The sequence below is a fragment of the Triturus cristatus genome, chromosome 3_2 (genome assembly GCF_964204655.1).
Source record: "Triturus cristatus chromosome 3_2, aTriCri1.1, whole genome shotgun sequence".
Taxonomy (NCBI): Eukaryota; Metazoa; Chordata; class Amphibia; order Caudata; family Salamandridae; genus Triturus; species Triturus cristatus.
Window position 1 is genome coordinate 1,213,682,394 of NC_140584.1, and position 288,358 is coordinate 1,213,970,751.

Genomic DNA, 288,358 nt, shown 5'->3' on the forward strand with positions numbered 1-288,358 from the left:
CGGTAGGCCCGGTGTCGGACAGGGGGACTGTCCCCGGTGTCCACGTCGTGCAAACACCAAGGGGTGACCCCGGGGGTGAGGGAGAACAGGGTAGCGAACTGCAGCAGGAGGTTCCGGCAGCCCTGGCGTTGCTCCGAAGTGAGGGCGTCAGAGAGCCGGACCCCGTCCATGGAGCCGTCATTCTCCTGAGTCTTCAGAAGATCCGGGAGGGGTTCGGAGTCTTCCTCTGCCCCACTGTCCGTAGCCATCAGGAGGCTGAGTTCTGAGCGCACAAAGTGTGGTTTGAGTCGGTTGGTGTGGAGGACCCGAAGGGGGTTCCGGGAGGTCCCCAGGTCGATGAGGTAAGTGACGGGGCTTTTGCGCTCGACCACTTTGAAGGGCCCCGTCCACTTATCTTGCAAGGCACATGGTTCGGTGGGGGACATCACCCATACTTGTTGTCCAGGCTCGAACTCAACGGAGGAGGCATTGTGATCATACCACTTCTTCATGTCCTCCTGGCTGGCCTCGAGGTTCGCCTTGGCCATCTCTCTGAAGCGCCGGGTCTGATTGCGTAGGGCCAGGAGGTATTTGAAGACGTCTGGAGGGGTCTTTAGGGGGGCCATCTCCCAACCTTCTTTTACTAGGCTGAGGGGCCCTCGCACAGGGTGCCCGTACAGGAGTTCGAAAGGGCTAAAACCGAGAGACTTCTGGGGAACTTCGCGGTAGGCGAAGAGGAGGCACGGGAGTAGTACATCCCACTGGCGACGGAGGGGCTCTTCCAATCCCCCAATCATCCCCTTGAGGGTACGGTTAAAACGCTCTACTAGTCCGTTCCCTTGGGGGTGATAGGGGGTCGTGAATCTGTAGGTGACCCCGCATTGTTGCCAGAGGGACTTCATGTATTTGGATATAAAGTTCGTGCCTCGGTCGCTGACGACTTCTCGGGGGAAGCCTACCCGGGAGAAGATCCCCATTAGGGCCCGGCCAACCACCGGAGCTGTCACGGTCCGTAGGGGCACCGCCTCGGGGTAGCGGGTGGCATGGTCCACCAGTACTAAGATGAACCTGTGTCCTTGTGCCGTGCGGGGGTCCAGAGGCCCCACGATGTCTATCCCCACCCTCTCGAACGGGGTGGTGACCACAGGGAAGGGTTGCAGAGGGGCTTTCAGCTTCCGACCACTCTTCCCGCTGGCTTGGCATGTGGGGCAAGATCGGCAGTGGTTCAGGACGTCGTTCCTCATCTTCGGCCAGAAAAAGTGGGTCACTAGGCGGCTGTACGTTTTATCTTGGCCCAGGTGTCCAGCCAGGGGGACATCGTGGGCCAGGTTGAGCAGAAAGTCTCTGAAGCGGAGAGGTACCACCAGTACTCGACCGGCCCCCAGCTCGGCAATTCTTTGCTCGCTGTATAGCAGGTCGTTATCCCAGTAGACCCAGTGAGTTCCGGTGGAGTCCCCTGCGTTCTGGGCGCTGGCTTGTTGGCGGAGTCCCTCGAGGGAGGGACAGGTCTTTTGTTCCTGGCGGAACTGTGCTTGGGTGGGCCCCCCCTCTTGACGCCACTGAGCCAGGTCAGGAAGGTCCTGGGGTTGCGCGTCCCCTTCGGCCGTCGGGTCTGGGAGGCTGGCCTCGTCGTTGTCTTCTACTGGGGCGACTGGGGGCGGAGGTGCTGGCCATTCTGGTTCTTCTGCTCGAGGGACGGCACGGGCGGCCATGGACCGGGTGGTTACGCAGGCCCAGTCCGGGAGGCCCAGCATCCCCAGGTGCTCTCTTCTCTCAACGGTGGCCCACGGGGAACTCTCGAGGTCATTCCCCAGGAGGCAGTCCACGGGGGCATCGTCCCGGACCGTCACCTTCAACAGGCCGGAGACCCCTCCCCATTCGAATGGAACGCAGGCCATTTGACACATACTTTCAGAGTTGTCTGCCGAGCGTGTGGAAATTTAGCGTGCAAACTGAACATTATCTGCGCCATCTTGCCTCTCCCCAGCGCCACGCACAGCGAATGCACGGCCGCCATTTTAGGCACCCCACTCTCTCCCCGCTCACTCTCGACCGCCAGCGCTTTCCCCTGGCGCTGCAAGCATCCCCCGCGCGCTGGCCACCCCCGCTCTCTCATACAGGCCATAAACCCTCTCCTTCTGCGCGACCCTGCTACGGAACCACTTCCGACCGACAACCCATACATGGTCATGCCTCTCCTTTGATAACCCCCTTCCTCTGCGCCCCATTGTCTGAACTAGTCCCAGGCCATCACCTAGCCCTGCGGATGCAGTTTATTGCCCCTACTGTAAGGGAAACACCCCACATCAAAGGGATTACAGTAGATCAAAGCCCCTACCCCCTGAGACCCGGCCGGTTGCACACACCCCCGGGAATTAGCGGAATTCCCTGCTGCGCGATAGCCATCTCCCACTGCGGGTAGGGTGGGAACTTCTACTGTATCTATGTGTGGGATCGGATCTGAGCCGGGGCTTCAGGGGATGTTCTTTCAGGCATCAAGGGAATCTCAAGAATATACTATGTGTAATAAAGCAATAAACCAGTGTATAAGAGACCAGGTCTCAGAGATGCAGTTAGAGCACCTCGTGACGATACCTTGCTGTCTGATCTGATGTGTTCTGCTCCGACGGAATAAAACCTTGTTTCCTGCCTTCCAGTCTCCGGCGCCTGCCTCTTTTATTGGTAAATTATCGAGTGGTATGAGAGGCGATTACCGCCGGGCAAATACTTGAAAGGTTATCGACTGAAACTGCCGCTACCATTTAACAAGCGGACGGGGCAGAGAATGTTCGGCAGGATCTGCTCGGGCTTCACCAGGTGACAGCGGACGGCCGTCACACTGGCGCCTGTGTCACGCAAGGCCTCGGCTCGCTGTCCATTAATGGTCACCCACTGACCGTATTTCCTGGTGTTAGCGGGTAGGGGAGCCCGCGGGACCATGTCTCTTCCCCCTAAGCACGCCAGGACCATGGCGGCCGGTTCCCACTCTTTCTGGGCCGGCTCATACTCCTCTGGTTCCTCCAATGATCGCTCTTCCCCCAGGGCGGCGGCAGCTACCTGGCGGGGCTTGGGTGTTTGGTTCTGCGGGCAGCTCGGGTCATTGGCGTAGTGGCCGACTCGCTGGCATCGGTGGCACGTGACGTTGGCTCGGACCCCAGGACGCCACGGGGGGTTGCCCCGACCGGCCGGAGCCGGGGTGCTGGCCACGGGTGTTGCGGGCAAGGCGTCTCTCCCTCGCCCCTGGCCCCCTCCTCCTCCCCGAGGACGGTGCTGGCCTTGGTTGTTTCTGTTCTGTTCGTGTGGCCCCCTCCGGCCCACTCGGGTGCTTTCCCATCGGTCAGCTTCGGCGGCGAGCTGCCGGGGGTCAGTCAGCTTACTGTCGAGGAGGTGCTGCCTGAGCTCGACGAAGCAGTTGTTCGACAGGTGCTCCCATACCATCAGGTTAAAGAGTTGTTCGTAGGTGGTGACCTGGCTCCCCTTTATCCAACCCTCGAAGGCACGGCTGAAATAGTTCACGTATTCTACCCAAGTTGTACCTGGGATCCGGGTGCAATCTCTGAACCTCTGGCGGTACATCTCGGGTGTGAGGCCGTAGCGGGTGAGGAGGGCAGCCTTCATGTGGTCGTAGGACGACATTTGGTGATCTGGGAGCTGCAGTAGGGCATCGCGCCCCTCGTTGATAAACCTCCCCCAGAGTCCGGCTCCCCAATCACTCCGGTCGATCCGGTGGGAGGTCATGGCGATCTCGTAGGCTTTAAACCACTGTTGTATGTCGTCTTCTCGGACATACTCGCGGACAATATCCTTGGGGATGTGGACTTTTTTCTCGATTGGCCCCGGGGTGTGTGGTCGCTCAGGCACCCCCAGTTCTTTATTCTGTTTCCGAAGTTCTATTTCGGCCAGTTTGCACTCGTGCTCGAGCGTTATTTTTTTCTCCTCCAGCTCTCTCTGTCTCTGCTTCTCTTCTCGTTCATCTCGGAGCCGCATGTGCTCGAGGTTGAGTTTCTGTTCAGCTAACTTGAGTTCCCCATCCATCTTGAGTCGTGCCATTTCCAACTCGTGCAATCTGGTTCTTTCTCTTTCTCGGATCTCCTCCTGCGAGAGGCCCGTTCCCCGCTCCTCGGGAGCCGTGGCGTTCCCCTCTGGTGTGATGCTGCTTTGGTCGGAGGGTCCGGCGACCCCAGTTTCTGTCCACGACTCTAGGGCGTGCTTTAGATCATCTTTGGTACTCAGGCCGGTGGTAGCAATGCCAAGTTCTATGCAGAATTGTCTCAGTTCGCGGTGGTTGTATTCTTCTAATTTATCCATTTGGAATTTCTCGGTGGAGTTGCTATCTTTGGCTGACATCGTGTTGTTGTCGTGGGGTGAGCTACTCTCTGTACGATTACGCGTTGATTCGGATCGCGCCGCTGGCCACCAATGTTAGAAAGGATAGACGGACCGGGAGGGTCGGCCGGGGTCAGGAGGAGAGGTCTCCGGGGAGAGCCGTCTCCAGCGATCATACAGACAAGTAACTTCCCCCCCCACAGACAGATACCACACACGGATAAGGTTCAGTGTTCTTTATAAGCACTTCTAAAGGTACGGTTGAATGGTACAAGGAGGTCTGGACTCAGGGGTCCCCTCGATTCAAGTCTCTCAAAGTAGGGTAAGGGGTAGCGGGACAGTCTGTCTACCAGTCAGGTAGTTTGGATGAGATGATGATTAGCTCACAATCCTCGAGCTTAGTTGGTGCGGGCCGCGGCAGCGCCAGCAGGTCCCGGAAAGATGGTCGATGGACGGTCCGTGGCAGCGCCAGCAGGTCCCGGTGAGGATGGTCGTTACAACGGGCCGCGGCAGCGCCAGCAGGTCCCGGAAAGATGGTCGATGTACGGTCCGCGGCAGCGCCAGCAGGTCCCGGTGAGGATGGTCGTTACAACGGGCCGCGGCAGCGCCAGCAGGTCCCGACGAGGATGGATGTTGTAGAAGGCCGCGGCAGCGCCAGCAGGCAGGACGATGGTTCACAAGAGCGGGCTACGGCAGCGCCAGTAGTCCGTCAAGGCTGAGTTCTCTCGGTGTCTCTCGACTCCAGGATACAACTGCCTTCCTGCTCCGGAGTTGCCCCAGTTATAGGGCAGGCGCTCTTTGATGTCCGGACCCTCGCACTTGGAGGTCGGAGGGCCCGGGATGAAGGTGTCCAGACACCCAGCAGGGGGTGGAGCCAGCGCCTGGGGGAGTTGGAGGCGATCGGCACCTGGCGGGGGAAGAGCTCTTGACACTTCGTCCTCCCATTGACCTGCCAAGTGGTCCGCTCACCTCCCGGGTGGATGGTGGTGCCGGGATGTCGGGACCGGTCAGGCCCGGGGTTAGGGTCGGGGCGAGGCCACGCGGCCTCGTGGTGCAGGGCCCAAGATGGCGGCTTGAACCGGCCGGGGGAGCCGGTGGGGCTGGGCCCCGTGATGAGTAGAGGTCCGAGGGCAGAAGATCCGTCGGGAGACGGGGTACGGGTGCTTTTCGTGGGTTACGCCTGGTGGGCCGGAGCTCGGGCCCTGTCGTGCGGGGAGGGAGCAAGCCCTTCGTGTGGCCTGTCCAACAGGCAGGGTTTGTGGTGCAATGAAAGACTGGTGGGGTCAGGGTCTGTTATGCACTGAGGGCTGTGATAGGGAGGGTCTGTGTTGCGCTTTGTGTCTGTGGTGGGGCAGGGCTTATGGTGGGTGCACTGAGTGCCTGTGGTGGGGCAGGGTCTGTAGTGTGCTGAGGGTCTGTGGTGGGGGAGGGTCTAAGGTGGGGAGAGAGTCTGTGGTGCAGTGAGGGTCTGTGGTGGGGAGGGTCTGTGGTGTACTGAGGGTCTATGGTGCAGTGAGGTTCTGTGGTGCAGTGAGGGTCTGTGGAGGGGCATGATCTGTGGTGCACTGAGGGTCTGTAGAGGGGGAGGGTCTTTGGTGCACTGAGGGTCTGTGGTGGGGGAGGGTCTGTGGTGCACTGAGGGTCTGTGGTGGGGAGGGTCTGTGGTGCACTGAGGGTCTGCGGTGTGGAGGATCTGTGGTGCACTGAGGGTCTGTGATGCAGTGAGGGTCTGTGGTGGGTGCAGGATCTGTGGTGCACTGAGAGTCAGGGGAGGGTCTGTGAAGGGGGAGAGTCTGTGGTGCACTGAGGGTCTGTGGTGCACTGATGGCCTGTGGTGGGGTGAGGGTCTGTAGTGCACTGAGGGTCTGTGGTGGAGAAGGGTCTGTGTGGCACTGACAGTCTGTGCTGCAGCGAGGTCTGTGGTGTGGGGAGGGTCTGTGGTGGGGAAGGGTCTGTGGTGCAGTGAGGGTCTGTGGTGCAGTGAGAGTCTGTGGTGCAGTGAGGGTCTGTGGTGCACCGAGGGTCTGTGGTGGGGGAAGGTGTGTGGTGCACTGAGGGTCTGTAGTGGGGGAGGGCCTGTGGTGCACCGAGGGTCTGTAGTGTGGGGAGGGTCTATGGTGCAGTGAGGGTCTGTGGTGGGGAAGGGTCTGTGGTGCACCGAGGGTCTGTGGTGGGGGAGGGTCTGTGGTGCACTGAGGGTCTGTGGTGGGGGAGGGTCTGTGGTGCACCGAGGGTCTGTGGTGGGGAGGATCTGTGGTGCACTGAGGGTCTGTAGAGGGGGAGGGTCATTGGTACACTGAGGGTCTGTGGTGGGGAGGGTCTGTGGTGCACTGAGGGTCTGTGGTGGTGGAGGGTCTGTGGTGGGGGAGGGTCTGTAGTGCACTGAGGGTCTGTGGTGGGGAAGGGTCTGTGGTGCACTGAGGGTCTGTGCTGCAGCGAGGTCTGTGGTGTGGGGAGGGTCTGTGGTGGGGAAGGGTCTGTGGTGCAGGGAGGGTCTGTGGTGCAGGGAGGGTCTGTGGTGCAGGGAGGGTCTGTGGTGCAGGGAGGGTCTTTGGTGCTCCGATGGTCTGTGGTGGGGGAGGGTGTGTGGTGCACTGAGGGTCAGTAGTGGGGGAGGGCCTGTGGTGCACTGAGGGTCTGTGGTGCAGGGAGGGTCTATGGTGCAGTGAGGGTATGTGGTGGGGAAGGGTCTGTGGTGGGGAGGGTCTGTGGTGCACTGAGAGTCTGTGGTGGGGGAGGGTCTGTGGTGGGGGAGGGTCTGTGGTGCACCGAGGGTCTGTGGTGGGGAGGATCTGTGGTGCACTGAGGGTCTGTAGAGGGGGAGGGTCTTTGTTGCACTGAGGGTCTGTGGTGGGGGAGGGTCTGTGGTGCACTGAGGGTCTGTGGTGGGGGAGGGTCTCTGGTGGGAGAGGGTCTGTGGTGCACTGAGGGTCTGTGGTGTGGAGGATCTGTGGTGCACTGAGGGTCTGTGGTGGGTGCAGGATCTGTGGTGCACTGAGAGTCTGTGGATGGGGAGGGTCTGTGGTGCACTGAGGGTCTGTGGTTGGGTAGGGTTTGTGGTGCACCGGGGGTCTGTGGTGGGGGAGGGTCTGTAGTGCACTGAGGGTCTGTGGTGGGGAAGGGTCTGTGGTGCACTGAGGCTCTGTGCTGCAGCAAGGTCTGTGGTGCAGGGAGGGTCTGTGGTGCAGGGAAGGTCTGTGGTGCAGGGAGGGTCTGTGGTGGGGAGAGAGTATGTGCTGCACTGAGGGCCTGTGCTGCACTGAGGGTCTGTGGTGTGGGGAGGGTCTGTGGTGGGGAAGGGTCTGTGGTGCAGGGAGGGTCTGTGGTGCAGGGAGGGTCTTTGGTGCTCCAAGGGTCTGTGGTGGGGGAGGGTGTGTGGTGCACTGAGGGTCAGTAGTGGGGGAGGGCCTGTGGTGCACTGAGGGTCTGTGGTGCAAGGAGGGTCTATGGTGCAGTGAGGGTCTGTGGTGGGGAAGGGTCTGTGGTGGGGGAGGGTCTGTGGTGCACCGAGGGTCTGTGGTGCACTGAGGGTCTGTAGAGGGGGAGGATCTTTGGTGCACTGAGGGTCTGTGGTGGGGGAGGGTCTGTGGTGGGGGAGGGTCTGTGGTGCACCGAGGGTCTGTGGTGGGGAGGATATGTGGTGCACTGAGGGTCTGTAGAGGGGGAGGGTCTTTGTTGCACTGAGGGTCTGTGGTGGGGGAGGGTCTGTGGTGCACTGAGGGTCTGTGGTGTGGAGGATCTGTGGTGCACTGAGGGTCTGTGGTGTGGAGGATCTGTGGTGCACTGAGGGTCTGTGGTGGGTGCAGGATCTGTGGTGCACTGAGAGTCTGTGGAGGGGGAGGGTCTGTGGTGCACTGAGGGTCTATGGTTGGGTAGGGTTTGTGGTGCACCAGGGGTCTGTGGTGGGGGAGGGTCTGTAGTGCACTGAGGATCTGTGGTGGGGAAGGGTCTGTGGTGCACTGAGGGTCTGTGCTGCAGCAAGGTCTGTGGTGCAGGGAGGGTCTGTGGTGGGGAAGGGTCTGTGATGCAGTGAGGGTCTGTGGTGCACCGAGGGTCTGTGGTGGGGGAGGGTCTGTGGTGGGGGAGGGTCTGTGGTGCACTGAGGGTCTGTAGTGGGGGAGGGCCTGTGGTGCACTGAGGGTCTGTGGTGGAGAGAGGGTCTGTGCTGCACTGAGGGTCTGTGGTGCAGGGAGGGTCTTTGGTGCTCTGAGGGTCTGTGGTGGGGAGGGTCTGTGGTGGGGGAGGGTCTGTGGTGCACTGAGGGTCTGTAGAACCTGCATGTGCGACATAGCGTAGCCGACACAGAGGGTGCACGAGACTAAGATGCCACACCTGCTCTTACAGAGATCCAGACCCGACGCTGAAACATTAGAATCATTGCCCGGATGTCCTGGACTCAGTGGGCGGAGCGAAGGCCTTGACCTGCGCTGCCTTCGGGTTGGTTCTCATGAATCGGCATTTCTGGGTAGGAGTCAGGTGCGACTTTGGCTCGTTGATAGTGAAACTGAATCTTCCAGCAGGTTTGTCATTGTTTAGAGGGGGTCCACGGCTGACAGGGGGTCAGCCCGTCTTCAGTCGTCACTGGTATCCCTGACCTCCAAAGGCGGGCAACTACAGACTCCAAAGGTGGGCAACCACTACAGTCCTTCCGCTGAACACCGAGGGGCGCTGGTGAGGACCACAACAGACTGACAATGCGCCTGGCCTGCCTTGGCATGGGACATGTATGGGATGGGTATGCGTCCCGCAGGTCTAAGGACACCATCCAGTTACTCCGGTCCGGGGCAAGAAGTATCTGGACCAGCAAGAATATTTGAAATTCAGAAGCCAAAGGTCCAAAACAGGCCAGAAATCCCGTCCTTCTGGACAAAGAAATAGCAATAGTAACAAATATTTCCAAATCTGGTCCTCTCTAGATAACACCCGTAGACAGAATTGCTCACACACGTTGCAGTACAATGGTCAGGTGCTAGTCTGGAATTCACTCTGATGAGGGGGGAATATTTGTCAGAAAAACAAAAAGGCACGGCATAACAGTGTTAAACATTTTGTAAGATGCATCTGTTAGACGTGAGAGATCGACATCCTAGGAGGACATAATGGATTCTGCCCTCCATGGATGGGAATGCGCCCCCAAGCGCAAACTAAAGCGGTTTGGTGGCTGTCGCAGCAGGGGGAGAGGAATGGGAGGTCTAACGCCCCGGCTAGCCCACGTCGTCTGCCAGACCCCCGTCCACAACCCAGAAGGGACTAGGGTGACTGCAGTCCCATTGGGGAGATTATCTCTGCCTATAACCAAGTCCTCTGGAATAGCAGCTGAACATTTTGAATTGGCGTGGAAACTGATTGGCAGGGAAAACTTTAGTTTTGTCACAAACAATTGCTCTAGACACTGTATGGTGTTCGGGATAGACACCACATACATAAATGTAAGCTAGAGGAGATTGCTGAACTCAAACAGATCCTTGGTGACCAAGGTTTTACAAATGCTAGAGAACCTTTACTTAAGTTGGAAAAATCAGAACAAGATTTTAAAACATATACACTACAAAAGAAGCTCAACAAACTGGTAGAAGATTTTAAGAACTAGGATAAAAGATAACAGACCCCTACCTATCACCAGGGCGACAGGGCTGTTATAACAATGTATACCATTTGGGGTTAGCATTGCAAGTGTGTTGAATCCCTAGTCATCATCACATCATTATTTTCTATGCACAAGAATTATTCAGTTTTTTCAAATCAACATGTTTAAAAAAATAATAATAATGTTAGATTTAGCAGTGATGACTTCATAACAGGTATTTTTCCCGGGTGGTGTTCTAATAATTTCTATTTAAAAGTTTGTGGCGCTGGCACAAGCGTGGACACTCCAGCACCTTGTTCATAATAAGATGTACCGTTTGCGGGCGCCTGGTGCAGCTCGATTCAGACCCTTCCAGACAGGATGTTATTCCCTCATCCGCTGTATTTTAGATCATCTATTCATCCTACCTATCCTGGTTATTCCCTTCTATGGGCGATTACAAGTTCAGGTGTTATTTATCGCCAGGGAACAAGTCCGAAAAAAAGAAGTGGGGGGGACTAACCAAGTTAATCATAGCACGTGACATCACGGCGCGTGACATCACGGCGCGTGACATCACGGCGCGTTTCATCAGAACGTAAGCCCTCATATATATGTTTAACGTGTCTATTGTAGCGTCGCGCTCTAGTCTTCACGGTGTTGCATGATGACGTAGAGCGCGGCGCAATTTTGGAAACAGGAATATAGCGCGGAGCCGGCGACCAGATCGGACGTCTCCCGGCGCTCTCTTGAATGAATACAAATTACAAATACAAGTTATACTTACCTGCATCACAAAGTGTGAAGTGTCCTTCCTCCCTGGGGACCCAGGAACATTACAACTGGCGACGAGGACGGGATAATAGTAAACATAACCAGGAGCAACACGGAAGCCACGTGGAACAAGGGGCATCACACCAGCAACCCAAGGGTGCAGCAGCCGACCACACACACACAGGTACAGAACAAAAAGGAGAGCGTGCAAGAGGGGACGCGTGAAGCCACAGCAGCCAAACAAGCGCAGGAACAGTCTTGAGCACAGCAGCTGCAACCAAGCTTACTGTAGCCAGCGTGATCAGCCAGGAGGCAAGGAAGGGAAGGAAATAATCACCACACGCCACCCCAAGGCGCATGCGAGGATGCGGAAGGGGGCGAACGCAACAGGATAGACACTGCCACAGGGGAGAAGAGCAGTGGGCCAAGACAACGACTGTGGAAGCGCAGAGTCAAAGGTTCCTCGTTCGTAGAAAATAGAAGGAACGCCTGAGGCCCTGGCGGAGCAAGCAGAACATAGCACAGGGGGTGGATCTGCGTCGCAACAGAGCCCCCCACGCCTGCTCAGAAAAAGCGCGCCAGGAAGTCCGAGGGGAGAAGAAGAGTCACCTGGAAGAAGAGCGGAAATGTGTGCTCAAACGTCCTCGCTCACAACACCCATTCCCTTCTTACCCAAACCAGGGGATCCATCGATGAAGTGGGAAGACTGGAGAGAATACTTTATGAACTATCTGGAGGCCCTGGAGGACGAGAATGGAGATGTATTTCCCAGCAAGAGAAGGAAGAGGATATTACTTCACAACCTAGGCCCAGAAGGCATCAGAGTGTTCCAGAATATAGTCCCGACTCCACGACAAGCGGCAGATGATGACGTGTTCCAGCATGCAATTGATGACCTGAATAAACATTATAGGCCAGCGGTATGCACGTCCATAGACAGATACAACTTCCAACAAAGGAAACAAGCAGTGGGGGAGTCCATAGATGAATATGTAGCAGCGTTGAGGAAATTGGCGGTCACGTGTAAATTTGGCACATTACATGATGAATTCATTAAAGATCAAATCGTCATGCACACCACAAACTCGACGATCCAGGACAAGCTGTGGGTAAATGGAGACGCGACCCTGAAGGAAGTCATAGCCATGGTGAAGAAGGCGGAGCTGTCAAAAAGATGTGTGGAGGCGGCAAAGAAAGAGACAGCCGCTAGTCCCATGGTGAACAAAGTCACAGAGGTAGAACCACCGGAAAGAGGCAAGGGAGCTACGGGGGACACGAGGGCACAAGCCAAACGGACGCCCAGGTCAGCACCGGCGAAGAAACCGGGCAATGAAAGCAAGAACACGTGTTACAGGTGCGGAAGTCTGTCACATCCAGCCTACGACAAGCGGTGTCCAGCGTTTCGTGCCAAATGTATGTTTCTTGGATCGTAGGTGTGAGAAGTTGGCCTGATGTATGATGTCACTAGTTCTAGTGTACACCTTATATCAGTCCAAATACCCTTATGGTGATTGGTTGTAAAGTCAACCTTATAGACCAGCTATCCTAGTGGTAGCATGGACAAGAGCAGTCTTAGGCTAAACACTGAATGGCATGTGAAGCCAGCTGTGATACCATATATAATCCCTTGAATACCAAATGAAAGGACACCACAACAGATATATATATAAAATAAAGTGTATTTATTCTAGTCAAACCCTCAGCACTCTTTATGAGATTCGAGGTAAGTACAACACAGTCTTATTTAAGCATACATTAAGTCACACAGGTAAGTAATACAGTTAGGCCCTAGGGGCCACGCAAACCATATACTAAGTAAGTGGTATAAGGACCACTGTCACGGAAATAGAATAGGCCTAGGCCTAGGGAATCGCTGGGGCTACACTACACTAGCGTTAGTTAGGAAGTGGGAGGCCCACGGGATTCGTGTGCAGAGTGGAAACACTCACGCGTAATGCGTAAAAGTCACTAGCAATAGTACAGTTTAGAAAACGATAGATTTAGGACACTTCCGGAGTAGCTAGGAAGTCAAGACTGGAAAACTAGACACTAGGATAGTCACTATCCTGATGAGCACCGGAGTACCCAAGTTACCTAGCCCACAGGCTGCGGGTGCATAGGGGTGAAGATGCGTCGGTTCTCGTCGTCGACTCCTATGGATGCATGAAGAAAGATGCTGACAGGCAGTCAGTGAAGAGTGTCCGGTGGATCCCAAGGCTGGGATCAAGAAGAGAGGAGACCTGCAAGCAGAAGGGACAGAGTCAAGGTCACTAGCCAGTGACCACGTGGAACCAGGAAGGAACCAGGCGATGTCGTGAAGATTGCAGGTGAAGGTGAAGCTTGTCGCTGCAGCCAGGAGGACCAGGAAGCGTCGAGGACGACCAGGACCAGGAGGCGAGCTGTCCCACGAAGGCTCTTGCTGTCGGCGGCATCGAAGTTGGACTAGGACTCACCAAGCCTTGGCAAGCGGAACCCACGAAGAACGGAGGACTTGCTTCTGGTGCAGACCAGGAAGGTCTGGGGTGCTTCTTCTTTGCAGAGAAGCGGGAGCCAGTCTGGAGGAGCCAAACCAGCGCAGAAGATTTCAGGGTGCGTCGTCACAAAGGCCACTAGCCAGCGGGCAAGCAACCGGACAGACGCGGCAAGCAGGAAAATGCAGAAGGGCCCCACGCAGGACTCGTGGAGTGTGGGGGGCTGATCTTCGGTGCAGATGGTGCTTGGGGTTGGGGCTTCTCAATCCCCGGTGCACAACTTCGAGGGTGCCTCAGAAGCTGCGCTTGAAGTTACTAGCCACTTTTCCCAGGTAGCCGGTCCCACGTCGCTCGTCGCCTCCACGGATCTCAGCTTTGCTGTGGATGTGGCTCAGGGTCGGAGAAGTCTGGAAGTCAAGGCTCTGATCGGGCTCTGCAGTCGGTTCCTCGTAGAACGTGGACAAAGCAAAGGGTAGTCTCTTGATGGTGCCTGTTTGCACAGGGTAGCCACTCCTTGGCCACAAGGGAGATTCTTCAGTCTTCTTCTTTCGTCGAATATCGAAGGTCCAGAGTTTCTGTTCAAGTTTGCAGGTTCAGGATAATCTAAAGTCTTGAGGCCCAACTCCCACTCTTATACTAATCTGGGGGGCTGGGATACCTGCTAGGTCACGCCTTATGGGTGGGACCTGGGAGGGGGCGGTTACACCCACTTCCCTTTGTCCAGTTTCGCGCCAGAGCTGGGGCTGGAGTGCCCCAGCGCCGGTTTGAACTGGACTATGCAAGGAACACCTTGTGTGCCCCAGGCATGTCTCATTCCTTTCAGCCCACCCTGCCCCAATACACTAAAGGCTGTCTGGGGAGGTGCTAGCACCCCCCCAAGCAGGAAACCTATTGTCCAGGCCTCCCTGGCTGGGATCACTCCCAGCTGCAGGAGGTCAGACTTGTGTCGTGGCAGCAGCATCCATTTTGTGATGCTGAGGCTTTGGTCAGAGGCTAACAGTGAAGTATGATTTTAACATGTCTTTCCCTCTAGAAGGGGGGGAATAATATCCTCATGTCCAGAAATGGCATGGGGGTATTATTCCACAGTGTTAGACACCTTACACGACATGTTTCGATAAAGCCAAACCATAGTTACCATAACCGTCTAAGATTATAAGGCACTTTAACAGTATATGGTAGGCTATATCATAGAACAGCTATAAGGACTTGGTTCCGAAAGCTGCAGACAGGCTCAGCTCATGCTAGAGCATCATCTCACATGTTACCAAGCACTCTGCCTCCAGGATTGTTAAGGCCTGCCATAGGAGTGTCTGATAGGTACACATGTGTCTATATGTAAGTTAGGTATAGGAATACTACACCTAAGCAAGGGGTGATTACACGACCTTGCCCCAGCTGAGTGATCAGCCAGTTGTGTCAAAATGGAAGGCCAGGCCAGGGGTGGCATAATACATGCTGCAGCCCCTGGTAGGCCTAGGGTACACCTATGCCCTGGGTACCTAGGGTACACTGTACAGGGGCCAATAAGGTGATCCTATCCAAATGGGTTATGCACCTAAAGCACATAGTATTAATTTAGAGAGAGAACAGCAGGGCTTTGGGTCTGATTAGCAGGCCCACAGCCACATCTAAGTCGAAAACCAGTAAAGCAAAAGCAAAAAGTGGGGGTGAACATAGAAAGCAGACCCTACTCTCCTACACAACCCCCCCCCCAAACTTAGGGACATTAAACTAACCTTGACCAGTTGAGTCTTCATGTTCTAAGTGGAAATATCTGGAGAGTCCATCTGCATTGGCATGGTCAGTCCCAGGTCTATGTTCCACTGTGAAGTCCATCCCCTGTAGGGAAATGGACCACCTAAGAAGTTTGGGATTTTCACCCTTCATCTGATTTAGCCACAAGAGGGGCTTATGGTCTGTCTGAATCTTGAAGTGAGTGCCAAACAAGTATGGCCTCAGCTTCTTCAGGGCCCAAACCACAGCAAAGGCCTCCCTCTCAATAGCTGACCAACGTTTCTCTCTAGGGGTCAGCCTTCTACTTATAAAAGCAATGGGCTGGTCTTGACCATCTACATTCAGTTGTGAAAGAACAGCTCCCACACCTAACTCAGAAGCATCTGTCTGGACAATGAACTCTTTGGAGTAGTCTGGACTTTTCAGAATAGGTGCACTGCACATGGCCTGCTTCAGGTCATCAAATGCTTTTTGACAGCTTACTGTCCACTGAACTTTCTTTGGCATCTTCTTGGAGGTCAAGTCATTAAGTGGTGTCACTATGGACCCATAGTTCTTAACAAACTTTCTGTAGTACCCAGTCAGGCCCAAGAAAGCTCTGACCTGAGTCTGGGTAGTTGGAGGAGCCCAGTCCTTTATGGTCTGGGTCTTGCTCTCCAGTGGTTGAACCTGACCCCCACCAACTAGGTGGCCCAGGTATACAACCTTGCTCTGCCCTATCTGGCACTTAGTGGCCTTGATAGTGAGGCCTGCTTTTTGCAGGGCCTCTAAAACATTCCTCAGGTGGACCAGGTGATCCTCCCAGGTGGAGCTAAAGACAGCAATATCATCAAGATAAGCTGCACAATAATCATCCAACCCAGTAAGGACTTGATCCACCAACCTTTGGAAAGTGGCAGGTGCATTCTTCAAACCAAAGGGCATTACCACAAATTGATAATATCCTCCTGGGGTCGAGAAGGCAGTTTTGGCCTTTGCACTCTCAGCTAGTCTGATTTGCCAGTAGCCTGCTGTCAGGTCAAATGTGCTCAAAAACTTAGCAGCTGCCAGTCTGTCAATGAGCTCATCTGCCCTAGGTATTGGGTGGGCATCTGTCCTAGTGACAGCATTGAGACCTCTGTAATCCACGCAAAACCTCATCTCTCTCTTACGATCTTGGGTGTGAGGTTTTGGCACAAGAACTACAGGACTAGCCCAAGGGCTCTCTGAAGGTTCAATGACTCCCAGCTCCAACATCTTTTGTACCTCAACTTTTATGCAGTCCCTGACATGGTCAGGTTGCCTGTAGATTTTACTCTTCACAGGCAGACTGTCACCAGTGTCCACCTCATGGGTGCACCAGTTTGTCTGACTTGGGGTCAGAGAGAACATATGTCTGTAGGATTGCAGAACTTGTCTGCAGTCCTGTTGCTGATGGACAGTGAGGCTGTCAGAAAAGACCACACCATCAACTGAGCCATCATCAGGGTTCTGAGTCAACAGGTCTGGGAGAGGGTCACTCTCTTCCTCCTGCCCCTCATCTGTAGCCATGAGTAGCCCCATGTCTGCCCTGTCAACATATACCTTCAATCTGTTGACATGAAGCACCATGTGGGGGCTTCTGGGAGTCCCAAGGTCCACCAAGTAGGTGACTTCTCCCTTTTTCTCAACAATAGTGTGGGGTCCAGACCATTTGTCTTGGAGTGCTGCTGGGGCCACTGGCTCCAACACCCACACCTTCTGTCCTGGCTGGTAAACAGTCAGTACAGCCTTTTGGTCATGCCAAGCTTTTTGGAGTTCTTGGCTTGCCTCAAGGTTTTTAGAAGCCTTCTTCATATACTCTGCCATCCTGGAGCGGAGACCAAGTACATAATCCACTATGTCTAGTTTGGGTTGTCTGAGAGGTCTCTCCCATCCTTCCTTCACCAAACACAGGGGTCCTCTTACAGGATGCCCAAACAAAAGCTCAAAAGGGCTGTAGCCAACCCCCTTTTGTGGGACCTCTCTGTAAGCAAACAGAAGGCAGGGTAAAAGGATGTCCCATCTTCGCCTAAGCTTGTCTGGTAATCCTTTTATCATTCCCTTTAGGGTCTTGTTGAATCTCTCAACAAGCCCATTGCATTGTGGGTGATAGGGTGTGGTGAACTTGTAGTTAACACCACACTCCTTCCACATTGCAGTCAAGTATCCTGACATGAAGTTGGCACCTCTGTCAGAAATGACCTCCTTTGGAAAGCCCACTCTGGAGAATACTCCAAGCAGGGCCCTTGCCACAACAGGAGCTGTTGTGGTCCGCAGGGGAATTGCTTCTGGGTACCTGGTGGCATGGTCCACTATCACCAGTATGAATCTGTGCCCAGATGCTGTTTGTGGGTCCATTGGTCCTACAATATCTATGCCCACTCTTTCAAAGGGGACCCCCACCACAGGTAGTGTTATGAGGGGGGCCTTTGTGGTGCCACCTGATTTGCCACTGGCTTGGCAGGTGACACAGGAGCGACAAAACTCCTTAGTATCTTCTGACATATGGGGCCAGTGAAAGTGAGGGACAAGCCTGTCCCAAGTCTTGTTCTGGCCTAGATGTCCTGCAAGGGGAATGTCATGGGCCAAGGTAAGAAGGAAGCCTCTGAACTTCAGTGGTATGACCAACCTCCTGGATGCACCAGGCTTGGGGTCTCTAGCCTCTGAATACAGTAGCCCTTCATCCCAATACACTCTATGGGTACCTTGAGCATTCCCTGCAGCCTCAGCAGCAGCCAGCTGTCTGAGGGGTTCAAGAGAGGGGCAGTCTAATTGAGCCTGCCTCAGATCTGCCCTTGAAGGTCCCCCTGTCCCAAGAAACTCAACCTGATCAGGTTCAAGTTCTTCTAGGACAGTTCCTTCAGGGCTCTCAGAATCATCCTCCTGGGAGGGCTGATCCACCACCTGAGGCAGGGGGGAAGGCACAGCCTTAACCCTACTGCTCTTTCTCTTGGGTTGTGACTGGTCCATAGTTTCAGGATCCAGCACTTGTTCAGTGGTGCACTTTTTGGCCTGTGACCTGGTCACAGCAAGGACATGTGCATCTATCCCCAGCATTTCTGCATGGGTCCTATACTCCACTTCAGACCAAACTGAAGTTTCAAGATCATTGCCCAGTAAACACTCTACAGGAAGGTCTGAACTAACAACAACTTTCTTGAGGCCAGTTACCCCTCCCCAGGAGAAGTTAACAATAGCCACACTATGGGAGGTAGTGGCATTGCTAGCGTTGGTCACTAGGTAATTCTCACCTAGTATGATCTGTCCAGGGTCCACAAAAGCAGGTGTCACCATTGTGACACTAGCCCCAGTGTCCCTGTAGGCCTGAGCCATTCTTTGGTTGATAAAAGGAGTCTGTCTGTACTTGCCCAGGTTACTGGGGCCTACAGTAGAGGACAAAGCTAAGTCCCCATCACAGATCAGAACAGCCTGAGTAGGTACTCTGACTAGGCCAGAATCCTCCTCAGTTCCCAGGGTTAACCCTACTACACCCTTTTGCTGGGAACCACCACTTACAGCTGAACTAGGGGGTACAGTTGCCTTAGGGGCAATGGTGGCTGGGGGCTTATCCTTTTTGGTGCACTCACTAAACCAATGTGAGTTGGACTTACAATAGTTGCACCATGGTTTCTTTTGGCCATCTTTCTTTTTATCCTTTTTGGGACCACCCTCCCCCTGAGCCTTTTGGGGGCCTGGTGAAGACTTCTGGTCTTTTTGTTTCTGATCATTACCCTTCTGGTCTGCCTTTTTCTGATCACCGCCCTGGTTCTGGTTTTTCTGCTTAACTCTAGTCCTGACCCATCTATCTGCCTTCTTTCCCAATTCTTGGGGAGAAGTCAGATCAGAATCAATCAGGTAGTGATGCAATAGCTGGTTTTGACAGTTGTTAAGTATTTGTTCTCTCATGATCAAATTATACAATCCTGTATAGTCCTTAACCTTACTTCCCATTAGCCAGCCTTCCAGAGCCTTAGTGGCACAATCTACAAAGTCAGTCCAGTCCTGAGTCTGTGTCTTCTGGGTATCCCTGAACAACAACCTGTATTGTTCAGTGGTTAGGCCAAACCCATCAATCAGAGCACTCTTCAGGACAGTGTAATTATCTGCATCCTCATCACTAACTGTGAGGAGCTTGTCTCTACCTTTCTCAGAGAAGGAGAGCCACAAGATAGCTGCCCACTGACTTTGGGGTACCTGCTGTACTTTGCAAGCTCTCTCCAAAGCAGTTATCCATTTGTGGATGTCATCCCCACACTTGTAGGGAGGGACAATCTTGCTCAGGTTTCTATTATCATAGTGCCTGTCTCTATCCTTAGGGATATTGCTGCCACCAGTGGGTTCTGACCCACTTAACTTTTGCTCTCCAGCCAGAGCAAGCTTCTCCTTGGCAAGGGCAAGTTCTTCCCTCTGAATCCTCAGATTAGCTTCCCTCATTCTGGCTTCATGTTCCTTTCTCTCAGGGGAAGTCATTTCCCTGTGAGAGGAAACACTAGAGATGCTAGAGACATGGGAGTGGATGGATTCCCTTGAAGGGGATCTGTCCCTCCTGTTTCTCTGGTTAAGCCCACTTGGGGGTCTGTATGGGGGGACCCCATGCAAACTCCCATGTAAATTTCGGTTAGCCTGGCTAAGTCTTCCTACTTGGCCCTGGCTGTCTACCTCTCCATCTGAAGCCCCATCTGACTCCTCTGTGGTGGGTAGACCCTCCTCTGTACCTAGGGTACCTGCCTGAGAGGCCCTAAGAGCATCATACTCCTCTAGGAGTTGTCTTAACTGAAGGAGGGTAGGGTTTGCACCCTGTTGTATTCCTCTGGAGGTACACAATTGTCTCATCTCCTGGAATGTCAAGGTATCATATCTAGAGGGGGTCTTCTGCAGACCTAACCCTCCTGAGAGAGCATCTACTTGATCTCCTCTCAGAGACATGATCTAGTGAGGGTGTGGTGTATGCACCTACCTACACTAGTTGTTTCTACTAAACCTCTCTAGTAGTTGTAGTCAGGGTGTGTTACTCCCTTCAACCTACAACTACTAAGTCCAGTAGGACTTAAGTATTATAATCTATGTTATATGTACCTAGACAATATCTGTGTGATCTTTCAATTTAGTATCTCAAGATTACAATGGTATTACAACAGCAAGCTCAGATCCCAACCGCTGCTCACCAATGTGAGAAGTTGGCCTGATGTATGATGTCACTAGTTCTAGTGTACACCTTATATCAGTCCAAATACCCTTATGGTGATTGGTTGTAGAGTCAACCTTATAGACCAGCTATCCTAGTGGTAGCATGGACAAGAGCAGTCTTAGGCTAAACTCTGAATGGCATGTGAAGCCAGCTGTGATACCATATATAATCCCTTGAATACCAAATGAAAGGACACCACAACAGATATATATATAAAATAAAGTGTATTTATTCTAGTCAAACCCTCAGCACTCTTTATGAGATTCGAGGTAAGTACAACACAGTCTTATTTAAGCATACATTAAGTCACACAGGTAAGTAATACAGTTAGGCCCTAGGGGCCACGCAAACCATATACTAAGTAAGTGGTATAAGGACCACTGTCACGGAAATAGAATAGGCCTAGGCCTAGGGAATCGCTGGGGCTACACTACACTAGCGTTAGTTAGGAAGTGAGAGGCCCATGGGATTCGTGTGCAGAGTGGAAACACTCACGCGTAATGCGTAAAAGTCACTAGCAATAGTACAGTTTAGAAAACGATAGATTTAGGACACTTCCGGAGTAGCTAGGAAGTCGAGACTGGAAAACTAGACACTAGGATAGTCACTATCCTGATGAGCACCGGAGTACCCAAGTTACCTAGCCCACAGGCTGCGGGTGCATAGGGGTGAAGATGCGTCGGTTCTCGTCGTCGACTCCTATGGATGCCTGAAGAAAGATGCTGACAGGCAGTCAGTGAAGAGTGTCCGGTGGATCCCAAGGCTGGGATCAAGAAGAGAGGAGACCTGCAAGCAGAAGGGACAGAGTTAAGGTCACTAGCCAGTGACCACGTGGAACCAGGAAGGAACCAGGCGATGTCGTGAAGATTGCAGGTGAAGGTGAAGCTTTTTGCTGCAGCCAGGAGGACCAGGAAGCGTCGAGGATGACCAGGACCAGGAGGCGAGCTGTCCCACGAAGGCTCTTGCTGTCGGCGGCGTCGAAGTTGGACTAGGACTCACCAAGCCTTGGCAAGCGGAACCCACGAAGAACGGAGGACTTGCTTCTGGTGCAGACCAGGAAGGTCTGGGGTGCTTCTTCTTTGCAGAGAAGCGGGAGCCAGTCTGGAGGAGCCAAACCAGCGCAGAAGATTTCAGGGTGCGTTGTCAGAAAGGCCACTAGCCAGCGGGCAAGCAACCGGACAGACGCGGCAAGCAGGAAAATGCAGAAGGGCCCCACGCAGGACTCGTGGAGTGTGGGGGGCTGATCTTCGGTGCAGATGGTGCTTGGGGTTGGGGCTTCTCAATCCCCGGTGCACAACTTCAAGGGTGCCTCAGAAGCTGCGCTTGAAGTTACTAGCCACTTTTCCCAGGTAGCCGGTCCCACGTCGCTCGTCGCCTCCACGGATCTCAGCTTTGCTGTGGATGTGGATCAGGGTTGGAGAAGTCTGGAAGTCAAGGCTCTGATCGGGCTCTGCAGTCGGTTCCTCGTAGAACGTGGGCAAAGCAAAGGGTAGTCTCTTGATGGTGCCTGTTTGCACAGGGTAGCCACTCCTTGGCCACAAGGGAGATTCTTCAGTCTTCTTCTTTCGTCGAATGTCGAAGGTCCAGAGTTTCTGTTCAAGTTTGCAGGTTCAGGATAATCTAAAGTCTTGAGGCCCAACTCCCACTCTTATACTAATCTGGGGGGCTGGGATACCTGCTAGGTCACGCCTTATGGGTGGGACCTGGGAGGGGGCGGTTACACCCACTTCCCTTTGTCCAGTTTCACGCCAGAGCTGGGGCTGGAGTGCCCCAGCGCCGGTTTGAACTGGACTATGCAAGGAACACCTTGTGTGCCCCAGGCATGTCTCATTCCTTTCAGCCCACCCCGCCCCAATACACTAAAGGCTGTCTGGGGAGGTGCTAGCACCTCCCCAAGCAGGAAACCTATTGTCCAGGCCTCCCTGGCTGGGATCACTCCCAGCTGCAGGAGGTCAGACTTGTGTCGCGGCAGCAGCATCCATTTTGTGATGCTGAGGCTTTGGTCAGAGGCTAACAGTGAAGTATGATTTTAACATGTCTTTCCCTCTAGAAGGGGGGAATAATATCCTCATGTCCAGAAATGGCATGGGGGTATTATTCCACAGTGTTAGACACCTTACACGACATGTTTCGATAAAGCCAAACCATAGTTACCATAACCGTTTAAGATTATAAGGCACTTTAAGAGTATATGGTAGGCTATATCATAGAACAGCTATAAGGACTTGGTTCCGAAAGCTGCAGACAGGCTCAGCTCATGCTAGAGCACCATCTCACATGTTACCAAGCACTCTGCCTCCAGGATTGTTAAGGCCTGCCATAGGAGTGTCTGATAGGTACACATGTGTCTATATGTAAGTTAGGTATAGGAATACTACACCTAAGCAAGGGGTGATTACACGACCTTGCCCCAGCTGAGTGATCAGCCAGTTGTGTCAAAATGGAAGGCCAGGCCAGGGGTGGCATAATACATGCTGCAGCCCCTGGTAGGCCTAGGGTACACCTATGCCCTGGGTACCTAGGGTACACTGTACAGGGGCCAATAAGGTGATCCTATCCAAATGGGTTATGCACCTAAAGTACATAGTATTAATTTAGAGAGAGAACAGCAGGGCTGTGGGTCTGATTAGCAGGCCCACAGCCACATCTAAGTCGAAAACCAGTAAAGCAAAAGCAAAAAGTGGGGGTGAACATAGAAAGCAGACCCTACTCTCCTACAGTAGGGCACTACGAGAAAGTATGTCGCTGTAAGCAAAAGAGAGCGGCAGTCAAATACGTCGCACAAGAGACAGAGGTGGAAAGTGAAGGCAAAGAAGAAGAAGACAGCGTGTTGTGTATAGAAGAACACGTACTAGGGATCAACTCAAACCGCTCCAAGAAACCCAAATGCGACCTGGTAATAGGAGGTATACCTATAAAGATGGTAGCAGATTCAGGATCCCCGTACACCATAATACAGCGAACGGTGTGGGATGAACACTTCAAAGATCACCTGGGGGATCACATGGAACCCCCAGATATTCGTCCAGTCATCTTCACAGGAGACCCCATTTCCATGGTAGGATACCGAAGCCTGAAATTTGAATTCAAGGAACAAAGCGCAAGATGCAAACTATACGTGGCGGAGAAAGGCCCTTCAGTTCTGGGGTGGATCGACCAAGAAGATTTGGGAAAACAATTGAATCCCAGAAGCACCACACAAGTCCTGATGACCAGCGACGAACAGCACCCGGACGTAGGAAAACTGAAGGAAGAATTTCCCACAGTGTTCGGAGACAAGGTTGGCAAATGGACTAAATTCACGCACAAGATCGATCTCAAGGCAGATGTGAAATCGGTGTGCCACAAAGTGAGAAATATCCCACTAGCAATTAGAGAGAAAGTACAACAGGAATTACGCAGGCTAGAAGACAACGGCATCATAGAACCGATAACCAGCGCGGAGTGGTTGGCACCCTTAGTGGTAGCAATGAAGCCAAATGGCAAGGTGCGTCTGTGTGTAGATCTGAGGGAATTGAACAAAACCATAATAGTAGAAAAATTCCCACTACCAAGGATAGACGAGATGCTAGCGAAAACCAAGGGGGTGAAATGGTTCTCTACCATCGACCTCACATGAGCCTACCATCAAATAGCCCTACACCACACATGCCGGAAATTGATGTTGTTCATTACCCCATTCGGGAGCTACCAGTTTCGCAGGATGCTATTTGGACTGGCCTCGGCAGCAGCCGTATTTCAGAAACTCATGCACAAGCTGTTCAAGGAAGTAGAAGGAGTTCAGTACTTCCAAGATGACATCTTGGTGATGGGCAGGAACAAAGCAGACCATGACGCTAAGTTGTCCAAAGTCCTACATGTCTTAGAACGCAATGGACTCACGGCAGAGTGGGACAAATGCCGGTTCAGAATGACATCGGTCACATACTTAGGGCATGAGATCAGCGACCAAGGCATCACACCTAAACAATCCAATGTCAAAGCAATATGTGATGCGCCATCCCCGGGAACCAAGGAAGAAGTCAGGTCATTTCTAGGTATGGCTGAATTTTACAGCAAATTTGTACCGCATTTCGCCACCAAGACACACCACTTGTGCCAACTGCTCCGGGATAAGACAACCTTCGAGTGGACGGAGGAGACACAAGAAGAATTTCAGAAGATCAAAGCAGACATCAGCACAGCAGTTCCTTTGAGCGGATATGATCAGCAAGCTAGATTAGTATTAACGACAGATGCGAGTGAAAGGGGCCTAGGAGCGGTCCTAATGCGAGAGACAAAAGATGGGGAACTGGCCACCCTCAGCTTTGCATCCAGATCTTTATCGCCTACGGAGCAGAAGTACAGTGTAATAGAAAAGGAGATGTTGGCGGCAGTCTGGGCCATGGAAAAGATCCGCCAATTCTTATTGGGTACAAGATTCAGGATAAGAACAGACCATAAGCCTCTGGTCAAAGTCCTCACATCATCGGGACATGCTAGTGCGACCCCGCGCATCACGAAGATGACTTTGAAATTATTGGATTACAGGTATGATGTTAAACACATCCCAGGAACCAGAAATAAAGTAGCAGACTATCTCAGTCGTGCCGCAGCCATGGAGGAAGCTCAGAGTGGCTCCGAGGATGAAGACACCAGAGTGGCGTTCACGGAAGATCACGAGCGAGTGATAAGCGAACAGGAGTGGAAGGAAGCATACGATACTGACTCAGACATCGGGCGGTCAAGCAGTTCATACTTAGGGTGTGGCCAGAGAAGAGACACGTGGAGGCAGCGCTCAGGAAATTCTTTGAAGTAAGAGAGGAGTTATCGGTTTGTGACCAAGGGATCTTCCTGCGGAGAGGACAAAAGGTAGTTCCTCCCAACACGCTGGTACCACGCTTACTGGCCCTCATACATGAAGGACACCTGGGCATTGTGAAAACGAAGCTCAGGGCGAAACAGATGTACTGGTGGCCGGCTATGGATAACCAGGTAGAAAGGCACGTGTGGGAGTGCGAACAATGCCAAAGAGCAGACAAGTCCCAAAGCCTGATGCGCCCACCCTTAGGGAAAATCGACAACCCCGACAACCCGTGGGAGGATCTGTCGATAGACATCTTGGGTTCAATATTGGATACTCAGGGAGTCCAGAAATACGTGGCGGTACTTGTGGACTGGTACTCCAAGTGGCCAGAAGTGGACATACAGGAAGACATGGACACTGACAAAATATTAAAGTTTCTTACAAACATTTTTCTGAGAGAAGGTATTCCACGCTCTCTCCTAAGTGACAATGGGCCTCAGTTCACGTCGGAAAAATGGAATGCGTACATGGGAAGGAATGGTATAAAGGTCAAATATACTTCCATATATCATCCAGCGGGAAACGGACTAGCCGAGAGGTTCAATAGAGTCATCATGGGCTCGATACAGCCAGTGATAGGAGCTGGGAAAAACTGGGAAAAAGAATTAAAGTGCATGTTGTGGGCATACAGGATTACCCCGACCAGCACAGGATACAGCCCCTTCCAGATCCTCAGAGGTCGAGACCCATTCACGAAGGACAATGTTGCCTGGAAGGAGCGCACTATTACGAGCAAGTGGTCTCCAGCAGCAGTGCAACATAATCTGGAAAAGGCACAGAGAATATATACTGAACACTTCAATAGAAGAAGAAATGTCAAGGAGTTAGAGAGAGGAGAGTGGTTTGTGTCAAACTAGCCCAGTTAAGAAGGAAAGGCGACAGCAAGTTCAGTGCACCCATGCAAGTGGAGGAGGTCTACAACCAAGCAGCCTTGCTGAGCGACGGGAAAGTTTGGTCTCAGGACAGGATGTCCAAATGTAACAAGATATTGAGATGGAATGAAAGAGAAAGTGGACAGACAGTAACTCCCCGAATTCAAGATACTGAGGTCAATACGGTGGGAGCAGGAACGGGAATGACCAGAGAGAGAGAGGAGGAAGTAGAGAAGAGGAGTGAACCAGGAGCCGAGGAACTTTCGGGAAGCACCAGTGGATCTCCTTGCTGGGGAGTTCCCTGGAGTATTGGAAGAAGTGGAACGAGAAATCCCCCAGAAGTCGCCGAGTACACTTCCAGTACTCCGGTGAGGCGTACCCGCACCGGCAGAGCTGTGGTAAGACCATTGAAGTACAGAGACTTTAAGATGGGAGACGGGAACGAGTCCACCAGCAGGTAGACTGAGAGACATTATCTTATGTGTTAAATGTATATCTGTAAAGGGGGGAGATATGTAGTCTAGTCTTCACGGTGTTGCGTGATGACGTAGAGCGCGGCGGCCATTTTGGAAACGGGAATATAGTGCGGAGCCGGCGACCAGATCGGACGTCTCTCGGCACTCTCCTGAATGAATACAAATTACAAATAAAAGTTATACTTACCTGCATCACAAAGTGTGAAGTGTCCTTCCTCCCTGGGGACCCAGGAACATTACATCTATCATGAGTACATTGGAGCGCATTTCGAGTATACAGGGAAACCCTCATGATTTAGGCAGAAGATTCACACTTTTGTGAAAATAGTGGGTGGACGACGTCCACCCGCGTGTACCCCCGACTTGTCGCCTGTTTATCGCCCCTGATAAAAGAACGATACCACGGAGTACGCTATTTCTATGGTGCGATAAAAAAACCCTATTACAAGTTTATGGGGAATAGCATACAGATTTTGATGTTATAACACACCAAAATCCACATGCTACGGTAAATACAGTATTTTTTTCCCCCTGTTACATTTGGCAGGTTTAACCTGCCAAAATTTAACGAAGGTTGGGTTTTTTAACACATCCAATAACTATTGAATGTTTTAAATAAAATCAAACTCATAATTCTGTCCCATGCATAAACAGGGAGTTACACACGGGACAGAATTAACCACCCAACTTGTAATCATGCCCTATTTGTCTAATTATCATGGGGATTGTTGGCCCGATGCACACCTTGTGCTGGTGAGTACATGGGCACATTATGTGCCGCTCATGTGGATTTACTACGAAGAACAGCCCTTTAACTCACTCTGGGCCTCCTGTTTTTAAATCTATGTTTTAGAATCAGCAATACTACACTGCTCGCAAGCCATCGGGTAAGTTCATTCAAGACACTATAGTTGTCTTTTCAGTTACTTCAAATGGCATGCCATTTTAAATTGTACTCTCAAATATATTTTTCTCTCGTTATAGATATTTGGGGGATGCTGTAGGAAAGCGCCCCTTTTTGAAATGGTTTCCCACACTTTTTGCCTGGAAATTGATGCAATTTTGACCCAAAGTGCGCTGGACCCTGCTATCCAGGCCCCTCGTGCCAGATCTCTTTCCCTAAAACTTTACAATTGCTCCCCCAATTGGCAATACGTTTAGCAACCCTGGAGGACCCTAGTAAATGGTACCCCGGGTACCGAGGGCCTGGGTACTAAAAAGGGTCCCTAAGGGCTGCAGCATGTACTGTGCCACTCATACTACCTGCCATCGTAGGCGGCATGTCTTGGTGCAGAGAAAAGTGAAGATATGACATGGTGCGCCACGTGTGTGCCATTCTAGCAAACACTGCATGCAACATAGGTAAGTCACCGCTACAGCAGGCCTTACAGCCCTAAGGCAGGGCGCACTATGCTACATGAGTGGACATAGCTGCATGAGCAGATATGCCCCTGTGATGTCTAAGTCGATTCTTAGATATTATAGGTGAACAGGGAAGTCATTTTAGGGACATGTGCTGGACACTGGTAATGACAAGTTCCCCAGCTACATGAGGGATTCAGTGACAACCAAGATGTTTGGTATCAAACATCTCATACCAGTACCCATACCACAGATATCAGTGATGTGTTTATTAATACATGCACCCAGAGAGCACCTTAGAGGTACCCCCTGAACATCAATCGAGTATTAATGTACTGGCTAACTGGTGTAGACCATCCTGCCACCACAGACAGGTTTCTGACCCTTTGCAGGTGAGAGCCCGGGCTCTCTGCGGGCAGAAACAATGCCTGCTCTGCACAGAGGTGTTGTCACCTCCTCCAAGCAGGATGGCTAAGTAATAAGCATATCAAGGCAGGAGGCATCAAAGCTTCGACTATCTTTTTTTTATTTTTTAGATTTATATAGCGTGGCTTATCAACCGTGAGGGTATCCAGGCACTGTCCATTGGCACGGAGAGATTAAGTGATTTGCCCAGAATGATAGGATGTTGTGCCGACGCCGAGATTCGATCCCGGATCCTCAGCTCCTAAGTCAGCAGCTCCTGCCACTATGCCACATCCACTCCCCTGTGACTCAAGGTTTCCACAGACAGGGGAAAAGCCACCCCCTGTCCCAGGCCAATTTGACACCAGGACAGGTTGGAAAATTAGCTAGTCAGGAGGCATGTTCCCCATCCCGCAAGTTCCACCCCTAATGTGAACACAAAACTTTGAATTCCACCATCTTGGTTTTGGTGGGATTAGGTTTACTGGGTCAGGGTTATGCCCACTTTCCACAGGAAGTGATCATATAGTGGGTGTAAACACCCTAAAGTTAAGTACCCCATTGGTTACTACCGGTTACTCTCCTCAATGCCCCAAACTTGATTATTTAGGTGGCACCCCTGATTCCAGGAACTTAGATTCTACGGATCCAAAAGAAGAGAACAAAGAAGAGCTGCAAGAAAAGTGAGAAGTAAAGACTGCTGTGAACTTTTGGTGCCAAACCCTGCCTGCATGCACCAAGTCCCGACAATCATGACCCAGCGCCTCGTCCTGTGGCTGAGCCTCTACCAAGAGCCCCAGTAGACTGCCAGCCCTTCACAAATTGCCAGCAATCTTCCTTGGAGTAGAGGAGCTACCCCCCTGCAGTCTACAGGCACCAAAAAGCAGAGTCTAGTTTACTGTGTTGCCGCTCCCTGGCCAGCCTGACGCAGCAGCTTCCCAGGAAGAGGTATCTGTGCTCCTGAAGGTCAGATCTGTCGTCCCACCGGGTGAGAGAGCACCAGGAAGGACCGGAGACCACACAGCACCAATACCTAGGGTACCAGACCCCTTACAGCAAACAAAGTCCATAAGAGTCTAATCTGGACTCCAACGACCCTCAGACCGTGCAGCCAGGGCAGAGACCCACTGCCAGAGCTGCACTTTCAACTAGAAAAACCGAGAACCGTGAGGACCTTAGACGCACAGAGCCCAGCCAACCTTTCCACTCTGCATGTGAGAGTCCCAGCATGGGTACCGACGAATTGGCTGTGCCCCCTTGTTCCCAGGACCCTTGTGATCCGAGCCCCCCATTGGGAGCATCCTGGACTTGTCCCCAAGTCTCCCTCTCAGCCAGTTCCCAAGTGGCCCCCCTTCTTTCCATAGGCATAGCGTGGAAAGCTACCAACCCAAACAGCACCTCTGCAACCAGACGCCGCAAGGCAGGTAACGAGTAACTGCTGGTGGTACTTTGGACCTTGGTCCCCTACAATCCTAAGTCCCGAAGGAGACCCCCAAAAACCGACTGTAAATAAGTGTATGCAACATATGCCTTTTTCCTATAGAAAAGCATTGCTGCGTAAAGACGCATTCAAGTGAACATTTTACGTACCTGGAAAAATCGATTTTTAAAAAAGTACTTACTTGATAATACAATTCTTGGTATCAAAATTCATATAAAAATACGACTTAGGGGCATATTATCAAGGGCAGGCGATCACATTATCGCCGCTTTAGCGTCCGTTTTCGGGTGAAAAGCGGCGATAATGTCATCGTTTTATTAACAAGCACACGCTAGCACGTCTTTTCTTGCCTTAGCGCCCGGTTTCCTATCGCCTCGCCTCGCTAATGAGATGCAAGGTAGGCGTGCCCCTTACAACTACATTATAAAATATCGCTAATGGTGCTTCGCTGTATTTACAACGAAGACCCGTCCGGTTTAGCGCTGATCTTTTTCGCGCTAACTATGCCTTAACGCTGGAATTTAACATCTGTTAAATTCCAGACTAAGGCATACCTAACAAGGGAGGTGGATTGTGTGGCTAAGACCACAGGCCCTATCATCTAGGATATCGCTGTTTTCCATGGAACATCACTGGAAAACCAGCGTTGTTCCATGGAAAACGGCAATATCCCCGCTATCACTGGAATATTTATCGCCATGGTGCTGAGCGTTGTTAATACAGCGCCAACATGGCGATAAGTTCCAGTGATAGCCGGCGATAGGAAAATGCGCACTAAGAGCGGCCAGTGATAATGATCGCTGCCGCTTGATAATATGCCCCTTATTTTTCTAAATTGGCCTTGGATTTATTCACAAGTGTGTGTCTCATTTAGTGCCTCTGGGAGCAAAACAAATGCTTAGCACTACCCTCTGATACTACCACAAAAGAGAGCATTTAGGGATATCAGTTTTGTCTCTGGAAAACAATAAGGGTTGCCTGGACATTTTACACAGTGTAACTCGTTTTAGTCCACTATATAAAGAGCCAGCGTCCTACATATTAGATACGCCACTTTACAATTTAATCATTGTGAGTTGAATTTCTTTGATCTCATCTTCTGTCTGGCAAGCCCATTGGTCAGATTTTTTAAATCAACTTTAGACATGTCTTATACCCTTTCCTACTTTAGAATTCATTTTCCACCTGTTTTTGAGACTCCGTGCCAACATATTCCACGTATCAGAAGGTGCATTCTTTGTCTTTAGTCCTGATGAAGACCCAGTCACCAAACCATCTTAATTAGTTTATTGGGTCGAAACGTCAACAATATATTTGTGCTGTACATATATGATTTGTGAACTCCAGATAAATGTGTCTTCATGAAACTTACCATACAGACTGTGTTTTCCATTTTTTTTTGTGGTTTGTTCTATATAGTGCGAACTAGACCCGAAGCACTTTACATGGGCACCCATTACGTTACAGATGGACACATTCATTTTTTTTTTGTTTAGGCACGGGTAGATTGCCCAGAATCACAGAATGTTGAGCATCCCTGCCGAGACTCAAACATGATTCCCCAGCTCCGAGGTCAACCGCCCTAGCCATTAAGCAACATTCTATCCCCCAGTTGAGCAGACAATTCGGAATATCATGTTTGTCCCTTCTCACATGCACTGTGCCTTTTAACAAAAAACAAATTAATTGGCACTTAAGATTACAGTCTGACAGATATTGATACATGATGATACATCGATTAGGCACAGAACGATTAAATACATTTACATGCTCCACTCCGCAATTCCCCCTCATAGTCAATTCTTCGCGTTTATGTAGTTGTTGAGAGCGTCGCATTTCCCCAATCCGCACAGTTAGTCACTGACATCTATTCCTCTTAAGGCGGACTGCAAATGTTCCCCCTAAAAGCATTCCATTTTCCCAACACCCTTGTCCACTTCTTAGGGCATCCCCTATGTACATATACCGCTTTCTCCGCAATCATTGCGCCGGCCATGTCCCAGCACCACTGACGGTGGGAGGGAATCAGTCTTGCCCCCCAGTATTGAGCTATGTTCCACTTTGCTATCGTCATACCTAACGTCGCCCAGCATGGGCTATTTGGGTAAGGTCTGTCGGCTCCCAGATATTTAAAAGACATCTCTATGGTTCTGGTTCAATGGTAGCTCCGACCACCTGTGAGATGGTACCCATGATAGCCTCCCAGTAAAGTTTGATCTCTGGGCAGTCCCACAGTATGTGATAAAAGGTACCCTGCCCCCCCCGCCCACATTGCCTCAGACAGAGTGGTGTGTCAGAGCAAACCCATTCGGTGCAGAGTTGTGCATGTATAGTAGATTCGATGAAGGATTTTAAGTTACACTAACTTCAGTTTTGATGGTATTGCCACCTCGTGCGGGGAAGCGAGTGCCTCCTGCCAGTCTGTCTCATCCAGCTCTCCAATGTCCGTCTGCCACCTGTCCCTTAGGGTTTTGGGGAAGGGGGGTCTGGTTGGGTATTTACGATCTTGCAGTAGGTTTGGGAGATCGCCTTTTTTATCATGTGGTCTGTCAGTAGTCTGTCTTCTAATGGTGAGGCCTTGGAGAGCTCAGTACCTGGAGGGATAGTCTTCATGAGTGCATGTCTAATCTGCATGTAATGGAAGGTTTCCGTCGGTGCCATCCCATATATTTCTTGAAGCTGACTGAATGTTATGATTGTGCCCTTTTTCCCCAGATCCCCCACATGGGAAATACCTATACGGTCCCATTGTTTAAATCCCTTGCTATTGCGTAGTGTACCTAAGCATCGGGTTTCCCAAAGCGGTGTGGCCTGCGTTATGACCCCCTCCCACCCAAGTGCACGAAGTGTGGTGAACCATATATGTACTGTGTGCCGCTGGTCTTATAAGGGTAGTCCCCCGATGCTTATTATAAAGTGCCCCCATGACACCCCCTGTTCCGAGGATATATCTGTCCATACGTAACGCCGGTTCCTCTTGCGGAGCATGGATCCATTGGTTTATTACAGTGAGCTGCAAAGCCCAATAGTAGACCTTTATATTTGGGAGGGTAAGCCCTTTACCAATTTATGCATCGCTATGCGGGTGGGTTTCCCGTCCCAGAGAAGTATTGTTTACTTCCTTGTCTATTGCTTTGAAGTAGGTGGGGGGGGACAGGAGTTTTGTAGGGTGTAAAGGAATCTAGGGAGCACCATCATTTTGAAAAGGGCAGCTCTTCCTAACAATGTCAGCGGTAGGGAGCGCCAGTGTTTCATATAACGGCGGAACCATCCAAGGGATTCAGGGAGGTTTTTTTTCTCCATGAACTGCTCAGGCTGGAGCGTAATATAAATTCCCAGGTACTTAAACCCGCCATCCGCGATCTGTATCTCACAATTCCTTGGTAGTAGCGGCGGAGGGCCACTAAGCACGTATAAAAGTGACTTTGCCCAATTAATGGTATAACCTGAGACCCTGCCATATGCCGCACCGATATCCAGGAGGCAATTAATGGAACGTGCAGGGGATGCCATATATAGTAATACATCATCCGCATATAAAGAAATGCGGTCTTCCCAGCCCTCTGTCCATTTCAGTCCCAGGATGACCGGGTCACGTCTTATCCAGGCCGCCAATGTTTCAAGCACCAACGCGAACAGAAGCGGTGATAAGGGATAGCCTTGTTTTGTCCCTCTGCCCAAGGGGAAATCGGCTGAGATATGTCCATTCATTACCACATGGGCTAGGAGTTTCGCATAGAGTAGTTGGATCCACGCGCAGAACTTGGGGCCAAGGCCCAAGTGTCTGAGGACTGCAAAAAGAAACGGCCATTTGACTAAATCGAATGCCATGCGCACGTCCAAGGAAAGAATGACAGCGGCTTCCTCAATAAGTGGCATACGCGCCATGACGCTGTGGAGCCGCCGCAGGTTAAGAGCTGTGTTGCGACCCGGCATTAAAACCAGATTGATCAGGGTGCACCAACTTTGTGAGATAAGGTAATAGTCTGGTGGCCAACGTCTTAACCAGTATTTTAGCTTTGGCATTTAGCAATGAAATCGGACGATAAGATGTGCATTCTTGCGGTGGTTTTCCAGGTTTATGTATTGCCATTATTGTCACCAGATGTTGATCCCGGGGGAGCTCTCCCTTTCCGAGGCTGTCCACATACATCTCTAGCAGACGTGGCGCGATGTGGGTCACTGCTTTTTTATACAGTTTGATAGGCATGCCATTCTGGCCCAGAGCTTTTTCAGTGTGCAATGCACCTATAGCTAGTGTTAGTTCCTCTGACGTCAAATCTGTTTCTCGCTCCTGCATTTCACTAGGGGCGAGTGTAGGTATCTGGATATCCTTGAGAAATGCAAGGTTGTCTTCCACCGTGGCTGCAGGTGTATATACTTTATCGTAATGGAGCTCTAGCACATCGACTATCTGTTGCGGGTCTGTAGTGGTGTCTCCATTGTCTAGTCTTAATTGCGCCACCCAACGACTAGCTTTCTCGTGTCTATCCAACCAGGCCAGGAGCTTTCCCGCCTTATCCCCAACCTCATAGTGTGCTGTGTCTTGGTGAGCCTACTCTTCACCTCCTCCCACATATAGTCCCTGTATTCTTGTTTGGCCAAGTTTAGTGTGTGTGTCGTGGTGTCATTGACCTTTGAGGCATGATCCTCTTCGGCTTGACCCACCGCCCTCTCCAGAGCCTCCATGTGGTGGACTTGCTGGTTTTTATGGGATGTGATTAATAAGATTGCTTGGCCCTCTGCACTGTCTTATATGCCTCCCATAGGGGAGAGGAGTTGGCCTAATGGCTAGGGCGGTCGACTACGAATCTGGGGAACTGGGTTCGACTCTCGGCAATGACGCTGAACATCCTGTGATTCTGGGCAAATCACTTAATCGCCCCGTGCCTAACAAAAATGAATGTGTCCTCATGTAATGCAACTGGTGCTATGTAAAGCGCTCTGATACCCGATTCGGGTCAAGTATGCGCTATATAAAACTGTTAATAATAGAGTCGTCGGGGATGCGATTGAGTGTTCATTCTCCGTAAAATACTGTCTCGTAGTTGTTAGCAGACCCTTCCACATCTTAGGGTATTTTAGAAACCCAGGGTAGATGGGGAACATGCGTCTTTGTCCCAGGATATGGGATGTGTATTTATTCAAAACTGGGGAGTGGTCAGAAATACCCCTAAGCAGGTGCAACATCTCCAATATTCTCTCTAGACCCGTCGCTAGTGTGAAAATATAATCTATTCTCAAGTGACTATCATGCGCTCCTGAGAGGAAGGTGTATTGGCGTTCCTGTGGGAACCATGATCGCCAAGCATCCGCAAGGCCGAAGGCCTCTACAAATTCTGATAGCCGTAGATTCGTGCCACTCTTATCCCTGGGGGGCTGTCGATCTATGGTGGCATCTATGGTGGCATTAAATTCAGACCCCAGTATCAGTTTGCCTTGTGGGAGTGTGAGCAGAAATTTACCCAGGGCAGGTAAGGCCACCCGATGCACAGCCGGTGGGATATAAACCGAGACTAGATTGTATGGACGTCCCTCCCATTGGCATGCTATAGCTGCAAATCGTCCCTGATCATCAGTCCATGACCAAGTAGTAATAATCGGGAAGCGTTTATTAATCAGGACGCCTACCCCGTGAGATCCGGAAGTGAATTCAAAGTGTACCACCATTTTAAAACCCCACCTCCCCCACCTCTCTAGGGCCTTGCAGGCTGAGCCCACCAGGTGCGATTCTTGGATCAGTGTCACTGCCGCCGCCCTGCGTTTAAGATATTGTAGGACCAGCCCTTTCTTTATCTTATCCCCAAGGCCATTTACGTTCCATGATATAACAGAGAGAGGGGCGCTCTTCGTATAAGAGGTCAATGATCGTGCGGCCAATGAGTCAGCCCGGACAGTCGCTTGTGCCATTTACTACCTTGTCAACGGGAGAACTCACAGAGTAGTGCAATATAAACATCATGTATACATTTTGCATATATCTAGTAATCACGTAATGTACCTGGAACATTGGAAAAACCATAACATTAAAATGGTCCCATCCCCCCACCCTGCTCGGCGGACCTAAAACTACCCGCCACCCAAACATTGCACAGTGCTTTTGACCCATAGCTTGTACTTGCGTGAGGGTGGAGAGTAGTCCCATGATCGTCTTGCATCATCCCCATGGTCAAAACATAGTATATCGGCTAACTGTTCAAACAAGAAGTCTTTGTCCCACATCAGTGAGAGCGCCAGATAGTGCGAAGAACGCTATGGTCCCGACCTTGGACATTGATCCGATGCAGTCGAGTCGACCGGCACTCGGGCCCGCTGTCAACCCCGTAGAGTCTCTTTCACCAGCAGATGTAGAAACACAGACCCGGACCTTATCCTCATTGTCCACCTGTCGCCTGCGTGGTATCCTCTGTTGAACTTGAGTCCTTGGAATCTGGAGACACACCCTCCAGCAAACGATGCTGCTGCTTCTTGCCCAGTCTTTTAGGCCCGGTTGCCGGGCGCCATCCCTCCAGCCAGTCGTGGGCCTCTTCCGGCGTCTCAAAGAATCAAAGTTTCCCCTCGGCCTCCACCCTTAACTTTGCCGGGAAGAGCATAGAGTATTTTAACTCTCGGATTCTCATTTCTTTCTCACCTTCAGGAAGCTACGGCGTTGTTTAGTCACTGCTGCCGTATAGTCTGGAAAGAAGGTAACAGTGTAGTTCTCAATACGAATTGGAGGAGCAATTCGTGCCATCTGCAGGATCGCGTCGCGGTCATGGAAGTTGAACATGCAGGCGAGTCTGGGCCGGGTGGGGGAACCGAGTCGTGGTCTGCCGCCTGGCACTCGGTGGGCCTTTTCAACTGAAAAGAAGTTGGATAATCCGCGTGGTTGTAGCTGGTTCTTTATGAGGTCCTCAACAAACAAGTGCAGTGCAGGGCCTCCCGCCCTTTCGGGCACACCAGCAATTCGGACGTTGTTGCATCTCGAGCGGCCTTCCTGGTCGTCAAGTTTGGCAGCCATTAATTTGTTATCTGCTTCTAGCTGCTTGACCTGGCGCTGTAGTGCGACTCTAACCGTGGAGAGAGTCGCCGTTGTAGTTTCTACCACCGTCCTCCTCGTGGCCATTTTCTGGAAGTCAGCACGGAGTAACAAAATGTCTGTTAAGATCCACCACACAGTCGTTTGGAACTTGGTCAGAGTGGTCATGATATCTTTCAACGTGACCTCTGCGGGTTTCTCAGTCGGAAGGGTTTCCCCTTGCTCTGTGCATGATCCTGACTGGTCCGACAGATCTTTACTGTACGCATATTTGTCCAGTTTTAGTTGCTGCCCAGTTTGCTGACTCCGGCCCCCATTGTAATCGGTCCTCCGTAGATCACTCTAAACTGCGCGTAGTGGGCATCAGTATTCGCCCCTGCCTCCCGCGGGACGAAACGGCCACGTGGGGGGGGGGGGCACCAAGATTGCTGGAGTATCTGCACTCCTGAGTCCTCCCAGGTGTGCTTCAGTGCGCCAGAGCTTTAATAGGACTAGTCGCTTCAGTGTTGGCACCCTCAAGCGAGCACCGCAGATCTGCTCGCTGCACCCCTCTCAAACGCCTCAGGTCCCAGCGCCACCTACTTCAGTCAGCAGTGTCAGGAACCGGTGAGGTATATCACAATGTGAGAACACGCATTCACTTTCATAGATGCTGGCGGAGTGCCTTGTGGAATGCGGTGGTATTAATGCAAAGTTATTCATGGCAGTGCAGGAATTACAGGCACAGCACACCGTAGGCGCAGCCCAGGGAGCACCACAGCAGCAGTCACTGGTCCCGGGGGGCGCACGCCCAGCCCATCGGGTATTGATCAGGTGCACTCGCGGGCGCTGAGAGATCACTGTGGCAGAGCAGGGTGGGGGGACGATCTCCGTTAAATCAAGGAACATGCCTCAGAGGCCGGCGCCAACAGCCGCAATGCACCCCTCTCCCGTGGGCGGCACTTAGTACGATGCCTTACTCCCCGCCGGGGCTGCTTAGATCAATTCGCTGCCAGCTCGGCTCATCCCGGCTCCGCTGCGGCTTAATCACTCACTGGATCGCAGCTCCCGCTGCGCATTACACACAGAGGGACCACTCCGCATTACTGCTCACTGTTGCCCTGGTGTCAGGTCTGCTCTCCGCCTTCAATTTACTCAAGCTCCGCTCGTCCAATCCGCAGATCCGTTCAGCTCCGCACCCTGCATTCCGCGGCCAACGGGCAAGGAAACACCACAGCTACACCACACTTCGTAGGCCGCGACTCCTGCACACGACGCAGGCCGACGAATATTCCACTCTCAGGTCTCGTGAGACGCTCAGTTGGTTCCTCTGTTTTGGACACCTCACTCGCTGCTGTTAGGGCGTCCTGCGCCGTCGGATCAGTAGGCGGATTGATGGGGAAGTTGGTACGGTCACGGAGCCTCTCTAGGCAGCGGCCATTTGCTTTGGCTGATAGCCACGCCCCCTGCTGATGTACTTTGAGTGTGCCCTGGGTTCCTGCCTAAGCCAATTCTTAGACATTATAAGTGCAGTAATGCCATTAAGAGTATATGGTGCTGGGAGTTTGTCCATACAAATTCCAGAATACCATAATGGCTTTACTGAAAACCGGGAAGTTTGATATCAAACTTCTCAGCACATTAAACCCACACTGATGCCAGTGTGAGATTTAATGAAAAATGCACACAGAGGGCATCTTAGAGATGCCCCCTGAAAATTGACCTAACACTAGTGTCCAGGCTGAGTGACTGCTCACCAGCTGCCACCACCAGACACGGTTCTGGACCCCTGAATCAAGAGCCTGCTGCTCTTAGGGGTCTGAAACAATGTACATCCTGGGACGAGGTGCCAAGCCTCCTCCCCCTGGATGGGGAGGGTCCACGAAGAGGAAGCTTGAAAGGCTTGCCGCCTTTGTGAGCTTCCCCAAGTCTTTTGCTGCTCCCATTGGTCCCAACCTTTACTTACCTGTTACGCCCCTAAATCTAGTATTTAGGCGCACCCTTGATCCTTGCCTCTTCAGACAAGAAACAAACAGGAAGAAAAGAAGAACAGAACAGCTGTGCTGAAGCTAAGAAGAAGAGGACGCCCACTGATTTGGCCGCAGCCCTACCCGCCTGTCCCCACCTCGAGCCTGCAGAAGCGAAACTCCGGGGTGTCCTGCAGCCAGACACTGTAAGGATACAAGGATCATGCACCTGTACCCTCACCACTGGTATAGTGCACCCAGCTAGAGTGGTGACTGATCTATGCCGGGACATAAGGTTGTAGGCATGGCACACAGGGATGTGTGCCATGTCGACTCTTCACTTTGTTCTGCACCAAAACACGCAGCCTGCAAAGGCAGTGTGTGTGTGTAAAGGTACATGGCCTCTAAGGGTGGCACAATAAGTGCTGCAGCCTTTAGAGGGGTTCTCTAGTCACAGTGCCCTGGGTACTTGTGGTACCATTTACCAGCGTGGTGACCTGTGGCCAGAGAGTGCCAATTGGGTTTTGTTTTCAATGCAGCTTTAGGGAAAGAACATAGGTCCTCGGTACATGTTTGGCAGGAGCCCAGGGCACACTCAAAGTACATCAGAGGTTCAGCAAAAAGTGGGGGCAACCATGCAAAAATGGGGCACTTTCTTATACAATCCCCTCCCCCCAAACAAAAGAGAATAAGACTATCCTTTGCCTAGAGAGTCTTCATTGTCTAAGTGGAAGAACTTGGAAAGCCCATCAGCATTGGCATGCGCAGTCCCAGGTCTGTGTTCCATTATTACGTACAGTCCCTGTAGGGAGATGGACAACATCAACAGTTTAGGATTTTCACCTTAGCCATTTGAGAGGTCTGTGGTCAGTTTGAACTAGGACGGGAGTACCAAACAATTATGGTCTCAGCTTCTTAAGGGACCACACCATAGCAAAGGCCTCCCTCTCAATGGCACTCCAAAGCTGCGCCCTGGGGAGAAGCCTTCTGCTTGTAAAGCAACAGGTTGGTCTTGGCCTTCATCATTGGTCTGGGATAAGACCGCTCCTATCCCTAGCTCAGAGGCATCAGTCTGCACGATGAACAGCTTGGTATAGTCTCGAGCTTTGAGAATTGGTGCTGAGCACATTGCCTCTTTCAGGGTGTCAAAAGCCTATTGACAGGTAACTGTCCAGTTTACCTTTTTGGGCATCTTCTTGGAGGCAAGATCTGTGAGGGGAGTCACAATGGACCCATATCCCTTAACAAACCTCCTGCAGTACCCAGTCAAGCCAAGGAATGCCCTGACTTGGGTCTGGGTTGTTGGAGCTGCCCAGTCCAGGATGGCCTGGATCTTGGGCTGTAAGGGTTGTACCTGGCCTCAACCAACAAGGCGGCCCAAGTACACCACAGTGCCCTGCCCTAGCTGGCATTTGGATGCATTGAAAGTTAGGCCTGCAGTTGCAGGGCTTTTAAAACTGTCCACAGGTGGATCAGGTGATCCTGCCAGGTGGAGCTAAAGACAGCAATATCATCTAGATATGCTGCACTAAAGGACTCCAATCCAGCAAGGGCTTGATTCACCAACCTGTGGAAGGTGGCGGGGGCATTCTTTAAACCAAAGGGCCTAACAGAAAACTGATAATGCCCATCAGGTGTGGAGAATGCGGTCTTTTCTTTTGCTCCTGGGGCCATGCCAATCTGCCAGTACCCTGCAGTTAAGAGAAAAGTACTTAGAAATTGGACTGCACCCAATTTTATTTATCAACTCATCTGCTCTTGGGATAGGGTGAGCATCTGTCTTGGTGACAGAGTTGAGCCCTCTATAGTCCACACAGAACCTCATTTCTCTCTTTCTAACCTGGGGATGAGGTTTGGGGACTAGAACCGCTAGGCTGGCTCAGGAGCTGCCAGAGGGTTCAATAACCCCTAGCCCCAGCATCTTGCTGACTTCAGGTCTGATGATTTTCTTGACTTGACCAGACTGTCGATAGATTTTGTTCTTGACAGGTGCACTGTCACCAGTGGCCACTTCATGGGTACACCAGTTTGTCTGTCCAGGGGACAAGGAAAAGAGCTTAGCATACTGCTGCAAGACTTGCTTGCTGTCAGTCTGCTGTTGTGCAGTGAGGGTGTCTGAAAAGACAACTCCATCCACTGACCCAGTTTTGGGGCTGTATGAGGAGGTCAGGGAGATGTTCACTGTCTCCTGATCCTCATCAGTCATCATCAGCATGGTGATGCCAGCCCTGTCGTGGAAAAGCATACGGTGGCTCACATGGATCACCCTTTTGGGTGTCCTGCTTGTGCCCCGGTCAATCAAGTAGGTGACCTCACTTTTTTAAGATGGGATAAGGGCCACTCCATTTGTCCTGGAGAGCCCTTGGAGCCACTGGCTCCAAAACCCACACATTTTTCCCTGGTTGAAATTCCACCAGTGCAGCTTTTTGGTCATTCCAGTGCTTCTGAAGCTCCGGGCTGGCCTCAAGATTTTTGGAAGCTTTTTCCATGAGCACTGCCATTCTGGACCATAGGCCTAGTACATACTCCACAATGTCTTGTTTGGGTTCTCTGAGAGGCTTCTCGCAACCCTCTTTTACAAGACAGAGTGGTCCCCTAACAGGATGGCCGAACAGAAGTTCAAAGGGGGAAAACCCTAATCCCTTCTGAAGCACCTCTCTGTAGGTGAATAGCAAGCATGGTAAGAGGACATCCCATCTCTTTTTGAGTTTTTCAGGGAGCCCCATAATCATGCCTTTCAATGTCTAGTTAAACCTCTCAACAAGACCATTGGTTTGTGGGCGAAGGAGTGTAGTAAACTTGTACTGCACTCCTTACTCTTTCCACATGTGTTTTAGGTAAGCAGACATGAAGTTTGACCCTCTGTCTGAAACCACCTCCTTAGGAAACCCTGCCCTGGTAAAGACACCAATGAGGGCCTTAGCTACTGCAGGAGCCGTAGTAGTCCTAAGGGGAATTGCCTCAGAATACCTAGTGGCATGATCCACTACCACTAGTATAAATGTGTTTCCTGATGCTGTGGGAGTTTCAAGTGGACCCACTATGTCCACACCTACCCTTTCAAAGGGAACCCCAACTACTGGTAGTGGAATAAAGGAGGCCTTTGGGTGTCCACCTGTTTTGCCACTGGCTTGACAGGTGACACAGGAGCTGACACACACCTGTACTTTCTGAGACATCTGGGGCCAGTAAAAGTGGCTAACTATCCTTTCCCAGGTTTTGGTTTGGCCCAGATGTTCAGCTACAGGAATGTCATGATCTAAAGTTAGTAGGAACTCCCTGTACTTCTGAGGCACTACCACTCTTCTAGTGGCTCCAGGGTTGGGGGTCTCTGGCCTCAGTGTACAGTAGCCCCCCTCCCAATAGACTGTGGATACCACTGACGTCTCCATCTTCCTGGGCAGCAGCTTGCTGCCTCAGGCTTTCAAGAGTTGGACAGTCCTGCTGTCCAAGGCCCAGCTCTTCCCTAGAGGGTCCCACTGGGCCGAAGAGTTCAACCTGGTAAGAGTCAAGCTCCATGGGCTCAGTTTCCGATTTCAGGCCAGCAACCCTCCTACCCCCCATCTAATGTCGCCATAGCATGGTTAGTAGCAACTGTCAGCATTGGTGAGGGTGTTTTCCCAATCAGGTATTGCTCTGCGGAAAGCAGTGTATCTCTCACCATAGTGACACTGGCACCTGTATTCCTCGGGGCTTCTATGCTAGTCCAATTGATCCAGGGGTATTGCAAATGCTTGTTTAAGTTGGGTGGCCACACAGCTAAAGTGGCAACCTCAACTTCACCCTCTGTGATTAGAGCTGCTAAGGGTGAACCTCGATTTGCTCTGGGCACACTGTTGATCCCATCTAGAGACTGACTACACCAGGAGTAGCTGTAGAAGGGTAGAGGGCTTCTTGTTAGGGCAAATAGCATCTCCAGTTAAGTGTCCCAACTTATTACAGTTGTTACACCAGGCCTTTATAGGATCAAAGTTCTTTCCCCTGTACCTTTTATTGAACTAGAAAGAGTTTTGGGACCCACCCCCCTGTGCAGGTTTTTGGGGCCCTTTTGAAGACGCTGGCACTTTATCTTGGGGATTCTCACCACCTTTCCCCTGGGGAGGTTTTGTAACCACCTTCTTCGGGTCACCCCCAGTGGCTGTTTTTGTCACTCTTGTCTTGACCCAGTGGTCTGCCTTCTTTCCCAATTCTTGGAGAGAAATTAGACCTAGGTCTACGAAATCCTGATGCAAGTTCTCATTAATACAATTACTTAAAATATGTTCTTTCAAAAACAAATTGTAAAGTCCATTGAAATCATGCACATTATTTCCAGTTAACCAACCATCTAGTATCTTAACTGAGAAGTCAACAAAGTCAATCCAGGACTGATTTAAGGTTTTGTGAGCCCCCCTGAATCTAATTCTATATTCCTCAGTTGTGAGTCCAAAGCCCTCAATCAGAGGACTCTTCATGAGGTCATAAGACCCAGCATCTGCCCCTGTAAGGGTCAGAAGTCTGTCCCTACAGTTACCAGTGAACAGTCCCCAAAGGACTGTCCCCCAGTGTGACTTCTTCACTATTTTTCATTTCACAAGCCCTCTCAAAGGCTATCATCACCCTCTTCATATTTAGGGACAATCCCTTTGGGGATTGTAGGATCATAAGATTACTCTTTATCCATATTTAGTAAAATGTTGCCACCATTGATGGGAGCTAAACCCATCGCTGCTCTCTCCTTCTCCAGAGCCAGGAGTCTGGTCTCTAGATCCAATCTTTTGGTCAACCTTGCTAAAAGGCTGTCCTCCTCATTGAGGCTTTCCTCAATGTCCTAAGCAGCACCTGACCCACCCGAGTGGGCTCTAGGTACTGAGAGGTTTACTCTTGGAGTCAAGGGCACGTGCGCCCTTCTCTCCCTATGAAGTCGGGGGAGGGTGGTAGTTATCCTCATCCCCTCCATCTTCTTCATCTGAGAGGTATTCACCATTCTCAGAAGGATGGTCCTTAGCATACCCTGCCAACAGCTCCTGGAGCTTTTCTTTGGAGGGATTGGACCCCATGATTATATTTTTAAGCTTGCATAGAGACCTTACCTCACCAAAGTCTAAGTGGAAATATGGGGTGAGGTCAAGCTCCTCCACCTGGTTCTCTATGCCATTATGGTTATCTTTACTAACAGCTGGGTTCTTGTTAAGAGATATTGTTAAAACATCTAACCCCTCTTATCCCTAACTAAAGTGAACTTTTATTTTTCTAAAATTCTAAAGGGACTTAACCAAGGCCCTAACAAGACTTTTAGTAATATGGAAACATTTTTTCAATTAAAAAAACAACAGAATTCTAAAGACAATTTAAGAGTTCTGTTGTGTGGTCAGGTGGTAACCAAGTTAGTCCAACAAATGCAAAGTTGTATATCCCACCGCTGCCACCAATGTAGGAAGCTGGCTCTGTATATACTATACCAAAATGAGATATAGTGTACACAGAGTCCAGTGGACCTCCATAGGTAGACATAGGTAAAAGTAGATAGCACCTTACTCTCTATTTGTGTTGGTGTGGCCGAGCAGTAAGGCTTTATCAGAGGGTAGAGTTAAGCATTTGTTGTACACACTCAATCAGCAAATGATGTCATATATTCAAAGACTGAACTCAGACCAATTTTGTTTGTATGAAAATATTATTACGTTTTTTTATTTCTAGAACCATGCCAAGCCTGGCACAGGTAAATGAAATAAATGCTTTGCAAAATATTATGCAGTGTTTACAAGTGAATGCAAGTTCAAATGCAGTTGTTAGAAACACAGGTAAATCAAGGTATTGAAATTACTGTACACATTACTTTTTAGAGTACTTTTTAAGTTACTTTTTCTATTCCATGTGATCTGCCTAGCTATCACACGGGGACATTTCCTAGAGAAGAGGTAAGTAGAATCAGTTTTGCACTATTGTTATTTTTCAGGTTTCCATACAAATCAATTCCACACAGAACATTTTTGAGAGAAAAACAGTCAATGGGTTCCTATGGAGAGAAGGAAAATGTTACTTACCCAGTATGCATCTGTTCTTGGCATATAGAGCTGTAGAGTCATATGCTTTAGCATAGATCGCTATCTGGTGTTGGGTCCGGATGTTTGCACTTTGTTTTTGTTCGATGAAGTCTTTGCAGTCACGAGGTAGGGGACTCTTCCTTTCGGCGATAGTGCGCATGGGCATCAACCCCATCCCCAGATTGTTTTGCCGTAAGGGTGATGATGGAGTTAGTAAGAGTAGAAAGAGATGTCCATGTATATTGTATCTAAGTAAGATAAAACTGCAACCGATAAAGGTACCCGGGGAGGTGGGTGGGCGCATATGACTCTACAGCTCTATATGCCAAGAACAGATGCATACTGGGTAAGTAGCATTTTCCGTTTGAGGCATATGAGATGTAGATCATAGGCTTTAGCATAGACTATACAGCAGTTACTCCCAAGCGGTGGCTAACCTGTATCTGTTGCAGTGGTCTGAAATAGTGTTTTTAAAACAGCCTGGCCACACTAGCTTGTTGTCTCACTAACACATCCACACAATAGTGCTTTGTGAATGTGTGTGGTGTAGACCATGTTGCATCTTTGCAAATATCATCCAAGGGTATGTCCCCTAAGAATGCCATGGAAGCCCCTAATTTGCGTGTAGTGTGCGCTCTATGGGGAATTGTTAATGTGTGTTTAGCTTTAATGTAGCATATTTGTATGCACTTAATTTTCCACCGTGCAATACCTGCTTTTGATATAGGATTGCCTTTATGCGGTGGTGAAAAAGCAACAAAAAGTTGTTTGGTTTTTCTAAAAGATTTAGTTCTTTCAACGTAATAAAGTAATCTCTTAACATCTAAAGTGTGAAGAGTACGTTCTGCCACTGAGTATGGTTGAGGAAAAAACACGGGTAACTCAACAGACTGGATAACCCCTTCCGTGCTCCCATCGGCCAACGGCCGTCGCGAGCACTACCTTGCTAGTGCTGCGCACGTTCGTTGGCCGAAGCGCCCTGCCCACTCTTTCAAACCGTCGCACCACGACAGAATTCGGCCGCGGTTAAGATGAAAGGCAGAAACGACTTTGGGTAAAAATTTGGGGTTAGTCCAAAGAACCACTTTATTTTGGGAAATAAGTAAAAAAAAAGGTTCTTGTATGGTTTGTGCCTAGAGCTCACCAACTCTCCTAAGAATGCTGATGGCTATCAGCGAAGGCTACCTTTCAACTTAGCAATTGTAGTTCACATTTGTGCAACTGCTCAAATGGTGGGCCCATGAGTCTTGTAAGGACTATATTAAGATTCCACACAGGAGAAGGTGGAAGTCTAGGAGGAATGATTCTCTGGAGTCATTTCATAAAGGTTTTGATAGCGGGTACACGAAACAAGGACAAGTGTCTGTTTTGTAGATAAGCTGCTATTGTAGCAAGATGCAGTTTTATTGATTTATATGCTAAGTTATCCCGTTGTAGGTGTAACAGATAGCAAATTATGTTTTGAATTGAAGCATTAAGTGGATTGATTTAATTGGTATTATAATAAATTACAAATCGTTTCCATTTTGCTGCGTAGCATGCTCTTGTGGTAGGGCATCTAGCCTCTTTAATGACATTCATGCAGTCTGGCATGAATGTCATTAAGCTAGCTAAACTCTACGATTTCAGCTGCCAGATCGCAAGGTTGAGTTGACTGGGATCTGGATGCCTTATCTCTCCATGGTTCTGAGTGAGAAGCTTGGGGGAGAGACATAGTTTTTGATGAGGAACTAGTGAGAGTTCTAACAGGGTTGTGAACCAGGGTTGTCGAGCCCATGTGGAAGCAACTAGGATCATTGTGAGGGAATGTTGCTTGAGCTTCTGAACCACTAATGGAATTTGCAAGAGGTGGAAAATCGTAAGCAAATATCCCTGACCAATTGATTCATAGTGCATTGCCTTTGGACAATGGGTGTGGATACCTGGACGTGAAGTTGGGCATTTTGCATTGAGGTGTGTGGCGAACAGCTCTATCTCTGGGTAGCCTCACATTTGAAAAAAATGGGAGACGAACTTGAGGGTGTAGTTCCCATTTGTGGATCTGTTGTCTTTGACAACTGAACAGATGTGCAATTTGATTGTTTACTCCTGGGAGGTGTTCTGCAAGGAGATATATCTTTGAGGTATGGCCCATCTCCAAATGCTTTGAGCTAGGTGTAAAAGCTGTAGAGAGTGTGCCCCACCCCTGTTTTTTTATGTAGTACATTGCTGTCATGTCTGTACAAACTAGGACAGCTTTGCCTACTAGATGTATCTAAAAAGCTTTCAATGCTAGAAAAATTACTAGCAGCTCCAGATGGTTGATGTAGAGTTGTTTTTGCTGTTGAGTCCACATGCCGCGAATGGTATGTTTTTGAAAATGAGCTCCCCAACCAGTGGGGGATGCGTCTGCTGTGAGCACTATCTGTGGAACTGGGTCAGTGAATGGCCACCCCTTGGAAAGGTTTTGTGTATTCCACCACTGCAGAGAGCGATGAGTGCGGCCTTCCACCAACATCAGATCGGTTAACTGACCTTGAGCCTGGTTCCACTGATGTGCTGAGCATTCCTGTAGGGGACGAATCTGGAGTCTTGCGTAGGGAACAATTGGAATGCAAGACGTCATCATTCCGATCAACTGCATAAACACTCAGGCTGGTAGTGAGTGCTGCGTTTGCATGTTGCGTATTCTGACTGGGTTGGGGGTACGCCAGAGCTTTGCAAGTGTCTATTGTGGCTCATAGGTACGTTTGCACGTTGGGAGGGTTAAAGATGAGACTTGGTGAGGTTGACAGCGAATCCCAAGTCGTGAAGCAGCTGAACTGTTTTGTGAGTGTGGTGTATGCAGCTGTATTGCGACTTTGCTTTTATTAGCCAGTCTAAGTAAGGGCAGACGTGAATGTGTTGTGTTCTTAAATGAGCTGCGACTACTGCTGGACACTTGGTGAATACTCTTGCTTCTGTAGTTACCCCAAATGGGAGGACTTTGAATTGGTAATGTTGTCCGTCCACTACGAACCGGAGAGATTTTCTTTGAGCTAGGTGAATGGGAATATGGAAGTGTGCGTCCCTTAAATCTAGAGTAGAAAGAAAGTCGCCTTGCTGAAGCAATGGGAGCACCTGTTGAAGGGTGATCATGTGGAAGTGGTCTGATTGAATGTAGAGGTTTACTTGTCTGAGGTCCAGTATGGGCCTGAGGGAGCAGTCTTTTTTTGGAATCAAAAAGTATAGGGAGTACACACCCGTCCCTGGATGACGTAATGGGACCGGTTCTATTGCATGTTTGTCTAACAGAGAGAGGACCTCTTGTTTTAACAGGGTGAGATGTTCTGGTGACATTGCACGCTGTCTCGGAAGGATTGTTGGTAGAGTGCTGGTAAGTTCCAGGCAATAACCATGTTGGATAATTTGTATTACCGACTTGTCTGAGGTGATTGAATGCCAGACAGGTAGGAACTGTGAGAGACGTCCCCCGACAGGAGTGGAGTGATCGGGGGCAGTGGAGGGAAGTCACTGTTTATTGGCTGGGGAAGTGCGGGTGGAATTACCTATGCCTCTTCCCTTGTTATTTCCTCTATAAGCTCCTTAGAAATAGCCTCTGGAGGAGTTAGATTGGGTGTTACCTTTGTAAGAGGAGGAGGGATTTGCTGACGACAATGTTTTTGAGCCACCTCTGTAAAAGGAGCGCTAAAGGAACCCCTACTAGAAGGTAATTGTAGGGCTCCCATAGATTTTTCAGTTTCGGTGTCTTTCTTCATTTTTTCTAATGAAGTATCTACTGTTGGCCCGAAAAGATGCTCTTTATCAAAGGGCTGATTAAGTATGGAGGATTTGACCTCCTGCTTGAATCCAGTGATTCAAAGCCAAGCGTGTCTCCGCAACAGTATGCTAGTGTTAATAGCACGAGAATCTGTGTCCGCTGCATCTAGGGCGCATTTTATGGAAGTGTTGGTGATGAGCTTCCCTTCCTGAATGAGGTCGTTAGTGTGAGAAAGTGGCTCTGTATATACTGTTCCTTAATAGGTACAGGGTGTACAGAGTCCACAGACCCCAAGGGTTTAACAGAGGTAAAAGTTATATATAACCTTACTCTCCAAAGTGGTAGCCTGGTCGAGCAGTAAGGCAGTATCAGAGGACGTGTAAAGTACTTGTTGTACACACTCAGTCAGCAAATAGTTCCACACACTCAATGACTGAACTCTAGGCCAAAGGTTTGTATATAAAAAATATATGCTTGTTTTATTTTAGAACCAACACTTGGAATTAAAATATACTTTCTCGACAGGAGATGTTTCATAAAAATACTTTTGTATATGCAATTGACTTTTTAGTAAACAGTTACAAATAGTTGCAGTAGGCAACTCTATTTCTAAACACAATACATTGGGGGGGCGTGGTCTGGCCACGCAGGAAGATGGCCGCCTGACAAGTGAGCTCCGTCGCGGGATGGACCCTTAACAGAAAAATTCCTACCTCACGTCTGCTTTGGAGTCCTCTTCTTGTGCCCTGCGACAGCCGGAGAGTGGTGGGCACGACTTGGGTGTGCTTCCGGCGATGTGACGGCGAAGTCTCCCCGGTGTTTGCTGCTCGGATGACGGAGTGGTGTGGAGCTGCGCGTCCGGCGGGGCTCGTCTGACGTATTTACACATGCTGCTTCTCCTCCCTCCTTAAGCCGCGCCTATGCCACGAAGACCGCCTGCCCCCATGAGGCCGCGCCTTTGCTGCTACTGAAGAGCGCTCGTCTCCTCATGAGGCCGCGCCTTCGCTGCTGACGACGGACGCCCGCCTCCTCATGAGGCCGCGCCTTCGTTGCTGACGACGGGCGCCCGCCTCCTCATGAGGCCGCGCCTTCGTTGCTCCTGACGACTGTTTGCCTCCTCATGAGGTCGCGCCTTTCTCAACCTGCCTGCAATACTTCTCTTCAGGAATGTCACCTGACAGGAGTTAGATTTTTTGGACGTGTCGTCGCTCAGCCTCTGGTAGGATAACTTCCTTCTATACTCCTGTTGTGGCACACATGTCATTCGCCTCAATCAGCCAATGAGCATATTATCAGGTCAGCAAGCAATTTGCGCTTCATCACGCTAAACTGTTCTTCAAAGCTGGGAATTTTTTTTTGCTGCAGTTACAATTTCGCGCCTTTTTGACTTTTGGTTACAATTGACGCTTCACGGCCTCCTTTAGCGCAGTATATATGTCCTACACAAGAGAGTGCTTTCTTCTAACGCCATTATAGCGCTCATGTCAACTCCTTCAGTCAGGCTGTGCCTTTTCTGCTTTGACTATGATTACTTTGCATTCTACAGCCCTGTTCATATTGCTGTGCATGTAGCTGTGCTTATTGTTATTACCATAAACGCGCGTATGATGTTTCATTTTATCTTACCTATATTTACATACCTGTGAATATAGCGACAGTTGTTATCATATTTACAAGTGTAGGCAGTGGGGGTCATTAAGCAATGATACACTTTTACATTTTACTGTCTAGAAACGCGTTATAAGTTTCTTTTTGCTTATTAATGCTGTACATATACAGTTATCAGGTGTTTCTTTTGCATGTCTTGGTGTTGTTCTGCAACTATATATAAGCATTCCTTGGCAGCAAGACGGCTTTACGTTCTTTCAAAGTTTTTATTAAACATTCTCCTCAAATGCCTGCCTCTAAGCAAGGAAACAAGGCTTCTAAACCACTTCTTTTTGCAGAAGCTCTCAAGCAATCCACCAGTATGCCTACAAAAGACAATGCCTCCTCTCCTTCCGCCTCACCTCAGGCGTCGACCTCTAATGGTGGGCAGGCGTCGGCGGCAGCTTTGCAACGTATCCTGCACGAAATATCCGAGGTCAGTCGTCGGTTAGATGACATGCACCTCACAATCACATCACTAGCTGAAGAGACTAAATCTATTAAGACAGAACTCACCACCTTTCATACGAAGTTTGAATCCCTTGATTCTAGGGTTTTGGCAGTGGAGAATCGATTGGAATCTCTTCCAAATCAAGACCGGGACCTTTTATTCTTCCATAGTAAACTCATTGACTTGGAAGACAGAAGTAGGAGGGACAACATTCGTTTTTTTGGCTTTCCAGAACGCATTGAAGGGCAGAATTCCAGTGTATTTCTGTGTCGTATACTCCCAAAGCTAACTGGTATTCCTTTCAATCCACCCCTGGAGATACAACGTGCTCATAGAATTGGTCCTCCACGTGATGATCCTGCCGCACGTCCACGACCGATTATTGCCTGTCTTCTTCGTCATGAACAAACAAGACAAATATTATCTGTGGCTCGGCTGCAAGGCTCCTTTTCCTTTGAAGGTCATCGCATTTTTATGGCAGCTGATTTCTCCAAGGAAACTAATGAGCGGCGGAAAGCCTTTCTCTCCATGCGACCTCAACTGCGTCAGCTAGGTATCAAATATGGCCTATTCGATCCAGCACGCTTTCGCGTTACCAAAGATGGAGTCTCTAAGGACTTTTTCGACCCCGAGCACCTTCAACAGTTCCTGGACCGTCTTCATCCTCAAGAAATGGAGGTTCTTACTACACCCTCACAGCAAGCTCAGTCCCATTCACCCTCTAAGTCTTCCACTACATTGTCAGATCGCAACAGGCGCCCTCCTAGCAGCCCCCGACCAAGGGGAAGGGATTTTGAACGTCTTCATCGCTCACAAGAAGATAGGAAAGCTGCAATTCAATCGGTCTCGGTTGCTACGTTTTCACAAGATCTACAGAGAGACAAGTCACGGTCTCCTCTTAAAACTCCTTCGGATGCGGACTGAATAATCCTTTCACTCCTAGAAGTTGTTGTCCTTAATACTATTGGCAGTTAGCTGTAGATTCTCTTGTCTTGAGAGTCTTATTTTTTACTGTTAATTATTTACCACATTTTTCACATGTTTTGCTGTTCTTATAATATCTGCTTGTCCCTTTTTTACCTCTCTCTTTCTAGCTTTTCATCTTATTTTCTTTTCTCCTTCAGCCTGCTTACTGTTATTCCTCTGCCTAATAATAATTCCACTCTTTCTTCTTCTTACATTCATTGCTTTTCCTGTTACAATTTATTGCCTTAAATATTTCCCCAACAATTTTGTATCTACTGGGGCGTCTTGGCATGTCTACTTGCATGTTTCTATGTTGGTTTATTTAAACACGCATTGTATGCCTTATGATATTAGGTTACTTTACATTTAATTATCACTGGATCCCCAACCTCTATTTTGCTCTACCTACCTTTTTATTACACCTAGGTTTTTTTTTTTCCACTATGTTATTCTGGGCTTCCCTTCTATATCATTATTACTCTCCTAATCTTTTCTCTTTTCTGTGGGGTCCTTTCCCGTGGCGGTGCTCTAGTGCGCCCAGGCCCGCGGGTAACAGTCTACGGTCTCGTGTTCTCTCTTTGCTTTTACTCATTATTTTCTAGTTCTCTTTAATATTATATCACCTCTCTAAATCTTATCTCCCTTTTTCTTCTTTTTTCATCATTCTTCTTATCGCTTTTTTCATGTATTCCATTTAAATCGTAGTTTCGTTTCTATTTATTTTATCCTTGTTTCCCTTTCTTTTTGTCATTTCTTTTTGTCATTTCTTTTCTTTTTCCTTTGTTTGGTTTAACACGTTGTTTTGTGCTCCATTCTACGGTTTCTGATATTTACGTTGTTCTAATATGGCAAAAACACACTCTCTTAATGCAATTACTTGGAATGTACATGGTCTCACCCATTACATAAAACGGAAAAAAGTTCTCTCCTACCTTCAGACTAAGCATGTAGATGTAGCCTTGCTTCAGGAGACCCATTTGGATGCTCTAGAATCAGACAAACTTTGTAGGGATTGGGTGGGTAAAGTTATACATAGCAGCATTCAACAAGATGAATCCACGGACACAGGCCCCCTCCGCAAATGTGGAGTTGCAATTCTTCTTCGCAAGTCCCTTCCGGTCACTGTTTCTAAAACATGGTCAGATGTAAATGGCCGCTATGTTTTTGCTAAACTTAAAATTGGTGATTCTCACGTTTGTGTAGGGTCTGTATATGCCCCTACAGGTACCAAGAAAACATTTTTTCTTCAACTATCCCGATTGTTGCTTGAAATTAATGCATCGCAATATTTGATTGGTGGTGACTGGAACGTGACGCAAGATTCTATTCTAGATAAAACTGGTCCATTAGATAGGGGTAATGCGTCAGATAGAGCTTTGCTAGGCGATATTGTGTCAGATATCGGGTTGGTTGACCATTGGCGTATCAGTCACCCAACGGATAAGGAATATACTTTCTTTTCGTCGACTCATGGTACGTTTTCTCGCCTTGACTACTTCCTTATCTCACAGAACGCAGTTAAGTTGGTCACAGATTCCTGCATCTTGGAAGTGGCATTGTCTGACCACTCTCCGGTTCTCCTTTCCCTAGACCTGGGACTTTCTAATCCTGGACGTAAGCCCTGGCGAATGAACATTCAGCGCCACAGAACTCCTGTTGGTAAATCCCAACTGCAGTCACATCTTCAAACTTATCTTTCTAATAATCAGGGATCCGTGACTTCCAGCAGGACTCTTTGGGCTGCTGCTAAGGCTACTTTAAGGGGTCAACTAATGCGCGATGCAGCACTCGCTAATAAGCAAAATGCGAGGAAGCAAGTGGAACTCGAACATGACATACAAACCTATTCTCGCCTATATACCACCTCTCCGTCCCTACAAAATCGGAAATTGCTTGAACAAGCCCGAATGGCCTTAAACAGTCTTTTTACATCTAAGGCAGAATACGCCTTACAGAAAATGAAAGGTCGACATTATGAGCAGGGAGAAAAGGCGGGAAGGTTATTAGCCGCACAGTTGCGTCAAAGGGAGGCATCTATGGCCATTCCGGCCATCAGATCTGCGCAAGGACACTTGTGCACAAAACCTCATGACATTGTCAATGAGTTCGCCTCCTTTTATGAATCTCTCTATACTTCTGATAATCGAATGGATTCGGATAAGATGACGGCATTCCTTGCGAAAGTGCATCTCCCTTCTCTTTCAGCGGATGGTAAGGCCATCCTTGAGGGTGAAATAACTAGGGATGAGGTTTCCAGTGCGATAGCTGCTCTGCCCTATCACAAGGCCCCTGGTGAGGATGGGTTTCCTCCTGAATTCTATCGTTGGGCGGGTCTCAATATTATTGACACTCTACATGCTGCATTCCAGGAGGCGGATGCTGCATCTTCACTGGGTTCCCTTTCTAACAAAGCTATCATTGTCGTGCTACCAAAGCCAGGCAAAGATCCCCAGCTTTGCAGTAGTTATCGTCCCATTTCTCTGTTGAACTCTGATATTAAAATTCTGGCCAGTATCCTTGCGTCTCGTCTGCGTAAAGTCTTACCTTCTTTGATACATCATTCCCAAGTAGGCTTTGTACCGGGACGCTCTTCCCGGAATCATCTGCGTTCCCTGTCCCATGCACTGTGGTCGGCTCAACATCTCACAGATGATGCGTTAGCCCTTTCACTTGACGCAGAGAAAGCGTTTGATCGCATCGAATGGAACTACCTTTTCACGGTCATGGAAAAATTTGGCTTAGGTACAAAATTTATTGATAAAGTGCGTTTACTTTACGATCATCCTTCTGCTCAAGTGAACTGTGGTGGATTTCTATCTGATACCTTTACAATCAAGAGAGGGACACGCCAAGGTTGCCCACTATCCCCCCTTCTGTTTCTTTTAGCTATGGAACCTCTAGCTGCAACCATCCGTCAATCTGATGAAGTTTCTGGTATTCCCCTCCCTATTGGACATTCTAAAATATACCTGTACGCTGATGATATTTTACTCACCCTTACTCGTCTTCCTCGGTCGATCCCCTCTCTTCTTCAAATTATTAATGATTTCTCTTCCTTTTCAGGTTATAAGATTAATTGGGACAAAAGTGAGGCTCTACCTATTTCTAATGGTACCACAAAAGCTGCCATCTTTGGTTTTCCTTTTCGTTGGCAGGCCTCACGCCTCAAATACTTGGGTGTCCTAGTCAATAAAGGGTTACAGGACATGGTTACAGATAATCTATCTCCTCTTATCTCCCAAATGCGTCGGGACTTTGATAAATGGAAGGCTCTGGGTCTTTCTCTCTGGGGTAGGGCTCAGGCTGTTAAAATGGTTACTCTTCCGAGATTTATTTACATTCTAGGCATGCTTCCCCTACAGATTCCCTTATCCTTACTCCGATCAGTAGATGCCCAGATTAAAACCTTCATTTGGGGTAATGCCAAGCCACGTCTTGCCATAACTAAGCTGAAGGCTCATCAGTTATCTGGTGGCATTGGTCTCCCATCCATTGAACACTACTCCTTGGCGTTACATATCTCCCAACTCTCATATTTTTTACCTGGTATTAAAGACTTGCCACAATGGGTCCAAATAGAACGACATCTTCTATCCTCAGAATCGAATCTTACTCCTTTATATGGTAGTGGCACTAGCCGTCTTGACCCGAAAAATCCGATTTTATCTGCCATGCATAAATCCTGGCAGAGAAGTCATAGGCTGTTGGGTTCGAATCCAAGAATTCATATCAAAGCCCCCCTATGGAATAATTCGGGCATTCGTATCAATGGTCGTATGTTATCCTGGCCTGAATGGCGTGCTGCAGGTATCCTCTATCCGGATCAGCTTCTGCATGATGGGGATTTTAAGCCATTCTCTCAGCTAAGAGTAGAATTTGATCTTCCCCTACACCATTCTTCTAAATACCTCCAGCTTCAGCAATGTCTGAAGATCCATATGGGGTCACCGCCATGGATATTACAAGATTCCCCTATTTTATCCTATTTGCACGTTTGGGGGAAATTTAAAGGTGTTACCTCCGGCATATATAAAATTTTATCGTCCCACCTCTTCTCTAAACCCCTTTCACATGATCTTCAGCGTAAATGGCAAGTTCGCCTCTCAATTTCCTTTTCTGACATTGAATGGGATCTGATTCTGGAGAATTTGAACAAGGGAGCCCGTGAATCAAGGCTTAAATTTTGTCTTTTTAAAATACTACACGATTGGCACTGGTCTCCAGTCAAATTGCACAAAGCTGGCCTTCTTTCCCATTCCAATTGCTGGAGATGCTCCAATTCAGGTTGCGATCATTTGTGATTGCCCTAGTATCCGATCTTATTGGGCTTACATTGGTACTACTTTGAATTCCACTATGCCCCTAAAATTGCCACTTACACCAACTAATATCCTCCTGCATGATGTCCGCCACTCCCCAAAGCTCTCGAAACCACAACTCCGTCTTTTTCATATCTCACTGGCTACTGCTAAAATATGTATCCTGCGCCATTGGAAATCTTCTTTGCCTCCCTCTCAGGAAGATTGGTTGGTAGCGATGATACAGACTGCCTCACATGAACGCACAATCTATAACCTTCAGGATCAAGCTGACACCTTTCTCCGAATTTGGTCTCCATTTCTTAAATCAAATTCTGCTAACTCCCCTGCTTCTACTTCTATCCAAGCACATTAATCTGCTTTTACCCTCTCTTGTCCTTTGTTTATTTCTTTTCTTTTTCTTGTCTTCTGTACTCTCTGTTTTATTCGCTACAGTGTTCATCTGTCTTTATCTAATCATTTTACCTTTGATTTATCTATTTATTTATATTTCCTGCACTTCTGTTGTCTAAGCTCCTTCCCTTTTTCCTCCCCTTATAGGTTATGTCTTTATAATATATCATTCTATGTCTTGACATAATTATTACTTCAATTAGTATTTATATATTTAAATGCATATTTATATCATATTTATCTAATATTTATTCATCAGTATCTTTTTGCATTATTTCTCTCAACATGGATCTATTTTCTCTTCATTTTCTGTTGTTTATGCTTTGATGTATTTGTTTTACAAAACTTTAATAAAAAATTTCAACACAAAAAATAAACACAATACATTGAGCTCAATGATAAATGCAGATTATATGCAACAGATTACTTTGTAGATTACTTTTATAATTCCAGGTTTGGATCCTAGATCCAGTCCTGGGTCAGTTCTCAGAATCGGCTGTTAAAAGTCGACTTTGGTACTGTAATGATTTTTAACTAATATTTAGCTATTTCAAAAGTAAGCACTTAAAAAATATTTCAGAGCAAACAATCAATGATTCCCTATGGAAGGAAAAGTAGGTTACAGGTACAGTAGGTTATCGTTACTTTTGTAATCCAGTACTGGGTGTCTGGACTCAGTACTGGGACCTTTATCCAAAACAGGTAAGTAATTACGATTTCAGATGTTGTACGATTGAGGAATATTTAGAAATTGCAGAAATCAACACTTAGAAGAAATTTCACAGAAAAGCAGTCAATGGTTTCCTATGGAAGAAAAATGAGTTAAAGGTAAGTATAGTTGTGGGTACTTTTCAGAGTCAGTGCTGGGCACCAAGATCCAGCACTGGGAGCTCACCTAAGAGCAGGTGAGTAAATTCGTTTTTGGTACTCGGCTGATTTTTGGTGAAAATTTTGAGTTTTGAAAAGTTCACACTTAGAAGAATTTCCAAGAAGAAGCCAGTCAATGTTACCCTATGAGGAAAATGAAGTTAGCGGTTTAAGGGTAAGTACTCGACTGGCAGAGTTGAGGTTCTGGGCATAGACTCAGGGGTCCCCCAGTGTCAGGTAGGTACAGTCAGTTCACCCTCAGCGGTTTCAGGACGGCCGGGTGCAGAGTGTGTTAGGCCCAATGTTATCCTATGAGGGATAGGGGGGCCTGGCTTGGTGGCTGCTGTCGGGCAAGCCACGCGGTTGTGGGAGCTGGGCTCCTGGTCACTTACTCAGGGCAAGTGGGGAAGTGGGTTAGAGTAGAGTTTTCACTGCCAGGGCCACTCGGGCGGCTGGCTGCAGGGTGCTTTTAAGCAATCGGGCGCTCAATTGATTTCTATGGGAAATCTCCGGTTTGGAAAAAGACTGCAGGCTCGGGGACGAGGACTCTTCGGGTGCCACCACCACTTCGAGGGGTAAGTTGGATAGTTGAAGGATAGGTAGGTACCCCGGGATTGGGCACAGAGGGCCGTGGGGCGCCGGGTGCAGGGTTGCCTTTTGATGTCGGAAATCTTACCCTCTTGTTGATCGCGGTTGGGGTGGCACTCTGTTCTGAGTCTGCAAGCTTCTTCAGGATAGTCGAGGGGGGTCCTTGGGTGCCGGACTCGGGGTCACAGTCGCCGTGGGGTCGTCCTCGTGGGGTTAGTTCACTCCGGCACCGGCCAGGCTTGGCGGGTGCAGTGTGGGCTGGGATCGCGGTTCCGGGCTGCTGCCAGGGGTGAAAGGTAGGTTCTGAGTAGAGCCTCTACTCATGGGAGTCCCAGGGGATTAGAGTTCAAAGGTAGCCAGGTCCTCCGGGGTTTCTGAGGTTGCTGGCCACAAGAGATGCCGGGTTTGGAGCAGGAGCAAGTCCGAGGTCGACAGGCCGGTAGGGCTGGGGCCAAAGCAGTTGGTGTCTCCCTCTCCTTTGCAGCTGCAGGGCAGGTCTTCTTTTCTTCTCGCTCTTCTTGTAGTTTTCGGAATCTGGGGAAGGAAGGTTCAGGGTGCCCCTAAATACTAGATTTAGGGGCATTACAGGTAGGTGAGGCCAGGGTCCAATGTCCCCCTATCCTGCCTCTCTCCTGTGGGAGGGGGGCAGTAGCCTAATCCTGATAGGGTAGGGCCTCCCATCTTCAAGATGGCGAGAGCCCGGAGTTGTGCTTCACCTCGCCTCCCCCACCTGAGGGGTGGGGTGGGCAGGCTGGCACATCCCCTGTCCTTGTATGGGGTTTCCGGCCAAGCTTCCCGCCAGAGTGGGGGGTTGCAGTGGCCTGGGGAAACTCCAAGAGGCGGCAGGCCTTTGAAGTTTCCCTTTGCTCATCCTGGGGGAGGAGATTTCTCACCTCACCCAGGATGGGCATTGTTGCAGGCCCGGGAGAGCAGGGGCTCTCCCACCCAGGGGTCCAGCAACATGTCTGCTGTGTGGCAGCCTGGGCAGCCTCAGAGCAGACGTGGATTGTAGGTTAGTTGTAAGGGGGCATCTCTAAGATGCCCTCTGGGGTGCTTGGTACATTAAATCCCACACTGGTATCAGTGCGGGTTTAATGTGCTGAGAAGTTTGATACCAAACTTCCCAGTCTTCAGTGTTGCCACTATGGTGCCGTGGAGCTCGTGTTTGACGAGCTCTCAGCACCATGTACTCTTAAATGGCAGCACTGCACTTACAGTGCCCAGGAATGGACCGGGGTACTGTAGGGGCACAGGGCTCCTGCTCCTGTGCCCACACCATGGGCATAAGACACCCAGCCAGAGGGGTGGCTGATGTATGCCATGGCAGTGTAGGTGATGGGCATGGCACACAGAGATGTGTGTCATGTCGACTCTTCATTTTGTCCTGCACCCAGACACCCAGCCTGCAAAGGCAGTGTGTGTGTGTAAGGGTACAGGGCCTTTAAGGGTGGCACAATGAGTGCTGCAGCCCTTAGAGGCCTTCCCTGGTCACAAGGCCCTGGGTACCATTTACTAGGGGCTGACATGTGGCCAGGGTTTGCCAATTTGGAGTTTGTGTGATTTAAGGAAGGAACATAGGCCCTGGGCACCCGATTGGCAGGAGTCCAGGGTACACTCAATCAAAGTACATTCAGCATCTTAGCAAAAAGTGGGGGCATACCATGCAAGAAAGAGGGCACTTTCTCACAGTTAGCTTTAGTTTTCTACTCCTCTGGCTAATGTTGCATGAGTTTGTCCAACTCATCATAATGGGCTGTGTCATAGCGTGCTAACAGAGCCTGAGCATTGGCAATATGCCAATAATTGGAGGCCTGTGAAGCCCTACTCTTGCCAGAGGCATCAGTAAGTTTAGACTCCTTATAAGGAGCAGCGCGTCGCCTGTAGTTTGAGTGTTAGCTCTCTTGAGGGCGTTAGATACAAGAGAGTCTAACGGTAACGAATCTTTTATGTATATAGGGTCTGTAGGAGCGGGCTTGTATTTTTTATCCACCCTAGGTGTCAGTATCCTGGCTCTAACTGGGTCTTTGAATACCTTGTCGGTATGTTTTAACATGCCCTTCAGCATGGGTAAAGAGTGAGTAGACCTCTGTGAGTGTGTTAACGTTTCTTCAAGGATATCCTCTTCTAGAGGGTGTATATGTAGTTCCACCCCGTGATATTGGGCAGCCCTGTTGATAAGTTGTGTAAAGCCAATGTAGTCATCAGGTGGGGAAGGTCTGGAGGGATACAGGTCAGGGTCATTAGGTTGATCTGGATCCTAATCAGCCCAGGGATCAGTGTCATGTGGTATGTCCGGATCTTGTGGGGTGTGATGATCGTCATCCCCATCCCCAAAATCGTTAGCCTGTGAGTCAGGTGACATGGGAGGTGGTGAATTTGATGGTGTATGTAAATTGGGAATAGGAGGAGTAGAGGGAGGTAAATAAGGGGGAGCAGGGTTAGTACCTATATCTCTTTTTTTCTTCAGAGGTACAGGGGCATCTTGTGGGAGGTCTAACTTCCATTTTTTAGGAAGATTAGCCAGAAGGTGTCCAGTTTTCAGATCAATACTAAGTCTTTTTTGTTTTGGATCCAGAGGTGTATCTTCGGATGGAAGTTCTTTGGAAGGAGAATCTGTTCCTTTAGGAGTGGATTTCGGCATCGAAGATTTGGGCTCAGTGTCTTTGGGTGCTGAGCTGTTTGTTGCAGTACCACATGGTGGTGGTGTTGTCCATTAACACCTGCACTGCTCTTCATTTGACAGAGGGAAGGAATGGCTTCAGTGCAAGACGAATCACCTGAAGCTCCAGAAGGTTGATGTGGAGCCTGGACTCCGCCAGAGACCCCTGATCTCCGCCTCGCCCATGTGGCCGCCCCATCCCAGGATTGACGCATCCGTCACCACTGTGAACTCTGGTTGGGGAAGGGAGAGGGATCTGCCGCTGACCCAATCTTGGTTTGTTAGCCACCACTGCAACTGACTCGCAGTCCCCTCCGAGATTTGTACGACATTGGAAAGATTTCCCTGATGCTGCGCCCACTGGAACTTCAGGTACCACTACAGAGCCCGCACATGTCATCTGGCAAGATCTACCAGCAGGATGCAGGAGGCCAGAGTCATTCTCACTGAAATCCAGGATAGAGGCTGAAACATCGCTATCATAGCCCGAATATACTGGACTTGCGGCTTGGGAGGATAAGCCAGATATTGCGCTGTATCCAGAAGTGCTCAGATGAAAAGGAGCTTCTAAGAGGGAGGCAGGTGCGACTTCAGCACGTTGATAGTGAACCCCAGCGAATGCAGGAGGTCCGCCGTAGTCTGGAGGTGGGAGACGACCGCCTGGGGCGAGCCCCCCTTTAACAGCCAGTTGGTCAGATAGGGGAAGACTGGAACCCCTGATCTGCGCAGATGAGCTGCGACCACTGCCATCACTTTCGATAGTACCAAAGGGGTGCTGGTAAGGCCAAAGGGGAGCACGGTAATCTGAAAATGCTCATGGCCTACCGTGAACCGTAGGTAACGCCGGTGGAGAGGCAAAACGGGGATGTGAAATCAGGGGTCCTGCAAGTCCAACGCTACCATCCAGTCTCCAGGGTCGAGGGCAGACAGGACCTGAGCAAAGGTTAACATTTTGAACTTCTCCTTCCGGAGGAAGCGGTTGGCGTCCCTGAGGTCTAAGCTAGGACACAGGCCTTTGTCCTTCTTGGGAACCAGGAAGTAGTGGGAGTAGCAAGCACGACCTACTTCTGGCACAGAGAGCCCTAACTTCAGGCGAAGAAGGGCCAAGTGATCCTCCAACAGGTGATGTAGTGTTGGTGGCATGGAGGGAGGGGTAGTCTCGAAGGGGAGGGATTAGCCCCTTTGGATTATCTGCAAAACCCACCTATCTGATGTGATGTTGTGCCAGTGGGGGAGGTGATGGCAGATCCTGCTGCTCACTGGCGGCCCTGAAAAGTCAGACTAGGAAGGTTTGGAGGCTGATGCAGGGGGGGGGGGGGCATTGGTGGACTGGCCAGCCCGCTTGCCTGCAGACCGGCGACACTGGGTCCCACGTCCCCAGCCACGCATAGGCTGGGTAGCTTGCGCGGCCCTGTGGCTCTGGGTGGAACCTGGTGGTGTAACCCTTCCGTAGCTACGAAAGGGGCAAATGGTTGACTGCATGGGGCGAGAAGTTGCTGCAAGGCCCAAGAATCTGGCTGTGGCTCTAGAGTACTTGACGCGCTCAAGCAAATTGTCCGCCTTGTCACCAAACAGGAGACGGCCATCAAAGGGCATGTCCAAAAGTGTGGATTGGACATCCTCAGAGAAGCCAGATGTTCTCAGCCAGGTGTAGCGCCTCAGGGCTACCGACGTGGAAACCGTCGTACCCAGCGAGTCGGCAGTATTCACTGGATGGTGAACGTAGCTTTGTCTTGACCCTCTGCAATAGCACGGGTGAGCAAGGCTTGGGCCTTCTCCGGGCACTGCGGCAGCACTTGCGCGACTGTATCCCACATAGTGTTTGTATAACAGCCCAAGAGACATGCGGTGTTCACCAACCGCAGTCCTAAGATGGTCCAGCTTCTTGGATTCCCTATCTGGGAGATTAGAAGGGAATGTGCCTTTTGAGGATGAGGCTTGGATCACCAACGTTCTCAGGGGCAGGGTGTTGGGAAAGGAGAAGTGGGTCGCCCAGGGCCGGGCGATGGTGTAGGGCAATCATCCTGTTCACAGCATCCCCTGTGCTGGGCTTAGACCAAGTGCCCAGAAGGATGTCAGTGAGAGCCTCATTAAAAGGCAGCAGGAGCTCCGAAGAGGCTGAAGCACCTCAGTCAGGAGGTTAGTCCTGACAGCCACTGTAGGAAGCTCGAGTCCCATGTCCTCAACCACTCTGTGCAACACTACAGCATAGGAAGCTCCCTCCTCAGGAGCCACGGTGGGGGGGAGCATATCAAGGTCTGGGGAGGTATCCAAACCACTGGCATCACCCAACTCCTTTTGCAGTTCGAATCCTCAAGATGGCCTGCTAGAGGGTCAACAGACCCCTCCCACTCCTCCTCAGGCTGCCACGCAGGGCGGTAGGGAACGCCAGGGACGAATAGTGGTACAAAAGTACCCTCCGGCGCCGGTATCGACATGGGTCCGACGCAGTGTCCAAATCGGAGGTGAGGCTGGGGTCAACGCCGGTTGGGGGCACAACAGACGTCAGGTGTCTTCACTGGAACCAGTGCCAGGGAAGGAACCATGAGGTCAACCAGCACCGACCTGGATCCAGGCTTGGATCCTTGGGGACCCTGCTGCGCCGAGACCGGAGCAGCTGGCATCGAAGGCCCAGGGCCCCCAGCCGAGTCCGTGGGGCCTGAAGGCATGCCTGCGGAGTCGGGCTGCCCAAAGATGCTGTGCAGCGCTTCGTAAAATGCACGAAGCTGGGCAGGGGATGCTGCAGCTCTGGGAAAAGGAGGAAAGCGTGGAGCCGTCCCAGCATGCTCCGCGGAAGGAGTCGGAGAGCAACGACGTTCCAGATCCCGCGTGGCAAACGGACGGGGAGTAGGCGAAGTGAGACGATGCTTCTTCGCCTTCTTCTTGTGCTTGTACCTGAGGAGTGCGAAGACTTCGAGGACGAATGGTGGTGGCTTTGCGACCGGTCCTGCGACCTTCCTCTCGATCGGGACCTCGAACAGCACGGAGCAGTCTGCCGGGCCTCCAAAAGCTTTTGGGACTACTCCCGCAAAAACTTTGGGTTTAGGGCCAGGCAGTCGGAGCACGACTTTGGGTCATGGTTGCGCTCCAGGCACCAGAGACACACGAGGTACTGATGGGTGACCGACATCAACTTGTGACATAAGTCACAGAGTGGAAGGAAGGCTGGACATCTCTTGTGCACCAGGAGTCGAAGACTCACAAAGATGTTGACAAAAGTCAAAAAAGGGTTAGTCAAAAAGTGAGTAAGGGTCCCGCTCTTTCCGAATCTGGCGCGGAAAATAAAGAACTGACGTCAGTGCTCAGGGGCGGCGGCGTCTAAGTAGACACTGCGACCATGACACCGAACGCAGAGTCAACCGACGCCACCTATCAACACGCAGGGGTACTGCTATGAAAACATTTCTCCGGATCCAGTCTGACGCCTGGGGGTAATTCTAAGGTAAGGAATCTAGAACTACAGTCTCTTTCAGATACTAAAGTTAGTCTTTCCCAAAGGGTTATGCACCATCACACAAGCGCATCAGCTCTCAGTACACATTTGAGGAGATGAAGCACGCGGATAATTAGGCCCAGTCCGCTGAGTCACAGCGCATGTGATTGGTCATTAAAAGAAGGCACTGGATTGGGTGTTCCCTTGCACTATTTCAATATTACGACACTCCATTTGGCTGGTCAGGAACTGAAGAGTCCTTTCAAACAAATACTGAGACTCCAAGATTGTTTCATGTATTTAATAAAATACGTTAAATGACAATCATATTGTAAAGTGCCAATGTACCAGTATTATGCTTGCAAAAACTAGTGCCGATATATCTGGGTGAAAGCCAGGCTTGTGTGCATGGTTGATAGGTGTGACCTTTGTGGAAGCATTAGGAGTTGCGCATCAGGGCCCGGCAGCAGTTCCTCTTTTGTTGCTTTGGGCTTAGCGCGATGCGTAGGCATCTCAGTGAGATTGGCAGGACGGTACTGCAAAGCTCAATTGGACAGTTCATGCACCACTGGTTTTCTGGTACAAATCCTTACTCTGATCAGGAAATTGATTTACCAGGGAGTGGTACTTTTGCAGAGAGAAGATATGTTAGATGCACTGAGGGTGGTTATCGGATTATCAGTAGCACATGAGATTCATTTCTATTACTGTCTGTTCTCGATGCGTGGTCAACAAACATGAGGTGCATATAGAATGCTGTAGCTTGTTTTCCTGCCTCGGGCCGGGCAGTTCCGGCTAGACTGTTCCTGTTGGAGCAGAACCTAGCCTGATTTGCTGTTGGTTGGTTTCTATCTGGAGTGGCGCTGAAGGAATAAACTAGACTAGAACAGTGGTTCTTAACCTGTGGTCGTGGGAACCTAGGGGGTCCGCGAAGCCTACTCAGGGGGTCTGCTCTGATTACAAAATTAAATCATATTAAGAAATTGATAAACTGTATATTAATACAGAAGCAACATTGAAAGTTGTAAAATGTTCTGTAAATGTGAAGGAACTTCAAATATGAGGATAAAAATGAGGTTAGTATCTTCAGGTTGATTTGCGGGAGCACTGCAAGTGCATCAAACAGAATACAGTATGGACAACGAATGGCCTCAACTGAATTAAGAAAAGCTCCAACATTTCAATTCAAATAATTATTATTTTTTTTAAATAATCGTTTGTGAATTAAAGTATTTCAGCACTTGTGTGTTTGTTTAATGATTACTTGTTTCTGTATTCCTTGTTTATTGATCTGCGGTTCAAACTGTCAAAAATGCTTAAACCGGGGGTCCCCGGCTTCCAGTAATGATTCAGTGGGAGATCCCAGAAGCCAATATTGATTCAGTGGGCAATTCCCAGGTTCCAGTACTGCTTAAGTAGGGTCCACAGAAGTCAAAAGGTTAAGAACCACTGGACTAGAACATGGACCAAGCTATTAGCAGTGGATGAATTGTTCTCTCGGCTGACCTGTCTGGAAGGGTAACCAGGAAATCCCATTCACCTTTGTAATTCTTTATTTTTGTAACAATAAAGCAGCTTTGGTTGTGTTTTAGGCATGCAACATTGAATTCCATGTGTCCAGCACACCCTGATGTTTCACTTTGTGAAGCACAATCATCATCGGATAATAACATATCGTAGAGTTTAACTCAATATTGGGATTCTGGTGCCACATATCTACCAGTTCTGGTATCTGAAGTTTAAGTACCAATAATTTGTATTTCATTGAAACAGGACACTTTCTCTGAAATATGACACGGGACATGAAATCGAGCATAAGCAGGTCATTTCTTGATTGCTCATCTGGCACCGATAGCTGTGAAAACCTTTTTTCGCCCAGCTCAGAATATGTGCAAAGGCAATGATTGCTATTATTGTGCAGAATGTGAGCCAGCAGGCATATTTATATCGCATATTATTGTAAACACTTTGCTCAAAACCTTCAAGCCCTCTTGTTATCACAGAACACATCTTATCACAGACTTGTGCCTTTGCTCTGAATCTGACGGAGTTCCAATGCTGGTAAACCCTGCAAAACCCTGAACTGACTGATTTCTGATTTTATCAACTTTGTTTCACATTTTAATTTGCTTCATGGAGGAGAGCAAAGAATTGTATTGAACAATAAAATATAATTACATGGTCAAAATGGAACAGAGAACAAAACATTTGAACATTTCTGTAAGAGACCTTTTTAGACATACAAATTTCAATATACCTAAACGTATCCTATTGTACCAACTTGTTGCAGTCACATATCCACTTCCTGTTTCTGGAGAGTGCCATTTACGTTGTATAAATTAAGCCTCATGTCAGTGCTTGTGAAATAGAAATGGCAGAAGGCCCACACTGATACCAAAGCGAGATTGAGGGAGTAATGCACGGTAACGCTCTGCAGGTGATAGACGGAAAGACACACAGACAGCTGGAGAGTTAATGAGTAATGTACCGTAACTCTCTAAAGATGACAGACAGACAGACAGCTAGAGAGGGTGTGGGAGTGATTCATCCTAACTATCGGAAGGTGACAGAAGGAGAGACACACAGATAGCTAGAGAGAGTGAAGGAGTGATGCACCGTAACTCCCTGAAGGGGACAGAAGGACAGACCTACAGCTAGAGAGATTGAGGGAGTGATGCACCGTACCTCTCTGAAGGGGACAGAAGGAGAGAGACCCACAGATAGCTAGAGAGAGTGGGGTAGTGATGCACGTAACTCTCTGAAGGTGACGGATGGACAGACACACAGACAGCCAGAGTGTGACTACAACCCGCTGGATCTCAGCAGGCTCTGTGGGACGATGTGAGGACTGTAGGACAGGGATGAGAAAGTCTGTACTTTGGTGAATAAATAAATTCCTGGTTGATAAACTCCTCATCCTGCGCCCTAGTCACAGTGCTCGTCTGTGTGAGGATATACTTCTCTAGGTAAGGATGTCCAAAGCAGTGGAGAGCAAAAAAAAAAAGAGAACTCACATCCTGTTCAAAGACCCAACCAACAAAAGAACTCACACTCCTTTCAATGTGAAACATACATTAGGACACTGGTGCCAAATGCACAGTTCTGAAACCACAACCCACAATCGAACGTGCTGGGCGAAGGTCTGTGTGTGCCCAAGTGTGAACATTATAGATGTCTAGTAACAACACTGCGATCAATAACACAGGGAAGAATCGTGCCTCGAGTTGAACTTTCCTGGACAGAAGCCAATAGAGGCACCGCTTCTGCCTTAATCCTTTAAAACTGCTAGGAAAGTCAACTACTAAGAAAAGAAACAGCTATGTACCAACAATCCACATAACTTTTCTGGACAGATCAAAAGTAGCAAAAAGAGAGTCACATGTAAATAGAATCCAGATTACATCTCACAAACGGCGTCTTCTGGCACAGTAGGAGTTGAATTATGTTTTGGGGCGATAATGTACGGTTGGAAATAGTTACTTTGTGGTGAAACTCTAGCTCGGACTGCAACAGCTATACTGGTCTCTCACAGGATGGAAAACCTCAAACTAGAAAAGGACTTTAATGTGGACGTGTGGAGAAAGCAATACTTATGTTCATTTCCACTGTGCCTTTGGATGATGCCAAGGCTATCCTCGTTCTAAAACTGCTTACCACAATCACAAACATAATAATACACTGAAGTGCACAGAGGCAGTATGCTAATAGAGAGACAGACCCAAATAGACAGGCTTAAGGCAACATCTACAAAAAGAAAACTATTAGACCCACCTGCAAAAAGAAGGAGAGACTAACAGATATAACCAGCAACATAGCATGGGAGAAAGTGAGTGACAGAGAGGCACAGAGATGTAAACAGGAGGGTGAGCTAGAGAGTAACAGAAACACGAACACCCTTGTTTATAGTCTGACGGACAAGAGACTTAGTCAAAACGTGGCAGAGATCCCGTCCAACGTAGTACAAGTGCTAGAGGCTAAAATGCACTAGTAATGTGGCGGACAGGTTATCAGCTATGTTTGTGATGGAGTATCCCATCTGGCAAACTCCACATAAGGGCAGCTGTTTGTAAAATACACATAAAATCGTAACAAGTAAGAGACTGATATACACTCAGCGATAACAACAGAGAAAGAGAGTGACAGACACAAATAAGGAATGAGAGAGTAGACAGAAAAGGACAGCCATACAGATAGGAGAGATAACTGAAATATACACAGAGAGTATAAAAGACCAACTGAAGATCCTCTGAGGTAACATCACAAGCAGAGACAGAGGCATTTACTGAGCACAGATATTTAAAACACAGAAAAGCAGAGGGGAACGGGGGAGAGATTGAGAAACTAGAAGGCCATTAGAAGTTTAACTTTGCGGAGATTTGGGGGTTTTGACAGCCAAGTGTGTTTGCTCATTTGGATGTTTGTCTTTTTGGAGGTACTGGATAAGGTGAGATTACCCCGGCATGCGCCGGTTTGGGCCATGCTTCTAATTATTTTGGTTGCTGGGACTGTACTATATCAAGTGTCATTGATATTTATGGTATCCCACTTTCTGGATATGATGATTATGTTGTTGTATACACTGACGTTTCTCCTGGTACCCTTTTACATGTTGTTACTAAGCACCAGCTGTACTAAACACTGGTCGCAAAATACTGGTATTTTTTGCGACAAAGGTGGTATTTTGAAAACAAACCTATGTACAAATAGGTCGGTTCGCAAAATACTAAATCGTAGTGGCACAATACAACCAACCTCATGGATATTAGGACGATTGGAGGTCATCACAGACATGGTGGCCTGCTGGGGTCAGCAGACTACCATGTCTGATTGCTTTCTAATAAAGCAAACTTTGTTTTTTGTTTTTTAATACTGCTCATTTCCCTTAAAGATGGGGCTGTGTTTACAAAGAAAAGTTTTTAATTGTTTTTTGTTTGTGTAAGGGAAAATGTGATTAATTTAGTTTCTTTTAAATTCACCAATGGGAAGAGGTCCTAAGGGAACATCTTCCTTTTTTGAATGGATTTTCACTGCTTTTGTGTTGTTAAGATAGTAATGTTTTGAACCAGAATCTTGTTTGCAAAACATTGATACATAGCATACTGATTCAGTATTTGGAAGGGACGCCTACAATGCTCCCCTTCCAAATACTGAATCCATATCCATTTCTAAATACATTTAGTGTTAGGGAACAGTTTTCTGAATCACTAAATGTGTTTAGAACATAGAAACAAAAGGTTTTAGCATTCACGCCCCCTCTGATTTACACATTCCCTATGTACAACTGGCCATTCGTGCCGTACTAATTTAGTTTAAGTAAAGTTGATTTTATTTGTATTACGGTAGAATTTGTAAATATCTATAGATTTTTAATCATGGGAGTCATCTTTCTGTTTGGAATGGTAGCTACTGAAACTCAAAGTATTGTCCCTGCTGTTCTCTCGATCCACTACCTTTTGTTCAAACTGTAACTGTATAAGCGCTTCATTGTAGTTTACAAACATTAAATGTTTTTGTTGTGTTTTCTTTGTTCTGTTTTTATTTATAAAATATATGAATCGTTTGACTGCTAGGGTGGAGCTCCCATCAAAGATGCTTTTTTCGATGTTGATTTAAGTCACCCTTCTGAGTGAAGCATTTCTCACATTCAGTACATTTGTATGGTCGCTCTCCTGTGTGTGTTCTAATATGTACATTAAGATAATCTTTACGCCTGAAGCTTCTGTCACATAATGTGCATGTATACGGTTTTTCCCCGGCGTGTATTCTATAATGTTTTTTAAGACTTCCCTTATAAATAAAGCTTTTTCCGCAGTTCTTGCAGGCATAGGGACTCACTCGGGAACGTGGCCTTTTACGTCCAACAAACCTCTCCTTGAGAGTGTCGCTGTTATCACATGTGGTGTATGGTGTGTGGTGTTCTTGTGTATTTGGAAGATCATTGAGTAATTGTGAATTGTTTGGAAGAATTTCAAAATCGTTATATCCCTGGGTTAACTGTCCCATGGGTACTCCGGGAAATGAACCGACAGGTTGTGATGTGCTGGATCCATTTACATCTGGAGTAGCTTCATCGCCTCTCTGCTCCTGGTAACCGTCTGACAACACCTGGCTTCTAGGATTTTTGCTCTTGTGAAAGCTCTCCATCACCTTGGTGGTGGTCTTCCGAACTAGAGCTCTAGACAGCGGTTTTCGTTTGGTCCACTTTTTAGACTTTCCCATTTTTCTTTTCCTGTTCACACTCCTATCACCTGCTGGATTTAAGTAAGAGTTATATTTTACAATTAATTATTCAAAAAAGTCCATAGAACAATTATTTTCACGGTTTAAATGCGAGTAGAAAAACAGAATTGCATTGAATGCCGGGACTATGAACTGAGTAAAATGCAAAGAAATAGGTAGTGATAATTATATTTTAGAGGCGTATTCCGATAATCATGTTGCGCATACTTTCCTTTAACATATGACTGTAGCTTGAAACTATTAAAAGCCATAAACACAGCATTTCTAGCCCATCACATATTTCAGTACACAACATACCTACCATTTTGAGGATCCCCCTTCCAAGTTAAAGGTTAATTCATCTTATTTTGTTACAGCAATGAAAAGCGTGCACCATGCCGGCAGTGGTAGTGTGCACTGCTGTAACATCTCAGCAGTGTAGTCACCCTGTGTGTGACCTGCTGTAACATCTCAGCAGGGTAGAGTCACCCTATGTGTGCGCTGCTGTAACATCTCAGCAGCGTATAGTCACCCTGTGTGTGAACAGCTGTAAAGTCACCCTGTTCCTGTACTGCCATAAAATGACAGCAGGAGAGTAACCGGATGTGTTCTGCTGTGTCATCACAAAAGGGTTGTGTTACAGGCTGCTTTGCCATACCCTCACACCAGTGTGCTGTCACTTTGGCTGTTCACGTCTTTGATAGCACAGAAGTCATACAATGACAGATGTTGTGCAGTGCCGTGACAGGGTGCAGCACCTTCCACTCTGCACTGCCGTCACATAAGAGCAGGAAATGTGTTGGCTGTTTATAAGAAAGTATTTGTGTACATTCGGAGTAGCACAACAGCTAAAAGCCAGAAAGCTTTCGAGCAGCCTACATGTCACGTATTTATCACACTAAACTGGAGAGGCTGGACTTCCAGACAGAGCTGTGACAGCAGAGAAAACATCTGCGTGTGAAACTGAGCTGAACAGGGTATTGTTGACCACAACTCATACTGAAGAAAATGAATGATTTAACATGCAGACAGAGTTAGTAATATTAATGATACATGTTACTATTAGTTAACATTTGATGTATATAAATATCAGTCAGTCATTCACATTTGTTTTATAGGCTCTACAGGCGTTATGTTTATTCTTGTGTGTTTTAAAGCAGCGCTTGTTTACGCATGCATTATTAGCTGACAAAGACATTACTTATAGTCTCCCTACTCCCAGCCAATTTAACATTGTTGCCAATGCGGTAATATCATCACCTGTCTTGTGTAGCGCTTATAAGGAATCAGGGGAAGTCCAGGCACTATTGTATGTAATATTTATACAGGGTACCATAAAGGACAAGTAGTCAGGTTACCATAGGGAAACCGAACGAGTTAAATATCTTTGCAGACGCAGAAGACAACAGAAGAAAGAGATTCTATTTGCCTCTATAATCATTCAATGTAACCATAAGTGCCATAGTACTAAATATGCGTATCAATGCAGACACACACAATGTGAGTTTAAAATACCACAGTCAGGCATATACCGTTGTCACCAGAGGCCAGTCAACCTAGCGCACACTGTGGCAACTCAAAAACAAAGATCAGTACTGCGGTGGCAAAATACACATATACCAATGATTAAAAAACATTGATATGGGGGCGTGGCTAGCGACCAGCGAAGATGGCCGCAGCTTGAGAGAGCTCCGGCGCTCGTCTGAACATTCTCCCAAAATCCCATCATTTATCCGGCAGCTGCACCACAAATAAACAGTGGCAGCGACTCCGCAGCGATCCACACATCATATGCAGCATTTTTTGACTCCGTGGACCGGACCAGGCCTGATGGAGACTGAGGGGCAGAGCCACGGCCTAGGCCCAGGGCACAAGTCCTAAAAAAAGAAGTGGGGGGACTCTCCAAGGTAGGCGTGGTCACAGGAAGTGACATCACAACAGGAAGTGACATCACGACAGGAAGTGACATCACGACAGGAAGTGACATCACGACAGGAAGTGACATCACGTGTAAGGCAGATCTATCATTTGCATATATTGCAACAAAAGTAGAATTAGTGTGTTGAAAAAAGCAGAAGAAAAGCACATACTAGAAACTACAATAGTGATTATCAAAACTATAAATTTTATTACGCTACCTAGAACACGACATTTACATTTATTAACAAGTAGAATACACTGACCATGAGAGAAAAAAATGCAAGGTGCACACTTACAGTTAAAGCCTTATACTCTCTACATCTGTTATTTCAGACATTATGGGACATGTTATATTGCCACAGGATGTCTGGCCATGGAAAAATGTGAGACAGCTTATAGCATTGTAAGCTATCAATTAAAAAACGACCATGCTTCCGCATATCTTTTATTGTGCTGGGCTGTAGGATCAACCTTTCTAGATTGATTATCATCTGCATGACGATGAGCAATCAACCACCTGTTCACATATGGCACTGGATTCCAAAGAGGAAGAGGAGGACCCATGAGGTTGATGAACATTAATGATGAAAGGCGTCCGATACCAAGGCAGTTTCGTATGGGTGACATTACCAAGTTCATTGTGCTGAAACCCCTTTCGCAGTCACTTGAACTCACAGGAAGTGTGTTTATCGCCCTCAAAACAGGTTGCAGTTGCTCTGGAATGTCATTACCACCATTATCAATATAGTCTCTGAAGCCTTCAGATACGCCTTTGTGATTAAGACAGAATCTCCTGCACAGGTTTTGTAGTTTCTCCTCACCTTCAAACCATAGACAGTGCCATTTTACAAGTCGAGGGTATTTAGAACATAGCCTCTCCAAAACACCAGAGTTTCTCCCAAGCATTACACTGGCACCATCACTGCACACCCCTATCCAATTGTCAGCAAGGAACGTGTTGGAAAACCCATGTTTTTCCAGACATTTCAAGAGTGAGGACTCAATGCACTCTGCATCGCCCCTAGGCAACTCAAGCAAGTCAAGGAAAAAGGTTAGGGGCTCTTTTCCATTGAATGCAGCACGAACATAAATAATTAAAACAGTCAATGAAGAATGGGTTGTTGACTCATCAATATAAACAGATATTTTTGGAGCCTGTTCAACAATGCCTATGCAAAGCTTTCTCCGCATTTCCTCAGCAATGCAATCAGTTATCTGTGCTGCAGTGAATTCGCTGTGTAGAATCGAGCCCATATCTGACTGATTAGCAACCTGCAAAGCTACTAGACCTGGAAAGTCTGAAAAGGGGCGATTATTTTTTGCACAAAAGTAAAGAGTGCGAAACACCTTAACCGTTGAAGCATGAAAATGCCTCTGCTGCTCCAGGAACGTTGACGGCAGTACCTCCTTCTTGGATGCATCTTGGATAGCACATGCATTACAATGTGCTTCAGAAAGTTTATGCTTATGAATTTTTTTCCGCAGTGAGCCTAACTGGCTAGCTTTTGTTGGGCCAGATGCAGCAATGCTCCCAGTGACCCATTCTCTTGACAAACCCACACCCTGTGATGCTCCAAGTAGCTTAACCTCACTGCATATGTTGCAGCCAAGGCGGCCATTTTCACAACTTAGCCATGTATACTTTTCTTTAAATTGAGCCCACTGATTGTGGTCCCAACACTCTGGCAAGGTGGTATCCCTTTCAAAAGTGGTGCCCACATCTTGAATCTTTGTTGAAGAGTCTTCCAGTGGAGAAGGTGGAATCGATCCTTGGCTTGACATCAATTTCTCCGAATCTTGTGCAGGTACATCTTTCAAGCACGCACCGGGTTGTACTAGGCTACTTTCCGAATCAAACCGCGATCTCTTATTCCCATTCACAAAGAAATCCATTATGCTGGATTTGCGTTTGCTTATTTCTGTAGAAAGCAGAAAGCATTGGGTCAGTTTTATATTTTGCATCTGTCTTTATACACAATTTGAGTTCAAATATTTTTGCCGTTAATATTAAACTATATTTTGGGGTATTCACCTGCACAACGATAATTCAAAGGAATTAAATGACTGCATTTACTGTTTTAATGTTCACTTTTCAGCTAGTCGCTCACTGCCTGTTTAAACTTTAATTGAGCGCCGACTGCTGCTGCAACTCGGGAATGTGTCGGAACAAGCTGTGGTGCTGCTTTCGCTCAAATACACGTTTTGAAAATGCCTAGCTTGCTGTTTGAACCCCGGAGCTAGCCAAGGCGAATCCAGTGACACTCCAAGTGGAATATTCATGACGTCTTTAAAACTTCAGTCTCACTTGCAGTAATTTATGATTACATTTCAAATGGTTGAGTGCTCCACCTGGTATTGGGACGCTCGATCTTTAATAACTCGAAGGAATTAAACTGAGGCAAGGCCTGCGGAAGCTCTAAAGAATATAACTTAACTACGTACATTTATCCGCCCCTATTTAGGGAATCTGTTCTTGGCGTCTTGATCGTATGTTATGGAATGGTTCTAGATATTACATTTAATTTTGTAATATACAGTCACAAACGCAAAAAAATGTGGAAACAGCAACACACAAGTATACATCATAGTACTTACTCGAGTCAAATTAAATCCGTAGCAGCAGGCGAGGCCGGGAGAGGGCAGCAGGCGAGGGCGGGAGGGGGCACCAGGCGAGGGCGGGAGGGGGCACCAGGCGAGGGCGGGAAAGGGCAGCAGGCGAGGCCGGGAGGGGGCACCGCACCAGGCGAGGGCGGGAGGGGGCACCAGGTGAGGGCGGGAGGGGGCACCAGGCGAGCGAGGCCGGGACTGGAGAGGGCAGCAGGCGAGGCCGGAAGTCTGGTGCAGGAAGCGGCGGCAGGTCAGGCAGCAGGCAAAGGGGTCACGTCACTCGCTCCAAAAAAGCAAAGGAGCTCATTGAAGGAAAGCGCGAAAAATAAAGGGCATGTTGCGGGTGGGCGGGACTGCCGAGTTGCAGACCCACCCATTCATTGGGTGAGGTCGGAATCGGATCCTTGGCGTCTATTGGGTACCCTGCCAACGGTGCACCTGGTAGGTGCAGGGGCGTGGTAACCGGCGTGCTTGGACCCGGAAATGGTTTGTTTACTTTGTGCCTCGGCCTCCCGTTTTGTAAGGTATGATGGACGGCGCGGTTTTGAATTAGCAGGGTGGACGGCGTCCACCCTGAAAAACCCGCGGAAATAAGTGGGGGGATGCCGTCCACCCGCGTGGTACCCCGACTCGTGCCCTGCCTAGGCCCATGCGTACCCTGCCGATCCGCTCAAGGCAGTGATCGGACCGGCCTGATCCACGGCGGAGGTAGGGAAGCATCCATGCGGGCAGAGGGCGAGGCAGCGCGAAAGGAGCAGAACCGCAAGACACGGAGGAAGACTCGGCACACCGTCGACCCTGCGCCAGCTACACAACACAACTTCAGAGGCAGCTGGAGGGCAGAAAAGGGGACACGCGCGCTGAACTGAGCCCGGACAAAGCCACTGACGCCGCGAACGGGGCTCAGGTGAGCTCCTAGCAAATATTTGCAAACAAGACAGCAGTGCTATTCCGTCCTCCATACATCGCGGGAAAGATGGTGCTCTGGTAGCCCAAGAGTCATATGCAGTGACGCCGTAGCAGGCCTAAGTGCAGGGGAAAAAAGGATTGGGGCTGCCTTAATTGTGCTGAGGGCTCCAGACTTGCATCGTGAAGCGGCTTTGCACTACCAATGGTGGGGTGACCAGCTGCACTCTTCTGAAGGCCTCCAACGGGGCAACACTCCTGCTTCTCTTGAAGATATGAATATCTGGCGGCCATCCATACAGGGAGCGATACCCACAACACTGTCGGCATAGGGACAGAATGCAGTGACTTTGGAAAACCAGAGGACCCTACCAAGCCCCCCTGGTGTCTTAGAATTGGATTAAGGTAGGAAGTGGCATGGAGAACACGCAAAGACGCTGACCCTCTGCCGACACCGGTTCCCAGAGACGGCAGTGGAGTGGGACAGGAAAACCGAAAGGCCGCACGAGGAGGTTACTTCCCTCTGGCAGGTAGTGGCGACTACGGTCTCTCCCACTCCAGGTGAACGGGCATACTGCCCTGCAATACAGGCACCATGGGAGGCAGAGGACAACACTTGGTGCAAAGTAACCGATTAGACAAATATGCCTTTAATAAGGAACAGCCGGACACACCTGCTTTGCCCCCAAGTACTGAAAGTGCCCCACAGACTCAAAAGCCCAAGGAGGTCACGTTGCAAGATGTGATGGCCACCTTACAACAAATGCAAACGTCCTAGGCACTATATCCTGCGACATAACACTGATACGAGCAGATATCTCTAAAATGAACACTAGAATGTCAGAAGTAGAAACCACCACCGCAACTCTCTTCGACTGACACAGCGACTTTGCAACGGCAAGTGCGCCACCTGGAATTGGTAACCAAGCTGATGGCAGAAAAACTGGTTGATCAAGAGGGGCGCTCAGGGCGCAATAATGTTCGCCTGGTGGGGGTACCAGAAAGCGTCAAAGGACCAGTATTAGATCTCTTCGTAGAGGACCTGGTCCAAACCCAACAGCAGCCACGTGCTTCTTCTCGGTGGAAAGTACCCACCGAGTACTGGGAGGAAAACCTAGACCAGGGGCCCCCCACGACCTATCCTGGCACGCATCTTTAATTTGAGGGACCGGGATACAATTCTGCAGGCGGCCCGAATTGCTCCCCCACTACAGGTAGACAACTGTACTGTGACCCTCTACCCAGACTACACAGTGGCTGTGACAAAGCAACGCCGTACTTCTTTTTAGAGTTAAAAGAGAGTTACGCAATCGAGAACTTAAATATGCAATGCTCTTCCCAGCAAAACTAAGGGTGGAAGCAGAGGGGAGAAGCTGGTTTTTCACGACACCAGAGGAAGCCCAAGAATGGCTGGAGGGGTGGCGTCCAGCCAAAGGATCTAATCGACAAGAAACGAAGCAGAGACAACGGCTCATCAAATCAGCCCTAGCAACAGCAGCAGAGACTGAAGCATTGGTAGGCCCTCACCCAACCGCTAACAATGTCTCAGATTGATATCTCGCATAGTGAAACTCTGATCTGTGGGGTACACTTCACAACGACGTTGCCGCAACATAGAAAGGAAATCCACAAATTGACAGGACTGCAATGGCCTGCCGCCATGAATTTAGTTTGACTGAGCGATTCTGGGCCTACGGGCTGGGGGGGGGGGTGCACACTGCCAACAGCACAGGACGGCCCTATTGACAATTGAGGACTGGGTCGGAATCTCTGATGGTGCAGCTCGTTCGTAATGGACTATGAAGAAATTAAGAGAATGGCCGTGAAACACGGAGCAACTCTCCCCCCTTACGAGAGTACAACGTTTTGGGGACAAAGCACTCTGCTGAGTTGGGGTGGCGGGTAGTTCTAAATCCGCTGTGCAGGGAGGAGGGAGGGGGGTTGGGTAGAGTTAATGGGGTTCGTTTTTGTTTTAGTTTTACTCTTGACGAAAGGTGCAGTAACAGAGGTCACACTTGGAGACAACACAGGGAATATCGTACGGACAATTCAATGCTTGATAAAAATAACTGACTACCATGACACAAAGGAACATGGTGATTGGCGATTCAGACCCCCAGGCGCAGGCCTCCTGCCTTCCGTTGAAGGTGCTGTTATGGAATGTAAATGGACTGGGAGATAAGATAAAGTGAGGCCTGGCCCTACAGTACATCAAACGCAGGAGTCCCGCTGTAGCACTTCTCCAGGAATCACATCTGACGGGGATGACCTGTAAAACTTTAGATAGATGGGGTTTCAAAATGATAGTGCACTCTGACTTTACCTCCGGCTCCCGAGGGGTGGGGATCTTAGTCAATAGGCGCTTCTCGTTGATCATAACCGGGACCCACGAGGATGAACAAGGACGATTTGCAGCGATAACATGTCAATGGGACGGTAGAAGCTATAACATAGTATCGGTTTATATCCCACCGACGCTACACCAAACGGCCTTCCCAGACCTAGGGAAATTCCTACTGGCACTGCCACGAGGCAAACTGATAATGGGGGGCGATTTCAATACCACCATGAACACATCCTTAGATAGAAAGCCCCCTAGAGATCCCAGCAGTGCAAACCTCAAACTGGTAGAGTTCATATATGCAATGCGCCTATCGCCTGTGCGAGTTCTTCCGGCGCTAAATCTTCTTCCAGAGCTGCTGCCGCCTCTGGAGTGAACGTGGGCATGTGTATGTCTTTGAGAAATGCAAGATTGTCATCTATCGAGGCTGTGGCTGTTGATGTGTATATACTGTTTTGTAATGTGCCGCTAATGCTTCGGTTATTTGTTGGGGTTCAGCCGTTAGCTGTCCATCGTCTAGCCGGATCTGTGCCACCCATTTACTAGCCCTCTCCTTTTCCCCCAGCCATGCCAAAAGCTTACCCGCTTTGTCACCTAGTTCGTATACAGTGTATTGTGTTTTAGTGAGCGTGATGTTTGTCTCTTCCCGTGCGTAAGATTTGTATGCCAGTTGTGCCAGACAATGGGACCTGATTAGAATAACAAGAGTTGGGGATCTATGGAAGAAAGGGGAAATTATTACATTTGCCCACTTACAGACCACATACGGACTGGCAAAGGCGGAAATATTTCGTTACATGCAGATCAGGCACGCACTTCAGTCATTGATTCCACCGGGAACGCGGCTCGAAGAATCCGCACCACTAGAAGATAGGCTCCTGACAGATCACCTCCACAAAAAAGGCTTTCTCCCAAATCTATAGTAAAATTGTAAATAACCGTCCGGACCCTACTGTGGCGCTGAAGGCCAGATGGGAATTAGACGTAGGTGACTTGGATGAAGCAGACTGTCGAGAGGCGCTTGCGTCCCCTAGGGAGGCAGCGATATCATCTAAGCTCAGGTTGGTGCAATTAAAAATCCTACATCGCACATACTATACACGGACGCTGCTACACAAAATACACCGGACAGACACACCACTTTGTCTTGGGTACACTCTTCCATACCCTCTGGCAATGTCCGGAGATTGCGCAGTACTGGAGAACGGTGATGCACACGCTCAGAGGTCACGAAAGTCACGATTCTCCCAGAGCCAAAACGTTGCCTTCTTAATGTGTGGGAGCCCACGGACTTAAATAATACAGCTCAGGATTGGGTGACACTGGCGAAACGGAATATAACACTGGGGATCTCGGCATACTCCTACCCTTCACCAGTGGTGTAATGACATGGACGCAGCAATGGCGGTGAAGAAGTCAGTCTACACTCACCGAGGGTGCCCCCAAAAATGGACAAGGGTGTGGGGAAAATGGAATACATACCGTGGAACTATATGTGTTTATTAGTCACTGTTACTTACACAGATCAGTCTCCAATGTATATGTGCAACATTGAAAGTTTATATAACCTGCTGTGCCTCTATGTATGCACCGTAATATCCTACTGTACTAGAGGGTACTGTTATGTTATTTTAAATGCCAATAAAATTGTTTTAATAATAATTTTAAAAAAACATTGATACACACTAGGTAACAAGAGGTAAAAGATATATTTTGCAAGGAAATGGGGTTTATTATATGGTGTGCTTGTGCGACCTTGCTGTGTAATACACCCACTGGAGGATTCTGGATATATAGATTTTACAAGTAATAATAAACTGAAGCAATTTCACTCAACAGTGAACAAGCCCTGTCAAAGTCAACAAACAAGACACTTGGAAACCTCTTCAAGAAAAACATAGCATACCATACCATACCATAGATAAGTGTCAATACGGTTGGCTAGAAGTACTTGGGGCGACCAACTCTAGCAGGTGCTAATCAAGGGGACAAGCAAGGTTCTCAAGAACAGTTACCTTCTCAGATGAAGCAATTCTTCAGCAGTTCCAGGCACTTTATCCGCATTGCAATCAATTCCTAGGGAGAGGTCCTGATGCAAGGGATGAAGGACGCTGAAGATGATCTAAGGATGCTGGAGATGCCATGCAGGGACTCCTTGGTCCACGAAGATAGTGAGGGAGCCCTGGTTGCAGGGTCGAAATCCTACGAAGTCCTCTACGGTATGGCCAACGTCCAGTTGCCACTGGACTACCAGTCGCAGTCACAGTCCAATCCTTACTGAGTCAATAACTTCCATTTTGAAGGTCTCAGCAACTCTCTGACAGCACTATCGGGCTCAGCAAACTCGGACCTCACTAGCCCACCACCGGAGAGTGGCTACCTCAGGACTACATGCTCCTAGGAAACCTGGATTGACAACTGGTTTTGCTTCTCTGCCTCCCATGCCAGGCTGTCTACCTCATCAATGGAGCAGCCCTCCCACCTGGTGTTACACATCTGCCCTTCAAAAGTGGCTTCACCTTTGAAGCCTACCTTTGGGGCTAACACCCATGTTGTTTCCTGCAGGAGGGAGGTGCCACCTTCCTGCCCTGCAATCCCTCATTATTCTCCTTCCTGAGAGTCGTTGGCACGTCTCTCCAGGAGGGAAGAAAGCGGACTCGTAGAGCAGGCTCCATGTGTGCCCAGGAAGGCAAAGTAGTTTTAAGAGAAACAAAGTGTCAGCTTTGTTACAGATGCAATCTGCAACAAGTTCCATTCATTTTGACTTGAGATAGGCTTAATGTAACAAGTTGTTTGATACCTTGGAGAGCCAACGTGGTCGCACTGCTCAAAAGGTAGCACAGCTGAGGGGTCAGCGTATAACGCTGTCCTTGTCAATCGGGTGGCTAAGTCTTTCAAAGTAAAAACTGTAGTTTTGAGTGTTTTACTGTCAGGACATGTGTCATATATTGCACTCTGCCTTTAGAACTCGGCAGGCCTGCCAGAGTGCACACACGTTCAGGGGAAGTGGTTGCTTGGCCACTGCTTTCAATTGCAAAGTCGGGTCAGCAGTGCACGACTGCTCTACCAGGCAGCAGTGGCAGACTTGTTTTTACCTGGGGGACCGCCAGGTTGGCACAATCAGTGCTGCAAGTTCTGGGATACCCCTCTAACCTACCTGCCCTGGGTACCAAAGTACCACTTACTAGAGATTCACAAGTAGCTTAGCCATTTCCAATTGGGTACAGCCAATTCGACCTACACATTAGGGTCAGGGCACTGGCACTGTGGTCTGGTTAGCAGGCATCAGTGCGTTCCCAGTTTAAAAAGAAGCATTTGCAATGTAAAAGGTCTCGCATTTGCAAGATTTTCAGCTATTGGCATTGTAAAGGATAATGCTTTTTATTTATGTGTTTAAAAGCATTGAAACAGTTCATCGCCAAGGTCACCATTTACAAATATTTTTGGAGGCCACCCGAACATGTGTGTACTTTTTGTCAGTGGTGTGCAAATGGAGGAATGCGATTGGTTGAGAATGTGATTGGTTGTGTTGAGCACTGTGTTGTGATACTCTGCGTCACACAGTGATTTACAAGGCACTGCGCAGAATTTTAGCATGCCTGGTGGCCTATGGTCAACTGGAAGTGTGTGACGCACAGCCTTTCAACTGCTTAAGCCAATACTGAGGGAGTAACCAGTGTGGTGTCAATTGACGTCGTGTGTGTGTGTTTGCTGTTTGACACCTTAATCAAGTGGAGCAAAACTGCAGTTCATGGCAGATTTCACCAATATGTATAATACAGTAAAAGCACTAGAGATTTTCCAATAAACCCAACTGACCTATCTATGAATACCCGCTAGTAATATATGGCCTATCCCAGGCCAGCACCAATGCTAGCAGAGTCCCTTCTGCACCAGGCTACCTGTGCAATTACCGTGCTGCGCATGACAGTAGTCTCACGCGTGATGCCCATATGTGTTAAAGTGTCACCAACCTAGCTGCACCACAGCAGCAGCATCTTAAAAACAGGACGCTGGGAGCAAACACGCTTAGTCCAATTACCGTTAATTTACAGTGAGTGAGACTCGGGTAGTGAGACTTATCCACAGGCCCAAATGAAAGGGTAGTCATAAGCAAAAAATCCTGATAGACTAAATGGGCAGAACGCATTTGCTACTTACACATTCATTAGTTTGAGCTATGGGAAGAACTAGCCATTGCTCTTGTGTTCTCTTGCTGCTTAGTCCGCTGTAAGACACACAATTTGCCAGTTGTCTCCAACCACATATATCCATTAGGCCACACCTCATAACAGGGAACGTATAGTTTCTTACCTGTCGGTGTAATACTGCAGCTTGAAGACTTTCTGGATACACTATAAGGCAGCAAGGTCTCCAAGAGGAAGCAAGACTGGGGTTTCTCTTCCTCTAACTGCACCCCATACGTCTCAGCCGCCCTTTTGATGACTTGAATGTAGATCCCTATGTCGTCCAGCGGCGAAGGCCTCGACGGATAAGAGTCCAAGCCCTCTTCCAGTGATTCGGCGTCGAGATCTTCCCACGGCAAGTCTTGAGCCTCCGAAGAAGTCGACTCTTGGTTAGTCTCATCTTCTTCCCCTTCGCCTGTCCCGTAGTACAGGTCCTCTTCCTCTTCAGGTTCAGGTGTGTTTGGCGCTTCGAATTCTTTGACGCCCTTTCCTGTTTCGGGTGTAGTCTTCGACAGTATGCTGTAGGATTTTAGCTTTTCGTCGAAGTCTCTCTTGCGTTGCAAGATGTTAGCCATTTCGGCCTCGAGCTCCTTTCTTTTCTTCTCCATCTCTGCCGACGTCGAGGCCTCTTTTTCATGGCTGCTCTTTGGCGCCTTTCCCTTGTCTTGGGATTTCGCCGTCTGGTGGTCCTTCTCAGTGGATCCGACGGACTGTTTGTCTCTGGATGCAGTAGTCGACGTCGAGTGCTTCGACAGCCCTGCTCCTTTCGAGGACTTTGGCTCGCCTCTGCGAGTATCAGTGGAGGGTTTAGTGTTCGACGACTCTTACCTCCTTTGATGTTTTCTTTTCGACCTAGACGACCACGACGTCTTCTGGTCCTTCTGCTACGTTGTCTTTCTCTCCGCTGGAGAGTCCCAAGTCTCGTAGCGATGGGGGCGTCCCCTGCATGTTGTAGTTTGCTCTTCTCTGTCTCTCCCTTACTCTGAGAGTCTTCAGGGTGAACGCTGCACAGGCGTTGCAGTCCTCGCTTCGATGGTCGAGCGGCAGGCAGAGATTGCAAACCGGATGTTGGTCCTTCTGCGTGTACTTGTGGTGGCAGTTTGCCCAGAATTTGAACGGAGTCTTGTCCATCACTGCGCCCAGGGAGCCCCCTGTATGCGCATTCTCCTTCGAAAACGTCGAATTCTTCGAAGTTCTCTGAACTGTAGTAGAGTTTCTTCTTAGTTGGTCTCCGGTGTCTTCTCCGGTGATATATTCCAATCTTTCGTCGATTCTTCTCTCCAAAGTTCTTAGAGCTCCTTCTTGTTGATACAAGCCCAACGGCGGAAAAAAGATTCTGAAGATGGCGACCAAAGGTGGGAGCTTCCGGAGGAAGCACGTCGACGTCATGAAGGACACCAAATGGTGGTATGTCGACGCCCACCTGGGCCACGAAAAAAAAAGAAGAAAAAAAAAAAATACTACAATTCCGGACCCAACCTCTAGATGGCGGAATAATACACAGCATAGTGAATCCAGAAAGATTCACGCTGCAAAACCAAGACTTCACTAAGAACCCTCTTGGTTCTAGGACAGATGCACGCATCCAGGACACTAAGTGTTTACATGATCTGAGCCGGTCTATGTGAGAAAGTGGCTAGGTATGTACTGTTCCTTAATAGGTACTGGGTGTACAGAGTCCACAGTCCCCCAGGGTTTGACAGAGGTTAAAGTTAGGTATAACCTTACTCTCTAAAGTGGTAGCTTGGTCGAGCAGTAAGGCAGTATCAGAGGACAGTGTAAAGCATTTGTTGTACACACTCAGTCAGCAAATGGTTTCACACACTCAATAACTGAACTCTAGGCCAATGGTTTATATATAAAAAATATATGCTTGTTTTATTTTAGAACCAACACTTGGAGTTAAAATATACTTTCTCAACAGTAGATGTTTCATATAAATACTTTTGCAATATGCAATAGATTGAATATGCTACTTACCAGTATGCATCTGTTCTTGGCATGTAGGGCTGCTGACATTCATATCTGTGCATAGATCAACGCCTAGTGTTGGGTCCGGATGATTGCACATTGTTGTCCTGGAAGAGTCTTCGAAGTATCACGAGATAGGTGGCTCCTCCCCTGGACTACAGTGCGCATGGGCATCCTCTCCATCCTTAGATTGTTTTTCGCCATTGTGGCAGTGATGGAGTAGATACAGTAAGTGATGACCATGCTATACAGTAATTCTGAGTGCTGCAGCCGCTACAGGCGCCGGGGAGGAGGGTGGGCGATATGAATGTCAGCAGCCCTACATGCCAAGAACAGATGCACACTGGTAAGTAGCATATTCAGTTCGAGGCATGTGGGCTGCTGAATTCATATCTGTGCATAGATTATATAGCAGTCCCTCCATTAGCGGCGGCTGCCCGTGCCAGCTGCAGCAGTCTGAAAAAGAGTTTTGAGAACAGCCTGTCCTACAGCTGCCTGCTGTTTTGAGTGTACATCTACACAGTAGTGTTTGGTAAATGTATGTATAGTGGACCATGTGGCTGCTCTACATATTTCCTGTAAAGGAATGTTTCCTAGGAAAGCCATGGACGCCCCTAACTTTCGTGTTGAGTGGGCTCGTGGGGGAATCGTTAATGTGCGTTTAGCTTTTTGATAGCAAATTTGAATACATTTAACGATCCATCTGGCTATCCCTGCTTTGGAAATGGCGTTGCCCTTGTGTTGTGGAGAAAAGGCAACGAAAAGTTGTTTTGTTTTCCTAAAGTCCTTAGTTCTGTCTATATAGTACATGAGGGCCCTCTTTACATTTAGTGTATGGAGCATTCTCTCTGCGACATTTTGTGGACTTGGAAAGAAAACAGGCAGTTCAATAGTTTGATTCATGTGGAACTGCGATATCACTTTGGGCATGAATTTGGGGTTGGTACGTAGTACAACTCTGTTTGCGTGAACCTGTATGAATGGCTCTTGAATGGTTAGTGCCTGGAGTTCACTAACTCTTCTTAACAAAGTGATTACCACTAAGAAAGCTACTTTCCAGGTGAGGAATTGAATCTCACATGAATGGAGAGGTTCAAAGGGTGGACCCATTAATCTGGTGAGGACCACATTGAGGTTCCACACCGGTGCCGGTGGGTGTCTTGGGGGAATTACTCGTGTGAGTCCTTCCAAGAAGGCTTTGATGGCAGGCACTCTGAATAAAGAGAGGTGCTGCCTGTTTTGAAGATAGGCTGCTATCGCGGTTAAATGGATACGTATTGAGTTGTATGCCAGATTGCATCGGTATAAGTGTAAGAGGTAACAGATGATGTTTTGAATGGATGCGTCCAGTGGGTTAACGTCATTGTTGTTGCAGTAAATGACAAACCTCTTCCTTTTAGCCGCATAGCAAGCTCTGGTAGTGGGTCTTCTGGCCTCCTTGATGATATCCATACATTCAGGTGGCAGGTTGAGGTAGCCAAACTCTAAGACTTCAGGAGCCAGATTGCCAGGTTCAGCTGTTGCGGATCTGGGTGCTGAATTTCGCCATGGTTCTGCGTTTAAAGTGCGGGTTTGATTCGCAGCCTTTGATGCGGCACCACGGAAAGTTCTAGAAAGGTGGTGTACCATGGTTGGCGTGCCCATGTGGGAGCAACTAGGATGAGTGTTAGTGAGTGTTGTCGCAGTTTGCGTGCCACTAGCGGTATTAATGGCGCTGGGGGAAAAGCGTACGCAAATCTGCCGGACCAGTTCATCCATATCGCATTGCCCTGTGACTGCGGATGTGGGAACCTGGCGGCAAAGCTTTGGCATTTTGCGTTTTCGTTTGTGGCAAATAGGTCTATCTCTGGATGACCTCACTGTTGGAAGTACGGTTGGAGTACTGACGGGTGTAGCTTCCACTCATGCATCTGGTGGCTGTGTCTGCTAAGCAGATCCGCCATCTGGTTGTCCTTGCCGGGGAGGTGTTCCGCCATGAGGAAGATGTTCCTTTGAATGGCCCACTTCCACATGCTCTGAGCCAGATGAGACAACTGTGGAGAGTGTGTTCCTCCCTGCTTCTGTATGTAGTACATGGCAGTCATGTTGTCCGTCCGGATCAAAACGACCTTGTTGCACAAGTGTACCTTGAATGCCTTCATGGCTAGGAAGATTGCCATCAGTTCCAGAACGTTGATGTGCATCTTCTTTTGCTGTGTCGTCCATAGGCCCTGCACTGTGTAAGTGAGTACATGAGCTCCCCAACCCTGGAGAGAGGCGTCCGCTGTCAGTATTATTTGTGGAACAGGCTCTTGGAACGGTCGGCCCTTGCAAAGGTTTTGTGGATTCCCCCAATGCAGAGAGTTGTATGCCCGACCGCTCACCAACACTAGGTCTTTTAACTGTCCGTGAGCCTGATTCCATTGACGTGCCAAGCACTCCTGAAGCGGGCGCATATGTAGTCTCGCGTGCGGGACTATGAAAATGCAGGAGGCCATCATGCCTATCAACTGCATGAACACTCGCGCAGGAAGGGAGTGTTGAGGTTTGAACTTTGTGATCAGCAGTTTCATGCAGTTGATCCTCACTAAATTTGGCTGAGCTGTGGCTGCCAGAGTGTTTATGGTCGCGCCCAGATACTGTCGTACGCGTGCGGGTTGGAGATGTGATTTTGGGTAATTTAGTGAGAATCCCAGACTGTGAAGAAGGTGAATGGTGAGGGACATGTGGCTGGCACATTGCTGGGCTGACTTTGCCTGAACAAGCCAGTCGTCCAGGTAAGGGAAGACGTGAATGTGTTGTCTCCGTAGATGTGCAGCCACTGTTGCTAGGCACTTGGTAAAGACCCTGGGTGCCGTTGTTACTCCGAAGGGGAGAACTTTGAACTGATAGTGATTCCCCTGAATAGTGAACCCGAGATATTTTCTGTGTGATGGGTGTATGGGTATGGGGAAATTGAATATGCTACTTACCAGTATGCATCTGTTCTTGGCATGTAGGGCTGCTGACATTCATATCTGTGCATAGATCGCCGCCTAGTGTTGGGTCCGGATGTTTGCACGTTGTTGTCCTGGAAGAGTCTTCGAAGTATCCTTGGATAGGTGACTCCTCCCCTGGACTACAGTGCGCATGGGCATCCTCTCCATCCTCAGATTGTTTTTCGCCATTGTGGCAGTGATGGAGTAGATACAGAAAGTGATGACCATGCTTGCAGTAATTCTGAGAGCTGCAGCTGCGACAGGCGCCGGGGAGGAGGGAGGGCGATATGAATGTCAGCAGCCCTACATGCCAAGAACAGATGCATACTGGTAAGTAGCATATTCAGTTCGAGGCATGTGGGCTGCTGAATTCATATCTGTGCATAGAATACATAGCAGTGCCCTCTATTGGCGGCGGCTACCCGTGCCAGCTGCAGCGGTCTGAAAAAGTGTTTTGAGAACAGCCTGTCCTACAGCTGCCTGCTGTTTTGACTGCACATCTACGCAATAGTGTTTTGTAAATGTGTGTGTAGTGGACCATGTGGCTGCTCTGCATATATCATGCAGGGGAATATTTCCTAGGAAGGCCATGGAAGCCCCCAACTTACGTGTTGAGTGGGCTCGTGGTGGAATAGTTAATGTGCGTTTTGCTTTTTGATAACAGATTTGAATACACTTAACTATCCATCTGGCTATCCCTGCTTTGGAGATGGCGTTACCTTTGTGGTGTGGGGCAAAGGCAACGAACAGTTGTTTTGTCTTCCTGAAGGGTTTAGTCCTATCGATGTAGTACATGAGGGCCCTCCGTACATCTAGTGTATGTAGTGCCCTTTCTGCAACAGTTTGTGGGTTTTGGAAGAAAACTGGCAGTTCAATAGTCTGATTCATGTGGAACTGCGATATTACTTTGGGCATGAATTTGGGGTTGGTACGTAGTACGACCCTGTTGGTGTGAACCTGTATAAATAGCTCTTGAACGGTTAGTGCCTGGAGTTCACTAACTCTTCTTAGGGAAGTGATCGCTACAAGGAAGGCCACTTTCCAGGTAAGGAATTGAATCTCGCATGAGTGTAGAGGTTCAAAGGGTGGACCCATCAGGCGTGTGAGGACCAAGTTGAGGTTCCACATTGGAGCCGGTGGGTGGCTTGGTGGAATGACTCGTTTGAGTCCTTCCAAGAATGCTTTGATGGCAGGCACTCTGAATAGAGAGAGGTGCTGCCTGGTTTGCAGATAGGCTGAGATTGCGGTCAAATGGACACGTATAGAGGTGTACGCCAGATTGCATCGATATAGGTGTAAGAGGTAACAGATGATGTTTTGGATGGATGCGTCCAGCGGGTTGATGTCATTATTACCGCAATAAATGACGAACCTTTTCCATTTGGCTGCATAGCAAGCTCTGGTAGTGGGTCTCCTGGCCTCCTTGATGATGTCCATACAGTCAGGTGGCAGGTTGAGATAGCCAAACTCTAGGACTTCAGGAGCCAGATCGCCAGGTTCAGCTGTTGCGGATCTGGGTGCTGAACCTCTCCATGGTTCTGCGTCAAATGCGCGGGTTTGATCCGCAGCCTTTGATGCGGCACCACGGAAAGTTCGAGGAAGGTGGTGTACCACGGCTGGCGTGCCCACGTGGGAGCAACTAGGACGAGTGTCAGGGAGTGTTGTCGGAGTTTGCGGGCCACTAGCGGTATCAATGGCGCTGGGGGAAAAGCGTACGCAAATCTGCCGGACCAGTTCATCCATATCGCATTGCCCTGCGACTGCGGATGTGGGAATCTGGCGGCGAAGCTTTGGCATTTTGCGTTTTCGCTTGTCGCGAATAGGTCTATCTCCGGATGACCCCACTGCTGGAAGTACGGTTGGAGTACTGATGGGTGTAACTCCCACTCGTGCATCTGGTGGCTGTGTCTGCTGAGCAGATCCGCCATCTGGTTGTCCTTGCCAGGGAGGTGTTCCGCCATGAGGAACATGTTCCTTTGAATGGCCCACTTCCACATGCTCTGAGCCAGATGAGACAACTGTGGAGAGTGTGTTCCTCCCTGTTTCTGTATGTAGTACATTGCGGTCATGTTGTCCGTCCGGATCAACACGACCTGGTTGCATAGATGTACTTTGAATGCCTTCATGGCTAGGAAGATTGCCATCAGTTCCAGAAGGTTGATGTGCAACTTTTTTTGTTGTGTTGTCCATAGTCCCTGCACTGTGTAGTGGAGTACATGAGCTCCCCATCCCTGGAGAGACGCGTCCGCTGTCAGTACTATCTGTGGGACAGGCTCTTGGAATGGTCGGCCCTTGCAAAGGTTTTGTGGATTCCACCAATGCAGAGAGTTGTATGCCCGACCGCTCACCAACACTAGGTCCTTTAACTGTCCTTGAGCCTGATTCCACTGACGTGCTAGGCACTCCTGAAGTGGGCGCATATGTAATCTCGCGTGCGGGACTATGAAGATGCAGGAGGCCATCATGCCTATCAACTGCATAAACACTCGCGCTGGAAGTGAGTGATTGGGTTTGAACTTGGAGATCAGCAGTTGTATGCTGTTGATCCTCACTAAATTTGGCTGAGCTGTGGCCGCCAGAGTGTCTATAGTCGCACCTAGGTACTGTTGTACGTGTGCGGGCTGGAGATGGGACTTTGGATAATTTAGTGAGAATCCCAGACTGTGAAGAAGGTGAATGGTGCGGGACATGTGGCTTGCACATTGCTGGGCTGACTTCGCTTGAACGAGCCAGTCGTCTAGGTAGGGGTAGACGTGTATATGCTGCCTCCGTAGATGTGCTGCCACCGTAGCTAGGCACTTCGTGAAAACCCTGGGCGCTGTTGTCACGCCGAAGGGAAGGACTTTGAACTGATAGTGCTGCCCCTGAACAGTGAACCTGAGGTATTTTTTGTGTGAGGGGTGGATGGGTATTTGAAAGTACGCATCCTTGAGGTCCAGTGTGGCTAGGAAGTCTCCCTGCTTGAGAAGCGGAAGGACTTGCTGTAGAGTGAGCATGTGAAAGTGCTCTGAAAGAATGTACTGGTTCAGGGGTCTCAGGTCTAATATAGGTCTGAGCGACCCGTCCTTTTTTGGAATTAAGAAGTAGAGGGAGTACACTCCCGTACCCAGCTCGTGGATGGGTACGACCTCTATAGCGCCTTTTAGAAGCATACTTTGCACTTCTTGCTGTAAGAGCGTTAAGTGCTCTGAGGACATAGGACGGCTTCTTGGTGATATTGTGGGTGGAGTGGAGGTTAACTCCAGACAGTAACCGTATTTTACAATATCTTTGACCCACCTGTCCGTGGTGATGGAATTCCACGTGGACAGGAACCTTTGTAGCCTTCCCCCGACAGGTGTTATGTGGTCGGGAGGAAGGGAGAGGGCGTCACTGCTTGTTCTTGGGGGAGGACCTGGTGTTGCCGTAGCCACGTCCTCTGCCCTTTGTACTGGAGCCACGATATCCACCTCGGGTGTTTTTATCGTAGGTGGTCTGTGTATTGCCTTTGTTATATGTTTGTTGTGACCCCTGTCCTCTACCTGCTCCCTTGTTTCCGGGGCGACGAAAGGAGCCGCTCCGAAAGGACTGAGTTTGTAGGGCGCCCATGGACTTTGCAGTGTCCGTGTCCTTTTTTATCTTTTCGAGGGTGGTGTCAACCTCTGGCCCGAATAAATAGTCGGGGTTGACGGGCTGGTTCAGTATATTGTTTTGTACCTCAGGCTTGAATCCTGAGATCCGTAGCCAGGCATGTCGTCGCAGCATGACGCTTGTGTTTATGGCTCTGGCAGCCGTGTCTGCAGCATCTAGTGCACATTTGATGGAAGCGTTTGTGAGTAGCTGTCCTTCTCTGATGAGCATTTCTGCGCCTTCCTTGAACTGGTCAGGGAGATGTTGGAATATTTGCTCCAGTGTGTCATAGTGCGCTCTATCATAGCGAGCAAGGAGCGCTTGAGTGTTGGCTATGCGCCATATGTTGGCAGCTTGGGCGGCAACTCGCTTGCCAGAGGTCTCTAACACCTTGGACTCTTTGTCCGGGGGAGGAGCGTCACCTGTCGTTTGCGAGTGTGCCCTCTTGCGTGCATTCGCTACGACGATGGAGTCGAGTGGTAATTGTCCTCTGATGTAAGTAGGATCCCCAGGTGCTGATCTGTATTTTTTATCAATCCTGGGGTTTATCACTCGTGCCCTGGTGGGTTCCTTGAAAATGTCCTTGGCTGGTTTGAGGACCCCCTTCAACATTGGCAGAGTCTTTACATGTCTTTCTGAGGATGCAAAGGTGTCCATTAGAAAGTCATCTTCGATGGTATCAGAGTGAAGCTGTACCCCATGGTTATTTGCAGCACGTTCAATAAGAGCGTTGAACGCCGCAGTATCCTCCGTAGGAGATGTTTTTGCCCCATAGAGTTGTTGGTCCTGTGCATCGAGAGGTGCACTGGGGTCTGCAGGGTCGCCCCAAGTTTGATCAGGGTCCTGCTGGTCATCAGGGTCCGTGTCTACATGGTAGGGGACTTGGTCATCCATGTAGTCCTCCAATGCATCCGTATCGGAGCGTGTGGGGGAGAACCGGTGTGGATCCTGGTAGGATGAATGGAAGGGTTCATAAAGGAGAGGTTCCGATTCTACAGGCAACTTCCTTTTTAGTGGGATCCTGAAAGGGTCCAATGGCGGCTCCGAAGTTATCCTTCGGTCGTGGAGAATCATCCTGCCAGTGTCGGCGTCGATGATACGTGCCGGAGACGTCGCAGCAGGTGTGACCGTAGGTTGGGTGACCCGTGTCCTGAGTTGGAACATTTTTGGGATTGTCGACGGAGGCAAGCCGAAGGTAATGTTGGCCGGCACCGAAGAGGCTGCTTGAGCTTCGATCGAACCGGAACCCGACGTGTCCTGGAGGACAGCCGTGGTTTTGCTGCCTTGCGTCGCACCAGGTCGTACTTGGGGCGCCTTTGAGGCTTTGGCACCGGCCAGGTTCGTAGAGGCGGCCGTGGATTTTTTCGGCGCCGGCGGTTCATCGAGTCGAGGTGCGGAGATCACCGTCGAAGTCTTCGATACGTGAGGCTTAGGTGTCGTCGAGGGAGCGATGCGAGACACAGCAGGCGGTACGGCCCTTGGTGTCGTTGGTGCCGGTAGCCGAGCAGGTTTGTCGGTGCCGATGGCTTTTTTCCGTTTGTCGACTCCAACGTCGCCCGCTTCAAGTTCGGCACCGAAGTCTCTCTTGGTGCGGTCGGTGCCGACGCGTTGCGCTGGCGTCGAAGGCGTCGAAGGCCTCGATCCGACCAGCGCCACTTTCAGTTTCGGTGGAACCGGAGCAGCTTTCGGTTTCGGTTTTGTGGTAGGGAAACCAGCCTGTTTATGCAGTAATGGCTGCCGTGAACGTCCGAGGCCGGGCCCGAGGGCGGGGCCGAAGAACTGCGGGATGGGTCTCGGGTAAGGCCCGAAGGCGATCCCTCGACCGGAGCCATAGGCTGTGGCACTGGTGTTTCTTCGGTTTGAACAGGTAGGCCTTGTTCATCATTGGAGCTACTCTCTTCGGCCCCTAAGGCCTCCTTGTCGTCTCCTACCTCGGTGTCGTCTTCACCTCTGTGGAAGAGTGACTCGTCTACCTCGTCCGATCCGGGTTCGTGTTCGGAAACGGGACTGGAGGGCAAGACTTCTAATTCCTCGACGTCTTCGGCCTCGTCGAAGATGTCTGTTGGGGCCGGTGCCGCGTGCTGCGCCTCGAGTCTCGCCGCTCGTCGATTCCGCAGAGTCTTCTTGGAACGGAACCGGGCACAGGCCATGCATGTCGATTCGTCGTGGTCCGGCGAAAGGCATTTGTTGCACACCGGATGGACGTCGATGTGTGGGTACTTCGCATTGCATACCGGACACCTTTTGAATGGCGTCCTCGATTCCATCGTCGAAGTAGTCGATGGACAGGTAAATGCGAAAAAAGTCGGTGCTGAAAGTTAGTAAACTAACAGGATTGTATCGAAACCCGATGGATAAACAGTACCGACGCCAACTAAAGGCCTTTTGGCCTCGACAAAATATTTTCCTAACTTGAGCTAAGATAGCACATCCGAACCCAATGGCGGAAAAAAACAATCTGAGGATGGAGAGGATGCCCATGCGCACTGTAGTCCAGGGGAGGAGTCACCTATCCAAGGATACTTCGAAGACTCTTCCAGGACAACAACGTGCAAACATCCGGACCCAACACTAGGCGGCGATCTATGCACAGATATGAATTCAGCAGCCCACATGCCTCGAACACGCATCTTTCAAGTCCAGTGTGGCTAGGAAGTCTCCCTAACTGAGTAGTGGTAGAACCTGTTGTAGGGTGAGCATATGGAAATGCTCTGAGAGAATGTAGTGGTTGAGGGGTCTCAGGTCTAGTAGGTCTGAGCGAACCGTCCTTTTTTGGGATTAAGAAGTACAGAGAGTACACCCCCGTCCCCTGTTGGTTGACGGGCACGACCTCTATTGCACCTTTTTGCAGCATACTTAGTACTTCCTGCTGCAATAATGCCAAGTGCTCTACGGACATAGGACGGTGCTTTGGCGGTATGTTGGGTGGAGTGGATGTTAATTCGAGACAGTAACCGTGCTGGATAACGTCCCTGACCCACCTGTCTGTGGTGATGGTTTTCCAGACTGACAGGAACTGCTGGAGTCTCCCCCCGACAGGTGTTATGTGGTCGGGGGGCAGGGAGAAGGCGTCACTGTTTGTTTTTGGGGGAGGACCTGGTGTTGCCGTACCCACGTCCTCTGCCTTTGGTGCACGATAGCCACCTCTGGTGGTTTTATCATAGTTACTTTGTGTGCCCCCTTTATTGTACTGCTGCTGGGACCCCTGACCTCTAGCTGCTCCTCTATTCCCGGGGCGATGAAAGGAGCCACTACGAAACTGCTGCGACTGTTGAGCCCCCATTGATTTTGCAGTTTCAGTGTCTTTCTTAATTTTTTCCAGGGTAGTGTCAACTTCAGGGCCAAATAAATAGTCTGGGTTGACCGGTTGATTTAAGATATTGTTCTGAATCTCAGGCTTGAAGCCGGAGATTCTCAACCATGCGTGCCTCCTCAACTTGACGCTTCTGTTGATCGCCCTCGCCGTAGTGTCGGCTGCATCCAGTGCGCATTTGATGGACGCATTGGTAAGGAGTTGTCCCTCTCTGATAAGGAGCTCCGTTGCCTCTTTATATTCATCTGGCAAATGTTGTAGCAGTGATTCTAGTGTGTCGTAGTGGGACCTATCATAACGGGCCAGGAGTGCCTGTGTGTTGGCAATGCACCAGATGTTTGCCGCTTGCGCTGCTATTCTTTTGCCTGATGTCTCCAGCACTTTGGACTCCTTGTCTGGGGGAGGAGCATCACCTGTTGTTTGTGAGTGTGCTCTTTTGCGAGCATTAGCAACAACCATGGAGTCTAAAGGTAACTGACCCCTAATGTACATAGGGTCTCCGGGTGCAGGCTTGTTTTGCTTTTCGATTCTGGGGTTTAGCACCCGTGCCCTGGTTGTTTCTTTAAAAATGTCTTTTGCAGGTTTTAGAACTCCCTTTAACATTGGCAGAGTTTTGACAGTTTTTTCAGAGGAGGCGAAAGTGTCCACTAAGAAGTCTTCTTCTACAGTGTCAGAATGGAGTTGCACTCCATGATTGGCAGCAGCCCGTTCTATGAGGGCATTAAAGGCAGCAGTGTCCTCTGTGGGAGATGTCTTTATATTGTAAAGCTGCGTGTCAGGAGTATCTGCGTTACCCTGGTCGGTGGGGTCATCCCATGCCTGATCTGGGTCTTGCAAGTGATCATCAGGATCGATATCCCCAGGGTAGGTGGTATCATCCCCTACATAGTCCTCTCCTGCGTCTGTCTCTGAATGCGTAGGAGAAAAGGACGGTAGATCCTGATGGAAGGGTTGAAAGTGTTCATGAGGCACTGGTTCTGATCCTGCCGGCAATTTGTGTTTCAGAGGAATTTTGTATGAGTCCAAGTCCCTCTCAGGCGTGATTTTCCGCTTGCGGAGCATCAACCTACCAGTGTCGGCGTCGATAAAGTGTGCCTGTGAATGCTCGATATCGGTTTGTCCAGTGAATGGGGACTGTGTTTGGCGGACACGTGTCCGAATTTCGAACATTTTCGGCGCCGTGGGTGGCGGCAACCCAAATGTGATGTTCGCTGGCGCCGAGTGTGATTTTGCGGCCTTGTGCGTTTCAGGACCCGACGTAGAGTGGAGGGTTGCCCTGTCTCTGATGCGTTGCAACGATGCTGAGACCTGTTGCACGGTGAACGCCGATGGCGCCTTGGAACCGATCGGCACCTTGGAGGTAGGCGTCGAAACGGCATCCGACTTTTTTGCAGTCTTTGGGTCGTCGATCCGAAGGGAGGTATCGTCGCTTATCGGAGTCGATGACTTGGCAGGCGCCGCTGTCTTCGACGTCGACGCAGACGGGTCAGCGACCTTGACCTTGGTGGTTTGGGCCGTAATCTTCGGTGCCAGAGGCCGAGGCGCCGCGTGGGGACCGAGGACCTTCTTCTTCGGCTCGACACGCAGACCCGTTGCGGTGAGCTCGGCACCGAAATCTCTTTTTGCGCGGTCGGAGCCGATGACCTTTGCCGGCGTTGAAGGAGTGGAGGGCTTCGAGGCAGTCGAGCCGATCGCAACTAGTTTCACTTTCGGTTTCGATGGAACCGGTGCGATGGACGGTTTCGCTGAAGGGAATCCAGTCGTCTTCGATAATGGCTCCTGTGAAATGTTCGAGGCCGGGCCCGGAGGCGGGGCCGAAGAACCCTGTGATCGATCTTGGGTAAGGCCCGCAGGCGATCCCTCGACCTGAGCCTTATGACGACTTAGTGTCTCGGCCTCTGTATCGACGGATTGGGCTAGCTCTTCGCTGGAGCTATCTTCCTCAGCCCCAAGGGCCTCATCGTAGTCTCCTACCTCTTCGACGACGTCTTCGCCCTCAAAGATCACCTCGTCGTCGTCTTCCGATCGGGAGTCGTGCTCAGAAGCGTGGCTGGAGTCTACGTCTTCTACGCTCTCGGCGTCTTCGTCCTCGGTGCTAAAGATGTTGGCCGGGGCAGGCGCCGATTGCTGCGCCTCCAATCTCGCTGCCCGTCGATTCCGGAGAGTTTTCTTCAAGCGGAACCGGGCGCAGGCCATACATTTCGACTCATCGTGATCCGGTGAGAGACATTTGTTGCATACCGGGTGGACGTCGATGTGTGGGTATTTCGCGTGGCATAAAGGACATCTTTTGAAGGGAGTCCTCGATTCCATCGTCGATCGAAGTTTGATGTTCGGACCAAACGGATCCGAAAAGCTTGGAGAAGGTGCTAAAGCACTAAAGAAACTGGTCGATACCGAACGGGAACAGTACCGACGAGAACTAAAGGCCCTTTGGCCTTAAAACTACATTTTCCTAACTTGAGCTAAGATAAGCACATCCGAACCCAATGGCGGAAAAAAACAATCTAAGGATGGAGAGGATGCCCATGCGCACTGTAGTCCAGGGGAGGAGCCACCTATCTCGTGATACTTCGAAGACTCTTCCAGGTCAACAATGTGCAATCATCCGGACCCAACACTAGGCGGCGATCTATGCACAGATATGAATTCAGCAGCCCACATGCCTCGAACTTTAGTAAACATTTACAAGTGGTTGCAGTAGGCAACTCTATTTTTAAACACAACAATACATTGAGCTCAATGGTAAATTCAAGTTATTTGCAACAGATTACTTTTTAGATTACTTTTGGAATTCCAGGACTGGATCCTAGATTCAGTCCTGGGTCAGTTCTCAGTACTGTAATGATTTTTAACTAATATTTAGCTATTTTAAAAGTTGACAGAGAAAACAATCAATGATTCCCTATGGAAGAAAATGCAGGTTACAGGTACAGTATGTTCTCGTTACTTTTGTAATCCAGTACGGGGTGCCTTGACTCAGTACTGGGACCTTTATCCAAAACAGGTAAGCAATTACGTTTTCAGATATTATACGATTTTTGAGGAATATTTAAAGATTGCAGAAATCGACACTTAGAAGAAATTTCACAGAAAAACAGTCAATGGTTTCCTATGGAAGAAAATTGAGTTAAGGGTAAGTACAGTTGTAGAGATTTTTCAGAGTCAGTGCTGGGCACCAAGATCCAGCACTGGGAGTTCACCTAGGAACAGGTGAGTAAATTCGTTTTTGTCACTCGGCTGATTTTTGGTGAATATTTGAAGATTTGAAAAGTCCACACTTAGAAGAAATTTCAGGAAAAAGCCAGTCAATGTTACCCTATGAGGAAAGGAATATGCTACTTACCAGTATGCATCTGTTCTTGGCATGTAGAGCTGCAGAGTCACACACTGAGGATAAGATCGCTATCTGGTGTTGGGCTCGGATGATTGCAGGTTGTTGTCGTCTTCGGAAGAAGCCTTTGGTCACGAGGTTGGTGACTCCTCCCCTGGACAACAGTGCGCATGGGCATCCACTCCATCGTCAGATTGTTTTTTCGCCATGAAGGGAAAAGATGGAGTGTATAGGAATGAAAGAAGGATGTCCATGTGTAATGTCTAAGTAAGACAGATGCTGGAACAGATACAGGTCCCGGGGAGGCGGGCGTGTGTGACTCTGCAGCTCTACATGCCAAGAACAGATGCATACTGGTAAGTAGCATATTCCGTTCGAGGCATATGAGCTGCAGATCACACACTGAGGATAGATTGTATAGCAGTGCTTTCCCTTAGCGGAGGTCGCCTGTATCCGTTGCAGCAGTTTGAAATAAAGTTTTTAGGACAGCCTGGCCCACTGAGGCCTGTTGTTTGGCTTGCACATCAACACAGTAGTGTTTAGTGAAGATATGCGTAGTAGACCATGTGGCTGCCTTGCAAATGTCTTCTAGGGGAATGTTACCTAAGAAGGCCATAGAAGCCCCTATTTTACGCGTGGAGTGCGCCCTAGGGGGAACTGTAAGTGTACGTTTAGCCTTTTGGTAGCATATTTGGATGCATTTAACTATCCACCGGGCTATACCGGATTTGGAGATGGGATTGCCTTTATGTGGTGGTGCGAAAGCAACAAAGAGTTGTTTTGTCTTTCGAAAAGGTTTCGTCCTGTCGATGTAATAAAGCAAGGCTCTTTTGACATCTAAGGTGTGTAGGGCCCTTTCAGCTACGGAGTCTGGGTTTGGGAAAAAGACTGGTAGCTCGACTGATTGGTTAAGGTGGAAAGGGGAAATCACTTTTGGGAGAAATTTAGGGTTTGTCCTAAGAACCACTTTGTTACGGTGTAGTTGTAAGAAAGGTTCCTCTAGTGTAAGGGCTTGTATTTCACTTACTCTTCGTAGGGAAGTGATTGCGACAAGGAAAGCTACCTTCCATGTTAGGAATTGTAATTCACATTTGTGCATAGGTTCAAATGGGGGACCCATAAGTCTTGTTAGAACCACATTGAGATTCCACACTGGGGAAGGTAGTAATCTTGGGGGAAGAATTCTTTTGAGACCTTCCATAAACGCTTTGATGGCTGGTACCTTAAAAAGGGACAGGTGTTGCCTATTTTGCAAGTAGGCTGCTAAGGCTGCTAGGTGTAAACGTATAGAGGAATACGCTAGATTGCATCTTTGCAAGTGTAGTAGATAGCAAATGATGTTTTGGATGGAAGCATCCAATGGATGTATGTCATTATTAGCGCAGTAGATGGCAAATCGTTTCCATTTTGCGGCATAACACGCCCTAGTAGTAGGTCGTCTGGCTTCCTTTATGATATTCATACAGTCTGGAGGGAGATTGAGGTATCCGAACTCTAAGACCTCAGGAGCCAGATCGCTAGGTTCAGTGTTTGAGGATCTGGGTGTCTGATTTCTCCATGGTTCTGGGTTAATAGATCCGGGGAGAGGCGTAGCCTTTGATGTGGAACTAAAGATAGTTCCAGAAGTGTGGTGAACCACGGTTGACGTGCCCAAGTGGGAGCTACTAGTATTAGTGTTAGCGACTGTTGTTTCAGTTTGCGTACCACAAATGGAACTAGTGGGAGAGGCGGAAAAGCGTACGCAAATCTGCCTGTCCAGTTCATCCATAGGGCATTGCCCTTCGACTGTGGGTGTGGAAACCTGGCGGCGAAGGTTGGGCATTTTGTGTTTTCGGGAGTGGCGAACAGGTCTATGTCTGGTTGTCCCCATTTTTGGAAGAAGGGAAGTAGAACCTTGGGGTGTAATTCCCATTCGTGGATCTGCTGTGTGTGGCGACGACTGAGGTGGTCGGCCACCTGATTGTGGATCCCTGGGAGATGTTCTGCTAACAGGTAGATGTTTTGGGGAATTGCCCATCTCCAGATTTGCTGTGCCAGTTGGGACAGTTGGAGAGAATGTGTCCCTCCCTGTTTCTGTATATAATACATTGTCGTCATGTTGTCTGTGCATATGAGGAGTTTTGTTCTTTAGGTGTACCTGAAAGGATTTTAGTGCTAGGAACACTGCTAAGAGTTCCAGGTGGTTGATGTGGAGCAGTTTTTGTTGACTGGTTTATCTGCCCTGAGTGGTATGGTGAAGGAGGTGGGCTCCCCACCCCGTGAGAGATGCGTCTGTAGTTAGCACAACTTGTGGAAGAGGCTCTAAGAACGGTCGCCCTTTGGACAGGTTGATGGTGTTCCACCATTTCAGTGAGCGAAGTGAGCGACTGTCCACCAACACCAGATCGGTAAGTTGTCTGTGAGCTTGGTTCCACTGTTGTGCTAGACATTCCTGTAAAGGACGCATTTGAAGTCGTGCGTGTGGGACTATGGAGATGCATGACGCCATCATGCCTAGGAGCTGCATGAACACTCTTGCTGGAAGAGATGGATGAGTTTGAAATTGAGAGATGAGATTTTGTATACTGGCTATCCTGGCAGTGCTGGGATAAGCAATGGCTTTGGATGTATCTATGGTTGCTCCTAGATACTGATGTAAGTGGGAAGGTTGTAGGTGGGATTTGGGGTAGTTGATCGTGAATCTCAAATCGTGGAGAGTTTGAATCGTGCGATGAGTGTGGAGAACGCATTTTTGGTGTGTATTGGCTTTTATGAGCCAATCGTCCAGATAGGGGAGGACATGGATCTGTTGTCTTCTGAGGTGCGCTGCCACGACTGCTAGGCACTTGGTGAACACTCTGGGTGCTGTTGTTACTCCGAATGGGAGAACTGTAAATTGATAGTGTTGCCCATCTACCACAAATTGTAGATATTTTCTGTGAGCGGGATGCATAGGGATGTGAAAGTATGCGTCCTTGAGGTCTAATGTGGCAAGGAAGTCTCCCTGTTGTAAAAGTGGGAGGACTTGTTGGAGGGTGGTCATATGAAAATGATCCGAATGTATATACTGGTTTAGTAGTCTGAGATCCAGTATGGGCCTTAGTGTTTTGTCCTTTTTGGGAATGAGGAAGTATAGAGAATATACTCCTGTTCCCTGATGTTGAAGGGGAACTGGTTCTATCACATGTTTTTGTAACAGGGATTGAACTTCTTGTTTGAGGAGACAGAGATGATGTGAAGACATTGGACGTTGTTTGGGCGGTATGTTTGGGGGGGGATTGTATGAGTTCGAGGCAGTAGCCAGACTGGATAATTTGTCTTACCCACCTGTCTGTGGTGATGGAAGTCCAGACAGGTAGGAATTGTTGGAGCCGCCCCCCGACTGGAGTGGAATGGTGTGGGGGGAGTGGTGGCAAGTCACTGTTTAGTGGCTGGGGAGGTGCGGGTGTTATTGTTGTTTCCCCGCCCTCGACCTTTGTTATTGTTTCCCCGATAACCTCCACGGAAATATCCTCTGTTAGGGGATGTTTGTCCCGAATTTTTAAAGGTGGATGTGGTCTCAGTTCCCGTGTTTTTGGAGCCTCCTCTATAAAAGGAGCGACGAAAGGAACCCCGGTTTTGAGGAGACTGCAGTGCTCCCATAGACTTGGCAGTTTCATTATCCTTTTTCATTTTCTCCAATGCAGTATCCACTGCAGGGCCAAATAACTGCTCTTGGTTGAAAGGTTGAGCCAGAATTGCGGTTTGAACCTCCGGTTTAAAACCGGAAATACGGAGCCAGGCATGTCGTCTGAGTAAGACGCTAGTATTGACCGCCCTAGAAGCAGTATCTGCCGCATCTAAGGCGCATTTAATGGAGGCATTAGATATTAATTTGCCTTCTTGGATGAGGTCAGAGGCCTGGGACTTAAAGGGTTCAGGCAGATGTTGCATAAGGTCCTCAAGTTGGTCATAATGCGCCCTATCATACCGGGCTAACAGGGCCTGGGTATTCGCAATACGCCAATGGTTAGCCGCCTGCGCGGCGACCCGTTTGCCTGAGGCCTCTAAAAGCTTAGACTCCTTGTCTGGGGGAGGCGTTTCTCCAGTTGTCTGTGAGTTAACGCGCTTCCTGGCATTTGATACGACCAAGGAGTCTAAAGGGAGCTGGGCTTTAATGTATGCAGGGTCCTGCGGGGCTGGTCGGTACTTTTTTTCGATGCGTGGGTTGAGAACCCTAGCTCGAACAGGGTCTTTAAACACTTCAGTAGCATGCTTTATATCCCCTTTGATCATGGGCAGTATGTGAACAGTTTTTTGTGACTGCTCAAAAGTATCGAGGAGAAAGTCCTCTTCAAGGGCGTCTGTGTGCATTGTGACGCCGTGGAATGTTGCTGCCCTATTTATAAGTTGGCCAAACCCTAAGTGGTCATCAGGAGGGGAGGGCTTGGAGGGGTAGGTAGTGGGGTCAGGCATGTCAGGTATTGGATAAGACCAGTCATCTACGGGTGCTGTGTCTGGGAACGTAAAAGGGTCGTTTGGATCAACAGGATCATTAAATAAATCAGGGTCCGCCCCTCCCCCCAAGTCATCATTATCATCCTGTGGAGGAGGTGAATGATAGGGAGATGGTAAAGGAGAAGGAGGAGGAGGAGGGGGGGGACGGGTTAGGAGGTAATAAAGGAGAGGAAGGACGAAGTGGTGAAGTAGCACAGTCCTTCTTCCGTATGGGAGCTGGAGGTGGTGTGATGTCCAGCTTCCGTTTCTTGTATGGAACGGCAGTCACATGTCCGGTTTCGGGATTGATGTAGATCCGCTTTTGAGTAGGATCTGGGCGAAAAAGCTCATCTGGCTCCGAAGGCGGTGGTGGTGATGACCGTTTCGGGTCTTTATGAACTTTTTTCGGTGTGGACGGAGTTTTCGGTACCGATGGATTTTTCGGTGCCGACAGAGGTTTCGGCGTCGATGGATTTTTCGGCGTCGATGGATTCTTCGGTGCCGATGGTTTTTTCGGTGCCGAAGGAAATTTCGGTGCCGAGGGACTTTTAGGCATCGATGTCGAAGAACGTTTCGGCGCCGGTGGAGACTTCGGTGCCGAGGAACTTTTCGGTGCCGAAGGAGATTTCGGTCTTGGAGCCTGTTTCGGTGCCGACAGTGGAGTTTTCGGTGCCGAAGGTGTTATAGGCACAATCACATGAGGTTTGCTCGAGCCCGAGCCACCTACAGGCTTAGATGTCTTCGGAGCCGGGCCCAAGGGCGGGGCTTCTGAAGAGGATTTCCGGTCTCGACTGGGCCCAGCTGGCGGAGTCTTGACCAATGTCTTTTTGGATGGGGCAGGGGCAGGGGCAGGGGGGTTGGTACTCACACGCTGCCCTGGAGTGATTAGGTCATCGGAATCGTCGGCCTCGGACACGATCTCGAGATCTTCGGTGTCATCTTCAGGAACATCCTGAGCAAAGATGTCCTCCGGTTCTGGAGCTGGTTTGGCCATAATATGGCGTCGAGCTCTTCGGTCCCGGAGGGTCTTCTTGGAACGGAAAGCGGAACAAGCTGGACAGGTCGATTCGTTGTGTTCCGGCGACAGGCAGAGGTTACAAACCTCGTGGTGATCACTGTGGGGGAACTCCGCTCCACACCGGGGGCATTTCTTGAAAGGTGTCCTGTCCATCAGCCGCTTCCGGAACCGGTCCGAGATGATTTCGATGTTGATTGAAAGAAGATTGAAGAATTAAATCGATTGCTGAAAGTTTTCTGCTGGAGCGGAAAAAAGTTCATCCGAACCCAATGGCGGAAAAAAAGAATCTGACGATGGAGTGGATGCCCATGCGCACTGTTGTCCAGGGGAGGAGTCAACAACCTCGTGACCAAAGGCTTCTTCCGAAGACGACAACAACCTGCAATCATCCGAGCCCAACACCAGATGGCGATCTTATCCTCAGTGTGTGATCTGCAGCTCATATGCCTCGAACATAGAGTTTGCGGTTTAAGGGTAAGTACTCGACTGGCAGAGTTGAGGTTCTGGGCACAGACTCAGGGGTCTCCCAGGGTCAGGTAGGTACTGTTGGTTCACCCTCAGCGGCTCTAGGGCGGCTGGGTGCAGAGAGAGTTAGGCCCAAAGTTATCCTATGATGGATAGGGGGGCCTTGGTTGGTGGCTGCTGACTGGCAAGCCACGCGGCTGTGGGAGCTGGGCACCTGGTCACTTACTCAAGGCAAGTGGGGAAGTAGGAAGGAGTAGAGTTTTCACTGCCAGGGCCACTCGGGCGGCTGGGTGCAGAGTGGTTTTGAGCCTTCGGGCGCTCAATGGATGTCAATGGGAAATCTCCGGTTAGGAAAAAGACTGCAAGCTCAGGGACGAGGACTCTTCAGGTGCCGCCACCACTTCGAGAGGTAAGTTGGGTAGTTGGAGGATAGGTAGGTACCCCGGGATTGGGCACAGGGGGCCGTGGGGTGCCGCGTGCAGGGGTGCCTTTAGGTGTCGGGAAATCTTACCCTCAGTTGATCGCGGTTGGGGGGGGCACCTGGTTCCGAGGCTGCAGGCTTCTTCAGGAATGTCGAGGGAGGTCCTTGGGTGCCGGACTCGGGGTCACAGTCGCCGTGGGGTCGTCCTCAGGGTCTTTGTTCACTCTGACACTGGCCAGGCTCGGCTGGTGCAGATTGTGCTGGGTTCGCGGTTCCAGGCTGCTGCCAGGGGTCAGAGATAGGTTTCGAGTAGAACCTCTACTCATGGGAGACCCAGGGCCTTAGAGCCAAAAGGTAGCCAGATCCTCCGGGGTTGGTGAGGTTGCTAGCCACCACTGATGCCGGGCTTGAGCAGGAGCAGGTTCGAGGGTCGACAGGCCGGTAGGGCTGGGGCCAAAGCAGTTGGTGTCTTCCTCTTTTTAGCAGCTGCAGGGCAGGTCTTTGTTCTTCTTGCTCTTCTTGTAGTTTCGAATCTGGAATCTGGGGAAGGAAGGTTCAGGGTGCCCCTTAATACTAGATTTAGGGGCGTTACAGGTAGGTGAAGGCTAGGGACCAATGGGCCCCTGTCTTGGGGTGGGTACACCCCCTATCCTGCCTCTCTCCTGTGGGAGGGGGGCAGTAGCCTAGTCCTGATAGGGTAGGGCCTCCCATCTTCAAGATGGCGAGAGCCCGGAGATGTGCTTCACCTCGCCTCCCCCACCGGTGGGGTGGGCAGGTTGGCACATCCCCTGTCCTTGTTTGGGGTTTCCGGCCAAGCTTCCCGCCAGAGTGGGGAGTTGCAGTGGCCTGGGGAAGCTCACAGAGGCGGCATGCCTTTGAAGCTTCCCTTTGCTCATCCTGGGGGAGGAGATTTATCACCTCGCCCAGGTTGTGCATTGTTGCAGGCCCAGGAGAGCAGGGGCTCTCCCACCCAGGGGTCCAGCAACGTGTCTGCTGTGTGGCAGCCTCAGAGCAGACGTGGATTTGTAGGTTAGTTGTAAGGGGGCATCTCTAAGATGCCCTCTGGGGGGCTTGGTACATTAAATTCCACACTGGCATCAGTGTGGGTTTAATGTGCTGAGAAGTTTGATACCCATCTTCCCAGTCTTCAGTGTTGCCATTATGGTGCTGTAGAGTTCGTGTTTGACCAGCTCTCAGCACCATGTACTCTTAAATGGCAGCACTGCACTTACAGTGCCCAGGAATGGACCTGGGTACTGTAGGGGCACAGGGCTCCTGCTCCTGTGCCCACACCACTGGCATAAGGCACCCAGCCAGTGGGGTGGCTGATATATGCCTTGGCAGTGTAGGTGATGGGCATGGTACACAGAGATGTGTGCCATGTCGACTTTGTTTTGTCCTGCACCCAGACACCCAGCCTGCAAAGGCAGTGTGTGTGTTTGTAAGGGTACAGAGCCTCTAAGGGTGGCACAATGAGTGCTGCAGCCCTTAGAGGCCTTCCCTGGTCACAAGGCCCTGGGTACCTAGGGTACCATTTACCAGGGGCTGACATGTGGCCAGGGTTTGCCAATTGGGAGTTTGTGTGTTTTAGGGAAGGAACATAGGCTCTGGGCACCTGATTGGCAGGAAGGCAGGAGTCCAGGGTACACTCAGTCAAAGTACATTCAGCAATTCAGCAAAAAGTGGGGGCATACCATGCAAGAAAGATGGCACTTTCTCACAGTCTAGGCCTACCCTTTCCTTGAGTCCACCAAACTCCTTGGCAAGAGTTCAGTGTCTCAATACTGATGCCATAACAGACAGGTCTGAAATGGTCCCACTGGCTGTTCTCCCACTGAAAACTACACAATCCAGTACCCTCACGCATCCGTGTCACTACACCCTACTGATACAGAAAAACTTCTCCCAAGACCTCCGACCCTCACCCACAGCACTTACACTGGGGTCTATAGCTACCTCCACCCTTGAGGGATGACTGACTTTCCTAAAATGAGTTGCCCGCTGAGTGAGAGAGTAACACTTGGGCAGCTCCACCCATGGGATCCACCCAGGGATCACTGGCTCAACTGTTCTCCACAAGAACAGGGTCCATGTCTCCCAACCTCGGCCTCTCAAGCCCCACTGGGTCAACTGAAAGTGCCAATGGATACTGTCTAGGCCACCTCTCACCCAAGACTAATGTCAAACCACTTTCCAGCCCCCAAGCAGTCAAGCTGGAGACCAGCCATGAACCCTAAATATTCCTCAATGAAATCTGAAAGGTCAACCTGTGCGCACACAGTTCTGCGTTCCACCTTACTCAGCTAAGGGGCTACCCCACATGCTGAGTCCATACCTGGAAAACCAGGACTTCCGAGGGGCCTTAGGGACACACCTCAGGGCAGGTACTCCAAGTGCACAAGCAGGAGTCTGCAAAGGCAGTGCCTCTGTGTGAGAAGCTGGGTTTCTGTTAAAGTATCCCCCCCCACTTTTTGCCAGACTACTGATGCACTTTTGACTTGATGTGCCCTGGGTCCCTGCTGACCAGGTTCCCAGGGCCTGTGTTCTTTCCCCAAAACTAACCCAAACCCAATTGGCATCTCTGCCCACAGGTTAGCCCCTGGGAAATGGTACCACAGGTACCCAGGACCCTGTGACCATGGAAGGCCTCTAAGGGCTGCAGCACTTATTGTGCCACCCTTAGAGGCCCTGTACCCACACACACACACACACATCCTTTGCAGGCTGCGTGTCTTGGTGCAGAACAAAGTGAAGAGTTGACATGGCACACATCCCTGTGTGCTATGCCGACAACCCACTGCCCTGGCATTGATCAGTCAGCACTCTAGCTGGGTGCACTATACCACTGGTGAGCGTACAGGTGCATGAGCCCTTTACCCCTACAGTGTCTAAGTCCATTCTTAGACATTGTAAGTGCAGTGCTGCCAGTAAGAGTATATGGTGCTGGGAGCTTGTCATTACGAACTCCACAGCACCATAATGGCTACACTGAAAACTGAGAAGTTTGGTATCAAACTTCTCAGCACATTAAACCCACACTGATGCCAGTGTGGTATTGAATGAAATATGCACACAGAGGGCATCTTAGACAAGCCTCCCGAAAAACGACCTACCACTAGTGTCCAGGGTGAGTGGCTGCTTTCCCTTCCCCAGGGAAGGAACCCATTGGTCCTGACCTTTTTACCTACTTGTAAAGCCCCTACATTTCATATTAAGGGGCACCCCTGAACCTTACTTCGGAGGACCTGCCTGCCTTCAACCCCAAAGACTGTCTCCCGTGAACACTGGATTTGTTCAAACAACAGACTCCAATTCTGCAAGGATCCGCGGGTCTGCACCAATTTGCACCTGACGCCCACGGCTCGAGTTCGAGTGGCCCAACACCAAGTGGAAGTACCCCCGGCGATCCTGACCCGAGATCCGGCGACCCCTGACCTGCCTCCAGCCGACACCTGCAGCCTCAAACCGGAAGGTCCCCCCAACCGTGACCAGGAGCTGGTAAGAAGATCCGACCCTAAAAGGCACCCCTCCATCTGACACCCCACGGCCTTGTGTGGCCAAACCGACGGTGCCCAACTTACCTCTCCAAGTGGTGGTCGCACCCAGAAGACCTTCGTCCCCGAGCCTGCAGTGCTTTGCAAACCGGAGACTCCCTATTGAAAGCTACAGGGCATCCGACGCCAAAACAGCACTTTGCACCCAGCCGCCCCTGTGCCGCTGAGGGTACATCTTTTGTGCATTTGCCCTGAGCTTAAGTCCAGGAGCTCGGCTCCCACAACCCAGTGGCCTGCTCGTCAGCAGCCACCAACCGGGGCCCCCTATACCCCATTGGATAACACTGGGCTTCAGCACTCTGCACCCGGCCACCCTAGTGCCACTGAGGGTGTAACAAGAGTGCATCCTTGACCCAACGGGACCCCCATTGCCTAACCCCAGAATACCAACTCCCACAACAAAGTACGTACCTTTAAACCAATAACCCTATTTTCCTTCATAGGATGACACTGACTGTTTTTCTATGTGTGAAAGTGTGGAGTTGGAAAACCTAAAGAAATCTTTTAAAATTGTACTAAATAACAAAAAAGCTTTTACTTACCTGTTTACAGGAAATGTCCCAGTGTCATATCCAGGTATACTACACTTTGTAAGAAAAGTAATCTGAAAGTAATGTACTGGTAATTTTACTAAAAAAGCCCATTCAACTCACGGATGAATATGTACCCCTATTGTGCCTTGCTCGCTCTAATGCTGCCACCTGCACTGAGTATTACCAACGCATCGAAGGTCTGCCCATAGATGCTGCATCGCTGACGATTGTTTTATTGTTACAAAATGAAAAATAGGTTTTTTTTAAAAAACCCATTCAAAGTATATGTACTGTATTTACAAAGCATTGCATTTCTCAGTAACAATACTGTAAGTCAAAACAAAGTGCATTTACAATTACAATCCAAACTGTTTTACAACTGAATATTTACTGCAAAGTATTTATCACTTACCTGTGCCAGGCTTGCTTGGTTCTAAGAAATAAAATAACTAAAAGAATATTTTTATTTAAAACCAATTGGTCTGAGTTCATTCTTTGAGTGTGTGAATTCATTTGCTGACTGAGTGTGTACAACACATGCTTAACACTGATACTGCCTTACTGCTCGACCAAGCTACCACAAATAGAGAGTGAGGTGCTATCTAACTTTGCTTCTGCCTACCTTTGGGGTTCCACTGGACTCTGTGCACACTATACCTCACTTTGGTATAGTATGTACAGAGGCAGCTTCCTACTCTCTGCAGCTTGTCCTTCTGACAGCCCAGAGAGACAATCACTAACAGATGTGGTTTCCTCCCATCAGACTGATGCTCAGAGTCCAGTCCTTCAGGAGCAGGCACCACCCAGCCACTTAGTTGGGTCACAGCGGGCTAATCCAGCTCCTGTACACCATCCGTCAACAGGGCCTCCTTCCCTTGTCCTGGGGAGTGACACCACAGGACCTACCTGATTGGACACTAGAATGGACCTCGTCATAGCAGCTAGCTATGTTTCCAGGTAGAGCAGTCTCTAGGATGACATCCTTCACTGTACTGGGACAGTCTACTTCCCTACCCTGACATCTCTGAGTCCACCAGTAACCCAGCCCTGGAATCTAGGGAGTTCACCACTCCCCCTCAGATCTCCTCGGGGTCAGTCACTGGCCTACCTTGGAAAATGAGGGCACACACTTTCCATCCTATTTCTCCTCACTGACTACCACTACACCTCCAACCTCTGGAACCATTATTATTGGGCCATCAAACACCAAGGGTCACCCTTGAACAGCTCCCCTCCCCAAAGGATAACCTACAGAGACCACAACTTTCTTTTGCGCCTCTCATCATGGGAAAATGTCTCAGGGACCATCCCACCCTCCACATGGGAAGCCCTATATGTGCCTCTAACTTCTGGGTTCTCTCCCGCCCTTCCATTACAGTAATTGTGGCCTGCGCCAATGGCTGGAAACTCTTTGCTAAAGTAATTACTCAATGTAGGTTCCCTTGTGGAAAATCTGCCGTGCACATGACAAGCCAGAGAATTTCTTGGGAGCCCCCCAATCATCTCTAAATGAATAAAGAAGCTCCCTCCGCACACAGGCACTGTGTGTAGTGTTGGTATAGAAAAGGACACTATGGCCTTGGGCAAAGTACCCCATTACAGCCCTTGGACTGCTCTGCTCCGCTGCCCTGAGTCAAGTGCTACAATGGGCTAAAAAAAATACAACCGTAGATGTATTACTTGTGCAGGACTTGCATCCTCCACAACTAATAAAACACTTTTGTATAGTGGGCCCTTCCTATTTCCAGGAAGAGGTTTCTTTGAAACGCAAGCCATGATCCATCTTTCAATAGATTGTTTAGCCGAAGGCTGGGCCCTGCCAAATATGACCATCATTGATGAAAAGTTGGTTCCATTTTCTTAGGTACTTTAGAAAAGGCACATTTGGTGTTGTGCTGAAGAGGATGGATTGGGGAAAAGGTAGAATGTGCAATAGTCTGATTTAGAAGCAAATATGACACGAATCTGGGTAAAAGAGACGTGTTCTCAGGACTCTGCATGGAATACGGTGTACGTCTGTATAGAAGAGAGTGCCTGAATCACGCTTACTCTTCTTGCGGAGGGGACGGCACTAGGACAGATACTGCACTGAAGCCTTGTGAATATGTTCAAACAGAAGACCCATCAACTTAGCGAAAACTAAGTGACTAGGTCTTCCATAGGGGAGAAGATTTCTGGATCGGAGAGAAAACTTTCTTTTGTTATTGTAGTTTGGGCCGAACAACAGATAAGGTATTGGGTTTTGTCTGTTATTCCAGCACCAGATGCAAAAACGTGAACATTTTAATGCATAACAGGCCCTGTTGAAGGACACTTGGCTTCTCTCAACATCTTCAAACATGAAGATGGTAGGTCTAAACGACAGTACTGTCTTACCTTAGGTGCCGTGCTGCCAAAGATACAAAGTTCAGATGGTGAACTTGCCCCGAAGCCTGTATAATGAGTTGGATCTGCGGGCACTTTCTTGTGTGATGTACAGCTGTAGACGGTCTGGATAGCTCTGCTGTCTCAGCCACTCGAGAGCTGTCAGAATCATCTTTGTTTGAGATTTGCACCGCTTCGCTATTACTGCTGGTATTAATGGGATTTATGGAAAAGCTTAAGTTCAAACGTGCATTGCCACCGAGTTTGTTTCTCGAGCCCGAATGTGAAGTCTCCGTATTTTCTGTTTTGTACCACTGCAACAACATCTAGGTATGGATTTTCCCACTCTCCGAAAAGGTCTCCTCTTCATCTGGACTTCGTTGTCTAGGACCCATTTGTGTATTTTATCAAAGTATTAATGGAGGAAGTCTGCTTGATGGGCGTGTGTGGCAGGATGTGCAGGGCTGCCAGTAAGATCCTTCTGGCTAGAGACAAATGCCAGACACTTGTGCTTCCACGGACCGTGATCTTGATACTGCCCCTCCCTGTTTGTTAAAGTAAGGATTATGGTACTTCCCCTGTAAGCCTCTGTTGTTGGCACGTAGTGCTGTAGATTCACATACTTTGCATACTCCTGCAATCTGGTGTTGGGTCCAGATACGTGCAAGTTCTTTTTCTTCGAAGAAGTTTATCGAGTCACAAGGTAGAGGGACTCCTCATGGTGATAACGTCCATGGACATCGACTCTATTGTTAGATTGTTTTCTTTCCGCTGTCGGATTCTATGGTATTGTTTGTTGGCTGAGAGTGTTCTTCATCAACAGATATGGAAGGAAAGTCTCCAGAGGAAGATAGACCAGTCTCATCTCCAGGTAGTTGGAGGTGATACGATGTTTCCTTATGAGTCCAGTGTCGTTGGCTCAGATGGGCTCCCAGCCTGTCATTTGCGACAGTATCTCCTTTTGAAAAGATGATCTCCTTTGAGCATGTTCTGCCACTTGCGTCACCCTGCCAGTGACTGCTTAGCTACTGGGGCTAGTTGTCTGTCTTCTGCAACCACTGATCCTCTACGCATTGGTGCACAGGACTCATGTGCAGCCCTGCATCTGGGACAATGTAAGTACATGGTGCAACAGAACCGCTCGTGTGCAGCCTTGTGTCTGGGACACTGCAGGTACACGGTGCTACAGAACCGCTCGTGTGCAGCCTTGTGTCTGGGACACTGCAGGTACACGGTGCTACAGAACCGCTCGTGTGCAGCCTTACGTCTGGGACACTGCAGGTACACGGTGCTACAGAACCGCTCGTGTGCAGCCTTGCGTCTAGGACACTGCAGGTACACGGTGCTACAGAACCGCTCATGTGCAGCCTTGCGTCTGGGACACTGCAGGTACACGGTGCTAAAGAACCGCTCGTTTGCAGCCTTGGGTCTGGGACACTGCAGGTACACGGTGCTACAGAACCTCTCAGGTGCAGCCTTGGGTCTGGGACACTGCAAGTACACGGTGCTACAGAACCTCTCAGGTGCAGCCTTGGGTCTGGGACACTGCATGTACACGGTGCTACAGAACCTCTTGTATGCAGCCTTGCATCTGGCATACTGCAGGTACACAGTGCTACAAAACCTCTTGTGTGCAGCCTTGCGTCTGGCACACTGCAGGTATACGGTGCTAGAGAACCTCTCGTGTGCAGCCTTGCATCTGGGACACTGCAGGTACACGGTGCTACAGAACCTCTCGTGTGCAGCCTTGCGTCTGGGACACTGCAGGTGCACGGTGCTACAGAACCTCTCGTGTGCAGCCTTGCGTCTGGGACGCTACAGGTGCACGGTGCTACAGAACCGCTCATGTGCATCCATGGGTCTGGGACACCTCAGGAACACGGTGCTACAGAACCGCTTGTGTGCAGCCTTGCATCTGGGACACTGCAGGTACACAGTGCTACAGAACCGCTCGTGTGCAGCCTTTCGTTTGGGACAGTGCAATTACACGGTGCTACAGAACCTCTCATGTGCAGCCTTGCGTCAGAACCGCTCATGTGCAGCCTTGCGTCTGGCACACTGTAAGTACACAGTGGTACAGAACCTCTCATGTGCAGTCTTGCGTCTGGCACACTAAGTACACGGTGCTACAGAACCTCTCATGTGCAGCCTTGCATCTGGCACACTGTAAGTACACGGTGCTACAGAACCTCTCATGTGCAGCCTTGCGTCAGAACCTCTCATGTGCAGCCTTGCGTCTGGGACACTAAGTACATGGTGCTATAGAACCGAAAAAGGAGATTATGATGAGCTGTCAGGTTGCTGGCAACTTTCATGATGTGACGCTTGTGTCTATTGTCGTTCCAAAGGTAAGACAGATGCTGAATTGGGTTCGAGATTGATTTTTCTCGGTTGATTTGAAATCCCAACTTCTTCAGTAGCTTTGTTCTTGTTCTGAAGTTTCGTACAACCTTTAGATGACTGTGTGACTATGTGCCAGTTGTCCAAGGGTGCCTGAAATTTCTCTTCTCTCCTCAGATAAGAAGCTACAACTAACACATTTCTAGAGTGTCCGAAGGGCTGATTTCAGGCCAAAGGGTAGCACTGTCTATTGCTATTGTCTTTCACCTACAACAAATCTGAGGTACTTTCTTGAGTGACTTGTTACTGGGATGTGAAAGTGTGCACCTTGCAGGTCTGTTGTGCATATTCTCTTGTGGTTTGACGTAGGGCTAGACTATGACATTTCATCGTTTTTATGAATTGTTTTACGAATCAAAGATCTAAAATCAGCCAGTATTCCAGTTTGTGACTTTTCGTTCTAATCAGAAAATATCTTGAAACACTCCTTGACCTTTTGCTTGGCTGGAAGGATTAGTTACTTACCTGTAAGAACAAATGTTACTTACCTGTAAACTGTGGTTCTCCAGTATTGGTGTCTTTCATAGATTCACATACTTGAATATTCCCCGTCGTCGAAGTGGGAGTCCCACGGTATATAAAAAGCAATAAGTGTCATGTATATACATAAACATACATAACCACATAATAGCATATACATATCCAAATAAACTTTATATACAATTCAGAAATAACATATCAAGTGAAAATACCATAGGATAGTATTGACACATAGGAAAGCATTGAGAAAAAGAATCACTTTACTGACATATCATTGTCGTTTTATAGTCCAAACTCCAGCCAATCAGACGCAAGCACCCTCTAGAACCTTCTCCTCAGAGGCTCAGGCCCTCAGATTTTCGTAGCACGAGAGTGAAAAAAGAGCCGAAAGAGGAGAAGAGAGCCTCTGAGGGGTGGGTCGCATGTGAATCTATGAAAGACACCAATACTGGAGAACCACAGTTTACAGGTAAGTAACATTTGTTCTTCTCCAGTATTTGGGGTGTCTTTCATAGATTCACATGCTTGAATAGAATAGTGAGTAATAATATTGCATGAAATACAATGACAATGTATTTAATACGCAATTGAGAATTCCCAAGGAGGAGGGAAGTAGCAGAGGCTCACCTTATTTAAACAGATTCCGTAGAACTGCTTGTCCCACAGCCGTGTCCGCTTCATTAATCGATTCCAGGCAGTAGTGCTTCGTGAATGTGTGCCTGCTGGACTACGTAGCTGCCCGGCAAATCTGATGGATGGGTACACCAGCGAACAGGGCAGTGGAAGATGACATGGCTCTCGTTGAATGAGCCCTTACTCCAGAAGAAAGAGGCTTGCCAGCCCTTTGATGGCAAAAGGAGATTGCTGAGGAAACCCAACGGGCAATCGTGGGCTTGGTAACCGACTGTCCTTTACAAGTGTGTCCGTAGGCCACAAACAGCTGATCCGACTTGCGAAAGGATTGTGTTCTGCTAATGTAAAATTTAAGACATCTCTTTAAGTCCAGAGAGTGTAAACTCTGCTCCGCCGGAGACTGCGGATGCGGGAAAAAGGTTTTTAAGATTACTGGTTCATTGAGATGGAAATCGGATGGCACTTTAGGCATGAAAGCCGGATTAGTGCGGAGAATAACAGTCCGATCTGAATTGAAGAAACGGAGGTTGTATTGTAAAGGCGTGAATGTCACGGACTCTGCAGGAGGAAGTCAGAGCAAGGCGGAGGGCCACCATCCAAGTCAAGAATTTGAAATCCGCCAAGTGGATTGGCTCAAAGGGCGCCTTCATGAGCTGAGCCAATACGATGTTCAGACGCCACGCGGGTGGAGGACGCCAAATGGGCAGGAACATTCGGAAGAGACTCTTGAAAAATTGCTGTATTACTCTAGATGAATAGAGAGAGGACGAGCCGTCCTGCCGAGAGCGAGATATTGCTGCTAGAAAGACCTTTAAGGTAGAGTGTGACAGTCCAGACTGCGCTAACTGCAGGAAGAACGGCAGAATGTGTTCCGGGGAGGCGTGCACTGGATGTATGTGAGCGGACGCACACCAAAGACAAAATCGCTTCCACTTTAGCTTATAAGTTTTCACTGTGGAGGGCGCCCTTGCCTTAGCTAACACCTCCCTGCAGGCTGGTGGAATGTTCAAATGAGCAAATTCAAGGTGCTCAGGTTCCAAGCTGACTGAACTGGGATTCGGATGGCATATCCGCCCGTCGTTCATTGTTAGAAGGTCCGGCCTCAGGAGAAGAAGAATGGGTTCGCATTGGGAGAGGAGGAGCAACTCCGAGAACCATGCCTGCCGAGGCCACCGTGGAGCTATGAGGAGCATCTGGCACGGTTGTTGCCGCATCTTCCGCAACACTCGAGGAATCAGCGGGATCGGCGGAAAACCGTACGCAAATATCCTGTACCAATTTATCGAAAGGGCATTTCCGCACGACCCTTTGTGGGAAAACCAGCTTGCGTAGGACTGGCATTTGGTATTTTGAGGGGTTGCAAAAAGGTCGATAGCCGAAGACAAAGTCTAGAGTCGGCTGATGCAACTCCCACTCGTGGGTCGATGACGTTGACCGACTGAGTGCATCCGCCAGAGTATTGGAAATGCCGGGCAGATGGACTGCCTGGAGCGTAATCCGATGGACTATGGCCCAACTCCAAATCCTCTGAGCCAGACGGGAAAGCAGCGGAGATCTTGTCCCGCCCTGCTTGTTCAGGTAGTGCATGCAGGTGGTGTTGTCCGTCTGAATGAGGACTGACTCCCCCTGGAGCTGGAGGCAGAAGGATTTCAACGCCAAGAAAATTGGATTGGAGCCATCAGCTCCAATCTGTTGATGTGCCAGAAACGCTGAGCCGTTGTCCACTTGCCCTTGACGGATAAATCTTGAAGATGTCCGCCCCAGCCTTCCATGGATGCGTCCGTGGTAAGAACGAGTTCTGGGGCTGTCGTTAGAAAAGATGTTCCTGCTGCGATGTTGGAAGGACGGGTCCACCAATGCAGCACCTGAGCCATGCGGGGTGTCACCACGAGCTGGTCGTTGAAGGAACCGGAGACCTGACGCCACTGCTTGTCCAATTCTTCCTGAATGGTACGACTCCTCAGTCTGCAATGTGGGATCAAAGCGATGCATGAGGACGCCATCCCCAGAAAAGACTTTAATGTGCGGACTGAAACTGACTGCTTTGCTGCGATGGAGCTTGCAAGCTGTCGAATCTGTGCTTGACGTTCCGCAGAGGCAAAGGCCATAGCCATGCTCGTATCGATGGTAGCGCCGAGAAAGGTCTTGAACAGAGCTGGCGTGAGCTGAGACTTTTGCAAGTTTAACGACAAGCCCAGAGACTGAAACAGATTGAGACAGCGCTGAGTATCGAGGGCCGCTTGGTGGGAGGATTGAGATTTGATGAGACAATCATCCAAATACGGGAATATTTGTATGCCCGTCAGTCTCAAATGAGCCACCACCGGGGCCAGGATCTTTGTGAAGACCCGCTGAGCGGAGGCCGAAGGGCAGGACCTTGAATTGGAAATCCCTGTGACCCACACGAAAACGCAAGTACTTCCTGTGGCGTGGAATTATGGGCATATGGAAATAAGCATCCTGAAGGTCGATTGTTGTCATGAAATCGCCCTGAGAGAAGAATTGAAGGATGTCCTTTAGCGTGAGCATGCGGAATGATTGCTCCTTGAGAAATTTGTTGAGCAACCTTAGATCGAGGGTGGGGCGCCACTCCCCAGATTTCTTTAGTATGAGGAAAAAGCGGGAATAGAACCCCAATCCCTTTTGTGATTTCGGAACCACTTCGATGGCCCCTTTTTTGAGCATTATCTGGATCTGATTGAAAAGTTCTTTGAGGTGAGCGGGAGGAGGTCCGGATGGAGGTGTGTGTGAGGGATCCTTCACAAGCTCTAGGGCATGGCCCGTTGAAATAATGTCCAGAACCCAGCAGTCCGAAGTGATTGAGGACCAAGTTGAAAAGAACTGGGAGATTCGTCCTCCAACAGGAGAAAGGGGAAAACTGGAAAGAGGGGACGTTTGATGTACCCAGTCATTGTTTTTTGGAAGAGTTTCCCTTGTAATTTGACTTTCCTCTATAAGATTTGCCAGACTGCTGTCTGTAAGACTGTTGTGGCTGTGAGGAATAACGTTGTTGTCCTTGGTTGTAGGAGCGGTACTGGGAAGAGGACCCACGAAAAGAAGAGGAGGTGCCGCGGCCGAGCGCACCCCGAAAGGGCTGCTTCCGGAACTGGAGAGTGCCGAGGGAGCGAGCCGTCTCCGTGTCCTTCTTGATGGCCTGCAAAGCGTCCTCCACATGCTGGCCGAACAAAGATTCTCCGTCATACGGTATGTCCAGAATCTTGGCCTGGACCTCCTGACGGAACGAGGTGGGACGAAGCCAACCCTGTCTTCTTAAAACAGCCGCTCCAGCCAATTGACAAAAACCCGTGGAGGCAATGTCGACGGAGCAGTCGATTTCGGAGGATGCCCTCTCACCCTCTTGCAGGATCTTTAGAGCGTCCGCTCTAGAGTCTTCCGGAATAAGCTTAACCAAAGCTGCCATGTCCGACCACATTTGTCGATCGTAACGACAGAGGATGGCCAAAGAATTTGCTGCTCGGACTATTGTCGAAGCCATGGTCGAAAACTTTTTGCCAATGGCATCCAGGCGGCGGCCGTCACGATCCGGAGGCGACGAAAGTGGAGACTAGGGATTTTTGGAACGACGTTGTGCCGCCTGGGTGATTACAGAGTCTGGCTTAGGCTGGGACACTAAGCAAGCTGGAGAAGAATCCGGGGCCTTGTACTTTTTCTCCAGTTGCGGGAGCACTGTCGGGATGGAGTTAGGCGTTTTCATTAGCTTAATGCCCTCATTCCAGATAAAGTCTATAATGGGCACGGCCCGTACCTGTTTCTGCGGCTGGGACTTGAAGTCGTACAGAAAGCAGTCCTCCTCCCTAACCACCATGGGAAGGTGAAAACGTTGAGCCGCCCTTTCCATTAGTTGATGGAATCCTGTTATGTCAACAGGTGGTGAGTTCACCTGCGATGTTGGAGGTGATGCGGGCGAATTGATTTGATAGTCATCCCAGTCCGCCATAGAGTCTTCATCATGAAGCTCTCCCTCCTCCGTATCCAGATTATCCACAACCTCATCTGTTGCAGGGGGAACCAATGCAGGTGCGGATGGTGTCGGCATCGTTGGCAACACAGGAGTAGACGGAACGGCAGATGGCGTCTCACGTGGAGAACTATGAGAGGAAGCCGGAAAGCGACGATTGTAATCTTCCAACATAAATTGAAGGTTGGAGATGAGCGACAAAGGAAGCTGCGCCATAGGAACTTGTGCAGGGGGATGTTGCTCCTGCTCCTGACAGTAATAGTCCTGCAAATAGTCATCCTCCTCGAAATCTTGGCATTTAATATGGAGCTCAGAAGGACTACGAGCATCCCGAAAAGAGGAGTGAACATCGTCATCAGAATCCGAAACTTCCTCCTCACCCGAGGGGAATAGCTGATGAGGTGGCCGAGTGACCAGTGGCATCATGACAGAGTCCAGCACAGCATGGCGACGCTGTAGCAAGGAGTTGTCCACGGACCCTGGCGTTGGTGTAGACATTGGCACAAATGGCATAGTTGCAAAATTTGACACCACCGTCGTCGAGGTGATCGTCGACGAAGTGTCCGTCGACGAGGCCGTCGTCAACGAAGTTGCCGTCGACGAGGCTGCCGTCGACGAAGCTCCCGCCGACGAGACTGCCGTCGACGAAGCTCCCGCCGACGAGACTGTCGTCGTCGACGAGGTAGACGACGACGCCGTCGTCGACGATGCTGTGAGCGCCGGCGGCGATAACTTCCTTCTTTATTATCGTCGACGAAGCTTTAGACGTCGACGGAAGGGCCAGCTTCCTAGTCGTCGACGAAGAAGATAATGGAATCGTAGACGAAATAGTCTTTAGGGAAACGCACACCACTGTCGACGGTGAAAACGTCGACGAAGTCGTCGTCGAAGACGCAGGAAATCTGCTCGTCACAGTCGTCGACGAGATTGATGAAGTGGCAGATCTCGTCGACGGAGGGACCGTCGACAGGCCCGTAGACAGTTTTGCGCGTTTCTGACCAGAAACATGCGCTGACGGAGTCAGAGACGCCTGAGAGCTAGGTCTCGGGGGCGCTGGCGTAGTAACAGAGACTTGGCCTGCCGACACTTCCTCAAGATGAAGTCTCTTCTTTTTCAGAAAGGGAGACGGCAAGTCCTGAACACTACTACGCTTGGAGGAGACTCCTGTTCGAGCAGAGCCCACACTTTCCACCTCAGAAAGGGGGTTATCCGTATCCTTCAGTTTTTGAAGCCACAATAATAGGCGACCCTCCCTGTCCTTCAAAGTCTTTTGAGAGAAAGTTCTACAAATTTTACAGTTGGCCACCTTATGGTCAGGGTAAAGACAATAGATACATTTTTCATGAGGGTCCTCAGAAAAAAGTCGTAACTTCCCACAAGATGAACAGGGACGGAAAAGAGACTTCTTACTTGAAGACATGATGAGAAAAACTCAAACCAAACCAAAGACTGAGCAGAGCTCAGGGAGACTCCCTTCACACGACGTGTGGTAGAAAATCTGAGGGCCTGAGCCTCTGAGGAGAAGGTTCTAGAGGGTGCTTGCGCCTGATTGGCTAGAGTTTGGACTATAAAACGACAAGGATATGTCAGTAAAGTGATTCTTTTTTCTCAATGCTTTCCTATGTGTCAATGCTATCCTATGGTATTTTCACTTGATATGTTATTTTGAACTATATATATATATATATAAAGTTTATTTGGATATGTATATGCTATTATGTGGTTATGTATGTATATATATGTATACATGACACTTATTACTTTTTATATATCGTGGGACTCCCACTTCGACGACGGGAAATATTCAAGCATGTGAATCTATGAAAGACACCCCAAATACTGGAGAACCGACACATCACCTCCCCCTCCGTTAAGGAGCCAACGCATCCCCGTCCCCCATGCAGCAGTGGGGAACTGACGCATCATCTTCCCCGGAGTAAGGAACCGACGCATCCCCATTCTTGCGTCTAAGGAACCAACGCATCACCTGCTCTGCAACTCCTTTGTTTGTATAGCGTTACGCATCCAAAGGTACATTGAACGTAAAGTGTTGCATTTACCATCTAAAGAGAACTAAGCTATTTCTACCATTCTAATGTACAGTATTGTGGATTTTTGTCGTTTGGTCTTATGTTAAGTTTATATAAAAATACTTATTTTTATAATACAACCTGTGTGGTGTCCATCTGTAGTGTTGACACTGTATTACTGTATGTGTTCATAAATGCTTTACACACTGCCTCTGAGATAAGCCGGTCTGCTCGTCCCAAGCTACCAAGGGAGTGAGCAGGGGTTATTTTAGGAGTGTACCCCCTTACCCTGACTAGATGCAAGGGTCCCTATTTGGTCAAAGGTACCTACCTCTGCCAACTAGAGGAAAACAAGTTACTTACCTGTAACTTTGGTTCCCCAGTATTGGTAACTTTCATAGATTCTCATGCTTTGTATCATTCCCCGTCGTCGGAATGGGAGCCTCGGTAACAAAAATATATATATATATATACACATGTGTAACCATAGAAACAAAAGAGAAAAATAGGCCTAGGCCTCATCTCATTTTGTAGTATATCACCCTCTTTGTGTAAAAGAGCCCAAACTTTTGCCAGGGCCAATCAGCACAGCCTCACCCTCTGGAACCTTCCTGAGAGAGCTCAGAGCCTCAGATTTTCGTAGCCGTTGTGCCAACAGCCACTACCTTAGTAAACCTGCAGAGCTTTCCCAGGGGAGGTGGGTGGGCGCATGAGAATCTATGAAAGTTACCAATACTGGGGAACCAAAGTTACAGGTAAGTAACTTGTTTTCTTACCCCAGTATTGGAACTTTCATAGATTCTCATGCTTTGTATCAGAATAGCAAGCAGTAGATCACTACAAGCACATTTCGGTAATTACATGGCTTTACAAAATCATCTCAGTGTACATGATAAAACAACCATTACTGAAACCAAATGTGCTTACCAGGATGGAGGGATTGTAGGGAAAGCTCACCTCTCATTGAAAAAGATTCCGGAGGACTGCTTGACCAACAGCAGCGTCAGCTCGTCCCACCGATTCCAGGCAGTAGTGCTTCGTGAAGGTGTGTACACTGCTCCACGTTGCTGCCCTGCAGATGTCCTTAATCGCCACTCCAGCAAAAAGAGCCACTGAAGACGTCATCGCTCTCGTAGAATGCGCCCGGGCCCTTTTATCCAAAGGTTTGCCCGCAGCCTGATGACAGTACTGAATTGCACTGGAGATCCAGCGGGAAATGCCACTCTTGGCGAGCGGTAACCCCTTCCGTGGTGCACTGTAGGCGATAAATAGTTGAGTAGACTTTCTGAAAGAGCGTGTGCGCTCCAGATAGAATTTCAGGCATCTTTGGACATCCAAAGAATGTAATGTTCGTTCCGCTTGAGTGGAAGGACGCGGAAAAAAGGAGTTCAAAATTAAGGGTTCATTCAAATGAAACTCCGAAGGCACCTTCGGGATGAATTTTGGGTTGGTTCTCAAAATCATGACATCCCTCTTGAACTGTAGAAAAGGCTCCACTATAGAGAGAGCCTGGAGTTCACTAACTCTCCTAGCCGAAGTCAATGCTAGGAGAAGGGCCAGTTTCCAAGATAGGAACTTCAAGTCCGCTTTGTGAATCGGCTCAAAGGGCGCTTTCATCAGTTGAGCCAGTACCAGGTTAAGCTGCCAGATAGGCGGAGGTGGCCGGACCGGAGGATACATCCGAAATAACCCCTTAAGGAACTGCTTAACAATTCTTGCAGACCATAGAGATGGTCGCGATGTCTGCCGTCGAAAGCGGGATAAGGCAGCCAGATGCACCTTGATCGAAGAGTGCGCCAGACCTGATTTCGCCAGAGACAGGATGTAGGGCAGAATCTGATGTGGCCGGGATTTGTAAGGATGGAGTTTATTCCTCTGGCACCAAAGGCAAAATCTCTTCCACTTTGCCCTGTAGGTCTTATTAGTGCTTGGTGCCCGCGCCTGAGATAGAACATCCCTGCATTCCTTAGACAGATTCAGATGGCGGAATTCTCTGTGCTCAGGAGCCACGCTGACAAGTGAAGTGACTCCGGATCCGGATGGAGGACTTGCCCCTGATTCCTCGATAACAGAGATGGAATCGGTGGCAAGCGAATCTGGCGATCTTGGGAGAGAAGTAGGAGTTCCGAGTACCAGAACTGCCGCGCCCATGCTGGAGCAATGAGGATCATTTTGCATGGTTCTGCCCTGACCTTCCTGAGAACTCGAGGAATGAGGGGAATCGGAGGAAAGGCGTAGCAAAATGCGCCGAACCAAGCAATCGAAAGGGCATTCCCCAGAGACCCTCGCTGGGGAACCTTGCTTGCGTAAAACCGGCACTTGGCGTTCTCCGGGGTCGCAAAGAGGTCTATGGTCGGAGTACCCCATTTCTTGAACACTGCCTCCAGAGTGGCCTGATCCAGCTCCCACTCGTGTGTCACCTTCGTCTGCCGACTTAGAGCATCCGCTGTGATGTTGAGACACCCCGCCAGGTGCTCGGCTCGCAGAGTGATCCCGTGAGAGATGGCAAATTCCCAGATCACCTGAGCTTCTTTGGACAGCGTCCGTGATCTCGTTCCCCCTTGCTTGTTTATATAGTGCATGGCCGTAGTGTTGTCTGTCCGGACCAGCACTGCACGGTTCTGAAGTCTGGGGAGGAACGCCAGCAAGGCTAAGTGAATGGCCCTCAGCTCCAAAAGATTGATGTGGCGCAGTCTGTCTGCTGGACTCCAGTGACCGCTGACCTGAAGCTCCTGGAGGACAGCTCCCCACCCTTCTAGGGAAGCATCTGTGGTCACCACCATAGGAGAAGGAGGGACTCGGAACGTTAATCCTCCTGCGATGTTTTCCTTCACCAGCCACCATTCGCAAGCCGTGCGCATGGCAGGTGTTATCCATACTTTGTCGCTGAACGATCCTTCTGCCTGACGCCACTGTTTGTCCAGTTCCTCCTGTAGAGGACGCATATGTAGCCTGCAATGCGGTATCAAAGGTATGCAGGATGAGATTGATCCGAGCAAGGACTTGTACTGACGAACCGATACATGTCTTTTGTGCAGTAGTAGACGAGCGGAAGCGGCCAGTTTGCCCTGACGCTCCTCTGACGGACGAGCCGTGCATCGTCTCGTGTCCAGAATTGCCCCAAGGAACTTCCGTGACCTGGAAGGTATCAGCTCCGACTTGGACACATTGAGCTGAAGACCCAAATGGGCGAACAATCTTATGCAAGTTGACACAGCCTGAGACGTTGCCCTGAACGACGGAGCCTTGATGAGCCAGTCGTCCAAGTACGGGAACACTTCCAAGGACTGCTTCCTCAGGAAAGCAGCGACTGGTGCCAGCATCTTCGTGAAAATGCGGGGTGCCGACCGAAGGCCAAACGGGAGCACCTTGAACTGGAAATGGCTCTTGCCTACTGTGAAGCGTAGATATTGCCTGTGAGCTGGGTGGATTGGAACATGAAAGTAAGCATCCTCTAAATCCAGGGATGCCAAAAAATCTCCCGGATTGAGCAGCCTTAGAATATCCTGGAGTGTGACCATCCTGAAAGAGAGCTTGATGAGATAGGTGTTGAGCTCCCTGAGGTCTAGTATAGGACGCCATGCCTCCTCCGTCTTCCGAACCAGGAAGAACCTGGAATAAAACCCCTTGCCCCTTTGTGAAAGTGGCACGGGCTCTATCGCCCCCTTGATGAAAAGCTGGTGGGCTTCGAGATGTAATAGTCGGAGATGTTTCGCTGCACGGGCGTCTGGAGCTCTTGTTGGAGGAAGATCTTGGAACTCCAACGTATGGCCACTCTGAACTATGTTCAAGACCCACCGGTCTGATGTTAAACGCACCCAGCTGTCCAGACAAAAAGATATCCTGCCCCCGACCGGTGTTTGTGGCAGGGGAGGAACAGTAGCCAGAGCCAGGAGGCCGCTATTGCCTCTTGGCGTTGTCTCGTCCCTGACGATTCTGACGTCCTCTCTGGGACTGCCGAGAGAAAGACGCCGACTGTCCTTGGCGCTGGCTGGAATATTGTCCTTTATAGGACTGTCCAGATTGAGAGGAATACTGTCGTTGGTTTCCTCTGTAGTTAGAAAACCCCCGACCACGTGCCCCCTTAAATGGCACCTTGCGGTAGGTCAAAGAGCCTAAGGACTTAGCTGTATCGGTGTCCTTTTTAATGCCTTGGAGGGCATCATCCACATGCTTTCCAAAAAGCATCTCTCCGTCAAAGGGGAGATCCAAGATCTTATTCTGGACCTCCTGGCGAAACCAAGTCGCCTTCAACCAGCCTTGGCGGCGCAAGACGGCTGAGCCCGCCAAAGCCCTGAAAGCAGTTGAGGCAATGTCCATCGCACAGTCGATGACTTCCGAAGAGCATCGTTCTCCCTCCATCAGCACCTGTCTGGCTTCGTCTTAACTAGTTTCTGGTAGCTGGTCCAGGAATGGTTCCATATCACACCACATCTGGCGGTCGTATCTGCCCAGAATAGCCAGAGAATTAGCTGCCCGCACCAACAAGCTGGCCATGGTGGAGAATCTTTTACCCACATTGTCCAGTCTTCTGCCTTCTTTATCTGGAGGCGTGGTTAAAGGGGTGGACGGATTCTTAGATTTACTTTGAGCAGCCTGTGAAATAACAGAATCCGGCTTAGGTTGTCCTAGAAGACACGCAGGACTGCCCTCTGGTGCCTTGTATTTCTTCTCCAGCCGGGGAAGAACCGGAATGACTGTTGCTGGATTCTGCATTGTTTTCAGTCCCTCATCCCAGACATGTTCTATAATGGGAATTGATCTTACAGACTTCCTATATTGGGCTTTAAAGTCATATAGGAAGCAGTCGGACTGCTCCACCGTAAAGGGCAAACCAAACCTCTTGGATGCCCGTTCCATCAAATTATGGAACCCACCAATGTCCACCGGAGGCGATATATTTGTCTCTCGGCCTACAGCATCTGGATCCTGTGTATCATCAGGGTCCCCATCTGGATCCCCTGGATCTGTAAGAGGGATCACCTGTCCCTCGTCGTCTTCGTCCGTATCTCCATCGTCCGCGTCATCATCAGCAGGTTCCGTACCTGAAGGTTGGGGAACCACTAAGGGCAGCACTGGTGAAATGGACCGAGGTACCTCTCTTGGAAGAGGTGGCAAGTCCATTGGTATGTCACGTGGCACTTCCAAAGGAGAAGGACGCACTGGAGTGCGATCCGGCAACGTCGGAAAACGAGATTTGTAGTCTTGCAGCATCTGTCGCAAATCCGACACCAAAGCCACTGGCAAGGCAATTAGGTCCTGCCTTAGAGGGCGGGGGCGTAATCCCTGTTGGTGCCCCTCCTGCCCCTCTGGGCCATAAAACTCCTCCGTATCCGTGTCCTGCTGTTTGACATTCAGGTCTGAAAGGCTGTATGCGTCCCCAAACTGCCCATCCTCCTCATCCTCCTCCGAGTCCTCGAGAAGCATGGATGGTGGCAAAGGCGTGACCCGCCTAGGGGAAGTCATGTCCGGTGTAATCATTAATCTTTGGGTTGAAAAATCCAAATTTTTCGTCGTCGACGGTCCCGTCGGCGGTCTCGTCGACGGAGTCGATGGCAACGGGATTTCCAATGTCGACGCACTCGACGACGACTGAAAGGCAACTGTCGTCGACGGAGCTGAAATCGTCGTTGACGATGAGGCCGCCGACAGTCCTGTAATCCTCGTCGACGGAGCAGTCGTCGACGGAGCAGTCGTCGACGGAGCAGTCGTCGACGGGGCGGCCGTCACCGGAGCAGTCGTCGACGGAGCAGTCGTCGACGGAGCAGTCGTCGACGGAGCTTTCTTTTTCGTCGACGTAGTATGTTTCATCGTCGGCGGAGCACCCGTCGACAGTCTCGTCGACGAACTTGTAGTCATCAACATCGACGAACTCGTCGTCGTCATCGTCGACGTGGTCCTCGTCGTCGACACCGCCGTCGACGAAGTAGATATTGTCGACGGTCTCGTGGACGAACCCATGGAAATAGGCTTAATCGAGGAGATCGTCGTCGACGTACCTGCTGCCGCCTGCGTCGACGGACGCGGTTTCTTCAGTGGCACCAACTGAGGAGTTTCTGCAGCCTGTTTCTTTACAGGTTTCTCCTTCTGGGACGGAGGGGTAGATGTAGCAACCCCCTTATTGTCCTTAGGGGCTATGTCCACAGTAGCCCGTCCCTGCCTCTCCTTTACACTGTCGTGAGGAGATTTTTTGGGACCAGCCTCCTCAGACCTGTCAGAGATCCCGTGAGGGGCTTTGAGAGGAACCTTGAGAGGGGGTTCCGCAGAAGTGGAGGGCGATGACCTACCCCTCTTCTTCGATCTCCTGGAGGAGGTGCCAGAGATAGATCCTTCCTCATCCGAAGAAATGACCTCCCTGGTCTTTATCTTCTGCAGCCACGTCAGCAAGCGCCCCTCTCTGTCTCTCAAGGTCTTGGTCGAGAAGGTCCGACAGATTTTACAGTCGGTGGCCTTGTGTTCCGGGTACAGGCAGTATATGCAGTTCTCATGCCTGTCTTCCACAAACAGTCTCTTCTTCCCACAAGAGGCACAAGCCCTAAATAAAGCCTTCTTCTCCTTCTCTGACATTCTGTCTCAAAAGATGGTAATAAAGATATCCAAAACTAACTCTGTGAAAAAAAACTGAGCAGAGCTCAGTGGAGACTCCCTAGCACAACGTGCGGTAGAAAAATCTGAGGCTCTGAGCTCTCTCAGGAAGGTTCCAGAGGGTGAGGCTGTGCTGATTGGCCCTGGCAAAAGTTTGGGCTCTTTTACACAAAGAGGGTGATATACTACAAAATGAGATGAGGCCTAGGCCTATTTTTCTCTTTTGTTTCTATGGTTACACATGTGTATATATATATATATATATTTTTGTTACCGAGGCTCCCATTCCGACGACGGGGAATGATACAAAGCATGAGAATCTATGAAAGTTCCAATACTGGGGTAAACCCGAGTTCTAAAACCTTGGAATAAGGTGGACAGAATATCCGTCACGCTGATGATCGAGTATTCCATCCGCCAAACACTAAATCAGGTCCGAAGTACTTGACTCAAAGTGCCGCAGCGTATAATGCTCTTGTAATAAGGTGGACAGGATATCCGCCATGTTGATGATCGAGTAATCCATCCCCAAAACCCTAGTCAAGTCCTAAGTCCTTGACTTACAGTGCCGCAGCGTATAATGCTCTTGTAATAATGTGGACAAGATATTCGTCACGTTGTTGATCGAGTAATCCATCCATCAAACCCTAAATAAGGTCCTATGTCCTTGACTCAAAGTGCCCAGAATGACCCCTCCTGAGACGCTGCGCGGTATTGTAATGGGTAGTCACTACTAGTGGTGCAGGACCGCGCATTACATGTTTACTGGCATAGGCAGGTGTGCTGCACCTACAGCTCAGTCCTTCTAGAGATCTACCCTACACTTGTCCTATTCATCCTGCAGGACTCATCTGCCTGGGGCCAGACCCTTTGCTAATATTCAGCACCCCTAAGAAGGAAGACATTTCTTTGCTGCACGTAATCTGGGTGGCTATTCTAGGAGTGGGGAGAAGGTACCACACTTCCACTATACACAGGACGATGATTTTCTGCCCATACCCCACTGGGTGAATCAAGAACGGTGGAAGGGGTCTTTTAGTGGAATAATCTTTTCTGACCCAAATCCGGTCCAGTGATAAACAATATGTAGAGAGCTTCTGAGAATATGTGGGGACAGAGAAGGCCCAATTTCCCTTTCTTCTTCTCAAGCCAAAGTTACAATAAGAGAAATGTCTAATCGAATATTTGGCTGCAGTACGTTACCAGGAAATTAACTTATGGTGCCGGGTACGAATGGGTAGAAGGCCAACAGTGTCTTAATACCCCCAATTAGATTCAGGTAAGTGCACTTCCCTCACCTGTTGACCTATGGCCGCTTGCTCTATTCCGAACATCTTGATGGTCCAATGAACACGCTTCCTCCTCCTCCTCCTCTTTTATATTCGTGGAAAGGACATTATGTTCTGCTGTTAGAAGAAACACCAAAGTTCAAAATCATGTGTAGCACACAAGAGTTAAGTCATCTATGAGTGGATATATAAAGTTATGTTTTCTTTGTGAAAATAAGAACAGGGGAAGTCCTGACAGCCCTTCACAGGACCGGCAAAAGGGGCCTATGAGCAGATGACAGCCCACAGAAGGATGCATGGGCTCTGTAATCGTGTGGAACCAGGTCATATGTGAAGCTACAAAGGGCTTATAAAATGGCAAGTTAGACGATGAAAGTGACCGTGTGCGAAGCACCTCTGACTCACCTGTGCCAAGGCTGGAACTGTATTCTTCTTCACAAGGGTGATGCATTGACAAAGATTCTGACTCGTCCTCTTTCCTATAATGCACTTCATCACCGAGAAGTGGAAATCCTGCGGGCGAACATATAAAGTTTAAGAAATTTTGAAGACATTTTTCAGTCTGATTTAAAAAAAAAAAAATCAAATCTTCATTATGTTATCCAAAACTAGAAAGAAAATTACAGTACTATATAAACATATAATGAAAATATAGCGTTATCAGAGTGCGCGTACATTATAACACCTCGACTGTTAGCATTTTGATCCATTTATAACATATGGGTACATACTCCGAGGAGAGACGCACACAATTATAGCTAACCATATAGTGAAAGAGAAAAAGGTCTCCAATGAAACTGACTGGAGACAATATCACCACAATGGCACATCACCATACTAAGAAATACAGCAATAGTGGGCCTGAAAAAGATTAAGAAGCACAAAGTATTGTGGTGCTGATGGCATGTATAGGGTTCATGGTGGCTTGGACTCGGACTAGGGGGTATCAAGTGACTTCCACAATGCCTTGTACTGTGGTTTTCATGGTGAATTCTTCAAACAGACGTTATCAGCACCTCTAAGATGATTATCCCATTTGTGCATGCCTAACAGGAAGACTCTGCAGTCTTGGTGGTAGTCAAAGGTAGGCCCAAAAGGGCACTATCATTTTAATTTTTAATGTTTGGGTCAAATACCCCAGAATAATGAAGGTAAATTCTTCTTCAGGATGGAAACCTAGAACCGATGTGATAAAACGAAATATCTTTGGTCAGAAGAGTTTAACTGGCCTGCAGTGAAACAGGAAATGTGTGAGATCGCCAGCCCCTTCTCCACAACCCCATTAAGGCTGGGCCTCTTTTAGTTTCATTTTGTATGGACAATCAGGTCTACTGTATCCTCGATGCAGGAGTTAGGACTTGGTTTGCGAAAGAACTGGGACTAGCTAATGTGCAAATACTGAACTCCCATCATTATCCCAGGGGATAACCAGAGGACATCATTTTCCCATTTGGATATCGGGTGTTTTACAGGTTCGAGGATTTTGGTAAGAACATGTTATGAAATTTGAATACATGATGCCCTTTTGAGTTCAATTTTGAGAATAAATGAGTAATTGGCGGGTCTTTAAATGGGTTAGGCATATTATTAATACAAGAGTTTAGTTTCAAGAAGTTATAAAAATTCTATGCTATTTAGACTAAAATGTGTTTGAAGATTTTCAAATGAAATAGGCTGCGATGGAAAGTCGAAATGTTTGACAAACAAGATACGTTTGGATATCCGATGTTCCCATTGAAAAGGCTTGCCTTTTAATTTGAATTTTGCACCGTACCATAAGGATGTCATATTAACTTCTTTAATCCTAACCCCGGAGAGGGCATTTAAACCTAAAAGGGCCTTTTTAGTGTTAATGAGGGCATGTCATATTTTTGCCCGGTCAGTAGAAAATGAGGGTTGCTCCTACTGAGTAATGCTGTTCCCACTAGAAGCCATGGTGGTAGGTATACATTCGATGGTAGGACCCATTGTAGTTCTTGCTTAGCCAGGAAGGCTAGTTGGTATTTCCTAAAATTCTCCACCCTTACCCCTCCAAGCTCTTTTGGGAGACAGAGTTTTTTTTTTTTTTAAAGCAATTTGTGCTCATTTGCCCGACCATAAAACTTTATTAGGCATCTTGTCTACCCTGTAGACGACATCATCTGAACATTCAAGAGGGAACATGCTTAAGAGGTAATTTATAAGCAGAGGAAGAAACGCGTTACTTACCTGTAACAGCAGTTATCCAGTATTGGTGTCTTTCATAGATTCACATGCCTGAATCATTCCCCGTCGTCGAGACGGGAGCCTCCGGTACATAAAAAAGTAATGTCCTATAGACATACATAGAGAAAAATAGGCCTAAGGGCCTCCCCTTAGCAGCCTATCCTAGTCCTTATGTAAAAAGGACCAAACTCTTAGAGTCAGCCAATCAGCTATCACCTCCCTCTAGAACCTTCCTGGCAGGAGCCTCAGTCCCTCAGATTTTCGTACGCACCAAGCTAGGTAGGCGTAATATAGTTGGAGAGAGGCGTGAGTCCTTCCAGGGGAGGCGGGAGGGTTGCATGTGAATCTATGAAAGACACCAATACTGGATAACTGCTGTTACAGGTAAGTAACGCGTTTCTTATCCAGTATTAGGGGTGTCTTTCATAGATTCACATGCCTGAATCAGAGTAGTTAGCAATACATTATGCACATTTCTGATGTAACATGCCATAAAGGTATTTGAGATAATACACTATTATCATAACAGTTTGAAACATTGGCATACATCAAAACAGTAAATCAGTAAAGAATGTGCATACCAGGATGGCGGGATGTTGGAAGGCTCACCTCACTGGAACAGATGGCGAAGCACCGCCTGGCCCACTGCCGCATCCTTCGTAAGTTCGGCATCCAGGCAGTAGTGTCTGGAGAAGGTATGCGGTGACTTCCACGTCGCCGCTCTACAGATGTCCAAAATCGGCACTCCAGCGAACAGCGCTGCTGATGTGGACATGGCTCTGGTGGAGTGTGCTTCCACCCTGTCTCGCAAAGGCCGTCCGGCCCCTTCATGGCAGAATGCTATTGCAGAAGAGATCCACCTTGAAATGCTCTGTTTTGTAGGAGGCATACCCAGCCTTGGCCTGCTGTAGGCCACAAATAACTGCGATGACTTTCTGAAGGTTTTTGTCTTGGCTATATAAAACTTAAGACACCGTTTGAGATCCAGAGAGTGGATCCTCCTTTCTGCTGCCGTGGTAGGGTTAGCGAAGAAGGAACGTAGGACCACCGGCTCGTTGAGGTGAAAGTCTGAAGGCACTTTCGGTATGAACTTGGGATTTGTCCTCAGCACCACCCTGTCCTGTTTGAACTGCATGAGGGCTCCTGAATGGAGAGAGCTTGCAACTCGCTGACTCTCCTGGCAGATGTTAGAGCGAGTAACAGAGCCGTTTTCCATGAGATGTACTTGATGGAAGCTCGGTGAATGGGCTCAAAGGGGTGCTTCATGAGTTGGTTAAGGACCAAGTTTAGGTGCCATGTCGGTGGGACCCGTCGAGGTCTTGGAAAGGACCTATAAAGACCCTTAAGGAACTGTTTAATAAGTCTACTGGACCAGAGAGACAGGCCTTTGAAAGTCCTGGTAAAACGTGAAATTGCCGCCAGATGCACCTTTATGGATGCATGCGCTAATCCGGACTGTGCCAAGAGCAGGAGATATGGCAATATCTGTTCAGGCGTGATATGAAGTGGTCTCAGGCCCTTCTCCGAGCACCATACGCAAAAGCGTTTCCATTTGAGAGAGTAGGTTTTGTTGGTACTGTCCGCCCTTGCTCTTGCTAGCACGTCCCTGCATTCCTGCGGGATGTTCAAATGGCAGAACTCTCTGTGCTCAGGAGCCAGGCCGATAACCTGAGCGATTGCAGGTTCGGGAATTGCACCTGCCCATTGGACATTGTCAGCAGGTTCGGGTGCTGTGTTAGACGAATCGGTGTCCTGATGGAGAGGCGATGAAGGTCCGAGAACCAGTGCTGCCTCGGCCAGTACGGGGCAATCAGGATTAGGGTACAGGGCTCCGCCTTCATCTTCCTGAGGACCCTGGGAATCATCGGGAACGGTGGAAAAGCGTACGCAAATACGCTGAACCAGCCTATGGAAAAGGCATTTCCGAGCGACTCCGGTTGGGGATGCCAGCTTGCGTAGCTTGGGCATTTGGCGTTCTCCCTGGTGGCGAACAGGTCGATTCCTGGGACCCCCCATTCCGAGAATACGTGTGTTAGTGCACTCTCGTTGAGCTCCCATTCGTGGGAGAGGGATTTCTGCCTGCTTAGGGCGTCCGCAATGGTGTTGTCCTTTCCCGGGACATAGTCCGCCCTGAGGGTGATCCCCTGGAGAACAAGCCAGTTCCAGATCTTTTGCGATTCGCGCGATAGAGTGAGCGAACGTGTTCCTCCCTGTTTGTTTAGATAGTGCATCGTCGTGGTGTTGTCCGTTCTGACGAGCACCTGGGAGTTCTGGATGCGTGGTAAAAAGGCTTGCAGCGCTAGGTACACAGCCCTCAACTCCAGCAGATTGATATGGAGGCGTTGCTCCTGATCTGACCATTTGCCACTTACTCTGAGGTCCTGAAGGACAGCTCCCCAGCCCGCTAGAGATGCATCGGTGGTGATCACAAGTGGCGCTGCTGGAAGCAGGAACGGCAGACCCCTCGACAGGTTTCTGCAATCCTTCCACCACTCGAGGCTCTTGGATATTCGCGGTGTTATGCTCATAATGTCCTCGAACGAACCTGTACTCTGAGTCCACTGGTTCGTGAGAGCTTCCTGCAATGGACGCATCCGCAGCCTGCAGTGAGGGATGAGTAGTATACAAGAAGACATCATTCCCAGGAGTGATTTGAAGGTGCGAACTTTTAGGGACTTCCTTGATGCCACCGCCGTGGCCAGCGATATGATCCTGTTTTTTCTTTCGTCTGAAGGAAATGCTCTTGCGCATTCCGTATTCAAGGTCGCCCCGAGGAAGGTGATGCTTCTTGTTGGGGACATATGTGATTTCTGAAGATTGAGAGTCAATCCTAGATGTTGGATAAGATTGGTACAAGCGTTGGAGGATTTGGTTGCGCCTACAGCCGTGGGCGCCTTGACCAGCCAGTCGTCTAGGTAGGGGAAAACTTGGTGACCCATTTGACGTAGGAAAGCTGCCACAGGAGAAAGGCACTTGGTGAAAATCCGCAGAGCGGATTTGAGGCCAAACGGAAGGACCTTGAATTGGTAGTGCTGTCCTGCCACCTCGAAACGTAGAAACTTCCTGTGCCCCCTGAGTATCGGGATGTGATAGTAGGCATCCTGAAGATCCAAGGATGTCATGAAATCCCCTTCCTCTAGAATGCCTAGGATTTCTTGGAGCGTCACCATCCGGAACGACTGACTCTTCAGGAAAGAGTTGAGTGCCCTGAGATCTAGAATGGGCCTCCACTTCTTTTCTTTCTTGCGGATCAGAAAGAAGCGGGAGTAGAATCCTTTCTCCCTCTGAGCCGATGGAACTCGCTCGATCGCTCCTTTCCTCAACATCTCCGATATTTCCCAGAGCAGCAGCCGCAGATGCCTGTGTGGAAACCTGCGGGGAGGGGTTGCAGGCGGGATGGTGGTAAATTCTAGGGAATGGCCGAATCTGAGAAGTTGGAGCACCCAACGATCGGAGGTGATGATGCGCCAATTTTTCAGGAAATGGGTCAATTTTCCTCCAATTTGTGAAGAAGGAGATGGTAGCTGGACTGGCTGGAGTAAGCGGTCACTGGCGTCCGCTGGTGCCCCTCTTTTGGTTCTTACCCCTGAAGTTAGATCTTCCATAAGATGACTGTCGACCCTGTTGTTGCTTTTGCTGGTACTGGGTCTTATTCTGGAAGGAATACGAGGACCTATTCTGGAAGGATCCTCTGTAGGAGGACTGGCCTCTAGATTTGTTGCCCCGAAAGGACTGATTCCTTGCCTGCAAGGTTCCAAGCGCTCTAGCCGTGTCAGTGTCCTTCTTAATGGCTTGGAGCGCCTCGTCAATTTTATCTCCAAATAGATGCTGTCCGTCGAAGGGCATATCCAGCACCTTCGTCTGCACTTCCTGCCTGAACGATGTCGCCTTTAGCCATCCTTGGCGGCGCAGGACCGCAGCCCCAGCCAGTTGACGAAAGCCTGTCATGGCCACGTCTATGGCGCAGTCGATGATCTCGGCCGGAGAGGTCTGGCCCTCGGAAAGTAGTGCCTTCACCTCCTCCTGAACCATGCTCGGAAGTTCTGCTAAATATGGGGCTATATCCTCCCAGAGTTGGCGGTTATAACGCCCTAAAAGGGCTATGGAATTGGCCACCTTGATGGTCATTGCCGAAGTGGTCGAAAACCTCTTGCCAATTGTGTCTAATTTTCTGCCCTCCTTGTCCGGTGGTGCTGAAAAAGGCGAGGAGGGATTTCGAGAATTTTTCTGGGCCGCTTGGGTCACGACCGAATCCGGTTTCGGGTGGCCAGTCAGGCAAGCTGGTGCCGTGGATGGAGCCTTATACTTCTTATCCAGGCGCGGAACAACCGCAGGAACAGAAGCCGGTGTTAGCATTAGCTTCTTTCCCTGGTCCCAGAGAAAGTCGATGATAGGGATCGATTTGGTCGTCTTCTTCGTCTGCTCCTTAAAGTCATGCAGGAAGCACTCCGTCTCCGCCGACTCCATGACCATATGGAACCGCGCCGCGGCCCGTTCAACTACCTTATGAAAACCACCAATATCCACTGGCGGTGAATCAGCTTGGCGCGGTTGTGGGAAAGGTGGTGAGGATGCTACATATTCCTCCTCCTCATCCTGGTCCGACTGGTCTCCCAGGACCTCTCCTTCCTCCATCTCCTCAGCCTCCTCATCCGATGACTCTATCACCTGAGGTGGCGGTTTCTCGTGGCAGACCTGCGTAACCGGCCGTGATTGTCTTGGGGCTGTCGTTGGTGGGTTTGTAGTTGGCACTGAGACCCCTGCATCCAGCCTCGGAGGTTCCGGGAAACGTTGTTTGTAGTCCCTGATAAGGAACTTGAGGTCCTGAACTATTGCCAGAGGAAGGCATACCATTGGAATGACCTCCGTGCGAACCTGTTCCTGGACGGGGCGCTCCTGCGCGCTTATATCTTCCTGCTCCTCGTCCGTGCTTTGACATTTGACATACAGTTCAGAAGGGGAAGTAGCCTGTTCAAAGAGCTCCTCTTCAGACTCTTCACTCTGCAGAATCTCCATAGGCAAATTGGTTTGAACCTTGCTTGGAGATGTCGTTTCCGGTGTAATCTGTGGTCTGGACAGTTTGCCTGGGGCAGATCCTTGCACAGAAACCTCCGCGGTTTTCCGTCCCATGGACGACGACGACGTTCCCGTCGACGGCTCCGTCGTCGACGGGATGGCTGTCACCAACGGTGTCCCCATCGACGATATTTTCCTCGTCGACGATGTCTTCGTCGACGATGCGGTCGTAGACGATTCAGTCGTCGTCGACGCCTTCGTCGTCGACATCTTCGTCGACGATGACTTCGTCGTCGACGCGCTCGTCTTTGACATCCTCGTCATCGACTCTTCCGTCGACGGTGGGCTTCTCATCGACGAGGTCGTCGTCGACGGGACCATCTTCGTCGTCGACGATGACTTAGACGACGGTTTTAACAGTATAATAAACGAGATCGGGGTACCTGCTGACGATGATGAAGGGGTCGTCGTCGTCGACGAGATGACCGACGCCGCTGTGGATGTGGACACGGTTGTCGTCGCTGTGGAGACATGTCCTGATGGCCTTTTTTGCGCCGAGGATGGTGTCGCAATTTTTGTGGCCGACAGAGTAGGCTTCTTGAAAGTGAGAGAGTCCTTGTCAGACACTGAAGATTTTGAAGATCTTGCCTCTGAAGACTTCTTGTGTGTCTTCATAGGAGGAGCGTCTGAGGGGCCAGGAGATGTCACTCTTGGCCTCTTCAGGGAGACTTCAGAGGTTCCGGAAAAGCTCGCCTCTGAGGACACCACACTCTCTCTGTCCTTGAGCCTGTCCAGCCAGATAAGCAGGCGGCCCTCCCTGTCTCTCAAGGTCTTATGTGGGAAAGACCTACATATTTTACAGTCCTTAGGGACGTGGTCCGGATAAAGGCAATACAAGCATAGTTCATGCTTGTCCTCCACATGAAGCCTCTTCTTCCCACATGAAGAGCAAGCCCTGAAAAGGGCTTTCTTCTGTGATTCAGACATGCCAGGAGTTGTAGATTAATTAAACACTCACTGCAGCAATAAGAGGTCTGAAGTAGTCAGCGTTGAAATCCTTGAAGAAGAAAGTCACCAAAAACGAGAACAATCTGGCTTGAAAGAAATCCTGAGGAGAACTCAGGTTGGAGACTCCCTAGCACAACGTGCGGTAGAAAATCTGAGGGACTGAGGCTCCTGCCAGGAAGGTTCTAGAGGGAGGTGATAGCTGATTGGCTGACTCTAAGAGTTTGGTCCTTTTTACATAAGGACTAGGATAGGCTGCTAAGGGGAGGCCTTTAGGCCTATTTGTCTCTATGTATGTCTATAGGACATTACTTTTTTATGTACCGGAGGCTCCCGTCTCGACGACGGGGAATGATTCAGGCATGTGAATCTATGAAAGACACCCCTAATACTGGATAACCATCATTTTTCTGGATTCGATTCCTTCCCACCAATTTATGAATTTTGGGGCCCAACTATCTAAAATATCCAAACTTTTTTGATAGTGATTTCTTCATTACGCTTCAGCATGTCTAGGAGATTATCTCTGAATTCTAGACCCGGGTACTTAAGATACCGGGGCTGCCAAGCTAATCTTGCAGACCCAAACATATACTTAGAACCTAGCCTATTCAGTAATTTGTCCTCAGACTTATCCCTATTTAGCTTGTACCTTGAAACTTAGGAGTATTTTTCGATTGTATCCTTAAGGGCTAGAATAGAAGGTTGTGAATCATCTGTGATTACTAAGATATCGTCCGCATATGTGGCTAATTTGGCTGTGAAGTTATTGAAAGGGACACCTTTTATATCTGTATGGTTTTAAATATTAAGCAAAAGTGGTTCTAATGCCAGTAGAAACACTAATGGGGAAAGGGGACACCCTGGTCTTGTCCCTTGTCCTAATTTAAAGTAACCGGAGATGAATCCTCCTGCTCTGACCCCTGCTTGAGGATTAAAGTAGATTGACATCGCCATTTTTTAAAAATACGAACCTAGAATGTATTTAGGGAGGATGGCCTCGATAAAGGTTCAAGACAACTTATTGAACGCTTTTTCCGAGCCTTAGGGAATTGCAAATGTTGGAGAAGTTGTCGATTTGGCTTACTCACTCTTGTAACACATTAACCAAATGTTATCACTGGCAAAAAACAGATTTCAAGAAACCTACTTGTGATGGACTGATTAGGGTGTTCTTGAGAGGTTCATGTCTTTTACCAAGTATTTTCACATACATTTTACAGTGGATATGGATCTGCTATATCGGTCTCTTATTGTTCGCTAGAGTAAGGTCCTTACCTTCCTTTGGGGGAAATACTATTAAGGCTTCTGACAAAGTGCCCTGTTTCGATCTAGTGGAGGAGAACTGATTAAAGGGATTTTCCACTGTCTGGTCTGAGAAAACTTTATAGAATCTGTCCGAGAACCCATCTTGGCCCAGGGCTTTTTCTGTTTCGAGTGTCTTAATGGTCAGTTTCATTTCTTCTTTGGAGATAGGTTTGTTAAGAGATGTGATATCAGCTTCGCTTAGATGTGGGAGCTCTAGATGTGCATAATATTTATCACTGTCTTCTCTACAGAAACACGGTTCGCCAGCCTATAATGTTTGGTAAAAATGCTTAAATACTCGAGTTATTTTTTGAGGGGAGGTATGAGTGTGCCCTCATCTTTCAGGGATGATATATTTTGGGAGTTTTGTTTATGCTTTAAATATGAGGCTAATATTTTACTAGCTGCGATGCAATAGCATACATTTACACTCTATATATTTATTGATCCAAGTACCGACTCATACGCTAAGTAATTTATTATATTCATATTTCTTGGTTATGAGCATTGATAATGTTTTTGTGTCTGTGCACCAATTGGCGGGATTCTAAAAGTTAGATATCTTGTTATAAGTGAAATTGTAAATTTGTTGATCGATTGAGGACAGTTTAATGACATTCCCCCTAATCGTAGCTCTGAGTGCTTCCATTCTTACATGTGGTGATGAGTCTTACGGTGCATTATGTTAATGTTAATGTCATTTATAGAGCGCAACAAATACCCGGAGGTGTCCTGGCGCTTCTTGATTCTCTAAAACTGGCCGGAAACAGTAAAAGGAGGCAGACTACACATTGGAAAAGAGCTACGTTTTCAATTCCTTACAAAAAGGTAAAAGCTCGGTGAAAGATCTAAAATAGCGAGGTAATTCATTCCAAGCCTTCGCTGTGCCATAAATAAAGCTTTTGCCTCCCCAGCGGGCTTTCTTTATACGAGGCACCCAGACCAGGTTGGCCTCTTCAGAGCGCAAATGTCTGCCTGGAACGTACCAGCGCAGTCTTTGCTGTAAAAACTCTGGACCTATGCCATGTAAGGCCTTAAAGGCCAGGCATAGTACTTTAAATTGTATACGGCTTTTTACTGGGAGCCAGTGTAGAGATTTCCTATCTTTAGAGACGGAACAGGGATTTGAAGAGTCCATCAGTAATCTAACTGCTGTATTTTGCAGTATCTGCAGTTTTTTTTAATCCTTTTAGTTGCATATTAAGGTAGAGTCCGTTACAGTAGTCCAGTCTGGACATTACCGTAGCACCAACTACAATTTGTCTACTGTCCTTAGGCAATAGGGGCAGGACTTTTCTCAACATTTTAATAGTATAGCTGATTTTGGAGGCTAGTGCATTTACTTGAGGTTCTAAGGTCAATTTATCATCCAATATAATCCCCAGGTTCTTAACCTTTCTAGTTGGCACAGGGGCTTTCCCCATTAGGTCTGGCCACCAGGAAGGAGTCCAAAAACTGGTGTTATTCCCAAACAATATCACTTCAGTTTTCTCTGAGTTTAATTTGAGACAATTGTTTGCCATCCAGTTGTCCACTGCTAGCATACACTCTTGAAAACGACCTTCCACATTAGCCTCGCACTCAGGTGTCAGAGATACCACAATTTGAGTATCATCGGCATATGATGTAAGGCCGAACCCAAAGGTGTCTAGAATTGGGGCCAGTGCACTAACATAAATATTAAAAAGAGTCGGACTAAGTGAGGACCCTTGCGGGACCCCACAAGGCAATGAAAAGGGATTGGACTGAAAATCTCCGAGGGCGACAATCTGTTTCCTGTCCGCGAGGAACGATCTTAGGAGCTCCCAGGCCTTCCCCTGAATGCCACAGGTGTTTAAACGGTTCAACAGTATGGAATGGTGAACCGTATCAAATGCTGCGACAGGTCTAACAGGATTAGTGCCGCCCTCCCTCCCTGATCCACAGCAACCCTGATTTCTTCCGTAGCCTTTATAAGAGCCGATTTCGTACTATGACCAGGTCTGAAACCAAACTGGGTCGGTCTAGTACTTGGTTCTCATTCAAGAATAGGCTAAGCTGCTTATTCATGATTTTCTCCACCCCCTTAGCTGGTAATGGCAGTCTGGAGATTGGACGAAAGCTACTGGGATCCATAACTGGGAGCTTAGGCTTTTTTAGGAGTGACAGGACCGATGCCAGTTTCCATTGACTGGGAAAGAGTCCAGTTGCAAACATAAGATTAACAATAGTAGTGAGTGATTCCGCAATTGGGCTCAGCGCCAATTTCACTACTTTTACGGGGCAAGGGTCTAGAGGAGAGCCAGATTTAGCTTCCATAAGGAGCTGTTGAATTTCCCTAGAAAGAATTGGCCGAAAATTCCGAAACGTCTGGCTAGGCACCTTTATTGTTGTGGAAATCTCAGTGCAACTGTCTACCTTACCGGCACTAAGGGAGCTAAAGGCCGTATAGATAGATTCAACTTTAGATACAAAGAACTTGGCCAGATCTTCACAAAGACCTTGGCTGGGCTGCACTAACACAGGCTTTTGCACGGTCAGAGCAGTCACCGTCTTAAAAAGTTCTTTACTAGAATTTTTGGCGCTCTTAATCTGCATAGCGAAATACATTTGTTTGGCTACCACTATTGCTTGTTTATAGGACTGCAGGTGGACTTTGTACATTTTCTTCTCCCTATCATTATAATTCCTCCTCCAGCTTCTTTCAAACTGTTTACACTTAAGTTTAAGGTTCCTAGACTCTTCAGAATACCAGGGGGCTGAAGGTTGTAATCTCATAGGACGAAGGAGTTTGATTGGCGCTTCACTATCACAGGCTAGCTTCAGCCACCTTGAATATCTTAGACTGGCTTCATTCACTTCAGAGGGTAGTTGTGTTATAGTCGAGACCAACAATTCGTTAAAGGTGGTTGCCTCCACCTTATTCCATGCTCTTCTCTCCACAAATTTGTTTGGGCCTAAGTTTTTTCTGGGAGCTATTGGCAGCAAAATCTCAAATTGGACCACCGCGTGGTCCGACCATACCAGAGGGAGACAGCCCTTAAAATGTAAGTTCTGATAACTAGAGAAAATCCCATCAAGGGCATGCCCTCCCCTATGTGTGGACCCCACTACCTGTTGTTTCAGGTCGGCCGTCCTCATCAAGTCAGTCAATGTCATCGTGTCCGCTTCTTCTGTCAGCTCTAAGTGAAAGTTAAAATCTCCCATAATAGAGAAGGCTTCTGTAAGCACGCCTTCTTCTAAGAGGGTATCCAGAGAGGCAAGAAAAGCCTTCCTGGATCCCGGAGGTCTATACAGAAGACATCCCTTGAAGGAGTGATGAGGGGTAAGGGAAAGGTTAAAAGATAATGCCTCACAGGTATCCATAGGGAGTGGCTTAAAGGCAGCTTTAATTGACTTATGATAAATCACTGCCAGACCTCCGCCTCTGAGGTTCTGGACTTTTAAGAGTCCAGAGGTGTCAGGGAAACAACACCCAAAGACCCCCGAGTTCCTTCCTGCCTTGGTGCACAAATAAACAGAGACGCGGGCTTCTCGATGGTGGCGTCAGAGACCAAGATTTATTTACTGCAGGGACACAGAAGTCATAGGAACCACACAAAGGCAGAATCTACGAGACTGTTCGAATTGCAAAAAGTGGGTTGCTCCTTAAATACACAAAATATGTCTTCAGGCAACATTACACGAATATCTTTCATGCCCAACCCGGTATCCCAAACAGACAATAAACATACATCAAAGAATAATTAGTCGTAGGTTTTCAGTATTCGATCAAGTCTCTTTGTCAGTTTTCCATTCTTTGACCGATCCTCCCCATCATAAAAATCGTATCCTCCCCATCATAAAAGCCCAGAAGGAGAGGAGCAGAGCCAGGTGTAAGGGATAGAAAAGTAGGATAAAAGGTGTTTATGGATCATAAACGGGCATGGCTACCGTCTTCGGCCTCTCAATCAGGACAATGGACACGAGAACCAGTATAGCAGGGCTGGCCTCAGGCAGGGGAGGCAGCTTGATTCTGCCTAGTCACGCAGCGTCAGCTTCCTCGGGCTCGAGCTTACGTGTCCTTAACAAGGTGATTCTGCCGGGGTCATTGCTCGTCCATTGACTATGTGAGGGCAAGAAACAAAATGGGTGCCGTATCTAAAATGGATGCCATGATTTTACAACAGAATGCCCTATTTCTCAGTGAATTCATGCTCGTAGCGCAGCGAAAACACTGTCATGCATTAGATGGATCATTTACGGTTCATTGGTATCAAAATCGTGTCAGTACTAAGATACCGAATACACGGGTTCGGATCGCTACAGAACCTCAGACCGTCCTTTTGCCCTTACATAGGCAATAACTTACTCTATGTCAGAGTCCATCTCTATGTTCATCAGGTCACTGATATGTTGCTGGAACATTATTCTATCTCGTGGCGTATCTCCAAAAACAGGTGGTCTTCTTACGCATGTTGAAACACAAAGGCCACATAAGGCAGGACCACACTGAACAATGAGACAGCATGAGAATAAAAATACCAACGCAACACCAGTGACTATCAGAACCTTCCATCCCCATGCAGATAACAGATTCCAGAACCATCCCATTAGTGACCAGTCACCTTCCTCTACATGGATAGAGTCAGAGATTTTGTGTAACTTAGAAATGGCCTTATATACCGTGGGCGCATTATCTGGGATAAAAACACAGCAACTCGATTGGATCATCTTACATACCCCACCTCGATCTGCAAGTAATACATCAAGGACCATACGATTCTGTAACGTCATGAGGCGATCCGCTTGAAGCTCAGCTGTCAGGTTACTAAGGGCACCCGCAGTTTCGGTAATAGTGGATTCAACTACCCGTGTTAGTTGACGTAAGTTTCTACTGTTGGCCATAGGCCCCCAGAACGGAAGGAAACCTTTGAAGAAGTCTCCTGCTTCTTGGCCAGCAGTGTCTTCTTTATTGAAAACACCTCTCACAACTCTAGTTTTGTGATAGTCCGGTGCAGCAGTGTATGTCGGAGGCAACAGTTGAGCGATATAACATGAGCCTGAGAAGTCAGCAGGCAGCCATGTATATGCTCTGTCTTTGCAAACAAAATAGGTGCCCTTAGCAGCTAAGAATGCAGGGGAAGACTGTGACGGGAAAACGTATGTTTCGGTACAGTCAATCTTCCATAGTCGAGCTTTCTGATTCCTCCCATTTCCTTGCAAACAGACCTGACCTTGGTGGGGTAAGACCCAGATCGGAGTCGAGCTCTTACGTTTGTTCTCACCTAAAGTAATGCCATATTCCGTAACATTCCAACCCATGTAAACTCGCAATTCATCCTTGGGAATAAACGGAGTGTTATTGACATCTCTAACCATGTCAGTAATTCCCTTTACCAAGGCTCTATTAGCGGAGTTATACCTAGTGGAACGTGGAGGTCGCGGGGGATAGGTCTCTAGAGCATAGACGAACATGGTCTGAAATGCCCAGAATGATCCATTATAACTAAAGGGCAGAACCAGATAAGGGATTCCCTTGTCCATGGTATGTGGTATCAAGCCACACACTCAGCAGTTTGTTGTGTTTACCACTAGTTGGTGTTGGTGCAAGAGCTGAATGAAAGTGTTATTTATAAACTCAGAGCGTCGAGCTTGCTCATGTGCAGGAAAAGGAAGGAAAGAATGAAAAGAAACAACAGTCGGAGAAACAGAAACATGGGGAGATACTGTAGATGTAACAGGTGCAAAGATCAATTGAATACCCAAAATAATTCCGCCTACCAGAGTTATTAAAACAATCAGAAATGTCAGAGCACATTGCATTAGGAAACATTTGCTATAACAATATTTCATACAGTTTTGTCTTGCGAGCATTTATGACGTTAGCCCGTCGCAGTTCAGGAAGCTCCATCTACTACAACCGTTCGCAACGGATGGTTTGTACCTGTTAAAAAATTGCCTCTGTCTACCCTGGGAGTTCCCAAAATAAACAGAAGAAACCGACCTTGTGTCTGGTTCCCTGCAAGTTAGAACAAGGCACACGTTACGACCCTACGGTAACCCAGATGGCAAGGTGAGAGAGCAACACAAAGAAAACAAAAAAAGACAAAAATTATAGAGCAAACTTCCTGACCGAATGGAAATGTGAAAGAGTTTTTTTAAATAGAAAGGTCATTATGCAATGCTATTGTTTTCTAAAATGAGAACGTAGATTGTATCTAAATTTTTCTGGTCTCCTCTGATCTTGAAACAATTGATCTACAGGTACAATAATGTTCGAATCCATAGGTGACAAATGTTCACCTTGTATAACACTCTGTTCAGGGTTCGAAGGAACAGTTCCTGGTGGGGTATCAGAGTTCTGCGTTTCAGTTCGTTTGTCCGTTATGTACTCTGCATCACTGAAGGGGATGAGCCTAGGAACAGGTTCTGTCTCGGATACACCAAATCCCTGTCTAACCCAGTTGTCGTAGGGGAGTGGGAGAGGGACACGCTTCGTATAGCTAGCGTGCACCCAATTCTTCCTTCCAGCTAGGCGTACAGCAGTTCTTGTGGCCAGGAGTACTTGAAACGGGCCCACGAATCTTGGCTGGAGGTTCCGGGTTCGTTCAAAATTCCGCACCACAACTTGATCACCGGGTTTCAATGTGTGGCCTGGACTCTCTGGCAGTTTAGGCAAGGATTCAAATACCTGTTGATGAATAAGGCTCAATTTAGCAGTCAGGTCAAAAAGGTAATCAATCAACATTGGATATTCGATCTGTTTGAATTCCTTTGGCCTAGGGACTCCCCAAACATTAGCAGGACGACCAAACACAATCTCATATGGGCTAAGCCCTACCCGAGAGTGTACAGTCGCTCTGGTGGACAGTAAAGCTAAAGGCAGTACGTCTGGCCAAGATAGACCAGTGGAAGCTTGAATTTTAGCAAGTTTCAGCTTCAAGGTACCATTGTACCCTTCAACCAAACCTGCTGACTGTGGATGATTCGCACTGTGGAATTTCTGGGTGATTCCCAGACCCGCACACACACTCTTCATAACTTTCCCTACAAACTCACTTCCATTGTCCGACCAAACAATCCGTGGCATACCATACCTGGGGAAGTACTCTTTGAGGAAGATTTTGGCGGTAGACATAGCAGTGTTATCCTTTAACGGATACGCCTCAATCCATCTTGAAAAGGCACAGACTACCACTAGGACATATTTAAGATTATTACACCTGTCCATGTGGATAAAATCCAACTGAATCACTTCAAAGGGAAAAGAAGGGGGAGCAAAGTGACCAGCTGGGGTTGGGGTTCCCTTGCCAGGATTATGCATCAGGCATATCATGCACTTTTTCACCACTCTTTCCGCACACTTAGTAATTCCATCGTTCTTCCATAATGGAGCTAACATTTTACAGATCCCTTTCGAACTAATGTGCGCCGCTCCATGCGCCATCGTGACTACCGCAAGTACATACGCATCAGGTAACATCCAACGCTGCTGCTCAGACAAATCAACCCAACATCCACTTGAATCCATTTTACCCGTTTTCTCCTTCCATTCATTCTTCTCATTTTTAGTTGCTTCATTCTGGATTGCCTTCACACTTTCAATCGTATTCTCACACATTCCTGATTCAGCAATCCATCTTGCAGACGTTGCAACGTACATTCGACTCATCATGTTCTTGGCCGTCTCTTTGGCGACCTCATCAGCAAACGCATTCCCACAGCCAACATCATCCGTGATCTTTCGATGTGCACTGCACTTCACAATCGCAACTTCATTCGGTAGGGTCAGAGATTCCAACAGGTCGTTGACTAACTGTCCATGTTGGATCTTAGTCCCATGGGACGTGAGAAAACCTCTTTCCTTCCACAGACGTCCAAAACTATGTGCTACGCCGAAGGCGTATTGGCTATCAGTAAACACATTCACTCTTTTTCCCTCAGCTAAAACACACGCTCTTGTTAATGCAATTAATTCTGCAGCTTGGGCAGAATTCTGACTTACTCTTGCGGTCTCAACAATCGTACTCAAAGTCGTAACTGCATACGCGGCCGTCACATCACCATTCTGTAGTTTAAAACATGACCCATCGACGTACAAAGTGCCATCTGGATCTAGACGATTCAGTCGTCGTCGACGCCTTCGTCGACGATGCCTTCGTCGTCGACATCTTCGTCGACGATGACTTCGTCGTCGACGCGCTCGTCTTTGACATCCTCGTCATCGACTCTTCCGTCGACGGTGGGCTTCTCATCGACGAGGTCGTCGTCGACGGGACCATCTTCGTCGTCGACGATGACTTAGACGACGGTTTTAACAGTATAATAAACGAGATCGGGGTACCTGCTGACGATGATGAAGGGGTCGTCGTCGTCGACGAGATGACCGACGCCGCTGTGGATGTGGACACGGTTGTCGTCGCTGTGGAGACATGTCCTGATGGCCTTTTTTGCGCCGAGGATGGTGTCGCAATTTTTGTGGCCGACAGAGTAGGCTTCTTGAAAGTGAGAGAGTCCTTGTCAGACACTGAAGATTTTGAAGATCTTGCCTCTGAAGACTTCTTGTGTGTCTTCATAGGAGGAGCGTCTGAGGGGCCAGGAGATGTCACTCTCGGCCTCTTCAGGGAGACTTCAGAGGTTCCGGAAAAGCTCGCCTCTGAGGACACCACACTCTCTCTGTCCTTGAGCCTGTCCAGCCAGATAAGCAGGCGGCCCTCCCTGTCTCTCAAGGTCTTATGTGGGAAAGACCTACATATTTTACAGTCCTTAGGGACGTGGTCCGGATAAAGGCAATACAAGCATAGTTCATGCTTGTCCTCCACATGAAGCCTCTTCTTCCCACATGAAGAGCAAGCCCTGAAAAGGGCTTTCTTCTGTGATTCAGACATGCCAGGAGTTGTAGATTAATTAAACACTCACTGCAGCAATAAGAGGCCTGAAGTAGTCAGCGTTGAAATCCTTGAAGAAGAAAGTCACCAAAAACGAGAACAATCTGGCTTGAAAGAAATCCTGAGGAGAACTCAGGTTGGAGACTCCCTAGCACAACGTGCGGTAGAAAATCTGAGGGACTGAGGCTCCTGCCAGGAAGGTTCTAGAGGGAGGTGATAGCTGATTGGCTGACTCTAAGAGTTTGGTCCTTTTTACATAAGGACTAGGATAGGCTGCTAAGGGGAGGCCTTTAGGCCTATTTGTCTCTATGTATGTCTATAGGACATTACTTTTTTATGTACCGGAGGCTTCCGTCTCGACGACGGGGAATGATTCAGGCATGTGAATCTATGAAAGACACCCCTAATACTGGATAACCATCATTTTTCTGGATTCGATTCCTTCCCACCAATTTATGAATTTTGGGGCCCAACTATCTAAAATATCCAAACTTTTTTGATAGTGATTTCTTCATTACGCTTCAGCATGTCTAGGAGATTATCTCTGAATTCTAGACCCGGGTACTTAAGATACCGGGGCTGCCAAGCTAATCTTGCAGACCCAAACATATACTTAGAACCTAGCCTATTCAGTAATTTGTCCTCAGACTTATCCCTATTTAGCTTGTACCTTGAAACTTAGGAGTATTTTTCGATTGTATCCTTAAGGGCTAGAATAGAAGGTTGTGAATCATCTGTGATTACTAAGATATCGTCCGCATATGTGGCTAATTTGGCTGTGAAGTTATTGAAAGGGACACCTTTTATATCTGTATGGTTTTAAATATTAAGCAAAAGTGGTTCTAATGCCAGTAGAAACACTAATGGGGAAAGGGGACACCCTGGTCTTGTCCCTTGTCCTAATTTAAAGTAACCGGAGATGAATCCTCCTGCTCTGACCCCTGCTTGAGGATTAAAGTAGATTGACATCGCCATTTTTTAAAAATACGAACCTAGAATGTATTTAGGGAGGATGGCCTCGATAAAGGTTCAAGACAACTTATTGAACGCTTTTTCCGAGCCTTAGGGAATTGCAAATGTTGGAGAAGTTGTCGATTTGGCTTACTCACTCTTGTAACACATTAACCAAATGTTATCACTGGCAAAAAACAGATTTCAAGAAACCTACTTGTGATGGACTGATTAGGGTGTTCTTGAGAGGTTCATGTCTTTTACCAAGTATTTTCACATACATTTTACAGTGGATATGGATCTGCTATATCGGTCTCTTATTGTTCGCTAGAGTAAGGTCCTTACCTTCCTTTGGGGGAAATACTATTAAGGCTTCTGACAAAGTGCCCTGTTTCGATCTAGTGGAGGAGAACTGATTAAAGGGATTTTCCACTGTCTGGTCTGAGAAAACTTTATAGAATCTGTCCGAGAACCCATCTTGGCCCAGGGCTTTTTCTGTTTCGAGTGTCTTAATGGTCAGTTTCATTTCTTCTTTGGAGATAGGTTTGTTAAGAGATGTGATATCAGCTTCGCTTAGATGTGGGAGCTCTAGATGTGCATAATATTTATCACTGTCTTCTCTACAGAAACACGGTTCGCCAGCCTATAATGTTTGGTAAAAATGCTTAAATACTCGAGTTATTTTTTGAGGGGAGGTATGAGTGTGCCCTCATCTTTCAGGGATGATATATTTTGGGAGTTTTGTTTATGCTTTAAATATGAGGCTAATATTTTACTAGCTGCGATGCAATAGCATACATTTACACTCTATATATTTATTGATCCAAGTACCGACTCATACGCTAAGTAATTTATTATATTCATATTTCTTGGTTATGAGCATTGATAATGTTTTTGTGTCTGTGCACCAATTGGCGGGATTCTAAAAGTTAGATATCTTGTTATAAGTGAAATTGTAAATTTGTTGATCGATTGAGGACAGTTTAATGACATTCCCCCTAATCGTAGCTCTGAGTGCTTCCATTCTTACATGTGGTGATGAGTCTTACGGTGCATTATGTTAATGTTAATGTCATTTATAGAGCGCAACAAATACCCGGAGGTGTCCTGGCGCTTCTTGATTCTCTAAAACTGGCCGGAAACAGTAAAAGGAGGCAGACTACACATTGGAAAAGAGCTACGTTTTCAATTCCTTACAAAAAGGTAAAAGCTCGGTGAAAGATCTAAAATAGCGAGGTAATTCATTCCAAGCCTTCGCTGTGCCATAAATAAAGCTTTTGCCTCCCCAGCGGGCTTTCTTTATACGAGGCACCCAGACCAGGTTGGCCTCTTCAGAGCGCTAATGTCTGCCTGGAACGTACCAGCGCAGTCTTTGCTGTAAAAACTCTGGACCTATGCCATGTAAGGCCTTAAAGGCCAGGCATAGTACTTTAAATTGTATACGGCTTTTTACTGGGAGCCAGTGTAGAGATTTCCTATCTTTAGAGACGGAACAGGGATTTGAAGAGTCCATCAGTAATCTAACTGCTGTATTTTGCAGTATCTGCAGTTTTTTTAATCCTTTTAGTTGCATATTAAGGTAGAGTCCGTTACAGTAGTCCAGTCTGGACATTACCGTAGCACCAACTACAATTTGTCTACTGTCCTTAGGCAATAGGGGCAGGACTTTTCTCAACATTTTAATAGTATAGCTGATTTTGGAGGCTAGTGCATTTACTTGAGGTTCTAAGGTCAATTTATCATCCAATATAATCCCCAGGTTCTTAACCTTTCTAGTTGGCACAGGGGCTTTCCCCATTAGGTCTGGCCACCAGGAAGGAGTCCAAAAACTGGTGTTATTCCCAAACAATATCACTTCAGTTTTCTCTGAGTTTAATTTGAGACAATTGTTTGCCATCCAGTTGTCCACTGCTAGCATACACTCTTGAAAACGACCTTCCACATTAGCCTCGCACTCAGGTGTCAGAGATACCACAATTTGAGTATCATCGGCATATGATGTAAGGCCGAACCCAAAGGTGTCTAGAATTGGGGCCAGTGCACTAACATAAATATTAAAAAGAGTCGGACTAAGTGAGGACCCTTGCGGGACCCCACAAGGCAATGAAAAGGGATTGGACTGAAAATCTCCGAGGGCGACAATCTGTTTCCTGTCCGCGAGGAACGATCTTAGGAGCTCCCAGGCCTTCCCCTGAATGCCACAGGTGTTTAAACGGTTCAACAGTATGGAATGGTGAACCGTATCAAATGCTGCGACAGGTCTAACAGGATTAGTGCCGCCCTCCCTCCCTGATCCACAGCAACCCTGATTTCTTCCGTAGCCTTTATAAGAGCCGATTTCGTACTATGACCAGGTCTGAAACCAAACTGGGTCGGTCTAGTACTTGGTTCTCATTCAAGAATAGGCTAAGCTGCTTATTCATGATTTTCTCCACCCCCTTAGCTGGTAATGGCAGTCTGGAGATTGGACGAAAGCTACTGGGATCCATAACTGGGAGCTTAGGCTTTTTTAGGAGTGACAGGACCGATGCCAGTTTCCATTGACTGGGAAAGAGTCCAGTTGCAAACATAAGATTAACAATAGTAGTGAGTGATTCCGCAATTGGGCTCAGCGCCAATTTCACTACTTTTACGGGGCAAGGGTCTAGAGGAGAGCCAGATTTAGCTTCCATAAGGAGCTGTTGAATTTCCCTAGAAAGAATTGGCCGAAAATTCCGAAACGTCTGGCTAGGCACCTTTATTGTTGTGGAAATCTCAGTGCAACTGTCTACCTTACCGGCACTAAGGGAGCTAAAGGCCGTATAGATAGATTCAACTTTAGATACAAAGAACTTGGCCAGATCTTCACAAAGACCTTGGCTGGGCTGCACTAACACAGGCTTTTGCACGGTCAGAGCAGTCACCGTCTTAAAAAGTTCTTTACTAGAATTTTTGGCGCTCTTAATCTGCATAGCGAAATACATTTGTTTGGCTACCACTATTGCTTGTTTATAGGACTGCAGGTGGACTTTGTACATTTTCTTCTCCCTATCATTATAATTCCTCCTCCAGCTTCTTTCAAACTGTTTACACTTAAGTTTAAGGTTCCTAGACTCTTCAGAATACCAGGGGGCTGAAGGTTGTAATCTCATAGGACGAAGGAGTTTGATTGGCGCTTCACTATCACAGGCTAGCTTCAGCCACCTTGAATATCTTAGACTGGCTTCATTCACTTCAGAGGGTAGTTGTGTTATAGTCGAGACCAACAATTCGTTAAAGGTGGTTGCCTCCACCTTATTCCATGCTCTTCTCTCCACAAATTTGTTTGGGCCTAAGTTTTTTCTGGGAGCTATTGGCAGCAAAATCTCAAATTGGACCACCGCGTGGTCCGACCATACCAGAGGGAGACAGCCCTTAAAATGTAAGTTCTGATAACTAGAGAAAATCCCATCAAGGGCATGCCCTCCCCTATGTGTGGACCCCACTACCTGTTGTTTCAGGTCGGCCGTCCTCATCAAGTCAGTCAATGTCATCGTGTCCGCTTCTTCTGTCAGCTCTAAGTGAAAGTTAAAATCTCCCATAATAGAGAAGGCTTCTGTAAGCACGCCTTCTTCTAAGAGGGTATCCAGAGAGGCAAGAAAAGCCTTCCTGGATCCCGGAGGTCTATACAGAAGACATCCCTTGAAGGAGTGATGAGGGGTAAGGGAAAGGTTAAAAGATAATGCCTCACAGGTATCCATAGGGAGTGGCTTAAAGGCAGCTTTAATTGACTTATGATAAATCACTGCCAGACCTCCGCCTCTGAGGTTCTGGACTTTTAAGAGTCCAGAGGTGTCAGGGAAACAACACCCAAAGACCCCCGAGTTCCTTCCTTCCTTGGTGCACAAATAAACAGAGACGCGGGCTTCTCGATGGTGGCGTCAGAGACCAAGATTTATTTACTGCAGGGACACAGAAGTCATAGGAACCACACAAAGGCAGAATCTACGAGACTGTTCGAATTGCAAAAAGTGGGTTGCTCCTTAAATACACAAAATATGTCTTCAGGCAACATTACACGAATATCTTTCATGCCCAACCCGGTATCCCAAACAGACAATAAACATACATCAAAGAATAATTAGTCGTAGGTTTTCAGTATTCGATCAAGTCTCTTTGTCAGTTTTCCATTCTTTGACCGATCCTCCCCATCATAAAAATCGTATCCTCCCCATCATAAAAGCCCAGAAGGAGAGGAGCAGAGCCAGGTGTAAGGGATAGAAAAGTAGGATAAAAGGTGTTTATGGATCATAAACGGGCATGGCTACCGTCTTCGGCCTCTCAATCAGGACAATGGACACGAGAACCAGTATAGCAGGGCTGGCCTCAGGCAGGGGAGGCAGCTTGATTCTGCCTAGTCACGCAGCGTCAGCTTCCTCGGGCTCGAGCTTACGTGTCCTTAACAAGGTGATTCTGCCGGGGTCATTGCTCGTCCATTGACTATGTGAGGGCAAGAAACAAAATGGGTGCCGTATCTAAAATGGATGCCATGATTTTACAACAGAATGCCCTATTTCTCAGTGAATTCATGCTCGTAGCGCAGCGAAAACACTGTCATGCATTAGATGGATCATTTACGGTTCATTGGTATCAAAATCGTGTCAGTACTAAGATACCGAATACACGGGTTCGGATCGCTACAGAACCTCAGACCGTCCTTTTGCCCTTACATAGGCAATAACTTACTCTATGTCAGAGTCCATCTCTATGTTCATCAGGTCACTGATATGTTGCTGGAACATTATTCTATCTCGTGGCGTATCTCCAAAAACAGGTGGTCTTCTTACGCATGTTGAAACACAAAGGCCACATAAGGCAGGACCACACTGAACAATGAGACAGCATGAGAATAAAAATACCAACGCAACACCAGTGACTATCAGAACCTTCCATCCCCATGCAGATAACAGATTCCAGAACCATCCCATTAGTGACCAGTCACCTTCCTCTACATGGATAGAGTCAGAGATTTTGTGTAACTTAGAAATGGCCTTATATACCGTGGGCGCATTATCTGGGATAAAAACACAGCAACTCGATTGGATCATCTTACATACCCCACCTCGATCTGCAAGTAATACATCAAGGACCATACGATTCTGTAACGTCATGAGGCGATCCGCTTGAAGCTCAGCTGTCAGGTTACTAAGGGCACCCGCAGTTTCGGTAATAGTGGATTCAACTACCCGTGTTAGTTGACGTAAGTTTCTACTGTTGGCCATAGGCCCCCAGAACGGAAGGAAACCTTTGAAGAAGTCTCCTGCTTCTTGGCCAGCAGTGTCTTCTTTATTGAAAACACCTCTCACAACTCTAGTTTTGTGATAGTCCGGTGCAGCAGTGTATGTCGGAGGCAACAGTTGAGCGATATAACATGAGCCTGAGAAGTCAGCAGGCAGCCATGTATATGCTCTGTCTTTGCAAACAAAATAGGTGCCCTTAGCAGCTAAGAATGCAGGGGAAGACTGTGACGGGAAAACGTATGTTTCGGTACAGTCAATCTTCCATAGTCGAGCTTTCTGATTCCTCCCATTTCCTTGCAAACAGACCTGACCTTGGTGGGGTAAGACCCAGATCGGAGTCGAGCTCTTACGTTTGTTCTCACCTAAAGTAATGCCATATTCCGTAACATTCCAACCCATGTAAACTCGCAATTCATCCTTGGGAATAAACGGAGTGTTATTGACATCTCTAACCATGTCAGTAATTCCCTTTACCAAGGCTCTATTAGCGGAGTTATACCTAGTGGAACGTGGAGGTCACGGGGGATAGGTCTCTAGAGCATAGACGAACATGGTCTGAAATGCCCAGAATGATCCATTATAACTAAAGGGCAGAACCAGATAAGGGATTCCCTTGTCCATGGTATGTGGTATCAAGCCACACACTCAGCAGTTTGTTGTGTTTACCACTAGTTGGTGTTGGTGCAAGAGCTGAATGAAAGTGTTATTTATAAACTCAGAGCGTCGAGCTTGCTCATGTGCAGGAAAAGGAAGGAAAGAATGAAAAGAAACAACAGTCGGAGAAACAGAAACATGGGGAGATACTGTAGATGTAACAGGTGCAAAGATCAATTGAATACCCAAAATAATTCCGCCTACCAGAGTTATTAAAACAATCAGAAATGTCAGAGCACATTGCATTAGGAAACATTTGCTATAACAATATTTCATACAGTTTTGTCTTGCGAGCATTTATGACGTTAGCCCGTCGCAGTTCAGGAAGCTCCATCTACTACAACCGTTCGCAACGGATGGTTTGTACCTGTTAAAAAATTGCCTCTGTCTACCCTGGGAGTTCCCAAAATAAACAGAAGAAACCGACCTTGTGTCTGGTTCCCTGCAAGTTAGAACAAGGCACACGTTACGACCCTACGGTAACCCAGATGGCAAGGTGAGAGAGCAACACAAAGAAAACAAAAAAAGACAAAAATTATAGAGCAAACTTCCTGACCGAATGGAAATGTGAAAGAGTTTTTTTAAATAGAAAGGTCATTATGCAATGCTATTGTTTTCTAAAATGAGAACGTAGATTGTATCTAAATTTTTCTGGTCTCCTCTGATCTTGAAACAATTGATCTACAGGTACAATAATGTTCGAATCCATAGGTGACAAATGTTCACCTTGTATAACACTCTGTTCAGGGTTCGAAGGAACAGTTCCTGGTGGGGTATCAGAGTTCTGCGTTTCAGTTCGTTTGTCCGTTATGTACTCTGCATCACTGAAGGGGATGAGCCTAGGAACAGGTTCTGTCTCGGATACACCAAATCCCTGTCTAACCCAGTTGTCGTAGGGGAGTGGGAGAGGGACACGCTTCGTATAGCTAGCGTGCACCCAATTCTTCCTTCCAGCTAGGCGTACAGCAGTTCTTGTGGCCAGGAGTACTTGAAACGGGCCCACGAATCTTGGCTGGAGGTTCCGGGTTCGTTCAAAATTCCGCACCACAACTTGATCACCGGGTTTCAATGTGTGGCCTGGACTCTCTGGCAGTTTAGGCAAGGATTCAAATACCTGTTGATGAATAAGGCTCAATTTAGCAGTCAGGTCAAAAAGGTAATCAATCAACATTGGATATTCGATCTGTTTGAATTCCTTTGGCCTAGGGACTCCCCAAACATTAGCAGGACGACCAAACACAATCTCATATGGGCTAAGCCCTACCCGAGAGTGTACAGTCGCTCTGGTGGACAGTAAAGCTAAAGGCAGTACGTCTGGCCAAGATAGACCAGTGGAAGCTTGAATTTTAGCAAGTTTCAGCTTCAAGGTACCATTGTACCCTTCAACCAAACCTGCTGACTGTGGATGATTCGCACTGTGGAATTTCTGGGTGATTCCCAGACCCGCACACACACTCTTCATAACTTTCCCTACAAACTCACTTCCATTGTCCGACCAAACAATCCGTGGCATACCATACCTGGGGAAGTACTCTTTGAGGAAGATTTTGGCGGTAGACATAGCAGTGTTATCCTTTAACGGATACGCCTCAATCCATCTTGAAAAGGCACAGACTACCACTAGGACATATTTAAGATTATTACACCTGTCCATGTGGATAAAATCCAACTGAATCACTTCAAAGGGAAAAGAAGGGGGGAGCAAAGTGACCAGCTGGGGTTGGGGTTCCCTTGCCAGGATTATGCATCAGGCATATCATGCACTTTTTCACCACTCTTTCCGCACACTTAGTAATTCCATCGTTCTTCCATAATGGAGCTAACATTTTACAGATCCCTTTCGAACTAATGTGCGCCGCTCCATGCGCCATCGTGACTACCGCAAGTACATACGCATCAGGTAACATCCAACGCTGCTGCTCAGACAAATCAACCCAACATCCACTTGAATCCATTTTACCCGTTTTCTCCTTCCATTCATTCTTCTCATTTTTAGTTGCTTCATTCTGGATTGCCTTCACACTTTCAATCGTATTCTCACACATTCCTGATTCAGCAATCCATCTTGCAGACGTTGCAACGTACATTCGACTCATCATGTTCTTGGCCGTCTCTTTGGCGACCTCATCAGCAAACGCATTCCCACAGCCAACATCATCCGTGATCTTTCGATGTGCACTGCACTTCACAATCGCAACTTCATTCGGTAGGGTCAGAGATTCCAACAGGTCGTTGACTAACTGTCCATGTTGGATCTTAGTCCCATGGGACGTGAGAAAACCTCTTTCCTTCCACAGACGTCCAAAACTATGTGCTACGCCGAAGGCGTATTGGCTATCAGTAAACACATTCACTCTTTTTCCCTCAGCTAAAACACACGCTCTTGTTAATGCAATTAATTCTGCAGCTTGGGCAGAATTCTGACTTACTCTTGCGGTCTCAACAATCGTACTCAAAGTCGTAACTGCATACGCGGCCGTCACATCACCATTCTGTAGTTTAAAACATGACCCATCGACGTACAAAGTGCCATCTGGATCTAGTAACGGAGTATCTTTTAAATCAATCCTACCTTTTGTCTCTTCCTCAGTTCTAAAACAACAATCATGGGGCTTTGAATCACTCGACTCTTGAGTAGTCGGCAACAGCGTTGCTGGATTCAATATGTTGCATCGCTTGATCTGAATGTGACTTGCCAAAAGCGTCAGCTCATAGCCCGATAGTCTAGCACTGGTGAGGTGCTGAGTTTTCGTTCGATTCATGAGTGTATCCACAGCATGTGGAACCATGACTACTAACATATTGTTCATGACTAGTCCAGCAGACTGTCGAATAGACACTGCAGCTGCTGCTGTAGCTCTCAAACAACTTGGCAATGCTCTGGCTACCGGATCTAGTGTAGATGAGAAATATGCACAAGGCCGCTGTTTGTCACCAAATTGTTGCGTTAAAACACTCAACGCACAACCTTCTCTTTCATGGACATATAAAGTAAACGGCTTACTGTAGTCAGGAGTACCCAACACAGGAGCTGAACACAGCGCATCACGTAAGTCGGAGAAGCTCTGTTGACATTCATCAGACCATGGCAAAGGGCTCGGAACACCTTTTCCAGTCAGGGCTACCAATGGTTTTGCCATGAGAGAAAAATTTGGGATCCATTGCCTGCAGTATGACGTAATACCCAAAAACGCACGCACTTCTCTCTGTGTGCTTGGTACAGTCATCTGCGAAATTGCTTTGATTCTCTCTGGGGTCAACCTTCTTCCCTCCTTTGACAAAAGATGACCTAAGTAGGTCACTTCTTGGCAACAATATTGCAGTTTAGAAGGTGAAACCTTGTGATGTAAGTCTGACAAATGACGTAATAAAGAAATTGTAGCTGTTTTGCAAGTTTCCTTGTCATCAGCAGCCAGTAAAAGATCATCTACGTATTGGATCAGAGCAACACCAGGAGGAAGTACAAGAGCATCTAATTGACTTTTTAATGCTTGGCTGTAAATTGAAGGGCTCTCACAATAACCTTGTGGAGCGCGCTTGAACCTGAAACTGCGACCACCTAAGGAGAAACCAAAAATGTCTCTACTTTCCTCGGCTATCGGGATGCTGAAAAAGGCATTCTTCAAGTCTATCACTGTAAACCATGAGGCTGAGGCAGGAATCAACGTCAATAATGCAGTGATATCTGGTACCACAGGAAACTGTGGAATCACTATTTTGTTAACCTCTCTGAGGTCAATCACAAATCTGTAGATCGGAGGTTTGGAAGGGTCAGTGCGTTTCAAAATCGGCAGAACAGGACTATTGCAGACATTTCCTCTAGTTTCCTCTATCACATCTTTCTGTATTAAGTCTTTCACGATCAGCAAAAGTGCACGTTCACCTTCATTCGAAATCCAATACTGTGGGATTCGTGGGAATCTAACATTCGCTTTCAGACTTACCACATAAGGGGGAATTTCCAAAAGACCTACATCATTAGGACCAGTCGCCCAAAGAGTATCAGGGAGAGAACGCAGCTCCAGTGGGAGCTTATTCATTGACATGTACATTGGAGAAATGACTCTCTTACCCAACGTGAGCTGGACTCCCGAAGGAGAACAGTACAGTGTCGCATGCAGGCGTTTCAACAGATCTAAACCAAGCAGATTCTCATTACAACCGGTTGTTAGAATAAGGGGTGCTTCTAGTTCGCATGGCCCAACAGAAATTGACAAAGGACTAGAAACAGGATTGTGAACAGGGGCGCCTGAGAAACCTACTGAAGTGTTCGTTAAGCCAGACAAAGGTGCGCCAGGGAGTTTCGCATGCATAATTGAACTTTTTGCTGCACCAGTATCCAACAGAAACGGTTCGACCACGCCTGATGTAACTACTGCGACATAAGGTCCACTCTGATCAACTGGAACTGATACTACTCCCTCTCTTTGCCTGTGGCTGTCCTAGTACTCGCTTTTCTGAATCTCTTCATTATTTTCATAGTAATCCTCAACATGATACTGTGGAGATCTACCTAGTTGCGTAGATTGTACATTTCGCTGATCCAAATAATTTGATGGGCGATCAGCCTGTGGAATCATTGTACCACGTCCTCTACCTCTAGGAGCTTGCATAAACCCACCACTACCTCTCTGAGCTGGGACCCCACTGGTTTGTGTGTGCAGTACTGGACACTCGTTCTTATAATGGCCCTCCTTTTTACAATAGGCACACTGATTCCATGCTAACTGTTGTCGGGGAAAACCATAATTAAATCTTTGGGACGTCCCTTGCTGGAATTGTGGCTGTTGCTGAAACTGGGGTCGCTGCTGTGAATCTGACTGAATTGAGCGAGGCGGGTATGCCTGTTGCAAAAGAACTTTAGTTTTCAAATCTTTTGTCTTCTTTTCTGACTTTTCCTTCTCTTCTTTCTCCCTATTCTCGTAATACTGAGCAGTTGCAAGTATCTGTGCTGTCGTCGACACTGCCCATGCACTCTCAGAATCCTTTAACTTGTTACTAAGCTCAGGCAGTAAATTGAACACGAAATTGACGACAAACAACCTCTGACCTCCCTCAGTACTCATATCTTGCCCACTGTGGTCTACGAAGGTCTCTTCAAATCTAGTGAAGAAGTCAGAGACGCTTTCGTCTTTCTTCTGCTTGCATGCTGATAGTTTATCCCAATTGACCCGTAACGCTGGCATCAGTGTTTTCATCAGATTAATTATTCTGCCAGGTAAAGCAGCAATCAGAGGCTCAGGTTTAGCACCACCAACTTGTTGCGCGTCTGCCGCTATAATAGCTGGCCAATCACCTCCTAAGGCGACTGGGTGGTTCTCTTGCCGGATCTTGGCCCATATAGGCTGTGGCACTACATTGCCAAATAGCATTTCGATGTCTGCTAAATTCATGACACACGCTTGAACTGTCTGCGTTAACTCTTTATAATAACCAGCAGGATTTTTACGTGGATCCGGTAATGCCTGTTTTACTGCTAATACTTCTGCCCGCTTCCAAGGGATGTTTATCCACACTCTATGGAAATGTGCTGGAGCAGCTGCAATATTATTAGCCGCATCAGCTTGAACTGCATCGCGCCATATCGGCGGAACTTCCCTCATCGGATACTGACCTCGCTTCTTCCTAGTAATCGGAGAACCATCAGAGTCCCTTGGTGCTCGAAGAGGAGAATCATCCCTATAAGCTAAAATCAGTTCTATCGCTTCCCTTACTTCTGGACCTATCACCATTCCTGCGGCGAATTTTTGCTGAATATTTATCAAATCAGAGGGGACGGAATCTGAGTCATCATCGTCCCATTCCTCACGCACAAGAGAACACATCACATCAAAGACATAACGTTGAGTTGGTTCATTCCATTGCATAAATGTATCTGACACTCTTCGTGCATCATACTTCGCAGCTTTCGACATCCACCTAAGAGCTGTTGAATCTAATATTTCTCGTTCCTGGGGACCAGGAAACTGGCTACGTCTCTGTGTAGAGTCAGAAACGGGGGTCCCAATTAAAGACCTGTAGAGAGGAGTTAAGATATTAGTTACAGAGTCGGTTATTTTCCGACGAACAGAAAGCGGAGTCAGAATGTTTACAGAGTTCGGGAACAGGGAAGCTGGAGCAGATGAAATGGTAAGGGTGGGAGTAGCAGGTAAAGCAGTTTGCGAAACGACAGGCAAAGGCGGAATAGGCAACCCAGGAAGAGGGGGTGCCGAGGGAACATTTACCACAGGAAGGACAGGAGCTTGAATCAAAGGAAGTGGAGCACCTATTCCAGGCTGACCAGCAGCTGGCTGCACAACAGGTGGTAACTGTGGTGCTGTAATACTCTGTGCATACGGTGGAGGTGATCTCAACAGATAAGACAACAGAGGATCCTTTTCAGAGTCCTCTATCGGCTTAGCAGGGCAAGATGGCAAGACAGGGCAACATTTATCAATCGCCAAATTATGTTTTCTATTCGCCATCTCTATTGCTTGCTCAGTTTTGTTGACATGCAACTGTCTAGCAGACTCCATTAATGTCAACCCTTTCTCTTTCTGTTCCTTCTTCATCTTCCTAATTTCTCTCTGTTTGGCTTCTTTACGCCACACGCGAAAAGAATCAAACATTGCCGGCCGGGCTTTCTTTTTAAACAACTTAATTTCTAGATTGTCTAGAATTTCAATTTCAAAGCTACCATGCGGTGGCCAACTAAGGACACCATCTTTCCTGGTGTAACGGACCCATACTTCATTATAAGCGATAGGACCTACACCGTGTTTACAATAGAGCTCATATGTAGGAGTTCCATTCGGAGGAACCGAACACGGATCCTCCAACCGGGAATCCCCGTTGCAACTTAACCAGGACAGGAAACAATTACTATTGTTAGTCATTATAAACTAAGGGCAGATTCCAACAAAAATGCGCAAAGAACTTAGGCCTACCAAATGAACCAATACCAAAACAAAAGATTATCTTAACAAGAGCAACCAATGATAATCTACGAATTCAAAAACAAACGTATCCAGAGAGCAAAACAAGAGCAACAAAGAACAACCAAACTGAGCGCAACCCACTTAATACTTAACTGAAATGTGGAAGACGTCACCAAGGAGAACCCGTCTACGTCTCGCCGTACTAAGGTCTGCACCTCGGGTCCAAGACAGGGCGACAGTCAGGGCAGCGGTCCTCTGTAGCCGTCTGGGAACGGGAACCCTCGTGGAAGAGATCGTCGGGCCACTTTTACGACATACAGGGATCGATGAAGCGGGGTACCTCCCTCCAGAATCTTCACACGAAGCTCCTCGAAATTTTCAGGCTTTGGACCGGTACCGGATGACGTCGCCCTACATTGGGCGCCAATTTGAGGTTCTGGACTTTTAAGAGTCCAGAGGTGTCAGGGAAACAACACCCAAAGACCCCCGAGTTCCTTCCTGCCTTGGTGCACAAATAAACAGACGCGGGCTTCTCAATGGTGGCGTCAGAGACCAAGATTTATTTACTGCAGGGACACAGAAGTCATAGGAACCACACAAAGGCAGAATCTACGAGACTGTTCGAATTGCAAAAAGTGGGTTGCTCCTTAAATACACAAAATATGTCTTCAGGCAACATTACACAAATATCTTTCATGCCCAACCCGGTATCCCAAACAGACAATAAACATACATCAAACAATAATTAGTCGTAGGTTTTCAGTATTCGATCAAGTCTCTTTGTCAGTTTTCCATTCTTTGACCGATTCTCCCCATCATAAAAATCGTATCCTCCCCATCATAAAAGCCCAGAAGGAGAGGAGCAGAGCCAGGTGTAAGGGATAGAAAAGTAGGATAAAAGGTGTTTATGGATCATAAACGGGCATGGCTACCGTCTTCGGCCTCTCAATCAGGACAATGGACACGAGAACCAGTATAGCAGGGCTGGCCTCAGGCAGGGGAGGCAGCTTGATTCTGCCTAGTAAACGCAGCGTCAGCTTCCTCGGGCTCGAGCTTACGTGTCCTTAACAAGGTGATTCTGCTGGGGTCATTGCTCGTCCATTGACTATGTGAGGGCAAGAAACAAAATGGGCGCCGTATCTAAAATGGATGCCATGATTTTACAACAGAATGCCCTATTTCTCAGTGAATTCATGCTCGTAGCGCAGCGAAAACACTGTCATGCATTAGGTGGATCATTTACGGTTCATTGGTATCAAAATCGTGTCAGTACTACGATACCGAATACACGGGTTCGGATCGCTACAGAACCTCACCTCTCCCTATGGGTCTATCCAATGTCTGGCATAAAAAATCGGGAGGTGTGGCCACCACAATATCCGGCCCAGAAGCTGCATCTGTCCAAGTTTCTGTGATGAAAGCCACCCTGGCCCCTAGATCACTCATGAGTCTGGCAAATTCTATGCTATGTTTGACCAGCGATCTCACATTGACTAAAACACATTTTATTACTTGGGTTTCTTTGCTAGTTTCCTCTCTCATCCTCTCTTTATTTCTGGAGATGGGTAGATTAAGGATTCTCAGATAACTAATTAGGTATTACGTCTTTGATCACAGCCAGAGTCTCTGCCTTTTTCAAGAGACCGTCATTAAACCTCTAGATGTTGTCAGCTGGTTTTGGGTTGGATCCCATGAGTGACTCACTGATACAGGAGTCATCTAATAAGATTCTTAGGGCCTGATTTAGAACTTGGTGGATCAGGTCCCGCAATCGCTTTACCTTATCATTCTCTTGCCTCCTACTAAGGGGTCCGCCTGCTCTCGTTAAATGCTGGCGGGTCCGTCAGAATCCAACCAACCAGAAGCGGCTGACGGAGGGAGTCCAACCAATATTACCCCTGGCCCAATCACGATGTGCCTTTCCGCCGGGTACACCTCCAAACCTGAGTTGGCGTAAACGAAGGGTTATGACGTAGAAACATACTCTTTTTTCTGTTTACCACTTCCATTTGCCTCATGAACCGACTAGTCCTAGTCCTACCTTTACTGCTGCTACTTGACCACGAAGCAAATCAACTCCGTCGTCGCCGGAATGAAAAGTAAGCTACTTTTGTATCCGTTTTCTTATGAATTGTCAGTTTGAAATTGCTCTGGATTTGTGCGTTTTTAAATTGCTTTTATATGCAATTCTTTTCTTATGCGTAATGCAAATGTGTTAATTTTTGCACTTATTTAATTAAAATAAACACCTGTATTAAAACTTTAAAACAATAATAAATGGTAAAATTAAAAATATGAAATAAGTTTCATAATTCTCACAAGTACATTTTTAAAATGACAAAAATAAAATTAATGAAAAAAGGATTAAGGGTAGGATGGGCGGTAGAGGAGTGGCTTTTAAAGGTAGTGGGAGCTGGAGTGGGTGATGCGATTGGGTCTGTATGTTTGGCAGTTGCATGTAGGTCTGGTGTGTGTTGTGTAGGTTTGGACGTGTTTTTTATGACTGGTGTTTGATAATCTGGTGGGTGCGTGTGTTTGCTTTTGGTTGGTAGTGTTTTGTTTGTAGATGCTTTTGTGTGTTGGTTTTGTTGAGAGTGTGGTTGGTGTGCTTGTGGAGTTCCGCCAAGATCAAAATTAGGCCCCAAGTTTGATTACTGTGTGGTCAAGAAGGTGGGTTAAACTATCCATTAAAAGAATATTCTGCTGTAAGAATTATGCGGGTGAAAAGTTGTAGCCTTTGTGTCCGGATGTTGTAATCTCCAGCAATCTTTTGAATTAAACCTATGGCAGAGTCTGATCATAGCTTTATGTGCCTTTGATGACTGATATTTAAATTTTGAATTCCTATCCAAGAGTATGTCCCATTGGTAATTTAAAGTCCATACCAACTAATAGGAGTTTGTTATCCAGAATTTTACTTATCCTGTTCGAAAGGTCATCCCAAAAGAAACGGTCATCAGAGTTTGGGCCGTATATGTTTACAACATGGATGCGGGTACATGCTCTGTTCAGTTTGGCTGTAGTTCACCATCCTTCGAAGGCAGTTAAGTGAGCAAGATTCAACTTAATGTTTGCTTTCTTAGCTATAAGTATGATGCACCCATTCTTTTTATGCATTTCAGGGGAACATATCACTTCCATTATTATTCTTTTGCTTTTAAGGAAACTAGATTGCTTATCTCGGATTTTAGTGTCCTGGAGCAAGGTAATATCACCTTTTTGTCTCAAGAGGTAGTTGGTTTTTGGGATTTTTTTTACGTTTGATTGGGTGGTCAAGTCCTTTAACATTGAATGAGACAATTTTCAGATTGGAAGTCTTTTGGTTACCAGGTAATCATGGTGACAACAAAGATATCCATTACTGAGGGTGCTGTATATTTGTGAACTGGGAATGATCGAGGCAATGTGCTGAGAGGAGACAGCATACGAGTCATTACATAAATGGATGGTGTAAGAGCACTAGGAGTCAGAGGAATAACGTGTAATGCAACTGTCAAAATTACTAAGGGTAAGTAAGTGATAAGCTTGCAAATTATTTGAACAGTCAGAGCCTTTTATTTATGGGTTTTAAAAATCTGCAAGAGGTGCGTAAACACACACTTTGTACTTGCAGAAGGATGGCAGTAACTGTGCCTCTTTTACTGCCAGCCTTGCTTCTCGTAAACCAGGACTAGAAGTACAAAATTCGTGTTTACGCACCACTTGTAGGTTTTCAAAACACATAAAAGGCATTGTCATTTACAATGCCAATAGCTCAAACTCGAGCAAATGCGAGACCTATTGCATTACAAATGCTTGTTATATTTCTTGCTCTCAATATACTTTTACAACCACTTTGCAATTTAAATTTTGTACTAGGTTAGTATATAATAGAAGCATTTAGCTTAATTAAAATGTGTGTGTGCGCGCTAACCTCGAAGGTTCGGGGGAAGGCGCCTGAGGGGAAACTTGACAATAAATGTCCAGTCCCTGGCAGGGAGATTATCCAAAAATGGGTTGTTTTTGAAGTAATATATGAAGGAGGTGTGGCAGGTCACCGATCAGTTTCACCCACACCTTAAAAGAGGTAGGCAGACTATCACTGTTAAGGGAACCAAGCTCAATCTACAATGTGATCGAAATCTTTGGCATTTAACACTGGCTTCCAAGCAACATGAGTTCATGCAAGTATGATTACTCTACAGCCACAAAGGACCAAAAAAAAACAAATAGCCACAGACAATACTAAATTGGTTCAGTTAACAGTGGCAAAACTTCCTCTCTTGAATACGAGAGGAGCCCCCTCCTTCTTCAAGGGACTCCTCGAGCGTTTAAAAGGAAGTCATTGATTAGATCCGATGTAAAATGGGGTCCAAGTGATGGGGCTGGCGTGCAATGTGCAGCGACTGACCATGGGATGTCACAAGGATGCCATTCGAAAGAAGGAGATGTAATATTCTTTTCTGCTAGTCCTCTCTGGACATCAGAGACATTTTACTCTAGCTAGTGGAACAAGCCAACCGAACACTTTAATATCCACAAGGATTTATACCAACGAGTTATGTCCCATGCCAGCAACAAGAAAAATTGATTAGCTTCCAAGAATATAATCAGTAGTTTAAAAGTGAGCTGATGTAAGCTATGGGATCTGTTAAGATACGATAAATGATGCTACCAGGAGCGACGTGGCAAGTGTTAGCAGGATATTCACAATAGAGTTAGGATGAGGGGAGCTCACCAACAAGCTGCCCAGTTTCTGGCAGGACCAAATGGCCATCTCTCAATGGTTCCTACTTCAGGTTAGATGAGCAAGAGGGATCTTAGGGCTCAACGGCCTTTCTCTCAATGGTTCCTTCTTCAGGTTAGATGAGCGTGAGGGGTCTTAGGGCTCAACGGCCTTCTCTCAAGGGTTCCTTCTTGAGGTTAGGTGAGGGGTCTCAGGGCTCAACGGCCATCTCTCAATGGTTCCTACTTCAGGTTAGATGAGCAAGAGGGATCTTAGGGCTCAACGGCCTTTCTCTCAATGGTTCCTTCTTCAGGTCAGATGAGCATGAGGGGTCTTAGGGCTCAACGGCCTTTCTCTCAATGGTTCCTTCTTCAGGTTAGATGAGCGTGAGGGGTCTTAGGGCTCAACGGCCTTCTCTCAATGGTTCCTTCTTCAAGTTAGATGAGCGTGAAGGGTCTCCGGGCTCAACTGCCTTCTCTCAAAGGTTCCTTCTTCAAGTTAGATGAGCGTGAAGGGTCTCTGGGCTCAACTGCCTTCTCTCAAGGGTTCCTTCTTCAAGTTAGATGAGAGTGAGGCATCTTAGGGCTCAACAGCCTTCTCTCAATGGTTCCTTCTTCAGGTTAGATGAGCGTGAAAGGTCTCAGGGCTCAAGTTAAGTTTCCTCCTCTCTGCATGGCAGGCAGATACACCATCACTGCCTGGGGACCAAGGGACACTAATGGGTGCGACTGGAATCGTCAGCACACAACAGAAAGACTAGAATAATTAAAGATTGGACTAGGAGACAGGGAATCATTTGTGAGCGTTTTACAAAAATCCAGCGGTTTGTGTGGCTTTACCTTCGTTTGAACAAAAGGACCTGCATTCATCTCAGAAGAACGTCTGACCCAAAAGGCGAGCCTTTGGTAGATTTAGTGCTAGTACCAGCATCGAAGATGCCCTTTTAATGCTGTATACATTCTTCACAATAGAATGAATGTATTGATTTGTCCCTATTTTAAGTTAATAAGCATATGTGCAGCCAGTGACAGGGGGTCCTGTTACTGATGTATCAACCAAGAAAACACTATCCGAGGCAAAATATTGATAAAAAATGTTTCCTGCTATAAGTAGCATTTCTTTGGGTGGATAACTGTGGATTGCCACCATCAAATACACATATCGTTTCCGTCCACAATAAATATACATTTTGTCAAATTCAGAGGCAGAGCTGGTAGGGACGCAAAATGTGAAAAAGATGAAACAAATCTTTCACAATTTCATAATTTTTATGGGAAAATAAATAGACTTTCAATAAAAGTAATTTGTGTTCAGGTATCCCAGAGAAAGTTACAATATTGGTTTGGTTTCACTTGGATTGATAATATATTCCCTACCTAGGCAACTGTTTCACCATTTTTAACAAACGGTCCTCTTTGCCCCATGGTGTCATTCTGTGCACTACTGTGCGGAGGTTAGCATTGCTATTTTAGATGTACTTAGAACAGGACGCATCCACAAATTAAGAATGCATTTTTTTGAAGTACAAGCAATTTCAAGCGGGAGATGGCCAAAATGAAGCCATTTTTGTTTAAGGAATTGGGAGTCTCCCGACCTAAATCGGGTCTACTGCTATGGGTGGATTTAGAAGTGTGATGGAGCAGGTGACGTTGGGGCTATGTCAACCTCTGCTGCTCTCCCTGCTGTGCAGACGCAGGCTGGGTGGTGGACCAGGGCTGCAGCTACCCCTCAACTCCAGATCCAGGTCTGGTTCTCCCAGGATAACTGGGTTTGGTATTTAGGACCCAGTAATCCCAGGCCCAAAAAGACTACAATGTTCTGAAGTGGTATTGCCCTTCCCCCACCCTCCTGCGGATACTGCTCCCGGTGACCCTTAAATACATCCAATATACCTCACAATTTAACTTTCAACCAAATGATACCCCCCCTCCTTGTGCCTGACCTGTGCTGAGATTCTCTCTGCTTGTGCTGGGGGGATCCTGTGCATGGTGGCTTTCTTCTTCTTTTATTCCCAGGGTCAAAGTGGAGCTATCACTCACGCCACCTGTTATAAAAAAAATAGTGGTTTACTCACACAACAAAATGGTCCCTTTAGCTGCACGCTTCCCATAAACAAGGAATGGTAGTTATTTTACAAACACAATTATGAGTGATTTAGAAAATGTTTTAGGTTCCTTTAGACCTTGCCAGATACAACTGGTTATGTTTCATCATTATGCTCGTTATACCACATACTCATTTTCATTTTCCCAGCACAGACCGAAGAATCTAAGACTGATGATTATGGTTTTTGATTTCGTTTCTAAAAGAGCGCGTTCTTACATTTTTAACAAAGGTGTTTTCCAAAGGCGGCTGGTGACATTTGAATGTGGTGTGGCATAAAAGTTTGATTTGACCTTTATGTTGTGAGTGGCGCGAGCAAGCTTAATGGACATACTTTAAAGAAAATTAATTTAGTGATCAGGCTTATAAAGCAGTAGGAATTTATAATCTTGAAATATTAAACACATTAAAAACTGCCCTATCTGCTTGCCATGACGCGCGGGGACTGGCACCTAGGCTTACACATGCCTGGCGCAGCTAAACAAAACATGGCATTCTACTGGAAGAAAGCTGAAACGCCCCCACTGAATGTCTGTGGCATATTATGGCAATGGAGTTACTCACGTTGCGGTTGCAGTTTAGTGACACTAAATTTACCAAACTGGTAACCATTGATAGACTATTTTTACAAACTTGACCATGCCCATCTTCAGCCCCCGAAGCTTCGGGCTTTACACTTGTTCAAGGATAACGTACTCCCCCCTGATGCGGACAGACTCTGGAGGCCCAACAGAAATGCCGACTAATATCTCCACTACATGGGGTTGTCTCTAAGTTGCCACATTCCTCTCCCCTATGTCCAGTTCCACTTTTCTGGATGCAGGACGCTTTGTTCACCACGCCTACACATTACACGGATCTCTTCTCCAGTTGGACCCCTCCATCGCCTAGCCCTTCCAACAAGCAGGATAGCATCTCCCTCTCCTAGGGTAATGCTCTTGATCAAGGATAGCTTTGCGACGCACCATTGCTTTGCTCTTTATGCTTTTATTCCCCGATCTTTTGGGATGTTTAATGCTGCGCTCCTCCCTTTCCTCTTCTCTCCATTTGGCCCTCTCTTCCTTTCCTTTTTCCTCCTCTTCCTTTTCTGTCTTTTGCTATCTTGATTGCTATATTGTTTTTTGATTGATATTCTCAATAAACAGATTTGAAATAAAAATTGCCCTATATCTTACAGCATGAATGAATATGTTCAACAGTTACTGTAATGTGTACATTGTACAACCTGACAACTTCAGCTTTTTGAAGCGTGGGCTTGCCCAGTGTCTTGCACTGCATGCGGCATCAACTTTGGTACAAAATGTTCTAACCAGGGTTCGGGAAAGACCCACTGCATTCAGTCATATAGAAATATGTGCAGAGAGGTGTTTACGTGTGATGAAAAACATGGGGGTCCCTAAAAGTGAACATGTAAAATTGGTTTCTCTCTGAGATGTTATTACATCCAGTTATATAACAACAACTGACATACACGAAAATCTGTCAGTACGATTGGCTTTTCAATGGCTGCTAGATGTATAGGATAAATGAGTAACAACAAGGTTTTGTTATAAATAATTAACCTTCAAAATGTTTCAATTCTGAAAATTCACGAGTTTGGAGGCCTGTGGAAGGCGTTTTGTCCTTCAGTTATGAGTGCTTTTTGTTACACATATATGCCCTTTTTCTCTGCTCATCTTGTCCATCTGAACATCTTCAGCGCCCTCTTTTCACTCTTCCTGGCATCTCCCTCACTTCACCACCTCCAAACATACACTGCACTCACTCACATTTAATCAATGCATTTCCTTTAGCTTTTGCCCTGTAAATATGTTGCTTTCTCTGCACCCCCTCGCACACATTTCCACAAAATTGAAATTACAACTGGAATATAGAGGCCAACTCACTGACAAGCACTTTGCTCCGGCGTCAGGGTCAGCATCAGACCTCTCAATAAAAACCCTCACAAACACCTGCACAGCTCAAAGTATGCACGCAAAAAAACACAGAAAGAAACACAACATGATTAAACAGCTAACTCTCGAGGGGGAGGCAAGATTATGTAAAACTTGAAATAAGAGAGGAAGTAAATCGCGGACATGCCTTGCCTTCAAGTTAACACTCATTGTTCGTAAATCAATCTATTTTTTTTTGGGCATTAATGTTGTTTAGGGCATGAAGATGAAGCCAGTTTTAATGTCGTACAGCAGATAACTGTAAGCACATTTCTCTCGCTTTGCGCTTGACTCGGAAATTTGGATCACCTTCACAAGGGAACAAGAAACCTGGCCTGCTCGTCCTTTGGAGCCATTTTGCGGGGGAACAAATGCAGCAGCTCCACTTTTTCGGGGCCAGCGACCTGCAGCCAGGGCCTGGGGTGTCACAGTGGGGGAGGTCAGCGTGGCGATGGTTCTCAGCAAAACATACAACAGAAGATTAGCTTTCACTGCTGATGCCCATGTGGTGCTCCTCCTCTGTGCCTGTGTGCGATGGAAGCTTGCAATGTTTATCTCTGCACTCAGGCTATTCTGTGCATGCAAGGAGAGCTTTCACTGCTGATGCCCATGTGGTGCTCCTCCTCTGTGCCTGTGTGCGATGGAAGCTTGCAGTGTTTATCTCTGCACTCAGGCTATTCTGTGCATGCAAGGAGAGCTTTCACTGCTGATGCCCATGTGGTGCTCCTCCTCTGGGCCTGTGTGTGCGATGGAAGCTTGCAATGTTTATCTCTGCACTCAGGCTATTCTGTGCATGCCAGGAGAGCTTTCACTGCTGATGCCCGTGTGGTGCTCCTCCTATGTGCCTGTGTGCGATGGAAGCTTGCAATGTTTATCTCTGCACTCAGGCTATTCTGTGCATGCAAGGAGAGCTTTCACTGCTGATGCCCATGTGGTGCTCCTCCTCTGTGCCTGTGTGCGATGGAAGCTTGCAATGTTTATCTCTGCACTCAGGCTATTCTGTGCATGCCAGGAGAGCTTTCACTGCTGATGCCCGTGTGGTGCTCCTCCTCTGTGCCTGTGTGCGATGGAAGCTTGCAATGTTTATCTCTGCACTCAGGCTATTCTGTGCATGCCAGGAGAGCTTTCACTGCTGATGCCCGTGTGGTGCTCCTCCTCTGTGCCTGTGTGCGATGGAAGCTTGCAATGTTTATCTCTGCACTCAGGCTATTCTGTGCATGCCAGGAGAGCTTTCACTGCTGATGCCCATGTGGTGCTCCTCCTCTGTGCCTGTGTGCGATGGAAGCTTGCAATGTTTATCTCTGCACTCAGGCTATTCTGTGCATGCAAGGAGAGCTTTCACTGCTGATGCCCATGTGGTGCTCCTCCTCTGTGCCTGTGTGCGATGGAAACTTGCAATGTTTATCTCTGCACTCAGGCTATTCTGTGCATGCCAGGAGAGCTTTCACTGCTGATGCCCGTGTGGTGCTCCTCCTCTGTGCCTGTGTGCGATGGAAGCTTGCAATGTTTATCTCTGCACTCAGGCTATTCTGTGCATCCCAGGAGAGCTTTCACTGCTGATGCCCGTGTGGTGCTCCTCCTCTGTGCCTGTGTGCGATGGAAGCTTGCAATGTTTATCTCTGCACTCAGGCTATTCTGTGCATGCCAGGAGAGCTTTCACTGCTGATGCCCGTGTGGTACTCCTCCTCTGTGCCTGTGTGCGATGGAAGCTTGCAATGTTTATCTCTGCACTCAGGCTATTCTGTGCATGCCAGGAGAGCTTTCACTGCTGATGCCCATGTGGTGCTCCTCCTCTGGGCCTGTGTGTGCGATGGAAGCTTGCAGTGTTTATCTCTGCACTCAGGCTATTCTGTGCATGCCAGGAGAGCTTTCACTGCTGATGCCCATGTGGTGCTCCTCCTCTGTGCCTGTGTGCGATGGAAGCTTGCAGTGTTTATCTCTGCACTCAGGCTATTCTGTGCATGCAAGGAGAGCTTTCACTGCTGATGCCCATGTGGTGCTCCTCCTCTGGGCCTGTGTGTGCGATGGAAGCTTGCAATGTTTATCTCTGCACTCAGGCTATTCTGTGCATGCCAGGAGAGCTTTCACTGCTGATGCCCATGTGGTGCTCCTCCTCTGTGCCTGTGTGCGATGGAAGCTTGCAATGTTTATCTCTGCACTCAGGCTATTCTGTGCATGCAAGGAGAGCTTTCACTGCTGATGCCCATGTGGTGCTCCTCCTCTGTGCCTGTGTGCGATGGAAGCTTGCAATGTTTATCTCTGCACTCAGGCTATTCTGTGCATGCAAGGAGAGCTTTCACTGCTGATGCCCATGTGGTACTCCTCCTCTGTGCCTGTGTGCGATGGAAGCTTGCAGTGTTTATCTCTGCACTCAGGCTATTCAGTGCATGCAAGGAGAGCTTTCACTGCTGATGCCCGTGTGGTGCTCCTCCTCTGTGCCTGTGTGCGATGGAAGCTTGCAATGTTTATCTCTGCACTCAGGCTATTCTGTGCATGCAAGGAGAGCTTTCACTGCTGATGCCCATGTGGTGCTCCTCCTCTGTGCCTGTGTGCGATGGAAGCTTGCAATGTTTATCTCTGCACTCAGGCTATTCTGTGCATGCCAGGAGAGCTTTCACTGCTGATGCCCGTGTGGTACTCCTCCTCTGTGCCTGTGTGCGATGGAAGCTTGCAATGTTTATCTCTGCACTCAGGCTATTCTGTGCATGCAAGGAGAGCTTTCACTGCTGATGCCCGTGTGGTGCTCCTCCTCTGGGCCTGTGTGCGATGGAAGCTTGCAATGTTTATCTCTGCACTCAGGCTATTCTGTGCATGCCAGGAGAGCTTTCACTGCTGATGCCCATGTGGTGCTCCTCCTCTGTGCCTGTGTGCGATGGAAGCTTGAAGTGTTTATCTCTGCACTCAGGCTATTCTGTGCATGCCAGGAGAGCTTTCACTGCTGATGCCCATGTGGTGCTCCTCCTCTGTGCCTGTGTGTGCGATGGAAGCTTGCAATGTTTATCTCTGCACTCAGGCTATTCTGTGCATGCAAGGAGAGCTTTCACTGCTGATGCCCGTGTGGTGCTCCTCCTCTGTGCCTGTGTGCGATGGAAACTTGCAATGTTTATCTCTGCACTCAGGCTATTCTGTGCATGCCAGGAGAGCTTTCACTGCTGATGCCCATGTGGTACTCCTCCTCTGGGCCTGTGTGTGCGATGGAAGGTTGCAATGTTTATCTCTGCACTCAGGCTATTCTGCGCATGCCAGGAGAGCTTTCACTGCTGATGCCCGTGTGGTGCTCCTCCTCTGTGCCTGTGTGCGATGGAAGCTTGCAATGTTTATCTCTGCACTCATGCTATTCTGTGCATGCCAGGAGAGCTTTCACTGCTGATGCCCGTGTGGTACTCCTCCTCTGTGCCTGTGTGCGATGGAAGCTTGCAATGTTTATCTCTGCACTCAGGCTATTCTGTGCATGCCAGGAGAGCTTTCACTGCTGATGCCCGTGTGGTACTCCTCCTCTGTGCCTGTGTGCGATGGAAGCTTGCAATGTTTATCTCTGCACTCAGGCTATTCTGTGCATGCCAGGAGAGCTTTCACTGCTGATGCCCGTGTGGTACTCCTCCTCTGTGCCTGTGTGCGATGGAAGCTTGCAATGTTTATCTCTGCACTCAGGCTATTCTGTGCATGCAAGGAGAGCTTTCACTGCTGATGCCCGTGTGGTGCTCCTCCTCTGTGCCTGTGTGCGATGGAAGCTTGCAGTGTTTATCTCTGCACTCAGGCTATTCTGTGCATGCCAGGAGAGCTTTCACTGCTGATGACTTCGATGTGGTGCTCCTCCTCTGTGTGCGATGGAAGCTTGCAGTGTTTATCTCTGCACTCAGGCTATTCTGTGCATGCAAGGAGAGCTTTCACTGCTGATGCCCATGTGGTGCTCCTCCTCTGTGCCTGTGTGCGATGGAAGCTTGCAGTGTTTATCTCTGCACTCAGGCTATTCTGTGCATGCAAGGAGAGCTTTCACTGCTGATGCCCGTGTGGTGCTCCTCCTCTGTGCCTGTGTGTGCGATGGAAGGTTGCAATGTTTATCTCTGCACTCAGGCTATTCTGCGCATGCCAGGAGAGCTTTCACTGCTGATGCCCATGTGGTGCTCCTCCTCTGGGCCTGTGTGTGCGATGGAAGCTTGCAATGTTTATCTCTGCACTCAGGCTATTCTGTGCATGCCAGGAGAGCTTTCACTGCTGATGCCCGTGTGGTGCTCCTCCTCTGTGCCTGTGTGCGATGGAAGCTTGCAATGTTTATCTCTGCACTCAGGCTATTCTGTGCATGCAAGGAGAGCTTTCACTGCTGATGCCCATGTGGTGCTCCTCCTCTGTGCCTGTGTGTGCGATGGAAGGTTGCAATGTTTATCTCTGCACTCAGGCTATTCTGCGCATGCCAGGAGAGCTTTCACTGCTGATGCCCATGTGGTGCTCCTCCTCTGTGCCTGTGTGCGATGGAAGCTTGCAGTGTTTATCTCTGCACTCAGGCTATTCTGTGCATGCAAGGAGAGCTTTCACTGCTGATGCCCATGTGGTGCTCCTCCTCTGGGCCTGTGTGTGCGATGGAAGGTTGCAATGTTTATCTCTGCACTCAGGCTATTCTGTGCATGCAAGGAGAGCTTTCACTGCTGATGCCCATGTGGTGCTCCTCCTCTGTGCCTGTGTGCGATGGAAGCTTGCAATGTTTATCTCTGCACTCAGGCTATTCTGTGCATGCCAGGAGAGCTTTCACTGCTGATGCCCGTGTGGTGCTCCTCCTCTGTGCCTGTGTGCGATGGAAGCTTGCAATGTTTATCTCTGCACTCAGGCTATTCTGTGCATCCCAGGAGAGCTTTCACTGCTGATGCCCATGTGGTGCTCCTCCTCTGGGCCTGTGTGTGCGATGGAAGGTTGCAATGTTTATCTCTGCACTCAGGCTATTCTGTGCATGCCAGGAGAGCTTTCACTGCTGATGCCCGTGTGGTACTCCTCCTCTGTGCCTGTGTGCGATGGAAGCTTGCAGTGTTTATCTCTGCACTCAGGCTATTCTGTGCATGCAAGGAGAGCTTTCACTGCTGATGCCCGTGTGGTGCTCCTCCTCTGTGCCTGTGTGTGCGATGGAAGCTTGCAATGTTTATCTCTGCACTCAGGCTATTCTGTGCATGCAAGGAGAGCTTTCACTGCTGATGCCCATGTGGTGCTCCTCCTCTGTGCCTGTGTGCGATGGAAGCTTGCAATGTTTATCTCTGCACTCAGGCTATTCTGTGCATGCAAGGAGAGCTTTCACTGCTGATGCCCATGTGGTGCTCCTCCTCTGTGCCTGTGTGCGATGGAAGCTTGCAATGTTTATCTCTGCACTCAGGCTATTCTGTGCATGCCAGGAGAGCTTTCACTGCTGATGCCCGTGTGGTGCTCCTCCTCTGTGCCTGTGTGCGATGGAAGCTTGCAATGTTTATCTCTGCACTCAGGCTATTCTGTGCATGCAAGGAGAGCTTTCACTGCTGATGCCCATGTGGTGCTCCTCCTCTGGGCCTGTGTGTGCGATGGAAGCTTGCAATGTTTATCTCTGCACTCAGGCTATTCTGTGCATGCCAGGAGAGCTTTCACTGCTGATGCCCATGTGGTGCTCCTCCTCTGGGCCTGTGTGTGCGATGGAAGGTTGCAATGTTTATCTCTGCACTCAGGCTATTCTGCGCATGCCAGGAGAGCTTTCACTGCTGATGCCCGTGTGGTGCTCCTCCTCTGTGCCTGTGTGCGATGGAAGCTTGCAATGTTTATCTCTGCACTCAGGCTATTCTGTGCATGCCAGGAGAGCTTTCACTGCTGATGCCCATGTGGTGCTCCTCCTCTGTGCCTGTGTGCGATGGAAGCTTGCAATGTTTATCTCTGCACTCAGGCTATTCTGCGCATGCCAGGAGAGCTTTCACTGCTGATGCCCGTGTGGTGCTCCTCCTCTGTGCCTGTGTGCGATGGAAGCTTGCAATGTTTATCTCTGCACTCAGGCTATTCTGTGCATGCCAGGAGAGCTTTCACTGCTGATGCCCGTGTGGTGCTCCTCCTATGTGCCTGTGTGCGATGGAAGCTTGCAATGTTTATCTCTGCACTCAGGCTATTCTGTGCATGCCAGGAGAGCTTTCACTGCTGATGCCCGTGTGGTGCTCCTCCTCTATGCCTGTGTGCGATGGAAGCTTGCAATGTTTATCTCTGCACTCAGGCTATTCTGTGCATGCAAGGAGAGCTTTCACTGCTGATGCCCGTGTGGTGCTCCTCCTCTGTGCCTGTGTGCGATGGAAGCTTGCAATGTTTATCTCTGCACTCAGGCTATTCTGTGCATGCCAGGAGAGCTTTCACTGCTGATGCCCGTGTGGTACTCCTCCTCTGTGCCTGTGTGCGATGGAAGCTTGCAATGTTTATCTCTGCACTCAGGCTATTCTGTGCATGCCAGGAGAGCTTTCACTGCTGATGCCCGTGTGGTGCTCCTCCTCTGTGCCTGTGTGCGATGGAAGCTTGCAATGTTTATCTCTGCACTCAGGCTATTCTGTGCATGCCAGGAGAGCTTTCACTGCTGATGCCCGTGTGGTGCTCCTCCTCTGTGCCTGTGTGCGATGGAAGCTTGCAATGTTTATCTCTGCACTCAGGCTATTCTGTGCATGCAAGGAGAGCTTTCACTGCTGATGCCCGTGTGGTGCTCCTCCTCTGTGCCTGTGTGCGATGGAAGCTTGCAATGTTTATCTCTGCACTCAGGCTATTCTGTGCATGCCAGGAGAGCTTTCACTGCTGATGCCCATGTGGTGCTCCTCCTCTGTGCCTGTGTGCGATGGAAGCTTGCAATGTTTATCTCTGCACTCAGGCTATTCTGTGCATGCAAGGAGAGCTTTCACTGCTGATGCCCATGTGGTGCTCCTCCTCTGTGCCTGTGTGCGATGGAAGCTTGCAGTGTTTATCTCTGCACTCAGGCTATTCTGTGCATGCCAGGAGAGCTTTCACTGCTGATGCCCGTGTGGTACTCCTCCTCTGTGCCTGTGTGCGATGGAAGCTTGCAATGTTTATCTCTGCACTCAGGCTATTCTGTGCATGCAAGGAGAGCTTTCACTGCTGATGCCCATGTGGTGCTCCTCCTCTGGGCCTGTGTGTGCGATGGAAGCTTGCAATGTTTATCTCTGCACTCAGGCTATTCTGTGCATGCCAGGAGAGCTTTCACTGCTGATGCCCATGTGGTGCTCCTCCTCTGTGCCTGTGTGCGATGGAAGCTTGCAGTGTTTATCTCTGCACTCAGGCTATTCTGTGCATGCAAGGAGAGCTTTCACTGCTGATGCCCGTGTGGTGCTCCTCCTCTGGGCCTGTGTGTGCGATGGAAGGTTGCAATGTTTATCTCTGCACTCAGGCTATTCTGTGCATGCCAGGAGAGCTTTCACTGCTGATGACTTCGATGTGGTGCTCCTCCTCTGTGTGCGATGGAAGCTTGCAATGTTTATCTCTGCACTCAGGCTATTCTGTGCATGCAAGGAGAGCTTTCACTGCTGATGCCCGTGTGGTACTCCTCCTCTGTGCCTGTGTGCGATGGAAGCTTGCAATGTTTATCTCTGCACTCAGGCTATTCTGTGCATGCAAGGAGAGCTTTCACTGCTGATGCCCATGTGGTGCTCCTCCTCTGTGCCTGTGTGCGATGGAAGCTTGCAGTGTTTATCTCTGCACTCAGGCTATTCTGTGCATGCAAGGAGAGCTTTCACTGCTGATGCCCATGTGGTACTCCTCCTCTGTGCCTGTGTGCGATGGAAGCTTGCAATGTTTATCTCTGCACTCAGGCTATTCTGTGCATGCAAGGAGAGCTTTCACTGCTGATGCCCGTGTGGTGCTCCTCCTCTGTGCCTGTGTGCGATGGAAGCTTGCAGTGTTTATCTCTGCACTCAGGCTATTCTGTGCATGCCAGGAGAGCTTTCCCTGCTGATGACTTCGATGTGGTGCTCCTCCTCTGTGTGCGATGGAAGCTTGCAATGTTTATCTCTGCACTCAGGCTATTCTGTGCATGCCAGGAGAGCTTTCACTGCTGATGCCCGTGTGGTGCTCCTCCTCTGGGCCTGTGTGTGCGATGGAAGCTTGCAATGTTTATCTCTGCACTCAGGCTATTCTGTGTATGCAAGGAGAGCTTTCACTGCTGATGCCCGTGTGGTGCTCCTCCTCTGTGCCTGTGTGCGATGGAAGCTTGCAATGTTTATCTCTGCACTCAGGCTATTCTGTGCATGCCAGGAGAGCTTTCACTGCTGATGCCCGTGTGGTACTCCTCCTCTGTGCCTGTGTGCGATGGAAGCTTGCAATGTTTATCTCTGCACTCAGGCTATTCTGTGCATGCAAGGAGAGCTTTCACTGCTGATGCCCGTGTGGTGCTCCTCCTCTGTGCCTGTGTGCGATGGAAGCTTGCAGTGTTTATCTCTGCACTCAGGCTATTCTGTGCATGCCAGGAGAGCTTTCACTGCTGATGACTTCGATGTGGTGCTCCTCCTCTGTGTGCGATGGAAGCTTGCAGTGTTTATCTCTGCACTCAGGCTATTCTGTGCATGCAAGGAGAGCTTTCACTGCTGATGCCCATGTGGTGCTCCTCCTCTGTGCCTGTGTGCGATGGAAGCTTGCAGTGTTTATCTCTGCACTCAGGCTATTCTGTGCATGCAAGGAGAGCTTTCACTGCTGATGCCCGTGTGGTGCTCCTCCTCTGTGCCTGTGTGTGCGATGGAAGGTTGCAATGTTTATCTCTGCACTCAGGCTATTCTGCGCATGCCAGGAGAGCTTTCACTGCTGATGCCCATGTGGTGCTCCTCCTCTGGGCCTGTGTGTGCGATGGAAGCTTGCAATGTTTATCTCTGCACTCAGGCTATTCTGTGCATGCCAGGAGAGCTTTCACTGCTGATGCCCATGTGGTGCTCCTCCTCTGTGCCTGTGTGCGATGGAAGCTTGCAATGTTTATCTCTGCACTCAGGCTATTCTGTGCATGCAAGGAGAGCTTTCACTGCTGATGCCCGTGTGGTGCTCCTCCTCTGGGCCTGTGTGTGCGATGGAAGCTTGCAATGTTTATCTCTGCACTCAGGCTATTCTGTGCATGCCAGGAGAGCTTTCACTGCTGATGCCCGTGTGGTGCTCCTCCTCTGTGCCTGTGTGCGATGGAAGCTTGCAATGTTTATCTCTGCACTCAGGCTATTCTGTGCATGCAAGGAGAGCTTTCACTGCTGATGCCCGTGTGGTGCTCCTCCTCTGTGCCTGTGTGTGCGATGGAAGCTTGCAATGTTTATCTCTGCACTCAGGCTATTCTGTGCATGCCAGGAGAGCTTTCACTGCTGATGCCCATGTGGTGCTCCTCCTCTGTGCCTGTGTGCGATGGAAGCTTGCAGTGTTTATCTCTGCACTCAGGCTATTCTGTGCATGCAAGGAGAGCTTTCACTGCTGATGCCCATGTGGTGCTCCTCCTCTGGGCCTGTGTGTGCGATGGAAGGTTGCAATGTTTATCTCTGCACTCAGGCTATTCTGCGCATGCCAGGAGAGCTTTCACTGCTGATGCCCGTGTGGTGCTCCTCCTCTGTGCCTGTGTGCGATGGAAGCTTGCAATGTTTATCTCTGCACTCAGGCTATTCTGTGCATGCCAGGAGAGCTTTCACTGCTGATGCCCGTGTGGTGCTCCTCCTATGTGCCTGTGTGCGATGGAAGCTTGCAATGTTTATCTCTGCACTCAGGCTATTCTGTGCATGCCAGGAGAGCTTTCACTGCTGATGCCCGTGTGGTGCTCCTCCTCTATGCCTGTGTGCGATGGAAGCTTGCAATGTTTATCTCTGCACTCAGGCTATTCTGTGCATGCAAGGAGAGCTTTCACTGCTGATGCCCGTGTGGTGCTCCTCCTCTGTGCCTGTGTGCGATGGAAGCTTGCAATGTTTATCTCTGCACTCAGGCTATTCTGTGCATGCCAGGAGAGCTTTCACTGCTGATGCCCGTGTGGTACTCCTCCTCTGTGCCTGTGTGCGATGGAAGCTTGCAATGTTTATCTCTGCACTCAGGCTATTCTGTGCATGCCAGGAGAGCTTTCACTGCTGATGCCCGTGTGGTGCTCCTCCTCTGTGCCTGTGTGCGATGGAAGCTTGCAATGTTTATCTCTGCACTCAGGCTATTCTGTGCATGCCAGGAGAGCTTTCACTGCTGATGCCCGTGTGGTGCTCCTCCTCTGTGCCTGTGTGCGATGGAAGCTTGCAATGTTTATCTCTGCACTCAGGCTATTCTGTGCATGCAAGGAGAGCTTTCACTGCTGATGCCCGTGTGGTGCTCCTCCTCTGTGCCTGTGTGCGATGGAAGCTTGCAATGTTTATCTCTGCACTCAGGCTATTCTGTGCATGCCAGGAGAGCTTTCACTGCTGATGCCCATGTGGTGCTCCTCCTCTGTGCCTGTGTGCGATGGAAGCTTGCAATGTTTATCTCTGCACTCAGGCTATTCTGTGCATGCAAGGAGAGCTTTCACTGCTGATGCCCATGTGGTGCTCCTCCTCTGTGCCTGTGTGCGATGGAAGCTTGCAATGTTTATCTCTGCACTCAGGCTATTCTGTGCATGCAAGGAGAGCTTTCACTGCTGATGCCCGTGTGGTGCTCCTCCTCTGTGCCTGTGTGTGCGATGGAAGCTTGCAATGTTTATCTCTGCACTCAGGCTATTCTGCGCATGCCAGGAGAGCTTTCACTGCTGATGCCCATGTGGTGCTCCTCCTCTGGGCCTGTGTGTGCGATGGAAGGTTGCAATGTTTATCTCTGCACTCAGGCTATTCTGTGCATGCCAGGAGAGCTTTCACTGCTGATGCCCGTGTGGTACTCCTCCTCTGTGCCTGTGTGCGATGGAAGCTTGCAATGTTTATCTCTGCACTCAGGCTATTCTGTGCATGCAAGGAGAGCTTTCACTGCTGATGCCCATGTGGTGCTCCTCCTCTGGGCCTGTGTGTGCGATGGAAGGTTGCAATGTTTATCTCTGCACTCAGGCTATTCTGTGCATGCCAGGAGAGCTTTCACTGCTGATGCCCATGTGGTGCTCCTCCTCTGTGCCTGTGTGCGATGGAAGCTTGCAGTGTTTATCTCTGCACTCAGGCTATTCTGTGCATGCAAGGAGAGCTTTCACTGCTGATGCCCATGTGGTACTCCTCCTCTGTGCCTGTGTGCGATGGAAGCTTGCAATGTTTATCTCTGCACTCAGGCTATTCTGTGCATGCAAGGAGAGCTTTCACTGCTGATGCCCGTGTGGTGCTCCTCCTCTGTGTGCGATGGAAGCTTGCAATGTTTATCTCTGCACTCAGGCTATTCTGTGCATGCCAGGAGAGCTTTCACTGCTGATGCCCGTGTGGTACTCCTCCTCTGTGCCTGTGTGCGATGGAAGCTTGCAATGTTTATCTCTGCACTCAGGCTATTCTGTGCATGCCAGGAGAGCTTTCACTGCTGATGCCCGTGTGGTACTCCTCCTCTGTGCCTGTGTGCGATGGAAGCTTGCAATGTTTATCTCTGCACTCAGGCTATTCTGTGCATGCAAGGAGAGCTTTCACTGCTGATGCCCATGTGGTGCTCCTCCTCTGTGCCTGTGTGCGATGGAAGCTTGCAGTGTTTATCTCTGCACTCAGGCTATTCTGTGCATGCAAGGAGAGCTTTCACTGCTGATGCCCATGTGGTGCTCCTCCTCTGTGCCTGTGTGCGATGGAAGCTTGCAATGTTTATCTCTGCACTCAGGCTATTCTGTGCATGCAAGGAGAGCTTTCACTGCTGATGCCCGTGTGGTGCTCCTCCTCTGTGCCTGTGTGCGATGGAAGCTTGCAATGTTTATCTCTGCACTCAGGCTATTCTGTGCATGCAAGGAGAGCTTTCACTGCTGATGCCCATGTGGTGCTCCTCCTCTGTGCCTGTGTGCGATGGAAGCTTGCAATGTTTATCTCTGCACTCAGGCTATTCTGTGCATGCAAGGAGAGCTTTCACTGCTGATGCCCATGTGGTGCTCCTCCTCTGGGCCTGTGTGTGCGATGGAAGCTTGCAATGTTTATCTCTGCACTCAGGCTATTCTGTGCATGCCAGGAGAGCTTTCACTGCTGATGCCCGTGTGGTACTCCTCCTCTGTGCCTGTGTGCGATGGAAGCTTGCAATGTTTATCTCTGCACTCAGGCTATTCTGTGCATGCCAGGAGAGCTTTCACTGCTGATGCCCATGTGGTGCTCCTCCTCTGTGCCTGTGTGCGATGGAAGCTTGCAATGTTTATCTCTGCACTCAGGCTATTCTGTGCATGCAAGGAGAGCTTTCACTGCTGATGCCCATGTGGTGCTCCTCCTCTGTGCCTGTGTGCGATGGAAGCTTGCAATGTTTATCTCTGCACTCAGGCTATTCTGTGCATGCAAGGAGAGCTTTCACTGCTGATGCCCGTGTGGTGCTCCTCCTCTGTGCCTGTGTGCGATGGAAGCTTGCAATGTTTATCTCTGCACTCAGGCTATTCTGTGCATGCAAGGAGAGCTTTCACTGCTGATGCCCGTGTGGTGCTCCTCCTCTGGGCCTGTGTGCGATGGAAGCTTGCAATGTTTATCTCTGCACTCAGGCTATTCTGTGCATGCCAGGAGAGCTTTCTCTGCCGATGACTTCGATGTGGTAGGTACCTTTTCTATACTTGTGTGTGCACATCTTGACAGCTGTTCTCTGTGCTACAAGTGTCTTGTCTATGTGAGTGAGTGACCACTGCTACTGTACAGGATGCATGTATTTTTGTATAGGGGGGCTGTGCTGCTGTATGTCTTGTAGGTGTTCTGAGAAGCTTGCATTCCTGTTATGCATACGGGGCGGCTCTTTGATCTTATTGAAGCTTGGGAAAATCTTTTCATTATGAAAATGTCAAATGATTGATATTGTTACTGCCTCATTTTTATGCACCATATTTAAGGCCTCAGTCTAAATTTGAAGGATTATCGTGGTGAACAATCGTGCCAGGGAAAACTTATTATTTATTATACATTGCATTTTGCCCTGGTGGTTCCAAAAACACAGTATGTGCAGGACTTCCATTTTTCTTCTGCCATCAAATAAGGGCCATAACGGAGAAAAACATGTTAAAAAAAAAAAATCCAGGCTGCTGTTGCTTGCCGCAGGTTTCTACTTTTTAACGTTGAACGCTACCTGCACTACTCAGAAAATGCATAATGTATCTGCTTATAACTGTAGGGAAAAGTGTGCAGCCCCATAGCAGACATATAACGTTCAACCACCGTCTCCCACGTATTTGTTTTCACCACAAAATCAAGCTGTTTACATGCAAACTACAGGCTGTATAATTTCTAATGCTCTATTTGGAAAGACAAAAAACACCAGGCACAGTGCTATTTACTATCGAAGGCCATATACACTATAGATATACACGCACATGACACAATTATAGATATCAGAACAACTGTGTCATTAGAATGAATATTTTATTTCATATTGTTCTTTTTAAGTAAGAAAATATTTTTTATTTTACCTATAGACTTCACGAGTAAAAAAAATTATAAATAAATATACAGTCCCAACAATATAATAAGAATTAGAACCACATATACTTCTGAGTGATTAACACATTAGATTCAATCCAGAAATTTATTTTTCTTCAGGAAATCAATGCAGTAAACATGATAATTCACTGTCTTTGCTAGCATAATTAATGATTAGATATGATTAATGATTTGTAGTCTGACGGTGATTTATTTACAATACGAAATAAAATATTCATTCTAATGACACAGTTATGATATCTATAATTGCATCATGTGCGTGTATATCTATAGTTAATATGGCCTTCGATAGCAAATAGCACAGAGCCCGGTGTTTTTTGTCTTTCCAAATAGTGTATTTCCCCGTTAGGGTTTCATCCTTTTTTAGGGGACCGTTTGTTTTCCAGAAATAATTTCTAATGCTCACCATTATGAGAACTAGGCACCAAAACACCCGCGCCTGCGTCCACTCCTACGTGTGATGAATGGGAAAGAGCGGGATCGATGCGTTTGAATGATGGACATCTGGAATCACGCAGGGACAGAGACTCCGACGCCCAAATCCATGACACTCAAAGCGTCACTGGCCTACAGTGGATACCACCAATGGCAATGCAGGGCTTTAGAGCAGCAAATCGTGCGTCACAGTTCAGAAGGTTGATTCACTGTCTGGCGTCCGTCTCCTCCTTCAGAGCGAGTGGGACCGGCAGCCTGGGACAGATAGCCCAGACTTAAATACCTCGATTTGCTTAGAGATGCGATTGTATCTCTAAATGAATCGATCGATTTCATGTGTATATAGGAATGTGTAGGAATTTCATGGGGGTGCAAGCCCTAATGTTGAATCTGCCCCTGGTGTTTTTGACTGCAGGGGAAAAGTAGAATATTTGCCCCACTTGGCATGGGAATAGGTCCAGCGCTGGTGGCCTTTGACCGTCTTAAACGCGGGTACGTCTCGTCAGTGGGTGCGAGAATATTCTAATTAGGTAAGGTACAAAAAGGATATCCAGATGGCCATTTGTTGGTCCTTCACCAGCCAAACCAGAGGGATGCCCAAACCCCTCGATGCTACCAGGACTGCCACATGGCCAGGAGGTCTCTTGCTCCTGGAGAACCTCACATCCGCCTTCTTCGCGGAGACAGGATATCACTGGCAGCATTTCAATCGACCATGGGAACCATACGTTTGGTTTGGGGGCGATGTTGTAGAAGGTGAAGGACACACTTGGAAACAAGTGGCCACTACGCTTAGATTTTTCATCTGCACCAGTCTTATCGCCAGTTATCGCAGCCATTTTGCCTGCAACAGGAAACTGTTCCACGAACTAGGTCCCGAATCTGAAGTGACATGCCCCCCACTCTGGTTTTCCTAACTTTAGGGATGTTTAACAGTAGCAAAGAATTAGAGCAACATCGGTTAGCCAATTTACAGTGATTAAAGCAAAAGGCCAAATGAGACATTTCCAAATCACAATACATTTTGTGCACTGGGTTTTAGAAATAACCTTCAGTTTCACAGCGAGCCAGTGCAAAGCTCAAGGAGGTTCCGAAACGTGGTCAAATGTCTACAATCTACTGAAAATCTGGACAACGACATTTTGCATTCTTTGTAGTTTTTTTTAAGGAAAAAATTTGGCAGACCAATAATCTAATCTCGATAGAACGCAAGCTGCCTCTACATACAGACAGATGCCAAGAGGCAGAACTGGTAACATCTTTATCAAAATAATGAAATAGATGAAGCTGAAAGCAGCAACTGCTTTCGTTTGAGACTCCTTGGCTATCAGGTCGACATCCAGAAACCCATCATTTGAAACGGAGGGGGGGGACATGGAGCACTGACGGCAAAGCAACTGCGAAAACCCTGTGTCCTCTGAAGAGCAACAAAACCATGAAAAAGACTTCCTAGGAGCACTTACACATAATGTAATCCCGGCTTTAAACTGGAAAAAACTATTAAGAACTGCAATGTGCAAACCTACAAGTAACAAACGCCAATAAAATAAATCTAATAAGAAGGATGCATTTAGGTCTCGCGTCGGATCAAAGCCTGATCAATGAAGACGCCGATACGGCTGCATCTGAGCGCAAGCATGCCTCCTCTTCAAACAGACTCATATAAGAGCCAGGACAGCCAGGGTGGGTGTGGCACCAGCTTCCGTCTAATAGGCTGTCCAATGTCCAGCAATCATTGCGACGGGACGTATTCATGAAACATGGAAGCTATATTGCTAGGTCTCGCCCTGCGACGCAGCGCATGCACTGCACGCCTTGGCGAGATCCATTGTTGTTGGTTTCTTGGCCGAAGGGGGACAGGAGATGTGCACGCGTACGAACAGGAGATGTGAACGCGTGCACATCGCCAGTCCCTCCCTGTCTCCTGCTCGTTGTGCCAACGTGAAACAGACTCACCCAAAATTGTTTGCGATGCAGGGAAATGGTTTCTGTAATTGAGAGGGATTTGCGCATGCGCAAATGTACGTTAACAATATTTGTTTCCAAAAACACACATATACACATGTGAGAACGTTGAGACTTACAAAGAATTCCACAACTGGCCTCACGAAAGCGTGATTGTCATCATGGTTTCCCGGCAGTACTCCAACAACCCTCTGCCAATTCCAAAATGTTGCTAATTTACTCCTGGGTAACTTTTCTTCGGAATCGACCCTATATCTGTCGCAACCATGTCAGCAGAGCCGTTGTAGAGCCAGAGAACCAGGTCAGCAGAGCTGCTCTACAGCCAGAGAACCAGGTCAGCAGAGCCGTTGTAGAGCCAGAGAACCAGGTCAGCAGAGCTGCACTAGAACCAGAGACCCAGGTCAGCAGAGAACCAGGTCAGCAGAGCTGCTTCAGAGCCAGAGAACAGGCCAGCAGAGCTGCTGTAGAGCCAGAGAAACCATGTCAGCAGAGCTGCTTTAGAGCCGGAGGACCAGGTCAGCAGAGCTGCTTCAAAGCCAGAGAACCAGGTCAGCAGAGCTGCTCTAGACCCAAAGAACCAGGTCAGCAAAGCCGCTCTAGAGCCAAAGAACCAGGTCAGCAGAGCCGCTGTAGACCCAGAGAACCAGGTAAGCAGAGCTGCTGTAGAGCCAGAGAACCAGGTTAGCAGAGCTGCTGTAGAGCAATTGAACCAGGTCAGCAGAGCTGCTCTAGAGCCAGAGAACCAGGTCAGCAGAGCTGCTGTAGAGCCAGAGAACCAGGTCAGCAGAGCCGCTGTAGAGTCAGAGAACCAGGTCAGCAGAGCTGCTTTAGAGCCAGAGAACGAGGTCAGCAGAGCTGCTTTAGAGCCAGAGAACCCGGTCAGCAGAGCCATTGTAGAGCCAGAGAACCAGGTCAGTAAAGCTGCTTTAGAGCCAAAGAACCAGATCAGCAGAGCCGTTGTAGAGCCAGATAACAAGGTCAGCAGAGCTGCTCTAGAGCCAAAGAACTGGCTCTACAGCGGCTCTGCTGACCTAGAGAACCAGGTCAGCAGAGCTGCTTTACAGCCACAGAACTAGGTCAGCAGAACTGCTGTAGAGCCAGAGAACCAGGTCAGCAGAGCTGCTGTAGAGCCATAGAACCAGGCCAGCAGAGCCGCTGTAGACCCAGAGAATCAGTTCAGCAGAACCGTGGTAGACCTAGAGAACCAGGTCTGCAGGACCGCTGTAGAGCCATAGAACCAGATCAGCAGAGCTGCTATAAAGCCAGAGAATCAGGTCAGCAGAGCTGCTGTACAGCCAGAGAACAAGGTCAGCAGAGCTGCTCTACAGCCAAAGAATCAGGTCAGCAAAGCTGCTCTAGAGCCAGAGAACCAGGTCAGCAGAGCTGTGTAATCCCGCACCCTTCAAGAGCGGGACTTCCAGGATGGCGCCCGCGACTAGACCGCCGGAACCCGCAATGGGCGGTCTAGTCTTTCCTGGTTGCGACCCAGGAAGCGGGAGAACAAGTAGCAGGACCAGAGAGTGTATCGGCGTTCCACACTGTTGCGGAGGACCATGAATCCGGAGCACCACGGCGAACCTCAAACAAGAAGAAAGACCCCAAGATGACGGAGAGCCAGATGCCCGAACCGCCCAGTGGCAACGTGTACGAGACCGGCCAACCCACAGGAGAGGAGAAGGGCAGCAAGACTCCGACAGCCAGGACCCCGGAGGGCCGTGGTCGGAGGGTACCGGCCAAGGACAAACATTCCCCGACAACAAGGAGGAACCGACTGACGACACAATCTCATCCATGACCGGAAGACCATATGAACCCCCCTCCCCGAGATATATATAGACTGAACCAGCGTTCAAGAAACTCCTTTTTCCTGTTTTTCCTTACAAACTGCTTGTCCCTACAACTCCTGCATGACCCCCCTCATCCCCCCGTTCCCGGACAGTCCCTAACTAAAACAAATAAATAAAAGAATCACCACTCTCATTAGTGTCTCTGCATCCTGTAACCTGGGGAATTACAAGCTGCTTTAGAGCCAGAGAACCAGGTCAGCAGAGCTGCTGTAGAGCCAGAGAACCAGGTCAGCAGAGGTGCTGTAGAGCCAGAGAACCAGGTCAGCAGAGCCGTTGCAGAGCCAGAGAACCAGGTCAGTAGAGCTGCTGTAGAGCCAGTGAACCAAGTCAGCAAAGCAGCTGTAGAGCCAGAGAACCAGATCAGCAGGGCCGCTGTAGAGCCAGAGAACCAGGTCAGCAGAGGTGCTATAGAGCCAGAGAACCCGGGTTTTAATTAAGTGCTAGATGTTGTATATACATTCACACTAGGATGCTTTTCTTTTCTTCTTTCTTTTTTTTTTCTTTTTTCTCAACCTTCCATAAACTTAGATGCTGTATCACTGGCAGTTAGCATGAATTTAGTTGAATTGATGCGGCATTGTGGTGCGGTCTGGATGTTTAAGATCACTTTTTCCAACTGTGTTTATGTCTTGATTGCGTTTCTTCTCAGCTACATTCTGATGAGGCTCCGAGGGTTATTTATACACCTTGGCTTTAAACTGTTTGGCAATAACGTATGTGCCCTGACTGAGGGATTCCCACTGCAACAGGACATTAGGCCCAGGGGGATTTTTTTAGTGATGTATTAAATTTATTGCTAATACCAGATGTTTCGGGCTGTAGGTCCAGGTGTCTCGTGGATTCAGCTGCTCCTGGTTCCACAACCGTTCTTCAGTTGGAAGTATTCAAGCTTCACTGGACAACAAAAGGTGGCAACACTGCTTAAGAGCAGGATTTTTTCTGGGATATATGTGTGCGAATAGAGTGAGCGGCAATCGACTGGCATCTTTAAAGCATTCTGCCAATGACATTGGGGCTTATCTACAAGCCCCTTGCGCCGCTGCTGCGTCATTTTTTCCCACACCACGGAAAAGGTGAAATAAAGCACCAGTTTCTAAAGTTATTGCTCTTCCCACAGTTACTGGTAACTCAAGTCTCCTGCCTGAGGTCTACTACATTTATTGTAATTTAAAAGTTTAGGTATCAAAATGTACAGTTGTGTGAGCTATTAGCCTTACACTGGCTGAACAACTGCCTCCTACCATAGGACTGTTACGAGTGTCTACAAATCTAAGATTGTATTTTGGGAAGTAGATGATGCACCTCATGCCTGCAACATAAAACAAGCATTTGCAAAGCAATAGGTCCGGCATTACTAAAAGTTTGAGCTATTGACGTTGGAAATGATAATGTTTGTTAGGTTTTGTTAAAAAATATTCCAGCAGTAGCATAAGTAATGAAATAAAATCCATGTAGACCACCAGTACCACCACCACTAACACCACCAGTACCATCACCACCACTACCAGCACAAGTGCCATAACCACCACTACAATTATTACTATTACTACTCTGTGGTGATAGTAATAATAATAGTGGTAGTTATGGTACTGGTGGTAAATTACTATTATAAATTACAATACCTGTTAACTTTTCAAAAGGCATTGCCATTTACAATACCAATAGCTCTAAAATTCGCAGTTGCGAGACCTATTGCATTGTAAATGCTTCTTCTAGCTTGTGGACACTGGAGTGACCAGTGTCTTATGATGGTCAAACACAAACCACAGCGGCCAGTGTCTTATGATGGTCATTTACAAACCACAGCGGCCAGTGTCTTATGATGGTCATTTACAAACCACAGCGGTGTCTTACGAAGGTCGTTCACAGCTAACCACAGCAGCTCACATCTTAAGGAGGGCGAGACATGCAAAAGGCAAAACACGTTCCGTGGTAGTAATGGCGAACAGTGCAGTCTTTGCAGTCGGTTCCTCTTCTGAACATGGTTTCTCACTCAACAGGCAACATCAGCAATGCGTAAAGTTAAATTAAAATAACATATTCACTGTTCAAGCAGTAGTAAATAAGTCTTCCCCTTGCACGGAGCCCTGGCAGTCCACAATTACTCACCTAGGGAATGGTCACCCATGGGTGTTCTCGCATGGTCTGGGTGGTCAACCGGACACAAACTTTCCTTCTCACGGGCTCGTAATGAAAAGAGCGTACTAGCAATAAGAGGTCCTAGTATAACAAATGAAAAGGAATTGGTAATTTACATCATTGTGACAGTTAATGGATTAATAACAAGTATGACGTGCATTAGGCTATCAACTAACTCAAAACAATGTCTACCATCCACAGGCCTTATTTAGAGTTGGGTGGATGGGATGCTCTGTCAGAATGTGGAAAATGTTCTGTCCATTGTAGGACAAGTGTCATAGGCTGCAATGCACTTGGTAATACGGTAGACGGGACATCCACCATGTTTCTGACGGAGTATCCTGTCTGCCAAAATCAAAATAAGGCCCTATGTCTATTAAATAATCTATGCGTAAATCATGCTATTTAAACACTGACCTCTCGCAGACGATCTTCAAATGCTCACTGTCACTATTCTGTGCACTTAATTCTTTTATTTATGACAGATTTTAACGGATTTCCTTTCCTGCCTAACCCGTTAATTTTCTGCCATTGTATTCCTCTTTGTGATGAAAGTGCAAATCATTGTAAAAATTTTTTTTTTAAATAATATTTTATTCATCTTATTGTTATTTCTGGGCCCAATTGGTTTTGCATAGTCTTTTAATAACCTTTCACTGCTCACTTTCCCCATTTTACTCACTTTATGGGTTGCGAAATAGTTTCTTATCCCGGGGCATTGTTCCTGCCACTCATCTCTTTCCGTCCTAAATCTCACATAGTCTGTTCTCACTCTCTTTTAGTGTTGCTTCCATAGTCACAGCAGGAGCGCTTGCAAGAGCACCAAGATTAGCGCTCTAGTTGGTGGAATCTATTTGTAGACTACACTATTTACAACACTAATCTTGTACATCTGCGCCAAAGGTGAACTTGTCTGGGCGCATCGGGGCCTGGTCAGGACCAGGGAGAGGGGACTATGCTGGTTTCATTAATCTTGTAAATATTCATTCCATGCTTGATCAATTCTTCAGAAGAACTAAGTGCCACGAGTTCTTCTGCTTACGATCTGGGGAGTACACTCACCTCTCTTAACATCTTCTCAAATCAACCCACAGACATTAAAGCACCAGAACTGCAGTCCTTAAGTCAAATTTCTAACCCTTCGTGCCCATTTCTCACACTCCCCTGCAACCTTTCTCACTCCAACTCAGCCGATGATATCAAATGCAGTCTAATTAACTCCCACTCCTAGGCTAAGCATGCCCATAAAATATGACTTATTAGCCCCAAATTCACATCACTTGCCATGTACCATGGATACCGGGCGCAAGGAAGGTCTAGGCTCCAGGTACTAGATTTTATCCTTCAATGTTAAGCTTTTCTAAAACTCGACCCTCCTGGAACAAGGAAGGCTGTAGAGTGGACATTATGTTCAAAACCTGCTATGGAGCATTTAGTGGGCAAAAGGGATCTGTAGCAAAAGCTGCGACTCTATCTACCAAATTATCAGTATCTTCAAAACAAACCATATCGAGTACACTTAGTTTTCGCCCATCGATCCCTCCCACCACCTTTATAACAAATTCATCGACAGTGTGACATCTGGTGCCATAAACAACAGACATTGCATAATACTAGAGAAAAATCAATTTACAGCTTGAAACTCTACAGCACAAAACTACTTTCAATCACTAACTCTGGATTGCGGCTACAAGAGTTAATTACAGCACACGCACATATTGCTGGTCATTCCCTGGACACCGAATGGCCCCTCCCAATGAAACCATCTCAACCCTCCCAAAGTAAATGGCTCTATCCAAACCCTCCCAAAGTGACCGACTCTATCCCAACTCTCCCAAAGTGACCGACTCTATCCCATCACTTCCAAAGTGACCGACTCTATCCCAACACTTCCAAAGTGACCGACTCTATCCCAACACTTCCAAAGTGACCGACTCTATCCCCAACGCTTCCAAAGTGACCAACTCTATCCCAACGCTTCCAAAGTGACCGACTCTATCCCAACCCTCTCAAAGTGACTGACTCTATCCCAACCCTCCCAAAGTAACGGACTATCCCAATACTTCCAAAGTAACGGACTCTATCCCAACCCTCCCAAAGTAACTGACTCTATCCCAACCCTCCCAAAGTGACCGACTATCTCAACTCTCCCAAAGTAACTGACTATCCCAATACTTCCAAAGTAACCGACTCTATCCCAACCCTCCCAAAGTGACCGACTCTATCCGAACCCTCCCAAAGTAACTGACTATCACAACCCTCCCAAAGTGACCGACTCTATCCCAATACTTCCAAAGTAACCGACTATCTCAACCCTCTCAAAGTGACCGACTATCTCAACCCTCTCAAAGTGACCGACTATCTCAACCCTCCCAAAGTGACCGACTATCTCAACCCTCCCAAAGTGACCGACTCTATCCCAATACTTCCAAAGTGACCGACTATCTCAACCCTCTCAAAGTGACCGACTATCTCAACCCTCTCAAAGTGACCGACTATCTCAACCCTCTCAAAGTGACCGACTACCTCAACCCTCTCAAAGTGACCGACTATCCCAACCCTCCCAAAGTGACCGACTCCATCTCAACCCTCCCAAAGTGACCGACTCTACCCCAACCCTCCCAAAGTGACTGACTATCCCAATACTTCCAAAGTGACCAACTATCCCAACCCTCCCAAAGTGACCGACTATCCCAACCCTCCCAAAGTGACCGACTATCTCAACCCTCCCAAAGTGACCGACTATCTCAACCCTCCCAAAGTGACCGACTATCTCAACCCTCCCAAAGTGACCGACTGTATCTCAACCCTCCTAAAGTGACCGACTATCCCAATACTTCCAAAGTAACCGACTCGATATCAAGCCTCCCAAAGTAACCGCCTCGATCTCAATCCTCCCAAAGTAGCCGCCTCAATCTCAATACTTTCAAAGTAACCAACTCGATCTCAATCCTACCAATCTAATTGACTATCTCAATCTTTCCAATGTAACTATCTCCACACTTCCAATGTAACTGACTCTATATTTACCCCTCCACTGTAACTGACTCTATATTTACCCTTCCACTGTAACTGGCTCTATATTTACCCTTCCAATGTAATGGACTCTATATTTACCCCTCCACTGTAACTGACTCTATATTTACCCTTCCACTGTAACTGGCTCTATATTTACCCTTCCAATGTAATGGACTCTATATTTACCCTCCCACTGTAACTGACTCTATATTTACCCTTCCAATGTACCTGACTCTATATTTACCCTTCCAATGTACCTGACTCTATATTTACCCCTCCAATGTAACTGACTCTATATTAACCCCTCCAATGTAACTGACTCTAAATTTACCCTTCCACTGTAACTGGCTCTATATTTACCCTTCCAATGTAATGGACTCTATATTTACCCTCCCACTGTAACTGACTCTATATTTACCCTTCCAATGTACCTGACTCTATATTTACCCTCCCACTGTAACTGACTCTATATTTACCCCTCCAATGTAACTGACTCTATATTAACCCCTCCAATGTAACTGACTCTATATTTACCCTTCCACTGTAACTGGCTCTATATTTACCCTTCCAATGTAATGGACTCTATATTTACCCTCCCACTGTAACTGACTCTATATTTACCCTTCCAATGTACCTGACTCTATATTTACCCTCCCACTGTAACTGACTCTATATTTACCCCTCCAATGTAACTGACTCTATATTAACCCCTCCAATGTAACTGACTCTATATTTACCCTTCCACTGTAACTGGCTCTATATTTACCCTTCCAATGTAATGGACTCTATATTTACCCTCCCACTGTAACTGACTCTATATTTACCCTTCCAATGTACCTGACTCTATATTTACCCTCCCACTGTAACGGACTCTATATTTACCCCTCCAATGTAACAGACTACATTTACCCTCCCACTGTAACTGACTCTATATTTACCCTCCCACTGTAACTGACTCTATATTTACCCCTCCCACTGTAACAGACTATTCCTCTATTCTCCTTGTCCGGCTTTATCTCCATCACTCCCCCGCTCATGCTGTTGCTACCTCTTCATCTGCACACTGATTGGGTTGTATTGCAATATTTGTGTAGCACTTACTACTAATTATTCAAAATAAACTTCTGTGGGGACTGGAAAACGTGTGTATTATTTAAATGCATATTCCATTACAAATGGAGGCCTAAAGGTTTTAAAGGCCCTTCAGGTATGCCTGTTTTACAGTTTTCCGGATGAAAATTTACACAAAGAAAGCGTGTTGGGTTGGAATGTGAATGGTTGAGGACAAAGAGAACAAATACAGCCTTTTACTAAACAAATTATAAAAGGAAAGCTCTGCTGAGCTCACTACTCTTACCAGTGAGTAGCAAAGGGGACTTTACTGAAAAGCAGTTTTCAATACTCGCCCATGCAAGGCTGACGAGGTGCACTTGAAAAATGTAACATGCCAGCGCAATGAAGTCATTCTTTCATCCACGCTGTGCTGCTGCTGCTTTGAACACATGACTGTCGAAGCAGAAATGCAGAAACAGGTCACCCCCCCCCTCCCCCCCTAGCTACTATTTACCAGGCCACGCTGGGCCCAGTCCAGAGTGCCAAGAGAAGAGTGCTCAAGTGTCACAAACTAGCGGAGACCAACGTGTCGCAGGAAACAAGAAAAAACCTGGAAAATAAAACTCCTGGACTCCGAATGGGTTTCAAATTTACACAAAATTAATTCTCTCTCCATCCAAAGAACTCCACGAGTTGCCTGTATGTCTCAACTCTTCTTCCTCCAATCCTGGCCTCCTCTTACCAACTCGCCACCGAGTGGGATGGGATCAGGAAGGCTGGCTGATTCACCCACTCTGTGACGAGTTAGGCAAGGTGAACCTTTGCTGACTGACACACTGTTGTGGAAAGCTCAGGCTGCAGCCTGAAGCGCCCAAATGGAGTCAGTCAGCGAGGGTGGTGCACTTCACAGGGGAGGAGCGGCTCTTCACTCTGACAGGCCACAGACATAACGGCTGAAATCAAGGAAGCCCTAAACACTCTCCGACAGGGCACATGCGCAGTAAGTGCATGTGCCTGTCAGTGCTGCTGTGACTGTCCGACACTTGTGCAGAGCGAGGGTCAGAACTTGAATTTTTGCTGAAAAATCAATATTTAGGGCAGCAGGTAGGATGCGTTTATTTAATTAAAAAAGTAATTAAGAAGGCAAAAACTATGGGGGCAGAGCCCCCACGCCAATACAAAGAAACCGGCCTTGGCTAAAGACCTCCAACCAATCTCTTCTGAAGACCTCCAACTGCTGTACTCTAAAGCCTTCCAACCCTTTAATGACTTTACTCTAAAGACACCTAACAACTCTACTCTGGAGACCTCGAGGGACTCTGCCCTAGAGGAGACCTCGAGGGACTCTGCCCTAGAGGAGACCTCGAGGGACTCTGCCCTAGAGGAGACCTCGAGGGACTCTGCCCTAGAGGAGACCTCGAGGGACTCTGCCCTAGAGGAGACCTCGAGGGACTCTGCCCAAGAGGAGACCTCGAGGGACTCTGCCCAAGAGGAGACCTCGAGGGACTCTGCCCAAGAGGAGACCTCGAGGGACTCTGCCCTAGAGGAGACCTCGAGGGACTCTGCCCTAGAGGAGACCTCGAGGGACTCTGCCCTAGAGGAGACCTCGAGGGACTCTGCCCTAGAGGAGACCTCGAGGGACTCTGCCCTAGAGGAGACCTCGAGGGACTCTGCCCTAGAGGAGACCTCGAGGGACTCTGCCCTAGAGGAGACCTCGAGGGACTCTGCCCTAGAGGAGACCTCGAGGGACTCTGCCCTAGAGGAGACCTCGAGGGACTCTGCCCTAGAGGAGACCTCGAGGGACTCTGCCCTAGAGGAGACCTCGAGGGACTCTGCCCTAGAGGAGACCTCGAGGGACTCTGCCCTAGAGGAGACCTCGAGGGACTCTGCCCAAGAGGAGACCTCGAGGGACTCTGCCCAAGAGAAGACCTCGAGGGACTCTGCCCAAGAGAAGACCTCGAGGGACTCTGCCCAAGAGAAGACCTCGAGGGACTCTGCCCAAGAGAAGACCTCGAGGGACTCTGCCCAAGAGAAGACCTCGAGGGACTCTGCCCAAGAGAAGACCTCGAGGGACTCTGCCCAAGAGAAGACCTCGAGGGACTCTGCCCTAGAGAAGACCTCGAGGGACTCTGCCCTAGAGAAGACCTCGAGGGACTCTGCCCTAGAGAAGACCTCGAGGGACTCTGCCCTAGAGAAGACCTCGAGGGACTCTGCCCTAGAGAAGACCTCGAGGGACTCTGCCCTAGAGAAGACCTCGAGGGACTCTGCCCTAGAGAAGACCTCGAGGGACTCTGCCCTAGAGAAGACCTCGAGGGACTCTGCCCTAGAGAAGACCTCGAGGGACTCTGCCCTAGAGAAGACCTCGAGGGACTCTGCCCTAGAGAAGACCTCGAGGGACTCTGCCCTAGAGAAGACCTCGAGGGACTCTGCCCTAGAGAAGACCTCGAGGGACTCTGCCCTAGAGAAGACCTCGAGGGACTCTGCCCTAGAGAAGACCTCGAGGGACTCTGCCCTAGAGAAGACCTCGAGGGACTCTGCCCTAGAGAAGACCTCGAGGGACTCTGCCCTAGAGAAGACCTCGAGGGACTCTGCCCTAGAGAAGACCTCGAGGGACTCTGCCCTAGAGAAGACCTCGAGGGACTCTGCCCTAGAGAAGACCTCGAGGGACTCTGCCCTAGAGAAGACCTCGAGGGACTCTGCCCTAGAGAAGACCTCGAGGGACTCTGCCCTAGAGAAGACCTCGAGGGACTCTGCCCTAGAGAAGACCTCGAGGGACTCTGCCCTAGAGAAGACCTCGAGGGACTCTGCCCTAGAGAAGACCTCGAGGGACTCTGCCCTAGAGAAGACCTCGAGGGACTCTGCCCTAGAGAAGACCTCGAGGGACTCTGCCCTAGAGAAGACCTCGAGGGACTCTGCCCTAGAGAAGACCTCGAGGGACTCTGCCCTAGAGAAGACCTCGAGGGACTCTGCCCTAGAGAAGACCTCGAGGGACTCTGCCCTAGAGAAGACCTCGAGGGACTCTGCCCTAGAGAAGACCTCGAGGGACTCTGCCCTAGAGAAGACCTCGAGGGACTCTGCCCTAGAGAAGACCTCGAGGGACTCTGCCCTAGAGAAGACCTCGAGGGACTCTGCCCTAGAGAAGACCTCGAGGGACTCTGCCCTAGAGAAGACCTCGAGGGACTCTGCCCTAGAGAAGACCTCGAGGGACTCTGCCCTAGAGAAGACCTCGAGGGACTCTGCCCTAGAGAAGACCTCGAGGGACTCTGCCCTAGAGAAGACCTCGAGGGACTCTGCCCTAGAGAAGACCTCGAGGGACTCTGCCCTAGAGAAGACCTCGAGGGACTCTGCCCTAGAGAAGACCTCGAGGGACTCTGCCCTAGAGAAGACCTCGAGGGACTCTGCCCTAGAGAAGACCTCGAGGGACTCTGCCCTAGAGAAGACCTCGAGGGACTCTGCCCTAGAGAAGACCTCGAGGGACTCTGCCCTAGAGAAGACCTCGAGGGACTCTGCCCTAGAGAAGACCTCGAGGGACTCTGCCCTAGAGAAGACCTCGAGGGACTCTGCCCTAGAGAAGACCTCGAGGGACTCTGCCCTAGAGAAGACCTCGAGGGACTCTGCCCTAGAGAAGACCTCGAGGGACTCTGCCCTAGAGAAGACCTCGAGGGACTCTGCCCTAGAGAAGACCTCGAGGGACTCTGCCCTAGAGAAGACCTCGAGGGACTCTGCCCTAGAGAAGACCTCGAGGGACTCTGCCCTAGAGAAGACCTCGAGGGACTCTGCCCTAGAGAAGACCTCGAGGGACTCTGCCCTAGAGAAGACCTCGAGGGACTCTGCCCTAGAGAAGACCTCGAGGGACTCTGCCCTAGAGAAGACCTCGAGGGACTCTGCCCTAGAGAAGACCTCGAGGGACTCTGCCCTAGAGAAGACCTCGAGGGACTCTGCCCTAGAGAAGACCTCGAGGGACTCTGCCCTAGAGAAGACCTCGAGGGACTCTGCCCTAGAGAAGACCTCGAGGGACTCTGCCCTAGAGAAGACCTCGAGGGACTCTGCCCTAGAGAAGACCTCGAGGGACTCTGCCCTAGAGAAGACCTCGAGGGACTCTGCCCTAGAGAAGACCTCGAGGGACTCTGCCCTAGAGAAGACCTCGAGGGACTCTGCCCTAGAGAAGACCTCGAGGGACTCTGCCCTAGAGAAGACCTCGAGGGACTCTGCCCTAGAGAAGACCTCGAGGGACTCTGCCCTAGAGAAGACCTCGAGGGACTCTGCCCTAGAGAAGACCTCGAGGGACTCTGCCCTAGAGAAGACCTCGAGGGACTCTGCCCTAGAGAAGACCTCGAGGGACTCTGCCCTAGAGAAGACCTCGAGGGACTCTGCCCTAGAGAAGACCTCGAGGGACTCTGCCCTAGAGAAGACCTCGAGGGACTCTGCCCTAGAGAAGACCTCGAGGGACTCTGCCCTAGAGAAGACCTCGAGGGACTCTGCCCTAGAGAAGACCTCGAGGGACTCTGCCCTAGAGAAGACCTCGAGGGACTCTGCCCTAGAGAAGACCTCGAGGGACTCTGCCCTAGAGAAGACCTCGAGGGACTCTGCCCTAGAGAAGACCTCGAGGGACTCTGCCCTAGAGAAGACCTCGAGGGACTCTGCCCTAGAGAAGACCTCGAGGGACTCTGCCCTAGAGAAGACCTCGAGGGACTCTGCCCTAGAGAAGACCTCGAGGGACTCTGCCCTAGAGAAGACCTCGAGGGACTCTGCCCTAGAGAAGACCTCGAGGGACTCTGCCCTAGAGAAGACCTCGAGGGACTCTGCCCTAGAGAAGACCTCGAGGGACTCTGCCCTAGAGAAGACCTCGAGGGACTCTGCCCTAGAGAAGACCTCGAGGGACTCTGCCCTAGAGAAGACCTCGAGGGACTCTGCCCTAGAGAAGACCTCGAGGGACTCTGCCCTAGAGAAGACCTCGAGGGACTCTGCCCTAGAGAAGACCTCGAGGGACTCTGCCCTAGAGAAGACCTCGAGGGACTCTGCCCTAGAGAAGACCTCGAGGGACTCTGCCCTAGAGAAGACCTCGAGGAACTCTGCTCTAGAGACCTCGAGGAACTCTGCTCTAGAGACCTCACAGGACTCTGCTGACTCTGCTCTAGAGACCTCGAGGAACTCTGCTCTAGGGACCTCACAGGACTCTGCTGACTCTGCTCTAGAGACCTCACAGGACTCTGCTCTAGAGACCTCGAGGAACTCTGCTCTAGAGACCTCACAGGACTCTGCTGACTCTGCTCTAGAGACCTCACAGGACTCTGCTCTAGAGACCTCACAGGACTCTGCTCTAGAGACCTCACAGGACTCTGCTCTAGAGACCTCACAGGACTCTGCTCTAGAGACCTCACAGGACTCTGCTCTAGAGACCTCACAGGACTCTGCTCTAGAGACCTCACAGGACTCTGCTCTAGAGACCTCACAGGACTCTGCTCTAGAGACCTCACAGGACTCTGCTCTAGAGACCTCCAACCCCTCTATGCCAAAGATCTCCTTCCACTCTATTGTTAGACATCTAAGGACTCTACTTTAGTAACTACCAACAACTCTGCTTCAAAGACTTCCAACCACCCTACTCTAAAGACATCTTACGACTCTACTCTAATGACCACGAACCACTTTACCTTGAAGACCGCTAGCCACTCGACTATAAAAAAGTCTTAAGTATATGCAGTTTAGCCCAAATTTAACAGGAAAGGATAGTCTTTGGTAAAACCAAAGCAATTTAAAGGACATTGAGGAAGATCATTGCATTATTTTGTTGCTGCATTAACCTGGTGAATTAGAGCGGGTCTTGGAGGAACAACAGATGATGTGGATACGAGGAGGTTCTATCACCTTTTATTCTTTGTATAGAAGGATTTGGACAGTAGAAAGGCAGCGCTTGTTCGATATTCTTGAGAAAGATGGTTAGAATCTAAGACTTAGACATGGTCTCTTTGTTAAACTGCATCTTTGAGACCTGAATTGCTGCGTTCTAATCCCAGTTATTGCACTTAACGGACGATTGTGTGATTCTGGGCAAGTCACTTTTAGCCTCGATTACAAGCTAACTGGAAAAAATCTAACCCTGTGTAAAACCTTGTTCGCTCAGAGGTTACATTTAAGAATTATACAGATTTTATTACCAGGCTTGCTAAAGTCTGCACTCCAGATAAAGAGCTTTTGTGTAAGTTTACGTTTGTTTTGGAATTCACAAATTACGATTAAATAGTACGTTTATGACCGCGGAGACTCTGTATTCGGAGCGGAGAACTCTACACATAAAGAGAAATGAATGGGCTATCTTTTTGTGTACAGGGTTGTCTGCACCTACTGTAGAGCCGCCGCAGTCATAAATTTACTGTTAACTCGCAGTTTGTGAATTCCAAAACAAACATAAAGTTACATGAAAGTGTAAGTTCACCTTTGTGAACCAGGCTCATAATTCAGCAAACCCGCTCCTATTCACTGGGGAGGAGAATGTCAGATAGATTCCGAAAGATACAGATTTTTGCACGCAGAGATGGTATGTCCCATTCGGGAGGGCTGGACTCAGAAACAGGTGATAATTATCACACTTTGTACTCAGATCAGAGGCTCGAATCTCTAAAACTGTTAATGTATGAAATGTCATGCAGCTAGCTGTCCATACCATAAATGTATCGTAAGTGTTCAATTAAAAAAATAAATTCTGAAAGTAAACGTAGGTTATAATAATACTGTATTATGTCAAACGTCTGGAACATTTTACCAAGTTTAAAGCTGTTTACATTACCCAGGGAGACCAAGGCCCGGTGGATCTCCTTCATCACGTTCTTGTAAAGGTCCTTCTGCCAATCGTGCAAGAGCTTCCACTCCTCCCCGGAGAAATACGCAGAGTCATCAACCATTGTAACCGGGACCTGCAAGAGAACGATATACGTGACACGGTCAGGAGCCAGGGCAGTGAAAGAGGACAGTTACATTCTTGTGAATGATGCATGCCATCCCTATCAACCACCCCAGCGGTTTTTAGGTCTCGCGCCTAGCGTTGCACTGCGCAGCAGTGCTCGCGCAGCGAGAGTCATTTTGTCCATGGTTTAGAAATGGACCCTGGAATCGTACACGCTTGTGCGTGTGTTTTTTGTTTTGTCTTCTATTATTGGGCTTTTAGTGGCTGTATTTTTTAGACAGAGCATGCAATAGGCCAAAGGCGGGGGCATCGCTCCGCCCACGGCCTATTGGTGTCTGTTACGCGCACTAAAGCCTATCTGGTTTCAATTATCGTGCCCAGACACAGGCGCGATAATTGAAAGCATAGGGCTGTCTGTGGCGCGCGCGCACCATTGGCGGCTGTCTCCGCTTCCAAAAGCGATTGCTTTCGGTTTCGCGATCACTTTACTTGTGGCTTTGCTTTCAGTTTTGCAATCACTTTACTTGTGGCTTTGCGGCTGCAATACAGTTTGTTGCTTAATTGGGAGGAATGCGTGGCTAATCTTTACGTGGTTACAAGGTAAAATAGCAGTTACAAGGCAAAGTAAATGAAAATGTGCGACAAATATTTACTTCGTTACAGGGTAAAATAAATGAAGGCGGTTACAAGGTAAAAAAAATGAAAGTGCGCGGCAAATATTAACGCGGTTACACGGTAAACAATGCGTGCCTAATAATTGCACTATTCTTCTCTTTTTCTAATGTCGCGTCAGGCTTACTGAAATAATTGACATCTGCTAAGCTACAAAACAAGGACTTGGGGCTAAGTCATACTTTCTGACTGGACTGAAAACGTGTCATTTGGGATAGAGTGCTTTCTCTTTCCGTTACTCGATTCCCTTAAGGTGTGTGTGTGTGGTTGTGTGTGTGTGGGTGGCTGTGTGTGCACGTGTGCGGTTGAGTGTGTGTGTGTGGTTGAGTGCGTGTGTGGTTGAGTGCGCGTGTGTGGTTGAGCGCGCGCGTGTGGTTGAGCGCGCGCGTGTGGTTGAGCGCGCGCGTGTGGTTGAGCGCGCGCGTGTGGTTGAGCGCGCGCGTGTGGTTGAGCGCGCGCGTGTGGTTGAGCGCGCGCGTGTGGTTGAGCGCGCGCACGTGTGGTTGAGCGCGCGCACGTGTGGTTGAGCGCGCGCACGTGTGGTTGAGCGCGCGCACGTGTGGTTGAGCGCGCGCACGTGTGGTTGAGCGCGCGCACGTGTGGTTGAGCGCGCGCACGTGTGGTTGAGCGCGCGCACGTGTGGTTGAGCGCGCGCACGTGTGGTTGAGCGCGCGCACGTGTGGTTGAGCGCGCGCACGTGTGGTTGAGCGCGCGCACGTGTGGTTGAGTGTGCGCGCACGTGTGGTTGAGTGTGCGCGCACGTGTGGTTGAGTGTGCGCGCACGTGTGGTTGAGTGTGCGCGCACGTGTGGTTGAGTGTGCGCGCACGTGTGGTTGAGTGTGCGCGCACGTGTGGTTGAGTGTGCGCGCACGTGTGGTTGAGTGTGCGCGCACGTGTGGTTGAGTGCGCGCACGTGTGGTTGAGTGGGCGTGGTTGAGTGGGCGTGGTTGAGTGGGCGTGGTTGAGTGGGCGTGGTTGAGTGGGCGTGGTTGAGTGGGCGTGGTTGAGTGGGTGTGGTTGAGTGGGTGTGGTTGAGTGGGTGTGGTTGAGTGGGTGTGGTTGAGTGGGTGTGGTTGAGTGGGTGTGGTTGAGTGGGTGTGGTTGAGTGGGTGTGGTTGAGTGTGGGTGTGGTTGAGGTTGAGTGTGGGTGTGGTTGAGTGTGGGTGTGGTTGAGTGTGGGTGTGGTTGAGTGTGGGTGTGGTTGAGTGTGGGTGTGGTTGAGTGTGGGTGTGGTTGAGTGTGGGTGTGGTTGAGTGTGGGTGTGGTTGAGTGTGGGTGTGGTTGAGTGTGGGTGTGGTTGAGTGTGGGTGTGGTTGAGTGTGGGTGTGGTTGAGTGTGGGTGTGGTTGAGTGTGGGTGTGGTTGAGTGTGGGTGTGGTTGAGTGTGGGTGTGGTTGAGTGTGGGTGTGGTTGAGTGTGGGTGTGGTTGAGTGTGGGTGTGGTTGAGTGTGGGTGTGGTTGAGTGTGGGTGTGGTTGAGTGTGGGTGTGGTTGAGTGTGGGTGTGGTTGAGTGTGGGTGTGGTTGAGTGTGGGTGTGGTTGAGTGTGGGTGTGGTTGAGTGTGGGTGTGGTTGAGTGTGGGTGTGGTTGAGCGTGGGTGTGGTTGAGTGTGGGTGTGGTTGAGTGTGGGTGTGGTTGAGCGTGAGTGTGGTTGAGCGTGAGTGTGAGTGTGGTTGAGCGTGAGTGTGAGTGTGGTTGAGCGTGAGTGTGAGTGTGGTTGAGTGTGAGTGTGAGTGTGGTTGAGTGTGAGTGTGGTTGAGCGTGGGTGTGGTTGAGCGTGGGTGTGGTTGAGTGTGAGTGTGGGTGTGGTTGAGTGTGAGTGTGGGTGTGGTTGAGTGTGAGTGTGGGTGTGGGTGTGGTTGAGTGTGGGTGTGCTTGAGTGTGGGTGTGAGTGTGGGTGTGGTTGAGTGTGAGTGTGGGTGTGGGTGTGGTTGAGTGTGGGTGTGCTTGAGTGTGGGTGTGGTTGAGTGTGGTTGAGTGGTTGAGTGTGGTTGAGGGTGTGTGTGTGGTTGAGTGTGTGTGTGTGGTTGAGTGTGTGTGTGTGGTTGAGTGTGTGTGTGTGGTTGAGTGTGTGTGTGTGGTTGAGTGTGTGTGTGTGGTTGAGTGTGTGTGTGTGGTTGAGTGTGTGTGTGTGGTTGAGTGTGTGTGTGGTTGGGTGTGTGTGTGGTTGAGTGTGTGTGTGGTTGAGTGTGTGTGTGTGGTTGAATGTGTGTGTGTGGTTGAGTGTGTGTGTGTGGTTGAGTGTGTGTGTGTGGTTGAGTGTGTGTGTGTGGTTGAGTGTGTGTGTGTGGTTGAGTGTGTGTGTGGTTGAGTGTGTGTGTGTGGTTGAGTGTGTGTGTGTGGTTGAGTGTGTGTGTGTGGTTGAGTGTGTGTGTGTGGTTGAGTGTGTGTGTGTGGTTGAGTGTGTGTGTGTGGTTGAGTGTGTGTGTGTGGTTGAGTGTGTGTGTGTGGTTGAGTGTGTGTGTGGTTGAGTGTATGTGGTTGCGTGTGTGTGGTTGCGTGTGTGTGTGGTTGCGTGTGTGTGTGGTTGCGTGTGTGTGTGGTTGAGTGTGTGTGTGTGGTTGAGTGTGTGTGTGTGGTTGAGTGTGTGTGTGGTTGAGTGTGTGTGTGGTTGAGTGTGTGTGGTTGAGTGTGTGTGTGGTTGAGTGTGTGTGTGGTTGAGTGTGTGTGTGGTTGAGTGTGTGTGTGTGTGTGTGGTTGAGTGTGTGTGTTTGGTTGAGTGTGTGTGTGTGGTTGAGTGTGTGTGTGGTTGAGTGTGTGTGCGTGGTTGAGTGTGTGCGTGGTTGAGTGTGTGCGTGGTTGAGTGTGTGCGTGGTTGAGTGTGGGGCTGTGTGTGGGGGGTTGTGTGTGGGGGGTTGTGTGTGGGGTGTGGTTGTGTGTGTGGGGTGTGGTTGTGTGTGTGGGGTGTGGTTGTGGGGGTGTGGCTGTGTGTGTGGGGTGTGGTTGTGTGTGTGGTTGTGTGTGATTGTGGGTGGTTGTGTGTGTGTGGTTGTGGTGGTTATGTGTGTGGTTGTGGTGGTTATGTGTGGTTGTGGTGGGTGTGTGTGGGTGGGTGTGTGTGTGGTTGTGTGTGTGTGGTTGCGTGTGTGTGGTTGCGTGTGTGTGGTTGCGTTTGTGTGGTTGCGTGTGTGTGGTTGCGTGTGTGTGGTTGCGTGTGTGTGTGGTTGAGTGTGTGTGTGGTTGAGTGTGTGTGTGGTTCGAGTGTGTGTGTGTGTGGTTGAGTGGGCGTGGTTGAGTGGGCGTGGTTGAGTGGGCGTGGTTGAGTGGGTGTGGTTGAGTGGGTGTGGTTGAGTGTGGGTGTGGTTGAGTGTGGGTGTGGTTGAGTGTGGGTGTGGTTGAGTGTGGGTGTGGTTGAGTGTGGGTGTGGTTGAGTGTGGGTGTGGTTGAGTGTGGTTGAGTGTGGGTGTGGTTGAGTGTGAGTGTGGTTGAGTGTGAGTGTGGGTGTGGTTGAGTGTGGGTGTGGTTGAGTGTGGGTGTGGTTGAGCGTGGGTGTGGTTGAGCGTGGGTGTGGTTGAGCGTGGGTGTGGTTGAGCGTGGGTGTGTGGGTGTGGTTGAGCGTGGGTGTGGTTGAGCGTGGGTGTGGTTGAGCGTGGGTGTGGTTGAGCGTGGGTGTGGTTGAGCGTGGGTGTGGTTGAGCGTGGGTGTGGTTGAGCGTGGGTGTGGTTGAGCGTGGGTGTGGTTGAGCGTGGGTGTGGTTGAGCGTGGGTGTGGGTGCGGTTGAGTGTGAGTGTGGTTGAGCGTGGGTGTGGGTGCGGTTGAGTGTGGGTGTGGTTGAGTGTGGGTGTGGTTGAGTGTGGGTGTGGTTGAGTGTGGGTGTGGTTGAGTGTGGGTGTGGTTGAGTGTGGGTGTGGTTGAGTGTGGGTGTGGTTGAGTGTGGGTGTGGTCGAGTGTGGGTGTGGTCGAGTGTGGGTGTGGTCGAGTGTGGGTGTGGTCGAGTGTGGGTGTGGTCGAGTGTGGGTGTGGTCGAGTGTGGGTGTGGTCGAGTGTGGGTGTGGTCGGGTGTGGGTGTGGTCGGGTGTGGGTGTGGTCGGGTGTGGGTGTGGTCGGGTGTGGGTGTGGTCGGGTGTGGGTGTGGTCGGGTGTGGGTGTGGTCGGGTGTGGGTGTGGTCGGGTGTGGTTGAGTGTGGGTGTGGTTGAGAGTGGGTGTGGTTGAGAGTGGGTGTGGTTGAGAGTGGGTGTGGTTGAGTGCGTGTGTGGTTGAGTGCGTGTGTGGTTGAGTGTGTGTGTGGTTGAGTGTGTGTGTGGTTGAGTGTGTGTGTGGTTGAGTGTGTGTGTGTGGTTGAGTGTGGGTGTGTGGTTGAGTGTGGGTGTGTGGTTGAGTGTGGGTGTGTGTGGTTGAGTGTGTGTGTGTGTGGTTGAGTGTGTGTGTGGTTGAGTGAGTGTGTGTGGTTGAGTGTGTGTGGTTGAGTGCGTGTGTGGTTGAGTGCGTGTGTGGTTGAGTGCGTGTGTGGTTGAGTGCGTGTGTGTGTGTGGTTGAGTGCGTGTGTGTGTGGTTGAGTGCGTGTGTGTGTGGTTGAGTGCGTGTGTGTGTGGTTGAGTGCGTGTGTGTGTGGTTGAGTGCGTGTGTGTGTGGTTGAGTGCGTGTGTGTGTGGTTGAGTGCGTGTGTGTGTGGTTGAGTGCGTGTGTGTGGTTGAGTGCGTGTGTGTGGTTGAGTGCGTGTGTGTGGTTGAGTGTGTGTGTGTGGTTGAGTGTGTGTGTGTGGTTGAGTGTGTGTGTGTGGTTGAGTGTGTGTGTGGTTGAGTGTGTGTGTGTGGTTGAGTGTGTGTGTGTGGTTGAGTGTGTGTGTGTGGTTGAGTGTGTGTGTGGTTGAGTGTGTGTGTGGTTGAGTGTGTGTGTGGTTGAGTGTGTGTGTGTGGTTGAGTGTGTGTGCGTGGTTGAGTGTGTGCGTGGTTGAGTGTGTGTGCGTGGTTGAGTGTGTGCGTGGTTGAGTGTGTGCGTGGTTGAGTGTGTGCGTGGTTGAGTGTGTGCGTGGTTGAGTGTGGGGTTGTGTGTGTGGGGTTGTGTGTGTGGGGTTGTGTGTGTGGGGTTGTGTGTGTGGGGTTGTGTGTGTGGGGTTGTGTGTGTGGGGTTGTGTGTGTGGGGTTGTGTGTGGGGGGTTGTGTGTGGGGTGTGGTTGTGTGTGGGGGGTGTGGCTGTGGGGTGTGGTTGTGTGTGGGGGGTGTGGTTGTGTGGGGGGTGTGGCTGTGTGTGTGGTTGTGTGTGATTGTGGGTGGTTGTGTGTGTGGTTGTGGTGGTTATGTGTGTGGTTGTGGTGGTTATGTGTGGTTGTGGTGGTTGTGTGTGGTGTGTGGTTGTGGTGGTTTTGTGTGTGTGTGTGTGTGTGTGGGTGTGTGTGGGTGGGTGTGTGTGTGGTTGTGTGTGGGGTTGTGTGTGGGGTTGTGTGTGGGGTTGTGTGTGGGGTTGTGTGTGGGGTTGTGTGTGTGGTTGTGTGTGTGGTCGTGTGTGTGTGGTCGTGTGTGTGTGGTTGTGTGTGTGTGGTTGGGTGATTACACATCACATAATTACACTGTATTCAATAACACATAAATACACTCCACATACCACTCAGTACTACATAATTGCATGTCACATAATTACTCTCTACTTAATGCAAGATAAATACACTCCACACAATACCAATCTGTGCCACATAATAACACAACACATAATTACACTGTACTCAATGCAACATAAATACACACCTTTCAGTCAAGTTTGTGCTATATACAAAAAAAACAATTGCAATGCAATAGGTCTCACATTACTGAATCTTTGAGCTGCTATTGGTGTTGCATTATTATTGGCAATGCCAACAGCTCAAACTTTAACAATGCGAGACCTATTGCACTGAAAATACTTGTTACATTTCTAAGTGTGGTTGAGCGCGCGCGTGTGGTTGAGCGCGCGCGTGTGGTTGAGTGCGCGCGTGTGGTTGAGTGCGCGCGTGTGGTTGAGTGCGCGCGTGTGGTTGAGTGCGCGCGCGTGGTTGAGTGCGCGCACGTGTGGTTGAGTGTGCGTGGTTGAGTGGGCGTGGTTGAGTGGGTGTGGTTGAGTGGGTGTGGTTGAGTGGGTGTGGTTGAGTGTGAGTGTGGTTGAGTGTGAGTGTAGGTGTGGTTGAGTGTGGGTGTGGTTGAGTGTGGGTGTGGTTGGGTGTGGTTGAGTGTGGGTGTGGTTGAGTGTGGGTGTGGTTGAGTGTGGGTGTGGTTGAGTGTGGGTGTGGTTGAGTGTGAGTGTGGTTGAGCGTGAGTGTGAGTGTGGTTGAGCGTGAGTGTGAGTGTGGTTGAGCGTGAGTGTGAGTGTGGTTGAGCGTGAGTGTGAGTGTGGTTGAGTGTGAGTGTGGTTGAGCGTGAGTGTGAGTGTGGTTGAGCGTGAGTGTGGGTGTGGTTGAGTGTGAGTGTGGGTGTGGTTGAGTGTGATTGTGGGTGTGGTTGAGTGTGAGTGTGGTTGAGTGTGGGTGTGAGTGTGGTTGAGTGTGAGTGTGGGTGAGTGTGAGTGTGGTTGAGCGTGAGTGTGGGTGTGGTTGAGTGTGAGTGTGGGTGTGGTTGAGTGTGAGTGTGGTTGAGTGTGGGTGTGGTTGAGTGTGGGTGTGGTTGAGTGTGGGTGTGGTTGAGTGTGGGTGTGGTTGAGTGTGGGTGTGGTTGAGCGTGGGTGTGGTTGAGCGTGGGTGTGGTTGAGCGTGGGTGTGGTTGAGCGTGGGTGTGGTTGAGCGTGGGTGTGGGTGTGGTTGAGCGTGGGTGTGGTTGAGCGTGAGTGTGGGTGTGGTTGAGTGTGGGTGTGTGTGTGGTTGAGTGTGTGTGTGTGGTTGAGTGTGTGTGTGTGGTTGAGTGTGTGTGTGTGGTTGAGTGTGTGTGTGTGGTTGAGTGTGTGTGTGTGGTTGAGTGTAACATTTATGGCAGTAGTAGTGCCATCAGTGACCTTGCGCACAGGCACAGCACTGCAGGTTTGTGTGGTGACTCCACTCCGACTCGTCGCCATCGTGTCCGAGTGTGAAGGAGTCGGCAGACCGGGCGGGTATCTCAGCAGAGCAAGGTAAAACAAGCATTTACAATGCAATGGTCTCTGCAATATTATAGGTAAAGCTATTGGTATTGCTCGTTTTTTTAAAATCATTTTTGTATCCCTAAATAAATGGCATTGTCATTTCTATTGGCATTAGCTTTTTTTTTGCATATGCGATACCTTTTGCATTAGCAGAGAGAGAGTGAGGTAGTGAGAGAGAGAGAGAGAGAGAGAGAGAGGTATTGAATTAGAGAGTGAGGTAGTGAGAGAGAGTGAGGTAGTGAGAGAGAGTGAGGTAGTGAGAGAGAGTGAGGTAGTGAGAGAGAGAGAGTGAGGTAGTGAAAGAGTGAGGTAGTGAGGGAGAGGGATGTTGTGAGGTAGTGATATATAAGCATAGAGTGATGTTGTGAGATAGAGAGAGAGGTAGTGAAAGGAAGAGTGAAAGTGAGTTAGTGAGATAGAAAGAGTGAGGTAGTGAGATAGAGAGTGATTGAGGTAGTGAGTGAGAGAGAGTGAAGTTGTGAGGTTGTGAGCTTCTAATTCTGAACTCTGCATCTTATTAATTTTCGGTCAATGCATATACGCTGTTCTCTTAAACCTACTCTGCACATTTCTTTGAAACCTCGCTGGTTTAAGGTCGTTCTGTGTAACACAATACATTCATAACATAAATTAAGCAGTGTGTCCTGCTAAGGAGATCACGTCCGAAGGCCTCACTTGGAGCAATTTGCTCTGCTCTGTAGTGTTTATCGGCAGCATTGCCTCGTGGTGTTTTTTTCGGATGCCCATCTGAAATACTAGCAGTTGGTAAAGCCGGCGACCATGTAAAGCCTGTGCGTCGCAAGGCTGCAGCGAAATTAGCCAATTGTCTTTGTTTTTTAATTTCATGCTGCCGTGGCTTGCGTGCTATTGTTTTTACTGCACTGACATTTTCAGAATTCTGCACATTTCTTTATCGATCTGAAAGGTGGGCCCTGCCACCCTTCAGAGTCGCTGGGGTGCTTAACTTGCTAAAATAGTGCACAGGTCTAAAGTTGTTCTTAGGAGCCCGCCGCTGCCGAATGCCAGGGCTGCAGACTAGTATTATTCATGCCAGTTCTTGATTCTTTCTTCCCTAAACCCACACGTCCTATCTTTTTAGTTCACTCTTGCATGTTCTTTTCCCCCTGCTTTCTCCCCACGTAGCTGATTTATGTTATCGTTATCTGCGTCCTTCTTTCAAACTCTCTTCCTACGCTCCTCCATTTTGCTTTAGCTCGGAGTCGGATACTGTAAAACAAACCCGCTCCCCAAAACTGCTCACCGCCTGTCCAACGTGAGCACCGGACAGAGCGGGCACGTTTCGTCATTTCTGAGGCGGGCCCCCGCTGCCCCAGCGCGCGGCGTTGCAGTGTCCGATTGTCCTCACGATCAGCCCTTGATAGAAGACTCCGGCCTGCAGCCTTCTGATGCCGAGCGGAGAGCAATCCACTTCGAGCGGGACAGAGGCCGCAGAGATGGCAGATCAGATGGGTCTGGCTGTGTTTGAAGGGCTCGCAGGCTTCATTTGAATACAATGAGCTCCCATGAATGTATCGCCCTGGACTCTGGCCAGGCATGGGGGGCATTCAGCCTGTGAAAATGACCGGGCTGTGTTTTTGTTTTTAAAACAGTTAACCCCTTCGGTGCTCATGACGGAACGGTTCCGTCATGAGCCACGGTTGAGCTGTGCTCATGACGGAACCGTTCCGTCATGACCACGCCCGCGCAAGAAACCGTCAGCACAGCGGCGGAATTTGCGCAGCATGGAAGGGGTTAAAGAAACGGCATTGTTATTTACAATGTCAATAGCTTAATCACTCACTGTTCGCTCTGTTGCATATCTCTCAATGTGTAGAGCACACGCAACAACAGTACCAACTCGCCTCACACGCAGAACAAATGTATTGCACCCAGAAGCAGTGACACTTCCCACGCACACGTTGCACCAGATTCTTCCAAAACACAGACAAGCTTCCCTCCCGCACAACAGACTAAAGTGGGCAACAGAAGCAACGCAAGCATCATTCATGGGGTAAGCGCAGCATGGTCACCCGCACACAGCACACGGACCGAGCAGATATTTTAAGTCCGTATATGTTAAGTTCCTGCGTTGCGTAGAGTTTTGTTAATTGTCAAGTTTTGTCATCTGCAGACTCAACACATTTTCAATCGAAACCCCAGTTGAAGCCAAGTTAATCCCGTCAGGCTCGATTCCTCTGCGGCTTGTCTTTGTTTTCTGCTACGGCCAGCAGTCACTTCCAAAACGAACTTCGCCGCCGCCTTCCTGCTGCGGCGTTGCAAGAGCAGTTTTCCGTGGGAGTGGATTTGGGGCGGGGGAGAGAGCCGCTGTCTAACTCACTCCCAGGCTCACCTCTTCTCAGGTGTTCTTTCGAATGGGGTCCAAGTTTGCGCCTGCGCTGCCCGGGGCCACCAGCTCTACAAAAAAAAAAGTGACTAACTGGCGGCAAATAGATACTATGGAAAGGAGTGGAGGAGGAGGAGGAACCCGAGGAGGAGGACGCACGAGCGGATAGGGTAAATGAGAGAGTTGGTGATGAAGGAGGTGGGAGAGCAGAAACAAGCACGTACCCAATGAGAAGATCGCCACCTGGCTGGAGGACTGCAGGTAAGCCCCGACTTTGGAAACTTTTTGCTGCGCAACTCTTACGCGTCAGTGTGTGGGGGCCAAGACATCCTTCCATCAGGAAACAAGCACACCACCGCCTTTCTCCGAGGCGAAGCAGAAATGCCTCGGAGAAACGCAGAGGCGTTTCAGATTCGGGGGCGTGTTTTTCTTTTCTCTCCTCTTGCCATTGGCTGGAGGAGAGAAAAACACGCCTAAAAAGGGCGTGGCTAAAAAGTGGAAAGAACAGCTAGGAACACGCCCCCGAATCTGAAAAAAACGGAGCCTATTTTGAGGGACGGCTCTCTCCTCCAATGGCTGGCCTCCGTTTAGGAAGCCAGCCAATGGAGGAGAGGCAAAAAGAGAGGCGGGCTAAGGAGCCACTCTCAGAAACATTAAATCTCCGACTTCCGGTTCTGCCTTCGGCAGACCGGACGGTCCTCGACCTAAAAAGTGTCATTTGCCAGGCCCAGGCCTATTTGTAATAAAATGTAATTGGGCCCGTTTCAGGGTCTGGTGGTGGTCCTGCTGCAGGCCCAGGGATAGTCAGTTAGCCTAGAGCTGAGTGAGAGTGCTGGCAGAGACTAACGAAGCTAGCCTAATTAATGTGCCCTGCTTTTTTCACTTTCACCTGCGTGTACGAGGCACAACTATGGGTGTCAGGACATTTTTAAATATCATACATTAGAGCCCAAGGTTGTTCCTCATACGTGCAAGTGAAGGGAGCAAGGCACATTCATCATTTGGCATGTCTGTGCGCAGCGCTGTCACTCAGCTGCATCTGGAATAATCCCCTGCTGGGCATGGCATCTCTCTTCACACCTCTGGGCAGCTGGGCCCCCATGAGGCATGAGCCCTTCTCCTTTCCGTGTCCGTGCATCTGCAGTTAACCAGACCAGGTCTGGGCACATCTCTCTGTCCCCCGCAAGTCTCACGGGGCCTACGCTAACCCTACACTACACTAACCCTGCTGCCAGGGCAGCTGCTCTCACCTCTTTGGTGTCTCAGACATGTTACGAATAATGCCCGTGTCCCAATTCATGCCTGAAAAATCCAAGAATGTCAGACTATATTTGTAATTTACATACACAACCTGAGAACTATGGCTGGGGCATTTTTAAATATGCCCGGGAGCCCAAGGTTCTCAGCTATGTATGTAAATATACATATGATGTTTTCAATCTTATGGCATGAGGGAGACACTGAAGAGGCGAGAGCAGCTGGTGGCTTAGTTGACTAATGCGTCCACTCTAGGGGCCTGTGTTCGACCTCATGGTCACAGGTACAAATCCTGGGGGGTCCACTCAGCCTTTCATCCTACTGGGGGTGATAAAATGAGTTCTGTTAAGTTGAGAAACAATAAACATCAGTTATTCAGCGTCAAGCACCTTCTGCACTGTGTGACAGCTACCTTCCCCCTACCACCTGTCCGCTGCTGTCCAGTGCTCCCCCATCCAGCATTTCATTTTTTAGGGTTTTTTTTTTTCTTTCTTTGGTAAGACGCGACAAATTCGTACCAGGCCTCAGCTTCCTATTTTCAACACCCCATGCACTTTATTTAATCATATTATATTACAGTTCTAAAATTACTGGCGGCCATGTTGAAAAAGAAAATTAGAAAAATGCTAAATTGGCTGCCTGTGCTTCATGACACGTAACACATGAGCATACATTGGTGGCCATTTTGAAATAGACTTTATTATAAAACCCATTCTAAGATAGGTGTGCATGTTTCATTATGCTCTGGCGACGAGTCAAAATTACCATATCCCAATGCAAACAAGCACTGGCAAAGCAAATGTCTCTGCCTTTCAAAAGATAAGCACTTCTGGATTTGTCATTTCTTGTTCTCATCATGGTTGGAATACTATGAGAAAAGGTACTGATGGGAGACTTTCTGGTCCAGGAAATATGAAGTAAGCTGTTCCAAGAGAACAACCTTGCAATCACGACGGGAGAGAAATTAACATCCTACAATAAGAGCACCTTTAGAAAGGAGATTGGCCGAGGGGCTTGAATGGTCCACCTTGGAACTGTGAACCAGGTTTGACCCCAGCCTTGGCTCAACGGGCTGTGATTCTGAGCAAATCAGAGAGAATGAGCAACAGACAATGCAAGCTGCAATGATAAAGAGTACTGTGCCACCAAACATCAGCGAGTACTAGTTTAGGAGACAGTGCGCCTCAACATTGATGTCATGCTCAGTACTAGAAAACATACAACATGGCATCCGACAAAGTACTAAAGCATGGCATTTACATTATATTCCAAGGGAATATTACACAAACAGAAAATGCTCAGGCACAGAACCTTTGAAAATGTTCATCGACACAGCCATAATATTTAATTCAGACACTGCACCAGAAAATGACCGTTATGAACGAACGATGGTGGCACCTTCTAGATCACGTTTGCCAACCAGCTGGCATCTTTTTCTTCTAGGCAGTTCCTATAGTAATGGTGTGGGATGTGTTGTGGGACGCTTTGAAAGAAAAAAGTGGGACTTCAGGTCTGCCAGCCACTATGGCCCTTCAATCCTTTTTGGTTTTTCCAAAGACCACCAGGGTGAAAAGGGAGAATGTAGACGAGACAGGGAGAAAGAAACAAACAAAGAAACAAAAAAAAGAAACAAACAAGGAAAGAAAGAAACAAGAGAAACAGAGAAGAGAGGAAAAAAGGGTGTGAGAGAGACAGGCATTATAATGCAACTATGAATAATGCAATACCCATTAGATGATAAGCCTTTTACATCGGATACGGAGACATGAAATATACTTTTACTGAGTAATTAAAGGGCCACCAGAAACTGACCCGTAAGAGACGCATCAGACTCTATCCAAGGAGATGATCAGGCTATTTTGAAAGAATAGTTGTGTACCTGGAGTTTCCCAGCGACAATGGTGGGCATTTGGATATTTTTATTTATTGTCGTATTTATATAGCATGGATCTCATCACGTCGGTAGCAGGCGCGGCACGTAAAACAACAGGTTACATAGAATTAGCAACAAGCTGATTATATATTAGATATGGTCTGATACTGTCAGACTCTGGCCAAATATTGCGCAAAGCATCGAGCTACTGTCTGTGTCAGACACTATTCCATGAAACATCAGGCTACTGTGCCAGGCAATGCCTTCCTCCCACACAATGCCTTGCCTGAAGACGCTGCCACGCAATTCTCAAATACCTCCCCAGCTGAAACAGATGCTGTAGAAATGCCAGGCTACGGTGCCAGGAGACCAAGAATGCCGTGCCAAGCAGAGCCTGATGAGTTGGGAAGCATTGCTCAAATGTAGTGGAAGGAGAAGTCCGGAATACATACCACATGGCACCCAGACACCGTTCATGTGGCTATCTAGAAACCACAGACCTGCCAACAAACACGGTGCCACTGTGGGTCACACGATATCAGCACCCTTCACGAGGTCACCCGGTGAGGAGCTAATATCACATGGTGGCAGAAAAGACCAACGGAAAAACTCTACACAGAATGGTTTTCTGGCTCGTTTTTGGAGGCTCTGGGCTGCCAATGCCCATTAAGGGGTAAGCAAACACGCCAGGACATCGGCGTCAGGAACATTTTGCTATCATGTTTTGCGGAAAGGGGGTCTGGAGCGGTGAGGTTGAAAGAGTGCCTTTGGGCATAAGGCCCCACCCCTCCTAGTCCACACCCTCTTCTTACATGGTGAAATAGATTTGTAAGTTAGCAGATATGAAACCTACCAGGAGATGCCAAAAACCCTGCCAGGCGACGCCACATACCCTGCCAGGCGACGCAACATACCCTGCCAGGCGACGCCACATACCCTGCCAGGCGACGCCACATACCCTGCCAGGCGACGCCACATACCCTGCCAGGCGACGCCACTAACCATGCCAGGCGACGCCACTAACCATGCCAGGAGACGCCATAAACCCTCCCAGGAGACGCCATAAACCCTCCTAGGAGACGCCATAAACTAAACTTTCCCAGGAGACGCCATAAACCAAACCCTCCCAGGAGACGCCATAAACCAAACCCTCCCAGGAGACGCCATAAACCAAACCCTCCCAGGAGACGCCATAAACCCTCCCAGGAGACGCCATAAACCCTCCCAGAAGACGCCATAAACCCCGCCAGGAGACGCCATAAACCCCGCCAGGAGACGCCATAAACCCTGAGTCGATGGCATAAACCCTGCCAAGAAACGCCATAAACCCTGCCTGGAGACGCTATAAACCCTGACAATCGATGCCATAAACTCTCCCAGGAGATGCCATAAAATCCGCAAGGAGATGCCATAAAATCCGCAAGGAGATGCCATAAACTCCGCAAGGAGACGCCATAAACTCCGCAAGGAGACGCCATAAACTCCGCAAGGAGACGCCATAAACTCCGCAAGGAGACGCCATAAACTCCGCAAGGAGACGCCATAAACTCCGCAAGGAGACGCCATAAACTCCGCAAGGAGACGCCATAAACTCCGCAAGGAGACGCCATAAACCCCGCAAGGAGACGCCATAAACCCCGCCTGGAGACGCCATAAACCCCGCCAGGAGACGCCATAAACCCCGCCAGGAGACGCCATAAACCCCGCCAGGAGACGCCATAAACCCTGCCAGGAGACGCCATAAACCCCGCCAGGAGACGATATAAACCCCGCCAGGAGACGCCATAAACTCCGCCAGGAGACGCCATAAACCCTGCCAGGAGACGCCATAAACCCCGCCAGGAGACGCCATAAACCCCGCCAGGAGACGCCATAAACCCCGCCAGGAGGAGACGCCATAAACCCCGCCAGGAGACGCCATAAACCCTGCCAGGAGACGCCATAAACCCCGCCAGGAGACGATATAAACCCCGCCAGGAGACGATATAAACCCCGCCAGGAGACGCCATAAACCCCGCCAGGAGACGCCATAAACCCTGCCAGGCGATGCCATAAAACCTACCAATAAAGGACTTTAAACCTTCCAGGAGAGGCAAATGAGGCCTCTGCCGCCCTCTTTTATAAATGTGATGTTAATATGGGACTTTATAATACTTTGAAATGAAAGGAACTGGCGTGTTACTCTTTTTAATCATAATATGTCTCTAGTGTTTGTATTTTTAATAATTTAATTAACACTCACATTCATTTCAAGCTTTTTCTGCATCAGGTGCATATCTTTACACTTCTACTATCCTTTTCCATTATTACTCATGGGGTTTAAGGGGACATTATTTGATAGATGGAAAAGCCAATAGTGCATGTGGGCACAAACATCAACTCTTTTTTTAATTGGGTGTCCTGAAAGATACAAGTAAATTGACTGAGTTTTTAACGACGGATTAAGATATTTCATAATCCAATTATATTAATACGCAGACATATTATAATAAATGGTTCATCAGGTTCCAATTAATATGTTACACAGAAAATGTCCTGGTAATAAAAAAAAACTTCAAAATCTAGATAAAATATAGGGGGGGAGGGGGCGTGGCCGATTATGACGCGCCTCACAGAGCTCCGGCAAGAGCGATTAAATCAGTACTATATCCTGCAGTCTAAAGCCACTGACTCACCTACTTTGGTATGAATCTCCCCCTCTACAAGGCAGCCTGTCTGCCGAAGCACCAAATCAGCAGAGCCCGGGACCGAGAGGCGCGGCGCGAGCCTGCGGTGCGGCCATGGTGCCCAGAGTGATCGGCTGGAGTCCGGCACTCTCGCCCCCGAAACAGCGGCCGGGACACGGCCGGAGCAGATGAGGCCATGGTAAACCCGGGGCCGCGCGGCCGCGGGCCCTGCGACGGACGGCCGGCCAGCGGCAGATCAAGAGAGCCCGCAGTGTGGCGGCCGCTTCTGCGGAGGCACAGAGGAGGAGACCGAGGGCTGCACCGGGAGAGCTCCTCAGCCGATCACGGCCGCCGCGCGCCCCGATGCCGAGAGGGCGAGAGCAGGAGGCGGAGGCTCAGACCCGGGGAAACATCGCCGCCGGCACCGTCAGCCAGACGGGCCAAACACCGGCCAAGTTTGTGCTATATACTACCATCCAGAGGAAAACAGGAGCAACCGATGACTCCAGCATGAGAAGCTCCGTCTCAGAATCGGACAACCCTGAGATGTCTTCGGACAAAAAAGCTGCACACCCACTAGTTACCAGAATACTAGAACTGGAAAACTACTCATATCTGGATCACCTGCCACACGAAGGAACCACAGGACCAACTCAAGCACAAGAATGAACTGCTACTAACGCTGCAGCCACGGCAGCGAGACTGCACTACAAACGAGGTACCGGCTGCCCCCACCTGCCACTGAGATCCAACATACAGAGGGATTATTACGGTGACAAGCTCCGACAAAGACTGAGCTGCTGCTGTTGTTCATCTCATTTTGTTAGCAAGCAGGTTTATCGCACCGGTTCTGATGGCCAGTGTCTCCGGTGTCTGAAAAGAGACCCCAGGCATGCGACACACAAATCAGTAGCACACATAAGGGCCATACTACACCCATGTCGACCTGCATAGACAATTTGGCACTCACGCTCCTGACATGGAACGTGAATGTCCTTGGCGACGGAATTAAAAGAGGGTTGGTTTTGCGCCATATTAAAAGACTACACCCAGATGTAGTGATGCTCTAGGAAACACACCTCCAGGGTACCAAACAAAGGTTCCTGGGGAGAGGAACATTTAGGTTATTGGCCCACGCAGGATACACCACCAGGTCTCGGGGCTACCAATCCTGATAACAAAAAAAACAAGCATTGGCATAGCCAATAGGTCTCGCCTTTGGGACCTTATAAGTGTTTAGCCATGCAACAGTTGCATAACTAAATACTTATAAGGTCCCAAAAGCGAGACCTGTTGGCTATGCCAAGCAGCCTTGCGGCTGGGAAAGTGAAACTGATCGCGATCAAACATCAAAGCGGCCGAAAGTGAAAGTAATCGCGGCGCGCGCGCCCGCGCACATGCACATGCACTGTGGCTCTAGGCTAGCTTGGTAGCACTTTTTGGAGCCCTCTCAATAAGTCTCGCCAGACCAGCGCATGCGCTGGGTCAGGCGAGACCTAAAAAGACACCCCCCTTTGAGATATCACACCCATGAACTGATCCTTACAGTACATATGCTGGGGTGGCAGGCACATGAGACCGAATGAGATAGACCCTGATCTGAGTCTATGCCCCACCATGGCTACAGGCATGCACATTGACTAAAGTGACAGACGTCCTCTCAGAGGCACAGACCTCCTTCCATGTGATAGGAGGTGATGTAATGGACATGCCCATGGATCGCACCGGTGGCCAGGGCCACCCGGTGGCCTCTACCCCACTGGCGTGATTTGCATACACAATGGGTCTGGTGGATATATGGAAGGCACAGAACCCACAGGTTGAACAATACTCATATTTCTCAGGGGCACAAAGGGTGTAGTTGAGGCTGGATTATATCTTCATACCAACAGGGGAACTGGGAGAGGTCGGGGAGGCCGATTATTTAGCATGGGGACTATCAGACCACCCACCATTACAGACACAGGTGGGATGCAGATCCAAGGAAACAACCCCAATGGGGGGGGTCACAGCCTGGCACCTTGTAATGCCAGAGGCACCCCCATGTATTGAAACCACATGATGACCTTTGACTACCATTGTTTTAATTGACTTTTGGTGTTTTACTTTATCCTAGCTTGAATGTACAATATCAGGTTTCCTGCATGTGCCTTGTTTTCTTGACGTTTTTTTGTGTGTCTTGTAGCTGCCGAGGGGGAGAGCTTTCAAAGAGCAGAACCGCCGTGCCTGGAACAGAACGTGTGGGATGAGCATGAGAGGGATAGGGAGAAGTGTGGAATGTACTTCTTGGTCTCGAACTGCAGTGTTATAAACAGGAGTGCTCAAATGTGCATTATGTTGTATATTGGGAGATGAAGTATGTCATGCTATAGGCAGTGGTGCATAAATGTGCATTGTATTGTACTTTGGGAAGTATTATGAAGTTCTTACTATTGGCTTTGACATGCCCTCATGCCATCTTGAATTTGGTCAGCTAGGTTGAGCTTTTGCGCACACAGGCAGGCCCCCAGATTACTCAAGTCGTTTAGACTATTCAAATTCAAGGTTTTGTTTTCTGTTCTGGTGGAGACTTTCGTAAGCTTCATTAAGATAATAGCTGTATTACGTGAGAGCACAGAAGGAAAGTGAGAACTCTTTTGCCTATGGAATGCTTGCATGGAAAGTGGCCAGTTCCAGTAAGTTTCCTTGGCGCAGAGGAGGGCGTCTCGGAACAGTCTAGTGTGATTTGAACTTATAAAGCTAGGGTTTGTTGACTTCGAAACTGGGATTTGGGCCTGAATGACGGGTGCATCTACAGTGCAGCAGCTCCCGGTTTTGCGGAGTCTCTTGAACCCGGCTGTGAATCCCCCACTATGGAGTGGGCCAAGATGAAAGTTTTCAGCCGGTTATGTGTTTTATTTTTGATTATTGACATTGTGATGTGAGAGTGTCTGTGTGCACATTCAAGTCTCCAAAGGCTATAATTTTCATTGTGATGTGCGACTGTCGGTGTGCATATTTAAGTCTTCAGTGGTTGTAATCATCTGATGCATTTAGTGTATATATCTTTCTGATTCCTTGGAGTGGACATCCATCATAGAATTATCGGCTTCCACGTAGGTGGCGCTGAGAGCTTGGAAATAGGAGGCCTGCGAAAACACGAGCAGCAGCAGTCAAAAAAAAACAAGTTGGAGAGCAAGGAGGACGGGCCATCACAGCCAACCAAAGTGTTCTCTGAGTGAATTTGCCACAAAGAGAGCTAAGCACACAAAGTAGGGACATCTATAGAAATGCATCAATAACAAGCCAGTATTTCTGAATGCCATATGAAATAACAAATGGCAATTTGTGTGTGAGCCAGAGCCCATAGAAGAGGATACAACAGGTCGATTGAAGCTCAACCTAAAAACTCGCTTGAGCAGGGTCCAAGATCTTATAAGAGTGTTGTGGGGCCACAGGAGCCATGTTCCCAAGCTCCTTAGCACTGTATTGCAAGGGCGCTGATTTAAAATGGGCAAGGGGCCTACCCCCTGGTGCTGGCCAGGCAAGAGTGGATGCAAACGGACTTGCCTTTGGTGTGGCTGCTACGTGCGTAAGCTGCACGGCCATGCAACTGCCATTGAGAAATAGCCCGCCTCTGAAGGAGGCGTGGCTATCAACGATGATCGCAAACGCAGGGGAGAGGTGTGGGGACAACAAAATACAAAGTGGAGCCCAGCAGCTCCACTCCGAGCAGCTCCACTAGCAGGTAGGCATTAATTCCAAAATTATGAATGTCATAGATTGGTCCCTGGTGGACACATCGAGTTAAACGAAAAAAGCCATATTCCTTTGTGGAGGGCTATTTTCAATACGATAGTCCCTGACGGGGCATTGACAGCTTCTGGTGGCAAAGACGCTCGTGTGAGAATTGGAATGCTAGCTTGTTTTGGGCAGATAACCACTTTAAATTCTACTTCTGGGGTTTGCCTTTAGTATTAGGGGCAGACTCTAAACCCCTAGTGTCTGCTTTTTTCAACAAAGACATAGAAAAAAAACACAACCAGGATATCAAAATGGGTTTTGGGGCTCCAAAGATACAATTTTAAGATTGGAATATGTCCAGGGATCAAGAAATTTTGCAGTAGACTTTTTGTTCATATTACTTATTAAGAACAGACATAAGTAACCCAGAATTACATATCTTTGTTAAATCCATCCCAGCCATATTAGGAACAGAATTGGCAGACTACATGAACAAAGATAAAACTTTGAACTAAGTTAAAGAAAAGATCATTGAGGGTTGGCCCAAAAAAATTAAACAAACTTCAAACATTCTTGAACGTTAGGGATAATTTGTCATTAAAGGGTAATTTATTTATAAAATCAGGCAAAATTGTGCCCCCTATGGGTTCAAGGAAACACATTGGGAACATTACTCATGAGGGCCATTTAGGAAGAAACCTCACAAAGCGGATTACTGATTCCTCCATATGAATTCTTTGACAGAAAATAAAGCCAAGGACTGTCAGGCATGCAGCGTAAATGACAAAGTGGTGTACCCCAGAAAGACTTTTGATCCCCATTAAAGTGCCCTCCATCCCTTGGGACAAATTGGGGCTTGGCAGTGTATGTCCTAGACATGCTCCTGGGTTTGAAGATAAGTACATTTCAATACTCACTGATCACTTCTCCCATTTGATAGCTACGAAATTTGCAAACACAATCAACACTAAAATCCCTCATTAACTTCTTATCCGACATGCTTACCACTTAAGGCATTCCCAGCACCCTTAATACTGATAAGGGGGTCCAATTTTGTCAGAGGAAATGATATTCATTATTGATCTTTCTATCCATCATATCACAACTACTCTATACTGTCCTAAAGCCAATGGAACGGTGGAAAGGACTAAAAGAATGATCAAAGAAGCAATACGGTCAGCAATTGCATCCGCCAAACCTATTATTCAAACGGTAAAGGAAATGCTTTGGTCTTATCATACCACACCTAACAGTGTTATAGGTACGCTACCTTTCGTTATGCTCAGAGGCAGGGAACCAGGGTCTAAATTGACTCCAAATTGGCTATAGGAAAACAAAAGTGTTTTTTTGAAGAAAGAGGAGTTGAGCAAAAAATTCTAAAGCATGAAAACAAATACAAAGAGTGGTATGACAAACAAAATGGGGAGTGAATAAGTGAGAATGGAAAGTTAGACAATGCTTTTTGGTTAAGAAATCTTTTATTGATCAAAACAAATTTGACAATATCACACACTAAAAAGAATCAAAAAAGTAAAGAGCAATGTGATGATCATGGAGGATGGTCGTATTGGGAGTATGGATAGACTGGCACATTAACCCAAGAAAATGTTACAGGATATGGATTCATTTAAGAAAGGAGAAAATTCAAATGATAGCACCAAGAGCAGTAGAGGAGACAAACAAGCATTTACAATGCAATGGTCTCGGCATTGGTAAAGTTAGAGCTATTGGCATTGCTCATGACATTATTTTTGTTTATGTTTTTGTTTTTAAAACATTTAAATAAACGGCATTGTTATGAGCAATGCCAATAGCTCTAACTTTAACAATCCCAAGACCGTTGCATTGTAAATGCTTGTTTAATGTCCTTGCGAAGCTTGCTCCGTGTCACTTACATTTGCATGCAGGTGAAGTGACTGCAGGCTCGTTCATCTCCGGCCGCACATCGGTACAGTCAGTCTAAGAACACTGACATCACCCTCTGCTAGTGCCCACCCGCTCCACCTGTGCTTCTTGGACAGAGAAAGTTGTGGGTGTAAGTGCTGTGGTGGTATTACTTTTAACCACGCTTGTGGTGGTGACGTGGGAGGACTTAGGAAATGACAGTACTCCTACGCTTGCAACTGGTTCCTATGAGGATGACATAAACGGTGACCTCTAGCTCACGAGGTCGAATCTTTTACAGGGCCAATTTATGCGCTTATGCTTCAGAGGTCGGCAAACTGAATAGCTTTAAATCGGATAATAGTATATTGGCCAGCACACAGCACTTTCAAATGGGTAAATGTGATATTAAGAAGCTACCTAAACTAATTATTGCATACTGTGACCTTTATCAACCTCGGAGGGCGTGTTTATCTAGCGTACCACAGTCAGTCTAAAAACACTGACACCTCCCTCTGCTAGTGCCCACCCGCCTCACCGGTGCTTCTGGGGCACACACAGGGTGTAAGTGCTGTGGTAATAGTACTTTTAAACACACTTGTGGTGTGGACGTGGGAGGATGTAGGTAACATCACGCCGTCATTGCATGGTATGATGACATCAGCGGTGGCCTTCACACTTCTCGGGCTTTACCACTTCTACTTGTGCACACGTTTATTTTTATTCAGTTTTCTATAGCGCGGACACTATAGCAAAGACAGGTAGTTAAGTGTTTGTCTCTTCTGCTGCACCGGAAGAAACAAAACTGCTCCTCCTCCGGATGAGGTTACCCAGCCTCACATGAGCCACAAACAGGACGGTCCCACGCCCACAACAAGCGCCCCTCTCAGCTCTTTGTTCCTCGGTGTGCTATAATTACTGACGCAGCGATACACATAGTCGGCAGAGTTCAAATGCTTCCATTTGCGGCTATTATTCCCTTAAATCGACCGCTAAATAGGAGGCTTCAGACAGACAAGTGTTCATCAAGCCAAGATCACGACGTGACATTTCTGAAAGCGCTCTGCCGAGTTTCCCGGGCCTGGGAGGCTTTGTGTTGGAATATGAAGCTATATAACATGTATTGAGCGAGGATGCTTAAACTCACACTGCAGTTTATTTCAATCAATATTGCTGTTTTATGCTGAAGGTCCTCGCGCAGCGCTCCTCTCTAACAGGCTGTAACGTGTTCAGCATTAATAAATGTTGGCATTTGCTCTGATTACTCCTTCAGCGCGAGCGCCGGGCATCGAGAGACTGCCAAGTCCTATCACTCGTCGACTGAGTAACTATCATAATTTAGTAGCAGGCAGCGGAGAATTTCACTCAATTACACTGAAATTATAATAATGTCACACATAAGCAATCTGAAACCTTGGCAGCTATTCTGAAACTTGTAGATTAGGTGTTAAAATTGAATGCCCAACACGCCTCCCATGGCTTTGGTTTAAAAAAAAAAAAAAAAAAAACAGGGCTAGTTGAAATTGTCACAAATGAAGAGTTATGCCATTTAACGGGTATGCATTTAGTCGCTTGTCACCCAACCCCAACTTGACGGCACAAGGGTACTCAGTCCCCACGCACTCATTCTGGTCTCCGCCAAAACGCTTTAAGAAATACAGTGCACTAATACGCTGCTTTAAGTATCCAGAAATATTTTTGCACACCTGGTTCATAAGGTCGGGGTGAGATACGATTCCGCCCAGGTCAAAGTAGGCTGGGGTGAGGAGGCCACTCTTAAGCTTGAAGCGCCCAAAGTTAACAGCCTCGATCTCAAAGAGTCGCAGAGCCAGCGCCTCCATGTCTGCGAGTCGGGGATGAATAAATACGAAAAGGATGCGAGCGAGACACGCCGCGTTTCAACAAGCCAATCACCAACCATAGCCCAACCTCTACTAATAGGCGCAGCGTGATGGCGTCACCCGCGTGGGAGAATTAAGCAGTGACGAGAAATAATAGGAGTGATAAAAGAAATGCGTATATCCTTATTGTGTATATATTCTTGAAATGGCGTGCATACATGGTTAACAGATTTCCTTTGAAACAGCCGATTACGTGTTTGCTTTGATACTGCATGTGAAAACTAAAGGCAGGAAATCAAGAATTATCAAAGCAGCCATGTTAATGCCAGGCAAAGCAATAACAATATAAACCCAAATGGAGATGGAAATGGAGGCTCGGGTGTATACCGTAAAATATGTTGTCTACGCTGCGTGACCTTAAATGACTGTCTCCCAAGACGATACAGGAAAATCCAGTTTTGCACGAAACTCTCGTTTTTTTGCCTTCATTTGTGCCAATGTGGAGGCTCCTTTCTGATTGGTACGACTACGCTTACAGCTAGCTCTCATTGGTTATTGCAGCTCTCTGCAGCTATTGCAGACTCGAGCAAGGGCAGACAACTCCGCTGGCCGAAAGATTGACATCGTAATTTAAACTGGAAAAACAAGGCAGAGCAAAAGGCACACCACCGCCTTTCTCCGAGGCAGAGCAGAAATGCCTCGGAGAAACGCAGCGTCCTTTTCGGATTCGGGGGCGTGTTTGTCTTTTCTCTCCTCCAGCCATTGGCTGGAGGAGAGAATGTGACTTCTTGCAAAAAACACGCCCCCCGATCCGAAAAGGACGGGGCCTGATCGGAATGACTGACCTCTTCTCCAATGGCTGGCCAGCATTCAAGAGGCCAGCCAATGAAGAACAGGGGAGAAGAGGGGCGGGTTCAAGCCCCTCTTCTCCAAGTCATTAAATCTCTCGACTTCCGGTTCTGCCTTCGGCAGACCGGATGGTCCCGAGACCTAAAAAGAGGTCTCTCCATTGTGTGGTACAGAGACTATCAAATGAAGTGACAAACTTTCAGTATGTGGTCACTCCCCCCTTACCCTCAGTCTCTGTTCTCCTTGTACCCCTTTAAAGATTTGTGCCTCTTAGTTTTTGCCTTGGTGTTATTTGTGAGAAGAGCATTGCGTAGAGTAATTATTTTGGTTATCTTTTAATTTCCACTGCAATTTGGAGTTTGCAGTTATTATCTTCAAAGTTGTTAATCACATTATTGTGCTTCACTGCCCCATTTACAGCATTTTTGTCAATTATCGAAGAGAGATGTGTTGCAAGGTCTTTCCAATGGTCGATTCCTTTTATCCAGGTCCCCCCTCCATTCCCCAGCCTGGTGTCCTTCCCTAGATTCTTCAGATAGAGCTCAAGGAGAATGTTATGATGCCTGTCAGTGAAGAAACTGCACAGCAGGACAGAAGACGCACCAGTGTCATACTCGGAATAAAAGGCTTCTATAACTTACCTTCACAGTTTTATTTTCAGTTTTCCCATAATTGTAGATGATTTCATAGACGCCTAAACAGCCACTCAAATTAGTCAGCAAGAGCCTCCAAATACAACTATCAAGGAGCACTTACCTACGATGTCCAAAGGAAGATAAAGGAGAGATTAACCGGTCAAAACTTCCACCTGAAAGTGAACCCGGGAGTAACTGGGCATGCAGAGACAATATAAGCGACTTATTGAGCATGCATGAGCACTCTTATCTTGCTAATTGAGGGAGAGTAATCAATATCCCTTTGTGCTCATGAAATCCTCGAACACCAGAGCCTACCAGAAGTGAGTCCTACGTCCCACAAGATCGGTAAGAGATTTTGAAAAGCCACAAAGTGAAGTATGCAGTAGTGTGATTCTGCCTAGCCTGACATTAGTGTTTGGGAACCCAACCCAACTCTCCCTTGGACGGTGCTCCCATGCTGGTAGAGGTGTTTTCTCCCTTGAACGCTGCTGGAAGCCCATGCGCGACAAAGACATTAGTATTTTCTGGATTCAACCCGCTTGACAGGAAGTGCTGAGGAAATACTATATTTTAGGGCTCGGCTGAGAGTGTGTGGGCTGGTTGCATTTCCTGGGTGACAATTCTCATAGGTAAATGACTGGATTGAGGTCAAAGGATGTAGATGTGATATTGCTTGTGACTGTGGTGGCCAAGCTACAAACTTAAAACAACAATAGACTACGTTTAATACCTTTGCAAGGTGGACACATGGTACTTAATTTATTATTACTATTGCAAGCACATGCCTGCTGTGTTTAGACAACTGCATGTTTTCTTTTTTTAATTGTATTCTTTAAATTTAACTTGGAAATATTGTTGAGCTGGTGTGTTTTTATTGTAGTTATGTCAGCAGGTGAATGCAAGAATGAGGTGTTGGGTTGATAGATGCATGCATGAGTGCAGAGGTGAGTGACCGAGTACATGTGCGATCAGTCACTGAGTGCTTAGACGCATCGATGACACAGAAGGCGCTTTCAATCAGACGCCAGCGCACTTGTCTTTGCCACTGCTTGCTACAGCTCTTTCCTGATGCTCATTTACAGTCTGAGGGCAGCCGGGGCTCCAGGCGGACCGAAGGAATAACTAGAGTGGAAGGTACCGGCCTGCGGCTTTGACCGAATTATATGAACACCCCGAGCGGAAGCGGCCTGCGAGGGATGCCTGGAGTGACCCACCCAGAGGAGACACGCACGGTGCAGGAGAGGCCGCACTATCGCGACAAGGCCGCAGTTATCGCGATTACCGCCTCCAGGCCGCATCACAGAGAAGAGGGCTCACCTTCTTCGGCTGGGACATGGCGGCGGGCTCACCGGGGACGGTGTAATGCGGGGTCAGGGTGGAGAGGGGGTAACTGGCTCCTGGCTCGCTCGACGCTCGGTGAAGCAGCAGGACAAAAGGCCCAACAATTCGGATACTGCGCATGCTCAAAACACACGAGACCACAGATGCGTCACTGTCTATGCGCAAACAAACGTGGCACCCGGCAGGATACGTAATCGTTCATAAGGCACCGCTCAACGAAATCAACGTAGGCCTTATTTGTTTTTGGGACTGGCAGTTCTGTGCGATGCTCATTTTTCCACTGGTTAAACCACGAGCCCCCCTGAGGCCTATAAGGAGCAGTGCATTTCCCAATCAAACATGGCCGCCGCGAGGGCACCTCGATCCTAGTGCCAGCTGTATCTTCCATTGCGCATGCGCGCACTTTAATAGCCATCCTCTTTCTCTCCTTTACTTTTGTAAACCTGAATCACTTAGAACGAGCTCGTGTATTTATTTTGTGATAACCGGTGGAACGGCTACCAGCTATCACGTTGAGGTGTGACGGTGGGGGAATGTCACGACAATCAGGGGACACAGACAGTTGTATATTGGGCCAAAGACCCCGAGCGGTCTTGCGCCCCTTTATTGATACCTTCGGGCGCGCCCGCCCTCAGGGTGCGTGGATGCGTGGATGCGTGGACGTAGTGTACGCACGGGCCGGGTGGCTCCGTTACTACATCCCTCCAATCTTTTAGATACAGTAACTCCTGCTAGGGAACTGTTCAGTTCTTTTGAGCACACCACGCAAAGTCTCTTAATCTCTGGCTCAGGGTCGGATTCGGCCGGAGACCATACTTCTGGCTCCGGGAGATCTCGTTGTGTCCGGACCCACCGGCCTCGACCTCGGGTGAGGAATCTGCTTCCTCTTGGTTCCTGGCTGTTTCTTCAGTCTGTGACTCTGTCCTTGGTTGCGGTGGCGCTTCCGCCGCGTGGCTTCCTTGGACACTTGTGGGGGTTAGGTTTTCTCCCGTTTCTAGCTCTTCCACAGGCTGGTCCGACTCCGTCGTGTCCGTGGGCACTCTCTTGAACCAGGAGGTGTTTCTGGTGACTACCCGGGTTCCTCTCATGGCCGACACTATGGTGCCGTGTACATTGACCACTTCCCACACTTCTGGTTAGAATGGGGTGTGATACTTCCAGCTCGGGTGGCGGTCTTTTATGAAGACACTGTCTCCGATCTTGAGCTTCATGGGCTGAGCCCTCCGAGCTTGGCTGGCCTTTTCGTTGGAGGTCCGTCTCCTGTTCTGTGTCGCGTTTTGGTCCAAAGGTGTTGGATGCCATGAGGGACTCGCTGGTATGCTGTCTCTTGGGGCCTTTCGAAACAGGAGATGGGCCGGTGCACACCGAGTAGTGCAGTGTGGGGTTTGGCGGTATGCACTGAGGAACTGCGACAGGCATTGTTCCGCATCTTCTCCCTTGTCCACCCCGATCCTCAGGGCCCGGTTCATCGTACGCATGAACCGCTCCACCTCACCGTTCGCCTGGGGCCACTGCGGGGTGATCTTCCGGTGCCGGATGCCTCAGGAGGACAGGTAGTCTTGGAAGTCTCTACCTTGGAATGGTGGGCCATTATCAGACCGGACCTCTTCCGGCAGGCCCATCATAGCGAACGTGCGTTCCAGCACTGCCTTCACCTGGCCGAACTCCGTGGATGCCACCACCTCGACCACCGGGAACTTGGAATGCGAGTCAATCAGCACCAACGTGTGCCTTCCGTCCGGGAATGATCCGAAGTCGATGCACATTTTGGACCAGGGCTCCGGGCATGGGTCTTCGGTGATTACCGGGTGCGGCGCCGGTTCACCCCCTGTGATATTGCATGAATGGCAGTTGCGAACGGCTTCCTCCACCATAGCGTCCATCCCTGGGAACCACACCTTGCTCCTCAGCCTGGCCTTGGTTTTGGAGGCGTCCTGATGTCCTTGGTGCACTAGACGGACCACCTCTCCTTGTAGACTTCTCGGGATCACGAGGGAGACGCCTCTCAGGACCACCCCCTGGGGCCCCTCGCTGAGTTCACTCTGCACCCTCCAGACCTGTTGCCGGAACAGCTGTTCTTCCGCTGTGAGGGCTTGGACCCCGTCTAGAAAATTGCACCAGTCCCGATTTGTCAGCGTGTGTTTTACTTTAGCGAGGCACTCATCTGTTTCCGTGGCTCTGCCGATATCCCTGAAACTCGTGCCCGTACAGGTACAAGTGGAAGTGCTGGCATGCCCATTTGATGGCCAGCACCTCCCGTTCTATCTGCGCATACCGCATCTCCGTCGCCGTCAGGGCCCAGCTGGCATACACGGTGGGAACCCACTTCCACGACTCTGTTTCCTGCATCAGGTCTGCTCCTAGCCCGACGGGGCTGGCATCCACCACCACCTCCGTACGTTGATGCGGGTGGAAGTAAGCCATAACCCGGTTGTCGATGAGGGCGTTCTTGACAGTCTGAAACGCCAGATCTTCTTTGGCCGACCAGGCCCATGGTTGGCCTGTTTTCGTGAGGACGCGGAGTGGTTCTGATAGGGATGCAAGATTGGGGATGAACCAACCACAGTATGTGGCCATCCCTAGGAAGCTTCTTACTTCAGTGGCTGACATGGGCCTCGGGGCCGACCGGATGGCCTCGGCTTTCTTCGGATCAACCCTCTGCCCTTCTCTCGAGAAGATGTAGCCGAAGAAGTCTACGGATTACTGATAGAAAGAGCACTTAGATTCGTGCAGGGTGAGGCCGTTGTCCGCCAGTCGCTGTAGGGTGTCCCAGAGGTGTTTGTGATGTTCTTACAGCGTTTTTGAGAACACGAGGATGTCGTCATTCAAGTTTATGACTCCTTGTAATCGAGACAGCGTTTCCCTTATCGCATTTTGAAACACCTCTGCGGCTGACGAGACGCCGAAACTCAGTCTTTTGTAACGAAGTAAACCAACGTGGGTGGAGAACGTTGTGATGTTTCGGCTGTCCGGGTGGAGCTCCAGCTGGTGGTATCCCGCGTTGAGGTCTAGTTTGGTAAACCACTTGGCGCCGTAGAGGTCCGCTACGATGTCGTCCATTGTGGGCGTGAGGTGGCGCTCTCGCTTCACGGCCTTGTTCGGGAGGCGCATGTCGACACACAAGCGGATGGCCCCCGGCTGTTTGGGTTTCGGGGCCACGACGAGGGGTGACACCCATGGAGTTTGGCCCGACACTTACTCGATCACCCCCAGGTCTTCCAGCTTTCTCAGCTCCTCCTCCACTTGTGGCCGCAGGTGGAACGGCACCCTCCAATGTCTGACCGCCATGGGCCGGACCGTGGGGTCCACGTGTAGCTTGAATAGCTTCCCTCGCAGGCATCCTAGGCCGCGGAATAGCATGGGGAACTCCTTCAGCATCTCCCGAGCGTGCAGATCGTGCACTTGGTTCGCAAAGAACACCAGCGCCAAGTCCTCCGCAGTGTGGCAGCTGAGTAGGGTGCCCCGCTTTCCTTCCGCAGCGTGGAACATCGTGGCCAGCTTCCGGCCTTCACTTGCGACCTCGACTTCCATCACCCCTCGTAGGGACAGCGGCTTGTCGCTATCATACGTGAATATTTGCGCCTTGGACGTTCGAAGGGGTGGCCGCGGCGACAGCTTCTCGTACTGGTCGCTGTCCATCACATTCACTGATGCTCCCGTGTCTCTGAGGGCGCTCACAGGGGACCCTGCCACGGTGATGTCGCACATGGGTGGCGGCCTGCGCCTCATGCCTTCTCTGCCGACAAAGGAAACGAAGAACACCTTGTCGTCCTCCGCACCCCAGTCGAACCCCGGCGGGGTGTTGTCGCTGTGGACTGGTGGGTCTTCCAGCGTCAGTTGCCGCACGCTGGGCGTGACGCCCCGCGAGCCTGAGGCATTGCTTCGTCCCCTTCCACTTCTGCACACTTTTGCAAAGTGATTCAGTCGCCCGCACTGCGAGCACGTCTTCCCTCTCGCGAAGCACCTCCCCCCGGGAGGGTGGTCCAGGCCGCAGTTGCCACAGGTGCCCCTCTGGGGAGCCCTCGTGGCCCCCGTGACTGGGCCGGTCGTCTTTGGAGTACATCTACTCTCTCTTCCTTGACCGTGGGCGCTCGCTGAGGCGCTGCGGGCCTGTTGAGGGCCGCTTCCATTTCGTCCGCACGCGCATTCGAAAGCTCGTGGGACCGGGCCAGTACCAGAATTTCGTCGAGGGTGATGCCCGGCTGCCGTAGGATGAGGCGTCGTAGTGGGACTGACCGACATCCTTGAATGAGCTTTGCGCGGATCTCCGCTCTCTGGTCCGGCAGCGTGCACGAGGTCGCGAGCTTGCGGAGGCGGGCATAAAAGACTTCGATGGACTTGGTATCCCCCTGTCGTGCCTGCCGGAGCTTGAACCATTCGAAGTCGGGGTTGGTCTGTGGATCAAAATGGCGGTTCAAAGCCGTGATGGCTCCCGCGTAGTCGCTGTCGTCCCCTCTGTCCGGCAGGGTCTCGAAGAGGTCATACAGTTCAGCACCTCCGTAGCACATGAGGAGAGATCTCTTTATTCTTCCATCAGTTTCCCGCACCCCCACAAAGTAGTGGTCCAGCCGTCCAATCCACGAGCGCCAGCGTACCGCGGCAGTGGACGAGTCCGAGAGCTCACTGAAAGGCGGTAGCGGGGCCGCCGCGCCGTACCCGGGCGGGGCGGGTGCTTGCTGTGCGGCCTGCTGCTGTGGTTGTTGCACGGGGGTGGCGGTCGAGTTGGCGGGGCGCCTCCTCCGCTGGCGCCCAGGTCCGTCATGTTCGCCAAGCAGGTGGCACGCGGGTTGGTGCGTGCACCGGGCACGGATGAGCGCCGGGACGGTGTGACCCAGGAGGGTCCTGGCTGTGCTGCAAGCTCTCACCACCCCCCCCCCTCCACGTGTGGGCCTGGCGTGTGCATCTGTCAGGGGTCAGTCCCCCCTTTTACTCCAGTGTTCAGGCAAGCCCTCCCCTTCTTGTGGAATGTTGTGTGGCCTCTGAGCGAGCTGGGCCTCAGGTGTGTGTGTCCTCCAGCAGCCCCTTCTCCTAGGGTCGGTCAATGTAGCTTGCAGAGGAGGGTGGGGGGGGGTCTATTCCGCCCCAGCAGTCGATGCCCCCAGCTCGCGAGGGTCGAAAACCCCTCCGGAGCGAGCGCGTAGAACTCCAGCGGAGACACGGCCCTCCCACGTGGTAATGGGAGCGTGGCCGATCCCCGCTGAGAGGAGGTCCGTGCGCAAGGGCGGCGCGTGTGTGAGCCGGAGCAGCGCTCGCGGGCTCGCAGGGGCTGGAGGCCTCACCTCGTTGCCGCTCCGCGGTAGGAAGACAGGACGTCGGAAATCGCGGGGTGGGCACCCGCTGCAGGACACACGCCGCCTCGGTGGTTGGAGCTGCGCGGGGCCAGGAACGCCGAAGGCAGGTGCAGGCAGCTACGCGGGAGGGGTGGCGAGGCGTGGGCTCGACCCGCCTCGTCGCCAGTGTGGTAACCGGTGGAACAGCTACCAGCTATCACGTTGAGGTGTGACGGTGGGAGAATGTCACGGCAATCAGGGGATACAGACACTTAGTTGTATATTGGGCCAAAGACCCCGAGCGGTCTTGCGCCCCTTTAAGTTTACCTTCGGGCGCGCCCGCCCTCAGGGTGCGTGGATGCGTGGACGTAGTGTACGCACGGGCCAGGTGGCTCCGTTACTACATCTTTCACTTCAAACTGTTTCTACTTGGGTAGACACCTGCAATTTTTTATTTTTATTTATTTTATGCCTTTCTATATAGCGCGGACTTTACCCGAAGGTATCAGAGCGCTTCACAATAGGAACAGTGATGATACATGAGGAGAAAATTACAAGTGAGCATGTTACAAAAGCAAACGTTACGTTACAATAGTGACAATTGTGCAAGTATCAAGAGCAAACAAAATATAAGAGGTAGCAAACAATACGTTACAAAAGGAAAGGTGACATGTGCAGGTTACAAAAGCATACAAAGTACAAGTAGAGGTAAAATACTGCCATAAATGGCAGACACTCAAAACGCAAAAAGACACTGGGAAGGCACTTCTATAGGCATGGAGAACAGAATTTCCTATAACGGAAGGACTTCCTTCAGATAATAGAGGGCGTGAATTCAATTTGGAAGTGTCTTTGAAGGAGGAGAGCTTTGAGGTCAGTTTTGAAGGCCTGGGAAGAGGTGGTGGTCCGGAGCTGAGGCGGAAGTGAGTTCCAGATTCTCACCGCGTTGCCTGAAAAGGATTGGGCCATCGATCTTTCCTTCTTGAAAGTGGGAGGTTCAAGCAATAGATTTTCTGCATTGCATGATGGTCTGGAGCCTCCAGAGTGTTTCAGTTTGTTCGCCAGGTAGCGAGGGGAGGAGGAGTGCAAGGCTTTGTGGGTGATACAGGCAGTCTTGTAGATAGATCTTGCCTCGGTGGGAAGCCAACGGAGGGTGGATAAAACGGGTGTGATGTGGTCGCTTCTTTTGGCCCCATATATGAAACAAGCTGCTGAATGGAGAACAGACTTAAGGGGGGCACAGGTGGGATTTGGGGAGGCCAGTAAGAAGAGAATTACAGTAGTCCAATCTGGAGAGAACCAGCGATTGGATCAGGGTTTTAAGTTCTTGCTCCGGGAAGAAACGACAAATTCCGCAGTTGGTATCGAGCAGACTTTGAAATGGAATCGATGTGGGAGAGTAGATTGAGTTTTTTGTCGAGTATGACACTAAGGGCTTTTGCGCTGTCGACAATGATGGGTTTATTGTTAAGTAGATTCATCTGATCCATCCATGATTGAACCGGGGGAGGAGAAAGTGAGGAGGAGAGGAGGAGGAATTCAGTTTTGGAGGGATTAGACTCTCCCAAATCGAGTATCCGCAGCGCATCATCAATCACTTGCAGCAGGGCTGTTTCAGTGCTGCAGTTTTGAATGAAGCCGGACTGGGAATTGTCAAGAAGATCATTGTCCTTGATATGACGAGAGAGTTGTTTCGCTACACATCTTTCTGTGATTTTCGCACGAAAAGGTAGGTTAGTGATGGGGCGGTAGTTGTTGAGGTCATTCGCATCAGCGGTGGGTTTTTTAAGCAGAGGGGTGACCTGCCCAGTTTTGAAGGAAACAGGAAGGGAGCCTTGACAGAGGGAGAGGTTGACCAGAGTGGTCCAATAGGAAAGGGAATGGGTATAGAAGTCAATGGCAATGGCACTAGGGATGGGGTCAAGAGAATGGTTGGAGGGCTTTGTTTCGAGGATGCATTTGAGGAGGGCATCTTCAGAGATGGGGTCAAAGTTCTGCCAAATGGTTAAGGATTTGTGCTCCTCTGTAGGGGTAGGATGAATGACCTTATCTACAAGTGATTTCACTTTATCATTAAAGAATATAGCAAATTCCGTTGCTTTCTTAGTAGAATCCTCCAACTTGGAGGTTGGGGGAGAGCAGTTTGGGTTCTTGATGAGGTCAAAAAGCTTTTTGGGTCTATTTTTAGCTGAGTCGAGGAGGGATCTGAAGTGCGAAGCTTTTCCAAGGAAGATGTGCTTGTGGTACTTGGATCTTGCTGAACGAAGCGTGCCAAATTTTCGGTGGAGGACGCTTGTCTCCATTGTTTCTCAAGGACTCTAGGTACTTCCTTTCTTCGTAGAGGGATTTGTTGAACCAAGGTGCTGAGGGAGTAGGCCTTTTTTTGTTGCTTTGGAGAGGAGTGACATTATTGATTTTGACTGCAAGGACTGTGAGGCATTGGGAGGTGAGTTCGTTAACATCTAGGTTCAGGTCTAGCCTTGTAAGTGATAGCAAAGTAGAATCACAGAGGGTACCGAGGTCAATATTTTTAGTGTCACGGAACCAGGAAGTAGCCCTCTTAGGTTGGCCGAGAGTTATAGAGTGTGATAGGTGAAGAGAGAATGGGATGAGGAGGTGGTCAGACCAGTCTACACGAATAGGGGTAGCGATAGTCAACAAGCCTGCTTTAGAAATAACAAGGTCCAGGATTGAGCCCTTAGAATGTGTTGCTTCTGTGCAGTGTTGGATAAGATCGTTTGCAGAGAGGAAGGTGGCCAGCAAATTCGCAGAGGTGTATTGAGGCGAGCCCCAGTGGACATTGAAGTCACCCACGAAGATCTGATTGTCACTTTGCGAGTATTGGTCGCTGATGAAGTCAGTGAGTTCCTCCATAAACGAAGGGCTGCTGCCAGGCAGGTGGTAAATAGCATGGAATCTGAGACGTGAGCGGTGGTGCAATTGAAGCTCAAGAGATAGGCATTCAAAAGTGCGGAAGGAGCTGTTAGGAAAAGCCTTAAGTTGAAGGGAGTTTCTAAAGATGACTGCAACACCTCCCCCAACTTTCTCAATTCTGTCATTTCTAAATATAGAATAGCCTGTGGGTACTAGGAGATCAAACATAGAGTGAGAGGTATCGTTGAACCAGGTCTCTGTGAGGAAGAGCATGTCAATATTGTGCAGGATGATGGTATCGGAGATTTCAAGTTTGTTTTTTATTGCAGATATGCAGTTGTGGAGCATACAGTGCAGCTCTGTTTTGGTGACGGGGCACTTGGGCTATGAGGGGTGATGGGGACATTGTACTTATAGGAGGGTGCCCGGGAGGGTTTAGGTGGATGAGTGGTTCTGACAGAGGAGATGTTCGGAATAGTGTAGATAGTAGGGTTACTTGGAGATGGAAGTGGAAGAAGGGTGGCGTTCGAGGGGTTGTGTGAGTTTGCGATGTTTGCAGATGACAGGTTATGCTTGGCTATTATGGGGTGTGGGGGCGAGGTGCATCTCGTGGGAAGGTGAGTGTTTTCCAAAGGAATTGAGGTGTATGGAAAAGTGGAAATCTTGGAGCTTAAAACTGAAATGGTAGCTTCAAGTTGGGTGATGGAGGTGATAAGAGAGCCTAGCTTCTTTTCCAGAGAGCGTAAGGCAGAGCACGCACGTTTGCTGGCTTGATGGAAACAGGAGGGGTGCACTTGACGGTGGAAGGCAGGGAGAGGTGGGGGAACGGGAGGGGAGTAGGGGTACAGGGTTCAGAGGTGGGGAAAGGTGGTGGATGAGAGCAGGCGTTGGTGCACCAGAGGTGGAAGGAGAGTTGTCTTTGTTGGCGTTGCAAGAAGGATAGGAATTAAGGACACAATTGGGGGGAGATAGGAGAGGAGCGAGGCAGTGGGGCGGAAGGAGAGGGGAGGAATGTGTGGAGTCATAGGGATGAAGGAGGTTTGGGAGGAAAAGAGGGGAGGGGGCTGGAGAGGTCCTGTCAGCTAGGTGAGTTGGCTGTGAGGGAGCGGGCATCTGGCAGAGTGAGGGGGGTTGGGAGATAGGGAAGTTGAAGAAAGGAAGTGGTTCTGCTAGGCCCGAGGGAGGGAAAGGGTTACCAAGGGGGGAAAGAGGGTAGCACAGCATTGCTGGAGGAGTGGGGGAAGGAGAGAGATGCAGTGGGTTTGTGGAGAAATCGGGGTACATAGCGAGGGGAGGAGGGGGTAGAAAAGCGGAGAGGAGTAACGGGACGGTGCAGATTGGATGAGGAGCGTGTTAGCTAGAGGTAAAGCTGAAGTGATGGGGGGGCATACTGTGATGGGGGAGAATGGGAGGGGAAGGCACAGGGGAGGGGGAGGGGGAGGGAAGAGGGTGGACCTGTGCCTCCTGAGGGTGCAGCCTATTGGAGAGTGGGGGGGTCAGGGGAGGAGACAGGGAGTAATTGGTGGAACTAGATGAAGAGTTAAGGGATAACCTGGTCGCAGGGGAGGGGAGTAGGAAAGGGAAGAGGCGGTCAAAGAGAGAGAGAGACAGGTGTCTTTGGCTTGGATCATGACAGTACTGTTGTTATAGAGTGAAATAGTGAGGGAGCCGTTGAAACACGCAGAGGGGGAAATTCTTAGCTGTTTCCCATGAGGGATGGAGGAGGTGAGTTAAGGGAATTGTAAAATCTGGTGGACCAAGAGGGGATGTCGTGAGTGAAAAAAATGAAATAGTTTTTGAGCCTCCCATAACGACCATTGTAAAATTGATCAACAAAAAGGGAATCAGGGAAACATTCAATGGTGTTATGCTTGAAACGTTTTGCTGAAGCTTTAGTCAGGTTAGAAGGGTAAATGATTTTGTAGCAATTAATTCCAGACTTAACTCGAGTGGTGGCCATGTTGGGAAACTGAGGGGGAGGAGGGTGGTGGGGATATGAGAAGGGTGTTACGAGGAAAGCGGTGGTGAGGAGAAGTGTAAGGACAAGAAGGGGGCACATATTCCAGACGTCAGGTGAAGAGATCTGAACTAATGTGCAGTCAGGGAAGTGAGGCGATAAGGAAAAGGTTGTTACTTCAGAACAGGACTGGTTCAACAAGGTAGGACTGAAGATGGAGCGGTGTAAGAGAAAAATCACTGTACTTAGCATCAGCCTGTGACATAAACCACATTATGCACAGCATCACATTAGGCGCCGAACGCATTGTACACCCATAATCTCAACAGCCTAATATTAGACCCTAACCTCCTAAGTATCTCCAACAATAGGGGCACAAAGCACAGGGTGGAACATAATCTCACTAGCATAAACCATAATATGCAAGACAACCTCATAATCATAAAAAACACATTTAGAGGTAGCGAGAACAGGGTCCATAAATCATACTACATGAAATACATTTCCTAGCACCACATAAACACATTAAGGCCTGGCGCCCTACAAACCTCCCAGTCCCCCTGGCCAACTGGCCATCTCAAAGAGGCTCAAATGACCTGTGTCCAGAATGTCGGGGCTTCTGCCAATGCAGCGAAAGTCCAGGGTGCGTACTTGCGCAAATCTAAACGTTGCAGCTGGCACTAAGTGCTGCGCAGCTGTGAAGAAATGGGGGAAGGAGCGCATCTCACTCCTAAATCAGACAGAACTGCCCCCAATTACCCTAAGAGTCTAGAGGAGGACAACTTTGGTCAGTTCACTCGTTGGGAGAGGATTGATCTGCCCTTATTGTCCCTTCTGGGCCCCAGTCTTGTGGTTACTCCTTCCCTACTGCACATTAATTACCTTGCACGCCGTCTCTGTTATTCACGGAGGTTTTGATGCTTGTATATGTCCCCGTGGCCGCCATTTTGAAGTCAGGCAGGCCGCTTGGGGGCTTTCTTACTCATTCAGGTGCAGTCGCAGCCGCCTGTGACCTGTGGTCACCCCTTCCAGGATTGTGGTGTGCAGTGTGAGGAGTATTCTCAGGGGTCTCCCTGGGCTCTGTGCTAGGTGATCGCTGCGCTCTCCATCCCCTAGCAGGCCTCACCTCTTTTAGGTGCCAGTCACAATTAATGCAAGAGGGGTGCCACCTGGCCATTTTTACTACTTTTGATCAGTATTTTAATATCCTGGCCGATAAACAAATAAGGAAATTCACCAGATGATATTATGTTTTCTTTCTTGTTACAAGTACACGTTTTTAAAACCGAAAATATAACAATAAATCACGCCAGAGGTTATATAATAAAAAGGCGGAGACCGCTCAAGATCTTCCGGCCCACACAGTGAGGGGTGTGTGTGTGTGTATTTCTTTAGGTCCGTGAAGCGCTTAGGACCTCCTGCATGCTGACTCTGCAGCCCCACAACACTGGGGACGACGGTGGACCTCGCCATGCCTGTAGTACCAGGTGATGTGCCCCCGAGACTCATAGTATTCACCCGCCTGGCTGCACCGTCTGCGCTGACCCGCTGTTGGCGCCTCGGCCTGCGGCACCTGAGAGCACTGTCACCCGCCACCATGCCAGTATTCAACTGCCCTCCACATCATTGTGTGGCACTGTGCCTCTGTGTGCACTGCGTGGCACGCCCTGGCGTCACAGGCCTCCCTCGCATTTTGACCTGCCTCGGAGGGTTCCTCCTCGCTTCAGCAGCCTGCAGAGTGGCCTAACTAAGCCCTGAATTCTATGTCAGGACCGGAGGCTCCGATTAAGCTTCTCATTTCTGTGCATTTATTACACAGCAGCCAATAAAAACACTTTTTTTATTCATAAACTACAAATCCCATGAGCACTAGGTGACCCATAACCATAGAGAGTACCCTATATATGGTCTCACAGAGGTAATCACTTCCTCTTTCTTTGCTGCTCCGCAGCCAGTTAAGTGCCTTTCCCTTACTACTCTCTTTTGTGTGATAGTGTATGGGTTTGGGCCATATCGTTAAGATTGAGTATTTATGCTTATGCGTATCTCTGCTTACTGTATGTAAGGTGATTGTGATGTTGTTTGCACTAGTGCAGGTTTACAGTTACTAGTTACCTCCTTCTGGGGGTTTTGCTGTTTTAGAGCGGCGCTTGTCAGCGCATCGTCTTACTTGTAGCGCTCGTTCTGCGATATTGTTGGGAGCGCGTTGGCCTCCCCTGCCGGGCGCTTCGTGCCCGAGGCAGCTTGAGGCTGAATGGGAGTACGGGGTGATGGAGCGTGGGTTACCAGCTCGGGTTCCACACACACATACCTAATACTCACCTGGGCCCAAAACATTCACACAGATAAGCTAGTAAACCCCGCTGTCATCAATTTTGAGTTTTACCTGTAATTTGATATTCACCTTTTCCAAGTCTCACCAATTTGATCTCCTTAATAATTCCTTTACTCAATGAATCAGGTTGCTGAGATAGTTTAAGGTAGAAAATGACATTTAACTTGAGCTTGAAATAACCACAAACTCAAAGTTTTTTAAAATCGTTATCTAAAACAATAATTTTGTGAGTCAGAATCAAATATAGTTTGAACACCGTCTCTCAAGAGGCAAGATAAAAGTCAAATATAGCAAAGTCATAATAATGATCAATGAAGACGGTACCTGTAAGAGGGAGAGAGAGAGAGAGAGAGCAGGTACAAAGACAGGTTTCACAGAAGTATATTTACCTAAGGTAATAGATGAACCCAACTCCTTGAAGATGGGCCAGATAGAATCTCCCAGGATAGGATGTAGACAGAGGATCCGGCAGATTCAGATCTGCGAAGGTGACCTCTTCTAAAGTGCAACGCCAGCGTCGCACCCCTCTCTGGCACTACTCTCCTCGAATGTCCCTCTTCCGAAATCCCCTTCTAGATGATTAGGTTATCGATCAGTATCTCATTTTCTCGAGCAGAGTTTCTGGCAGCAGCAGGGTCTGAAACAGCATCTCGGCAGAATCTGTAGCAGCATACGTGTTGGGTCGGTGACGAGTTGGAATGACGCATCTGACAAGTCTGACAAAGTCTCTAGCTAACTTACCTCAATTATACTATTCTGTATTCGTGTACCACCCCCAAAAGTTTCAATATTCGTGTTTTCCCTTATTCTGATTGGTCAGGGCGAGGAGGTGAGTTCATCACACCATATTAAAAGTAATATTTTCTCTTTGGACCATTGTTCTATGTTTCCGCCCCTTAATTTACTTTCCCAGAGCTTTATTCCCACCCGCATTTCAATGTGGCCTTGGCTGTGATTCAAATAGATCCTGGTGGAAGGAAAACTCTAGGGGAAGCGGTGTCGTCAGAATCAAAAGCCATGAACAATCTACCCTATTGTTAGGAAGGCTGGGAAAATAATGATACCCGTGATTGGAAAGACGAAACGCAACTAAGGGCAGTTTCGTTTTTTAAAAACAGAACCCATTCGTTTGGAGTGAGGTCTTGGACTCATGAATTCAAGGGATTTATGACCTTGGAGGTAGAGTGAACAAACCGAGTTAACCTCTTCCATATTGAAGACTCACTTGAACATGATATAGAGATTCTGCGAAAAACAATCATTCAAATTCAACCAGCAGTTGCAGTGATTTCAAATACCTAAGAACTGAGTGCTATGGCACCGGTTTGAAATAAGGTTGATATATGATCACTTTTTTAAAGTAAAGGAGAGAAAAAAGTTAATGTCCTGAGGAAGGTGGTCCTATTGCGAATGTGCCACTGAAACGTGTCAACACCCACAATAGAAGTTGTTAGATTTGGAAGAGTCAGCATCAAATTACAGACAGGGAATTCTGACCCGTGCTTTATGCTGTCTACATACGAAGCCAAACTAACATACTAAAGACATAGTGGATTGTCTTTTTATAGGTCTCTTTTTTGAGTTGTGCTTTTAGACTATTGCATTTCAATATATATGAATTTATGTGTTTTTAATGATGTGATCAAAAATATATTGTATGTTCTATAAATTTGGAAAACCTTTTTTATTGATTAAAATATATCTATATTTTGACTAAAATAAGCAGTCGATTTATAAGTGCCTTAATCATTGGTGAGTCCTTTTGTGTGTGGTGTACAAGTATGAAAGACTGTTGAGAGTGATTAGGCGAATACAGGTCCTACCCAAAGGGAACATTTCTTTTAACTGTGATTCAAATGTGCCATCATAGTTTCCGACAGGTTTCTATGCACATGCGTGCGGATCAGGTGGGGTAGGGATTTCAGTCACCCTCCGAGGCCCAAATATGAACTATTAATGAAGTCAGAATAAGACACGTTAGAATGTGACAATACATGATTTCACTGTATACCACTTATCTCTACCCTATCCCCATTTACTTATTTTAATCTTTTCGCATTAGTGCTTATTAGAACTTAAAGGTTTAGTTTAAGCGATAGCATGTGCATTATCATGTGAGTTTCAAGCGGCCAATTTTTTTAAGCTATGGCAGCTGCAAAGTTTTCCCACCAAGCAAAAGAAGACATCATACTACATAGATGCAGTAGACGCATGCGCAGAGACTTTACCGCATTTTTGGTGGCCATTTTTAGGGCACTCGGGTTACTTGTTAGTAATACACATAGGCAAGCATCCCCTAGATACAGTATGTTTGTATGTAATGCAATATTAGTATTTACAAGACTTGTTGGTTACGTTGTTACATGTTATATGAGAGGATTGCATACAAGCAAGTTTCTAGAATACGAAACCTTACTCCATCAGGGGCGAGGGCCGCGCGTCACACGATCGCGTGAGTCCTCTTTCTATAACGACGGACGGCCACTACCGCGCATGTGCGGCGGCCATTTCAACTCATTCTCCGGCGCAAAATCGGCGATATTCCCAGAGTGGGATAACTCTGCCGATTTGAAAAATACTTCGGTCGGTCTTATACTCCGGTGACGCCCGACGCTCAAGAGACGCTGAGGGCAGCATAATACAGCATTGGCTCTGCCTAGAGAGGTATGGCATGCCCTCCCTCCACCACAAAATATACTTTGATTGCCTGGCTTGCCTGAGATTTTTTCCTCTCCCCCTGATTTCTCCATAACAATTGAGACACACTCGGTTGGGTGTATAATAGTGCCCTACTCCTATGGCTCATACACAATGGCCAAATTCTTTTTTGAAGACGACTATTTGGAGGAGGAGCCGTCTGGCTCTCTGGAACGCGACCTCGTAGAGCCCTAGATGCAGGGGTGCAACATTCTGTGAACACAGCCCTAATAAGAGCAATTGCACCCCTCAAGCGCCATTTAAATAAATACGCGCTCCAGCAAGGGTGGGTCCCTGCAACAAGTGCCCGAACACCAACCAGTATCAAAAAGCGTTCCAATTCTCACTCTGAGGATGTTGCACGGCTCTCCAGAGCTTTAGCGAACGATCACGCATATACTGCGCCAACGGAGTCTACTGACTCCATTCAGACAGAAAAGGGAGACTCCTCATCAGACAGGGATGCTGACAAAGATGAAGCGCCCAGACCGGCGAAGAAATCTAGGAAGGAGCACCATCTTGAGGTTCCCACACAGCCTAAGCTCCTTACGTTTGAACCGGTAGACATTGTCCACCCTAATTCCACCATGTGGCTCCCGTCGCAGGAGGTGGCGGATTACGTGCAATCGCACCTCCGACGTCCCTTTGACAAGGACGTCAGGGCACGACTGCGGTCAGAGTGCCCAAGGCCAGATTTAGCGGTTCAAGTTGCGGAAACCCCGAGGTGGATCCTACAATGATCACCTACTTAAAGAAATACGCAAAAGACCCCAAAAAAGGCATAGGCCGTGCCTGGCGGTCTTGCCAGGATAAATTACTAGAACTATCAGGACCACTCACCAAAATACTCAAAATGGGTTTTCAGGCCAAAGAGACCGGTTCTCAGATAGACCCAGATGACTTGATCGAATGGACGCAGCAGGCAGTGTGCCAGTTGGGCAACGCCAACTGCGCCATGTCGAGTGAGAGGAGGCGATCTATCCTCAAGTTAGATCCTAAGCTAGCAGAATTGTCAACCTCGGAGGAGGGACCTGTAGCCCAGGGTCTCCTTTTCGGACAGCCTTTCTTGAAGGAATTAACAAAGTTTGTGGCCACCTTTAGTGGCTTGGATAAGGCGCAGGAATCACTCAAGCGAGCCTTTCGCCCGGTTTTCACCAGGGCCGGATGAAATGAGGGCGGTCGTTTGGCCGTGGATACAATCAAGGTGCCCCACCTGGCCAACAGAATCAAAGAGGAGGCTATCAGGATCATAGCTCCGGCAACTCCTCCTTCTATCTCTCTCGCAGAGGAAAGAACCGTTTCCGAAGAGGCAGATTTGGTGGCTACCAGGGCAATCAACAAGACATCGGAAATACAGGTGAGACTCATTCTGTGATCAGAAGTAGTTCTGGGGTGACGGATTCAATCTTTCCTACAGGTCTGGCAGACTATCTCGCAGGATGCTTGGGTTTTGGAGACAGTTTAGGGGTACAAACTGGAATTGTACAATACTCCATCCCAGGGTTCCCCTTCCCCTCCCATACACTTTTCTCATCAAGATCAAAGTTTCATTACAGACGAAATCCAATCCCTCCTCAAGAAGGGAGCTATCGTTGTCACTCAGGCCCATCCTCGAGGTTTCATCAGCACGGTTTTCTTAGTCCAGAAAAAAGGGGGCGGATCCAGATTGGTTCTGAATTTGAAGGAGTTCGACGGGTGGATCATTTACCGACACTTCAAAATGGTGGGCATCCATTTGTTACAGGACCTTCTGCAGGAAGGGAATTCGATGGCCCGTCTGGACCTGAACGATGCATATCTTCCAGTGCCCATCTACCCTCTGCACCGGCGGTTTCTTCGGTTTCTCTAGCAAGGCGTCTGCTACAAGTACAAAGTTCTTCCCTTCGGACTTTCGTCAGCACCTTGGTGCTTCATGAAACACCTGCGCCCGGTCATGGAGTCGTTGCGAGCTCAAGGAGTTCGCTTGATCGTCTGTCTAGACAAATCATTATCATGGCCCGTTGCCCTCGCCTAGCACTCATGCACCTAGAATGGGCCATCGATTTGCTTTAGAGCCTGGGCTTCGTGGTGAACCCCTCAGAAGTCCATTCTGTCCCTCAGGCAATCTATTTAATTACTGGATTTTCAGGTCAACTCTTGAAGCTGCCAACTTCTCCTTCCCGTGCAAAAGATCAGAGCAATTAAGAAGGAATTGAGATTGGTTGTGAACAAGCGGATTGTGTCCTTGAAGTCGGTGGCCTGAGTGGTGGGCCTGTTAGCCTCATCGATCCAGGCTATCTTTCCGAGACCTCTGCATTATCGCGCACTCCAGAGTTTGAAGATTCAACATCTCCGCAAAGGCCTTAGATATGCAGAACGGATTCCTTTTTCCGAGGAAGCCAGGTGGGAAATGTTGTGGTGGTTGGACCACATGGAGTCGTGGAATGGCAAAGCCATATTCGGATCCAGTCCTGAGATAGTGATCGAATCGGAATCCAGGCGCTGGGGCTGAGGAGCCCGCTGCGGTCCGATTTTGACAGGGGGTCAGTGGTCTCTGGTTTGCAGTTCGCAGTCTCTCCCCCCAGAAGATGAATTGCTGTATTCTATTATTGATGGACAACGTATCAGTAGTCCGATACTTGAACAAACTGGGGGAAACGAGGTCGCGGATTCTTGCAGAAATCGCCAAGGATTTTTGGCACTATTGTCTGCAACACCAAATACCTGTCGTGGCGGAATATCTCCCGGGGCACAACAACGAGGTGGCGGATTGGCACTCTTGGTACCGACGCGATTACAGCGATTGGAGGTGTTGGGCTCCTCAACTCCTTGGAATCGGAACGATGCTCTTAAATGGTCCACCTCTCGATAGCTTCAAGTCTGAGTACTATTATAGCGCAGATCAGTGAAGCGATCAAGCGAGGGAAGGGAAGGAAGGGGACAGCGGGGAAGGAGACCTGAAATGACACGAAACAAAAAGGCATCAATATACATCTACTAACTCACTATTCTTCTGCTTCCTGTAATTATTAGGTATACGAAAAAATGGACTATCTGTAAAGGAAAAGAACGACGGGTTCCGTCTAGTTGATCCAGCTCAACGTGTACCTCCCAAGAATAGAAAGCGATTATGCATCAGACCCAGCATGAGCAAGGTACCATAGAAGGCACTGCAGAAAAGGAGATGTCATACTGTTATACATATGCCTGTGTGTATCTCACTAGTAGCATGGCATCATCAACCCCCTCTGTGAATCAATAAACGTATGTACACATATCAAAGTTCCTTTCGAGCCTTGCTTCACAGAGGACGTAAGAGATCGAACCTGGCTCTACCACATTCCCCTGCTATTTAAATACATAATACAAAATGAAGTATAGAATGACCCTGTGAGGGAGAGTCCAGATGGGGGCCGTGCGCCGCCTGCACAGGGGCTCGGCATACGTATAAAGGAGGAAAAAGGTCCAGCCACGCCAGGGTTAAAAAGCTCCTCACACCCTCTCCTCTGCAGGATGACGCGGACAGCGTCAGCGGAGACGACCAATCACAGCTACGAGAGATGGGGAAAAGGGATCTGCCGAGAGAAGATGGCGCGAACCCGGAAGTTGGAGAAGACGGAGGAACCGAGGATGCCGGAGCAGAAGACTTCAGGAAGCAGAGACCACTTGTGGAGGCAAAGGAAGAACCCCCGTGGACGACCACCCCGCCAACATCACCGCAGAAGAGCAGGAGACGTAGAGCGAGGATTGGTGGATGCCCCCAGGAGACGCGCACTTGCCGCCGTAACTCTGGAGAGGTACGGCTCTGGCGGTGAGTAGACGATCGTCAGGGAGTTAGATAGGTTGAAGGGGGGCATCTGTAACCAAGTAGCCCCAATGGTTTCATTCGGAGCTGCGACTTGAATTGCTCCGTGTTTTCATTTCAGCAGTAATCGCCCATTGTCAGTCTCGGGTACTTTGCGGGCAGATTGGTCTTGCTCCTTCGTTTGTTTTAGTTTCTTTTGTGAGCGACTGCGTTCGTGGTGAAGCGGTGAGAGCCATCAACCAAACCTGTTTATTTTTCCTTTGTATGTATGTTTCTTTTTTTTGCACTGCCCGTCGTAGTCATAATAGGCCTGAATCCCTGACCAGAGCACAAAAACGTGGATAGTCTGGACTGTTTCTCTACCATCATATCCTTTAACCCCTTCGCTGCGGCGGGAATTCCGCCGCAGCGCTGAGGGGTGTGGGGGGCAGCGCGGTGGCTCATGACGGAGTGGCTCCGTCATGAGCCACGGTTGAGCTGTGCTCATGACGGAGTGGTTCCGTCATGACTCCGCCCAGTTGCATTGTCCCCCCGCACAGGCGGGGAAACAGCGCCGCGTGGGCGGAGCGGCCGCGAACGGTCGCGGCATGACGGAACCGCTCCGTCATGAGCACACGGCACCCGTGGCTCATGACGGAGCAGTCCCGTCATGAGCGGGGAAGGGGTTAAACCTTTTTTCTTCACCCTTGCACTCCCCTTCCTCACATACCTCACCGTCCTCCTCACTGTATAGTGACGGAGCGGGTAGTACAACATTTTGTATACCCCCCATTCTGCATGAATATACTAGATGAATAATCTATTAATCATAATATTATTAAAATAGATAGAAATTATTTGCATAAAGACAGGTCTATAACAGATTTTTCTAACAATGTTTTTTCAAAATTATTGTATGAATATGTAAAGACAATGGACGTAAGGGACTGCTACGTTTGTATGCAGTTATCTGTATCGGAGGGAGTGACATATCACCACCTTCCAGTAACCTATGGAATAACATGTAGTGTATTAGCTAGTTTATTTTACCAAACAGGGAAGTTACAATATTATTTTTCAGATGTAGATAACATATTTGCACAAGTTCCATCAATTAACAAACAAAATAAGGTAAAGCCTGCAAAGGTATTAGGTGAATTTTTCTTAGAGACTAAAGAACTAACCTTAGAATATATATTTAGAAATAATTTGACTTGCAGTTTAAAGAAAGAAGAAGAGACGTTTTTGGATATGGTTGAAGAAAGGAGATTGAAAATGTAAAGGAAGGTATCTGAGGGAAAATTGGATAAGACAGTGTGGGATGTTGAAATAGAAAAACACTTGAAAGGAGAAGCTAGTCCAACTATGGCTTTAGATTTGCCTCAGAAAGGAAAATTGTGTATTAGAAGGAATCAGACTGCATATGATAATTACTTTGTAGGGAATAGTGAGTGCCATGATACATACCGAATCATGGGTGGATGGGGATCTAAAGGAGGAAATGATCCAGTTTTTCCTGGATTATATTTTATTTGCGGGAGCAAGGCATATTATCGTTTGCCAGACCATTGGTATGGCACATGTTATGTAGGCCTGGTTTTTTCGAAAATGTTTCACATGGAAAGAGGAGAAGATGGTGTACATAAGTTAGGTAGTTATTTAGCACGTAGAAGGAGAGAATCTTGGTCAGAAATTGTAGGTGATATCTTTGGAGCATTGATACCAGCAGTGGGAATATCTCTGAATGCAAACAAAATTAGAAGACTGTCAACAGTAGTGGATCGCTTGTCAACAAGCACCGCTGGAGGGTTTTTATTGATAAATACTGAAATGGTTGCCATGCGTGCCATGGTAATGCCAAATCGACTTGCCCTTGATAAATTATTGGCAAAAGAGGGTGGAGTCTGTGTAATGCTGAAAGTTCAACATTGTTGTACTTACATTCCCGATGAAAGTAAAGATTTGAAAATCTATATCAAAAATATAACTGATCTGCACATCAAAATTGCACCACTGGAAGTTGAAAGTGTTTGGGAAAAGATTGGAAAGAAAATATCTTCTATTAAAAATTTCTTAATAAACCTAGACAGTACATTTTTAGGTAAAATATTATTTCCATTAAAATGTGTAATTTTCATAGTATTAATATTAAGATTAGGATGTCTATGTAGAAAAAGGAAGAAAACTCAGAGAAAGTTGAAAAGAGAAAATTTAAGATAAGAAACAAGAAAGAGAGTTTGAAGAAATAGAATTGGAAGAGTTAAAGGAGAGTATGTATAAAACAGCCAGAAGAGAAGAAATTGGAGAGGAAACAGAATTATAAATTAAAGCAAGAACTTATTTCTACTCCATGAAAATTAATACAACATTTTAGTTGTGTGGTGATAAAATCACCAAAGGGGGGATTGATGGAGCGGGTAGTACAACATTTTGTATACCACCCCTATTCTGCATGAATATACTAGATGAATAATCTATTAATCATAATATTATTAAACGTGTGTGTGTGTTTCCTAACCAACATTATTAATATACGAAATATACGTGGGATTTGCAATTTGCATGGCAAAATAACCTTTATAATTAAATACCGTATGCATATTAATCGTAGTTTATGTATTGAATAGAATATTGCATGATATATGTGGCTTTTGTGATGTTTTCGTAATGTTGCACCAGATGACATCATGGAATATGAACGCTTTAAATGTCGCTATACGCTAGATAATTACAAGCACATAGAGGGATTAGTGAGGGATTAACATTTTATTCATTATTTCTATTTATTAATGACTTTTTGTGTCTGTTTCGCTTAAGTTACCCATTGGGCCTACATATAAAATGGCCACTGAAGTATCACAACGCGGTGGCCACCATTCCACGAGGTTTCGGACGATGTGCGCCTGCGTGGTCCCTTGTCCCTGTGGCCTCGTCATGACCTGTACCACAATGTACCCAAGCAAGGTCGCTGTGGGAATCCCACCAAGAAAATGGACAATAGACTTTTGACAGAATCCGGTTCTTGCCGAACGATGATCTAACCTCTTGAACTATGTGAAACTTTACCGGATATTCCTAATGGCCCAATCAGAAGAGCCCAAAACCCAAATTCGTTACATCTTGACATTGTTTTCATTATAAAATGACGGTAGAATAGAGAGTTTAGCGCTTCTCACGTCCTCCTTCCTCTTGCCACCCTTATGCTGACGAAGACGACTGTGACGCGACTGCTGTATTCCTGAATCTTTGACAGACTGACTGCTGCCCAATTTCTTGATGGATCGCGAACTTTACTAAATTTATGGGCACTGATAGATGCTGGCACGTCTCTGGTCCTTGTCCCATTCTTTGGGGCTGTAGCGTGCTGCCTGAAGAACTTTTGATAACCAACTGACTGACAGCTAATTTGATGACTTAGAGGATGACTGATAGCCAAATTAGGTAAATATGGTGTTCTGCGATTTATTAGATGCATACTAAATTTTGCGATAATTAGATAAACAAATATTGATTAACAAGTAAATGCATTTGTCTTTTATTGGAAAGGAAAGATCATATTAGTAAAATGTGGGTTTAGCTGGCAATAATTACTTTAACTGATCCAACTAAATGATCCATCAATTACATGGGAGGAGTATCTAATGTCTAGGATTAAAATCTGTAGGTGTAAGGATATTAATGTATAGCTATGTAATATAATATTTCTGCTATAGGTTATAAGGTATTCCTTTCATGTCAACGCTTAAACCGCTCATCTCTCCTGTAAGTGCAGACCAGTGAAAGTGACGTATGAATGTTGGTGTTATGGGGCCCCACCAATGACTGCATGTATGAAAGTGTTAGTGTGATAGCTGGTCTGTGATGAAGAGAGGAAACAAGGTTTTTTGAGCTCCATCAATAGCACCATCAACACCAGGGAAGGTGAAGGGTAGCACAAAGAGAGCAAAACGGATCGAAATACTTACCGCCACTTTCTTCTTGTTTCGCCCCTGAGCATCCTGGGGACCCGCCACCTACAGTGAGGAGGAGATCAAGACCCAAGGATGGAGGTTGTCTACACACGACGGCACGACCCTGTTCTCATCCTGACGAACTGTACCTAGTGAACAAGAACCCAAAAACCCCATTCATCGTTCCTCATTGTTAAACTTCCTTACCCAATTATCTCTTCAATAAAGATCTGGTCACAACTATTCATCCTATACGGCCTCCTAGCTTTCATTTCCGACCCTCCCTCCGACAGGTGGTGTCATGAGTGGGATCGCTGGAACTGTAGGCTGTATTAAAAAAGATGGCTGAAAACCAGGAAAAAGTAGGTCAAGTTATGGAGAGGTTCCTCACCGTGGCCGAGGAGGATCGCGAGAGGTTACACAAATCCCTCACAGAACAGAGTCAGACTCAGGAAACCATGATCACCAGACTGGCTGAAACCCTGACACAACAGAGGGGCAACCCTACCCTTCCCTCTGTAGAAATATGTCAGTGGGGAAGACCCAGATTTTTTTCCGCAAATTTTGAGCGTATGGCCCGTGTGGCGGCCTGGCCAGACGATAAATGGGGCCAGTATTTAGCTCCCCTTCTTTTAGGGAACTCCAGGCCGCCTATCAGGCCGCAAACCCCCTTGGTTATTACACCATATTCCGACATTAAGAGGACTATCCTTGAATGCATGGGGTTGGACCAAGAGACCTATCGGATTCGGTTACGCCAAGTGAACGAAGGCCCCCAGGAGACGCCACGAGCCCTATACTGTAGGGTTCGTGATATGGCGGACAGATGGTTAAAGCCCGACCACTCCACGAAAGCGGAGATCATGGAAAAAGTTTACCTTGAACAATACTTGACTTCCCTTCATCCTCCCATACAACGATGGGTCAGACAGCATACCGATCTCACCCTAGAAAGGGCGGTGGAAATTGCAAGTGCATTCTATCGCACGCAGGAAATCCAAAAAGGGCGAGATGAGGGTCAGTGGAAACACGGGAGTGGGGGCTCCAACCCTCGTGTCCCTAGACCATCACCTACGACGAAAACAGACGCAGTGACTATGCCACCTGTACCAACACCGCCTTCCTTTCGGCCACCCATCCCCTAAGGCCCGCAGTGTTTTAATTGTGGGGCACATGTTCCTAGTAGTTCCTCTCCCTTTCACAGAATGGTGAGAGTAAACGGGGAACGAAGGGGAGCTCTCATAGACACGGGGTGCTTACAAAGCGTCATCCAACCCCAGGTTATTCCAGGAGGGGTTCGATCCAATACAGGTATGGTGACTATCCAGTGCGTACACGGGGATCAGAAACCCTATAAAACTACTGAAGTCTTCATCCAACATGATCCGGCTCTGGAACCCGTTCCACTCAAAGCGGGGCTCATTCCCCAGCTACCAAAGCCCTTTATACTAGGGGCCGACTATCCCCACATGAATCGACTTCTCTTAGAAACATTCCCTGAGGATACCAACTGGAGACAAACTGCTCCCTTCTCACAAATACCGGATCATGAACTGTGTCCCGGAAAATCACCTAAAAGAAGGAAGCAGAGGAGAGAGGAGAAGCGTCAGGCGGCCCCGTGTTACACGTCGGGCCTTCTGTGTAGTCACTTGAGCTCAGGGGAAGAAATGAGTACTGGTGTTATGGGGCATACACTTTTTAGACGCTCCCTTACTGTGTGCCTGTGGGTGGAGTTTACACATGTTCCCTCCTTTAAATTTCCCTTCTAGCCGAGAAGCCAGTGCTTGGCTTTCGGTTTACTGGATCTAGATGCCACGCCCTTCATGACGAGTTCCTGCTTCGTAAATCTCCTAAACCTTGATTCACAGAGTTTTCAGGCTCCCTCTCGCTACCCCCCCTAGAGGAATAGTTCACACACGTGCGAGTGAGAGTCAGCGAGAGAATCACTCCGCTCCCCGCTCCCTAACGATAGTTTATTCGCGACCGCGGTGTAAAGCTAAAAACAGACGCAGCCGCGTATTGAAAGCTACTTAGTATCCACGTTCCTTCCCCCCCCGGCATGGTGGCGCAATACCTTTAATATACGCCGTCAGCGTATAGTGGCGTGAATGCGGATACATTGTATCTTGTTTCTGCGTAAGCATTTCAACGGCGCACGGTGCGTGCTGTGTAGATATTTTTATGTTGTACGCGCGGTGCGCGTTTGAAATTATTTGAGGATCCTCACTTGAATTTCCTTCGCACTTGAGGTGCGTGTTAAATGCCACATGATAGGTTTCTCTATCAGCGTTTGGGCCCCATTTAAGTTATAGCACTGCTGCCTTGAGAGGTCTGCTAGTAAGGCGCTTCTGCGAATCCCCTTTGAGCACACTTAGCAGAGCCCCAGAGAATCTCCTTCCTTGCGTGCCACCTACTAGGCGCCAGCCCACTTGCTCAGTCCTATCTGTTCCTGACTACTTCTGGCCCTGCTGAGTCTCCAATCCAACTTACCTGCCCTGCTGAACAAACACTATCCCTGCTGAGTCAATTCTATTCTCCTTTTTGATTCAAGAGATGTCCAGCTGGTAAGAGGAGAGCGGGTGTCATAGTTAACCTCAGCACTAAAAGTGTATGCTGTGTTTTTATGGTTCTAAGGGAGGGGAGACCATTTTCTAATATTTTCCTTACTGTCTCTTCTATAGGTTGTCCTCTTCTTTGACCATACTGAAGAAACCAGCTGGGGGATCTGAAGTATATTTCCACGCTTTGGGTCCCCACATCTCTCAGGGGCTGTCTATTGGTAGAGTGTATTGGGCTCACGCTTCCGTGGTCAGGCCTTGGGAGTGTGGGGATATTCTCGTCGCTCCTGTGGATTGGGTCTACTAGCTCACACAGGTGGGTCTATTCGGCAACAGAAAGCCAAGCCCACGAATTAAGTCCACCCGAGCGACGATGAATCTAGAAGGAGCTAGTTCCTTAACTGATAACCCCCTCCAGAGCCCTACCGTAGAAGAGTTGGCGGCAGCCCTGTTGGACCTTCAAGGAGAAGTAGGGAGACTCAGAGTAGAAAACCACCAATTACATGTAGAATTAGAAAGACATCAACATGTAGACAGTGCTACAGTAGCAGAGACCCCGCACAAGAATAAACATATATATATAGAACCTGCCCGCTTCACGGTTCCTTCTCCAACGGTCGAGTCTACGACCGCTAGCCCCTCCAATCCCCAAGCTATACAGGTGTCCGTGCATACACATAATCCCGTTCCTCTAGCAGTCCCAGAAAGGTTTTATGGAGATCGCGCCAAATTCAGTGTTTTTCTCAATCAATGTTAATTACATTTCCTTTGTAAGGCTACTGCCTTTGCCGATGACGCCGCTAAAGTTGCGTTTGTTATTTCGTATTTAGGGGGCAACGAAGCGAGTTGGGCGGTCCCTCTAGTTGAAAGCAACGATCTCCTTTTGTATAATTTTACACTCTTTAAGGACAAATTGAAGAGTTTGTTCTCGAGACATACCTATGTACAAGCGAGTGACAGTGAGTTATTAAGTTTGAAACAAGGAAATAAGGAACTTCTGACCTATGTGACGGAGTTCAATAGGTTGATAGTGGAAACACAATGGCCGGAAGAGAAGAGAACCTCTCTCTTTTATCGAGGATTAAACGATGATTTGAAAGATCTCTTGTCTTACATCGTGGACCCTCCCGAAGATTGTCACACCTTTATTGATCTAGTGGTGAGACTCAATCACAGATTAACGGAACGAAAAGTGGAGAAATCTCGTGGCAACCTGGCTTGTTTTCTGATAGTTCGAGGGGACAAAAGAGAGACTAAAGAACTCAGAGACACCAGCGAACCAAAGCAAATAGGGGGTATGAGAAATCCTTTAACTGTCAAAGAAAAAGAAAGACGGAGAAAATAAAATCTTTGCCTTTATTGCGGAAAGGGGGGACATTATGCAATAGGCTGTCCGGCCAAAACAGGCACAATTCCTAAGACAGCGGCTATGTGTCAGGAGTATGATTTCGCATCGGGAAACTAAAAAACTTGAAGAAGGAAGAGACCGTTTCTTCAAGTGATCCATTTTGTAAGGTCTCTTTAGAGGTGGCTAGTATTCACACACCCGTGGCATGTCATTTTACCTTATCCGTTACACTCATTGTATCCATTCAAAGCCGCAATAAATTATCCATCCTTCTAGATTCCGGGGTGACCGGTAATTTTCTAGATATTCGTTTGGCACAAACTCTGAAAATTCCCTTTGTGCCCAAAACTAACCCCGAACCTATTAGAGCTGTGGACAGAATTGTCTTCCGGTTTGATCGCTTACCATACTCCCGCTTTGACCATAGTGTGCAGCAACAGGCATTCGGAACAAATAGTATTCGATCTCATAGACACACCTAACTTTGGGGCTATCCTAGGGGTGCCGTGGTTGCAGGTACATAACCCCCATATAGACTGGAATTCTCGCAAGGTCACTCTAAGATCTGCTTATTGTATGTTGCATTGTTACAATGAAGCTCATGAGTGGGAAACCCCGTTATGTTGTGCGATGGAGAAGTCGGAGATGACTCTCCCTCCTATGTATAGTGAGTTCACAGAAGTCTTTGATGTAGAAAAGGCCTCCGCCTTGCCCCCTTACAGGAATTACGACTGTAGAATCGACTTGATTCCTGGGGCTGAATTGCCTGTGAGTCGTGTATATGCTCTGACGGAGCCTGAAACTGAATACCTCCAACAATACCTCTCGGAAATGCTGGACATGGGGTTCGTAAGACACTCTACTTCCCCAGTGTCTTCTCCCCTCTTCTTCATTCCTAAACGCAAGGGGGGTTTAAGAGCCTGTCTTGATTACCGTGCCTTAAACAAGGCGACCATAAAGAATAAGTACCCATTGCCTCTCATTTCAGTACTCCTGGATCAAGTGCGAGGGACCAAGATATTCACCAAACTAGATCTTATAGGAGCCTACCATTTGATAAGGGTCAAAGAGGGCGATGAGTGGAAGACCGCCTTTCGTACGAAATTTGGTTTATTCGAGTATTGTGTCATGCCATTTGGTCTTTGCAATGCCCCTGCCGCTTTTCAATATTTTATTAACGATATTTTACGTGAATATCTTGACCTCTTCGTGATTGTATACATCGATGATATTTTGATTTTCTCCAAATCTGAAGGAGAACATGTGGAACATGTAAAAAAGATCTTGAAGAGACTAAAGGATAATCATCTCTTCGCTAAACTAGATAAAAGCTCATTCCACACAGATAGAGTGGACTTTTTGGGGTTTGTTATCTCCCCCGATGGCATCCTTATGGATCCAAAGAAGATAGATGCATTAGTCAAATGGCCCAGTCCAACCTCAGTGAAAGAGGTACAATCATTTATCGGGTTTGCAAATTTTTACAGACGCTTCATCGATCATTTTTCTGATCTTATTACCCCCATTACGAGACTGCTACGCAAGGGAAGCCATTTTGCTTGGTCAGATGAGGCAGAAAACGCATTCTTGCAGCTCAAAAACAGGTTCACTACAGCGCCTATCATGTGTCACGCGGATAACACACAGCCATATTATGTGGAAGCAGATGTCTCTCAATATGCGGTGGGTGGCGTTTTATCCCAACGTAATCCAACCACAGGGTGTTTACATCCTGTTGCGTACTTCTCAAAAACGCTGCTCCCTGCTGAACAGAATTACACCATAAGAGAAAGGGAACTCTTGGCTATAAAGCTTGCTTTCCAAGAGTGGAGACATTTTTTACTGGGATCCCCACATAAGATCACGATCTACACAGACCATCGTAATCTGCAATTTTTTAAATCCGCCAAGGCCTTAACCCCTAGACAAATGAGATGGGTATTGTTTTTTAGCGAATTCGATTTCGTTATCACCTATCGTCCTGGAACACAACAGGGAAAAGCTGATGCCTTGTCCATTTTGGGAGCTGACAAAAGAATACAAATAAGCAAACCTCCTCCTCTCATTCCGTGCCATAAGATTGTTGGAGTCAGTGTTAAGGGCCATTCCACCGCACCCTTCTGGTCTCAGCTAATGAACGCCTATGGAGAGATATCTCCCCTAGAGTGGGCAAAAGATGCTCAACGAACCATTAAAGATGGGTTATACCTTCACGATGATAAGATATACGTTCCCCTTATAGACCTCCAACAACAGATAATTAAATGGTGTCACGACACGTCCTTAACGGGTCATCCGGGTGGTGAAAAAAACATTCAGTTGTGTCAAAGATGGTTCTGGTGGAATGGGATGAACAAGGATATTCTGTCTTATGTCTCGAAATGTCCTGTATGCGCAAGGCAAAAATCTCTGCATACATCCCCTGCCGGGTTGTTACGTCCCACAAACATAACATCAATTCCTTGGCATACAGTCAGTATGGACTTCATTACTGATTTACCTCAAGTACAGGGCTACAACACTGTCTTAGTAGTGGTAGATCTGTTTACAAAGATGGCACACTTCATTCCCTTGAAAAAATTGCCCACTGCCAAAGACTCGGCACAGGTGTTCATAGACCAAATCATTAGACTACACGGCGTTCCCTCTGTGATAATCACCGATCGAGGCGCCCAGTTCATTTCACGGTTTTGGCAAGGATTATGTACAGCGCTAGGAATAGATCATAGATTGTCCACGGCGTATCATCCGCAAACAGATGGGCAAACTGAGAGGACTAACGAAACCTTAGAACAATTCCTACGATGCTTACTGTCAACCATCACATCAAACTGGGTACATGCCCTATCCTTAGCGGAATTTGCATACAACAATTCCATGCATTCATCCACTGGTGTTTCCCCTTCTTTTGTGCTCAGGCCCACCACCCTAGGTTTCTTCCTTTCCCAGTACCTAGTCACTTAGATCGTGTACCTGCAGTCCACCGTCACCATGCTACCATTTTAGACACCTCAAAGGCGGCTTCTCGAGAGTTGAGAAAGACACAAGAAACTATGAAGAGACAAGCAGATAAACACCGACGGCCTGCCCCAGATTGGTTGTCTACTCGAAATTTAAGATTAGAAGGTCCTCGTAAATTACAACCCCGTTACGTGGGACCTTATAAAATAAGTAAGGTCATCACTCCTGTGTCACTTAAGTTAGAGCTACCTGACGAAATGCAAATCCATCCAGTTTTCCTACTGAAAGAATTCCAATCCCCTCAGAACCCTGAAACTCCTCCTCCCCCTGTTCTAGTCGATGAAGCCCTAGAATATGAAATCAAGAGAATACTGGATTCTCGTAGACATCGGGGTAAACTGCAATATTTAATTGATTGGCTAGGGTTTGCTCCAGAAGATCGGTCTTGGGAACCTTCTGAAAACGTACATGCCCCTGTTCTTGTTCGTAGATTTCATGCCCTACATCCCAACAAACCTCGTCCTGTAAATCGGCCTTTGGGTGGGAGAACTGTTACACGTCGGGCCTTCTGTTTAGTCACTTGAGCTCAGGGGAAGAAATGAGCACTGGTGTTATGGGGCATACACTTTTTAGACGCTCCCTTACTGTGTGCCTGTGGGTGGAGTTTACACACGTTCCCTCCTTTAAATTTCCCTTCTAGCTGAGAAGCCGGTGCTTGGCTTTCGGTTTCCTGGATCTAGATGCCACGCCCTTCATGACGAGTTCCTGCTTCGTAAATCTCCTAAACCTTGATTCACAGAGTTTTCAGGCTCCCTCTCGCTACCCCCCCTCGAGGAATAGTCCACACACGTGCGAGTGAGAGTCAGCGAGAGAATCACTCCGCTCCCCGCTCCCTAACGATAGTTTATTCATGACCGCGGTGTAAAGCTAAAAACAGACGCAGCCGCGTATTGAAAGCTACTTAGTATCCACGTTCCTTTCCCCCCCCGGCATGGTGGCGCAATACCTTTAATATACGCCGTCAGCGTATAGTGGCGTGAATGCGGATACATTGTATCTTGTTTCTGCGTAAGCATTTCACCGGCGCACGGTGCGTGCTTGTGTAGATATTTTTATGTTGTACGCGCGGTGCGCGTTTGAAATTATTTGAGGATCCTCACTTGAATTTCCTTCGCACTTGAGGTGCGTGTTAAATGCCACATGATAGGTTTCTCTATCAGCGTTTGGGCCCCATTTAAGTTATAGCACTGCTGCCTTGAGAGGTCTGCTAGTAAGGCGCTTCTGCGAATCCCCTTTGAGCACACTTAGCAGAGCCCCAGAGAATCTCCTTCCTTGCGTGCCACCTACTAGGCGCCAGCCCACTTGCTCAGTCCTATCTGTTCCTGACTACCTCTGGCCCTGCTGAGTCTCCAATCCAACTTACCTGCCCTGCTGAACAAACACTATCCCTGCTGAGTCAATTCTATTCTCCTTTTTGATTCAAGAGATGTCCAGCTGGTAAGAGGAGAGCGGGTGTCATAGTTAACCTCAGCACTAAAAGTGTATACTGTGTTTTTATGGTTCTAAGGGAGGGGAGACCATTTTCTAATATTTTCCTTACTGTCTCTTCTATAGGTTGTCCTCTTCTTTGACCATACTGAAGAAACCAGCTGGGGGATCTGAAGTATATTTCCACGCTTTGGGTCCCCACATCTCTCAGGGGCTGTCTATTGGTAGAGTGTATTGGGCTCACGCTTCCGTGGTCAGGCCTTGGGAGTGTGGGGATATTCTCGTCGCTCCTGTGGATTGGGTCTACTAGCTCACACAGGTGGGTCTATTCGGCAACACCCCGGTCGCGCTAACACAAACAGCAACCACTGAGGTATGGGAACATGACCGAGACTTTAGAACCACGCAAAGAGAAGATCCCACATTGTATGAAGCATGGAAAAGGTCCTTAGAGCAGGAGGTCCCAGATCAAGTTGGTCCCCAGTTCTTCAGGAACAAGGGTCTATTATATAGGAAAGGAGGGAAGGAAACAAATCCCCAGTTATTGGTCCCACGATCACATAGGGAGAAGGTTTTATATCTGGCCCATAGCCATCTCCTAGGTGGCCATTTTTGGGGGGGGGGGAGGGGAAACTGAGAGGGCGATCCTTGAGCACTTCTATTGGCCGGGGGTATATCAGCAGGTTCGAAAATATTGTAAGGAATGCGCTATATGCCAAAAAAATAGCAGAACCATGCCCATCCGGGCCCCTTTACATCCCCTCCCGTTGATCGACGAACCTTTCTCCCGGTTAGGAATGGATATTATCGGACCCCTACTTCCCTCCCGCAGCGGGTGTAGATATGCTCTGGCATTAGTCGACTATGCCACCCGATTCCCAGAAGCTGTAGCGTTAAGACAACCAAACGCAACCCAGATAGCAAAGGCCATGATCAATATATTTTCCAGGGTCAGTTTTCCCAAAGAGATAATAACCGACCAAGGCACCCCCTTCGTATCTAACCTGATGAAACAGGTATGCCAACAATTAAACATAAAACAGATCAGAACAGCTGCATACCACCCCCAGACAGATGGCCTCTGTGAAAGATATAATGCCACCCTAAAAACGACCCTAAAAAAGCTATTAGAACTCGAAGCTCGAGAATGGGAGGAAATGTTGCCCCTAGCTCTCTTCGCTCTTCGTTGTAAACAACAGAAGAGCACTGGTTATTCCCCATTCCAGTTGGTATATGGTCGGCAACCCCGAACCCTTTTAGATATGCTGAAGGAGGAATGGGAGGATGAGCCTGAGGGGGCAAAACCGCTACCCAAGTATGTCCTAGAATTAAAGACCAGGTTGTACAAAATTAGAAATATAGTAAAGACCCACAAGAGGAACAGAAGAGACAGTATGACAAAAAAGCAAAAGAAAGGAAGCTGAGCATAGACGACCTGGTGCTGGTGATGAGACCCACCTCGGAACATAAAATGTTAGGCCAGTGGCAGGGTCCATTCGGGGTTATTGAGCAATTAACCCCGGTGACATACCGATTGGAGATGGACCCCAAGGAAAAGAGAAACACCCAGATTTACCATATAAATCTACCTAAAAGGTGGGAGGGACCCCGACCAGCCTTCATGGCCAGTCAGGACGAGAACGATCCCCTGTTCCTTCGGAATATAGATCCCAATCTACCCCATTCCCGTAGGGAAGAGCTAAGGAACAGGTTGTTATCCCTTGAGAACGTGTTCTCCCTACACCCCGGGAAAACGTCTCTCATCGAGCACGCCATTCACACAGAACCCCAAAAACCGGTACGGTTCAGACCCTACCAAATCCCGGAGGCCAGAAGGGAAGCCATTGAGGCAGAGGTTCAGCAAATGCTTCAAATGGGAATCATTGAACCCTCCAAGAGCGAATGGAATTCCCCAATCGTCATCGTGCCCAAACCCGATTGTTCCATTCGCTTTTGCATTGATTTCAGGGAGGTTAACAAGATCTCCCGCTTTGACGCATACCCTCTACCCCGCGTAGACGAAATGATTGAAAAATTAGGGAAAGCCAAATATATCAGTACCCTTGACCTATCTAAGGGGTACTGGCAGGTCCCCCTTAGGGAATGTGATAAAGAAAAGACTGCTTTCTCCACCCCGGGAGGGTTGTACCATTTTAGAGTGTTACCGTTTGGTCTGCACTGCCACTTTCCAGCGCCTTATGAATCTAATCCTCAAACCCCACCAGGAATATGCTTCAGCCTATATACAGCGATACCTGGGATCTCCACCTACTCCACCTAGAGCGAACCATCCAGGCATTAAAAAGAGGGGGGCTCACCATAAATCCTGCTAAAAGCCATCTGGTCGCTAGGTCGGTAAAATATCTTGGTTACCTCCTCGGAGAGGGGTATATCAAACCACAGGAAGAGAAGGTAGCAGCAATCTCTACATTACAATTCCCCACAACACGCTGGGATCTATGGGCGTTCCTGGGTATACTAGGGTACTACAGGAGATTCATCCCTGATTTTTCTGAGTTGGCAGCTCCTTTGACCGATCTCCTAAAAAAGGATGTGCATACAGAAAAGGAATTAAAGAACCCCTCACCATGTGTCTTACAGGAATTTTCCTTTCTTTTAAGTCCTGACTATAACCGCCGTTCATTTTACAAACTGACGCCTCGGAAAAAGGGCTCGGGCGGTACTATCACAAGAAGACTCACAAGACCAAGAAAGGCCCCTGATATACATTAGCAGAAAACTGTTTCCTAGAGAGAGCAAATATGCAATGATAGAAAAAGAAGCCCTCACTATTAAATGGGCCGCTGAATCCTTAAAATACTATCTAGAAGGAAACAAATTTATTCTATACACTCACCATGCCCCCCTAGAATGGCTCGCCAGAAACAAAGGACCATTTCACTTCACCACTCAGCATAGAAAAGGCAAAGATCAGACGAATGCTGATTTCCTCTCTAGGCATCCTCTTGAACAGAATCCTGCCAGCAGGAGAGTTAGGGTAGGGGAATGTCAGGGAGAGTCCAGATGGGGGCTGAACGCCGCCTGCACAGGGGCTCAGCACACGTATAAAGGAGGAAAAAGGTCCAGCCACGCCAGGGTAAATAAGCCCTCTCCTCTGCAGGATGACGCAGACAGCGTCAGCGGAGACGACCAATCACAGCTACGAGAGGTGGAGAAAAGGGACCTCTCGAGGGAAGACGGAGCGAACCCGGAAGTCGGAGAAGACGGAGGAATCGAGGACGCCGAAGCAGAAGACTTCAGGAAGCAGAGACCATCTGTGGAGGCAAAGAAAGAACGCCCGCGGACCGACCACCCAGCCAACATCACCGCAGAAGAGCAGGAGACGTGGAGCGAGGATTGGTGGAAGCCCCCGGGAGACGCGCATTTGCCGCTGTAACTCTGGAGAGTTACGGCACTGGCGGTGAGTAGACGATCGTCGGGGAGTTATATAGGGTGAAGGGGGAGTCTGTAACCAAGTAGACCCAATGGTTTCGTTCGGAGCTGTGACTTGAAATGCTCTGTGTTTTCAGTTCAGCAGTATTCGCCCATTGTCAGCCTTGGGTACTTTGCGGGCAGATTGCTCTTGCTCCTTCGTTTGTTTTTGTTTCTTTTGTGAGCGACTGCGTTCCTGGTGAAGCGGTGAGAGCCGTCAACCCGATCCTGTTTATTTTTTCTTTGTATGTATGTTTCTTTTTTTTGCACTTCCCATCATAGTCATAATAGGCCTGAATCCCTGACCAGAGCACAAAAACGTGGATAGTCTGGACTGTTATTCTCCCATCATATCCTTTAAACCTTTTTTCTTCACCCTTGCACTCCCCTTCCTCACATACCTCACCGTCCTCCTCACTGTATAGCACCATCAACACCAGGGAAGGTGAAGGGTAGCACAAAGAGAGCAAAACGGATCGAAATACTTACAGCCACTTATTTCTTGTTTCCCTCCTGAGCATCCTGGGGACCCGCCACCTACAGTGAGGAGGAGATCAAGACCCAAGGACGAAGGTTGTCTACACACGACGGCCTGACCCTGTTCTCATCCTGACGAACTGTACCTAGTGAACAAGACCCCAAAAACCCCATTCATCGTTCCTCATCGTTAAACTCCCTTACCCAATTATCTCTTCAATAAAGATCTGGTCACAACTATTCATCCTATACGGCCTCCTAGCTTTCATTTCCGACCCTTCCTCCGACAGACCCAAGTTTGGGATTAGAAATATTCTTCAAGGTTAAATCATAAGGCGTAGCTACTGATCAGTGCTCAGTAACTTATCGCAAGTCTGTACATTCTTACCCAGCTGGGTAACTGCTGGTCATGGCATAAGAAATGACTTTTCAGAACTTAGCAAGGTTTGGGACCAATGTAGAAGTTCCCCTCCGCATGAGTCAAAGGATGTTCTTGACTCTCCAACGTGAGGGAAACGCACTGCACCAGCGCCCACCGGCAAAGTACACATCCGGTAAGTGGCTGGTACTATCCTTGTACCTCACACTCCTTACAATCAGTACTGGTATCCCTACGACTCGCAAGAAACCATAAACGTGTGTTTCACCAACGAGGAGGAACACCTAGCACAAGGGATTCAATAGGCGTGTCAATAAAAAGACTCACATCAAACACAGGTAAGTCGGTGATGCTTTTTCCCAAGGGTAGATCAAATGTATACTCTTTCTCGGTAGGACTATAGTAACAACTTGAACAACAGAGATGGTGCAGCCGCACCCTTACCGTAAACGGACTCGTTACTGTTCAAAGGTTCCCAGCCTGTGTCCCATACCGGGGCTCTGATACTCGAACTCCACACCAGAATCTCCAGTAATGCGTCCCCGCACCAGGGCGCCAATAGCTGAGCTCCATGCTGGGGCTCCAAAAACCAATAGTGAGGGAAAGACGCAACGCGAACCTCCACTCGCTTCAAACAAGAAATACTCAGCAGCGCTGCTGGGACGAAGTGTGTATAAATCCCTTCCATTGCCCTGCGTGCGCGACGTGCTGCCACTGGGGTTCATGGGATATGTAGTCCCTAGATCCCCAAGGCTAGTGGCTCCCGCGCCAAATCACTATAAACAGGACAGGGATCATCGCGAGTCCTGACAGGAGGCTTCATCCTCGAATGTTTCGCTTACTGAATCAAAAATGGGGTCCTTGTCAATTAGATTTGTTCGCATCTCGCCTCAACAAACAACTCCTGAAATTTTTCAGTTGGCGTCCGGATCCGGAGGCGATCGCCTCGGATGCATTTCTGCAGGTCTGGCCTCCCGGCCTTTGCTATGATACCCAGAGTCCTGGCGCAGGCCAGGCGTCAGCAAACAGAACTTTCTCTAGTCACTCCGTTGTGAAGAGCGCAAGCTTGGTTCCCAGTAGTTCTGGAACCTGTTGCTGGACCCTCACAAGCAACCTCATCCCTTGGTAATAGCAGGGCAACTCCTTCTGGCGGCATGGCGAGTTTCAGGGATAGATGGGAGATCCATGGCCTTTCGAGAGACGCTAACGCCTTCATTAAACAGGCATGGTCCGATAATACCCACAAGCGGTATTCCTCAGCATGGAACAAATGGTGTAGCTGGTGTGCTCAACGGGATATTGACCCCACTACAGCAAATGTCTCCATGGTCATAAATTATCTGGCTTCCCTGGCCTCATTGGATCTCGAGTACAGAATGGTTAATACTTTTTGGTCTGCGATATCGGCGGGACATGTTCAGCTGGATGGCAATCCTGTAGGAGAACATCCCTTGGTTTGCAAGTTGCTTAGAGGAATTAGGATGATCAAACCTCCGTGTCCAAAGTACTCTTTCCTATGGGACGTCACAGTGGTTTTACGATTTTTAGAAACCTGGCCTGCTAACAAATATCTATCACGCAAGCAGATCTCAGCCAAATTGGCCATGTTGTTATGTTTGGTCTCTTGCAAGAGGGTGTCTGATATCCGAGCTTTGGATTTGGCAGGTCGCCATTTCTCCCCTGAAGAGGTCATTTTTACTATCTCCAGGCGTACCAAGTGTAATACCACCTCTGTTTCATATCCTAGTTTTCCGGATAATCCAAGGTTATGTGTGGTCCAATGCCATAAAGCGTACGAGGTAAGTACAGCTGAGTTTCGTTCTAATATGCAAGGTCAACTGTTTATTGCTTTACAAAAACTTTTTCATCCAGTGACCCCGGCCACTTTAGCTGGATGCGTTGGCTCATGAGCGAAGCAGTTATTGATGTTTCTGAATTTGGGGCTCACTCTGTTCGAGGGGTAATGGCCTCTAAGTCATATACTCTGGGAGTAACGCTTGCCGATATAATAACGGCGGCTGATTACTCGACAGAGTCCACCTTTAAGTCTTTTTTATTATAAACCGGTTGTGGATGTGGCATCAGTAGTGGTGGCTAAGCTTTGAGCAAGCATAATTGGAGCTTCCGGTCCTGACATAGAATAAAAAATTTGTGAACAAGTCGTGACAATAATTTTCTATTATATTAAGGACACGGAGGCGAGGATTATCCCACCCAAGATTATGTATTAAACTGAATCATATGTTATGAATTACAGTGCTCGCTGTCACTGTTATTTTGATTGTATTATTGACTTATTTCCCACCCTGGTCTTGAAGGATTTAATATCTACGATACTTTCTAGAGTGACCGTTATTACGGGATTTTTCTCTTTGTTTTCAGATACGAATGGCAAGTAAGGAATTCTGCCTTCTTCTTCAATGGTTTGTTGGGAGTGTTCTTTCTCCTTTGACGTTCTGCGGTCGTTCGCCGATCTTAAGATGCAGAGTTTTTCCTCCCCGAGAAATGAATTGTCCATGTTGGACTTCAGAATGTTTGGTTATAGTGATGGATTGTCTGGTTAAGGACAGTGTTCAAGATTGAATGATTATCTCAAAGAAGTTGGACGTAATGGTTTTCAAAAGAATTACGCAAAGAAAGAAGAAGTGATTACTCTCTATGGTTATGGGGCACCTAGTGCTCACGGGATTTGTAGTTTACGAATAAAAAAGTGTTTTTATTGGCCACTGTGTAATTAATCCAAAGAAATGAGAAGCATAATCCTCGCCTCCGTGTCCTTAATAGAATTGAAAATTCTTCCCACGACTTATTCGCAAATTATGAACTCTCCCTTCTATACTGCTCGTCTGCACGTAGAAAAAAAAGAAGAACACAAATTATAGTGGAGAGCAGAGGGCAGCCAATCAAGGCATAATACTGCCCGTGTTAAATACATTCAACAACGCTCCCAGCCTCAACACTGCAGAGAGACCGCACATGAGGTAGGCCCATAACCAGCACCAGCCCACAGCCTCAGAGAACAGCACATGGGTGCGCTACAAAATGGCTCATGTCACAACTTCCTACAAGACACCAATAGATTGTATGGCCCGGAGAAGGAAGCACTCCTAAAAATATTTTGGTTGGTGCAATGACCTATGTGCCACAGCAGGTGGGCTCATCATGAGAGGACAATGCCTGGTAATCCAGCAGAGACTACAGCACAGCGTGACAGAGCTGGCTCACGGTGTACATCAGGAGACAGCTGTAGGAGAGTAGGATCTGCACTTATGTTGCCCCCACTTTTTTTCTGATGTATACACTGGTTTCTGGCTATAGTCTGGCTGGGTTCCTGCTAATCAGGACCCCAGTCTCACTGATCTCTCTAAACAACTTGGTGTGCATATTAGATGCACTATGAGCTCCTAGTATATGGTACCTTAGGTTCCTAGGGCATTGGTACTTCACAGGCTTACCAGGGGCTGCAGCATATGTTATGCTACCCCTGGGAAGCATTCTCAATCTGACACCACAGGCCTGCTACTGCAGCCTGTGTGAGGTAGTGTTAGCACTCCTCACTGAGGTATAGGTTCCTATATCTCACCATACACGCACATATAAACCTATCAGCCACCCCTATAGTAGGCCCTATCAATCCTGAGGGCAGGGTGCTTGGTTTACTATGTGAGGGGTTGCTTCTGCATGAGCAGGACCCCTCTGCAGCTGGCAGAGTCTATTCTCTGCTGCTGTTTGTGGATGCGGTTAAACCATATACTCTTAAGTGCATTATAACCTCGCGGTAAATGCTAACTTTGGAATGACTGCATCAAAACATGTCGTGTTTGGTGTCAAACAACTTGGAATCATACCCCCACACCAGTGACTGGTGTGGGAGTATGATCCCACCCTTCTAGAGGGGCTGACATGTACCCACTGTACTAAACGGTAGAAATCTAAAGGAGCCCTGGCATCACAAAATGGATGCCACCAGCACAGACACTGGGCTGCTCTCCTGCTGCTGACTGAAACTCACAGTGGAGGAAGCTCAACAAAAGGCATCCTGTCACAGGGAGGTGTCATCACATCCCAGATAGGATTTAGTGTATTGGAGCTGGGTGGGTGCACTCTTAGAGTGCTTTGAAGTCCTGCACTGGGGGAGCAGTAGGCTCCTCTGTGCATATGCCAGCTACCTGCCCCTGCTCTGGCGCGAAACTGGACAAAGGGAAGTGGGTGTAACCACCCACTACCCTGACCCTCCTAGAGGAGTGGTCATAGAGCTAGTCCCTCCCCTATCTTCACTATAAGATAGCAAGCATTGCCATTACAAAGCAGATAACCCTGGACGACGCTCTACAAAGAAGAATCCTGGGCCTTCGACGTTCCACTACCTTTGGAAGACAGAAGAATCTCCCTTGGAGTCAAGGAGTGACTCCCCTGCTTGGCAGGCACCAGTAACTTGAATCAATGGTTGCATCCTTTCCCGCTCTCGCCGGAGTTCGAAGTCCCTGCTGCCCCGGAAGTGGTTTTCCTGACTTCTCGACGGCCCCTGTGAGTCCCCAGCGAAGCTGTGGCGAGTGGACCCCACGAGTGACGAGGAACAGCAGTACCCGGGGACCGTGGACTATTGTCGAGTGCAAACCCTAAACAACGTTCCACTAACTTGTGCATTGGACCATTTGTGGCCCAAGCCTCCAGCAGGTCTTGCACCAAATATCAGCTGCCTACCCCGTCCCGAGTGACCGAGGGCTCTTGTGAAGCATTTCCTGAGGCGGCCTCGTCGCGGTCACTTGCCCGTTGGCTAGTGAGTCCCCCGTAGACCTTCTCATCGACTTAAAGGGCTCTCCTGGTTGCTCCAGGCCTGCCCTCACTTACCCTTGCTGGGTGAGTCCATCAGACCTTGCTGGTCTGCATCATCGACTATCTTCAGTCTAAACGCGACTTGCAGCTGCCAAGGCTTGTTGGCTCCAATTCGGTTGCCGACACCTCCATCAGCTGCAGACGTTGTGGGACACTCCGAATTCAGCTGCTGGTCATCGTCGATCTCTCCTGGACCTCGTGAGCGAAGAGTCAAAACACCATCAACAGCCTGAATCGACGCGACATCAGTGGTCATCCATCTTGCTGGCCACCGGTCACTGGCAAGTGACCTTGAACACTGTCCTCTCAATTTTCAGGTCTTCTCCATCTTCAATCCATCTTCGGATTCCAGCGGACACCTCTCCAGTCGTCACAAGCAGCAAGTCTTCATTGGTCTCTATTGAAAACAGCGCCTCGACCCGACACCAAAAGACACCTATGCACCCGGCTTCCCTGGGTGAGGTAACTCGTGCACTCCGGTGCCCAACTGTGTGTTGGCCCTCGAAGTACTTACCTTGTAAGTGGCTTGCTTGTTGACTTCCTCAAAGTGCCCTAGAACTTTAACATACAAACCCCGACTTGCTCCATTAAAACCAATAGGGAACCCGCGGCTATGTTTAGACACTGCACGCGTCTCCCGTGGGCTTGTTGCTTACCTGCTAACACTGCAGTAGTAAAGCCCCAGCGATTCCCCAGGCCCTAGGCCTTGTCATTCTGCAAGTCGACTTTGTTAACCCATTTTATTAGTATATGGTCTGGTACGCCCCTAGGGCTCCAGCCATATTTGTGCCTAATTTATTGAGAACTGTTGACATTTGAATGTGTACCTGGCTTCTAATCTCATAAAGAGATTAGTAGAGTGTGTCTAGCAATAAATACATATATATTTGATATATATACCTGTGTGGTGTCCTTTCATTTGGTAATTCAAGAGATTATAAGGTAAAACAAGCTGCTTTACATTCCTCAGAGACTTAGCCTGAAGGCTGCTCTCCACAGCTACCACTAGGATAGCTTTCTTTAAAACGTTGTCTTAAACCTATCTACCATAAGAGTCGAATTGGACTGGTGCAAGGTGGCCACTATAACTAGTGATCAGCATATGCCAGGCCAACTTCTCACATTGGTGGGCAGCGTGTGGGATTCCAGCTTGCCATTGTTTTACCAGAAAATCTCTATTTGAATTACTAACTGAAAACCACTTAAGGTACTCAAGGTACATATAAAGTCAAGCTTAGTATCAATAAGTTCTACTGAACTTAGAGCTGTTTGTGAAGGGCTAAGCACACCCTTGCTACAGCTCAAACTAGGTTCAGTAGGCCTCAACTAGTGTAGGTAGTACAACACTGCACAACACTAGTATGTCCTACCAAGGTGGAGCCAGTGGGTCCACCCCATCTCAGTACAAAGACATAGCCTACACTTACCTGAAGGCATTATGCTTTGAAAGACAACTGAGGGTAGGCAGGAGTCCCTCCTCACAACGCCTGATAGATCTGTTATTAGCAGATTATCTTAGACTAGCTCTAGGAGCTAGTGGGTCTGCATCAGGGGGTGGGTCAACCATAGTCTCTGGGTCTGATGATGAAAATCAAGATGACCAGGAGTCTTTGGTTGAAGGGACAGACCCAGAAAGGTCTGAACAGAACCGAGGAATTCTCCTTAAGAGAACTGACAGAGTGGAAGAAAGGCCTAGGTCCCCCTCAAGGGACTCTGACCATCCATATCACTCTGGAAGAGAATCTGTTCAACAGAGGAACTCAAACTATCCAAGAGAGACCTCCTCTGACAGAAGGTTCAAGATGCTCCAGTATGAGGAAGCTAGGCTTGCCCTCAGAACCAAGAAATTGGCCTTAGATAGAGAAGCCTTTGAGCTCCAGAGACTTACTCAGAAAGAGGGGTTAGAAACCCCTGGTGGCAGCAACAATGTCCCTAGAGGCAGAGATTACATTTCAGACCATAGGAACCTGTCCAAGGTTGTTCCTCCCTACCAGAGTGGGGATGATATCCACAAATGGATAACTGCTATGGAGAGGGCCTGTAAAGTACAACAGGTCCCCCAGAAACAGTGGGCAGCAATCTTGTGGCTCTCCTTTTCAGATAAAGGTAGAGACAAGCTCCTCACTGTTAGAGAAGAGGATGCTAATGATTATGAAGCCCTGAAGAGTGCTTTGATAGATGGGGTTGGCTTAACCACTGAACAGTACAGGTTGAAGTTCAGAGATACCCAGAAAGCACAGACTCAGGATTGGACTGACTTTGTTGATTGTGCAACCAAGGTTCTAGAGGGTTGGCTGGTTGGTGGTAGAGTAACTGATTTTAAGGGATTGTATAATCTTATAATGAGAGAACAGATCCTTAATAATTGCCAACACCAGTTGTTGCATCAGTACCTGGTAGACTCTGATCTGACCTCTCCCCAAGAATTGGGAAAGAAGGCAGACAAATGGGTCAGATCCAGGGTGAGGCAGAAAACTCAGAACCAAGGTGGTGACACTAAGAAGCAAGATCCTAAAGGCTCAGATAAAGGTGGGGATAAGTCAAAAGACCAGAAGTCTTCTTCACAAGGGCCCCAAAAATCTGCATCTGGTGGGGAGTCACATTCTGCAAAGGGAAAAGGCCAAAAGAAGCCCTGGTGCAAATTCTGTAAACAGAAAGGGCACTGGACTTCTGATTGTACCAAGTCCAAAGACCAACCCACCACCACTCCAGCCCCTAGTGCAGTCATTGGTGGAGGTAGTACTCAGAATAAGGGTGTAGTAGGGTTGACCCTGGGTTCTGATGTGGACTCTGGCCTAGTCAGAGTACCAACAGAGGCAATGCTAGTTTGTGAGGGAGACCTTGATATGTCATTCCTAGTGAGCCCCAGTAACCTGGGCAAATACAAACAGCAGCCTATCATAAATGGCAAACAGGCTTTGGCATTCAGGGACACAGGTGCTAGTGTCACCATGGTGACAGAGGACCTAGTGGACCCTGCACAGATCATCCTGGGTGAAATGTACCAGGTAACCAATGCGAGCAATGTCAGGACCAACCATAGCCTGGCAGTTGTGAATTTCTCCTGGGGAGGGGTAACTGGCCTCAAAAAGGTAGTGGTCAGTGCAGACCTCCCTGTCGAATGTTTGTTGGGCAATGATCTGGAGACTTCAGCCTGGTCTGAAGTAGAATTATGGACTCATGCTGAGATGTTGGGCATACCTGCAGAGGTATTTGCTGTGACCAGGTCACAAGCCAGAATGCATAAAGCTGAACAAGCTCTGGATCCTGAAACTATGGACCAGGTGCTACCCAAGAGGAGGAGCAGTAGGGTTAAGGCTGGGCCTTCCCCTCTGTCTCAGATCTCAGATTCCCCTCCTGAGGGAGGAGAAGCAGAACCTGAAGAATGAACTGCCCCAGAGGAACTTGAGCCTGGTCAGGTTGAGTTCTTGGGGGCAAGGGGACCTTCCAGGGAAGATCTGAGCAAAGAGCAACAGTGCTGCCCCACTCTTGAACCCCTCAGACAGCAGGCTGCTGCTGAGGCTGCTGGGAGTGCTAGTGGGTCCCATAAAGTTTATTGGGATGAGGGGCTCCTATATTCTGAGGCTAGAGATCCTACCCCTGGAGCCACCAGGAGGTTGGTAATACCTTAGAAGTTTAGGGGGTTCCTCTTGACCCTAGCACATGACATCCCTTTAGCAGGACCCTTGGGCCAAAACAAGACCTGGAACAGGCTTGTACCACATTTTCATTGGCCACACATGTCTGAGGACACCAAGGAGTTTTGTCGCTCCTGTGTCACTTGCCAAGCCAGTGGCAAGTCAGGTGGCACAACAAAGGCCCCCCCTGATACCACTACCTGTGGTGGGGGTTCCCTTTGAAAGGGTAGGGATTGACATTGTTGGTCCCCTTGACCCACCAACTGCATCTGGGCACAGATTTATACTGGTGGTAGTGGATCATGCCACCAGGTATCCAGAAGCTATACCCCTAAGGACTACCACAGCTCCTGTGGTCGCAAGAGCCCTCATTGGAGTCTTCTCCAGAGTGGGTTTCCCTAAGGAGGTCATCTCTGACAGAGGTTCTAACTTTATGTCAGGATATCTAACTGCAATGTGGAAGGAGTGTGGTGTCAACTACAAATTCACTACTCCCTATCACCCACAATGCAATGGGTTAGTTGAGAGATTCAACTAAACCCTAAAGGGAATGATTAAAGGCCTCCCAGAAAAGCTTAGGCGAAAATGGGACCTTTTACTTCCCTGCCTTCTGTTTGCATACAGGGAGGTTCCTCAGAAGGGGGTTGGCTACAGCTCTTTTGAACTTCTGTTTGGGCACCCTGTTAGAGGACCCTTATGTCTGGTGAAGGAAGGATGGGAGTTACCTCTCAGACCTTCCAAACAGGATGTAATGGACTATGTACTTGGTCTCCGCTCCCGGATGGCAGAGTATATGAAGAAGGCCAGTAAAAACCTGGAGGCCAGCCAAGAATTACAAAAAGCTTGGCATGACCAAAAGGCTGTCCTGACTGTTTATCAGCCAGAAAGTGTGGGTGTTGGAGCCTGTGGCCCCAGCAGCTCTCCAGGACAAATGGAGTGGCCCCCATACAATTGTTGAGAAAAAGGGAGAGGTCAACTAATTGGCAGATCTTGGCACTCCCAGGAGCCCCCTTAGGGTGCTCCATGTCAACAGACTTAAGCCTTATGTGGACAGGGCTGACATGGGCTTGCTCATGGAAACTGATGAGGACCAGGAGGAGGAGAGTGACCCTCTCCCTGACCTGCTCTCACAGAACCCTGATGATGGGTCAGTAGATGGTGTTGCTTTGGCAAGCAGCCTCACTGAGCCTCAACAAACTGAATGTAGACATGTGCTACAGCAGTTTAAACATCATATGGTGGGGATGGGATGCACACCTTAAATCAATCGTTTTTTAACTTGTTCTCTGTGTTTTTCATTTGATAGCGTGCAAACTAGTGTGGTGCCAGCCCATAGTGGCACCCGTATTAAACAGCATCATAAAGAGGGGCGTCATCTCGTCCCAAACCAATTGCACAACTCAGTAAACGCCATGTTGGCATTCATCATTCCTTGACTTTCATCCGTTTTTTCCATTTATTCCATCTCATTTGCAACTTTCCACATCCGTTTAATCTTTAATCGGCCACACGTGGATTAATGTGCATTTTTCCACGTATCTAGTGCTCAAAATGTGTCCATCCGGACCTCTATATATGAACACGACTGAAGCATTGATTCGTCAGAGGCAGTGTTTATTCATAAAAACCCAATGCATTTCGGGCTGCAATCGCCCTTCTTCAGGGGTCACTGAAAACAATATAACAATAATGAACTTTAATTTCATAGTTTTACATTTTGCGTTGTTCATCATCACATATAAATCACAAATGAATAGCATTCCCACTACACATTATGTTCTGCTCAAGTATTCCCTGCATAAAACACTGTGTTAAAGTGTATGCATCTACATAGTCCCCCTCCATTCATTCTACAGATCTGTGTTGTTATTCTTTTTGCTTTACGTTATATTACTGCTATTCGTACAACAACCTTCTGTTTTACCTCCATGTGACCAACGTCCTTACTCTCATAATTAATAATCCCTTCTTTATCTACACCATTATTCTCAACATGTTGTCAACGACATTCTTACCCACCATCTTTTACCCCATGAGCTCCCACCCTCAAACTCTCCCCTGTCTAACTGCTTAAATGAAAGGAAATCCTCAAATTGCTACATTCCCACGAGGCACCTTAAATCACCCACTTTCCTTCTAACTTTTAACAAGTATCAAATCAAGCTAGCTGATGATGCCAAGGCTAAAACAGCATTTTCGACCCCTGGTGGGCATTATCACTTTGTGGTAATGCCCTTTGGTTTGAAGAATGCACCTACCACTTTTCAGAGGTTGGTGAATAACGTTCTGACTGGTATGGAAACTTATTGCTCAGCTTATCTTGATGATATTGCTGTCTTTAGTTCCACCTGGCAGGATCACCTGGTCCACCTCAGAAATGTACTGGGGGCCCTGCAAAAAGCAGGCCTCACTATCAAGGCCACTAAGTGCCAGATAGGGCAGAGTCCGGTTGTGTTCCTGGGCCACTTTGTAGGTGGAGGCCAGGTTCAACCATTGCAGAGCAAAATCCAGACCATAATGGAATGGGTAGCTCCAACCACCCAGGCACATGTGAGAGCCTTCTTAGGCCTGACTGGGTATTACAGGAGGTTTGTTAAGGGATATCGATCTATAGTGATCCCCTTAAATGATCTGACCTCCAAGAAAATGCCAAAAAAGGTTCAGTGGACAGCTAGCTGTCAATAGGCATTTGATGACCTCAAGCAGGCAATGTGCACTGCCCCCATCTTACAGAGTCCAGATTATTACAAAAAGAAGTTCATTGCTCAAACAGATGCTTCAGAGCTGGGTGTGGGAGCTGTACTGTTTCAACTTAATGTTGAAGGTCAAGACCAGCCAGTAGCTTTCATAAGCAGAAGGCTGACCCCTAGAGAGAAACGTTGGCCAGCTATTGAGAGGGAGGCCTTTGCTGTGGTGTGGGCCCTGAAGAAGCTGAGGCCATACTTGTTTGGCACTCACTTCATAGTTCAGACTGACCATAAGCCCCTCCTATGGCTCAAACAGAGAAAGGTGAAAATCCTAAATTGCTCAGGTGGTCCATTTCCCTACAGGGGATGGACTATACAGTGGAACATAGACCTGGGACCCAACATGCCAATGCAGAGGGACTCTCAAGGTATTTCCACATAGAACATGAAGACTCAACTGGTCAAGGTTAGTTTAATGTCCCTGCGTTTCGGGGGTGGGTTGTGTAGGAGAGTAGGATCTGCACTTATGTTGCCCCCACTTTTTTGCTGATGTATACACTGGTTTCTGGCTATAGTCTGGCTGGGTCCCTGCTAATCAGGGCCCCAGTCTCACTGATCTCTCTAAACAACTTGGTGTGCATATTAGATGCACTAGTGATTGGATACTGTGGCACCTTATGAGCCCCTAGTATATGGTACCTTAGGTACCTAGGGCATTGGTACTTCACACGCCTACCAGGGGCTGCAGCATATGTTATGCCACCCCTGGGAAGCATTCTCAATCTGACACCACAGGCCTGCTACTGCAGCCTGTGTGAGGTAGTGTTAGCACTCCTCACTGAGGTATAGGTTCCTATATCTCACCATACACACACATATACACCTATCAGCCACCCCTATAGTAGGCCCTATCAATCCTGAGGGCAGGGTGCTTGGTTTACTATGTGAGGGGTGCTTCTGCATGAGCAGGACCCCTCTGCAGCTGGCAGAGTCTCTGCTGCTGTTTGTGGATGCGGTTAAACCATATACTCTTAAGTGCATTATAACCTCGCTGTAAATGCTAACTTTGGAATGACTGCATCAAAACATGTCGTGTTTGGTGTCAAACAACTTGGAATCATACCCCCACACCAGTAACTGGTGTGGGAGTATGATCCCACCCTTCTAGAGGGGATGACATGTACCCACTGTACTAAACGGTAGAAATCTAAAGGAGCCCTGGCATCACAAAATGGATGCCACCAGCACAGACACTGGGCTGCCCTCCTGCTGCTGACGGAAACTCGCAGTGGAGGAAGCCCAACAAAAGGCATCCTGTCACAGGAAGGTGTCACCACCTCCCAGACAGGATTTAGTGTATTGGAGCTGGGTGGGTGCACTCTTAGAGTGCTTTGAAGTCCTGCACTTGGGGAGCAGTAGGCTCCTCTGTGCATATGCCAGCTCAAACCGGTTCAGGGGCTACCGGCCCCTGCTCTGGCACGAAACTGGACAAAGGGAAGTGGGTGTAACCACCCACTACCCTGACCCTCCTAGAGGAGTGGTCATAGAGCTAGTCCCTCCCCTATCTTCACTATAAGATAGCAAGCATTGCCATTGCAAAGCAGATAACCCTGGACGACGCTCTACAAAGTAGAATCCTGGGCCTTCGACGTTCCACTACCTTTGGAAGACAGAAGAATCTCCCTTGGAGTCAAGGAGTGACTCCCCTGCTTGGCAGGCACCAGTAACTTGAATCAACGGTTGCAAACTTTCCCACTCCTACCACAGTTTGAAGTCCCTGCTGCCCCGGAAGTGGATTTCCTGACTTCTCGACGGCCCCTGTGAGTCCCCAGCGAAGCTGTGGCGAGTGGACCCCACGAGTGACGAGGAACAGCAATACCCGGGGACCGTACACTATTGTCGAGTGCAAACCCTAAACAACCTTCCACGAGTGCATTGGACCATTTGTGGCCCAAGCCTCCAGAAGATCTTGCACCATATATCAGCTGCCTACCCAGTCCCGAGTGACCGTGGGCTCCTGAGGCGGCGTCTTCGCTGTCACTTGCCCGTTGGCTAGTGAGTCCCCCGAAGACCTTCTCATCGACTTAAAGGGCTCTCCTGGTTGCTCCAGGCCTGCCCTCACTTACCCTTGCTGGGTGAGTCCATCAGACCTTGCTGGTCTGCATCATCGACTATCTTCAGTCTACATGAGACTTGCAGCTGCCAAGGCTTGTTGGCTCCAATCCGGTTGCCGACACCTCCATCAGCTGCAGACGTCGTGGGACACTCCAAATCCAGCTGCTGGTCATCGTCGATCTCTCCTGGACCTCGTGAGCGAAGAGTCAAAACACCATCAACAGCCTGAATCGACGCGACATCAGTGGTCATCCATCTTGCTGGCCACCGGTCACTGGCAAGTGACCTTGAACACTGTCCCCTCAATTTTCAGGTCTTCTCCATCTTCAATCCATCTTCGGATTCCAGCGGACACCTCTCCAGTCGTCACAAGCAGCAAGTCTTCATTGGTCTCCATTGAAAACAGCGCCTCGACCCGACACCAAAAGACCCCTATGCACCCAGCTTCCCTGGGTGAGGTAACTCGTGCACTCCGGTGCCCAAGTGTGTGTTGGCCCTCGAAGTACTTACCTTGTAAGTGGCTTGCTTGTTGACTTCCTCGAAGGGCCCTAGAACTTTAAAATACAAACCGCGACTTGTTCCATTGAAACCAATAGGGAACCCGCGGCTGTGTTTAGACACTGCACGCGTATCCCGTGGGCTTGTTACTTACCTGCTAACACTGCAGTAGTAAAGCCCCAGCGATTCCCCAGGCCCTAGGCCTTGTCATTCTGCAAGTTGACTTTGTTAACCCATTTTTTTAGTATATGGTCTGGTACGCACCTAGGGCTCCAGCCATATTTGTGCTTAATTTATTGAGAACTGTTGACATTTGAATGTGTACCTGGCTTCTAATCTCATAAAGAGATTAGTAGAGTGTGCCTAGCAATAAATACATATATATTTGATATATATACCTGTGTGGTGTCCTTTCATTTGGTAATTCAAGAGATTATAAGGTAAAACAAGCTGCTTTACATTCCTCAGAGACTTAGCCTGAAGGCTGCTCTCCACAGCTACCACTAGGATAGCTTTCTTTAAAAGGTTGTCTTAAACCGTTCTACCATAAGAGTCGAATTGGACTGGTGCAAGGTGGCCACTAGAACTAGTGACCAACATATACCATGCCAACTTCTCACAACTGTGAAGATGAAATCCAGCATGAGAGAAAAAGCCTGGTTCCCTGGTCTCAGAGCTGCGGGTGACCAGATGGTAAAGCCGTTTCCTTCAGGCCAGTTTACCAGCTCTCAAGAGGTGCCTGCACCCGTCATGATGGAAGAGCCAAGTGCCACGCCGGGCTCCAAAGTTAGTCCAGACTAGGACGTTTCCCAGATGGAGAACAACCATAGTCATAATCGACAGTTACTGCAAGTACCCTCTTGTCGAAGTTGTTGACTCCACAGCCTTTAATAATGTGGCCCCGGATGGAAAGGGCATCCACACTCTTTTGCCTTACTGAAGTAAAAAGACAGGCAATGGACGCCCTTCCACAGATTTGAATTCCAAGACCTGCTAAAACGCCTGGGGATCCTACACTGCCAAATCATGCCTCAATGGCTACAAGCAAATGGAGAGGCAGAGCGGTTCATGCAGATGCTGAACAAGACTCCTAATATTTGCACACACCAGGACCAAAAATTTAAGAGAAATCTTAAAATTCAAACCTGCAAAAAAACAATATAAGCACAAAGGCATGCAAAAATGCCATAACTGTGGCCAATGTGGTAATGTAATTTTGGGAAACACCTTTAACCACCCTCACACAGGAGAAAAAATGTCCTTGCAACATTCATCTGATTGTAACACTGAAGCTGTTATATATGCGATACAATGTCCTTGCGGACTTGTGTATGTAGGCAGAACCTCGAGAAAGATCAAAACGAGGATAATAGAACACAAGAGTACTATTCGCAATAAGAATCCCAAATCATGTTTAGCCACACACTGGATAAAAACAGCACACACAATACCCCAACTACGCTTCACCATCTTAGAAAAAATAAGTACCACATCTTGCAATGACTTTCATAACATTCTAGCAAGAAAGGAAACGTTTTGGATAAAAAAAATTGGGTACTTTAATTCCGGGGGGGCTCAATGATCATATTGAATTTTCTTGCTTCCTATGACTTGTGTTTACAAATGTTCTTCATTACCGTTCAAAGCACCTTACTGGTAGACTTACGCTCGCCCCTTTAGGACAACAATATTGTAAAGGATTTGCACTCGTTTTCTAAACTTATGTTTCCATCTGGTTTTTATTATTTATTATTCATTATTATTTTTTCATTAACTCGGGTTATCACCTTTTTTTTCAGTTGCTTTAGGGTACACACCATCCACCTCATTTTTTCTTACATATATACGCTCGCACCTGTTTCTTCTCGTTTCTTTCCCTGGCCAATTGGGAATATACTACACATCAATGAGCATTTTATTAACTAATTCCACAGGTTGGTTGAATCGTTTTAATTGTTAGCGATTCAACTGACGGTTCAATAAAGTTTTTTACAAAATTTCAGGCTGTACATAAAAACTGCTTCCTCCTTACGACTCACAGAGATGACGCGTCCGTTTCACGCACGCATCAGGATTTTTCACGTTTCACGCCCCCTTGATTCCACTGACGGGTAAGCCATGCGACTCCACTGATTTTCCTAACGCTTTTGCTTCGGGTCGGCTAACACCGGACCTAATGTGGTTTCAATTTCTTCACCATTACAGGTATCTTCCATACTCTAAATTGATTTCACCTAGAGCACCGTAGGGTAAGATTTCACTTATTGTATTAGATAGCTCCTTTTCTTTAAGTGTACAGGGAGCTCCAACTTGGTTTCGCATATTTTTAACAGGCGCACACTGTAGTGTCCTGAGAAATGAGGCACTAGGACCCCGAGGAGGGCAGAGGGCAGGAGAGGTCACCGGACACCAGTTCCGGTCAAGGGGTGAGGGGCGGCATACACAGGAAGCGGGGGACGAGGCAGGACGTGCAGCATGCTGGCTGCAGATACATATGCATGCAATAGATAATAGAAACTGACCTGGCTACGTGGTGGTGATTGCAGAGACGCGACGCGACAACTGGCGACGAGGCGGGATCGAAATCCACGCGTCGCGGCGACTGTCGGAGCCCACCCGGTCGCGGAACAAAATTCGGAGCCAGGAGCCCACCCTGGTCCGAAGCGCCAGCAGAAGAAAACATCGTTGCGGGAGCCCACCCCGGCGCTGCTAACAGAAGTAAGAGCAGCGCGAGAGTGAAACTGAAGGAAAGATTAAGATCCCTCCCGTGCGTGAGCTTCAACGAACTCTCACGAGAGGAGGCGGCCATCTTAAAGTCAGGCGAATTGAGCCAATCAGCGCCCAAGATAGACGGCGGCCATTTTAAAAGGTCAGGCAAAGTCCCGAACAGCGCGAAATCGCGCGAGAGTGCGGCGGCCATCTTGGAGTCAGGCAATTTGGGCCAATAGGAGCACAGGAAGGCCGGGAGGCCATTTTAGAGTCAGGCAAAAAAGGAAAATAGACGAAAAAGGTCCAAATAAGGAGAAAACGACAAGAAAAAGGTGCCAAAGAAAGGAAATAGCACCAGAGGAACAAGAAGTAAGGAGAAAGAAGGCAAGAAGTACATAAATAAAACAAAGAAAGGAAGAATATGGGTGACGAAGAAACAAGGAGCACACAAGCTGTGTTCCGCAGGCCGCTGCCATTCAACATGTCGGAACCGCAAGCAGGCATCAGATGGGAGAGATGGCTACGACAATTTGAACGATACATGCGCGCGACGGACGTTGCAGAGAGCAAACAATTAGATCTGCTGGTCAACCTTGCCGGAGACGAAATAGAAGACTTAATGATGACACTACCAAGTGAAAAGACGGCGGATTACAAAGGCGCGAAAGCGTGCCTCACAGAGAAGTTCGACCCCCAACGCAACATCGATTTTGAAAGGTACACGTTCCACACAGCATGCCAGCAACCAGAAGAAAGCATGGATGACTTCGCGACAAGGTTGCGGAAGCTGGTGACATACTGCGAATTCGATAAATTTGACAACGAAGAAGCAATACGAACGCGCCTCATCGTAGGGTGTTTATCAGTAGAGTTCAGAGCACGCATCCTAAAAGAACCAACAACACTTGAGAAAATACTGACGATGGCCCGCACAGAAGCACGGCCCACGCAGCATGCCAAACAAATACAAATTGGAAAAGAAAAGGGAGAAGCGATGGCACATCGGATGACGGAACATTTCAAAAAGAACGACAACAGGGAGCAACAACATCACAGGAAACAAGCGGTCCCATGCTACAGATGCGGCTTTGACTTCCCACACGTTGGCACCTGCCCAGCAATGGGCCAGAAATGCAGAAAATGCAATAGGGACAATCACTTCGCAAGCACCTGCATGAGCAGGCAATTTAGGAACGAGAGGGGACGAACAGCAAGACAAGGGACAACAGGCACCAGACACGCCAAACATATGGAGACAGCAGAGAGAGGCTCGTCGGAAGAGTCGGATGAACAGACGACGGTTGGGAGAGAAGCACGGCTATACCTCATGTCCGACACACCCAAAGAAGGAAGACAGCAGGAACACATCCAGCTGGTGGAGAAACAGCAAATAAAAAAGACGGCCACAGTAGACATCGACGTCGGGCGCCACAGAACAACGTTTGTGCTAGACAGTGGTGCCACATGCAACATAATGTGCATGTCCGAGGACATGAAAATGAGAACAAGGCCAACGCTATCGCCATCAACAGTAGATGTGTTCACGTGGGGATCAAAGACACCAGTAGAAAACATGGGCAAGTTCACTGAGACGCTAACATATCAGGACGTGACGCGTCAGGAAGAAATACATGTGCTGAAAGGGGACATCCCAGCGCCCTGCCTGCTGAGTAACGTCACGGCACAAGTCATGGGGCTGTTGGCGATGACGTACCACATGACAGAAAAAGAAAACATACTGCAAGAATATCAAGAAATACTGCAGGGACTGGGGAAGCTAAAAGACAAACAGGTCACCCTACACATAAATGAAGCGGTGAGACCAGTGGCACAGCATCACAGGAGAGTGCCGATCCACCTACAACCGCAAGTGGAGGAAGAAATAAATAACTTACTGCAGCAAGACATAATTGAGCCTGCAGACGGGCCAACAGCGTGGGTATCACCGATTGTGGCAGTCCCGAAGAAAAATACGTCCAAAATAAGGATCTGTGTGGACATGAGACTACCGAACACTGCAATATCGAGGGAACGTCATCCAGGACCTCATCTGAACGACATGATCAGCAGGCTGACAGGGGCGTGCCGATTCTCAAAGCTAGATCTATACAAAGGGTATCACCAACTAGAGCTGGACCCACAGTCGAGGTACATAACAACATTTTCCACACACCTAGGACTATTCAGATACAAACGGCTCAGTTTTGGTATCTCGTCAGCGGCCGAAATATTTCAGGAGACAATAAGACAGGTGATACGACCAGTACACAACAGTTTCAATTACAGTGATGACATCCTAGTGTTTGGGAAATCAGACGGAGAACATGACAGCGCCTTAAGGCAAGTGTGCAAACATCTAAAGCAGGCTGGACTAACACTAAATGGAGAGAAGTGCGAGCTAGGGAGAACAGAACTGATTTTCTTCGGACACATATTCTCGGAAAAAGGGATGAGGCCTGATCCCAGCAAAGTGGAAACGCTAAAGAAGACAAAGCCACCGTCAGATGTGGCAGAAATAAGGTCATTCCTAGGCCTGGCAAGCTACTGTGCCCGATACATACAAGACTTTGCCACAGTGAGCACGCCGCTGAGAGAGCTAACAAAACAGGGCCAGAAATTTGTCTGGTCTCAAGAGTGCAATGAGTCGTTCGAAGAGATCAGGAAGGCTGTGATGACGGCGGAGCACCTCGCATACTTCGACCCTCGGCTCTGCACCGAGCTGACGGTTGACGCCAGCCCAGTGGGGTTGGGTGCAATATTAGCACAACACCTGCCGGGAAAGGAGTCACCAAGGAAGATTGTCTCATATGCCAGCAAAAGCTTGACAGACATTGAGAAGGCGTACTCCCAGCCAGAGAAAGAAAGCTTGGCGGTGGTATGGGCATGCGAGCATTACCACATGTTTGTGTACGGAAAGCAGTTCACCATCATCACGGACCACCAAGCACTAGTAACAATTTACGGCAACCCAGCAGCAAAGATGCCGCCCCGCATTGAGCGCTGGGGCATCAGACTAATGGACTACGACTTCAAAATTGTCCACAAACCTGGGAAAGAGCATAATCCAGCCGACTACATGTCACGGCATCCGCTGCCACATGCAGAAAAAAAGGCCTCAATGGCCGAAGAATACTTAAACTTCGTGCTAAAGCAAAGCACGCCGGCACCAGTAACTCTAACAGAGATAGAGAGAGAAACGGAAAAAGATGACACACTGCGAGCGGCCGAGAAACGACGAGACAGCAAAGATGGAGACATATAAACAACAACTGCACATGGAAGGGAGGAGTACAAAAGGAGGAGATGCTGGCTCTACAGAAAATAAGTGGGGAACTCTCGGAGACAAACAGCGGAATCGTAATGAGGGGCACCAGGATAGTCATTCCACGTTCACTACGACGCCAAGTGGTCAGCATTGCACACAAGTCACACAGGGGCATTGTGGCGACAAAAAAACTGCTGAGAGAAAAGGTTTGGTTCCCGGGGTTAGATCGTCTAGTCGAAGATACGATAGCGGCCTGTCACCTCTGTCAAACGACGGGTCCGCCTGCAAGACAAGAACCACTGCAAATGTCGGAACTACCAAGAGCAGTATGGACAACAATGGCTGCTGATTTCTTTGGACCTCTAGACGCGGGAACTTACATACTGGTCATAATAGATGAATACTCCAGATTCCCGATTGTGCGATCAGTCTCCTCAACGTCAGCAGCCGCAACGCTACCTGTTCTGGACGACATATTCGCAGCATGGGGCTCCCCGGAGACGTTGAAAACGGATAATGGCCCTCCGTTCTCAGGAGAGGAGTTCCGAAGGTTCATGGCTTACCTCGGAATACAGCACAGAAAGGTAACACCACTATGGCCGCAAGCAAACGGCATGGTCGAAAGATTTATGGGAAACATCAAGAAGGCAGTTCAGAGGGCGAAACTGTCGCAGATTTCCCTAGGACAAGCACTATGCCAAATGCTGAGGGATTACAGAAACACGCCTCATGGATCTACAGGGAAATGCCCGGCGGAGCTAGTACTAGGGAGGACAAGCAGAACAAGGCTGCCGCAGATAGAAGGACTGGCCGCGCCGGGGCACGAAGGCGTGGCAGCAAAAGATGAGGCAGCCAAGAAGAGAATGAAGGAATATGCTGATGGAAGACGACATGCCACCGAATCACACCTCCATGAAGGAGACACTGTCATTGTACGACAGAGACAACAACGGAAGTCAGACAGTGCATTCGCCCACGACCCATTGACGATAACACAAGTGAAAGGAACAATGATAACAGCAGAGTCAGACAGCAGGCGAATCACAAGGAACAGCTCACACTTCAAAGGCTTGAAAGAAGAAAAAGAGGAAGAACACGTGACAGGCACCGAAGGGATAACAACAACGAAGGAATGCAATGGAGCAGGTGTCGCAGAAGCAACAAGGCCAAAGGAGGGCCAAGGACAGGTGGAGAGGCCAAGAAGAGACATTGTGAGACCGAAGAGACTAATAGAGGAAATGTGAAATGCCGCTCTAGGCAGCATCTCACGGGTCACATCAGTCGACAGTTCACATCCTGCAACTGACTACAAAAGGGACTGTCCCATTTTACTACCAACGAATGCTACTGTCGTAATGCCTTTGTGACAAAGGGGGGAGATGTAGTGTCCTGAGAAATGAGGCACTAGGACCCCGAGGAGGGCAGAGGGCAGGAGAGGTCACCGGACACCAGTTCCGGTCAAGGGGTGAGGGGCGGCATACACAGGAAGCGGGGGACGAGGCAGGACGTGCAGCATGCTGGCTGCAGATACATATGCATGCAATAAATAATAGAAACTGACCTGGCTACGTGGTGGTGATTGCAGAGACGCGACGCGACACACACATCGGCAGAACTACGGTCCCTACATACCTGTTTGGACCCCTGTATGTGAGTACCACACACCATCTTCCGTGCGTTTTTCACTTAGGCGCTAGCTGGTTTTGTCTCCTTTTCTTTTCTGTTCCGTTTGTAATTCACATGGTGGGTACGGGTTTTCTTGATCTTTTCATCCATTCTTTTTTATGATATTCACTGAACATTGCTTTGGGCACAGACACTTTCTTTTTTTTCCTCGTCTTTGCAAACAATTGGGCTTTTCAACTTACAGCACAGTATTTGATTACTAGTCACATTCATAGAATTCACTTTTGCTTAGAGTGCAAATCCTAGTATTAATGATGTTGATAAGTTCGATTGTTTCATTTTCATTGTAGTGTTTTATACGTGGAACTGCTCTCCGAACCACACAAATTGATCCCCTGAAGAAGGGTTAACAACCCGAAATTCATTGGGATAAAAGATGAAAATACAGACGTATTTTGTCGTTTAAAGAATTTCACTGTCGAGATTATTTAATTTAGTTTGTCAAGCATCACAGCAACCAAGAATGTTTCATTTAACCACAACATATGCTTCAAAATAGGCTTTTGACTCATGTTATGTACTAGAATACTTGATAATCATGTTACTTTGATATTTGGTTTATTAAATCGCATACTAAAACTTGAAAACTCTCACAAGTGCGCTTGCTGTGCGTCATGTAGGCGTGGACCACTCCACCCCTTTTTTTCTCACATTGTTACAGATAGGGTCAGAGCTGAAACCCTAATACATGACAGCACGCTGATATCATTTAAGACTAGTTTACTTGTTCTCATAACACAAGTTTATAATCTACAACAGGTGTGCAGGTACAACAAAACTTTACCTTCAAGACTCCTAATCCCCATCTTTGTGTTTTGCCTGTACATAACGTGTTATCCCTGTGAGGCGCTCTGATACCCTAACGGATCACGTTCGCACTCTATAAAACCTCTTTTTATCCAAGCCGTCAATTCCCAGGAGTCAACTTGGGTCCACCCTGAAAAAAACACTTGGGCAATTCGACAGGAGTTTAATAAGCAATCATTGAAACCCAAAAACATCCTTGTGACCAAGAAAGACACAGTCTGACTAAAGGTGAACTTACTTTGCGCTGATCATAAGAAACTGGCCAAGAGCCTAAAGCACACAGAATCTGTTATCACTAAGATATGCCCTATGCTAAAGGAGGTGCAGACCCAATTGCAGATCATGAGGGTTGACATTAACAGCCTTAAGTTGAGAGCGGAAGATGCTGAAGGGTGCTCGAGATGCAATAATATTTGCTTTATGGGTTCCTAGAACGTGTGGAGGGACCAAATGCACAGCTATTCCTTGAACAATATCTGATTTCCTAGTAGACCCAGTTGTACGACCCACACCTGGTCAAAAACCAGAGATAAATATCTCCACAGGATCATAGACCTTGTACTGTTTAAAAGACAAATAGCAATGACATGGAAGGCCTTTGCAGCGCTTGGACAAAGTGCTGGCTAAGCGACGTATTGAAATGGACCAGGGCAGAAATAGACATCATCACACTGACCCTAATGTGGGGAGGCGGGAGCCCGATTGGAAGAACTCAAGATGTATACATTATGAACCTAGAAGCTAAAAATGACAAAAGACCACCTTGACAGCTCATATTACAGGTTTCACTTAATGAGGGAAAGACACAGACACCACTCCGGAAAGCAAGAACTGCTTAAGGGTGGACAGTGAGATAGCCAACCCCCAAGCCGTTGCAGTCAGGATCAACCATACAAAGAACTAACGGAAGGAATACTTTGGATACTTGCTGCATAGAACGACTAGGTGGCCTGAACATGGGAAACAGTATTTACAACACTGTTGGTACAATGCAGTGCCATTACAATACAGCTGTAACGCCCTGAACATCTCAGGATCGTTTAACAGACACGATAATGAGGACGCAACCACTTGTGAAGGGTTAGTTATTTTAATGAAGGCAAAAATAATACAAAGAATAAACAAAAGTTATAGTCACTGGAATCCTCCAGGCTAAATACGTTACCAGCCCACCGCACGGATGATCCTAACCGTCCTCTGCATATACGCCGATCCCGGCGTATGCCAACAGAGGGCAGAAATGAAATGGCCGACAATGCCAATCGGTAGGCTGTGAGGGGCACGAAGAGTGTTGGGGAGAATCGAGGAGTCAGGGAAACACCCAGCCGGGGTCTCTACCTGAAGGGAGCAGCCGCTCAACCTCTTCCTCAGACTGCACCGGGACGCGGAGTCACCTCCTGGTGATGCGTCACCGATACCCCAATCAAAAGCAAGAAGCTTGAACCGAGAGCAGCCGCTCAATCGATCCTGTGGACTTCCGAGTCTGTAACGCGGCAAACACCTCCTGGTGTGCGTTACAGCTGGCAGTCCCTGTATCTCTGGTCGGGCTGGGAGTTACGACTCCAACCAGCAAAAGCGCCACTGCGCTTTGACTCAGCCGAGTCAAAAAGCGAAGCTCAATGGTTGACCGGTAGAGCTTCCGGGTCCTTCACAGGTGACGATGGGGCAAGACACGGCCCAGGGAGTAACGACTCGACCTACCTCCGTTCTTGCCTTACTGGAGCACCACTCCGGAACACTGCTCTTCACGAAGCAGGTACGTCGGTGTAAACACAATATCCGACAGCGTTGTACCTCCCGGTTCCTCCCTTTATAGGGCGTGTTTTCCTTGAGTTATGTAACAGCTCTCCTGTTTACATAAGGGCGTGTTTTCCTTGAGTTATGTAACAGCTCTCCTGTTTACATAAGGGCGTGTTTTCCTTGAGTTATGTAACAGCTCTCCTGTTTACATAAGGGCGTGTTTTCCTTGAGTTATGTAACAGCTCTCCTGTTTACATAACCTCTCAACCGCTAAGCATCCTGGGGGATGTAGTCCGTTTTCGCTGGTTACCGTTTTCTTCCCCTCGAAAGACAGGAATTCTTGACAACAGCCAGCATAATGACCGCGTTCTTACCATGCATACCATTACAACGCAAGTCCTTACAACGACTTGCTGTAGGGGTCTTCCCTACTGTTGCACAGACTGGAGTTGCATTAGTAAATTATACTATTCCAAACTCCAGCGCCCCCCCTACAGCAAGTCGTTGTAATGACTTGTGTGGTAATGGTATGGGTGGTAACAACACGGTGATTGTGCTGACTGCGTTGTAAAGGCATGTGTTGTAAACGCATGCGTTGTAATGTCATATATTCCCTGAGCACTATCTCTCACGGCGGCTCTGTCCACCCTATGATTATGGAGGTGTTGACATTGTGTCTCTGCTTTCAATACTCACCTAAGGTTATTGTTTACTGGAGCCCTTAGCCTACACGAACTCACCCGGCATGGAAGTGAACTCAAAATCAGTGTGTTTTTTTATGTACTGTTTTTGTATATACTGAATGTGTCTGTTTCAGTGTGTGCGGCTAGTCTGTACAGTAGGAAGGACACCGTCACAGCCCCATGATTCCAACATTATTGCCCATGTGGGAGTAATGGACTGCGACGTTTGTTGTTATCTGTTGAAAACTCAATAAAGAACAAAAAAGGGAGGTCAACAGAGTAAAACAGTTAGCTCACCAATCCTCCATGCTGAAGTTATGACTACCAAAAAGACAAACTTATAGAAAAGAAATTTTAATTCTACCCCTTCCACGAGTTCAAAAGGAGGAGCCGGAAGGGATTTGTGACCTTTGGAAGATTCCACGAAGGAGTGTAAGGTGTTGAGGCAGGTCTTGAAATAGAAAAGCTTTTAAAAACCCTCCCGACCAAAGAATCCCCTTGAGGTTTAGAAAATTCTCTAAAGGCCTTAATAGCAGACCACTGTGACTTCCCCCCCCCCCCCCCCCAGTTTTATATAGCGCAAACTCGACCCAGAGGTATTGGAGTGCTTTACATGAGCACCAGTAACATTACACAAGGACACATTCATTTTTGGTAGGCACAGGGAGAGTAAGTGATTTGCCCAGAATCACAGGATGTTGAGCTGACGCTGAGACTCGGACCTGGTTCCCCAGTTCCAAAGTTGCCAGCTCTGGCAGTTACGCCACATCCTCTCCCTTAAGAGCAGAAAGAGACAGATTTAGTTGTAATCCCTCCACCAAGAACTAGAAAAAAGTGGTAAAAGGACAGGACGGTACAGAGAATTCATGCACAGACACCACTTGTCAAACATCTCTCAATGCCTAGAGTAGGCTTTCAAAGTAGAGGGTATTCTCGAATTCTAAGGAGGGGCAGAGATGTGCCCCTTAATTTCCGTTCCAGATAAAGGAAGAGCCTTCCCCCATCTGTCCAAAAAATTACACCAATGAACTTGATCTCTTTTGAAGGTATGAGTTGACATTTTGAAAGGTTGAGTTAAAGACCCAACCTGTACATCTCCGCCATTTTGGTCTCCAACCTCCTGAAAGTCTTTGGAGCAGAAGCAGTGTGAAGCAACCAATCATCGAGATATGGGTAGACTTGTATCACTAGATGTGTCACGACCAGAGCAATAATCTTTGTGAAAACTATGGGAGCTGAATTGATTTTGAAAGGAAAGACCATAAATTGCCAATAACGATTCCTCACCTTTAATCTCAGGAATTGACAATCCTTTTTTTTCCCTAAGGGAATATGGAGAGAATCATCCATAAAATCAAACGTAATCATGAAACTTTTCAATGGTATCAAAGGGGCAATTCTCTGCAGAGTCTCTATTCTGAAAAGTGTGTCTGGAATGAATTGATTGAGGTTCTTGAGATCTATTACCACCCGAAACCCACCAGGAAGACTATTGGATGGACTCCCATTTATGAATTTGACATATCACTTTTTTCTGTAGAAGCGAAGCATTTCCCTCCAGCAGAGCCTGCCCCATGAAAGGGTTCTGGGGAATTGGAGTTTGAATGGTCCCTAACGGAATCAAGGTTGAGTGAAGTTCGATCCGATAACCTGATACGATGATGTTCAGGAGCCATTTGCTCGTTGTGACTTTCTGTCATGACCCCCCCTGGGCAGTTGACTTGAACCATGTCTTACCCGCAACCGCAGCCGGATTGTCGGACGCGTGCATGTTTGCGAGCATCTCTGTGAACGGCAGGGATCCGGACTACAGTTCCCATGATCCTCTACCTAGACGCGCATTCGCCGGGGACACGGAAGGACTTAAGAGCATTTCCGCCTCCCGGCAGCGCTGCCGATAATTCTGAAGTTCCGGTTTTGGAGGGTTGGAGTAAGGACGCGTCGCTGTGCTTTTTGTTGAGGTCCAGTAAGGGTGTTGATACACCACCTAAACACCAGCTCTCAATCCTGGTGGGAGTTGCCTTGACTTACAGAGCTACTTTGCTTGGTTGGCATTTCCTGAGTTACGAACAATCTCATATTCCATACGTGCGGTGTCCCTCCGAGTTGGCGAGACGCACGTTTGTGTTCTCATGCAGGTAGAAGGGATACCGGCAGTATGTATATAATTTAGTAATCTAAAAGGCCCTGTATTTGATTTTGTACCACTTGTTTTTTCACGGTTGGGGAGACACAGGTCACGTGTTGGAAAAGAGTTATTATCTGATGCCCTACTTTAAGAAACAACCCCAAAATATCAAGGTTGGCCTTGCAGGTGTCCTGAAGAGTTGGACACTTACAATCACTATATGTTCTATGTTATGTTCGTTAATTGTCAAATGTGTGTGATGTAAATGTTCCAGTCATAAGTATCTATGCACTGCAGTGTTCGTGATTCACCGTTTGTTCAACAGCGAGTCATTTATGTATACAAATCGCTTGATGATTATTTTTCTCCAAGTTCAGGCTGTTTGAACAGGGACTGGTGGAAGAGTCTTATTGGTATCTCTTACCACCCTGTGAAGAAAGGTCTTGTGAGAAAAAGGGTAGGTCGGGAGACCAGTAATACCATGGTGAATGTTATGGTAGAAAGGATCTTTTAGTCAACGAGTGGTATTGTTCACACACAGCTCTTTTGTTCTTATTTGTGTACCATGCAGCATGTGCCTTTTCCTGAACACGTTGGGTCTGGTCCTAAGAGGATTGAATAGGAGATGTGATTCCTTCCAGGGCGCATCTGACAAGTTCTAGTCATTTTCCTTTTCAGGTTGTTTGCCATTAGAAGCATTACATATACCGAATTGTGTATACAAAACGTGCCTCTTACAGAGCATTATATGTTGTCATTTCAGGTCTCCCTCCCCGTTGTCCCCTTCCTTTCCTTCCCTCGCTCGACCACTTCAATGATCTGTGCTATTACAGCATACAGACTTGAAGCTGTCGAGAGGTGGACCATATTTGAGCATCGTTCCGCTCCAGAGGAGTTGGTGACACAACACTTTCTATAACCACTAGGTATCAGTAGAGGGTTCCACTGATGCCGTAAGGGGTAAGAAGGATAAATGTATGGATACCTCCTCCTTAGTATACACTTTTCCACACTGCTGTATCCACACCCAAGAGTTGACTCTATCAGCCTCTAATTCTCCTATTTATGATGTATTCCGCTGTTGCGGACAAGGAAAAAATTCCTTTTTATTGTTTAACC

At 48.5% G+C, this 288,358-nt stretch overlaps 1 protein-coding gene across 3 annotated transcripts; it reads right to left on the reverse strand.

Moving 5' to 3' along the window:
• Window positions 1-65,030: 65,030 nt before the first annotated feature.
• LOC146859478 (uncharacterized) lies at window positions 65,031-225,138 on the reverse strand. 3 transcript variants are annotated; one of them, XM_085650194.1, is made up of 7 exons: window positions 224,935-225,118; window positions 198,735-198,861; window positions 187,847-187,957; window positions 165,876-165,977; window positions 127,471-127,578; window positions 127,075-127,182; window positions 65,031-69,743 (listed from the first exon to the last, which is right to left on the reverse strand). In XM_085650194.1, the coding sequence occupies exons 1-7, from the start codon at window positions 225,076-225,078 to the stop codon at window positions 69,079-69,081; spliced, it is 1,365 nt and encodes a 454-aa protein (XP_085506320.1). In that variant the 5' UTR covers window positions 225,079-225,118; the 3' UTR covers window positions 65,031-69,078. The 3 variants fall into 3 exon arrangements, with proteins under 3 accessions (XP_085506320.1, XP_085506319.1, XP_085506318.1); XM_085650193.1 differs by having other exon boundaries at window positions 65,031-69,746; window positions 224,935-225,115; XM_085650192.1 differs by lacking the exon at window positions 65,031-69,743 and adding an exon at window positions 71,822-73,553 and having other exon boundaries at window positions 224,935-225,138.
• Between the last annotated feature and the right edge of the window lie 63,220 nt (window positions 225,139-288,358).

Coding starts and splice junctions, on each gene's coding strand:
- LOC146859478 (XM_085650192.1), bottom strand. CDS start 225,078: ATGCGCAGTATCCGAATTGTTGGGCCTTTTGTCCTGCTGCTTCACCGA. Junction 187,958..198,734: donor CCGGGCCTTGGTCTCCCTGG/GTAATGTAAACA, acceptor TTGTTATACTAG/GACCTCTTATTGCTAGTACG. Junction 165,978..187,846: donor CATGGGTGACCATTCCCTAG/GTGAGTAATTGT, acceptor TTTTTATAACAG/GTGGCGTGAGTGATAGCTCC.